Source organism: Pseudophryne corroboree, chromosome 10 (genome assembly GCF_028390025.1).
Source record: "Pseudophryne corroboree isolate aPseCor3 chromosome 10, aPseCor3.hap2, whole genome shotgun sequence".
In the NCBI taxonomy this organism is placed as follows: domain Eukaryota; kingdom Metazoa; phylum Chordata; class Amphibia; order Anura; family Myobatrachidae; genus Pseudophryne; species Pseudophryne corroboree.
In genome coordinates, this window is record NC_086453.1 from 144968854 (window position 1) to 145257211 (window position 288358).

General features: G+C 47.4%; 2 protein-coding genes, 1 non-coding gene and 1 pseudogene across 9 annotated transcripts; 3 read left to right on the top strand and 1 right to left on the bottom strand.

The window, feature by feature from the left end:
* Positions 1-64986: 64986 nt before the first annotated feature.
* On the bottom strand, positions 64987-91161 carry TFPT (TCF3 fusion partner). Of its 5 annotated transcripts, none has more exons than XM_063942852.1 (7): positions 91068-91148; positions 90939-90990; positions 90422-90668; positions 80290-80360; positions 67503-67572; positions 66269-66511; positions 64987-65725 (listed from the first exon to the last, which is right to left on the bottom strand). In XM_063942852.1, exons 3-7 carry the CDS (start codon positions 90656-90658, stop codon positions 65591-65593), a joined length of 756 nt encoding a protein of 251 aa, XP_063798922.1. In that variant the 5' UTR covers positions 90659-90668; positions 90939-90990; positions 91068-91148; the 3' UTR covers positions 64987-65590. The 5 variants fall into 5 exon arrangements, with proteins under 5 accessions (XP_063798922.1, XP_063798921.1, XP_063798923.1 ...); XM_063942851.1 differs by having other exon boundaries at positions 90935-90990; XM_063942853.1 differs by lacking the exon at positions 90939-90990 and having other exon boundaries at positions 91068-91161.
* PRPF31 (pre-mRNA processing factor 31) lies at positions 91110-202980 on the top strand. 3 transcript variants are annotated; one of them, XM_063942847.1, is made up of 14 exons: positions 91110-91189; positions 93386-93568; positions 112008-112068; positions 128657-128740; positions 136757-136854; positions 144419-144525; positions 144616-144785; positions 179231-179388; positions 179478-179567; positions 179653-179801; positions 179896-179968; positions 192689-192817; positions 193397-193495; positions 202392-202980. In XM_063942847.1, the coding sequence occupies exons 2-14, from the start codon at positions 93395-93397 to the stop codon at positions 202515-202517; spliced, it is 1518 nt and encodes a 505-aa protein (XP_063798917.1). In that variant the 5' UTR covers positions 91110-91189; positions 93386-93394; the 3' UTR covers positions 202518-202980. The 3 variants fall into 3 exon arrangements, with proteins under 3 accessions (XP_063798917.1, XP_063798916.1, XP_063798918.1); XM_063942846.1 differs by having other exon boundaries at positions 91135-91223; XM_063942848.1 differs by having other exon boundaries at positions 91135-91223; positions 179674-179801.
* On the top strand, positions 188395-188502 carry LOC134967967 (U5 spliceosomal RNA; annotated as a pseudogene).
* On the top strand, positions 190109-190225 carry LOC134967878 (U5 spliceosomal RNA). The gene has a single exon (XR_010189223.1). It is a non-coding gene; the product is annotated as a U5 spliceosomal RNA (small nuclear RNA).
* Positions 202981-288358: the final 85378 nt, after the last annotated feature.

Genomic DNA, 288358 nt, shown 5'->3' on the forward strand with positions numbered 1-288358 from the left:
GGATTTTGTGGTGGACCTCCCTCTGTCAGCCGGATGCCGAGTCATATGGGTGGTAGTGGACCGTTTTAGCAAAATGGCCCATTTCATTGCTCTTCCCCGATTGCCATCTGCCCAGGGATTGGCAGTCTTGTTCCTCCGCCATGTTTTCAGACTCCATGGGTTACCCACTGATATTGTTTCTGATCGGGGTCCACAATTCATTGCACAATTTTGGAAGTCTTTTTGTGCCTCATTAAAGATGAAATTATCTTTAACGTCTGGCTACCATCCCCAATCCAACGGGCAGACTGAGCGAGTTAATCAATCATTAAAACAATATTTGCGTTTGTACTCGGCCAAACTCCAAAATGACTGGTCTGAGTTTCTTCCGTTTGCCGAGTTTGCTTACAACAATGCCTGTCATTCCTCCACCAATGTATCTCCATTTTTTACAGTTTTTGGTTTTCACCCCAGAGCTAATTCCTTTTTTCAACATTCCTCTGTCTCCTCACTGACCTTGACCTCTCATCTCAAACTCATTTGGAGAAAAGTGCACCTGGCTCTCAGAAAAGCGGCATTTCGGGAGAAAAATTTTTCTGACAGGCTCCGGCGGCCGTGCACTTTTAAAGTTGGAGATAGGGTATGGTTGTCGACTCGCAACATTAAACTTCGACAAACCTCAGCCAGATTGGGTCCTAAATTTATTGGACCATTTCATATTATCAAAAAAGTCAATCCAGTGGCTTTCCGGTTACGTTTACCAAAAACTTTACGGATCGGAAATACCTTCCATTGCTCCTTGTTAAAACCATTTGTTTCGTCCAGTAGATTTCCTCGCAAGATCTCTCAGGGGAAATCACCAATAGATGTACAGGGTCAGCAGGAGTTCTTAGTGGAGAAGGTTCTCGATTCCAAGTTGTCCCGGGGTCGGCTTTATTTTTTGGTACATTGGAGAGGTTATGGTCCAGAAGAAAGGTCTTGGGTCCTGGATGAGGATCTCCATGCCCCGAGGCTCAAAAGGGCATTTTTTCGAGAATTTCCTCAGAAACCTGGCCTTAGGGGTTCCTTGACCCCTCCTCAAGGGGGGGGTACTGTTAGGCGCCGAGGGTCCGCCCGTCAGTGCGGCCCGGCGCCTAGCAACTAGGGACGCCGCAGGCAGACAGCCGCCGGCTCCCTAGCAACGCTAGACGCCGGGCGCACGGAGCCGCTCAGACCCTAGCAACGGGGACGCCACGGTCAGACCGCGTTCCCCGTTGCTGGGTCTTAATTAATCAGTGCTTGTGTATTCTGGCCGTGCAGCATGCAGCTGCACGGCATCATTATGTGATTACCCTGTCTGGATCATGATTGGAGGGCTCCCAAATTTAAGCACTCTCAGGACTTCTCACAGACGCCGGTGATAGCTTCCTGTTTGCTGTGTCAGTTACAGAGAGTTTCCAGTCCTGCTCAACCCGGTTGTTCCTGTCCTCAGTGATCCAGTACTCGGAATTTGTCATCTATTCCTGGAGTCCGACCGAGCACCTTTAACATCCTGTGGTGTTCGTGAGTCGCGGCGTAGCCGTGTGTTGCGGCTTGACCGCTTACTATTTATTATTTAGTTTATTGTGTTCTGGAGCTTTTGCGGAGGATTCCGCTCCCACAAATCCACTCTGGTATCCAGTGGTGCTGGATAGGAGTAACGGATCAGTGGATCTTTGGTTGTCCTTTTCCCTGGCGGTTTGTCCGCACATACTTTTGGTTTAAGTTAGATAGCTTGTAACCCCTGGCCTGGTTGCTTAGTCAGAGGGCCCCTTGTTATCACCCTGTCTCGGATTTCCCTTTGTCTCCCATTAAGACCTGAGGGGGCATCGGGGTTGGGCAGACATAATCCGCCCTTCGAACGCGGCTGCCATGGGCTCAAGCAACCATAGTCTCGCAGGGGATTTCTGATAACACGGGCAAGACAACGGAGTTAGGGCGCCAGGGGTTACTAGGCTTTCCTGCTCCCGTACCAGCATATCTTTCCAGTACTCAGACCTCTGCCATAAAGATCTCCTCTGGTCTGGAGTACGGGAATCATAACAACACTCGCTGCTGTGGGTAATGAGCTGACCAGTTGGGTGTCATGGTTGAACCCACGAAATTGGTTCTCTGGTTTAGGAGAATGGGCCCAAGGTATTATAATGGACGTAGGGAAATTTCTCTTGTGTATTCTGGGAGTCGTCATATTGGTTGGCCTGATATTTAGATGCGTTCGGGCTTTAACGAAGTGTAAAGGTAGTACCAGAGTGATGAGTCTGAGGAGCGAGGACACTGTAATAACAACAACTAATTTGATTTATGACCCAACGATAGAAACAATGTTGTGATGAAAATGTGATTCCATGGTCCGTTTCTTTCACCCGTTTCTCCTTTGTTTTCCTCCAAGGTACAAAGACATCCGCTTGGAAGAAGAATTTGACAACCTCTTTTATACAGACCATTGATGAACTATGCCACAAGCCCCCAATATCCCTAGTGACTTTAACTTTTACGATAGCCCAATATTTTAGAGACTGTAATTTTATGGACAATGGAAAAGCTTTTGCTCGCTATTTATAGCAAAAGCACCGAGAGACATCAGACAACATGTACATCAAGACAAGACATCAGACAAGACCTCAATCGGCGAATAGTCTATATAAACTCACATAGTTTACGACTGCATTTATAATGATTGTCTCTTATCTTCATCTCTACAACCTCCAGGTAGTATCTCACATAGTCGACACCCCTTCATGTATCATCAACTAAATGTGCTCCCCCATTTGTTGCAACCAAAAGCCGAAAAGAGCTCGGTAGAGTTTGACATCCCATCCACAGACCCTTGATACGGGATAAGAAGGATTCAAATGTATACTTCGCAATACCTCGAAGCTTAATTTAAAACACGTACGGCACGATGATACATGACCCCTCAAACATGGATTTCATACACACATGCTTTTACTATCTCACTAGGTCATACTTTTCCCACCTTCTCCTCTCCTCCCCTTACCCAATCATAAAAAGGTGTTTACATGATGACATATATTTTTCTGTTTTGTTTAGGAAGTGGCAGTTATTGGTGACTGCCAAAGGGTGGACTGTCAAAGTCGAAAAATATCGTTATTCTCATGCCTTGTACTAACCCCATGCGCTTGCCCGCTGCACGTGCACATTCTCTCCCGTGCGTGCGCATATTCGCAGTTGCGTGACGGCGCCTCCACGGACATGCGCTCAAGCGCGTGGTATGTGCATTTACGGTAGAGTTTGTGTGCGTCTGGCGGGCGACTCAATTGTCACATAGTTAATCCAAATAGTGCATTTTGTAGGTTATGGTCTCCTTAATAATATCAGTAAGTTTGTTTAGTGTAACTGGTTCATGGACAGAGAAATCCCTCTGTACATGATACGAAGGGTCAGACAGGTTTTGAGCAGTGGTGTTTGGTATGCAACGGTAGAGTATATTATTAGAAACATTCCGGTATTGGTTTGAGAGAAATTAATCGCTCCTGCGAATAGTTATGTTTATAAGAAGTTTATGGACATTTACTATATTTGCAGTTCATTATCCATGCGGCGGGAATCCTGAGATTCCCTCCCACCTGAGCAGTATGAAATAGTCACAGCCCACCTGTTTGAATCAACCTATGACCTTTTGTTATAATGTGAAGACAGATTCCTGTGTCCAATGAACAATGAGATTGTAGGCCCCTTTGTAGTGTACTGTATGCAGTGTATATAAGGCAGCCAGTTTGGGCCAGCTCAGTCTACTCTCCACAAAAGGTTTTCATCACTGACTAACTTGAGAGCTGGTGACCAGGACTGCGCAGCGATCATTCCCCAGTGTGTAAGTGTTTCTCTGTAACCAACTTGTTCTCTGTTTGTATTTGCCATACTCTCTCTCTCTCTGTTATTGTTACGCTGTTGTATATTGTATATGTGTAGTTATTATGTTTAGATATTGATGTTAGTCTGTAGTGTATAAGATGTTAACTGTATTTTCCCTTTTTACATAACTAAATCTCGTTAGTAAAGGTTTTGGAACCTTAGCAAGGTATTGTGTGTTTATTACATTGCTGAGAGTATTCAGAGCGTCTCAATCGCATAAGAGGCTTTTATATAATAGAGGTTAATTAGCATTGCATTGTGCTCACATTACAAAACCAAGGTTTACAGTATAGGCTCAGCCTTTCATTGTGTTGCATACAAGGTTTACTGTGTGTCATCCTGTGAGCATCTGCGCCGCTCGTGTTCCTCTTGTGGGCACAGCGTCCGCTACGCTAGTAGCGTAGCATTACGGTACTCGGACCGCCTATAGCGTGCTCGATACCCAGCGTAAGCCGTGAGCGAACGTGTCGCTCGTGCGTCTCGACCACGGCCTAGCGTCTGCTACGCTATGTGCGTACCCTTACGGTACCCCGTACGCCCATTGCGTACTGAGTCTCTTACCAATATATAGTGAATGTTCTAAGATAAATATTTAGCTTTATCAGAACTGTCTCCTTACAGCCCTATACATTGGAGATTTATCAGGGGATCCTTTAACTAGATATGGACAGTCGCTCTATATGTGACTAGTGTTTAAATTCATGTTATTTTACTAGGCCAGACATTTCCAACCTCAGTCCTTGTGCCTGTGCTAGTGTGATGCACTCATGTTGTCCACAAGTATTTCTCTTTTCATACTAATCACATTTATTTTAAAGGCATAACAATGAAAGTTATGAAATATCAAACATATTAGTTGTTGCACCTACTAAAGAATTTTTTATTGTCATTTCACAAATATATACCCTTTATCCAAATGACTAGTGGCAGGAATAGCTTGATGAGGCAAGAAGAAGCCAGAAAAGTATACTGCTACAATGGCCATCGTTGGTTACATGTGTATTCACCACTTCTAATTGTGCTATAGGGATCTTGGGGGTCATTCCAAGTTGATTGCTCGCTAGCTATTTTTTGCAGCACTGCAAACAGATCGTCGTCGGGGGAGTGTATTTTCACTTTTCAAGTGTGCGAACGCTTGTGCAGCCAAGCGGTACAAAAAAGTTTTGTGCAGTTTCTGAGTAGGTCTGAATTTACTCTGACGCTGCGATGACTTCAGCCTGTACAGTCCCGGAATTGACATCAGACACCCGCCCTGCAAACGCTTGGACACACCTGCGTTTTTCCAACCATTCCCTGAAATCGGTCAGTTGACACCCATAAACGCCTTCTTCCTGTCAATCTCCTTGTGATCGGCTGTGCGAATGGATTCTTCGTTAAATCCATCACCCAGCAACGATCCGCTTTGTACCCGTACGACGCACCTGCGCATTGTGGTGCATACGCATGCGCAGTTTTGCCGAGTTTTCACCTGATCGCAGCTCTGCAAAATAAAAGGATTTTAATACCTACCAGTAAATCCTTTTCTCTTAGTCCGTAGAGGATGCTGGGGACTCCAAAAGGACCATGGGGTATAGACGGGATCCGCAGGAGACATGGGCTCTTTAAGACTTTAAATGGGTGTGAACTGGCTCCTCCCTCTATGCCCCTCCTCCAGACCTCAGTTATAGGAACTGTGCCCAGGGAGAAGGACATTTCGAGGAAAAGGATTTTAGTTGAATCAAGGGTGAGATACACACCAGCTCACACCACAACACACCGTACAACATGGCTTTTAACTAAACACCAGTTAACGGCATGAACCGACATCAGCAACAGGCTGACCTCAACCGAAACACAACCTTCGTGTAACATAAGCAATAACTACTAACAAGTACTGCAGCTAGAGTCCGCACTGGGACGGGCGCCCACAGAGCCGGCCCTAACCAATATGATGCTTTAGGCAAGATTTTGGCTTGTGCCCCCTAGCACCACCGCTGGTTCTGCCTCTGACCTTGCACCTCTTTCCCAGCACCATCACCCCTCACCCATAGCAGTCCTTGTACCCCCTATATTTTAAATAGGAACAGTTCACACGTTTGATGCACAGCCCAAAAAGGGGCATCTTCTTGCTGGGAAGGGGCATGGCCAAACAATAGTACCCCCAATTCCAATTACGCCACACAGTACTGCAACTTTAGTCACATTTTATCTTGCAATATTGTCCTAATTCATATTACATCGCACAGTAGTATCACTTTACCTTATAAACGTTATTTCTCACAGTAGAGCCCCTTATTCACATTACATCACACTGAATTGCTCCTTATTCACATTACACCACACCTTATTGCTCTTTATTCACATTAGACGACACAGTAGTGCCCTTTCTATATGCAACGCCACATAGTAGAGCACCTTATACACATAATGCCACACATTAGTAATGCATTTATACACAATTCCACACAGTAATGCCCCTTACACATATGAGGCACATTAATGTCCTTATAAACATAATGCACCTTACACATTATGACAACCTTTATTAATGCCCTTTTACACATAATGTCCCTTACACATATGCTGCATATTATTAATGCCCTTATACACATAATGACACACATAGTGGCCCTTTACACATATGTTGCACATTATTAATGCATTTTTACATGACACACATAATGCTTCTTACACATATTCCGAACACTACTGCACAACCAACCCACTCACATGCACATAGCACTCACACTTCCACTAACACTGTGACCTCTGCCTCTGCTTGGATACAGATGTGTCCTTACAAATCTTGCATCAATGCTAACGTCGGGCACCTTTTTTTAATGAAAATGCATCTTATTTGCATTGCTATGTGGCTAGGATGCACAAGCAGCTTTTGCTGATTAAACTGATATGCAGCATGCCTATATACTGTGTGAGACTGTGGCTGTATCTGCATATGAAATGCCACATACAGAATATAGGCATGCCGCATATCATTTTAATCAGCAGAAGTTGATGATGCCCCTAGGCATATCAAATGCCCTAGACAATTGCCTAGTTTGCCTATGCCTATGGCCGGCTCTGGGCGCCCAGCATCCTTTACGGACTAAGAGAAAAGGATTTACCGGTAGGTATTAAAATCCTATTTTCTCCTATGTCCTAGAGGATGCTGGGGACTCCAAAAGGACCATGGGGTTTATACCAAAGCTCCAGACCGGGCGGAAGAGTGTGCGGACGACTCTGCAGCACCAATTGAGCAAACATGAGGTCCTCATCAGCCAGGGTATCAAACTTGTAGAACTTAGCAAAGGAGTGTGAACCCGACCAAGTAGCTGCTCGGCAAAGTTGAACCGCCGAGACTCCTCGGGCAGCCGCCCAGGATGAACCCACCTTTCTGGTAGAGTGGGCCTTCACCGAATCCGGTAACGGCAATCCTGCCGTAGAATGAGCATGCCGAATCGTATCACAGGTCCAGCGTGCAATAGTCTGCTTAGAAGCAGGAGCCCCAATTTTGTTGGGAGCATACAGGATAAACAGAGTCTCTGTTTTCCTAATAGGAGCCGTTCTGGCTACATAAATTTTCAAAGCTCTGACCACATCAAGAGACTTTGAAACAGCCAAGGCTTCAGTAGCCACAGGCACCACAATAGGTTGGTTTATGTGAAACGAAGAAACCACCTTTGGCAGAAATTGTTGACGAGTTCTCAATTCCGCTCTATCCTCATGGAAGATCAAATAGGGGCTCTTGTGAGACAATGCCTCTAATTCCGACACCCGCCTTGCGGACCCCAAGGCCAAAAGCATGACCACTTTCCAAGTGAGAAATTTTAACTCAACCTTTCGTAAAGGTTCAAACCAGTGTGACATAAGAAACTGCAACACCACGTTAAGGTCCCATGGTGCCACCGGGGGCACAAATGGAGGTTGGATGTTCAGCACTCCCTTCACGAAAGTCTGAACCTCTGGTAGGGCGGCCAATTCTTTTTGAAAGAAAATCGATAAGGCCGAAATCTGCACTTTAATGGAGCCTAACTTTAGGCCTGCATCCACACCTGCTTGCAAAAAACGGAGCAAACGACCCAGCTGAAATTCATCCGTAGGAGCCTTCTTGGATTCACACCAAGACACGTATTTTCTCCAAATACGGTGATAATGCTTCGCCGTTACTTCCTTTCTAGCTTTAAGTAGAGTGGGGATGCCTTCACTGGGAATACCCTTCCGAGCTAGGATTTGGCGTTCAACCGCCATGCCGTCAAACACAACCGCGGTAAGTCTTGGAACACGCACGGCCCTTGCTGTAATAGGTCCTCTCTTAGAGGAAGAGGCCAGGGATCTCCTATGAGTAATTCCTGAAGATCCGGATACCAGGCCCTCCGTGGCCAATCTCAAACAATGAGTATCGCCTGAACCATTGTTCTTCTTATGATCCTTATCACCTTTGGAATGAGTGGAAGTGGAGGGAACACATATACCGACTGAAACACCCACGGTGTCACCAGGGCATCCACTGCACTGGCTTGAGGGTCCCTCGACCTGGAACAATATCTCTGAAGCTTCTTGTTGAGGCGAGACGCCATCATGTCTATTTGAGGAATTCCCCAATGACTTGTCACTTCTGCAAAAACCTCTTGATGCAGACCCCACTCTCCTGGTTGAAGATCGTGTCTGCTGAGGAAGTCTGCTTCCCAGTTGTCCACGCCCGGAATGAAGACCGCTGACAGAGCGCTTGAATGTTTTTCCGCCCAGCGGAGAACTTTTGTGGCCTCCGCCATCGCCGCTCTGCTCTTTGTTCCACCCTGTCGGTTTATGTACGCCACTGCTGTAATGTTGTCCGACTGAATCAGGACGGGCAGACCGCGAAGAAGATGTTCCGCTTGTAGAAGGCCGTTGTAGATGGCTCTTAATTCCAGAATGTTTGTGCTGTCAAAGTCGAAAAATATTGCAGTACACACATCACGTACAAACTACACACAGATGGCCTCCGCGCATGTACTTGTTCTGCCGTGCGTGCACATATCCGCAATTTGCGTATGGTCGCTCCCGCGGTCCTGCGCATTAGCGCGTGGTATGGGTATTTACGGTAGAGTTTGTGAACGCATGGAAAGCTATCAAAACACATTACATATTTAATCCAAATAGTGCACAATGGCCCTCATTCCGAGTTGTTCGCTCGTTATTTTTCATCGCATCGCAGCGATTTTCCGCAAACTGCGCATGCGCAATGTTCGCACTGCGGCTGCGCCAAGTAAATTTGCTAAGAAGTTTGGTATTTTACTCACGGCATTAAGAGGTTTTTTCTTCGTTCTGGTGATCGTTGTGTAATTGACAGGAAGTGGGTGTTTCTGGGCGGAAACTGGCCGTTTTATGGGAGTGTGTGAAGAAACGCTGCCGTTTCTGGGGAAAAACGCGGGAGTGGCTGGAGAAACGGGGGAGTGTCTGGGCGAACGCTGGGTGTGTTTGTGACGTCAAACCAGGAACGACAAGCACTGAACTGATCGCACTGGAAGAGTAAGTCTCGAGCTACTCAGAAACTGCAAAGTAAAATCATTTTGCAATATTGCGAATATATCGTTTGCAATTCAGCGAAGCTAAAATTCACTCCCAGAGGGCGGCGGCTTAGCGTGTGCATTGCTGCAAAAAGCGGCTAGCGAGCGAACAACTCGGAATGAGGGCCAATGTACACAGTTCTCCCTGCACCACATCAGTAAGTTACAGCAGTTTAAATGGTAACAGAACAAAGGGATTCGCCTTTACAGGATAGGAGGGGACAGAACAAGGTTATAAGGTGGTGTTTGGTATCCAGTCGTAGGGTATTGTAGGGGTAATATTCCGGTGTTGGTTTGAAGAAGATCGCATGTTCCTGCGAATAGTTATGTGCAGGAGCAGAATATAGATATAAACTGTATTTACTGTACATTATGTATGCAGCGGGAATCCAGAGGAGACCACCCACAAGAGCAGTTGGAACAGACATCGCCCACCTATTCAAACCGACCTATGACCTCTCCTGTACTGTAAATGACTATCCCTGTGTCCAATGGACAAAGAGATTACAGTATCCATTGTGTCAGGTTTTGGAAGAATTGTATAAAGACACAAGACTCACAAAGTTATCTATCTAGATGACGGAGGACCAGACTGGGTAGCGCGGCGAAATCCAAACAAGTATGTAACATTGACTGTAGCCATTATTCTGTTGTATTGTATTGTATATATTATAACCCCCTTTCAGTAATAATATGCTGTGGTGTCGGAACCCAGCAGTTTAATTACAATTTGGTGTCGTGTCTTCCTTTCCCTGCTAAGGTTTAATGTGTATTATTATCACATTGCATAGCTGTTAAGGGTTTGCGGTGTATCTCTGGGAGTGTACGCGCTGTGTGTACTTTGTACCGTCAGCGCGGCATTTGTGCGCAAAGTCCGTACACAGTACAGGACTCTTTACGCTAACAGCGTAAAGAGTACGTAGAGTGTGTATTAAGTATAGCGGCCGCAGCGGCTCCATGGTAAAGTGTATTTAAAGTGTGTTTAAGGTATAGCTTTTCATTCCTGTATATAAATCAGCATTCTCAGTGCAGACAAGCTTCCTGGCTTGACCATTTTCCCTGGAAATTTTCCCCCTGTGTGACTGCTACCCAGCCTCGGAGACTTGCATCCGTAGTCACCAGGACCCAGTCCTGGATCCCGAACCTGCATCCCTCCAGGAGGTGAGAACTGTGGAGCCACCACAGGAGAGATACTCTGGTCCTGGAGGATAGGCTTATTTTCCGGTGCATGTGCAGGTGAGACCCGGACCACTTGTCCAACAGGTCCCACTGAAACACCCTGGCATGGAACCTGCCAAACGGAATGGCTTCGTATGCTGCCACCATCTTCCCCAGCACCCGCGTGCATTGATGAATCGACACTCTTGCCGGTTTCAGAATCTTCTTGACCATGTACTGGATTTCCAGAGCCTTTTCTACTGGGAGAAAGACTCTCTGCAGTTCCGTGTCTAGGATCATGCCCAAGAATAACAGTCGTGTTGTCGGAACCAACTGTGACTTTGGCAAATTTAGGAGCCAACCATGTTGTTGCAGGACTGTCAGGGAGAGCGCAAAGTTTTTTAGTAACTGCACCTTTGATCTCGCCTTTATCAGGAGATCGTCCAAGTATGGGATAATTGTGACACCCTGCTTGCGCAGGAGCACCATAATTTCCACCATTACTTTGGTGAAAATCCTCGGAGCCGTGGAAAGACCAAACGGCAACGTCTGAAATTGGTAATGACAATCCTGAACAGCAAACCTCAGGTAAGCTTGATATGGAGGAAATGTTGGGACATGTAAGTAGGCATCTTTTATGTCGACTGACGCCATAAAATCCCCCCCTTCCAGACTGGAGATCACTGTTCGGAGAGATTCCATCTTGAATTTGAATTGTTTTAGAAAGAAAGGGATTTTAGGTTCAGAATCGTTCTGACCAAGCCATCCGGCTTCGGGACCACGAACAGGCTTGAATAAAAACCTTCTCCCCGTTGTGACGGGTGGACCGTGACAATAACTTACTGTAGACACAGCTTTTGTATCGCAGCGCATACTACTTCCCTTTCCGGAAGAGAAGCTGGCAAGGCCAATTTGAAAAATCGGTGAGGGGGCACATCTTGAAACTCCAGTTTGTACCCTTGGACCACTATTTCTAGCACCCAAGGATCCAGGGCCGAACGAGCCCAGACCTGATTAAAGAGTTGAAGACGTGCCCCCACCGGTGCGGACTCCAGCGGCAGAGCCCCAGCGTCATGTGGATTTGGCAGCGGCCGGGGAGGACTTCTGCTCTTGGGAGCTTGTCCCAGCCGGCAACTTTTTACCCCTTCCCCTACCTCTAGCAGCAAGGAAGGAGGACCCTTGTCCTTTTTTGAATTTATTAGGCCAAAAGGAATGCATCTGATAAGGAGGCGTCTTCTTTTGTTGTGCAGGGACATACGGTAGAAAAGATGACTTACCCGCGGTAGCTGTAGATACCAGGTCCGCAAGGCCCTCACCAAACAAAACACCACCTTTATACGGCAGAGCCTCCATAGCCCTTTTAGAGTCAGCATCACCATTCCATTGATGAGTCCATAATGCTCTCCTAGCCGAGATTGCCATGGCATTGGCCCTTGATCCCAAGAGGCCAATATCTCTCGCAGCCTCCCTTAGATAGACTGCAGAGTCCCTGATATGACCCAGCGTCAAAAGAACGCTATCCCTATCCAGGGTGTCCAAGTCAGATGATAAGTTATCTGCCCACTTTTCAATTGCACTACTCACCCATGCTGATGCCACTGCAAGTCTGAGCAGTGTACCCGTAGTGACATAAATAGATTTCAAGGTAGTTTCCTGCTTACGATCCGCAGGATCCTTTAGGGCCGCAGTGTCAGGGGACGGGAGCGCCACCTTCTTGGACAGCCGTGCTAGAGCCTTGTCCACATTGGGGGTCGACTTCCACTTTCTCCTATCCTCAGAGGGAAACGGGTATGCCATAATAATTCTCTTGGGAATCAGCAACTTTTTGTCAGGAATTTCCCAAGCCTTTTCAAAAAGAGTGTTCAGTTCATGAGAGGGAGGAAACGTTACCGGAGGTTTCTTTCCTTTAAACATACAGACTCTTGTCTCAGGAACAGCAGGGTCTTCCGTGATATGTAACACTTCTTTTATTGCCACAATCATGTACTGAATGCTCTTAGCCAGTTTAGGATTAAACCTGGCATCACCATAGTCGACACTGGAATCCGAATCCGTGTCGGTATCAGTGTCTGCTATTTGGGTAAATGGCCGTTTCTGTGACCCTGAGGGAGCCTGCGTTTGGGATAAAGCATCTTCCATGGATTGTCTCCATGTTTGGTTCCTCAGATTTATCCAATCTCTTATTTAATAAAGCCACATTTGCATTCAAGGCACTCAACATATTTACCCAATCAGCAGTCGGCGGTGCCGACAGATTCACTCCCCCACACTGTTCTGTCTCCACTCCAGCCTCCTCCTGGGAAGAGCCTTCAGCCTCAGACATGTCGACACACTCGTACCGACACCACTATCACACTGGGCGATAGGGGACAGACCCACAATAAGGCCTATTAGAGAAACACAGAGGGAGTTTGCCATCTCACACCCAGAGCCTATCCCAGTCTGAAAGCATGTGTGTATATATATATATATATATATATATATATATATGTGTATATATAGTCCAAGAATAGGCACTCTCCAAAATTCAATATGCTTTAAGGTATATTTAATCCAATAATCACAGGAAAAATTTCAAAGCATACATAGATGCATGGCAGGCAGGTCAGCAACGTTTCGGTCCAACAGGACCTTTGTCAAGCTTTTCAACATTTCTATGCCCATAACAAACAAACAGTAAGCAGAGCTAATCGCAGCGGAAGTACATACCTGTCACCGGCTACTCCTTATATACCCTTGTGCATATTACCTCGATCCCGGCGTGCGTTCCAGTAATTTCGTGGAACGCAACCGGAAGTGCCCGATATTTCCGGTTCCGGTCATACGCTATGAACGTGTCAGCGCCGGCGTGGAACGCACGCCAGAGCATCCACAATACCCATTACGTCATCCAAGTATATATATATATATATATATATATATATATCTATCAATATTTTAATAATTATAGAGCACACTCACAATAGATAACACCTGTGTATCGGTTCACCTTATATTTGAGTGATCTAGATAATTTTGCAACAATATTCTCAGGCACCCTAGTTATATTTAAACAGCGCCACCTATGGCCCCAAGTGTATTAGACCCACATTCAGCATTCAGGTATTAGGGAGTAAGCCAGTGAGACTAAGCATATTCCAATTTTCAAAAGTCAACATATAGAGACAAACACACAAACAACACTTAATAAAAATTAGTGTGGTGGAGCATATATATATTACTAACACACCAGTATAGGACAAAAAATTTCTTCAAAGAACTATGGTACCGGTAGAGCTCTAAAGTCCATTGACATGATAAGCAAAAAAATTTTTATATCAAGAAGTTCTTTAAATTTAATTGCTCATTCAGGCCCCTCGGGGCAATCGTGTCCAGCCGAAATATCCATTCGGATTCACGCTTATGTATATATATATATATATATATATATATATATATATATATGTATGTATGTATGTATGTATGTATGTATATACAGGTTGAGTATCCCATATCCAAATATTCCGAAATACGGAATATTCCGAAATACGGACTTTATTGAGTGAGAGTGAGATAGTGAAACCTTTGTTTTTTGATGGCTCAATGTTCACAAACTTTGTTTAATACACAAAGTTATTAAAAATATTGTATTAAATGACCTTCAGGCTGTGTGTCTAAGGTGTATATGGAACATAAATGAATTGTGTGAATGTAGACACACTTTTTTTAATGCACAAAGTTATAAAAAATATTGGCGAAAATGACCTTCAGGCTGTGTGTATGAGGTGTATATGTAATATAAATGCATTCTGTGCTTAGATTTAGGTCCCATAACCATGATATCTTATTATAGTATGCAATTATTCCAAAATACGGAAAAATCCGATATCCAAAATACCTCTGGTCCCAAGCATTTTGGATAAGGGATACTCAACCTGTATATATATATATATATATATATATATATATATATATATAATTATATAATATGAATTTACTTACCGATAATTCTATTTCTCATAGTCCGTAGTGGATGCTGGGGACTCCGTAAGGACCACGGGGACAGCGGCTCCGCAGGAGACTGGGCACATCTAAAGAAAGCTTTAGGACTATCTGGTGTGCACTGGCTCCTCCCCCTATGACCCTCCTCCAAGCCTCAGTTAGGATACTGTGCCCGGACGAGCGTACACAATAAGGAAGGATTTTGAATCCCGGGTAAGACTCATACCAGCCACACCAATCACACCGTACAACTTGTGATCTGAACCCAGTTAACAGCATGATAACAGAGGAGCCTCTAGAAAAGATGGCTCACTACAGCAATAACCCGATTTTTTTGGTAACAATAACTATGTACCAGTATTGCAGACAATCCGCACTTGGGATGGGCGCCCAGCATCCACTACGGACTATGAGAAATAGAATTATCGGTAAGTAAATTCTTATTTTCTCTAACGTCCTAAGTGGATGCTGGGGACTCCGTAAGGACCATGGGGATTATACCAAAGCTCCCAAACGGGCGGGAGAGTGCGGATGACTCTGCAGCACCAAATGAGAGAACTCCAGGTCCTCCTCAGCCAGGATATCAATTTTGTAGAATTTTACAAACGTATTTGCTCCTGACCAAGTAGCTGCTCGGCAAAGTTGTAAAGCCGAGACCCCTCGGGCAGCCGCCCAAGATGAGCCCACCTTCCTTGTGGAGTGGGCATTTACAGATTTTTGGCTGTGGCAGGCCTGCCACAGAATGTGCAAGCTGAATTGTACTACAAATCCAACGAGCAATAGTCTGCTTAGAAGCAGGAGCACCCAGCTTGTTGGGTGCATACAGGATAAACAGCGAGTCAGATTTCCTGACTCAAGCCGTCCTGGAAACATATATTTTCAGGGCCCTGACAACGTCTAGCAACTTGGAGTCCTCCAAGTCCCTAGTAGCCGCAGGCACCACAAATAGGTTGGTTCAGGTGAAACGCTGAAACCACCTTAGGGAGAAACTTAGGACGAGTCCTCAATTCCGCCCTGTCCGAATGGAAAATCAGATAAGGGCTTTTTTAGGATAAAGCCGCCAATTCTGACACGCGCCTGGCCCAGGCCAGGGCCACCAGCATGACCACTTTCCATGTGAGATATTTTAACTCCACAGATTTAAGTGGTTCAAACCAATGTGACTTTTGGAACCCAAAACTACATTGAGATCCCAAAGTGCCACTGGAGGCACAAAAGGAGGCTGTATATGCAGTACCCCTTTTACAAACGTCTGAACTTCAGGGACTGAAGCTAGTTCTTTTTGGAAGAAAATTGACAGGGACGAAATTTGAACCTTAATGGTCCCTAATTTCAGGCCCATAGACACTCCTAACAGAAAAAAGGTTTTTAGGCGCTGAACAGGGTCGTGCAAATATAGCACTGGTAATGGCAGCCACTTGGTAAGGAGGTAGCCGGCCTCCTGAAAGTGAAACAACTAAAACAAAATCACCAAGTAGGCGCACGGTACCAGTGATGTTGATAAAAACACAATTTATTAACATAAAACCAATAACAAACTGATTAAAAGACACAACACTACACAGAGCATATAACTGAGGTATTATACCTTATAATTCACACATAAAGTGTATAAATAAGTGAAAGGGACACTAATATGCAGGAGAACCCGTCTCTGTAAGATAGGGTTAATCTCTCACATTAATTCCATATCAGACAGTTTAAATGAAAAGGAAGTCCTGTAAACTGATGTAATTAGCGTTTGTGACCATAAAGGTGTCCAGATTTAAATAGTGTTTCCTTGGAGCAAAATAAACCAGCCGATTAATGTTACTCACTGAGACGTAATGATCTCTTGCTGTACGGGATAAATGGTTAGGAAACCGCTTGTTATCACCCTGTGCATGGGTGAGACATCCGTCAGCGGTATATTCAGATGAAAGCCACTTCTTTCTGTGAAGCACCAGTTGCCTGTATTAGATCACCATACAGATCCTCCAGCTTGCTGAGCGACGCCCGGCCGGGCAGGAGGTAACAATGTTCCAAATGCAAGGAGAGTTAGAGTGGAGTGATTGAATCACAGGCTGGATCATTCACCGGTAACTTGTAACAAACGGCTGAAAGTGATGGATGTCGTGCTCCGTGGGACACTTAATGGTCAAGTGTGGCCCTTACTTCTGTACCCTCAACGCGTTTCTTGTGGTTGTTTTATACCTTGTCCCATTAAAATCATTAGAAACTCACCTGTTTCTAATGATTTTAATGGGACAAGGTATAAAACAACCACAATTGTGCTCAGAGAAGAACACTCTGCCTCTTGAAGAAGCCGCCTGAGGTGCGGAGAAACGCGTTGAGGGTACAGAAGTAAGGGCCACACTTGACCATTAAGTGTCCCACGGAGCACGACATCCATCACTTTCAGCCGTTTGTTACAAGTTACCGGTGAATGATCCAGCCTGTGATTCAATCACTCCACTCTAAAGGGCCCTACTCACTGGCCGACCCGCCGCCGAGCTGCCCGACGGCGGATACGGCCGACGAGCGACCCGGCGGCGGGGGGGGGCAGTGACGGGGGGAGTGAAGTTTCTTCACTCCCCCAGTCACGCGGCTGCATTGAAGTGCAGGCAAATATGGACGAGATCGTCCATATTGGCCTGCATGCACAGCCGACGGGAGACCAGCGATGAACGAGCGCGGGGACGCGCATCGTTCATCGCTTAAGTCTCCACACTGAAAGATATGAACGAGTTCTCGTTCATTTATGAACGAGATCGTTCATATCTTTCAAAAAATCGGCCGGTGTGTAGGGCCTATAACTCTCCTTGCATTTGGAACATTGTTACCTCCTGCCCGGCCGGGCGTCGCTCAGCAAGCTGGAGGATCTGTATGGTGATCTAATACAGGCAACTGGTGCTTCACAGAAAGAAGTGGCTTTCATCTGAATATACCGCTGACGGATGTCTCACCCATGCACAGGGTGATAACAAGCGGTTTCCTAACCATTTATCCCGTACAGCAAGAGATCATTACGTCTCAGTGAGTAACATTAATCGGCTGGTTTATTTTGCTCCAAGGAAACACTATTTAAATCTGGACACCTTTATGGTCACAAACGCTAATTACATCAGTTTACAGGACTTCCTTTTCATTTAAACTGTCTGATATGGAATTAATGTGAGAGATTAACCCTATCTTACAGAGACGGGTTCTCCTGCATATTAGTGTCCCTTTCACTTATTTATACACTTTATGTGTGAATTATAAGGTATAATACCTCAGTTATATGCTCTGTGTAGTGTTGTGTCTTTTAATCAGTTTGTTATTGGTTTTATGTTAATAAATTGTGTTTTTATCAACATCACTGGTACCGTGCGCCTACTTGGTGATTTTGTTTTAGCCATAGACACTCCTGTTTGCAGGAAATGTAGGAATCGACCCAGTTGAATTTCCTCCGTCGGGTCTTACTGGCCTCGCACCACGCAACATATTTTCGCCAATTGCGGTGATAATGTTTTTGCGGTTACATCCTTCCTGGCTTTGATCAGGATAGGGATGACTTCATCCGGAATGCCTTCAGGATCCGGCGTTCAACCGCCATGCCGTCAAACGCAGCCGCGGTAAGTCTTGGAACAGACAGGGTCCTTGCTGGAGCAGGTCCCTTCTTAGAGGTAGAGGCCACGGATCCTCCGTGAGCATCTCTTGAAGTTCCGGTTACCAAGTCCTTCTTGGCCAATCTGGAGCCACGAATATAGTGCTTACTCCTCTCCATCTTATCAATCTCAGTACCTTGGGTATGAGAGGCAGAGGAGGGAACACATACCCTGACTGGTACACCCACGGTGTTACCAGAGCATCTACGGCTATTGCCTGAGGGTCCCTGGACCTGGCGCAATACCTGTCGAGTTTTTCCCAACGGTTTATAATCATGTGGAAGACTTCTGGGTGAAGTCCCCACTCTCCCGGGTGGAGGTCGTGCTGAGGAAGTCTGCTTCCCAGTTGTCCACTCCCGGAATGAATACTGCCGACAGTGCTATCACATGATTTTCCGCCCAGCGAAGAATCCTTGCAGCTTCTGCCATTGCCCTCCTGCTTCTTGTGCCACCCTGTCTGTTTACGTGGGTGACTGCCGTGATGTTGTCCGACTGGATCAACACCGGCTGACCTTGAAGCAGAGGTCTTGCTAAGCTTAGAGCATTGTAAATATCCCTTAGCTTCAGGATATTTATGTGAAGTGATTTTTTCTCCAGGCTTGACCATAAGCCCTGGATATTCCTTCCCTGTGTGACTGCTCCCCAGCCTCGCAGGCTGGCATCCGTGGTCACCAGGACCCAGTCCTGAATGCCGAATCTGCGGCCCTCTAGAAGATGAGCACTCTGCAACCACCACAGGAGGGACACCCTTGTCCTTGGTGACAGGGTTATCCGCTGATGCATCTGAAGATGCGACCCGGACCATTTGTCCAGCAGGTCCCACTGGAAAGTTCTTGCGTGGAATCTGCCGAATGGGATTGCTTCGTAGGAAGCCACCATTTTACCCAGAACCCTTGTGCATTGATGCACTGAGACTTGGCTCGGTTTTAGGAGGTTCCTGACTAGCTCGGATAACTCCCTGGCTTTCTCCTCCGGGAGAAACACCTTTTTCTGGACTGTGTCCAGGATCATCCCTAGGAACAGAAGACAAGTCGTCGGAACCAGCTGCGATTTTGGAATATTGAGAATCCAATCGTGCTGCCGCAACACTACCTGAGATAGTGCTACACCGACCTCCAACTGTTCCCTGGATCTTACCCTTATCAGGGAATTGTCCAAGTAAGGGATAACTAAAATTCCCTTCCTTCGAAGGAATATCATCATTTCGGCCATTACCTTGGTAAAGACCCGGGGTGCCGTGGACCATCCATACGGCAGCGTCTGAACTGATAGTGACAGTTCTGTACCATAAACCTGAGGTACCCTTGGTGAGAAGGGTAAATTTTGACATGAAGGTAAGCATCCTTGATGTCCCGAGACATCATGTAGTCCCCTTCTTCCAGGTTCGCAATCACTGCTCTGAGTGACTCAATCTTGAATTTGAACCTCTGTATGTAAGTGTTCAAAGATTTTAGATTTAGAATCGGTCTCACCGAGCCGTCCGGCTTCGGTACCACCACAGTGTGGAATAATACCCCGTTCCCTGTTGCAGGAGGGGTATCTTGATTATCACCTGCTGGGAATACAGCTTGTGAATGGCTTCCAAAACTGTCTCCCTGTCAGAAGGAGACATCGGTAAAGCCGACTTTAGGAAACGGCGAGGGGGAGACGTCTCGAATTCTAATTTGTACCCCTGAGATATCACCTGAAGGATCCAGGGGTCTACTTGCGAGTGAGCCCACTGCGCGCTGAAATTCATTGAGACGGGCCCCCCACCGTGCCTGATTCTGCTTGTAAAGCCCCAGCGTATACTGAGGGCTTGGCAGAGGCGGGAGAGGGTTTCTGTTCCTGGGAACTGGCTGATTTCTGCAGCCTTTTTCCTCTCCCTCTGTCACGGGGCAGAAAAGAGGAACCTTTTGCCCGCTTGTCCACGAAAAGACTGCGCCTGATAATACGGCGTCTTCTCATGTTGAGAGGCGACCTGGGGTACAAACGTGGATTTCCCAGCTGTTGCCGTGGCCACCAGGTCTAAAAGACCGACCCCAAATAACTCCTCCCCTTAATAAAGCAATACTTCCAAATGCCATTTGGAATACGCATCACCTGACCACTGACGTGTCTATAACCCTCTACTGGTAGAAATGGACAACGCACTTACTCTTGATGCCAGTCGGCAAATATTCCGCTGTGCATCACGCATATATAGAAATGCATCTTTCAAATGCTCTATAGGCAAAAATATACTGTCCCTATCTAGGGTATCAATATTTTCAGTCAGGGAATCCGACCACGCCGACCCAGCACTGCACATCCAGGCTGAGGCGATTGCTGGTCGCAGTATAACACCAGTATGTGTGTAAATACATTTTAGGATACCCTCCTGCTTTCTATCAGCAGGATCCTTAAGGGCTGCCATCTCAGGAGAGGTTAGAGCCCTTACAAGCGTGTGAGCGTTTATCCACCCTAGGGGGTGTTTCCCAACGCACCCTAACCTCTGGCGGGAAAGGATATAATGCCAATAAAATTTTAGAAATTATCAGTTGTTATCGGGGGAAACCCACGCATCATCACACACCTCATTTAATTTCTCAGATTCAGGAAAACTACAGGTAGTTTTTCCTCACCGAACATAATACCTGTACCCCTTTTTGGTGGTACTCGTATTATCAGAAATGTGTAAAACATTTTTCATTGCCTCAATCATGTAACGTGTGGCCCTACTGGAAGTCACATTTGTCTCTTCACCGTCGACACTGGAGTCAGTATCCGTGTCGGCGTCTATATCTGCCATCTGAGGTAACGGGCGCTTTATAGCCCCTGACGGCCTATGAGACGTCTGGACAGGCACAAGCTGAGTAGCCGGCTGTCTCATGTCAACCACTGTCTTTTATACAGAGCTGACACTGTCACGTAATTCCTTCCAACAGTTCATCCACTCAGGTGTCGACCCCCTAGGGGGTGACATCACTATTACAGGCAATCTGCTCCGTCTCCACATCATTTTTCTCCTCATACATGTCGACACAAAAGTACCGACATACAGCACACACACAGGGAATGCTCTGATAGAGGACAGGACCCCACTAGCCCTTTGGGGAGACAGAGGGAGAGTTTGCCAGCACACACCAGAGCGCTATATATATATATATATATATACAGGGATAACCTTATATAAGTGTTTTTCCCCTTATAGCTGCTGTATAGTTAATACTGCGCCTAATTAGTGCCCCCCTCTCTTTTTTAACCCTTTCTGTAGTGTAGTGACTGCAGGGGAGAGCCAGGGAGCTTCCCTCCAACGGAGCTGTGAGGGAAAATGGCGCCAGTGTGCTGAGGAGATAAGGCCGCCGATAAGGGGGCGGAGCCTATCTTCCCGTTTTTCTGTATATTCTGGCAGGGGTTAAATGCATCCATATAGCCCAGGAGCTATATGTGATGCATTTTTTGCCATCCAAGGTGTTCTTTATTGCGTCTCAGGGCGCCCCCCCCCCCCCCGGCGCCTTGCACCCTCAGTGACCGGAGTGTGAAGTGTGCTGAGAGCAATGGCGCACAGCTGCAGTGCTGTGCGCTACCTTGTTGAAGACAGGACGTCTTCTGCCGCCGATTTTCCGGACCTCTTCTGCCTTCTGGCTCTGTAAGGGGGCCGGCGGCGCGGCTCTGGGACCCATCCAAGCTGGGCCTGTGATCGTCCCCCTGGAGCTAATGTCCAGTAGCCTAAGAAGCCCAATCCACTCTGCACGCAGGTGAGTTCGCTTCTTCTCCCCTTAGTCCCTCGATGCAGTGAGCCTGTTGCCAGCAGGTCTCACTGAAAATAAAAAACCTAAACTAAAACTTTCACTAAGAAGCTCAGGAGAGCCCCTAGTGTGCACCCTTCTCGTTCGGGCACAGAGATCTAACTGAGGCTTGGAGGAGGGTCATAGGGGGAGGAGCCAGTGCACACCAGATAGTCCTAAAGCTTTCTTTAGATGTGCCCAGTCTCCTGCGGAGCCGCTATCCCCGTGGTCCTTACGGAGTCCCCAGCATCCACTTAGGACGTTAGAGAAATATAAAAACAGCAAGCGTGGCACTCCAAGTGACTTGGTCAAAAAAAGCTCTTAGACAGGCAGGTAATGCAAATACGACGTTTCAATGCCTGTTTTATTTGGGCATTTTCCTCAGGAAAATGCCCAAATAAAACCGGCATTGAAACGTCGTATTTGCATTACCTGCCTGTCTAAGAGCTTTTTTTGACCAAGTCACTTGGAGTGCCACGCTTGCTGTTTATCTATTCCAAGAAATTACGGAGGCACCCGGTGCAGCTATGAGATTACAGGAGAGCCGGATCCATGGGACTATGTATATATATATATATATATATATATATATATATATATATATATAATGCCCCCGACCTGACAGCGCTTTTAATAATAATCAACACCAAATTTGCTGTGCCCTCCCCCCCCCCCCCCCAGTTTAGCACCCTGTTACTTGTCAGAGAAGTGTAGGAGGCCAGGACCAGCGTCTCTGCAGCTCACTGTGGAGATAAAATGGCGCTGATTAGAGTACCAAGCCCCGCCCCCGGAATGGCGCGCTTATGTCCCGCTATTTTTTTATACTGGCGGGGGTTTGTATACAGTGCCTATGCACTGTATTTACTGTTGCCAGGCTGATTTGAGGTATTATTCCTGCCCAGGGCGCCCCCCCTGCGCCCTGCACCCAAGTAGTGCCACTGGTGTGTGGGAGCAATGGTGCGCAGCGCGACCGCTGCGCGGTACCTCTGACTGAAGTCTTCTGCCGTCTTTAGTGAAGTCTTCTGTACTTTGGTTACTCACCCGGCTTCTTTCTTCTGACTCTGTGAGGGGGACGACGGTGCGGCTCCGGGAACGAGCAGCTAGGCTATACCAAATAATCAGACCCTCTGGAGCTAATGGTGTCCAGTAGCCTATGAAGCAGAGCCTTTAACTCACAGAAGTAGGTCTGCTTCTCTCCCCTCAGTCCCACGAAGCAGGGAGCCTGTTGCCAGCAGTGCTCCCTGAAAATAATAAACCTAAAAAAGTATTTTCCAGAGAAACTGAAGAGAGCTCCCCTAGTGTGTGTCCAGTCTCTCTGGGCACAAAATCTAACTGAGGTCTGGATGAGGGGCATAGAGGGAGGAGCCAGTTCACACCCATTTAAAGTCTTAAAGTGCCCATGTCTCCTGCGGATCCAGTCTATACCCCATGGTCCTTTTGAAGTCCCCAGCATCCTCTAGGACGTAGGAGAAATAGCTAGCATGCGATCAGGTCAGAATGATCCCCCTTGTTACATGAATAAAATATTTTAAAAAATCTAATATGTGACTTATGAAGTCAAACTAATACAGAATTGTGTTGAGTATTAGCAATGACAATGCAGTAAGCATGTTTGAAATGAACCAAAATAAAAGCTCTAGAGCGGTTTTGGTTTTATTGTATAACACAGAATATTGGGTAAAAAATCTCTATACAAAAAGTGATTAATTGTAAAGATGGTGACAACAGGGGGAAATTTATCAAAGCTTGAAGAGATAAAGTACCAACCAATCAGCTAATTTTACAGGCTGTGTTTGAAACATGACAGGAGATGATTGGTTGGAACTTTTTCTACTTTGGAGGGTGTATCCAATTACCCGCCGTGCAACAGCGGTAGCGAAAATCTGGTGTTTTCTCTAACGTCCTAGGGGATACTGGGTTGGTCTTAATACAGGGATGGGGAACCTTCAGCCCTCCAGCTGTTGTTGAACACATCCCAGCATGCCCTGCAACAGTTTTAGCATGGCCAAATAGCAAAACTGTAGCAAGGAATGCTGGTATGTGTAGTTCAACAGCAGCTGGAGGGCCGAAGGTTCCCCATCCCTGTCTTAGTACCATGGGGTATAGATGGGGTACATTGGAGCCTGGCACTTTAAAAATTCTTCAGAGTGTGCTGGCTCCTCCCCTCTATGCCCTTCCTGCAGACTCAAGCGCTGACACAGGAAAGGGGTTTTTTAACTCCATTTTCTGAACATTGGAGAGACTTTCCAGTATAATAAAGTACAGGGACCGCACGCCATTAAGGGGGCGGGGCTTCCATGAGAGCGGGACCAGCAGGTCAGAGGAGCCATTTCCTGCTGCATCACACTACAGGCTGCCTGCAGGGAAGCGCTGCTCCTCCAAGGACCCTCTAAAGCACCTCACACTGGTACCAGGGGGTTTTGTAGAAGGGGGGAGCAATATATTGTCTGTAAAAATAAGATTTTAAACCTACCGGTAAATCTTTCTCTAATAGTCCGTAGAGGATGCTGGGGACTCCGTAAGGACCATGGGGTATAGACGGGCTCCGCAGGAGACATGGGCACTATAAAGAACTTTAGAATGGGTGTGCACTGGCTCCTCCCTCTATGTCCCTCCTCCAGACCTCAGTTAGAGAAACTGTGCCCAGAGGAGACGGACATTACTAGGAAAGGATTTTTGTTAATCTAAGGGCAAGATTCTAACCAGCCCACACCATCCACACCATATAACATGGAATATACGAACCAGTTAACAGTATGAAACAAAACAGCATCAGCCCGAGACTGATCAAAACTGTAACATACCCCTTATGTAAGCAAAAACTATATACAAGCCCTGCAGAAATATGTCCGCACTGGGACGGGCGCCCAGCATCCTCTACGGGCTAGGAGAAAAAGATTTACCGGTAGGTTTAAAATCTTATTTTCTCTTACGTCCTAGAGGATGCTGGGGACTCCGTAAGGACCATGGGGATTATACCAGCTCCAGACCGGGCGGGAGAGTGCAGATGACTCTGCAGCACCGATTGAGCAAACATGAGGTCCTCATCAGCCAGGGTATCAAACTTGTAGAATTTGGCAAAAGTGTTTGAACCCGACCAAGTCGCCGCTCGGCAAAGTTGTAATGCCGAGACGCCTCGGGCAGCCGCCCAAGAAGAGCCCACCTTCCTAGTGGAATGGGCCTTTACCGAATTTGGTAACGGCAATCCCGCCGTAGAATGAGCCTGCTGAATCGTGTTACAGATCCAGCGAGCAATAGTCTGCTTAGAAGCAGGAGCGCCAACCTTGTTGGCTGCATACAGGACAAACAGAGCCTCTGTTTTCCTAACCCGAGCCGTCCTGGCTACATACATTTTTAAGGCCCTGACTACATCAAGGGACTTGGAATCCTCCAAGTCCCCCGTAGCCACAGGTACCACGATAGGTTGGTTCATATGAAACGATGAAACCACCTTAGGCAAAAATTGAGGACGAGTCCTCAACTCTGCTCTATCCATATGGAAAATCAGATAGGGGCTTTTGTGAGATAAAGCCGCCAATTCGGACACCCGCCGTGCAGATGCCAAGGCCAACAACATGACCACCTTCCAAGTGAGAAATTTTTATTCCACCGTTTGAAGAGGTTCAAACCAGTGAGATTTTAAGAACTGTAACACCACGTTAAGGTCCCATGGTGCCACTGGAGGCACAAAAGGAGGCTGTATGTGCAGCACTCCCTTTACAAAAGTCTGGACTTCCGGGAGAGAAGCCAATTCTTTCTGAAAGAAAATTGATAGGGCCGAAATCTGTACCTTAATGGAGCCTAATTTCAGTCCCATATCCACTCATGTCTGCAGAAAGTGGAGAAAACGGCCCAGATGGAAATCTTCCGTAGGAGCATTCTTGGCCTCACACCAAAATACATACTTTCTCCAGATACGGTGATAATGCTTCGCCGTCACCTCCTTCCTAGCCCTTATCAGAGTAGGGATGACTTCTTCCGGAATGCCTTTTCCAGCTAGAATTCGGTGTTCAACCGCCATGCCGTCAAACGTAACCGCGGTAAGTCCTGGAACACGCAGGGCCCCTGTTGCAACAGGTCCTCTCTGAGAGGAAGAGGCCACGGATCTTCTGTGAGCATTTCCTGAAGATCTGAATACCAGGCCCTTCGAGGCCAATCCGGAACAATGAGTATTGTCCGCACTCTTTTTCGTCTTATGATTCTCAATATCTTTGAGATGAGTGGAAGAGGAGGAAACATATAGACCGACCGAAACACCCACGGTGTCACCAGGGCGTCCACCGCTACTGCCTGAGGGTCCCTTGACCTGGCACAATACCTCCAAAGCTTCTTGTTGAGGCGTGACGCCATCATGTCTATTTGAGGAAGTCCCCAATGACTTGTTAACTCTGCAAAAACTTCTTGATGAAGTCCCCACTCTCCTGGATGGAGATCGTGTCTGCTGAGGAAGTCTGCTTCCCAGTTGTCCACTCCCGGAATGAAGACTGCTGTCAAAGCGCTTACATGATTTTCCACCCAGCGAAGAATCCTGGTGGCTTCCGCCATTGCCACTCTGCTCCTTGTTCCGCCTTGTCGGTTTACATGAGCCACGGCTGTGACGTTGTCTGACTGAATCAGAACCGGTAGGTCGCGAAGAAGATTCTCCGCTTGACGCAGGCCGTTGTATATGGCCCTCAATTCCAGTACGTTGATGTGTAGACAAGCCTCCTGGCTTGACCATAGTCCCTGAAAAATGTCTTCCTTGTGCGACTGCTCCCCATCCTCGGAGGCTCGCGTCCGTGGTCACCAGAACCCAGTCCTGAATGCCGAACCTGCGACCCTCTAGAAGGTGAGCACTCTGCAGCCACCACAGGAGAGACACCCTGGCCCTGGGGGACAGGCTGATTCACTGATAAATGTGAAGATGGGACCCGGACCACTTGTCCAGAAGATCCCACTGAAAAGTCCTCGCATGAAACCTGCCGAAGGGGATGGCCTCGTAGGATGCCACCATTTTCCCCAGTACTCGAGTGCATTGATGGACTGACACCCTTTTCGGTTTCAACAGGTCTCTGACCATGTTCTGGAGTTCCTGGGCTTTTTCCATCGGGAGAAAAACCCTCTTCCGTTCTGTGTCCAGAATCATGCCCAAGAAAGATAGCCGAGTCGTTGGAACCAACTGTGACTTTGGCAGATTGAGAATCCAGCCATGTTGCTGCAGCACTCTCAGGGAGAGCGACACGCTTTTCAGCAACTGTTCTCTCGATCTCGCTTTTATCAGATCGTCCAAGTACGGGATAATTGTGACTCCCTGCCTGCGCAGGAGCACCATCATTTCCGCCATTACTTTGGTGAAAATCCTCGGGCCGTGGAAAGCCCAAACGGCAACGTCTGAAACTGGTAATGACATTCCTGTACAGCGAATCTCAGGTACGCCTGATGAAGGGGATATATGGGGACATGAAGGTATGCATCCTTTATGTCTAGTGACACCATAAAATCCCCACCTTCCAGGCTGGAGATAACTGCCCGGAGCGATTCCATCTTGAATTTGAACTTTTTCAAGTACAGGTTTAGGGATTTTAAATTTAGAATGGGTCTGACCGAGCCATCCGGTTTCGGGACCACAAACAGGGTTGAATAGTATCCCTGCCCCTGTTGAAGTAGGGGAACCTTGACAACCACTTGTTGTTGACACAGTTTTTGAATTGCAGCTAAAACTATCTCCCTTTCTGGGGAAGAAGCTGGTAAGGCCGATTTGAAAAACCGGCGAGGAGGCACGTCTTCGAATTCCAGTTTGTAACCTTGGGACACAATTTCCATCGCCCAAGGATCCACATCTGACTGAACCTAGACATGGCTGAAGAGTCGAAGGTGTACCCCCACCGGAGCGGACTCCCTCAGTGGAGTCCCAGCGTCATGCAGTGGATTTAGTAGAAGCCGGGGAGGACTTCTGCTCCTGGGAACTAGCCGTAGCAGGCATTCTCTTCCCTTTACCCTTACCTCTGGCGAGGAAGGAAGATCCCTGACCTCTTTTGGATTTATGCGACCAAAAGGACTGCATCTGATATTGCGGCGTTTTCTTCTGCTGTGGGGAAACATAAGGTAAAAAAGTAGATTTACCGGCGGTAGCTGTGGAAACCAGGTCCGCAAGACCTTCCCCAAATAAGTCCTCACCTTTGTAAGGCAAAACTTCCATATGCCTTTTTGAGTCGGCATCACCTGTCCATTGGCGGGTCCACAGGGCTCGCCTAGCAGAAATCGCCATGGCGTTGGCTCTCGAACCTAGCAGGCCAACGTCTCTCTGAGCGTCTCTCATATATAAGACTGCGTCTTTAACGTGACCTAAGGTCAATAAAATGGTATCAATGTCAGCTGACAAGGTATCTGTCCAAGCAGCCACGGCGCTAAAAACCCAAGCCGACGCTATTGCCAGTCTGAGCAAGGCACCCGTATGTGTATAAATTGAATTCAAGGTAGTCTCCTGTCTGCAATCAGCAGGATCCCTGAGGGCTGCCGTATCTGGAGATGGCAGCGCCACCTTTTTGGATAAGCGCGTTAAAGCCTTGTCCACTCTGGGTGAGGATTCCCACCGTAACCTGTCTTGCGCAGGGAAAGGATACGCCATAAGAATTCTCTTGGGAATCTGCAGTTTCTTGTCTGGAGCATCCCAAGCTTTTTCAAATAACGCATTCAGTTCATGGGATGGGGGAAAGGTTACCTCAGGCTTCTTTTCCTTAAACATGCATACCCTCTGGTCAGGGACAGAGGGGTCATCTGTGATATGTAAAACATCCTTTATTGCAATAATCATATAATGAATACTTTTGGCCACCCTTGGGTGTAACCTTGCATCATCGGAGTCGACACTGGAGTCAGAATCTGTGTCGGTATCAGTGTCTGCTACTTGGGACAGGGGACGTTTCTGAGACCCTGAAGGGCCCTGTGACACAGCCAAAGCCATGGATTGACTCCCTGTTCTATCCCTGGACTCTGCTAAGTCCAATCTCTTATGTAACAAATACACATTTGCACTTAAAACATTAAACATATCCATCCAATCATGTGTCGGCGTTGCCGACTGAGACACCACAATCATCTGCTCCACCTCCTCCTTAGCTGAGCCTTCTGCTTCAGACATGTTGACACACACGTACCGACACCCCCACACACTCAGGGAAATAACTATATGGAGACAGTTCCCCAATAAGGCCCTTTGGAGAGACAGAGAGAGAGAGTATGCCAGCACACACCCAGCGCCACCAGACCCTGGAATAAAATCCCAGTTAGGACAGCGCTTTTATATAAATAAATATATATATATACATACACACTCACTGCGCCAATTAAAAGTGCCCCCCCCCCCTCTTTTCTGCCCTCTGTCACAGTGTTCAGCAGGGGAGAGTCCGGGGAGCCAGCTTCTCTGCAGTGTGCTGTGGAGAAAATGGCGCTGGTTAGTGCTGGAGGATCAAGCTCCGCCCCCTCAGCGGCGTGCTTCGGTCCCGCTCAATTTTACAATACTGGCGGGGGATTATTTAATATACTGCCACCGCAGTATATATATATATATATATATGTCAGCCAGTCCCTTGAGGTTTATTATTGCTGCCCAGGGCGCCCCCCCTGCGCTCTGCACCCTTCAGTGCCCGCTGTTAGTGTGCGTGGGGGCAATGGCGCGCAGCGTTACCTCAGATAAGATCTGAAGTCTACAGCCGCCTTTGAAGTCTTCTTTCTTCTAATACTCACCCGGCTTCTATCTTCCGGCTCTGTGCGGAGGACGGCTCCGGAACGAACGGCGAGGGTGAGACCTGCGTTCCGACCCTCTGGAGCTAATGGTGTCCAGTAGCCTAAGAAGCAGAGCCTATCATTTAAGTACGTCTGCTTCTCTCCCCTCAGTCCCACGATGCAGGGAGCCTGTTGCCAGCAGTGCTCCCTGAAAATAAAAAACCTAACAAAATTATTTTTCAGAGAAACTCAGGAGAGCTCCCCTGTAGTGCACCCAGTCTCCTCTGGGCACAGGATCTAATTGAGGTCTGGAGGAGGGGCATAGAGGGAGGAGCCAGTGCACACCCATTCTAAAGTTCTTTATAGTGCCCATGTCTCTTGTGGAGCCTGTCTATACCCCATGGTCCTTACGGAGTCCCCAGCATCCTCTAGGACGTAAGAGAAAACTAGTTACCTTAATTAAAAAGGTTCTAATTTCCGCCCGGCAAAGCACTGCTTTAGCTGATTGAGGCAGGAGTGTGCTGGTTTTTCTCCCTCTCGGTCTCACTCCATCCAGCCTGTAAACTGGGTTACTGTGTATATTTCACTACTCCTGTGTGTGTATGTTCTGATGTATAAACATGTCTGCCAAAGTTATAGGTCAGTTCTGTAGGACAAAGTTTTCCCCCACTCCCCCTGGAAAAGTGCAGTCTCCCTTCACAGGGAAGCAGCACACAGGAACCAGAATGGCTGGATTCAATAAAAGGGATGATGTCAAAGATAGCATCTGAACAGGCTACTGCCAGGCAGGAAAGACAAGTGTTTAAAAAATCTATGGATGATTTTCTGGTTCATACTTCTGATCTCAGACCTGCCTCTCAACCCCCTATGCTGGTTTCACAGAAACGCATGCTGCCCCATGTGCTCCAGTCTGACTCTGATAATGAGATGCCAGATTTGGAGGAAGGGGAAGTAGAGGTTGATAAAGGAGACAGTACCCTGTCTCGGGGTGTGGAAGCCCTAATCAATTCAGAACCTGATGAGGAGTCATTTTTTTAATATAAAATAAAAGTCTACTGCCACCTTTCCTGTCTCTAAGGAATTAAACACACTTGTTAAAGAGACGTGGGTTAATCCTGACAAGAAATTTCAAATCCCTAAGTGGTTGCTAACCTCCTTCCCTTTCCCCCCTGAGGATAGGAAGGTGTGCGAGAATCCTCCAGCTGTGGATACCTCAGTGTCCAGGCTGTCACGTAAGATTGTACTGCCTGTACCTTGTGCTATCTCCTTAAAAGACCCTGCTGATCATAAGATTGAGACTACAATCAAATCCATTTACACTGCAGTGGGAGTTGCACAAAGACCCACAATTGCTTGTGGTTGAACCTCAAGGGCCATTGGTGGTCATTCCGAGTTGTTTGCTCGCTGCCGTTTTTAGCAGAATAGTGATCAGGCTAAAAATGGGCGATTCTGCGCATGCGTATGGGCCGCAGGGCGCACGCGCTAAGTATTTTCACACAAAACTATGCAATTTTACACAGGTCTCAGCGACGCTTTTCAGTCGCTCTGCTGATCGGTGAGTGATCGACAGGAAGTGGGTGTTTCTGGGCGGAAACTGAGCATTTTCCGTGAGTGTGCTAAAAAACGCAGGCGTGTCAGGCTAAAACGCAGGAGTGGCTGGAGAAACAGGGGAAACAGGGCGTATTTGCGACATCAAACCAGGAACTTAACGGACTGAGGTGATCGCAATCTAGGAGTAGGTCTGGAGCTACTCAGTAACTGCATGGAAATATTTAATAGCAGAACTGCTATTCTTTCGTTCGCAATTCTGCTAAGCTAAGATACACTCCCGGAGGGAGGCGGCCTAGCGTGTGTACATTGCTGCTAAAAGCAGCTAGCGAGCGAACAACTCGGAATGAGGGCCATTGTTAAAATGGTCTGGCAATGTGATAGAGGGTTTTGACACTATAGTCATAGGAAAATCACCATTTGAGTCCATGAGCGCTCATGAAAGAAAAGGAAAAAAGAACATACATAGTGTATACCATTTTCTCATTTAGCATTTCACTATTAGGAAAATATCAAATCTCCCGTACCAGAATGATTGGTCTACCTTAAATTGGTAGACAGACACACTTTTTTATAAAGCTGAGGTTTGGCCCATCAGAATTCCTCCTTATCAAGTCTCCTCATCAGCATGGTGCACCCGAAAAGAGAAATCATTCTCCAATAGTGCAACACCGTTTTATTAAAACATTAAAACACATAAACTTTGAAGATATAGATGGTCTCTCACCAATTGAAATGGTCCACCATACGGCAGACAAAACAGCAAGGTTAAGGTGATAAACACAGGCGTCCCTGGTACCCGCAGTTCAAATCCAATGGTGAAGTCACAAATATTCTCCAAGGACAATCCTCCCGCCAACGCGTTTCGACACGTCCTGTGTCTTTCTCAAGGCATTGTGAGGATTACCATTTGAACCTATTTATACCCAATCCAATTCCACTTTACACAAACCTATTTCCAGACATGGATCCACTGCAAACTAATATTCCTATCTTATACATGTAACCCTCTCCATTCCCCAAGTACACTTACCCCGGCCCCGCTCTACAGTCCTTTTGTGTGGCCAGATTCAGAGGCAGGGCCAGGTGTGCCTCAAATTTAGCTAGAGGAAATCGAGGTACCCTCGCAGACCAGCGGCCACTGGATCACTGGAGCAGAATACAGGTTCTTACGCAACAAAGCCCTACGCGTGACGGTTGGCCCCAGCTACAAGGGGACTTTCAGGTGGGTGCTTGACTTCAATATTTCCAACAGGTGTGGGCGGAGTCTTCTCAGGATCCTTAGGTGAGAGACCTAATCTCACAAGGATACCGGTTAGAGTTTCAAACACTACCTCCTCACAGATTCTTCAAGTCGGGTTTACCAGTTTCATCAGTGGCAAGAGAGTTACCTTGCAAGACGCCATACAAAAACTGCTGTTAACGCATGTTATTGTCCCAGTCCCTCCTCTACTTCGAAACAAAAGATTTTATTCAAGCCTGTTCGTGGTACCGAAGCTGGACAGTTCGGTACGATCGATCATGAAACTATAATCTCTGAACCCATACCTACAGGTGTTCAAGTTCCAAATGGAATTTCTGAGAGCGGTGGTCTTTGGCCTAGAGGAAGGGGAGTGCCTGGTATCCCTGGATATCAAGGATGCGTACCTTCACATCCCTCATCAGGCTTACCTCAATTTGCGCTGCAGGACAGCCACTTCCAGTTTTGGGCCTTGCCTTTTGGACTCTCCACGGCACTGAGGGTGTTCACAAAGGTTATGGCGGAGATGATGTTGAAACTCTGCATGTTGGGGATGAACATCATCCCGTACTTGGACGATCTTATTAAAGCTGTCTCCAAGGCTCAGTTGTTGTATTCTCAATCTACAAAAATCACCATCTGGAACCTTCACGGAGACTTCAGTTTCTGGGGATGATACTGGACACTGTGTCTCAGAAAGTGTTCCTTCCTATGGACAAAGCCTTGACAATCCAGTCTATGGTCCGCTCCGTTCTGAAATCACACAAGATCTCGGTGCATCTTTGCATACGCCTACTAGGCAAAATGGTGGCCTCCTATGAGGCTATTCAGTATGGAAGATTCCATGCCCGTCCATTCCAGCTGGATCTGCTGGACAAATGGTCAGGGTCACATCTCTACATGCACCAGAGGATATCCCTTTCACGAAAGGCAAGGATCTCCCTTCAATGGTGGTTGCTCCCATCTAGTAGAGGGCCGACGGAATTCAGGCATGGATTCTGTTGATAACGGATGCAAGCCTCCGGAGCTGGGGGGCTGTGACCCAAGGGGCTCAGTTTCAGGAAAGGCGGTTGCCATAAGACTCTTCTGGTAAACAGTCTGGCACTCCGGGCGATTTACAATGCCCTTCTGCAAACCTCTTACCTCCTTCAAAATCAGGCCATACATGTCCAGTCGGACAACGCCACGGCGGTGGCGTTCATAAACTGACAGGGAGGAACAAAAAGCAGGGACACAATGCAAGAAGTGTCCAGGATACTCCTCAGGGCGGAACACAACGCCAGGGCCATGTTGGCCATATTCATTCTAGGAGTGGACAACTGGGAAGTGGACTTCCTCAACAATCTGCACCTGGGGAAATGGGGCCACAGGTGTATCAACTGTTGGTTCAATGGTGGGGCTGCCCGCTGATCGACATGTTGGCTTCTTGCATCAACAATAAGCTGCGTCGCTACTGCTCCAGGACGAGGGATCAACAGGCTGCAGCGGTGGACACTCTGACGGCGCCGTGGGTTTACCAGTTCATCTATCTGTTCCTTCCACTTCCTCTCATTCCCAGAGTTCTCAAAAGACTAAAACGGGAAGGCGTTCAGGCAATTCTCATTGCCCCCGATTGGCCTCGCAGGGCCTGGTATGCGGACCTACTGACCATGTCCCTCGAGGAGCCCTGGCCTCTGCCGCTTCAAGAAGATCTTCAGCAAGGGCCGTTCGTCTATCCAGACTTACCGCAGCTTCGTTTGACGGCATGGAAGTTGAAAGGGCTTCCCACCAAGGTTATCTCGACTATGGTCCAAGCCAGGAAGGTGGTAAAATCTAAACATTACCATCACATATGGAAGAAATATGTTTCTTGGTGTGAGGGTCGACAGTATTCTACTGTAGATTTTCATCTTGGTCGGTTTTTACTCTTCCTGCAGGCATGGATATGGGCCTACGGTTAGGCTCCTTGTCTATCTTCTTCTAAAGGCAGTTGGCTGTGATTCCAGAAGTCCAGACGTTTTTGAAGGGTGTCCTTTGTATTCAACCGCCCTTTGTGCCTCCCACGGCTCTGTGGGAACTCAATTTAGTCCCCACCTTTCTTCAATCGCATTGGTTTGAACCATTACACATGGTGGACCTGAAGTATTTGACTTGTTATTGGCATTGGCCTCTGCACGTCATGTCTCGGAATTGGGGGCATTATCCTGTAAGAGCCCCTATCTTTTTTCACGAGGATAGGGCGAAGCTGAGTACTCGCCTGCAGTTTTTGCCTAAGGCGGCATCGGCGTTTCACATCAATCAGCCGATAGTGGTTCCAGTGGTGTCAGACACGTCAGTTGCGCCAAAGTCCCTTGATGTGGTTCGGGCTTTGAAGATTTATGTTAAGAGGACAGCTCGTCACAGAAAATCTGACTCGCTTTTTGTCCTCTACAACGCTACCAAGGTTGGATGTCCTGCTTCAAAGCAGTCCATTGCTCGTTGGATCTGTCTAACAATCCAACAGGCTTACTCTTTGGCAGACTTGCCGTTACAGAGGTCTGTTCAGGCCCACTCCACTAGGTCGGTAGGTTCTTCCTGGGCGGCTGCCGTGGAGTCTCGGCTTTGCAGTTGTGCTAAGCAGCTACTTGGTTGGGTTCGAACACGTTTGTAAAGTTTTACAAGTTCGATACCTTGGCTACCTTCAGCTTGGTCACTCAGTCTTGCAGGGGTCTAAGCACTCTCCCATCCGGTCTGGGAGCTTTGGGACTCCCCCATGGTACTAAGACCATCCCAGTATCCCCTAGGACGTTAGAGAAAATAGGATTTTTTTTCCGTAGTCCGTAGGGGGTTACTGGGCGCCCCTCCTTTGTGCTTTGTTTATTTTCATGCAAGCTTTGTTCTTGTGTTTCCTGGTTGGGTCTGCTGTTGCTGTCCCTAGTTTCAAGTTGTGGTTAGCATGGCTATCCTCTTGTTGTGTTGTGTGCTGGTTCATTTCTCACCACTTTCTTGTCTCTTTTCCTTCTCTCAAAGTATGTCCGTCTCCTTGGGCACAGTTTTCCTAGACTGAGTCTGCAGGAGGGGCATAAAGGGGAGGAGCCAGCACACTCTGCAGAATTTTTAAAGTGACAGGCTCCAATGAACCCCATCTATACCACATGGTACTTACTAAGACCATCCCAGTATCTCCTACGGACTACAAGAAAAGGAATTACCGGTAGGCATTCCTATTTTTTTTTTAGATCTCCCATGAAAAAAATATTTTTTCGGGCCGCAAACGCACAGGTTTAGTGAAACCTGTGTGTTTTCACCAATGCATCCCTGAAAAGCCGGTACTTTTCGGGGATTTTGCTTCACCTGCCTGAGGCAGGTGAATCAAAAATAGGATTTTAATACCTACCGGTAAATCCTTTTCTATTAGTCCGTAGAGGATGCTGGGGATGCTTCAAGAACCATGGGGTATAGATGGGATCCGCAGAAGACATAGGCACACTTCAAGACTTTGATTGGGTGTGAACTGGCTCCTCCCTCTATGCCCCTCACCCAGTTTAAGTAACTGTGCCCAGGGAGACGGACATTTCGAGGAAAGAATTTATTGTTAAACCACGGTGAGCATCTCACCAGCTCACACCTCAGTATGCTGCAGAACGTGGCATTCAGTAGAAAACCAGCCGACGGCATGAAGAATATGCAGCAATACGCTGACATAAAGCGTAACACAACCTGTGTGTGTAAACACAACCAATAAAATCATAACGCATGCCATGGCATGAACATCATCAGCAACAGGATGACTTAAACACAACACACCATGTGTGTAAACATACCCAATAACTGCAGATACAGTACGCACTGGGACGGGCACCCAGCATCCTCTACGGACTAAGAGAAAAGGATTTACCGGTAGGTATTAAAATCCTATTTTCTCATACGTCCTACAGGATGCTGGGGATGCTTCAAGCACCATGGGGTTTATACCAAAGCTCTGGAACGGGCTGGAGAGTGCGGACGACTCTGCAGCACCGAATGACCAAACAAGAGGTCCTCATCAGCCAGGGTATCAAACTTGTAAAACTTCGTAAAGGTGTTTGATCCCGGCCAAGTAGTAGCTTGGCCAAGCTGTAATGCCGAGACCCCTCGGCCAGCCGCCCAGGATGATCCCACCTTTCTAGTAGAATGGGCCTTCACCGATTTCGGTAACGGCAATCCTGCCGTAGAATGAGCCTGCTGAATCGTAGTACAGATCCAGCGCGCAATAGACTGCTTGGAAGCAGGAGCCCCAATCTTGTTGGGAGCCCATAGGACAAACCCAGCCTCTGTTTTCCTAACATGAGCCGTTCTGGCGTCATAGATTTTTAAAGCTCTGACCACATCGAGAGACTTCGATTCCGCCAAGGTGTCAGTAGTCACTGGCACCACAATAGGCTGGTTTACGTGAAACCACTTTTGGCAGAAATTGCTGACGAGTTTTCAACTCCGCTCTATCAGCATGGAAAATTAAAATAAGATTTTACTTATCGGTAAATCTATTTCTCGTAGTCCGTAGTGGATGCTGGGGACTCCGTAAGGACCATGGGGAATAGACGGGCTCCGCAGGAGACATGGGCACTCTAAGAAAGAATTTATATTCTGATGTGCTCTGGCTCCTCCCTCTATGTCCCTCCTCCAGACCTCAGTTAGAGAAACTGTGCCCGGAAGAGCTGACAGTACAAGGAAAGGATTTTGATAATCCAGGGCAAGATACATACCAGCCACACCAATCACACCGTATAACTTGTGATAACCTTACCCAGTTAACAGTATGAACAACAACAGAGCATCAGTTCAACCCTGATGCAACTATAACATAACCCTTATTTAAGCAATAACTATATACAAGCATTGCAGAAGAAGTCCGCACTTGGGACGGGCGCCCAGCATCCACTACGGACTACGAGAAATAGATTTACCGGTAAGTAAAATCTTATTTTCTCTAACGTCCTAGTGGATGCTGGAGACTCCGTAAGGACCATGGGGATTATACCAAAGCTCCCAAACGGGCGGGAGAGTGCGGATGACTCTGCAGCACCGATTGAGCAAACACAAGGTCCTCCTCAGCCAGGGTATCAAACTTGTAGAACTTTGCAAAAGTGTTTGAACCTGACCAAGTAGCCGCTCGGCAAAGCTGTAATGCCGAGACCCCTCGGGCAGCCGCCCAAGAAGAGCCCACTTTCCTTGTGGAATGGGCCTTAACCGATTTAGGCAGCAGCAATCCAGCCGCAGAATGAGCCTGCTGAATCGTGTTACAGATCCAGCGAGCAATAGTTTGCTTTGAAGCAGGCGCCCCAAGCTTGTTGGAAGCATACAGGATAAACAAAGATTCTGTTTTCCTGACCCTAGCTGTTCTGGCTACAGAAACCTTCAAAGCCCTGACCACATCAAGTTACTCGGAATCCTCCAAGTCAGTAGTAGCCACAGGCACCACAATAGGTTGGTTTATGAGAAAGGATGAAAACACTTTCGGCAGAAATTGTGGGCAGGTCCGCAATTCTGCTCTATCCGCATGGAAAACCAGATAGGGGCTTTTATGTGAGAAAGCCGCCAATTCTGACACACGCCTAGCCGAAGCCAAGGCTAGTAGCATGACCACCTTCCACGTGAGATATTTCAATTCCACTGTTTTGAGTGGTTCAAACCAGTGTGATTTCAGGAAACCCAACACCACGTTAAGATCCCAAGGTGCCACTGGAGGCACAAAAGGGGGCTGAATATGCAGCACTCCCTTTACAAACGTCTGAACTTCAGGTAGAGAAGCCAGTTCTTTTTTAAAGAAAATGGATAGGGCCGAAATCTGGACCTTTATGGAACCCAATATTAGGCCCAAAGTCACTCCCGACTGTAGGAAGTGAAGGAAACGGCCCAGCTGGAATTCCTCCGTAGGGGCATTCCTGGCCTCACACCAAGCAACATATTTTTGCCATATACGGTGATAATGTTGAGCCGTCACGTCCTTCCTAGCCTTTATCAGCGTAGGAATAACCTCATCCGGAATGCCTTTTTCTGCTAGGATCCGGCGTTCAACCGCCATGCAGTCAAACGCAGCCGCGGGAAGTCTTGGAACAGACAGGGCCCCTGTTGCAACAAGTCCTGTTTTAGAGGCAGAGGCCACGGGTCCTCTTTGAGCATTTCTTGCAGATCTGGATACCAAGTCCTTCTTGGCCAATCCGGAAGAATGAGTATTGATCTCGCTCCTCTTTTTCTTAGGATTCTCAGCACCTTGGGTATGAGAGGAAGAGGAGGAAATACATAGACCGACTGGAACACCCTCGATGTCACCAGTGCGTCCACAGCTATCGCCTGAGGGTCTCTTGACCTGGCGCAATACCTCTGTAGCTTTTTGTTGAGGCGGGATGCCATCATGTCCACCTGTGGCAGTTCCCACCGACTTGCAATTTGCGTGAAGACTTCTTGATGAAGTCCCCACTCTCCCGGGTGGAGGTCGTGCCTGCTGAGGAAGTCTGCTTCCCAGTTGTCCACTCCCGGAATGAACACTGCTGACAGTGCGCTTACGTGATTCTCTGCCCAGCGAAGAATTCTGGTGGCTTCCACCATCGCCACCCTGCTCCTTGTGCCGCCTTGTCGGTTTACATGAGCCACAGCGGTGATGTTGTCTGACTGAATAACCTGAAGAACCGGTTGGTCGCGAAGCAGGGTCTCCGCTTGACGTAGGGCGTTGTATATGGCCCTTAGTTCCAGGATGTTGATGTGAAGGCAAGTCTCCTGACTTGACCACAGACCTTGGAAATTTCTTCCCTGTATAACTGCCCCCCACCCTCGGAGGCTTGCATCCGTGGTCACCAGGGCCCAGTCCTGAATGCCGAATCTGCGGCCCTCGAGAAGGTGAGCACTCTGCAGCCACCACAGGAGAGACACCCTGGCCCTGGGGGATAGGGTGATTAACCCATGCATCTGAAGATGTGATCTGGACCATTTGTCCAGTAAATCCCATTGAAAGGTCCTCGCATGGAACCTGCCGAAGGGAATGGCCTCGTATGATGCCACCATCTTTCCCAGGACTCGAGTGCAGTGATGCACCGACACCTGTTTTGGTTTTAATAGGTTTCTGACTAGTGTCATGAGTTCCTGAGCCTGCTCCATCGGGAGATAAACCCTTTTCTGGTCTGTGTCCAGAATCATGCCCAGGAAAGGCAGACGAGTCGTATGAATCAACTGCGACTTTGGAATATTTAGAATCCAGCCGTGTTGTCGTAACACTTCCAGAGAGCGTGCTACGCTGATCAGCAACTGCTCTCTTGACCTCACTTTTATGAGGAGATCATCCAAGTATGGGATAATTGTGACCCCTTGCTTCCGCAGGAGTACAATAATTTCCGCCATTACCTTGGTAAATATTCTCGGTGCCGTGGAGAGACCCAACGGCAACGTCTGAAATTGGTAATGACAATCCTGTACCACAAATCTGAGGTACGCCTGATGAGGTGGATAAATGGGGACATGAAGGTACGCATCCTTTATGTCCAGAGACACCATAAAATCCCCCCCTTCCAGGCTTGCGATGACCGCTCTGAGCGATTCCATCTTGAACTTGAACCTTTTCAGGTATATGTTCAGGGATTTTAAATTCAATATGGGTCTGACCGAACCATCCGGTTTCGGTACTACAAACATGGTCGAATAATAACCCCTTCCTTGTTGAAGGAGGGGAACCTTGACCACCACCACTATTTCCCTCTCGAGGGGGGAAGCTGGCAGGGCCGATTTGAGGTATCGGTGAGGGGGCATCTCTTCGAATTCCAGCTTGTATCCCTGAGACACAATATCTATTGCCCAGGGGTCCAACTGGGAGTGAACCCACTTGTGGCTGAAATTTCGGAGACGCGCCCCCACCGGGCCTAGCTCCGCCTGTGGAGCCCCAGCGTCATGCGGTGGATTTAGTGGAAGCAGGGGAGGACTTCTGTTCCTGGGAACTAGCTGCGTTGTGCAGCTTCCTTCCTCTGCCCCTGGCAAGAAAGGATGCACCTCGGACTTTCTTGCCTTTCTGTGATCGAAAGGACTGCATTTGGTAATACGGTGCTTTCTTAGGTTGTGAGGAAACATATGGCAAAAAATTTGACTTTCCAGCAGTAGCTGTGGAGACCAGGTCCGAGAGACCCTCCCCAAACAATTCCTCACCCTTGTAAGGTAAAACCTCCATGTTCCTTTTTGAGTCGACATCCCCTGTCCATTGCCGAGTCCACAGGACCCTTCTGGCAGAAATCGACATAGCATTTATTCTAGAACCCAGTAGACTAATGTCTCTTTGAGCATCTCTCACCACTTGTTTCTTGCCCTCCCCAGTACAGCGTCTTTTATATGCCCCAGGGTCATTAATATAGTATCCTTGTCTAAGGTATCAAGTTCCTCAGACAGGGTGTCCGTCCATGCTGCTACAGCACTACACACCCAGGCCGACGCGATCGCTGGCCTCAGTAAGGTACCTGAATGTATATAAATGGACTTCAGGGTACCCCCTTGCTTTCTATCCGCAGCATCTTTGAGGGTGGCCGTATCCTGTGACGGCAGGGCTACCCTCTTGGATAAGCGTGTTAAAGCTTTGTCCACACTAGGGGAGGATTCCCAGCGTAACCTGTCCGTTGGCGGGAAAGGATATGCCATAAGCATCCGTTTGGAAATCTGCAGTTTTTTATCTGGAGATTCCCAAGCCTTTTCACATAACTCATTTAGCTCGTGTGAAGGCGGAAAGGTCACCACCTGCCTTTTTTCCCCATACATATGAACCCTCTTGTCAGGGACCGGAGTTTCCTCTGTGATGTGCAACACATCCTTAATTGCTATAATCATATAACGGATGGATTTAGCCAATTTAGGCTGTAACTTTGCATCATCGTAATCGACACTGGAGTCAGAATCCATGTCGGTATCTGTGTCAACAATTTGGGATAGTGGGCGCTTCTGAGACCCTGACGGCCTCTGCGACATAGGATCAGGCACGGGCTGAGACCCTGACTGTCCTAAGGCTTCAGCTTTATCCAACCTTTTATGCAAGGAATTAACATTATCATTTAAAACCTTCCACATATCCATCCAATCAGGTGTCGGCGCCGTCGGCGGAGACACCACATTCATTTGCTCCCGCTCTGTTTCCACATAGCCTTCGTCAAACATGTCGACACAAGCGTACCGACACACCACACACACAGGGAATGCTCTTTTTGAAGACAGTTCCCCCACAAGGCCCTTTGGAGAGACAGAGAGAGAGTATGCCAGCACACACCCCAGCGCTATATAACCCAGGAATAACACAGTAACTTAATGTTAACCCAGTAGCCGCTGTTTATAGTGATTTTTGCGCCTAATTATGTGCCCCCCCTCTCTTTTTACCCTCTTCTACCGTGTCTCTGCAGGGGAGAGCCTGGGGAGCTTCCTCTCAGCGGAGCTGTGGAGAAAAAATGGCGCTGGTGAGTGCTGAGGAAGCCCCACCCCCTCAGCGGCGGGCTTCTGTCCCGCTTCAATGTACAATTTTTGGCGGGGGCTCATACATATATACAGTGCCCAACTGTATATATGCTAAACTTTTGCCAAAGAGGTCCCAATTGCTGCCCAGGGCGCCCCCCCCCCCCCTGCGCCCTGCACCCTTACAGTGACCGGAGTATGTGAGGTGCGTGTGGGAGCAATGGCGCACACCTGCAGTGCTGTGCGCTACCTCAGTGAAGACCGGAGTCTTCTGCCGCCGATTTCGAAGTCTTCTTTGCTTCTCATGCTCACCCGGCTTCTGTCTTCCGGCTCTGCGAGGGGGGCGGCGGCGCGGCTCTGGGATCGGACGACGAGGGTGAGATCCTGTGTACGATCCCTCTGGAGCTAATGGTGTCCAGTAGCCTAAGAAGCAGGACCTATCTTCAGAGAGTAGGGCTGCTTCTCTCCCCTCAGTCCCACGATGCAGGGAGTCTGTTGCCAGCAGAGCTCCCTGAAAATAAAAAACCTAACAAAATACTTTCTTACAGCAAGCTCAGGAGAGCTCACTGAACAGCACCCAGCTCGTCCGGGCACAGATTCAAACTGAGGTCTGGAGGAGGGACATAGAGGGGAGGAGCCAGAGCACACCAGAATATAAATTCTTTCTTAGAGTGCCCATGTCTCCTGCGGAGCCCGTCTATTCCCCATGGTCCTTACGGAGTCCCCAGCATCCACTAGGACGTTAGAGAAATAGGGGCTTTTGTGAGACAAAGCCGCCAATTCAGATACCCGCCTTGCGGATGCTAAGGTCAACATCATGACTACTTTCCAAGTAAGAAATTTTAATGCAACCTTACGTAAAGGTTCAAACCAATGAGATTGCAGGAACTGCAACACCACATTAAGATCCCATGGAGCCACAGGGGGCACAAAGGGAGGTTAGATGTGCAACACGCCTTTCAAGAAGGTCTGTATTTCTGGAAGGGAGGCCAATTCCTTCTGAAAGAAAATTGATAAGGATACCCTTCCGGGCTAGGATTTGGCGTTTAACCGTCATGCCGTCAAACGCAGCCGCGTTAAGTCTTGATACACGCACGGCCCCTGTTGTAACAGGACCTCTCGAAGAGGAAGAGGCCAGGGATCTTCTATGAGCAACTCCTGAAGATCTGGATACCAGGACCTCCTTGGCCAGTCTGCTACAATGAGTATCGCCTGAACCCTTGTTCCTCTTATGATCTTTATCACCTTGGAATGAGTAGAAGTGGAGGGAACACCTAGACTGACTGAAACACCCACGGTGTCACCAGGGCGTCCATCTCTATTACTTGAGGGTCCCTTGGCCTGGAACAATATCTTTGAAGTTTCTTGTTGAGGCGAAAACGTCAACATGTCTATTTGAGAAATTCCCCAACGACTTGACATTTCTGCAAAGACCTCTTGATGAAGACCCCACTCTCCTGAATGGAGATCGTGTCTGCTGAGGAAGCCTGTTTCCCAGTTGTCTACACCCGAAATGAAGATCGCTGACAGAGCGTTTACATGCCTTTCCGCCCAGCGGAAAATTTTTGTGGCTTCTGCCATCTCCGCTCTGCTCTCCGATCCGCCCTGGTGGTTTACGTACGCCACTGCTGTATGTTATCCGACTGAATTAAGACGGGCAGACCACGAAAAAGATGTTCCAGAATGTTTATGTGCAGACAAGCTTCCTGGCTTGACCATTTTCCCTGGAAATTCGTTTTCTGCTGAATGACTGCTCCCTAGCCCTGGAGACTTGCATCCATGGACACCAGGATCCCATCCTGGATCCCGAACCTTCGTCCCTCTAGGAGGCAAGAACTGAGCAGCCACCACAGGAGAGAAATTCTGGTCCTGGAAGATAATCTTATTTTCCGGTGCATGTGCAGGTGAGACCCGGACCACATGTCCAATTGGTCCCGCTAAAAAACACTCTGGCAATTAACCTGCTCACTGAATGGCCTCGTAGGCCGCAACCCTCTGTGACAGGACGGTACCGTACGGAAGCACTCACCGCTTGCCGCGTCCCGTGGCCTGCGCACAGATTGGAAGGTCAAGCCGCACGAGGCCTGACCACATAGGGGATTCCCGCTTACCGTCAGTAACCGCCTGTTACTGACTCCACCCACTGCGTTGTGGGCGGGTTCTTGCTGCCACCACCAAACTCCTAACCTGCCGTGGCGTTTGGAACCACGGTTCTGCTCTGTATGTGCCGACGCACTGCCTTACCACAGCTGTGTGGTGCTGACGAATCCCCACTAGCCACTTGCTAGGCCTCTACCGGTAGCTGGCGGAAGGCGGAGCTTGGAGACGCTAGGTGCTTCCCTGGACAGCCGGAGGACGGGGCTAGGTTTGGCCTAACCCTGTTGGTCACAAGATGAAGCAGTCTTGAGGCAAAGATGTTTATTGCTCAAATAACCTTTAAAAAGGCTCATCCCTATTGCTAGGGGCAACAGCATACAATCAAGATGTTTTCAGCAGAAGAAGATGTTACAATACCAATCTGGAGGCACGCAGGTCTCCTTTTTATGTCAATTTTCCACACAGTATCACAGGGGGGTTAGCCCTCCCTGTCTTCTCCAACCAATCAGGTTATCGCAGAAAATATAAAGAAATACAAGTTACATTACAATAGATAAGAATTAGATAAAGCGCATTCCTGCTCCTCTTCATATATAACCAAACCAGTGGCTTTCCCAAACACAATCTGATTATCATGTTCCTGTCTCTTTCACAAATGTAAATGTAACTTGCATTTCAATTGCATTCACCCTCTCACACATAGACAACGTTCTTATACTGTAAATGAAACATAATCTGCATCACACATAATGCAGCCTAAGAAATGTTACGTCAAACTGTTGTTGAATGAAACCCACTAGTTTGCATTTGTGAAACACAATCTGATTAACATGTTCCTGTCTTCTCTAACATCTCCATGCAAACCCAGTTCACACAATATTCAGAGAAGACAGCAACAAATCCTTTCACCTGCATGTGTCTATACAGTTACACACAGACACATCTCAATCTCAAAGAAATGGCTTGTCCATACACCCCTTTCAAGGTGCCAGGGTCATCAGCATCTCAATTCCTAGGTGAGAAGCTTCCAAGCCATTTGTCCTCAAACGTAAATGCATTTTAAAACCAACACAGCTTACACATTCCTTCTAAGTGCTGGCATTTGCTGCAATGTGAATGTGCAATCTTACAACTGTGCCTATTGCCTTAAATATAACATTGGTGAAAACACAGTATTAAATATATTTTTAAATACCCGGTGCCTAGCACCCACACTACATTTAAAGATGGCGCTTAGCACCAGTGCACAGTTTTAAAGTGGCGCCAAGCGCCCATTGTCCTGTTAAGGGCGCCGGGCACTAGGGGTTAACCCCTTCAGTGCCGCAGCCGCCAGTACACGTGTGGCTGGTTGGTCTCTCCGGCCACACTCCTCCCCCCCCATTCAAGCGGGTCAACCAGGGACCCATGTCCCAATGATTTGGGTCCTGGTCCCGCAGTCCGTTGGGGTGAAGGGGACGCTACCTAGGGTGTGTAGGCTCTGGCCTAGACAGTTCATCCATAGTGTAGTGGGCCTCTCTTCGTGGGTGCACAATGTTCAAATAGTCCACCTGAAGTCCAAGTTCAAGGCTCCACCACAAAAGTCTGTCCAATTTCCCCAAGGTAGGTTGCAGCCACCTAACAGGTAGGTGGTAAGTCACCACGGCGGGGGGCTGGTTACAAACAAATGCCACCCCAGGTGTCCCAATTGGGGCATACCCCACCTCCCGCCATAGCAGTTTCCTGCTCAAACAGGCCACAGGGTGCTCCTGCCCATATGGCTCTTTCTGGCTCGGTACTGCTCCCAGTCCGTGCAGTGGCGCGGTAGTTCGTAACACACAGTCCTGGTCAAGAATGTGCGCCATCAGCACTGGAGCGGGTACCCGAGCCTCCTTCAATGACTGGAATGCCAACTCGCAAGCGGGTGCAAAGTCCACTGACTTGGGAATGCCCTTCCTAGCCATCTCTGTCAGGGGGTTCACTACAGGACTAAAGTCAATGACAACATGTCCGTAGGGCCTTACAGGTTCTAAGGTCAGTACCGGTCTGGGTGATGTGGGACGGGGACAGCCTCTGTTTGCCTCCACCCCCTCTGGTTTGGGCCTACCCCTGTCTCCTCCCACATGGTGCCCCAGGCACTGCACCTCCGTCATACCTATCTGGCAACTGTCTGCCCTAACCGTCAGACCTGCCCTCCAATCCTCTTCTGTCGACCTATGACTCGGGAAACCTACCCTGTCACCTAGGCCTACTCCTTCCTCCTCATCCGCTACCTGTGCCACAGTGATGGCAGCCAGACCACCAGCCTCTGGATCCTGTGTGGCATCCACTACAGGGAGGCTGCGTGTCTTACCCGATCTACTGCGCACAGGCAGGGGACCTGCTATGTCCACAGTAACTTGCTGCAAGGGTTCTCCTATGGGCAGAGGCCCAGAGACAACACAACCGCTGGAGTGCCCCGGCTGCCAACGCATGGCACCAGCCTTACAGTTGGTCTGGGCGTCATCCGACATTCCAGACCAGGGAAAGCTCTGTGTCAGGCACTTCAGGGTACGGTCTGTCTCCGGGTTACTGTCCAAAGGGGTTTCGCTGGCAACCGACACCGGTTGCGCAGGAACGTTCCCTGAGGGGACCAGTTGGACACATTCCCTATCTGGTCTATCCCCTCCCACTTTCCTGGCTACCCTGTACCTTAACCCTTCCCGCAAGGTCAAACTCCCCGCCCCAACCCTGTCAAGGCCGCTGCCAGAGTGGCGCCTCATGCCTTTCGGGGATGGGTCAGAGAGTTGCGCCTCCCTAAACTCCTGCCTGTGGCCCTCAATCTCTCCTAAATTGGGACACTCTACAGGGGGATCTAGGTGGGGACTACTAGGGTCAGTCTGGTAGGGGTCAGTCATGGAAAAGTCAGTGTGGTTTCTCATACTCACCGCCGGAGTTGGCAAACCACTTGGGTCAGGAGCATCATTGGGCACCCCCACAGGATCACACGAGCTGGAACCGACATCCTCTGCGTTGCTAGCGGACGTAGGCATACCAGAGGCAAAAGGCATGCGGGGTCGATGTACTGATCTAGCCGCTGTGATCTTTTCCTCTGGGCTGGTTGATGCTGTGGTTGGCTGTGCTGGCAGTTGTCTAGCAGCTGTAGTCTTTTCCTCTGGGCTGGGCTGTGCTGGAGTAGCTGATGTCAACGGTGGGTTTGGAACTTGACTCCGGGGAATGGCGCCAACAAACGTAGTGACGATCCCACCACCCAGATCATTTCCTAGGACAACATCAGTTGGGAGACCATCCATGACGGCAACTTCTCGCAACTCTGGTCCAGCTCCCCAGTCCAGGTAGACTCTTGCCAGGGGAACCGCTTTTTCTGTTCCTTCTGCCAGGGTGACCGTGGCAGTGCGACCCTGCAATACTGCAGCAGGATCTATAAGGTGGGGGCTCACCACAGTGATTGAGGCCCCAGAGTCTCTTAGGCCTTCCCCCTGCAGGGGTCCCACGTGGACCGGCTGCAGGTGCCTCCACATGTTGTGTAGGGGCTGTTTGGCCATGCAGGTGACTCTCTCCGCAGAGTGCACCTGTCTCTCGCCACACTCCATCGGACTGACTGGAGGGGGAACAGTCTCTGTAGGCTCATCTCCTCTCGTCAAACAAGCGAGCCGGGCTCCAGCACTCGGATTTGGGGCACGAGTCTGGGGTGCTTGGGATGCAGGACAGTTCATCCTCAGATGTCCGATTTTCCCACAGCCGTAGCACTTCTTCTCCAGTCGTGGCACCGATGATCTCTGATCAGTTGCAGGGACGCTGCGGTGCGGTTGCTGGCCAAGAGCACCCGGGTTGGAAGATGCTTGTCTTTGGGGTTGATGAGCTGAAGAGGGGGGTCCCCTTGGTGGTACAGTCTGTTGGAGCTGGCTGCTGGCGGGGCGCTTCTGCCCCCGTGGCCGAATTGCCACATATTTGTCGGCTAATTGGGCAGCCATTTTTAAGCTGGGTGGCTCCCGATCCAGCACCCACTCCTTCACTTCTTGGGCGCACCTGCGGTAGAACTGCTCCCTGCAGATCAGGTCGATCAGTGCGTCCCATGTAGTGGCTTCCGAATCCTTCACCCACTTCACCACGTACTGCCGCAGCTGGGTGGCGAACTGCTCATGGGTGCTGCTAGGATTCTTAGGCAAGTCTCTGAATTTCTTCCTGTAAGACTCGGGAGTGATGAAGAATCGCTGGAGGAGGGCCTTCTCGACTTCGTCGTAGTTCCCACAGTCCTCCGTCGCCACTCCTCGATAGGCCTCCAAGGCCTCTCCATGCAGAGTGGGCACAAGGTGTCTCACCCACTCTGACTTGGGTAGATCATGTAGTTTACAAGTCCTCTCAAAGACTTGCAAATGTCCATCAATGTCCCCGTCACTGTCTGCAAACTTGGCAAACTGAACTCGCCCTGATCTGTGTACAACAGCTGACAACGGCTCCCGGGGTACCACAGCCTGTGGTGCCCGCTCCGCATGCCACATCCGAATGACAAGCATGCGTTCTTGCTCCGTTGCCCTTTCCCCCAATTCCGCTAGCCGATCTGCTAGGGTATCCGGGTCGCCCCCCCTGGGACGTTGGGATCCTGGCCCTGCTAGGGATTGCTGGGAAACATGGCTGCTGTGAGAGAGGGCGGGGCTTGTGGTTCTCACCGGTTCCTCACGAAGGTCCACTGGTGGGCCGTCCTCTGCGATGCTGATGCCGTCAGTGCTTTCCACCTCCGCCCGATGAGACTCCTCCCAGCTCCTGAGCGCCGCCTGCATGACGCTCCTGGACGCGTTGGAAGGGATATCCACACCCTTCCCCTGGCATACGATCTCCAGATCCTCCTTGGACATTCCGCTGAATTCCGCCATCTTGTGCGTTCTCCTGCGCTGCAGTTACTCCTCTCCTGAGTAACTCGGCTTCTCCAATCGGGTGATGAAAAGCCGCCTGGGATTATCCCACCACTATGCCACCAATTTCTGTGACAGGACGGTACCGTACGGAAGCACTCACCGCTTGCCGCGTCCCGTGGCCTGCGCACAGATTGGAAGGTCAAGCCGCACGAGGCCTGACCACATAGGGGATTCCCGCTTACCGTCAGTAACCGCCTGTTACTGACTCCACCCACTGCGTTGTGGGCGGGTTCTTGCTGCCACCACCAAACTCCTAACCTGCCGTGGCGTTTGGAACCACGGTTCTGCTCTGTATGTGCTGACGCACTGCCTTACCACAGCTGTGTGGTGCTGACGAATCCCCACTAGCCACTTGCTAGGCCTCTACCGGTAGCTGGCGGAAGGCGGAGCTTGGAGACGCTAGGTGCTTCCCTGGACAGCCGGAGGACGGGGCTAGGTTTGGCCTAACCCTGTTGGTCACAAGATGAAGCAGTCTTGAGGCAAAGATGTTTATTGCTCAAATAACCTTTAAAAAGGCTCATCCCTATTGCTAGGGGCAACAGCATACAATCAAGATGTTTTCAGCAGAAGAAGATGTTACAATACCAATCTGGAGGCACGCAGGTCTCCTTTTTATGTCAATTTTCCACACAGTATCACAGGGGGGTTAGCCCTCCCTGTCTTCTCCAACCAATCAGGTTATCGCAGAAAATATAAAGAAATACAAGTTACATTACAATAGATAAGAATTAGATAAAGCGCATTCCTGCTCCTCTTCATATATAACCAAACCAGTGGCTTTCCCAAACACAATCTGATTATCATGTTCCTGTCTCTTTCACAAATGTAAATGTAACTTGCATTTCAATTGCATTCACCCTCTCACACATAGACAACGTTCTTATACTGTAAATGAAACATAATCTGCATCACACATAATGCAGCCTAAGAAATGTTACGTCAAACTGTTGTTGAATGAAACCCACTAGTTTGCATTTGTGAAACACAATCTGATTAACATGTTCCTGTCTTCTCTAACATCTCCATGCAAACCCAGTTCACACAATATTCAGAGAAGACAGCAACAAATCCTTTCACCTGCATGTGTCTATACAGTTACACACAGACACATCTCAATCTCAAAGAAATGGCTTGTCCATACACCCCTTTCAAGGTGCCAGGGTCATCAGCATCTCAATTCCTAGGTGAGAAGCTTCCAAGCCATTTGTCCTCAAACGTAAATGCATTTTAAAACCAACACAGCTTACACATTCCTTCTAAGTGCTGGCTTTGCTGCAATGTGAATGTGCAATCTTACAACTGTGCCTATTGCCTTAAATATAACATTGGTGAAAACACAGTATTAAATATATTTTTAAATACCCGGTGCCTAGCACCCACACTACATTTAAAGATGGCGCTTAGCACCAGTGCACAGTTTTAAAGTGGCGCCAAGCGCCCATTGTCCTGTTAAGGGCGCCGGGCACTAGGGGTTAACCCCTTCAGTGCCGCAGCCGCCAGTACACGTGTGGCTGGTTGGTCTCTCCGGCCACACCCTCTTTTTCATCAATGGAACATATTGATGGATTGACACTGTTGTAGATCTGACCCGACTCTGGATCTTCAGAGCTCTTTCCATTGGAAGAAACAAAAACTCTCAACAGTTCTGTATCTAACATTTTTCCCAACGCCGACAACCACGTCGTTGGGATCAACCGCGATTCTGGCAAGTTCAGGAGCCAACCACTTTGTTGAAGATCCGTCAGGGATAAAACAACGTTTTGCACCACTTGTTTTTTGCCCTCCCCAGTACAGAGTAATAATGCTTTTCCTATTGAAGGAAATCATCATACCGCCATCACTCCGGTGAATTGGCACCGACAATCCTGAATAGCAAACCCAGGTAAGCCTAATGCGGAAGAACCGTATTTAGAACCTCTTTCTCCTATAACAGATTGGAGATCCCTGCCCCGAGAGATTCCATCTTGTAGTTCAACTTCTTAAGTAGAATTTTTTTGGAATTGTTCTGACCAGGCCTTCCGGCCTCAGAAGCACGAAAAAGCTTGCATAACAGCTTTTTCCTTTTTTTTTTGTGTGACTGGGACAGCAGGACAATGACCGGATCCTGACCTAGTATGGCGTCGCATACTACCTCCCCGTCCAGAGGAGATTTTGAAAAAATAAGATTTTACTTACCGATAAATCTATTTCTCATAGTCCGTAGTGGATGCTGGGACTCCGTAAGGACCATGGGGAATAGCGGCTCCGCAGGAGACAGGGCACAAAATAAAAGCTTAAGGATCAGGTGGTGTGCACTGGCTCCTCCCCCTATGACCCTCCTCCAAGCCTCAGTTAGGATACTGTGCCCGGACGAGCGTACATAATAAGGAAGGATATTGAATCCCGGGTAAGACTCATACCAGCCACACCAATCACACCGTACAACTTGTGATCTGAACCCAGTTAACAGTATGATAAACGCAAGGGAGCCTCTGAAAAGATGGCTCACAACAATAATAACCCGAATTTTTGTAACAATAACTATATACAAGTATTGCAGACAATCCGCACTAGGGATGGGCGCCCAGCATCCACTACGGACTATGAGAAATAGATTTATCGGTAAGTAAAATCTTATTTTCTCTGACGTCCTAGTGGATGCTGGGACTCCGTAAGGACCATGGGGATTATACCAAAGCTCCCAAACGGGCGGGAGAGTGCGGATGACTCTGCAGCACCGAATGAGAGAACTCCAGGTCCTCCTCAGCCAGGGTATCAAATTTGTAGAATTTAGCAAACGTGTTTGCCCCTGACCAAGTAGCTGCTCGGCAAAGTTGTAAAGCCGAGACCCCTCGGGCAGCCGCCCAAGATGAGCCCACTTTCCTTGTGGAATGGGCTTTTACTGATTTTGGCTGTGGCAATCCTGCCACAGAATGTGCAAGCTGAATTGTACTACAAATCCAACGAGCAATCGTCTGCTTAGAAGCAGGAGCACCCAGTTTGTTAGGTGCATACAGGATAAACAGCGAGTCAGATTTTCTGACTCCAGCCGTCCTGGAAACATATATTTTTAAGGCCCTGACAACGTCAAGCAACTTAGAGTCCTCTAAGTCCCTGGTAGCCGCAGGTACCACAATAGGTTGGTTCATGTGAAATGCAGAAACCACCTTAGGTAGAAATTGAGGACGAGTCCTCAATTCCGCCCTGTCAGAATGAAAAATTAAGTAAGGGCTTTTATATGATAAAGCCGCCAATTCTGACACACGCCTGGCTGAAGCCAAGGCTAACAGCATCGACACCTTCCATGTGAGATATTTTAAGTCCACAGTGGAAAGTGGTTCAAACCAATGTGACTTTAGAAAACTCAACACCACATTGAGATCCCAAGGTGCCACTGGAGGCACAAAAGGAGGCTGTATGTGCAGCACCCCTTTTACAAATGTCTGAACTTCAGGTACTGAAGCCAGTTCTTTTTGGAAGAAAATCGACAGGGCCGAAATTTGAACCTTAATGGACCCTAATTTTAGGCCCATAGACAGTCCTGTTTGCAGGAAATGAAGGAAACGACCCAGTTGAAATTCCTCTGTAGGGGCCCTCTTGGCCTCACACCACGCAACATATTTACGCCAAATGCGGTGATAATGTTTTGCGGTTACGTCCTTCCTGGCTTTGACCAGAGTAGGAATGACTTCTTCTGGAATGCCTTTTTCCCTCAGGATCCGGCGTTCAACCGCCATGCCGTCAAACGCAGCCGCGGTAAGTCTTGAAACAGACAAGGCCCCTGCAGTAGCAGGTCCTGTCTTAGAGGTAGAGGCCACGGTTCGTCCGTGAGCATCTCTTGAAGTTCCGGGTACCAAGTCCTTCTTGGCCAATCCGGGACCACGAGTATAGTTCTTACTCCTCTCCTTCTTATGATTCTCAGTACTTTTGGTATGAGAGGCAGAGGAGGGAACACCCGCCCTGTCTGTTTACGTGGGCGACTGACGTGATGTTGTCCGATTGGATCAACACCGCCTGACCCTGAAGCAGAGGTTTTGCTTGACTTAGGGCATTGTAAATGGCCCTTAGTTCCAGAATGTTTATATGAAGAGATGTTTCCATGCTTGACCACAAGCCCTGGAAATTCCTTCCCTGTGTGACTGCTCCCCAGCCTCTCAGGCTGGCATCCGTGGTTACCAGGATCCAATCCTGAATGCCAAATCTGCGGCCCTCTAGTAGATGAGCACTCTGCAGCCACCACAGGAGAGATACCCTTGTCCTTGGCGACAGGGTTATCCGCTGATGCATCTGCAGATGCGATCCGGACCATTTGTCCAGTAGATCCCACTGAAATGTTCTTGCATGGAATCTTCCGAATGGAATCGCTTCGTAAGAAGCCACCATTTTCCCCAGGACCCTCGTGCACTGATGCACTGAGACCTGGCCTGGTTTTAGGAGGTTCCTGACTAGCTCGGATAACTCCCTGGCCTTCTCCTCCGGGAGAAACACCTTCTTCTGGACTGTGTCCAGAATCATTCCTAGGAACAGTAGACGTGTCGTTGGAATCAGCTGCGATTTTGGAATATTTAGAATCCACCCGTGCTGACGTAACACTACCTGAGATAGTGCTACTCCGACTTCTAACTGTTCCCTGGATCTTGCCCTTATCAGGAGATCGTCCAAGTAAGGGATAATTAAAATGCCTTTTCTTCGTAGAAGAATCATCATTTCGGCCATTGCCTTGGTAAAGACCCGTGGTGCCGTGGACAATCCAAACGGCAGCGTCTGAAACTGATAATGACAGTTTTGTACTACAAACCTGAGGTACCCTTGGTGAGAAGGGTATATTGGGACGTGGAGATAAGCATCTTTGATGTCCAGAGACACCATATAGTCCCCTTCTTCCAGGTTCGCTATCACTGCTCTGAGTGACTCCATCTTGAATTTGAACCTTTTTATGTAAGTGTTCAAGGATTTCAGATTTAAAATTGGTCTCACCGAGCCGTCCGGCTTCGGTACCACAAACAGCGTGGAATAATACCCCTTCCCTTGTTGCAGGAGGGGTACCTTGATTATCACCTGCTGGGAATACAGCTTGTGAATGGCTTCCAAAACTGCCTCCCTGTCGGAGGGAGACTTTGGTAAAGCAGACTTCAGGAACCGACGAGGGGGAAACGCCTCGAATTCCAGTTTGTACCCTTGCGATACTACCTGTAGAATCCAGGGATCCACTTGCGAGTGAGCCCACTGCGCGTTGAAATTCTTGAGACGGGCCCCCACCATATCTGAGTCTGCTTGTAAATCCCCAGCGTCATGCTGAAGACTTGGCAGAAGCAGGGGAGGGCTTCTGCTCCTGTGAAGCGGCTGCCTGGTGCAGTCTTTTTCCTCTTCCTCTGCCCCGGGGCAGAAAAGAGTTGCCTTTTGCTCGCTTGTACTTATGGGAACGAAAGGACTGAGTTTGAAAAGACGGTGTCTTTTTCTGCTGATGTGGAGTGACCTGGGGTAAAAAGGTGGATTTTCCAGCCGTTGCCGTGGCCACCAGGTCCGATAGACCAGCCCCAAATAACTCCTCCCCTTTATACGGCAATACTTCCATGTGCCGTTTGGAATCCGCATCCCCTGACCACTGTCGCGTCCATAACGCTCTTCTGGCAGAGATGGACATAGCACTTACTCTTGATGCCAGGGTGCAAATATCCCTCTGTGCATCACGCATATATAGTAATGCATCCTTTAAATGTTCTATAGTTAACAAAATATTGTCCCTATCCAGGGTATCAATATTCTCAGTCAGGGAATCCGACCATGCGACTCCAGCACTGCACATCCAGGCTGAGGCGATTGCTGGTCGCAGTATAACACCAGTATGTGTGTATATACTTTTTAGGATATTTTCCAGCCTTCTATCAGCTGGTTCTTTGAGGGTGGCCGTATCAGGAGACGGTAACGCTACTTGTTTAGATAAACGTGTGAGCGCCTTATCTACCCTAGGGGGTGTTTCCCAACGCGCCCTAACCTCTGGCGGGAAGGGATATAATGCTAATAATTTTTTAGAAATTAGCTGTTTTTTATCGGGGGAAACCCACGCTTTTTCACACACCTCATTTATTTCCTCTGATTCAGGAAAAACTATTGGTAGTTTTTTCTCACCCCACATAATACCCTTCTTTGTGGTACTTGTAGTGTCAGAAAGGTTCAATGCCTCTTTCATTGCCGTGATCATGTAACGTGTGGCCCTACTGGACATTACGTTTGTCTCGTCACCGTCGACACTAGACTCAGTATCTGTGTCAGGGTCTGTGTCGACCCACTGAGGTAACGGGCGTTTTAGCGCCCCTGACGGTGTCTGAGACGCCTGGACAGGCACTAATTGATTTGCCGGCTGTCTCATGTCGTCAACAGTTTTTTGCAAATTGCTGACATTATCACTTAATTGTTTAAATACAATCATCCAGTCAGGTGTCGACTCCCTAGGGGGTGACATCACCAACACAGGCAACTGCTCCGCCTCCACATCATTTTCCTCCTCATACATGTCGACACACGCGTACCGACACACAGCACACACACCGGGAATGCTCTGATAGAGGACAGGACCCCACTTAGCCCTTTGGAGAGACAGAGGGAGAGTCTGCCAGCACACACCCAGCGCTATATATATATATATATATATATACAGGGATAACCTTATATAAGTGTTATTCCCTTATAGCTGCTGTTATTATCGTTATTTGCTGCCAAAAATGCCCCCCCTTCTCTTTTTTACCCTGATTCTGAAGCAGGACTGCAGGGGAGAGTCAGGGAGCCGTCCTTCCAGCGGAGCTGTGAGGGAAAATGGCGCTTGTGTGCTGAGGAGATAGGCTCCGCCCCTTCACAACGTCCTTATCTCCCGCTTTTTTTGTGTAAAAATGGCAGGGGATTAAAATACATCCATATAGCCCAGGAGCTATATGTGATGTATTCTTTTTGCCGCCTAAGGTATATTGTTATATTGCGTCTCAGGGCGCTCCCCCCCAGCGCCCTGCACCCTCAGTGACCGGAGTGTGAAGTGTGCTGAGAGCAATGGCGCACAGCTGCGGTGCTGTGCGCTACCTTAGACTGAAGACAGGATGTCTTCTGCCGCCGATTTCACCGGACCTCTTCGTCTCTTCTGGCTCTGTAAGGGGGACGGCGGCGCGGCTCCGGTGACCCATCCAGGCTGAACCTGTGATCGTCCCTCTGGAGCTAATGTCCAGTAGCCTAAGAAACCCGATCCACTCTGCACTCAGGTGAGTCCGTTTCTTCTCCCCTTAGTCCCACGATGCAGTGAGCCTGTTGCCAGCAGGACTCACTGAAAATAAAAAAAAAACCTAAAACTAAACTTTTATTCTAAGCAGCTCAGGAGAGCCACCTAGATTGCACACCACCTGATCCTTAAGCTTTTATTTTGTGCCCTGTCTCCTGCGGAGCCGCTATTCCCCATGGTCCTTACGGAGTCCCAGCATCCACTAGGACGTCAGAGAAATCAGTGATGGGAATCGTCTGGAAACTCCAGTATGTCCCCCTTGGGACTCTATTCTTAAACTCACTGGTCCATGTCCGTTCCAGGACTGACTGAAGAGTATTAGACGTGGTCCCACCGGTGTGGGCTCCCGCAAGATAGTCCCAGCGACATGCGGTGGATGTGGTAGAAACAGAGGATGATTTCTGCTTCTGCGAATTTGAAAAGGCTGCTGACCTCTTACCCTTTTCACCTTCCTCTACCTGCAAAGAAAGGGAAAACCGTATCCATTCGGTCGAAATGACTGCATCTTACAAAAATGCGTCACCAACCGTCGTGAGGGAACATAGGTCAAGAAGGTAGACTTACCAGTGGTATCTGCCGAGATCAACTTAACAAAGCCATCCCCAAACCAGGTTTCACCTTCATAGGGAAGATACTCCAGTTCTTCTCGGAGTCAGCCACAGCATTCCATTGGTGAATCCACAACGCCCTCCTATCGAGACCGCCATGGAAGTGGCCCGCGAAAACAAGAGTCCTAAATCCCTTGTAGTCGCACGGCAGTATGCTGCAATGATATAGACATGACTCTATTTAAGTTGCATACAACTACTCCCCCATGCGCATGTAATGCAAGTATAATCAACGTACATGCGGACACATAATTAGAGCATCACATATCTTCCTGCAAACGATCCTTTGTGACAGGGCCCCGTGCAGAACAGGTGGTGACTCTCACCTTCTATCCAATGAGAAGGACAAACTTTACCTCAGCATTCATTATAAATATCTTTATATACATACATATAAACCTTCCAATGCGCACACACGCACACACACACACACACAGTGTATATATATATATATATATATATATATATATATACACACATACACACACACATATACATACACATACATACACACACACATATACATATATATACCTACATATACATATTTTTTGTCAGGAACAGCAAGGTCCCTAGTTACGTTAATACGTTCTAATGTGTATGAACAGGTACTGAATGCCAATTTTTGAGGATCTGATCAGGAAACCATATGGTCGACCTAAGAAAGATTTTCAAGTCGATCTCAGGGAGTAGTAACTGGGCAAATTAACATTTTTGCGACCCTGAGGGGTCTAAGAGAAATCTATTCTATGAATATGACTACCTCCATAAATATTATCACGTCTGTGATCGTGCCACAGACCTATATAATCATGCTATACATACATATTACATATAGGTATAGTTCTATCTGATATCACATTATCATGTCCATATCCACCCAGTCAGATATTGTTGGTGCCGACAGGGACTGTGTCTGACTCCTATATAGTTTTCTCCTGGGAAAAATATACCTCTACTGACATATTTACATGTACCAAGTACCATTAGGAGTCGACAGCACCGACATAGTCATTCCCTTTGTGGCAGAGCCCTCAGCCTCAAATATGCCAACACACGTGTACCAAACACCCACCGACATTACACTGGCTATAAGGGATAGACCCCAGTACATTCTGTCATGGAAACAAAGGAGTTTACCAGCTCCTTTTCCCCCAGCGCCCACGATAATGTTTTTATTTCAATTTATATTACACCAAACCACTGTGCCCCCCCTCGTTTTCCACTCTGATCAATGCAGCAGTGTTTAGGAAGGACCAGCGTCTCTGTGAGGAGAAAATGGCGCTGGATAGAGCTGTGAGGGCTAAGCCACGCCCCCTCACCGACGCGCTTCAGTCCCGCTCAAATCTACATATTTATACTGGCAGGGGTCTATATTTAGTGCCTAGGCACTTTAAATATACTTATTTGCCAGTGTAAAAATAAGATTTTACTCACCGGTAAATCTATTTCTCGTAGTCCGTAGTGGATGCTGGGAACTCCGTAAGGACCATGGGGAATAGCGGCTCCGCAGGAGACTGGGCACAACTAAAGAAAGCTTTAGGACTACCTGGTGTGCACTGGCTCCTCCCTCTATGACCCTCCTCCAGACCTCAGTTAGGATACTGTGCCCGGAAGAGCTGACACAATAAGGAAAGGATTTGGAATCCCGGGTAAGACTCATACCAGCCACACCAATCACACCGTATAACTCGTGATACTATACCCAGTTAACAGTATGAAATATAACTGAGCCTCTCAACAGATGGCTCATCAATAACCCTTTAGTTAACCAATAACTATATACACAAGTATTGCAGACAAACCGCACTTGGGACGGGCGCCCAGCATCCACTACGGACTACGAGAAATAGATTTACCGGTGAGTAAAATCTTATTTTCTCTAACGTCCTAAGTGGATGCTGGGAACTCCGTAAGGACCATGGGGATTATACCAAAGCTCCCAAACGGGCGGGAGAGTGCGGATGACTCTGCAGCACCGAATGAGCGAACTCTAGGTCCTCCTCAGCCAGGGTATCAAACTTGTAGAATTTAGCAAATGTGTTTGACCCCGACCAAGTAGCTGCTCGGCAAAGTTGTAAAGCCGAGACTTCTCGGGCAGCCGCCCAAGAAGAGCCCACCTTCCTCATGGCATGGGCTTTTACAGATTTAGGATGCGGCAGTCCAGCCGCAGAATGTGCAAGTTGAATCGTGCTACAGATCCAGCGAGCAATAGTCTGCTTTGAAGCAGGCGCACCCAACTTGTTGGGTGCATGCAGGATAAAAAGCGAGTCAGTCTTTCTGACTCCAGCTGTCCTGGAAACATAGATTTTTAGGGCCCGGACTACGTCCAGCAACTTGGAATCCTCCATGTCACGAGTAGCCGCAGGTACCACAATAGGCTGGTTCAAATGAAAAGCTGAAACCACCTTTGGGAGAAATTGGGGACGAGTCCTCAATTCCGCCCTATCCATATGGAAAATCAGATAAGGGCTTTTACATGATAAAGCCGCCAATTCTGACACACGCCTGGCCGAAGCCAAGGCCAACAGCATGACCACTTTCCACGTGAGATATTTTAAATCCACGGTTTTAAGTGGTTCAAACCAATGTGACTTTAGGAAATTCAACACCACGTTGAGATCCCAAGGTGCCACAAAAGGGGGCTGAATATGCAGCACTCCCTTAACAAATGTCTGAACTCCAGGTAGTGAAGCCAGTTCTTTCTGGAAGAAAATCGATAGAGCCGAAATCTGGACCTTAATGGAACCCAATTTTAGGCCCATAGTCACCCCTGACTGTAGGAAGTGCAGAAAACGGCCCAGCTGAAATTCCTCCGTTGGGGCCTTCCTGGCCTCACACCACGCAACATATTTTCGCCATATGCGGTGATAATGGTTTGCGGTCACTTCTTTCCTAGCTTTAATCAGCGTAGGGATGACTTCCTCCGGAATGCCCTTTTCCTTCAGGATCCGGCGTTCAACCGCCATGCCGTCAAACGCAGCCACGGTAAGTCTTGGAACAGACAGGGCCCCTGCTGCAGCAGGTCCTGTCTGAGCGGCAGAGGCCATGGGTCCTCTGAGATCATTTCTTGAAGTTCTGGGTACCAAGCTCTTCTTGGCCAATCCGGAACAATGAGTATATAGTTCTTACTCCTCTTCGTCTTATTATCCTCAGTACCTTGGGTATGAGAGGAAGAGGAGGGAACACATAAACCGACTGGTACACCCACGGTGTCACTAGAGCGTCCACAGCTATCGCCTGAGGGTCTCTCGACCTGGCGCAATATCTTTCTAGCTTTTTGTTGAGGCGGGACGCCATCATGTCCACCTGTGGCCGTTCCCAGCGATTTACAATCGGCTGAAAGACTTCTGGATGAAGTCCCCACTCTCCCGGGTGGAGGTCGTGCCTGCTGAGGAAGTCTGCTTCCCAGTTGTCCACTCCCGGAATGAACACTACTGACAGTGCTAACACGTGATTTTCCGCCCATCGGAGAATCCTTGTGGCTTCTGCCATCGCCGTCCTGCTTCTCGTGCCGCCCTGTCTGTTTACATGGGCGACCGCCGTGATGTTGTCTGACTGGATCAGTACCGGCTGGTTTTGAAGCAGGGGTCTTGCCTGACTTAGGGCATTGTAGATGGCCCTTAGTTCCAGAATATTTATGTGTAGGGAAATCTCCTGGCTTGACCATAGCCCTTGGAAGTTTCTTCCCTGTGTGACTGCCCCCCAGCCTCGAAGGCTGGCATCCGTGGTCACCAGGACCCAGTCCTGTATGCCGAATCTGCGGCCCTCTAGAAGATGAGCACTCTGCAGCCACCACAGCAGAGACACCCTGGTCCTTGGGGACAGGGTTATCAGCCGATGCATCTGAAGATGGGATCCGGACCACTTGTCCAACAGATCCCACTGAAAGATTCTTGCATGGAACCTGCCGAATGGAATTGCTTCGTAGGAAGCTACCATTTTTCCCAGGACTCGCGTGCAGTGATGCACCGAGACCTGTTTTGGTTTCAGGAGATCTATGATTAGAGACGACAACTCCTTGGCTTTCTCCTCCGGGAGAAACACCCTTTTCTGGTCTGTGTCCAGAACCATCCCCAGAAACAGTAGACGTGTCGTAGGAACCAGCTGTGACTTTGGAATATTCAGAATCCAACCGTGCTGTTGTAGCACCTCCCGAGATAGTGCTACCCCGACCAACAACTGCTCCCTGGACCTCGCCTTTATAAGGAGATCGTCCAAGTATGGGATAATTAAAACTCCCTTTTTTCGAAGGAGTATCATCATTTCGGCCATTACCTTGGTAAATACCCTCGGTGCCGTGGACAGACCAAACGGCAACGTCTGGAATTGGTAATGACAGTCCTGTACCACAAATCTGAGGTACTCCTGGTGAGGAAGGTAAATGGGGACATGTAGGTAAGCATCCTTGATGTCCAGTGATACCATATAATCCCCTTCCTCCAGGCTTGAAATAACCGCCCTGAGCGATTCCATCTTGAACTTGAACCTTTTTATATAGGTGTTCAAGGATTTCAAATTTAAAATGGGTCTCACCGAACCGTCCGGTTTCGGTACCACAAACATTGTGGAATAGTAACCCCTTCCTTGCTGAAGGAGGGGTACCTTGACTATCACCTGCTGCGAATACAGCTTGTGAATTGCCTCCAGCACTGCCTCCCTGTCCGGGGGAGCTGTTGGCAAGGCAGATTTGAGGAAACGGCGAGGGGGAGACGTCTCGAATTCCAGCTTGTACCCCTGAGATACTACTTGTAGAATCCAGGGATCCACCCGAGAGCGAGCCCACTGGTCGCTGAAGTTCTTGAGACGGGCCCCCACCGTACCTGGCTCCGCCTGTGGAGCCCCAGCGTCATGCGGTGGACTTAGAGGAAACGGGGGAGGGCTTTTGTTCCTGGGAACTGGCTGTATGCTGCAGCTTTTTTCCTCTACCTCTGGGCAGAAAGGACGCGCCTTTAACCAGCTTGCCTTTCTGGGGCCGAAAGGACTGTACCTGATAATACGGTGCTTTCTTTGGCTGTGAGGGAACATGGGGTAAAAATGCTGACTTCCCAGCTGTCGCTGTGGAAACAAGGTCCGAGAGACCATCCCCAAACAACTCCTCACCCTTGTAAGGCAAAACTTCCATGTGCCTTTTAGAATCTGCATCCCCTGTCCACTGCAGTGTCCATAAACCCCTCCTGGCAGAAATGGACATTGCACTTATTTTAGATGCCAGCCGGCAAATATCCCTCTGTGCATCTCTCATGTATAAGACTGCGTCTTTAATATGCTCTATGGTTAGCAATATAGTGTCCCTGTCTAAGGTATCAATATTTTCTGACAGGGAATCTGACCATGCAGCTGCAGCACTACACATCCATGCTGAAGCAATAGCTGGTCTCAGTATAATACCTGAGTGTGTATAAACAGACTTCAGGATAGCCTCCTGCTTCCTATCAGCAGGCTCCTTTAGGGCGGCCGTGTCCGGAGACGGTAGTGCCACCTTCTTTGACAGGCGTGTGAGCGCTTTATCTACTCTAGGGGATGTCTCCCAACGTGACCTATCCTCTGGCGGGAAAGGGTACGCCATTAGTAACTTTTTAGAAATTACTAGTTTCTTATCGGGGGAAGCCCACGCTTCTTCACACACTTCATTTAATTCATCAGAAGGGGGAAAAACCACTGGTAGTTTTTTCTCCCCAAACATAATACCCTTTTTTGTGGTACCTGGGGTAATATCAGAAATGTGCAACACATTTTTCATTGCCGTAATCATGTAACGTGTGGCTCTATTGGAATGTACACTAGTCTCATCATCGTCGACACTGGAGTCAGTATCTGTGTCGACATCTGTGTCTGCCATCTGAGGTAGCGGGCGTTTTAGAGCCCCTGATGGCTTTTGAGACGTCTGGGCAGGCACGGGCTGAGAAGCCGGCTGTCCCACATCTGATATGTCGTCAAACCTTTTATGTAAGGAGTTGACACTGTCGCGTAATTCCTTCCACATATCCATCCACTCAGGTGTCGACCCCGCAGGGGGTGACATCACATTTATCGGCACCTGCTCCGCCTCCACATAAGCCTCCTCATCAAACATGTCGACACAGCCGTACCGACACACCGCACACACACAGGGAATGCTCTGACTGAGGACAGGACTCCACAAAGCCCTTTGGGGAGACAGAGAGAGAGTATGCCAGCACACACCAGAGCGCTATATAAAACAGGGATACACACTACACAGTGATTTTACCCCTTATAGCTGCTTATATATCACAGATTGCGCCTAAATTTAGTGCCCCCCCTCTCTTTTTTACCCTATGTAGTCTGGAACTGCAGGGGAGAGCCTGGGGAGCGATCCTTCCAGCGGAGCTGTGAGGGAAAATGGCGCCAGTGTGCTGAGGGAGATAGCCCCGCCCCTTTTACGACGGGCTTCTCACGCTTTTTTTATACAGTTATGGCAGGGGATTTTACACATATATAGTCTTAAAGGCTATATTATGTGTTAATTTGCCAAGTAAGGTACTTATATTGCAGCCCAGGGCGCCCCCCCCAGCGCCCTGCACCCATCAGTGACCGGAGTATGTGGTGTGCCTGGGGAGCAATGGCGCACAGCTGCAGTGCTGTGCGCTACCTTAATGAAGACCGAAGTCTTCTGCCGCCGATTTCCAGGAACGTCTTCTTGCTTCTGGCTCTGCTAGGGGGACGGCGGCGCGGCTCCGGGACCGGACGACCGGGGCTGGGCCTGTGTTCGATCCCTCTGGAGCTAATGGTGTCCAGTAGCCTAGAAGCCCAAGCTAGCTGCAAGCAGGTAGGTTCGCTTCTCTCCCCTAGGTCCCTCGTAGCAGTGAGTCTGTTGCCAGCAGATCTCACTGAAAATAAAAAACCTAAATATTACTTTCTTTCTAAGAGCTCAGGAGAGCCCCTAGTGTGCATCCAGCTCGGCCGGGCACAAAATTCTAACTGAGGTCTGGAGGAGGGTCATAGAGGGAGGAGCCAGTGCACACCAGGTAGTCCTAAAGCTTTCTTTAGTTGTGCCCAGTCTCCTGCGGAGCCGCTATTCCCCATGGTCCTTACGGAGTTCCCAGCATCCACTTAGGACGTTAGAGAAAACCACAGTGTTCATGCTGCAGAGGGCGCCCCTCCTGCACCCTGCCAGTGCCGCTGTGTGTGTGGGAGCATGGCGCGCTGCGCGGTACCTCAACACTGAAGTCTTCTGATCTTCCTATAGTCACCTGGCTTCTGTCTTCTGGCTCTGTGAGGGGGGTGACGGCGCGGCTCCGGGAACAAGCAGCTAGGCGCACCAAGTGATCGAACCCTCTGGAGCTAATGGTGTCCAGTAGCCTAAGAAGCAGAGCCCTTGAACTCAGAAGAAGTAAGTCTGCTTCTCTCCCCTCACTCCCACGATGCAGGGAGCCTGTAGCCAGCAGGTCTCCCTGAAAATAATAAACCTAACAAAGTATTTTCAGAGAAACTCAGTAGAGCTCACCTGTGTGTGACCAGTCTCACTGGGCACAGAATCTAAACTGGGGTTAGGGGGAGGGGCATAGAGGGAGGAGCCAGTTCACACCCAATCAAAGTCTTATAGTGTGCCCATATCTCCTGCGGATCCCGTCTATACCCCATGGTTCTTGAAGCATCCCCAGCATCATCTAGGACGCATGAGAAATCCCTGATAACACCTGGCAACCCATCCAGTCAGTGTCCAGCGGTCGCTGCAGCAGCAGGGGACTTCAGGGAGGGCACCCAGAGGCCAGCCCCGTGGATGCAGGTCTCCTACTCTTTCCCCGCTTCGGGTGCCCCAGGCCAGGTGGGGGTGGACAAGGAAATGCCAGCGCACGGGAGCAGCTGTGGGAGCCAATGCAAGTAACGGAAGACCTGATAAGCCGCGGCTTCTCATGGCTAATAGGATAACACAACAAAATATCATTAACCGTTGTAATTGGATAACCCTTTAGGTCTCTACAAGCTTTGAAAAATCTCCCCCTAATTCTGTATAAGCTCTTCCTCTTACTACACCCAATGATTTCTAAATAAGGCTTTTCATAAATACTAGTTTCGTGGGTGTACAATGTGTCTATTTTGCAGTGACCAAGTATAATCACAGTGATATTTGAGAATAGCAACGGGTGTCTGATGCCAGTGTTGGATTCGCTGGTACTGGGGAGAATGTCTCAGGAAACCTTCATAGGAGACATAAAATAAAAGTGGATTTGCAACTTTACTATTCAAGGCATAGCTAAGCACACAAGTGTCTCGTCTGGCAATGTGTCGGTCAATTTACATTAATCCTCAGTATGTGATATTTTCAAGCATTAGAGAGAAAAAAAAACAACTTAAATGGATTTGACCCAGTTTACAATGAAAAAGTATAAAACCTCTTTATTACATACAGATCTTTAGCAGGTATATCCATTTACAATCTGCTCTAGCATGATATCCTTCATTGTTAAAGGAAACCTTTTTTTTTTCTTTCCATAGTATATTCTACGTAAAAAGGACTTACATTTAACGGTAATTTTAATTAGCAGAATGAAAGCGAGCTACTCTGCAGTAAGTACTACTCTGCAGCTTATAGACTCCATGCTGTGTTATGAGCGTGCACATTGGGCCTGGCAGGAGAGCCACACTGCTTAGATAGTTGAGGAACGTAGGTGAAACTAAATCGTTTAATTTTTAACAGTTCTCTTGTGAAAAGATTCTGACATGATCACAGCAGTTTGTAAAATGTAGGAATGTGCAGTTGGTAACTGGGTTTTGGAAGATCATCTCAGTATGATAATAATTGGATTAAGTATCCAATTAACTATTTTATCCAGATCACATTTTCTACTAAACAAAGGAAACCTACCTTTGTAGCTTCCATAAATAAATACATTTTATTGTATCAACAGATTACCACTGTTCCCAACAGACTAAATGTCATTTTATCAGTGGAAGGAGGCAACTGCTAGGTTTATTAATCAAAGTCAGGGCAGGGTCCAGGGCTGGAGAATTTTGTGTACTGAAGGATTTTATCTCGTGGGCTGAGGGGACGCCAACTGAGAGGGAGTTCTTCGTCCCCATCACACAGATAATCCTCTTCTATCTTCACCTGTAGAAAGCAATGAATACATAGGTAATATTGGCCTATTGGGAGCAATGAGTACATAAATAACATACATTGGGCAGGATGTACTAAAGGGAAAATGCAGTAAATCCCCCATTTTCGGAGGTTTTACCGCATTTTCATATGTACTAAGAGCCCACCGCCAGGTTTACGCCGCCAGGGGTATCGCCATCTTTTGATGGCAATACCCTGTAGAAGCCTATGGGCTTCTTATCGCTGCCGCCAACCTGCGCTGGTCACGATGACCTCCCTCCCCGCCGGCCCCCCCTCATCCTTCTCCCCTGCAGCACAGCCTGGTCTCCTTCTGGCTGCAGGGGGGAGAAGGATCACGGGTACTCCCTGCACACGTCACCTCCCACGGCTGGGAGGTGACGGAAGCCACCACAAACCCTCTCCTGCGGACCATCACTGATCGCAGGACACCCCTGGCATCGATGGGTGTCCTGCGATGAGAGGCGATGACCCGCGATCATTGATAGTACATCCCGCCCATTGAGGGATGTTCATCTATTGATAGGATTGTCTTACCTGTGCTAGCAGTGGCTCTGTTGGAAGAAGAGATGGGCTTATATTTTTTCCAAGGTCTTTCTCCTCTTTGTACTTTTTTCTCCTCTTAGTTGGAGGTCCTTCTGCAAGAGAGGAACTTTCTGGACTAGTAGCCTCTAACCCAAGGGGTGGCCCAGACAGACACCTTGAGAGGTCCTCATTTTCTGGGTGTTCATTTTCAGAATTTGCAGGGGTTGGTGTATTACATGTGCGAGTGTCCTCATCCTGTAAAAAAGAAAAAAAACTTAATTATGAATTATATGGAACGGTTGTAAAAATGTGTAAGTAGTAGTATGATGTATTTTTCATGTATTTTCAGATATCTTGGTACAATTAGCCAGGCCAGAGAACCTTATAGATATACGGGGGAGAAGCATCATGTGTATCATCCACTGACTGCCAATGGAAGAGTGTCCCAATGGTATAAGTGGAGGCATATATGCACTTCTTTATGAACTTTTGGATGAAGACCCTTTCAGACATAGTAATGTTTATTAAAGTAACGCATTTGTTCCTGTGCACAAATTTTTATAAATTATTACTTCCGTGTTGATCTAAATCCTTTTTAAGTCTTATTTGAGTTTTTCTTTGCATTTGTCGCTCAACTATGCAGTTGCATCGGCAAACCCTCTACCTATCCTCATTAATTTAACTAAAATGTGAACACCCTATTTCCAGACAGTTATAAGAGGTAATATGAGGTAAAGGCTAGATTTGGAGAAACTAGACTGAATTCGAAAAGGTAAAAGGAGAGTCATCACAGTATAAGGGAAATGCACAGGAAGAATTCAAGGGATTCTAAGCAAACAATGTTTTGGGGGAGGCAGTGGTGTTGGCACTGGGAAAGTTACAATTACCTAGTAAATAAATAAAAGTGCAGGAAATATGCGAGCCATGCAATGAAGTTATCAAGGTATTAGGAGACTGGGCTTGGGGACAAGGGACAATAAGTGACAACAACAAGAAAGAGGAGCCAAGAGATGAATGGAGTGGACTTCAAAGTACGAGAAGGAGAGGGAGGAAGAATACCACTCATACTGAGACCCTATTTGTTTTCAGGATAGGACCATATAAAGCTTCAACAAGGACTTGCAAGGGCGAAACATGAGAGGTTACTAACAGCCGAGGGAGAACCCCATCAGATGCTAGAACAGGGAACATGAGAGGCATTGGAGGGAATACATGTGTATAGGTTATATAGAATAGTAAATGTTACCACAAGCAAGAAGGTAAGATGGCTCTTTCTATAATCATCTCCATAGGAATCCAAGACTTTCATCAGACATCTAAGAAAAAAAGATAGAATTATAATACCTACAGGTAAATCCTTTTCTCGTAATCCATAAGGGATATTGGGGACACATTAGTACGATGGGCATAGATGGGGTCCAAGGGAGCCAGTGCACTTTAAATTTCTTCAAATGGGTGTGCTGACTCCTCCCCCCATGCCACCCCCACAGGCAGTTATAGGTAAAACAGTGCCCAAAGGAGAAAGGACATACTCAAGAGAAGGATCATTAGCAACAAAAAACAGTGGTGAGATTTATACACAAGTACACCAACAACACGAACGAGACCAGCAATGGCTGGCAACAAAAACAGCAACAGCTGAACAGATAAGACCAGCAACAGCTGGCAACCAAATAGCAACAGCTGAACAGGAAACCACCAATAGATAACCTGCAGAAAAGTGACCGCACCGAGGCGGGTGCCCAATATCCCTTATGGACTACGAGAAAAGGATTTACCGGTAGGTATTAAAATCCTATTTTCTCTAGCATCCATAAGGGATATTGGGGACACATTAGTACGATGGGGATGTCCCAATGCTTCCAGAACGGGCGGGAATGCGTGGAGACTGCTGCAGTACTGAATGCCCAAACTGGGTATCCCATTTGGCCTGGGTATCAAAACCGTAGAAATTCACAAAAGTGTTCTTCCCTGACTAGGTAGCAGCTCGTCACAGTTGCAGGGCCGAGACTCCACTGTCAGCCGCCCAGGAAGAACCCACTGATATTATAGAGTGGGCCTACAGAGATTGTGGAACAGGCAAGGCTTCCAAAAGGAGCAGAAACACCAGAACTGGATGGAATTACAATAGGTTGATTCAATGTTATGCGGAGACAACCTTCGTCAGGAACTGCTGCCGAGTCTGGAGCTCGGCTCTGTCCTCGAAAAAGACCAAATACGAACTTTTACACGATAAAGCACCCAATTCTGAGACACGTCTAGCAGAAGCCAGGGCCAGTAACATCAGTCTTCCACCATCATCAGAGGTTCAAACCAGGAAGACTGTAGAGAATTCAACACCACATTCAAATCTCAAGGTGCCGTGGGCGGCACAAACGGAGGTTGTATGTGAAGCACCCCTTTCAAGAAGGTCTGAACATCTGGCAACACTGCCAATTTCTTCTGGAAGAAAATTGAGAGAGGGCTGAAATCTGGACCTTAATGGAACCCAGACGTAAGCCCTTATCCACACCAGCCTGCAGGAAACAGAGGAAACGTCCCAAGTGTAACTCCGCAGGCGGATACGAGCGTTCCTCGCACCAAGAGACATATCTTCTCCAGATCGGCGGCAATCAGGATCCTCTTCAGTACACATGGTGTGATTCGCTTTAGCACCTTGAGAGCAACGGAATTGGAGGAAACAGGTAGACCAGCCAATACGGCCAAGGCGACATTAGTGTATCCACTGCGCTCACCTGAGGGTCCCTGGTTCGCGAGCAATAGTAGCAAAGCTTCTTGTTGAGGTGAAACGCCATCATGTCGATTTGTGGGCAACCCCACCGGTTGATGAGCTGGTGGAACACCTGAAGGTGTAGTCCCCACTCCCCTGGGTGGAGATCATGATGACTCAGGAAGTCCGCTTCCCAGTTGTCCACTCCCGGAATGAAGATTGCGGACAGTGCTCTTGCATTTCTTTCTACCCAGAGGAGTATTTTTGACACCTCTCGCATGCAGGCCCTGCTTTTTGTCCCTCCTTGTCGATTGATATACGCCACTGCCGTGGAGTTGTCCGACTGAACCTGGATCGCCTGATGCTTGAGCAGAAGAGAGGACTGAAATCAGAGCATCGTAGATTGCCTAAAGTTGCAGAATGTTGATCGGAAGTAGAGCTTCTTGGGCAGACCACCTGCCCTGGAACTGAGCCCCTTGAGTGACAGCACCCCATCCTCTCAGACTTGCATCTGTTGTGAAAAGGATCCAATCCTGAATCCTGAAGGTTCGGCCTTCCAGTAGGTTGGATGACTGCAGCCACCACAGGAGTGAAATCCTGCCCCGAGGCGACAGTTGAATCATCCGGTGCATCTGAAGATGTGAACCGGACCACTTGCTCAGGACATCCAACTGAAATGTTCTGGTGTGGAATCTTCCATACTGGATTGCCTCGTACAAGTCCACGATCTTCCCCAACAATCGTATGCAAAGATGGATGGATATTCGAGCAAGTCGGAGAACCATGCAGACCATTTCCTGGAGTGTTTTAACTTTTTCCTCTGAGAGGAACACTCTTTGTGCCACAGTATCCAGTAGCATTCCCAGGAACAGGAGCCACTGAGGTGGCTCCAGGTGGGACTTCTGTAAATTGAGGATCCACCCATGGTATGACAGAAGCTGGATAGTGCGAACTATATGGAGCATTAGAAGCTCCCTGGATTCTGCCTTTATCAGGAGATCATCCAGGTAAGGGACAATTTTGACCGCCATCACCTTCGTGAACACCCGCAGGGCCGTAGACAGACCGAAGGGTAACGCCTGGAACTGGTAGGGATTGTTCAGCAGTGCAAACCTCAGACAAGCCTGAGGAGGCCAAATCGGGATATGAAGATATGCGTCCTTGATATCCAGGGAAACCAGGAATTCCCGTTCCTCCAGGCCTGCAATCACTGCTCGTAAAGATTCCATCTTGAACTTGAAAACCTTCAGGTAAGGGTTCAAGGACTTCAGATTCAAAATGGGTCTTACCGACCCGTCTGGTTTTGGCCTTGTTGTTGCAGTGGCACTGTAACAATGAATTGTGACTGAGCCAACTTTTCGATGGCCAGCAGCAGCGTAACACGCATATCCTCCAAAGCTGGTAAGCTTGATTTGAAAACTCCAGCTTGTATCCGTGAGAGATGAGATCTCTTACCCAGGCATCCCGGCAGGAACTGTCCCAGATGTGGCTGAAGTGATGCAACTGAGCGCCCACCTCGAGATTCCCTCAGGGTGGGCGTGCACAGTCATGCTGAGGCTTTAGTGAAAGCTGAACTGGTGTTCTGTTCCTGAGAGCCGGCAATGGCTGATTTCTTAGGCTTACCTCTGGTGCCTCTAGCTGCACTGGAGGCACTGCTGGCCCTAGAATGAAATCTGGAGGAACGAAAGGACTGAGTAGATGGCCGAGGGTAGGTCCTTCTAGCTGGCGGGGCCCCAGAGGGGAGAAATGTGGATTTCCCCGTAGTAACCTTAGAGATCCACGTATCCAGTTCACCCCCGAAGAGCCATTCCCCTGAAAAGGGAAGAGACTCCACATTGCGCTTGGATTCTTGCGTCCACAACCCACTGATGCAAATACAAGGTCCTGCGCGCACACACTGCCATGGCAGTGGTCCTAGCATTAATATTGCCAATCTCTTTGAGAAAGTCACACAGCACATGAGCAGTGTCCTGGATGTGTTTTACGAGAGTCACCGTAGTAACCAGGGAACTATTCCCTGAGAGGCCCATGTATGAATGGCATGTGTCATCCAGCAACCTGCTATGACCGGTCTTTGAGACATAGTAACATAGTATCTAAGGTTGAAAAAAGACCATTGTCCATAGAGTTCAACCTATTTGTGGTCTCCTATGAAGGATTATTTTGTATAAAATTTTGACTGATGTTGATGACTGTCGTTACATTTTACCCCTCTTTTTTATAATAACCATAGTGCGTGACTATGCCCCGTAACCCTGGATATCCTTATCCATTAGGCATTTATCTAACCCATTCTTAAAAAGGTGTTGACTGAGTCGGCCATTACAACTCCCTCAGGCAGGGAATTCCAAACACGTATCGTCCTTACCGTAAAAAAGCCTTTACGCCGTATTGTGCGGAATCTTCTCTCCTCTAACCTGAGCGAGTGTCCATGAGTTCTCTGTGTTGATCTAACCAAAAACAGGTCCTGCGCAAGATCTGTATTTTGTCCCCTTATATATTTGTAGATGTTGATCATGTCCCCTCTTAATCTCTTTTCCAGTGTAAACATGCCGAGTCTTGCAAGCATAAAAAACCTGCAGCTGTATAAATAGACTTCAATGTGGTCTCTATTTTTCTATCCCCAGGGTCCTTTATGGTAAAGGAACCCGGAGCAGGGAGTACCGCCTTCTTAGAAAGGCGAGAGACTGATATGTCCACAGCTGGGGATACTTCCCAGAATTTCCTGCCTTCAGGAGCAAATGGGAAAGTGTGCAAAAATCGTTTTTGACACTTGGGGGTAAATTTACTAAGGTGGGAGTTTTTTTTAGAACTGGTGATGTTGCCCATAGCAACCAGATTCTACTTAACATTTGTCTAGCTGTTTCTAGACGATAATAGATATAATCTGATTGGTTGCTATGGGCAACATCACCAGTTCTAAAAATCTCCCACCTTAGTAAATTTACCCCTTGGTATTTTTTATCTGGATTTTTCCAGGCTAACTTAAATTAGTGATGTGTACCGGGAATTTTTCGGGTTTTGCGTTTTGGTTTTGGATTCGGTTCCACGGCCGTGTTTTGTATTCGGACGCGTTTTGGTAAAACCTCCCTGAAAATTTTTTGTCGGATTCGGGTGTGTTTTGGATTAGTGTTTTTTTTACAAAAAAAAACACAAAAACAGCTTAAATCATAGAATTTGGGGGTCATTTTGATCCCATAGTATTATTAACCTCAATAACCATAATTTACACTCATTTTCAGTCTATTCTGAACACCTCACAATATTATTTTTAGTCCTAAAATTTGCACCAAGGTCGCTGGATGGCTAAGCTAAGCGACACAAGTGGCCGACACAAACACCTGGCCCATCTAGGAGTGGCACTGCAGTGTCAGGCAGGATGGCACTTCAAAAAAATTGTCCCCAAACAGCACAAGATGCAAAGAAAAATGAAAGAAAAAGGTGCAAGATGGAATTGTCCTTGGGCCCTCCCACCCACCCTTATGTTGTATAAACAGGACATGCATACTTTAACGAACCCATCATTTCAGCGACAGGGTCTGCCACACGACTGTGACTGAAATGACTGGTTGGTTTGGGCCCCCACCAAAAAAGAAGCAATCAATCTCTCCTTGCACAAACTGGCTCTACAGAGGCAAGATGTCCACCTCATCATCATCCTCCGATTCCTCACCCCTTTCACTGTGTACATCCCCCTCCTCACAGATTATTAATTCGTCCCCACTGGAATCCACCATCTCAGATCCCTGTGTACTTTCTGGAGGCAATTGCTGGTGAATGTCTCCATGGAGGAATTGATTATAATTCATTTTGATGAACATCATCTTCTCCACATTTTCTGGAAGTAACCTCGTACGCCGATTGCCGACAAGGTGAGCGGCTGCACTAAACACTCTTTCGGAGTACACACTGGAGGGAGGGCAGTTTGTGCAAGGGCCTCCAAATTGCCTCTTTTTCCTGCCAGTATACGTACGGACTGTCTGATGTGCCTACTTGGATGCGGTCACTCATATAATCCTCCACCATTCTTTCAATGGTGAGAGAATCATATGCAGTGACAGTAGACGACATGTCAGTAATCGTTGGCAGGTCCTTCAGTCCGGACCAGATGTCAGCACTCGCTCCAGACTGCCCTGCATCACCGCCAGCGGGTGGGCTCGGAATTCTTAGTCTTTTCCTCGCACCCCCAGTTGCGGGAGAATGTGAAGGAGGAGCTGTTGACGGTTCACGTTCCGCTTGACTTGACAATTTTCTCACCAGCAGGTCTTTGAACCTCTGCAGACTTGTGTCTGCCGGAAAGAGAGATACAACGTAGGTTTTAAATCTAGGATCGAGCACGGTGGCCAAAATGTAGTGCTCTGATTTCAACAGATTGACAACACGTGAATCCTGGTTAAGCGAATTAAGGGCTCCATCCACAAGTCCCACATGCTAGCGGAATCGCTGTTTTAGCTCCTCCTTCAATGTCTCCAGCTTCTTCTGCAAAAGCCTGATGAGGGGAATGACCTGACTCAGGCTGGCAGTGTCTGAACTGACTTCACGTGTGGCAAGTTCAAAGGGTTGCAGAACCTTGCACAACGTTGAAATCATTCTCCACTGCGCTTGAGTCAGGTGCATTCCCCCTCCTTTGCCTATATTGTGGGCAGATGTATAGGCTTGAATGGCCTTTTCCTGCTCCTCCATCCTCTGAAGCATACAGAGGGTTGAATTCCACCTCGTTACCACCTCTTGCTTCAGATGATGGCAGGGCAGGTTCAGGAGTGTTTGCTGGTGCTCCAGTCTTCGGCACGCGGTGGCTGAATGCCGAAAGTGGCCCGCAATTCTTCGGGCCACCGACAGCATCTCTTGCACGCCCCTGTCGTTTTTTTAAATAATTCTGCACCACCAAATGCAATGTATGTGCAAAACATGGGACGTGCTGGAATTTGCCCAGATGTAATGCACGCACAATATTGCTGGCGTTGTCCGATGTCACAAATCCCCAGGAGAGTCCAATTGGGGTAAGCCATTCTGCGATGATGTTCCTCAGTTTCCGTAAGAGGTTATCAGCTGTGTGCCTCTTATGGAAAGCGGTGATACAAAGCGTAGCCTGCCTAGGAACGAGTTGGCGTTTGCGAGATGCTGCTACTGGTGCCGGTGCTGCTGTTCTTGCTGTGGGAGGCAATACATCTACCCAGTGGGCTGTCACAGTCATATAGTCCTGAGTCTGCCTTGCTCCACTTGTCCACATGTCCGTGGTTAAGTGGACATTGGGTACAACTGCATTTTTTAGGACACTGGTGACTCTTTTTCTGACGTCTGTGTACATTTTCGGTATCGCCTGCCTAGAGAAATGGAACCTAGATGTTATTTGGTACCGGGGACACAGTACCTCAAACAAGTCTCTAGTTGCCTCTGAATTAACGGTGGATACCGGAACCACGTTTCTCACCACCCAGGCTGACAAGACCTGAGTTATCCGCTTTGCAGCAGGATGACTGCTGTGATATTTCATCTTCCTCGCAAAGGACTGTTGGACAGTCAATTGCTTACTGGAAGTAGTACAAGTGGTCTTCCGACTTACCCTCTGGGATGCCGATCGACTCCCAGCAGCAACAACAGCAGCGCCAGCAGCAGTAGGCGTTACACTCAAGGATGCATCGGAGGAATCCCAGGCAGGAGAGGACTCGTCAGACTTGCCAGTGACATGGCCTGCAGGACTATTGGCTTTCCTGTGTAAGGTGGAAATTGACACTGAGGGAGTTGGTGGTGTGGTTTGCAGGAGCTTGGTTACAAGAGGAAGGGATTTAGTGGTCAGTGGACTGCTTCCGCTGTCATCCAAAGTTTTTGAACTTGTCACTGACTTCTGATGAATGCGGACCAGGTGACGTATAAGAGAGGATGTTCCTAGGTGGTTAACGTCCTTACCCCTACTTATTACAGCTTGACAAAGGCAACACACGGCTTGACACCTGTTGTCCGCATTTGTGTTGAAATAATTCCACACCGAAGAGGCGATTTTTTTTGTATTTTGACCAGGCATGTCAATGGCCATATTCGTCCCACGGACAACAGGTGTCTCCCCGGGTGCCTGACTTAAACAAACCACCTCACCATCAGAATCCTCCTTGTCAATTTCCTCCCCAGCGCCAGCAACACCCATATCCTCATCCTGGTGTACTTCAACACTGACATCTTCAATTTGACTATCAGGAACTGGACTGCGGGTGCTCCTTCCAGCACTTGCAGGGGGCGTGCAAATGGTGGAAGGCGCAAGCTCTTCCCGTCCAGTGTTGGGAAGGTCAGGCATCGCAACCGACACAATTGGACTCTCCTTGGGGATTTGTGATTTAGAAGAACGCACAGTTCTTTGCTGTGCTTTTGCCAGCTTAAGTCTTTTCATTTTTCTAGCGAGAGGATGAGTGCTTCCATCCTCATGTGAAGCTGAACCACTAGCCATGAACATAGGCCAGGGCCTCAGCCGTTCCTTGCCACTCCGTGTCGTAAATGGCTGATTGGCAAGTTTACGCTTCTCCTCAGACGCTTTTAATTTTGATTTTTGGGTCATTTTACTGAACTTTTGTTTTTTGGATTTTACATGCTCTCTACTATGACATTGGGCATCGGCCTTGGCAGACGACGTTGATGGCATTTCATCGTCTCGGCCATGACTAGTGGCAGCAGCTTCAGCACGAGGTGGAAGTGGATCTTGATCTTTCCCTATTTTAACCTCCACATTTTTGTTCTCCATTTTTTAATGTGTGGAATTATATGCCAGTATCAATAGCAATGGCCTACTACTATATATACTGCGCACAACTGAAATGCACCACAGGTATGGATGGATAGTATATTTGACGACACAGAGGTAGGTAGAGCAGTGGCCTTCCGTACCGTACTGCTATATATACGGGTGGTCTTCTGTATACCGGCGGTCGGGCTCCCGGCGCTCAGTATACCGGCGCCGGGAGCCCGACCGCCGGCATACCGACACTTATTTTCCCTCGTGGGGGTCCACGACCCCCATAGAGGGAGAATAAAATAGTGTGGCGCGCGTAGCGCGCCACCGTGCCCGTAGCGTGGCGAGCGCAGCGAGCCCGCAAGGGGCTCATTTGCGCTCGCCACACTGTCGGTCAGCCGGCGGTCGGGCTTCCGGCGCCGGTATGCTGGGCGCCGGGAGCCCGACCGCCGGCCAGCCGTAGTGAACCCATATATACTGGTGGTCACTGTCAGCAAACTGCAAAACTAAAATGCACCACAGGTATAGAATCTAGATGGATAGTATACTTGAAGACACAGAGGTAGGTAGAGCAGTGGCCTTACGTACCGTACTGCTATATATACTGGTGGTCACTGGTCAGCAAAACTCTGCACTGTACTCCTCCTATATAATACTGCTGGTCCCCACAATAAAGCAGTGTGAGCACAGATATTTGCAGCACACTGAGCACAGATATGGAGCGTTTTTCAGGCAGACAACGTATAATACTGGTGGTCACTGGTCAGCAAAACTCTGCACTGTACTTCTCCTATATAATACTGCTGGTCCCCAGTCCCCACAATAAAGCAGTGTGAGCACAGATATATGCAGCACACTGAGCACAGATATGGAGCGTTTTTCAGACAGAGATCGGATAAAACTGGTGGTCACTGATCAGCAAAACTCTGCACTGTACTCCTCCTATATAATACAGCTGCTCCCCAGTCCCCACAATTAAGCAATAAGCACAAATATTTGCATCAACAATATAAACGGAGAGGATGCCAGCCACGTCCTCTCCCTAACATTTCCAATGCACGAGTGAAAATGGCGGCGACGCGCGGCTCCTTATATAGAATCCGAATCTCGCGAGAATCCGACAGCGGGATGATGACGTTCGGGCGCGCTCGGATTAACCGAGCCATACGGGAGAATCAGAGTATGCCTCGGACCCGTGTAAAATGGGTGAAGTTCGGGGGGGGGGGGGGGTTCGGTTTCCGAGGAACCGAACCCGCTCATCACTGACTCAAATAAGTCCTCTAATTCTGTAGAATCAGGGAAAGTAACACTCAGTTTGTTTTGTGTGAGAAAAAACGGCTGCGGAGTTGCAGCGTCCTCTAGAGGGAGTTTTAACACATCCCGTATAGCCAGAATGAGGGGTTCAATACCCTGTGTAGAAGAGGGATCCCCAACAATGGGGTCCACTTCCTCCCCATCCTCCTGTATTTCTTCCTCAGAATCTGAGAGCATGCAGATAATCCATATTTTTGGGGACCCGTAGATATGGGGTGATGAGGGGTATCCGCCCTAGCTGCCAGGTCTGCAACAGCCTGTTGTAATTGTTGCGTTTTATGTTTATGGGCATTTGCAGTGAGCGGAGATGACATATCAGACATCATATTTTTGATTGCACCAAGCCAGGAACTCCCCCACAGCCTTTTCAGTGATTTGTGAGAATGTACTACATTGCTCATATGAAATGGAGTCATAGGATAGAGGAGAGAATCTGGTGCTACACACACTGCACAACTTGTGTTTTACCATGATTGGAGTAACAACACAGACATATACATACACACAGACAAGTGTAAAACAAGCCTGCTCTTACTGTATGTGAGGGGGAGAGAGAAGGCTCCAGCACACCAAGCTACCCAGCCCCAGTGAGGCTGTTAGCTGATTTTTACTCAGTGAAACACTGTAAATAGTATGTTATACATAAATATATATTCCCCCTGAGACATAGCTTGTGCACAATAGAGGCTCTCCCCCTGAGATACACCCTGTACCAAGTTTCCAGCGTGTTCCTGCTTGTCTGGAGGAGCTGTGCGCGCCTGCTGCTGCAGCTGTGCAGAGGAAGACGCCAAAATGAAGCTAAGCCCGCTCTGAGGAAGCTCCGCCCCCCACAATGGCGCCGAAGCCTCATAATTGTTTATACTGGCAATGTCTCCCAAAAGTGTAAAAACAACACATAAATACAAGGTTTTTCACTAACCGCTGCCAGTGTACACAGGGGGCTATAGCGGGTCCCCCCAGGAGGGTCCCGTATGCCTCCCCTGCGTGTCAGCAGCACCTGGAACCGGGGGACCCCCCTAGCAGGCCCCCGGTCTGTACTCACCACTGATGTCACCTTCAGACAATGTTAGGGATGTGGGGCGTGCTGCAATTGCGACAGTTAAGGCGCAGTGCCCCACTGAACAAACAACCTCTCAGGACAGTGGTCCTGCAGCGGGGAAGCAGCACTGACACCTCGCAAGGCCGGTGACACCCCCCCCTTCCCAACTCCCACGGTGCAGGTATGCTGTTGCCCAAACAGCATACCAAAAATAACAAAGATTGAAAAGAAACTGAAGAAAACTCTCTGGAGCTGCAGAGATGTGCATCCTCTCCTGAGGGCACTTTTTTCTAAACTGCCTGTGGGGTGGGGGGGAAGTGGCATAGAGGGGAGGAGCCAGCACAACCGTCTATACCCATCGTACTAATGTGTCCCCAATATCCCTTAAGGATGCTAGAGAAAAGAAAGTGTTACATGATAAATGGTGCAGTTTTATAAGTTACTTATAAATTATATATCTGGTCATCAACATGATGGTCTCTAACTAAACCGGTCTAATATTGTAGCCTAGACTTCAAAACAACATTCATGTCTGACATTCTGTATATCAGAAGCCACGTTCAGTGGAGGACACGGAGCTAGCATCATTCCACTAGCCATCCTTAGAATCCTTGCTACCTGGACGTTTGGTCCAAATGCAATAACGATCTGGTTGTTTGGCAGTTCAGCTAAATGGATATATGAGTAGGCATGTGGCCGCAATAATAAAATAGCAAGATTAAGACATTGCTTTTAGATATATGATAATGCTGCAGTCTTACAATAGCCACACACATATTACCCCACAGCAGCTACAATCATCACGCCAGCTACCAAATGCAACAAGTGTTCCCCACACCTTCGATTAGGCAGGACCATCTTTACCATTGTTATTCTATGTAACTTGTCGGTGTCATGATCCCTTCATTGTAAAACTCTGCATTATATGGGCCTGATTTAGAGATGTATGCAAATGTATTCACAGCTGCAAATTTGTACTCAGTGGCTGTGCAAAGATATGCAAATGTCGCAGCCACCGGGAGCTGTAAAGATAACACCCATAATCATCATCTCTTATCCGCTGCTTGCGTACAGACACAATCAGCATTGCATATAAGGCTCTATATAAGTAGCCTTATGGCGATGCAACATGGCCACAGGATACAAGACACCAAAGATATTTCTAATGCGTATGGGATCACAGGCAGTAAGCAGTAACTGAAACTGGTTGTGACACACCTGCATTTTTGCTGCCACTCACCATTACCTCTCCCAAAGGGTGGTATTCATGTGACCGCCGGTCAGCTGACCGACAGTCACATGACCTCCTCCACCAGCCCGACGGGTCACTGTCCCGATGGTCGGCATGCCAACCAACAGGGACTATTTCCACTCGTGGGTGTCCACGACACCCATAGGTCGCCACCGAGCCCGCAAGGGGCTTGCTGCACCCCCCCCTCCCCGCCGGGATCCCGGCGTCGGTAAGCTGACCGGCGGTCAGGAGACCGCCGGTCAGCCGTACTACACCCCTCCCAAATGGTCTCTGTAAAATCCTCTCGGCGACCACCGTTGCAAGACCATGGCGACACGTACACAGTGCGACCTATGCACAGGCGTAGGCCACCGGTAATAACTTTCAAAAAAATTGGGTTTGAGTACATCTCTGAATCAGGCTCAATGTCAACACTTTATAGATAAAACAATAAAATGATAGTAATCTGTGTGGTGCGTGAAATCAGTGGGTAGACTTTTGGTATTCATGTCTAGACACAGGCCCAATTCATGTTTGTATGGAATTGCACAAGTGCAAGGAAGCGTCTGTGCAATTGCATTGGAGTAATATTGTAATGCAGCAGGAGGCGTCTGTAGGAGATAGATGCCTCCTGTTAGCATTAGAGAGTAGCTGAGTGCTGCATCTGGTTACAGGCACTAGTCAGCCTAAGCTTGTGCAGGCTGGCCATAGGATCCAAACACCGGGTCCCGGAAGGACCTGTCAATCCTTCAAAACAGGGCGACACTCCCAAATGATAACAGGGGGCTGCGAGTGACATCGCAAGATTCATTCTGCACAAGCACAGGTCTTGCATCTGCGCAGACCCCCAAACATTGTATTTGTACGCAATCCATTGGGATTGCGTACAAATATGAACCAGGCCCACAGAGTGGTCCAGTCTACTGTAATCCATCCATCTGTTCAAATAATCAGATATTTCCATACTGACTGGGGACTTTGTCAGAAAAAGTCAACTCCATTCTTGCCCATAACTACCAACCTTCTTTCCTGTTTCAACCTCCGTGTTATCTTTTGCACTTGGTGAAGTCTGTTAAGAATCTTCTCATTGACCTTAAAAGACAGCAAGAAAGGACTGTTAGCAAATTTTAATTCCAACCAGCTAGATCTGGCAGATTATCTGGCAGATAATTGTATAGTGTGTACCTAGTTTAACACATGGCTGATGGTAAGGCATGTCATGTCAGGGCATATATTTACTTTATATAAATGTCCTTACTGTACATACTGAACACATTACACTAGCCACTGTATAACTATCTCTCATATTTGGTCCTTTCTTTGGGGAAATATTGCACAAAAAGGTGGGAATAATATTCAAATCGATGTACACTGCTCAAACAAATAAAGGGAACACTAAAATAACACATCCTAGGTCTGAATGAATGAAATATTCTTATTAAATACTTTGTTCTTTACATAGTTGAATGTGCTGACAACAAAATCACACAAAAATTATCAATGGGAATCAAATTTATTAACCCATGGAGGTCTGGATTTGGAGTCACCCAAAAATTAAAGTGGAAAAACACACTACAGGCTGATCCAACTTTGATGTAATGTCCTTAAAACAAGTCAAAATGAGGCTCAGTAGTGTGTGTGGCCTCCACGTGCCTGTATGACCTCCCAACAACCCACACAAGTGGCTCAGGTAGTGCAGCTCATCCAGGATGGCACATCAATGCGAGCTGTGGCAAGAAGGTTTGCTGTGTCTGTCAGCGTAGTGTCCAGAGCATGGAGCCGCTACCAGGAGACAGGCCAGTACATCAGGAGACGTGGAGGAGGCCAACAACCCAGCCGCAGGACCACTACCTCCGCCTTTGTGCAAGGAGGAACAGGAGGAGCACTGCCAGAGCCCTGCAAAATGACCTCCAGCAAGCCACAAATGTGCATGGGTCTACTCAAACGATCAGAAACAGACTTCATGAGGGTGGTATGAGGGCCCGACGCCCACAGGTGGGGGTTGTGCTTACAGCCCAACACCGTGCAGGACGTTTGGCATTTGCCAGAGAATACCAAGAGTGGCAAATTCGCCACTGGTGCCCTGTGCTCTTCACAGATGAAAGCAGGTTCTCACTGAGCACATGTGACAGACATGACAGAGTCTGGAGATGCCAAGGAGAATGTTCTGCTGCCTGCAACATCCTCCAGCATGACCGGTTTGGCAGTGGGTCAGTAATGGTGTGGGGTGGCATTTCTTTGGGGGGCCGCACAGCCCTCCATGTGCTCGCCAGAGGTAGCCTGACTGCCATTAGGTACCGAGATGAGATCCTCAGACCCCTTGTGAGACCATATGCTGGTGCGGTTGGTCCTGGGTTCCTCCTAATGCAAGACAATGCTAGACCTCATGTGGCTGGTATGTGTCAGCAGTTCCTGCAAGACGAAGGCGTTGACGCTATGGACTGGCCCGCCCGTTCCCCAGACCTGAATCCAATTGAGCACATCTGGGACATCATGTCTCGCTCCATCCACCAATGCCGCGTTGCACCACAGACTGTCCAGGAGTTGGCGGATGCTTTAGTCCAGGTCTGGGAGGAGATCCCTCAGGAGACCATCCGCCACCTCATCAGGAGCATGCCCAGGCGTTGTAGGGAGGTCATACAGGCACGTGGAGGCCACACACACACACTACTGAACCTTATTTTGACTTGTTGTAAGGACATTACATCAAAGTTGGATCAGCCTGTAGTATGTTTTTCCACTTTAATTTTGAGGGTGACTCCAAATCCAGACCTCCATGGGTTAATAAATTTGATTTCCATTGATAATTTTTGTGTGATTTTGTTGTCAGCACATTCAACTATGTAAAGAACAAAGTATTTAATAAGAATATTTCATTCATTCAGATCTAGGATGGGTTATTTTAGTGTTCCCTTTATTTTTTTGAGCAGTGTACATCGCAGCTGCACCGTTATCAGTATGGTAGTGATGATATCACAAGTTTGCCCTTGCACGTCTGGGATGCAAAGGTAAAAGTGCAAAGCCAGCAGCTGTAATGTGCCTTTCTGGAATCGTATATTGCTAGGGTTGCCACCTCAAGCGTCATCGATTCCTGGAGATCCACTCCCCAATTCCAACCCCCCACGGCACCAAGCAATGTTCGTGTAAATACAATGATGTACCATATTTAGAAAATATTTTACGTACAAACAATCTAAATGAATCAATGTATCCAGAGACGTCTTGAGAGGAGGGGGCCCGTGTGCACACTCCGGGTGGGCCCCCTCCTCTCCACAGCGCCGCAGGCTCCAGCAATATGCCGGAATCTACTGCGCATGCGCAAGTGTGCGGTGTGGGCCCTCCCTGGACCCAGGGGCCTGTGTGCACCGCACACATTGCACCCATGATAGAAATGCCAGTGAGTGTATCTATATAAATAGGAATATAATAGTCGCCACTTCGATAAACTACAGGCATTTGGTGACTTAAAACTAGATTGTGTGAAAGAGGGAAGAACTATGGAAGTGTAAGTGTTGCACACAACCTAATCAATATCAAGCTTCAACAGGATAAACAAACAAATGTACTACTAAAAGGTGTCTATTAGTGATAAAAAAATAAAAAAAAGGAAGAAGGAGAAGGAGGAGATCTATGGTAGACTTACCATTGATAAATCTTTCTGCGAGGTACACTGGATTCCACAGGGAATAACATCGGGGTGTAGAGTTGGATCTTGATCCGAGGCACCAACAGGCTAAAGCTTTGACTGTTCCCAGGATGCACTGCACCGCCTCCTCTATAGCCCCGCCTTCAGGCACTGGAGCTCAGTTTTGTTTACCAGTCCAATGCAGTAGCAAGTAATAGAGACGGTAGATGTTAGTCACATAGACCCACATTCTCACGACAGGAGAAGGGACTAGCGGCTAATGCTACATAAAGCCAAAGAAACTAAGTGCGTCAGGGTGGGCGCCCTGTGGAAACCAGTGTACCTCGCAGAAAAAGATTTAACAATGGGAAGTCTTACCATAAATCTCCTTTTCTGCAGCGGGGTACACTGGTATTCTACAAGGAATAACATCGGGGATGTCCTAAAGCAGTTCCTCATGGGAGGGGACGCACTGTAGCGGGCACAAGAACAGGGCATCCAAAGGAAGCATCCTGGGAAGCGGAAGTATCATAGGCATAGAATCTGATGAACGTGTTCACTGAGGACCACGTAGCCGCCTTGCACAATTGTTCTGCGGACGCGTCACGGCGGGCCGCCCAAGAAGGTCCAACAGACAGTAGAATGGGCTTTTATAGCAGCAGGAGCTGGGAGACAAGCCTGCGCATAGACTTGTACAATCACCATTCTAATCCATCTGGCCAAGGTTTGCTTATTCACAGGCCAGCCACGTTTGTGAAAACCAAAAAGGACAAAAGGGGAATCTGACCTCCTGATAGAGGCAGCCCTTTTCACATAAATACGGAGAGCCCGTACCACATCCAAAGATCGCTCTTTGGAGGACAAACCAGAAGAGATGAAGGCCAGAACCAATTTCCTAGTTAAAGTGAAAAGATGATACCACCTTAGGCAAATAACCTGGGCGAGTTCGAAGAACTGCCCGGTCATGGTGAAAAATCAGAAAGGGTGGACGACAGGACAAAGCACCTAAGTCCGACACCCTCCTAACAGAGGTAATAGCCAACAGAAACACGCCCTTAAGGGTAAGGCATTTAAGGTCCACAGACTCAAGAAGTTCAACAACAGCCATCCCACGGAGCCACAGGAGGGACGTAAGGAGGCTGAATCCGTAGAACACCCCGAGTAAAAGTGTGAACGTTAGGAAGAGATGCAATTTTTCTCTGAAACCACACTGACAAGGCAGATATATGGACCTTGATGGAGGCTAGACGCAGGCCCAAGTCTAGGCCTTGTTGTAGAAAAGCCAAAAGCCTGGAAGTTTTGAAAGCATATGCATCATAATTCTTAGTAGCACACCAAGTAAAGTAAGAATTCCAGACCCTGTAATAAATCAGAGCTGAAGCAGGTTTACGGGCTTTCAACATAGTTTAAATGACCGCCTCAGAGAATCCTTTTGCTATCAGGAGTGATGCTTCAAGAGCCACACCGTCAAAACCAGTCTGGCCAGGTCCGGATAGACACAAGGGCCCTGAACGAGGAGGTCTGGGCGTTGAGGAAGTAGAAGAGGACGCTCCATCAAGAGACCCTGCAGATCTGAGAACCAATGCCGTCTGGGCCACGCTGGAGCGACTAGAAGTAGTATTCCTCCTTCTTGCTTGAACTTCCGTATTACCCTGGGCAGGAGTGACATTGGAGAGAACACGTATGGCAGCCGAAAGTTCCATGGAATTGCCAGTGCATCCACGAACGCTGCTCGAGGATCCCTTGTCCTTGCTCCAAAGACCGGAACCTTGTGATTGTGTCGAAAAGCCATCAGGTCTACATCTGGTAGGCCCCACATGTCCACTAGGACTTGAAAGACTTCTGGATGAAGACTCCACTCTCCGGCGTGCACGTCCTGACAACTGAGGAAGTCCGCTTCCAAGTTGAGGACTCCCGGAATGAATACTGCCGACATGGCTGGCAGATGGCGTTCAGCCCCTTGGAGGATTTTTGACACTTCCATCATTGCCATGCGGCTTCGAGTGCCGCCCTGATGATTTATGTACGCCACCCTGGTGGCGCCTGATTGTACTTGAACAGGCCTGTTCTGTAACAGAGGCAGGGCCAGTGTCAACGCATTGAACACTGCCCGTAGTTCCAGAATGTTTATCGGGAGGAGAGATTCCTCCCTGGTCCACCAACCCTGGAGAGAGTGTTGCTCCAACACCGCGCCCCAACCTCGCAGACTGGCATCCATTGTTAGAAGGACAGAGTTGGAGATCCAGAAGGGACGGACCCTGCTCAATTGTTGATCCTCTAGCCACCAGCTTAGTGAGAGACGGACCTCCGGAGTCAAGGAGATCATTTGAGATCTGATCCGATGAGGCAGGCCATCCTACTTGGAAAGGATTAACCTCTGCAGAAGTCGGGAATAAAATTGAGCGTACTCTACCATGTTGAAAGCAGACACCATGATGCCTAGTACTTGCATCGTCGAGTGTACTGACACTCACGGAAGAAAGAGGAAGTATCTGATCTTGTCCTAAAGTTTCAGGACCTTTTCTGGAGACAGAAACATTCTTGGACTGTGTGTGTCCAGTTGCGCCCCAAGGTGCACCATACTCCGAGCAGGGACCAGCGAGTACGTCTTCCAACTGATGAGCCACCCGTGGGCTTGTAGGAATTGGGCTGACATCTCCAGTTGACTGAGGAGGACCTCTTGGGAGTTCGCCAGAATCAGCAAGTCGTCAAGATACGCCAGGATCATGATTCCCCGACGACGGAGGAAAGACGTCATCACGGCTATGACCTTCATGAAAATCCGAGGTGCCGTGGCCAGTCCAAACGGTAGAGTTTGGAATTGAAAATTAAGGTTGCCAATAGCAAACCGCAGACATTGCGGATGTGAAATGGCAATAGGTATGTGCAGGTAAGCATCCTGTATGTCCAAGGATACCATATAGTCCTCGGGTTCCATGGCCAGCACAATAGAGCACAGGGTTTCCATACGGAATTTGGACACTCTCACAAACTTGTTCAATGATTTGAGGTTGAGGATAGACCCATTTGGTTTCGGAACAAGAAACAGGGTCAAATAGTAACCCCTGCCTCTCTAGGACAGAGGTACCGGCACCACCACTCCTGTGTCCAGGAGGGATTTTACAACCAGGTGTAGAGCTTGCGTTTTCAACGGATCCGAGGGGATAACTGTTGAACAGAACTGGCGAGGGGGACGTCTCTTGAAAGAGATTGCGTACCCGTGAGAGACAACTTCCCGCACCCAGGCGTCTAAAGGGGTGGTCTTCAGGTTGCCGACTGTCGGGACCCCGGCGCACAGTATACCGGCGCTGGAATCCCGACAGCCGGCATACCGACAGATATTCTCCCTCGTGGGGGTCCACGACCCCCCTGGAGGAAGAATAAATAGCGTATCGCGCCACCGTGCCCGCAAGGGGCTCATCTGCGCTTGCCACACTGTCTGTATGCCGGCGGTCGGGCTCCCGGCGCCGGTATGCTGGTTGCCGGGAGCTCGGCCGCCGGCATACCATTCTACACCTGTCTGAAGTGGTCTTTAACCAGGCCTGGGCGAACTGCAGAAGTCGGCCTCCCACCCTGGGGTCCCCAGGGGGAGGCCCGCCCCATCATGCAGCAGGCTTGTCTTGTTTGGAAGCAGGCTGACGGGCGGCCCAGGATTGTTTAGATTTGGGCTTAGTGGTATTGGAAGTACGAGCTTGTCTCGGGTACGCCTGACCTTTTGCTTTACGTGGAGGTCGAAAGGAATGAAAAGTTGTACTCTTAGCCTTCGGAGCAGAAGGAATACTACTAGGGAGAAACGCAGTCTTGGCCGTCGCCAAGTCAGTCACAATCTTGTGCAGATCCTCCCCAAATAGTATGTCTCTCTTAAAAGGAAGCACCTCCAAGGTCTTTTTAGAGTCTAGGTCCACTTTCCGGGACCTTAACCAAAGAATCCGGCAAGCCAGGATAGACGTAGTAGTGAGAGGCTGTGGTATACGACAGATATTGTCTGGCAGTGTCAGAAAAATCCTGAGGCAGCTCATCCTTAATTGCCTGAACCCATGCTTCGATTCCTTTTGCCACCCAAGAGGCAGCCATAGTGGGTCTATGTACAGCACCGGCAAGAGTGTAAATAGACTTCAGGCATCCCTCCACGCGCTTATCTGTCGGTCCTTCAGTGAGGTGACAGTGGTGACAGGCAGAGTAGATGACACCACAAGACGGGTGACATGAGAGTCCCCCGACGGTGGAGTTTCCCACTTGTTACTCAACTCCGCAGGGATAGGATAACGAGCTATCATCTTTTTAGACAGGGAAAACTTCTTTCCTGGAGATGACCAGGATTCCTGACATATGTCAATTAAAAGGTCAGAATGTGGTAAAACTACTTTAGTAACCTTCTGACATTTGAACTTATCAGGTTTCTTAGACGTAGCGGGGGGCTCAATGTTATCAATTTGGAGAATCAGCTTGATAGCCTCCACTAGGTCAGGAACATCAACTTGAGTTGTAGATTCCTCATCAGAAACAACTGTATCAGTGTCTGACGGATCAGTATAATCCCCATCCTTATCGGAAGAATCATCCAAAATATTAGTGGATTATGAGGAAGAAATGGCCCGCTTCGATGAACCCTTGGTCCCAGCAGGGCGAGGGGTAGGTTTTTGTCTAACCAAAGATTGATTTAATTGTTGTAACTGGGTAGGCAGAGTATCCACCCAGGGCTGGTTAACTACAGGGACAATATGCGGGTGTAATGGCACAGGAGGTCCCACAGGGGGGCGTAAACCGTGTTACAAGCGTAGTCAGCATATTTGAAAATGCAGCCCAAGGTGGGTCTTGATTTACCACAGGTGCTGCAGACTGACTGGAAGGTGTAGAGCACGCAGTACCTGAACCTTCAGCTGAAACCTTTTCCTCAGTCAAATCTGTGGCACCAGCACTGCATGATGCAGGAACGTCTGCGGATTTCCCGCCCTGTGTAGCAGACATTATTGGGAATGTAGCCTTAGGGCGTAGCAGTACAATATAGGCAGACAAACACAATACCTGCAACAAAAAACACAGTGGTACTGTACGTGACAGCTAATGCAGAGCACAAACAGAGGATTTAAGTGTGGTGAGGTGACTGAAACACACAATGAAAAATACAAAACAGTATATCCTGCGGAAAACTATATGTTATATGAGACCCTGACGCACTTAGTCCACCAGGGTACAGAATATTGTGATAGCAATACGTGTGATACACTGAATAGAAACAACAAAGCAGCTATAGGCACACTCAGTCACAGGTACAATGCAGAAATTATTACATATAATACACTAAAACTGCACTGGACTAGTAAATCTACAAATAGATTTGTATGTATACAGCTATAACAATGCACAGAAAACACTGGATGTATATCACAGAATACTTGTACTAAATATTCATATAGCAGTACACTTGTTCTTAACTAACACTGTCTAAAATGACATGTAGAATACTTAAGTGTCTGTAAATACACATCACTGAGAAGACAGGAGGTTTTACAGAGGAGACAGAGCCCAGCAGTCCTGGAGATCAGCCAAGCTAGTAGTGAAGATGGCGCCAAAATCTCAGCAGGGAGTGAGGGAGAGAGAAATGTAGCTCCATGGCGGGAACACTAGCAGTAGATGGCGCCCATAGCTGGGGGACAGGCTACAGGTCAGCGCCTTATCACCTCTGCTGGACTTCACAACCGGGTACTGTGGAGCCTATTACAAACGGATTTTGGTAAATTCGACCTGTGCTCCCTACCCTGGTGGATATAGTGGGGTTCCTGTACGGCCACAGTGTCCACACCAGCGGTGCGGTCTGCCTCCTGGGACCGTGGCCAGATCACGAATTATCGGCGGGTCCACCTGGGGGACCCACTTACCTCCTCCCTGTCATGCAGCCACGCGATCCAGGAGAGCAGCAGTGGTGGTGTGCCTAGAAACCGGTGCGTCCCCGCTTCAAGTACCCAGGAACCAGGACGCGGGAGTATGCAGCACCACTGAGGGAGGCAATGGAGCCGCAGCACAGCATGTCAGAATGACATAGAAAGTGCTGCGGCCCTTGAAGTCTTCTTTAAAAGCTCTTTTCAGGGTTGCCTAACGCAGCCCCACCTGTTAGCTGCCTGCACTGCAGGCACCAACTTACAAACTGAGCTCCAATGCCTGGAGGCGGGGCTATAAAGGAGGCGGTGCAGTGCATCCTGGGAACAGTCAAAGCTTTAGCCTGTTGGTGCCTCAGATCAAGATCCAACTCTACACCTCGATGTGCTTCCCTGTGGAATACCAGTGCACCCTGCTGCAGAACTATACATATATCTATATATAACTTGAGCCTTTATTTATTTGTTTCATGCATGCTCATTATATTAAAAATATGTGTGACATGCCTGTCAGCTCTCGTTGCTCTTCTCACATGAACCGGGCCGGCGTTACTTCACCACCGCAGCCCGGGGAAACACTGAGGAAAAGCTGCCGATGGCACCATCACGGCAGCTTCAGCTCAGTCTGCGGCCCGCAGGCGCAGCCCGGGGAAACGTTGAGGAAGAGCTGCCGATGGCAGCGTCATTGCAGCTTCGGCTCAGTCTGGGCTGAACACAGTCTCGCGAGATGTGATGTCGTCATCGTCTCGAGACACGTGATGTCGTCATCGTCTCGAGACACGTGATGTCGTCATCGTCTCGAGACACGTGATGTCGTCATCGTCTCGAGACACGTGATGTCGTCATCGTCTCGAGACACGTGATGTCGTCATCGTCTCGAGACACGTGATGTCGTCATCGTCTCGAGACACGTGATGTCGTCATCGTCTCGAGACACGTGATGTCGTCATCGTCTCGAGACACGTGATGTCGTCATCGTCTCGAGACACGTGATGTCGTCATCGTCTCGAGACACGTGATGTCGTCATCGTCTCGAGACACGTGATGTCGTCATCGTCTCGAGACACGTGATGTCGTCATCGTCTCGAGACACGTGATGTCGTCATCGTCTCGAGAGATGTGATGTCGTCATCGTCTCGCAAGACAGTCACTGCAGTTCAGGGAGTACCTCGGCTGCCAAGGAGCACTGCTGGTGCTCCCAGGGTCCCCTTATCCCTGGAGAATCCAGGAATCTGGGTGAAGGGAAAAGCCTCCTGGAGGGTTGCCACCAAATCCTGGAGAATCCAGGAAATCAGGGAGAGGTGGCAACCCTATATATCGCACCAATGACAGGAAATCGTATTCCTGCCAGGTGTGCAACTCTCCACTAAAACCTTATCAACTAATTAGACATTTCCTTTTATTACGCAACTTGTAATATACAGATGAAAGCCAACTGTTTGATGTTATGCGTTTACTGCAAATTTGTACCTTTGGAGTAACTAATTTTAGAAAATAATTCCAACCAAACGTGTCTCTTTGTGAATAGCTAAAACATAATATGGATTAGATGGTTTGAAGGACATTACTGGGGATAAAGATGCAGTGAGCATGCTACCATGGGATTTAGACATATGCCACACGAACAAGTCCCCATGTTGGCATGTACGCACCTGCTCAATTTCTTTACAGCGCCAGTTCAAGGCAAGGAACTTCCTTTTATTGAGTTCCCTCATACGCTGCTGAGCCTCCTCTTCCTCATCTTGTATGTTATCACCGCTGAGGCCTCCATCAACAAACTCAACTTCTGTTTCTAGTTCACTCTCCAAGATGTTCCCACCAAAAAGCGGTGGAAGAGCGAGCTCAGACCCAGGCGGGACAGAAAACTCCTCAAAGCTCACAGCAGCCATAATGAAACATCTTTGGGAAAGAGAAGGTGAGTGATGATTTAGTATTATGTTTTAAAACAGCTTTAAAATATGATTCACCAACAGAACAACAGTTAATTAGGTTTAGGTGGAAAGATAAACCACATGAGCGCCACTTGGTGACAACAGACATTGGGAAAGGTTGAGGGATCACCTGGTAGAGTCACCAGATGGAGTAGCAGTCTAAAATAGGCCTAAAGAGAAGAGTTTACTCCCGGCAGGGTGTATCAGTAGCAGAATAGAGTCCCGATCACCTACCTACCTGCTGCAGCTCCTCACACCCCACTCAGAAAGCTCATTCCTGAATCCGAGTCCTGTAACATAATTACAGTACTGAGACCGATTAAATAAAGTTATTTTAGTAGTTAATAAAAAAAACAAAAAAACAAACCCTAGTTCCTGGCGGAAACGGCAGTGTGTGTTCCGGTAGTGACATCATCATTACGCGCTCCGGCTTCCGGTAAAAGATAGCTGCAGCAGCACCCAACCAAGATATTTCTGTAGCCGCAGCAGGTGGGAGTGGAAAGCGCTGAGTCTGTGGATAACGGTAATACCTGGTACTCTGCAGCAGAGCGTGCTCGGTTCACCCTGAGCATGCCCTGAGAGCCGGGGTCTTGGATGTGTAGTGCTGGGGAGCCCACTGTATAGGTGCCACTGAGCCATGTTGGCGCTATATGCACCCTGTATATGTGATTCACAGCAGGAACGCTCTTCCAGGAAATGATTCAAAATATACTTAGCTATGGGGGTAAACTGTTTGTGCAGTGGTGCTGCGCACGTGTTGCACTGGTGTCCTGTTGTGGGGCTGTGCAGATGTAGCGCTGGGGTCCTGCAGTGGGTAGACTTTTTATATTTATGTTTTGACACAGGCCCAATTCATTATTGTATTGAATTGCACAAGCGCACGGAAGCGGCTGTGCAATTGCGTTGGATTAAAATTGTGTGTCCTGCAGTGGGGCCGCCCAGGTGTAGAGCCAGTGTCCTGCAGGTGGGGCCGCCCAGGCGTAGAGCCGGTGTCCTGCAGGTGGGGCCGCCCAGGCGTAGAGCCGGTGCCCTGCAGGTGGGGCCGCCCAGGCGTAGAGCCGGTGCCCTGCAGGTGGGGCCGCCCAGGCGTAGAGCCGGTGCCCTGCAGGTGGGGCCGCCCAGGCGTAGAGCCGGTGCCCTGCAGGTGGGGCCGCCCAGGCGTAGAGCCGGTGCCCTGCAGGTGGGGCCGCCCAGGCGTAGAGCCGGTGCCCTGCAGGTGGGGCCGCCCAGGCGTAGAGCCGGTGCCCTGCAGGTGGGGCCGCCCAGGCGTAGAGCCGGTGCCCTGCAGGTGGGGCCGCCCAGGCGTAGAGCCGGTGCCCTGCAGGTGGGGCCGCCCAGGCGTAGAGCCGGTGCCCTGCAGGTGGGGCCGCCCAGGCGTAGAGCCGGTGCCCTGCAGGTGGGGACGCCCAGGCGTAGAGTTTAACATCTTATATTACTAATTTATCCTTTATGTACTGGGTATGTGTGTGTCTATGTACTCATAGGTGTCACCACACACATGGGAGAAAGACCAAAAACATCCAATTGTGTAATACCGTTTCTAACACATTTATTAAACATAAAAGGTATGGTCCACAAGTAAATAGTTGCTTGTACAATAAAAAAAAGTTTTAAAACCGCTTATCTGTAGTATGCAGTCTCCAACCACAGTATCTGTCACTCAACACGTTTCGTCCGGTGCTATAATGCTGGGCTTCCTCAAGAGTGTGATAGTGCTAGTCAAATGGACATCTATTTATACCCCTACCAATTATTTCTAAATGGGGTTGTGAATTGATTCCCAGACCTCTGGAAGTGACGTCACTTCCGTCCGGAACTAAAATTTCATAAACAAAGACTGAATAATAACAAATACAGGTTGAGTATCCTATATCCAAATATTCCGAAATACGGAATATTCCGAAATACGGACTTTTTTGAGTGAGAGTGAGATAGTGAAACCTTTGTTTTTTGATGGCTCAATGTACACAAACTTTGTTTAATACACACAGTTATTAAAAACATTGTATTAAATGACCCTCAGGCTGTGTGTATAAGGTGTATATGAAACATAAATGAATTGTGTGAATGTAGATACACTTTGTTCAATGCACAAAGTTACAAAAAATATTGGCTAAAATTACCTTCAGGCTGGGTGTATAAGGTGAATATGTAACATAAATGCATTCTGTGCTTAGATTTAGGTCCCATCACCATGATATCTCATTATGGTATGCAATTATTCCAAAATACGGAAAAATCCGATATCCAAAATACCTCTGGTCCCAAGCATTTTGGATAAGGGATACTCAACCTGTAATTCTAAAACACAAAAATGCACCATATGTCATTGGTGTCAGTGTGGCGCCTTTAGTGCAACATGGACAAGCGCTCCCTCCAACTGGCGGGAGGCCGTGGTCCTGCTCGCCGCGACTGCCGGAAGCCGCGTACGAGCCGGGCACCACTTCCGCCCACACTAAAGATTACTTCAACGTGTCTAAAGCGCATGCGCAGACCAGGCCGATCACAGTGCCTCCCGTCATAAAACACATTAGCATACTTTAATGAAAATACATCTTCAATTAAGTTATACACTAAAAGATAATTATGCTTTAAACAATGATATAGAGAATCAAGGATTAAATTGCTTATGTGTGTATATATCAATATATAATCTCATTTTAGTCTTCTGTGGATTTTTCTCAGTGGTAAAATATGTCTTTGGCGGATGAATTGCTGGCTGACTTGGAGGAGGCAGCAGAGGAAGAGGAAGAAAACGTAATAAATGAGGATGATTTGGAGACCATTGAAGATGTGCAGGAGGAGATGCAGATTGACCTTAATGCAGAGTCGGTGAAAAGTATAGCCAAGCTATGGGACAGCAAACAGGTGAGGCTAGTATATGTAACCTATATTGAGCAGGATACATGGAATTTCTTCACAGATGTAATCTAAGGGTGGAATTCAATTTTTGATGCCCCCTATCTCGCCCGCCGGCAGCTATTCAAATGTTGCTGCCGACAGGCGAGACATCGGCATTTCCGCTCGCTGCCCCCTGAAATGTGCAAAAAGTGACCCGACAGGGCGCCTAAACAGGACTTTCTGCAATCGCGCCCATGACTGTAGTCAGGTTTAGCCGCTTTATACGGTAGTCGTGATAATGGGGGTCAATTGAATATCTCCCCACGATCTCCCGTCACTTAAGACGGAAGATCATGCACAATATAGCCATTGAATATCATCCTAAAACAGAGGTTCCCAAATGTGGTCCTCAAGGCACCCCAACAGTCCAGGATTTAGGTATATCCATGGCTCAGCACAGATGGTTAAATCAGATTGACTGAGGTGCTAATTAAGTCACCTGTGGCCAAGCATGGATACATTTAAAACCTAGACTGTTGGGTGCCTTGAGGACTGCATTTGGGAACCTCTGTCCTAAGAGCATAATAATTGATGCATTTTAATGTGCAAAAAAATAAATAAAAAAAAAATCGATTTCTTCTTCAGGGTCCATAGGCTCCACAGAAATACCATGGGGTTACTTTATAATGGTTTCATCCATAATTTGCCTTTCTATATTATGTGCCTCTCTGATTATCAATCTGATTGTAACAATTTTTCTATAAGGGGAAGAACAATCGGTTTCAATATTTTGGTATGTTACACCTTTCCGGATTTCCATTGTTGTCTTTAAGGTCTCAACTCTGTTTCCATTATCATATATGATATTCGGTTTATAAAGATATTGAATGTGATTGGTGTTACTTTTTTCAATTTTACTCAATAAAATCTTTTTTTTTTTTTTTAAAGATACCATGGGGTTTAGGTGGTTTGGAACGAACTGGGTACCGAACAGTTAAAGCTTTTCGATTCCAGAATGCACTGGGTCCTCCTCACCTATAACCCCTTCCCAGCCCCAGGCCATTCAATTTTGGTGCCGGCAGCGGACGTACCCTTTTTTTTTTTTTTTTTTTTTAACAGGAGACTGCTGTTGCAGCCTCAAGCTCTTTTATATAACAGAGCTGACAGTGCCGGGTGACCGATGGACAATGGTAATGCAGCTCCATCACTCCAGATGGCACCGCAACACTGGTGAGGAGGTCCAGTGTTTCGGTGGGCACTGGTAGAGCATATGCTTTTCCGGACCAAGGACCGCAGCCGGACCACAGGGGAAGGTAAGTGCCAGTTCAAGGCTTTCAGAGCCCTGATTGCAGAGATGGGGTCGCTCTTGTCTTCCGCTAGCCCACCAGGGCATATATATACTAGCATGGGGACGCGTGTATGCTGATAGCCCTGGGGGGGGGGGTTATATCAGCATAGGGAAGTTAGGTTCTCCCCGTTAGCCCCTCCCCCAGCCCAGGGTATGATTCTCTGAGAGTTTTCCGGCTTTTTTTCTGGGCTGTAAAACACTACCCTCCTCCTCCCCCCCCCCCCCCCCCCAGTGAGACACTCACATTGCTGTCTTCAGAGGTCTCAGGAGGTCGGGTCTTGTCTCCCTGTATACCTTTCCCTGGGGACAGGTTATACAGCACTTATCCTACCAACCTTTTGAGGTTTGCGTAGTTGTCAGTGCCCATTGTTATATGCGTTGTGTTGTATGTGCTAGCTACTGTTGTTTGTGTTCAAACGGTGCTGTATTTATAATACTTCCTATTCACATACCAGGTGTTAAGCATTATGTTGTACCTCGCATTTTACTTTTAGTTTGAGTGGTGTCATATTTGCATGTTATTATTATAGTTGCACTCTGCATGTGTGTTTAACTATGTCCAAAGGCAAGGCCTCTAAGGACAAGGTGGAGTCTGGGGCTCCTGTTTTGGTTTCTTGCAGGACCTGCTCAGTCAAGTTAGACGTGCAGGATTTTGTGCAAGATGGTCTCTGTTTGAGGTGTTATGCTGCACCATCACTCAATACGTGACTTCAGCACCTGTGCTAGAACCACCATGGTTTTTTTTCTTTCTCTTACGTCCCAGAGGATGCTGGGGACTCCGTAAGGACCATGAGGTATAGACGGGCTCCGCAGGAGATAGGGCACCTAAAAATAAGAATTTACTTACCGATAATTCTATTTCTCATAGTCTGTAGTGGATGCTGGGGACTCCGAAAGGACCATGGGGAATAGCGGCTCCGCAGGAGACTGGGCACAAAGTAAAAGCTTTAGGACTAGCTGGTGTGCACTGGCTCCTCCCCCTATGACCCTCCTCCAAGCCTCAGGATACTGTGCCCGGACGAGCGTACACAATAAGGAAGGATTTTGAATCCCGGGTAAGACTCATACCAGCCACACCAATCACACCGTACAACTTGTGATCTGAACCCAGTTAACAGCATGATAACAGAAGGAGCCTCTGAAAAGATGGCTCACAACAACAATAACCCGATTTTTGTAACAATAACTATGTACAAGTAATGCAGACAATCCGCACTTGGGATGGGCGCCCAGCATCTACTACGGACTATGAGAAATAGAATTATCGGTAAGTAAATTCTTATTTTCTCTAACGTCCTAGTGGATGCTGGGGACTCCGAAAGGACCATGGGGATTATACCAAAGCTCCCAAACGGGCGGGAGAGTGCGGATGACTCTGCAGCACCGAATGAGAGAACTCCAGGTCCTCCTCAGCCAGGGTATCAAATTTGTAGAATTTAGCAAACGTGTTTGCCCCTGACCAAGTAGCTGCTCGGCAAAGTTGTAAAGCCGAGACCCCTCGGGCAGCCGCCCAAGATGAGCCCACTTTCCGTGTGGAATGGGCTTTTACAGATTTTGGCTGTGGCAGACCTGCCACAGAATGTGCAAGCTGAATTGTACTACAAATCCAACGAGCAATCGTCTGCTTAGAAGCAGGAGCACCCAGCTTGTTGGGTGCATACAGGATAAACAGCGAGTCAGATTTTCTGACTCCAGCCGTCCTGGAAACATATATTTTCAGGGCCCTGACTACGTCCAGCAACTTGGAATCCTCCAAGTCCCTAGTAGCCGCAGGCACCACAATAGGTTGGTTTAAGTGAAATGCTGAAACCACCTTAGGGAGAAATTGAGGACGAGTCCTCAATTCTGCCCTGTCCGTATGAAAAATTAGGTAAGGGCTTTTATAGGATAAAGCCGCCAATTCTGATACACGCCTGGCTGAAGCCAGGGCTAACAGCATTACCACTTTCCATGTGAGATATTTCAAGTCCACAGTGGTGAGTGGTTCAAACCAATGTGATTTTAGTAATCCCAACACTACATTGAGATCCCAAGGTGCCACTGGAGGCACAAAAGGAGGCTGTATATGCAGTACTCCCTTGACAAACGTCTGAATTTCAGGAACAGAAGCTAGTTCTTTTTGGAAGAATATCGACAGGGCCGAAATTTGAACCTTAATGGACCCTAATTTGAGGCCCATAGACAGTCCTGTTTGCAGGAAATGCAGGAATCGACCCAGTTGAAATTCCTCCGTAGGGGCCTTCCTGGCCTCGCACCACGCAACATATTTACGCCAAATACGGTGATAATGTTGTACGGTTACATCCTTCCTGGCTTTGATCAGGGTAGGGATGACTTCATCCGGAATGCCTTTTTGCTTCAGGATCCGGCGTTCAACCGCCATGCCGTCAAACGCAGCCGCGGTAAGTCTTGGAACAGACATGGTCCCTGCTGGAGCAGGTCCTGTCTTAGAGGTAGAGGCCACGGGTCTTCCGTGAGCATCTCTTGAATTTCCGGGTACCAAGTCCTTCTTGGCCAATCCGGAGCCACGAGTATAGTCTTTACTCCTCTCCTTCTTATGATTCTCAGTACTTTTGGTATGAGAGGAAGAGGAGGGAACACATACACTGACCGGTACACCCACGGTGTTACCAGAGCGTCCACAGCTATTGCCTGAGGGTCCCTTGACCTGGAACAATATCGGTCCAGTTTTTTGTTGAGGCGAGACGCCATCATGTCCATCTTTGGTTTTTCCCAACGGTCTACAATCATGTGGAAGACTTCTGGGTGAAGTCCCCACTCCCCCGGGTGAAGATCGTGTCTGCTGAGGAAGTCTGCTTCCCAGTTGTCCACTCCCGGAATGAACACTGCTGACAGTGCTATCACATGATTTTCCGCCCAGCGAAGAATCCTTGCCACTTCCGTCATTGCCCTCCTGCTTCTTGTGCCGCCCTGTCTGTTTACGTGGGCGACTGCCGTGATGTTGTCCGACTGGATCAATACAGGCTGACCCTGAAGCAGAGGCCTTGCCTGACTTAGGGCATTGTAAATGGCCCTTAGTTCCAGGATATTTATGTGAAGTGACGTTTCCATGCTTGACCACAAGCCCTGGAAATTTTTTCCCTGTGTGACGGCTCCCCAGCCTCTCAGGCTGGCATCCGTGGTCACCAGGACCCAATCCTGAATGCCGAATCTGCGGCCCTCTAGGAGATGAGCACTCTGTAACCACCACAGGAGAGACACCCTTGTCCTTGGAGACAGGGTTATCCGCTGATGCATTTGAAGATGCGATCCGGACCATTTGTCTAGCAGATCCAACTGAAAAGTTCTTGCGTGGAATATGCCGAATGGAATCGCTTCGTAAGAAGCCACCATCTTTCCCAGGACCCTTGTGCACTGATGCACTGACACCTGGCCTGGTCTTAGGAGTTTCCTAACTAGGTCGGATAACTCCCTGGCTTTCTCTTCCGGGAGAAACACCTTTTTCTGTACTGTGTCCAGAATCATCCCTAGGAACAGCAGACGTGTCGTCGGAATCGGCTGCGATTTTGGAATATTTAGAATCCATCCGTGCTGTCGTAGTACTATTTGAGATAGTGCTACTCCGACCTCTAACTGTTCTCTGGACCGTGCCCTTATCAGGAGATCGTCCAAGTAAGGGATAATTAAGACGCCTTTTCTTCGAAGAAGAATCATCATTTCGGCCATTACCTTGGTAAAGACCCGGGGTGCCGTGGACAATCCAAACGGCAGCGTCTGAAACTGATAGTGACAGTTCTGTACCACAAACCTGAGGTACCCTTGGTGAGAAGGGCAAATTGGGACATGGAGGTAAGCATCCTTGATGTCCAGAGACACCATGTAGTCCCCTTCTTCCAGGTTCGCTATCACTGCTCTGAGTGACTCCATCTTGAACTTGAACCTTTTTATGTAAGTGTTCAAGGCTTTCAGATTTAAAATGGGTCTCACCGAGCCGTCCGGCTTCGGTACCACAAACAGCGTGGAGTAATACCCCTTTCCCTGTTGTAGGAGGGGTACCTTGATTATCACTTGCTGGGAATACAGCTTGTGAATGGCTTCCAATACCGCCTCCCTGTCGGGGGTAGACGTTGGTAAAGCAGACTTCAGGAACCGGCGAGGGGGAGACGTCTCGAATTCCAATTTGTACCCCTGAGATATTACCTGCAGGATCCAGGGGTCCACTTGCGAGTGAGCCCACTGCGCGCTGAAATTCTTGAGACGGGCCCCCACCGTGCCTGAGTCCGCTTGTAAGGCCCCAGCGTCATGCTGAGGACTTGGCATAAGCGGGGGAAGGCTTCTGTTCGTGGGAAGAAGCTGTCTGTTGCAGTCTTTTTCCCCTTCCTCTGCCCCGGGGCAGATATGAGTGGCCTTTTGCCCGCTTGCCCTTATGGGGACGAAAGGACTGAGCCTGAAAAGACGGTATCTTTTTCTGCTGCGAGGTGACTTGGGGTAAAAAGGTGGATTTCCCAGCCGTTGCCGTGGCCACCAGGTCCGATAGACCTCCCCCAAATAACTCCTCCCCTTTTATACGGCAATACTTCCATATGCCGTTTGGAATCCGCATCCCCTGACCACTGTCGCGTCCATAATCCTCTTCTGGCAGAAATGGACATCGCACTTACTCTTGATGCCAGAGTGCAAATGTCTCTCTGTGCATCTCGCATATATAGGAATGCATCCTTTAAATGCTCTATAGTCAATAATATATTGTCCCTGTCCAGGGTATCAATATTTTCAGTCAGGGAATCCGACCAAGCCACCCCAGCACTGCACATCCAGGCTGAGGCGATTGCTGGTCGCAGTATAACACCAGTATGTATGTGTATATACTTTTAAGGATATTTTCCAGCCTCCTATCTGCTGGCTCCTTAAGTGCGGCCGTTTCTGGAGACGGTAACGCCACTTGTTTTGATAAGCGTGTGAGCGCCTTATCCACCCTAGGGGGTGTTTCCCAACGAGCCCTAACCTCTGGTGGGAAGGGATATAGTGCCAATAATTTTTTAGAAATTAGCAGTTTTTTGTCGGGGGTAACCCACGCTTCATCACACACTTCATTCAATTCATCTGATTCAGGAAAAACTACGGGTAGTTTTTTCACACCCCACATAATACCCCTTTTCGTGGTACTTGCAGTATCAGAGATGTGCAAAACCTCCTTCATTGCCGTGATCATGTAACGTGTGGCCCTACTGGAAAATACGTTTGATTTTTCACAGTCGACACTGGAGTCAGTGTCTGGGTCCGTGTCGACCCACTGAGGTAACGGGCGTTTAATAGCCCCTGACGGTGTTTGAGACGCCTGGACAGGCACTAACTGAGCTGCCGGCTGTCTCATGTCGTCAACAGTTTTCTGTAACGTGCCGACAATGTCACGTAATTCCTTAATTACGGCCATCCATTCAGGTGTCGACTCCCTAGGGGGTGACATCACCATTATAGGCAATTGCTCCGCCTCCACATCATTTTCCTCCTCATACATGTCGACACACACGTACCGACACCCAGCACACACACAGGGAATGCTCTGATAGAGGACAGGACCCACTTAGCCCCTTGGGGAGACAGAGGGAGAGTTTTCCAGCACACACCAGAGCGCTATATATGTATAGGGACAACCTTACAATAAGTGTCTATCCCTTATAGCTGCTTATATCTGTTATTTTGCCAAATAAGTGCCCCCCTCTCTTTTTTACCCTGTTTCTGTAGTTGCAGGATGCAGGGGAGATTCTGGGAGCCTTCCTACCAGCGGAGCTGTGTGGGAAAAATGGCGCTGTGTGCTGAGGAGATAGGCCCCGCCCCCTTCATGGCGGGCTCTTCTCCCGCTTTTTTCTGGAAAACTGGCAGGGGTTAAATACATCCATATAGCCCAGGAGCTATATGTGATGTATTTTTTGCCAAATAAGGTAAATTCATTGCTTCCCAGGACGCCCCCCCCCAGCGTCCTGCACCCTCAGTGACCGGAGTGTGAAGTGTGCTGAGAGCAATGGCGCACAGCTGCAGTGCTGTGCGCTACCTTATGAAGACAGGAAAGTCTTCTGCCGCCGATTTATGGACCTCTTCTTGCTTCAGCATCTGTAAGGGGGCCGGCGGCGCGGCTCCGGGACCCATCCATGGCTGGGCCTGTGATCGTCCCTCTGGAGCTAATGTCCAGTAGCCTAAGAAGCCCAATCCACTCTGCACGCAGGTGAGTTCGCTTCTTCTCCCCTTAGTCCCTCGATGCAGTGAGCCTGTTGCCAGCAGGTCTCACTGAAAATAAAAAACCTATTTAAACTTTTACTCTAAGCAGCTCAGGAGAGCCACCTAGATTGCACCCTTCTCGTTAGGGCACAATTTTAACTGAGGCTTGGAGGAGGGTCATAGGGGGAGGAGCCAGTGCACACCAGCTAGTCCTAAAGCTTTTACTTTGTGCCCAGTCTCCTGCGGAGCCGCTATTCCCCATGGTCCTTTCGGAGTCCCCAGCATCCACTAGGACGTTAGAGAAAAGAACTTTGACTATGGGTGTGCACTGGCTCCTCCCTCTATGCCCCTCCTCCAGACCTCAGTTAGATCTTGTGCCCAGAGGAGAATGGGTGCACTGCAGAGAGCTCTCCAGAGTTTTCTGTGGAAAAATAATTTTGTTAGGTTTTTTATTTTCAGGGAGTCCTGTTGGCAACAGGCTCCCTGCATCGTGGGACCGAGGAGAGAGAAGCAGAGCTGGCTTGTCAAGTTGGGCACTGCTTCTAAGGCTACTGGACACCATTAGCTCCAGAGGGAGTCGGAACACAGGTCTCACCTGGGGTTAGTCCCGGAGCCGCGCCGCCATCCTCACAGATGCCGAAGATAGAGAAAACATCTTAGGCGGCAGAAGACATCAGATCTTCATGAGGTAAGGCGCTGCGCGCCATTGCTCCCAGTCACATGCACACAGACCAGCACTGAAGGGTGAAGGGCGCAGGGGGGGGGTGCCCTGGGCAGCAATAAACTTCACATTTTGGCACAAATACAGTTGGATTAGACTGCGGAGGCAGTAAATCTATGATCCCCCACCATTTTATTGAAAAATCACTGGGACCAAAGCCCGCCGTCGGGTGGGCGGGGCTTGATCCTCAGCACTAACCAGCGCCATTTTCTCCATAGAAGCTGCATGAGAAAACGCTGGCTCCCTGGTCTCTCCCCTGCTGAACTCACAGGCTGGAAAAAAGAGGAGGGGGGCACATTAGCGACGCAGTGAGTGGGAATTGGCATAATATATATAAAAAAGCGCTATCTGGACATATTTTTTCCAGTGTTTTTAAGCGTTGGTGTGTGCTGGCATACTCTTTCTCTGTCTCTCCTTAAGGACCTGGTTGGGGTTTTGTCCCCTTATAGGTTAATCCCTGTGTGTGTGTGTGTGTGTGTGGGGTGTCGGTACGTGTGTGTCGACATGTCTGAGGCGGAAGGCTACTCCAAGGAGGAGGTGGAGCAAATGAGTGGTTCCCAGTCGGTTGTGCCGACTCCAGATTGGATGGACATGTGGCATATGTTGAATGCAAGTGTGGCATCTTTACATAAAAGGCTTGATAAGGCTGATTTAGGGGGGACATCAGGGGGTCAATCCTCAGATTGGACCGACTCACAGGGCCCGTCGGGGTCTCAAAAGCGTCCCTTAGCACAAGACACTACTACCGACACGGATTCTGATTCCAGTGTCGACTATGACGAAGTAAAATTGCACCCTAGGGTGACTAAAACCATTCAGTGTATGATTGTGGCAATAAGGGATGTGTTGCAAAAAGCTTGGGAAACTCCGGATAAGAGACCGCAGATCCCCAAAAGAATTTATATGGCATATTGTGGATGAACCCTCGGTCCCCGACACAAGGGTACACATGTTTAAGGAAAAGAAACAGATTATTAACTTTCCCACATCTCATGAATTAAATGAATTCTTTGGGGACAGGGAGATTTGGGAATCACCCCCCACTGTGGACAAGGCCCTGACGCGCTTGTCCAAGAAAGTGGCGCTACCGTCTCCTGACACAGCGGCCCTTAATGACCCTGCAGATCGCAGGCACGAAACTACCTTAAAGGGTATTTATTCTCATACGGGTGCTGTGCTAAGACCGACAATTGCGTCGGCATGGGTGTGTAGCGCAATTGCAGCTTGGACAGATGAGCTGACAGATCAATTTGATAATATGGATAGGGATACTATATTCCTAACTCTAGCCCATATTAAAGACGCAGTCTTATTTATGAGGGATGCTTAAAGGGACATTGGATTGCTAGCTTCTAGGGCCAATGCCATGTCTGTCTCAGCGAGAAGATCCTTATTGGCTCGACAATGGACGGGTGATGCGGATTCCAAGAAACATATGGAAGTTCTACCCTATAAGGGTGATGTATTGTTTGGGGATGGGCTGACGGACCTGGTTTCCACAGCTACAGCAGGTAAATCAAATTTTTTACCATATATTCCCCAACAGCCAAAGAAAGTAAAACCTTATCAGATGCAGTCCTTTCGGTCGCACAAGTCCAAAAGAGGTCGGGGATCCTCTTTCCTCGCCAGAGGTAAGGGCAGAGGCAAGAGAGCACCAGCTTCGGCAGGTGCCCAGGAACAAAAGTCCTCCCCGGCTGCTCCAAAACCCACAGCATGACGCTGGGGCTCCCCTGAGGGAGTCGGCACCGGTGGGGGCACGTCTTCGACTTTTCAGTCAGGCCTGGGTCAGTTCGGACCTGAATCCCTGGGTGTTGGAAATAGTTTCCCAGGGTTACAAATTGGAATTCGAGGAGGTGCCCCCGCGCCGATTTTTCAAATCGGCCCTACCAGCTTCCACATCGGAAAGGGATGTAGTGTTAGCTGCAATTCAAACGCTGTGTATACAGCAAGTGATAATCAAGGTTCCCCTTCACCAGCAGGGAAGAGGTTACTACTCAACCCTATTTGTGGTCCCGAAACCGGACGGTTCGGTCAGACCTATTTTGAATCTGAAATCGCTAAACCTGTACATAAAAAGATTCAAATTCAAAATGGAATCTCTCAGAGCGATAATAGCCAACATGGAGAAGGGGGAGTTTATGGTGTCTCTGGACATAAAGGATGCGTACCTTCATGTCCCCATATATGCCCCCCATCAGGAATACCTGAGATTCGCTGTACAGGATTGTCATTACCAATTTCAGACGTTGCCGTTTGGACTCTCCACGGCCCCGAGGATTTTCACCAAGATAATGGCGGAAATGATGGTGGTCCTGCGCAAGCATGGAGTCACAATTATCCCATACTTGGACGATCTCCTGATAAAAGCGAGATCAAGGGAGAAATTGCTGAGCAGTGTGGCGCTCTCTCTGAGAGTGCTCCAGCAACACGGTTGGATTCTAAATCTACCGAAGTCGCAGTTGATTCCGACAACTCTGTTACCGTTCCTAGGTATGATACTGGATACGGAACAAATGAAGGTCTTCCTCCCAATAGAGAGAGCCCAAGACATCCAGAACATGGTCAGAGACCTGCTAAAACCGAAAAGGGTGTCAGTTCACCAATGCACTCGAGTTCTGGGGAAAATGGTGGCGGCCTACGAGGCCATTCCCTTCAGAAGGTTCCATGCAAGGACTTTTCAATGGGACCTTCTGGACAAGTGGTCCGGGTCCCATCTGCACTTACATCGGAAAATAACTCTGTCCCCAGGGACCAGAGTGTCCCTCCTGTGGTAGTTGCAAAGTGCTCACCTCCTGGAGGGTCGCAGGTTCGGAATTCAGGATCGGATCCTGGTTACCACGGACACGAGCCTCCGAGGATGGGGAGCGGTCACACAGGGAAAAAATTTTCAGGGCTTTTGGTCAGACCAGGAGTCCTGTCTACACATCAATGTGTTGGAACTCAGGGCCATTTACAATGGCCTTCGACAAGCGGAGAGTCTTCTTCTAAACCTACCGGTTCTGATTCAATCAGACAATGTCACAGCAGTGGCTCATGTGAACCGCCAAGGCGGAACAAGAAGCAGAGTCGCGATGGCGGAAGCCACCAGGATCCTTCGCTGAGGGTGGAAAATCATGTAAGCGCTCTGTCGGCTGTCTTCATTCCGGGAGTGGACAACTGGGAAGCAGACTTCCTCAGCAGACACGATCTCCATCCAGGAGAGTGGGGACTTCATCAAGAAGTCTTTGCAGACGTAACACGTCTTTGGGGAACTCCTCAAATTGACATGATGGCGTCACGCCTCAACAAAAAACTTCGGAGGTATTGCGCCAGGTCTCGGGACCCTCAGGCAGTAGCAGTAGACGCTCTGGTAACACCGTGGGTGTTCAAATCGGTCTACGTGTTTCCTCCTCTTCCTCTCATCACAAAAGTGTTGAGGATCATAAGACGAAGAAGAGTACAGACGATACTCGTTGTCCCAGACTGGCCTCGAAGGGCCTGGTACTCTGATCTACAAGAGATGCTCACAGGAGATCCCTGGCCTCTTCCTCTGAGGGAAGACCTGTTGCAACAGGGGCCCTGTGTATTTCAAGACTTACCGCGGTTACGTATGGCGGTTGAACGCCGAATCCTAGCGAAAGGGATTCCGGAAGAGGTCATCCCTACTTTAATAAAGGCTAGGAAGGAGGTGATGGTAAAACATTATCACCGTATCTGGCGAAAGTATGTGTCTTGGTGTGAGACCAAGAATGCACCTACGGAAGATTTTCATCTGGGTCGTCTTCTCCACTTCCTACAGACAGGAGTGGATATGGGCCTGAAATTAGGCTCTGTTTAAGGTACAGATTTCGGCCCTCTCGATTTTCTTTCAGAAGGAATTGGCTTCTCTTCCAGAAGTCCAGATGTTTGTAAAGGGAGTGCTGTACATCCAGCCCCCTTTTGTGCCTCCAGTGGCACCATGGGACCTGAACGTGGTGTTGCAGTTCCTAAAATCACACTGGTTTGAACCGCTTAACAAGGTTGAGTTGAAATTTCTTACCTGGAAGGTGGTCATGTTGTTGGCCTTAGCATCAGCAAGGCGAGTGTCAGAATTGGCGGCTTTGTCACACAAGAGCCCCTACTTGATTTTTCATGTGGATCGAGCTGAATTGAGGACACGTCCGCAATTTTTGCCTAAAGTGGTTTCTTCGTTCCATATGAATCAACCTATTGTGGTGCCTGTGGCTACAAGTGACCTGGAGGATTCCAGATCCCTGGACGTAGTCAGGGCCTTAAAAATTTATGTAGGCAGGACGGCTAGAATTAGGAAAACAGAGGCTCTGTTTGTCCTGTATGCGGCCAATAAGATTGGCGCTCCTTCTTCGAAGCAGACTATTGCTCGCTGGATCTGTAATACGATTCAGCAGGCTCACTCTACGGCTGGATTGCCGGTACCAAATTCGGTTAAGGCCCATTCCACTAGGAAGTTGGGCTCTTCTTGGGCGGCTGCCCGAGGCGTCTCGGCATTACAACTTTGCCGAGCGGCGACTTGGTCGGGGTCAAACACTTTTTTGCTAAATTCTACAAGTTTGATACCCTGGCTGATGAGGACCTAGCGTTTGCTCAGTCGGTGCTGCAGAGTCATACGCACTCTCCCGCCCGATTGGATGCTTTGGTATAAGCCCCATGGTCCTTACGGAGTCCCCAGCATCCTCTAGGACGTAAGAGAAAATAAGATTTTAAACCTACCGGTAAATCTATTTCTCCTAGTCCGTAGAGGATGCTGGGCGCCTGTCCCAGCGCGGAAACTCTGCAAGACTTGTATATATTTGTTGCTTACATAAGGGTTATGTTACAGTTGACATCGGTCTTGGACCGTTACTGTCGTTTGTTCATACTGTTAACTGGTTATGTATGTTCCAAGGTTCATGGTATGATTGGTGTGGGCTGGTATGAATCTTGCCCTTGGATTGCTAAATCCTGCCTTGTATTGTCCATCTCCTCTGGGCACAGTTCTCTAACTGAGGTCTGGAGGAGGGGCATAGAGGGAGGAGCCAGTGCACACCCATAGTCAAAGTTCTTTTTAGGTGCCCTATCTCCTGCGGAGCCCGTCTATAATACCCCATGGTCCTTACGGAGTCCCCAGCATCCTCTACAGACTAGGAGAAATAGATTTACCGGTAGGTTTAAAATCTTATTTTTTTTCTTTGTCTCCGGGTATGACTCAGTGGCAGCCCCTGTGCAACCTCCTAGGATAGACATGTTTTCACAGTCTGTAAAGAGTCTAGCTCAGACGTCAGCCGACTTTAAAGATATGTTACAGAGCGACAGAGCAGGGGCTGCCAAAGTGCCCAGAGCGCAGGCTTTGGATTCTGAAACTGATTCTGATCAGGAGAAAGACGATGCCTCGGACTTTGGTTCTTGTCCAGAACAGTGTACTAAGGTGGATATTCCTGCCTTAGTCAGGGCAGTCAAAACTATACTTGACATAGAGGAGGAGGAACTAGCTTCTAGGCCTAATGGTCCTATCTTTAAGCGACAGAGAGACATTAAAGCGGAGCTCCCTCTGTCAGATCAGCTCACTTAGCTCATGTGTGAGGCCTGGAGTACTCCTAACCGGAAGTTTCAGTTACCAAAAAAAGCTTGCTTCTATATATCCTTTCGCAGAGGGAGAATGTATGAAGTGGTACACATCCCCCGCTCTGGCTCTGGGCTAGACAAAATGGTAGCCCCCATAGCAGCTTCCAAAACAGTCTTCCTGCCTTCAGCTGCAGCTTTTAAGACCAAAAGCATCTTTTAGGCCCTTTTCGTCTGCAAAGAAAATCAAGGAGACTTCCTATTCAGTCCAGTTTCCATAAGGGTAAGCCAAAAACAAAGCAATCTTGGGCTGCCAGACATCCGGCTTCAAAACCGGACAACAAACCGCCTGCCTTACGGAACAGGTCTCCTTCTGGGAGACCCCAGAGCGGGAGGACGACTTCACTTTGCAAAGGCCTTGCGTCAGACTACCACAGACAGTTGGATGCAGGAAGTGGCCTCTCACGAATACGTTCTCACCTTTGAGACGTTGTCCGCAGCACTTTTGTTGTATGGCCCCTCCAGCAGGGGACCCTTATCATCGTGTCTGGAGAAGCACTATCGGTGCGGAGGTACTATTGGAGATCGGGACTTTTCACAAACTTTCAGAAAAGAGGTTCAACATTACAGGGCACTCTGGATTTTATTATACGTTCCATTTCAGCATCGGCTATACACATATTAACATAACACAAAGCGCTCCATATACACGTTTTATCCAATGGAGCTGCTGACCCTATAAGCGCAGTACTGTTTCTTATTCATTGTATGGCCCCTCCAGCAGATTCTCTCAGGGCATTGTCTCTGCAACAGGCTGTTCATGCCCTTCTACAGTCAGGCGTTATAATGCCAGTTCAGTCACTTCTTCAACAACAGACAGGGTTTTACTCCACACTATTCCTGGTTCGCAAACCAAATGGCTCTTTTCGACCCATACTCAACCTCAAGGCTCTCAAAAAATTTGTCAAAGTGCCCCCGTTTCGCATGGAAATCCTCCGTTCCATTGGCCTGGTATTAGTACCGGGGGATTTTATGGCTTCCATGACATTCAGGACGCATACCTGCATGTAACTATCAATGCCATCCATCAGCGTTATCTCAGGTTTGCCATTCTCCACCAGCATTATCCGTTTCGAGCACTGCCCTTCGGACTCTCTACAGCCGCTCGGGTCTTTACTAAGATGATGGCAGTCATGGCTGCACATCTCGGGCATCAGGGAATCCGGATTTTCCAGTACCTTTACGACCTACTGATCCTGGCTCGGTCTGCAACAGCATTTCCATTTGATTGTTGCTTGTCTGCAGAGACACAGTTGGATTATCAACTGGAAGAAATCCTCCATGTCTGTGTCTCAAAGAATATTAAATCTGGGAGCCATCCTAGATTCTCAGGCTCAGATATTTCTGTCAGCAGACAAGATAACGGTACTCCACTCATCTGTGCAGTTTTCTTTAACGCCGGTGAGTGTCCATACACTCAGCCATGCAGGCCCTGGGGTCCATGGTCTCTGCTTTCAACACAGTAGAATAAGCCCAATTTCGCTCCAGACCTCTGCAGCACATGATTTTTTTGCGATGGAACGGAGAACATAATCTTCTCAGAGCCCAGAGAATGGTGTCTCAAGAGGTTCGGCTGTCACTCTTGTGGTGGCTTTAGATATCCCACTTGGACAAGGGCCATCCATTTTGGATCTCTGATTGGGTACTGCTCACCATGGATACCAGTCTCCGGAGGTGTGGAGCAGGGACATTGGGCAGTCCTCGAGAGTCATCTGCCCATCAGCATACTGGAATTCAGAGCAGAGTTCCGGGCACTCGGTCAGTGCAGGAGTTTCTTTGAGGCTGGCCAGTGCAGGTCCAATCCAACTATGCGACTACAGTAGCGTACCTCAACCATCAGCGAGGTATGCAAAGTTTAACTGCCATGAGAAAGATGACTCACATCCTCATATGGGCAGAACGTCATCTTCCAGCAATGTCAGCAGTGTCCATCTCAATTGGGAAGTGGACTATCTAAGCTGTGGGCTCTACATACAGAGGTCTTTCAGGATCTAGTGGACAGGTGGGGTCATCCAGAGCGGGGTCTCATGACATCACGCCACAAGCTACCAGTATACGGGTCCAGGACCAGGGATCCCTCAGTACGGTGGGTCTTCAATCTGGTATAAGTCTTCCCTCTAGTTTCACTTCTTCCGAGGGTGCTTTGCAAGTTCAAGCAGGATGGAGGCACATTGCTTCTCATAGTTAGGCTGGCTGAGGCATCCTTGGTTTGCAGACCTGTAGGGTCTGTCAATCTACAATCCTCTCAGACTACCTTTAAGGCAGGATCTGTTAACAAAGGGTCTGTGTCTACAGCAGGACCTGGCGTGGCTCTTGAGACATCCCTTTTTAAAAGGACTTCTCTAGCTCTGTTGTCAAGAAAATGCTTAAATCACGCAAGCCTGCCTCTGCAAGGATTTATTTCAGTATTTGGCACACTTTTATTTACAGTGATGTTTGCTGAGAAACTACAATCCTTCAACTTTGAGTGTCAAGAGAACTTGCTTTCCTTTAAGCAGTATTAGACTTAGGTCTACGACTAACGTCCCTCAAGGTACAGGTATCTGCCTTGTCCGTATGGTTCTAGAGAATGATTGCTTCTCCTCCAGATATCGGAACATTCTTTCAAGGGAACCTCCGTATTCAGCCTCCATCTGTCCCTCCAGTGGCTCCATGGGACTTGTCTTTGATTCTACAGGCGTTACAAGCAGCTCCGTTTGAACCATTGGACTCTATGGATTTAAAGTGGCTGACTGAAAAGACTCTCTTGCTCCTGGCTATTGCCTCTGTTCAGAGTGTCTGATTCAGTGGCACTTTCAAGTCGCTCTCCATTTTTTATTTTTCATCCAGACAGCTGTCCTCAGGACCAGGTCTGGATACCTTCCTTAGGTGGTCTCCAAATTTCATATCAATGAAGAAATTGTGGTACCAGCCTTTCAATATCCAAACCCTTCCACAAGTAATGTATTGTTGGATGTGGTGCGAGCACTTCAGAATTATGTAGAGCGAACTAAGGGCCTAATTCGGATCTGATCGCTGGGCTGCGTTTTTTTGCTGCCCTGCAATCAGATAGTCGCTGCCTACAGGGGGAGGGGTAAAATCGCTGTGCAAGTGTGCGATCGCATGTGTTGCAGTGATCCACAAAAATCAGTTTGTGCAGTCTCTGGGCAGCCCAGGACTTATCCAGTTGAATCCTGCTGATTGGGCCGGATCTGCGTCAGACACCTTCCCTGAAATTGCTTGAGCCTGCTGCGTTTTTTCGGACACTCCCTGACCACGGTCAGTTGCCACCCACAAATGGCCTCTTCCTGTCAATGACCTTGCGAACGCCTGTGTGAATGGGCCTGTGTGAATGGATCCTTCGCACCATACTGTCGCTGACCGCCGGTGCCTGTTGTAGCTGTCCGATGCGCTGGCGCATTGCGGTGCATACGCATGCACAGTTCGGATCGACCGCTGTGCGAAATAGCACAGCAGCGATCAGATCTGAATTAGGCTCTAAAGGTGGGTACACACCAGTAGATATATCTGCAGATCAATTGATCTGCAGATATATCTATGGACAGATCGGGCAGTGTGTTGAGCATACACACTGCCCGATCCGTTGGGGACTGATGTCATGAACTGGGTGGGCGTGTACACACGCCCGCCCAGTTCAGCTGTCAATCACCGCCGGCCGCCACAGCATGTGTATGGGCGGTCGGCCGACCACCGTACACACACAGCGACGCGCCAATATATCAGTAGGTATATTGGCCGTCTGCTGTGCTGCGAGGCCGACACGATAAGTCTGTAAACGACGGAGTTCACAGACGTATCTGTCGTACACACTGGCCGACGGACCCGCGACATATCGGGCGTTCAAGAGAACGGCCGATATATCGGCCAGTGTGTACGGGCCTTTAGTCTATCCATAAATCTGATGAGCTTTTTTTTTTTTTTGTGTACGGTTTTCACAAGAGGATGGCCTGCTAGCAAGCAGATCTTGGCTTGATGACTTTGAACGACCATTGCTCAGGCATACATGGAAGTGAATCTAACCATTCCTACGGTGAGCGGCTAGTCACGGAGCATCTGCCGAACAGTTGGGCAGAGCAGCCATGTGTTCATCCGTCTGTACCTCCGTTTGAATTCATTCTTTCATTCATCCTTTGCATCTTAGGATGCTGCATTTGGGTGACTGATTCTCCGTTCTCCTAAAGAGCGCCCCTCCCTCAGGGGCTACTGCTTTAGTACATCTCCATGTTAATCCTGTGTAGCCTATGGACCCCGAAGAAGAAAACGAGTTATGGTAGACTTCACAGAGCTCCCACTGTGACGCACCTGTCTTATGGCTATTACTATTATATGGTCACTAGTTCTCCTCTTCTAATATGATTGTTCTTGGCTGTTCCATGCTTCCTTCTCATCTGCCCTGCTCCTGCCGTGGGCTTGTTTACTAAACTGAATGGGCTGGGGAGGGGTTATAGGTGAGGAGAAACTAGTGCATTCTGGGACCGGAAAGCTTTAACTGTTTGGTGCCTGGTTTGTTCCAAACCACCTAAATCCCCAAGGTAATCCTGTCGAGTTTATGGACCTCGAAGAAATAGTCAACCATGCAAGTCTATCATAACTCTTGTTGGTTTTTTTTTTTTTTTTGCTGATAGTTTTCAGAAATTCTGGTCAAGATTGAAGAATATGTGAAAAAGCAGCCCAAAGCATCTGAAGGTATTGTGCATTTATCCTTGGTGAGCTGATGCATTCCTGATGTAGAGAAACTTGCTTTGTGCCCATTTTCTGAGTGTAAGCGGGTATTCTCCTCGCATATTTATGATTTGTAGATGGATGTAATAAGAAACAGAATTTCTCTAGCATCCATAAGGGATATTGGGGAATTAGTACGATGGGTATAGACTGAGTCCGAAGGAGCCGGTGCACTTTAAATTTCTTTTACTGGTCGATCTGGCTCCTCCCCTCTATGCCTCCTCCCACAGGCAGTTTAGAAAAAAGTGCCCTTAGGATAGGATGCACACTCTGCACCTCCAGAGGGTTTTCTTCAGTTTCTTTTAAAACGTTATAATTTTCGGTATGCTGTTTGGGCAACAGCATACCTGCACCGTGGGAGTTAGGGGGGGGATGGTTACCGGTCTCTTCATGCATCCGAGACGCTTCCCTGTTGCAGCACCACCGTCCTGAGAGGCTGTTGTACAGCGGGGCACTGCGCCTTAACGGTCACAATCCAACACACCACACACCCCTAACAGTAGCCTGAAGGTGAGAAGAGGGGTGAGTACAAACCAGGGGCCCTGCTAGGGGGTGCGGCAAAAATGCAGGGGCGGCATATGGGACCCTCCCGGGGGGACCTGCTATAGCCCCCCTGTGTACACTGGCAGCGGTAGTGGAAACTAACACTTCTGTGATGTTTTTACACTTTATGGAGACTTTGCCAGTATGAATATCTATGAAGCTCTGGCATCATTACAGGGGGCAGAGCTTACTCAGAGTGGGACCAGCAGCGTTTTGGCGCCTTCCTCTGCTTACAGCTGCAGCAGCAGGCACACACAGCTCCTCCAGACACTCAGGATACGCAGGAAAACTGGTACAGGGGTGTAGCAAAGGGGGAGAGCCGCTATTGTACACAATCTGTGTCCTGAGAAGGACAAAAACTCTGGTGTTACACTGGGATGTAACTGGGATATAACAGCTTGCAGTCTCACAGAGGCTGTTTAGCTTGGGTGTGCTGTTCCCTTCTCGGTCTCCTCTCACATACAGTAAGGGCAGGCTTGCTATTTGTATTACTTGTTTGTGTATATAATTGTGTTTACTGTGTAAAGGTTGCTTTACTTTCAAGGAAAAGCAATACCTAAACACACTGTGGTTCGTGCCGCTAAATGCAATCAATAACCCCTACGATGTGTATTCATGCCAACACGCTATGCGCACAATACAGCGACACGTATGGCTGAATACACCTTATTCCCAAACAAGAATTGAATGCGACACCAGTAGTTAAATGTTATGTTGGGGTCCAATGCAGCAACAATATATTTACTGAAAAAGATACAAGTAGAAAATACAACAATATTACAGAGCAGAGCTACAACCAATAGTACATGCGTTTATTTGCCAGCACTCCCGGATCCAGGTCTCAGTTAGTCTTAGCAAGATGACCTCCAGAGAATAGACGGATGCCTGGTCAGGGAGCCTTTCTTTTATACAATAGGTCCAAATATAATACAATAGGAAATGTAAGCTCTTCTTCTATAGGTCAAGGGGCAGGTCATTTACAGTACATGAGGGGTCATAGGTTGGTTGAATGAGTGGGCGATGCTTGGTCCAGGTGTGCTTGCAGGTCTCCACCACCGGGTTCCCGACGAATATCATGAGTACAGTAATTACAGTATTGGTGAATATTGCAACTCTGCGCATATCTATGCGCAGAAACTTGCGATTAACTGCACATAACAACCGGTACATAGGTCTCAAAATACTGAACATATCGATACTAAACACTAAGTTTGGGGGGGGGGGGGGGTCAAGAGCCTTCCTGGCTAGGTGCCATAAAATCTATGATATCAAGATATTTAATCTCGGCTCACTGCTAATACTCAGAATACTCAACAACTGGAGCAGGCTATTGCAGACCTAGCTACAAGGGCTGATGTTTAACAGCCCCCCCCCCCCCCTCTCTAGATCAGGAACACACAAACGTGGGTTACCTGCTTTACTCTCAGACTCTGATGAGGAGGGGGAGGACTTGGATCTTGTTAGTGGGGATTCACCTTCTACACAGGGTATTGAGCCCCTCATTCTTGCTATACGGGACGTGTTAAAACTCCCTCTAGAGGACGCTGCAGCAAAGCAGTCGTTTTTCTTAACACAGAACAAATTCAATGTCACTTTCCCTGATTCTGCAGAGCTGGATGACCTGTTTAAGTTAGCCTTCAAATACAGATAAAAAATTTGCTCCTGAAGGCAGGAAACTCTGGGAAGAACCCCCGGCTGTAGACGTATCGGTTTCTGGCCTCTCTAAAAAGGTGGTACTACCTTCTCTGGGCTCCTTTACCATATTGGACCCTGGGGATAGAAAAATAGAGGCTACACTGAAGTTTATCTACACAGCGGCTGGTATATCACAAAGACCAGTCATTGCGGGTTGCTTTATGACTCATGCCATTCATATGTGGGCTACTCCAATTTCAAGAGAGCCTCTCGGTGGATATGTCCCTGGTCACTACAGTGACTCTCCTAAAACACATTCAAGAGACTGCACGCGTCCTGTGTGACTCTCTGAGGGAGATAGGCAATATTAATGCTAGGACCACCGCTATGGTTGTGTCAGTGGATAGCGGATGCAGAGTCCAGGCGCAGTGTAGTCTCTCTTCCTTTTTCAGGGAATTGGCTCTTCAGGGTGGAACTGGATACGTGGATTTCTAAAGTTACTGCAGGGAAATCCATTTTTCTTCCCTCTGGGGCCCCACCGGCTAGACGTTCCTACCCGGGGCCGTCTGCCCAGTCCTTTCTAACAGAGTTCGATCTAGGGCCAGAGGTGCCACCAATGTGGCTAGAGGCACCAGAGATAAGACCAGAAAACCAGCAACTGCAGGTTCTCAGGGCCAGAGTACCAGTTCAGCTTCCACTAAGGCCTTATGATGGTGCCCACCCACCCACCCCGAGGAGATCTCGAGGTGGGAGCTCGGCTGCGTCACTTCAGCCGCATCTGGGAAGGCTCCTGCCAGGATACCTGGGTAAAGGACCTCATTTCTCAGGGCTACAAACTGGAGTTCAACGGCGCTCCTCCCCAACGATTATTCAAAACAAGCGTACCAGCTTTGGGGGATATGCGTGTTACGCTACAACAGGCCATCCTAAACTTGGTCCACTCCCAAGTCTTTGTTCCAGTGCCGCTGCAACAACAGGGAAAGGGTTACTACTCTAACCTGTCCGTGCTACCGAAAGCGGACTGTTCGGTTAGGCCCTTTTTGAATCTGAAATCCTTGAACCCTTACCTAAAAGTTTTTCAAGTTCAAGATGGAATCCTTGCAAGCAGTGATTGCGGGCCTGGAAGAACGGGAGTTCATGGTCTCCCTGGATATAAAGCACACCTATCTCCATATCCCGATTTGGCCACCTCACCATGCTTACCTGAGGTTTGCCCTGTTAAACAATCACTACCAGTTCCAGGCGCTACCCTTCGGCCTGTCCACAGCTCCGAGGGTGATGGCGGAGATGATGGTCCAGGGGCTCAATATTGTCCCTTATTTGGATTATCTCTTGATAAAAGCGAGATCCACTGAGCTTTTATTGCTCCATATAAACCACACTATCCAACTTCTGTCACACCATGGGTGGATTCTCAATTTACATAAGTCCCACCTGGAGCCAACTCAGCGGCTCCTGTTCCTGGGAATGTTGCTGGATACTGTGGCCCAGAAGGTGTTCCTCCCAGAGGACAAAGCGAGAACACTGCAGAAGATGGTCCGAATGTTTCTACGGCCTACTCGAATATCCGTCCATCTTTGTACAAGATTGTTGGGGAAAATGGTAGTCTCATACGAGGCGATCCAGTATGGAAGGTTTCATGCCAGAACATTTCAATTGGATCTCCTGAGCAAGTGGTCCGGATCACATCTTCAGATGCACCGGATAATACAGCTGTCATCTCAGGCCAGGATTTCCCTCCTGTGGTGGCTGCAGTCCTCAAATCTACTAGCAGGTTGAAGTTTCGGGTTTCAGGATTGGATCCTCCTCACGACAGATGCGAGTCTGAGAGGATGGGGAGCTGTCACCCAGGGGGCTCAGTTCCAGGGCAGGTGGTCAACCCATGAGGCCCTACTTCCGATCAACATTCTGGAACTTTGGGCGATCTCCTATGCTCAGGGATCACGCGATCCAACTTCAGTCGGACAACGCCACGGTAGTGGCGTACATAAATCGACAAGGACGGACAAAAAGCAGGGCCTGCATGTGAGAGGTGTCAAAGATACTCCTCTGGGCAGAAAGAAATGCAAGAGCAATGTCCGCAATCTTCATTCTGGGAGTAGACTACTGGGAAGCGGACTTCCTGAGTCATCACGATCTCCACCCGGGAAAGTGGGGGATCCACCATCAGGTGTTTCAGCAGATTATTGACCGGTGGGGCTGCCCACAAATAGACATGATGGCTTCTCGACTCAACAAGAAGCTTCGCTGGTGTTGCTCACGAACCAGGGACCCTCAGGCGTGGACAGTAGACGCACTGACGTCAACAAGGACCGTTCGTCTACCAGGACTTACGGCGACTTTGTTTGACGGCATGGAGGTTGAGAGGAAGATCCTAGCTCACAAAGGCCTTCCAAAAAGGTTATTGCTACCATGGTTCAGGCCAGGAAACCTGTGACGGCAAAACACTATCATTTCTGGAGAAGATATGTCTCTTGGTGCGAGGAACGCATGTATCTGCCTGCGGAGTTCCACTTGGGTCGTTTCCTGCAGGCTGGTGTGGATAAGGGCTTACGTCTGGGTTCCATTAAGGTCCAGATTTCAGCTCTCTCAATTTTCTTCCAGAAGAAATTGGCAGTGTTGCCAGAAGTTCAGACCTTCTTGCAAGGAGTGCTTCACATACAACCTCCTTTTGTGCCGCCCATGGCACCCTGGGATTTGAATATTGTGTTGGAATTTCTACAGTCGTCCTGGTTTAAACCTCTGATGGTAGAAGACAAGTACCTCACGTGGAAGTCTGTGATGTTACTGGCCCTGGCTTCTGCTAGACTGGTTTCAGAATTGGGGGCCCTATCGTGTAGAAGTCCCTACTTGATCTTTTACGAGGACCGAGTGGAGCTCAGGACTAGGCAGCAGTTCCTGCCGAAGGTCGTCTCGGCGTTCCACTTGAATCAACCTATTGTGGTTCCGTCCAGTTCTGGCACTTCTGCTCCTCCGGAGGCCTTGAAGAGCCTGTGCGAGCTTTGGAGCTATATATCAAGAGAACGGCTCAGATCAAAAAGACGGATTCCTTGTTGTGCTATATGATGCGCAGAAAAAGGGTTGCCCTGCTTCTAAGCAGTCTAATGCTCGTTGGCTTAGGCTTACTATCCAACAGGCCTATGTGTCGGCAGCCTTACCTGTTCTGCAATCTCTGAATGCCCACTCTACAAGATCAGTGGGGTCTTCCTGGGCGGCTGCCCATGGAGTCTCGGCCTTGCAACTATGCCGAGCTGCTACCTGGTCGGGGAAGAACACCTGCGTGAGGTTCTACAAATTTGATACCCTGGCCAAAGAGGATACCCAGTTTGGGTAGGCGGTGCTGCAGACGTCCCCGCCCGTTCTGGAAGTTTTGGGATGTCCCAATCGTACTAATTCCCCAATATCCATTATGGATGCTAGAGAAAATAGGATTTTAATTACCTACCGGTAAATCCTTTTCTCGTAGTCCATAAGGGATATTGGGTGCCCGCCTCAGTGCATTGACTTTTCTGCAGGTTTTCTCTTTTATGGTTATCTGTTCAGCTGTTGCTGTTTTGTTGCCAGTCATTGCTGGTCGTTTTATGTTGCTGGTGTGTGAATCTCGCCACTCATTGTTATGTTCCTTCTCTCAAGTATGTCCATTCTCCTTCGGGCACTATTTTACTTATAACTGCCTGTGGGAGGGGGCATAGAGGGCAGGAGCCAGCACACCCAGTTGAAGAAATGTAAAATGCACCGCCTCCTTTGGACCCCATCTATACCAAACGTACTGATTTCCCAATATCACTTATGGACTACGAGAAAAGGATTTACCGGTAGGTAATTAAAATCCTATTATCTGCAATAAAGATATTTCCTTAATGCATAATGTGTGTACACAAGTTTTGTGTAATTGCACTACTTTTTTTTTTTTTTTTTTTTTTGTCCTCCCCTGCATTTGTGGTAGTACTGAGCTATGTGTTTTGTAGGCATGAGAAAAATAAAGTGAGAGCAGGTTAAGCATAATATTAGTGACTGAATTAAAATGGGTAATGTAATTGGGAATCCTTTCAGACTTTGTATCAAGGTACTTTACAAATGTAACCAACATTAGGACCTGATCTTGCTGAGCGTTTCTTAGAAACAGGACAGGGACTGAACAGAAGGGTGAGCTCCAAAACTCATTACCTGAAAAAGAGGATTTTGGTACTTACCGATAAATCAATTTCTCTGAATCCACTCGAACACTTCAGACAGCTGGGGTGTGAAGTGTACAGACTGGAGGTAGCACAATCTAAATTAAAAAAAAAAAATGTATGCACAGCCGACACCTCCCCCCACCCCCCCAATCCCTCAGTTTGAAAAATTTTACGGAGAGAAGAGGGAACATGGACACAAAGGCCCTATGGAGAGGAACCCACCGTAGCAACAAGTCAAACAGCAAGCAAGAACCATTAACACAATAATGAAAACCATTTGAACTAAATTTAACCAGAACACGCAGGCTGATGGCACCAGGGTGGGCGTCCAGTGTTCCAGAATGTATTCAGAGAAATGGATTAATCTGTAAGTACCAGAATCCTCTCTTCTTTCATCCACTAGGGGTCACTGGAACACTTCAGACAGCTGGGGGCGTCCCAAAGATACTCCCATGGGCAGGAGTGCTGTACGAAGCCTGAAGAAGCGAACTTCCAAACCTGGTATCCCTAGAGAAAAATTTATCGACCCTGTAGAATCGAGTGAACATGTGTGCTGATGACCATGTTGCAGCTCTGCAAAGTTGGGCAGTAGAGGCTCCTCTAGCTGCAGCCCATGAAGCCCCCACCAATCTGGTGGTATGAGCATCAACCCGTAAAAGGGACCCTCTTACCACTAGCGATATAAGCCTGCTTGATGGTACACCGTATCCATCTGGCAAGAGTCTGCTTTTGAAGCTGGCCAACCCTTCTTGGGTCCAGCATATAGAACAAAGTGTCAAGCTTTCTAATAGAGTTTGTACCCTGTATGTAGATTCTTAAGGCTCTGACCACATCCAAAGACAAGTCCTCCTCCGCAACTCCCTAGAAGGAGTGGACCACAATGGGCTGGTTAGAAAGGGACTCTTACACAGTGCCCCTAACTCTGAGACCCTTCTTGCTGACGCCAAAGCTAGGAGAAAGGTAACCTTCCAGGATATGTATTTTAGATCTGCCTCTCCAAAGGCTTGAAAACTGCTGATTTTAAAAAATTCAATTAGTAAATTTAGATCCCACGGGGCCGTTGTATTTTCAATACACCCTGCAAAAATGGTTGGACCTCCTGTAAGTATGCCAGACATTGTTAAAAAAGGATAGAAAGGGCAGAGACTTGCACCTTCAAAGATCCTAACCTCAAACCTCCATCTAAACCATTTTGAAGAAATCTCAAGTTTATTGAGGCGGAACTCTCTGGAATTCCAACCCTTAGACCGACACCAGTCTATGTACCGCTTCCAAATTCCGCAGTGACTGGATTCCTAGCGGCCAACATGGTGAGGATAGCTGATTTCAGAATTCCCCTGTCTCTTAGAATCTTGGCCTCAAGAACCACGCTGTCAAACGTAGCCGGTTCAGGTCTGGGTGAAGGAATGGGCCTTGTGACGAGGTGCTCCCTCTGCGGCAGCCTCCAAGGATCCTCCGCCAGGAGCCCCCTCAGGTCCGAGTACCAACTTCTGCGGAGCCAGTCTGGTGCTATTAGAATTACCCACGCTCTTTTTCCCTTTTCATCTTCTTTAACACTCTCGGTAACAGGGGAAATGGCGGAAAGATGTACACCAGATCATAAGGCCAGGGGATCGTCAGCGCGTCCACCGCCTCTGCTGATGTATCCTGTGTCCTGAATACATACCTCGGTAACTGATGGTTGTTTCGAGATGCCATTAGGTCTATTTGTGGTAGACCCCACCATCGTACTACTGTCTCAAATATGTGGGTGTAGACACCACTCCCCATAGCCTGACGACTTTGATAGTCTGCTTCCCAATTTTCTACTCTCGGTATGAAGACTGCTGACAGAATTATGTTGCGTCTTTCTGTCCAAGACAGGATCCCTGTAGCCTCTCTTAAAGCCATACGGCTCTTTGTTCCTCCCTGACGGTTTATGTAAGCCGCTGCCGTCACATTGTCTGACTGTGTTCTTACGTGTTGAGCCCTCACTCGGCCCTCCGCCAACAGAAGAGCATTGTAAATGGCTCTTAGGTCCAGAATATTTATTGGGAGATTGCTCTCTTGCAGTGAACATTGTCCCTGAAACTGATGGTCTTCCAGCACTGCTCCCCATTCTCTGAGACTGCCATTTGTAGTCAGGATCTTCCAATCCCAGATTTCAAATCTCTTTACTGCCACTAGGTTCCTGTGGAGTGACCACCAAATTAACGAGGTTCTGGCCTGGGGCGACATGCAAATTCTTCGGTGGAGAAACCAGTGCATGTCTGCCCCCTGAGCAATTCATCTGAAAAGATCTGTAATGAAGTCTGCCATATTGGATCGCTTCGAAGGATGCCACCATCTTTCCAAGAAGCTTTACACACAGATTCAGAGAGACCGTCTGGCTGTACAGAACCCGGCGTACCGTTTCCTTGATGTCTCGTATTTTGTCTTCTGGAAGAAACACTTTCAGATGTATCGTATCTAAAATTAGACCTAGGAATTAGATCCTCTGTGTCTGAAGATTGGATTTTTTAAAATTTATGATCCAACCATGTGGAATCAGAAACTGATGAGTGGTTTGGGTATCCCAGATCAACTGGTCCTGAGAAGGAATCCTTGATCAGAAGGTCGTCCAAGTATGGGATGATCGTTGCCCCTAACGGTTGCAGTTTCGCGACCATGACTGCCATGATCTTTGTAAAGATTCTCGGGGCTGATGATAGGCCGAATGGTAGGGCACTGAACTGGTAATGATTCTTTCCCACTGCAAATTGTAAGTAGGCTTGGTGTGGGGTCCAAATTGGAACATGAAGATACGCATCCTTTATATCCATGGACACCAAGAACTCTCCTTGTTCCGGTTCCGCAATAACCGACTGAATTGACTACATCTTGAACCTGTAAACCTTTACGAACCGATTCAAAACTTTTAAATGGAGGATTGGTCTGACCCATCCAGTTTTGCTACTACAAAAAGATTTGAATAAAATCCTGTTTCTCTTTGAGAAGTCGGGACAGACCTAATTACTTACGTCTGAAGTAATCTTTGAAGGACAGCGAGGAAGGCCTGTTGTAAAGAACGGAGTGTGAGGTCGGTTTAGAAAATCCATTTTGTGTCCTTGGGAGACAATATTGTTGATCCAGACTTCTGGTGAGGTTTTGGCCCAGGTGTCCCGAAACCTTTCCAACCGTGCGCCCACCATAGGAGACCCCAGGTGAGCTGGGAGTCCGTCATGCCTTGGTCTTGTCAGCAGGTTTAGGGTCTTGCTTTCTGGATGTGGACTGGGAACGGCCTCTACCACTTCTTCCACGAGTTTGATCACTAAAACCTCTTCCTCTAGCCAAGATAGCCTCTTCTGACCGGTGGCGTGGTTCTAGGATACGTGGTAGGTAGAAAAAGTAGATTTCCCCGCTGTAGCTTAAGAAATCCACTTATCTAATTCCGGACCGAATAAAGCCTCCCCTACAAAGGGGATCGCCTCCACTACCGCCTTAGAATCAGAATCTACTTGCCGTTCTCTGAGCCACAGAATCCTTCTGGCCGATATAGCTGAGATGCGTGATGCTGTTCTGCTAGCATCCTTTGTGGCTTGGCAAATGTATGTAGCCAATTCACGGATATGCTCAGCTAGTCTAACTATTTCCTCTTGGCTGTTATCTCTTTTTTACAGCCTGAACAATATGGCCAGCCCATGCTATAATAGCTTTGGACACCCAAGCACTAATAATTGTAGGTAGGTGTGATGCTCCAGCCGCCACAAAAGTAGATTTCAGTGCTGTGTCTAACTCATGATCTGACGCATCCTTTAGCATAGTCACATTTTATTTATTTATTTTTGACAGTCTAGCCAGGGAGGCGTCCACAATCGGTTTACCCTCCCACTTGGACATGACACCCTTGGGTAGTGGGTAATTAGCCGTGAATTTCCTTGGAATTTGGAAGCGTTTAATCGGGATGCTTCCATGCTTCTCCCATTTGATCTTGGAGAGTCTGAGGAATCAGAAAAACCACTGTCTGCAGTTTCTGAGACTCAAATCAAACACCTCAGGTTCCTTAACCTCTTCTATGAAGTTAAGGACCTGTTTTACCGCTTCAATAAGGGACTCTAACTCCTTGACCTCAGCATCCTCCTCCGGAGGACTGACATCCATGCTGCCTGGCACCTAACCGTGGAATCCCCTCGTGATATTTAGTACTCACTGTGCTCTTTTGCTGATTTGCTGATCGATCTCCTGAAAGAGATGCAGATCCATTCAAACAGGATCTTTGTCTCTTCTATATTTTGGAACTTTTGCCCCCCTTTCCCATAGGTTGGCTCAGTCCAAAATAAATTATTATAAGAAAAATAATATTTCAGTGGCGCAGGGGCGTCTTTCGTGTGATGCACCTCCAGCACAATTTTTCAAACTGAGGGATTGGGTGCGTGAAGGGAGAGGAGTCTGTTGTGCATACATATTTCTCTGACGTCCTAGTGGATGCTGGGAACTCCGTAAGGACCATGGGAATAGCGGCTCCGCAGGAGACTGGGCACAAAAGTAAAGCTTTAGGACTACCTGGTGTGCACTGGCTCCTCCCCCTATGACCCTCCTCCAAGCCTCAGTTAGATTTTTGTGCCCGGCCGAGAAGGGTGCATTCTAGGAGGCTCTCCTGAGTTTCTTAGAAAAAGTTTAGTTTTAGGTTTTTTATTTTCAGTGAGACCTGCTGGCAACAGGCTCACTGCATCGAGGGACTAAGGGGAGAAGAAGCGAACCTGCCTGCTTGCAGCCAGCTTGGGCTTCTTGGCTACTGGACACCATTAGCTCCAGAGGGACCGAACACAGGCCCAGCCTCGGAGTCCGGTCCCAGAGCCGCGCCGCCGGCCCCCTTACAGAGCCAGAAGCAAGAAGAGGTCCGGAAAATCGGCGGCAGAAGACATCCAGTCTTCACCAAGGTAGCGCACAGCACTGCAGCTGTGCGCCATTGCTCCTCAGGCACACTTCACACTCCGGTCACTGAGGGTGCAGGGCGCTGGGGGGGGGGCGCCCTGAGCAGCAATAAAAACACCTTGGCTGGCGAAAATACATCACATATAACCCCCAGGGCTATATGGATGTATTTTAACCCCTGCCAGAATATAGCAAAAAGCGGGAGAAAAGTCAGCCGAGAAGGGGGCGGAGCCTATCTCCTCAGCACACTGGCGCCATTTTCCCTCACAGCTCCGCTGGAAGGACGTCTCCCTGACTCTCCCCTGCAGTCCTGCACTACAGAAAAGGGTAAAACAAGAGAGGGGGGCACTAATTAGGCGCAGTATTAACATAACAGCAGCTATAAGGGGAAAAACACTTCTATAAGGTTAATCCCTGTTTATATATAGCGCTCTGGTGTGTGCTGGCATACTCTCCCTCTGTCTCCCCAAAGGGCTAGTGGGCTCCTGTCCTCTATCAGAGCATTCCCTGTGTGTGTGCTGTGTGTCGGTACGATTGTGTCGACATGTTTGAGGAGGAAAATGATGTGGAGGCGGAGCAATTGCCTGTAATAGAGATGTCACCCCCTAGGGAGTCGACACCTGAGTGGATGGGCTTATGGAAGGAATTACGTGACAGTGTCAGCTCTTTACAAAAGACGGTTGATGACATGAGGCAGCCGGCTACTCAGCTTGTGCCTGTCCAGGCGTCTCAAAGGCCATCAGGGGCTCTAAAACGCCCCGTTACCTCAGATGGCAGACACAGACGCCGACACGGATACTGACTCCAGTGTCGACGATGAAGAGACGAATGTGACTTCCAGTAGGGCCACACGTTACATGATTGAGGCAATGAAAAATGTTTTACATATTTCTGATAATACAAGTACCACTAAAAAGGGTATTATGTTTGGTGAGAAAAAACTGCCTGTAGTTTTTCCTGCTTCTGAGGAATTAAATGAAGTGTGTGATGAAGCGTGGGTTTCCCCCGATAAAAAACTGATAATTCCTAAAAGGTTATTGGCATCATACCCTTTCCCGCCAGAGGATAGGGCACGTTGGGAAACACCCCCTAGGGTGGATAAAGCGCTCACACGCTTGTCTAAACAGGTGGCACTACCCTCTCCTGAGACGGCCGCCCTTAAGGAACCTGCTGACAGAAAGCAGGAAAATATCCTAAAATGTATATACACTCACACGGGAGTTATACTGCGACCAGCAATCGCCTCAGCCTGGATGTGCAGTGCTGGGGTGGCTTGGTCGGATTCCCTGACGGACAATATTGATACCCTAGACAGGGACAGTATATTACTGACTATAGAGCATTTAACAGATGCATTTCTATATATGCGTGATGCACAGAGGGATATCTGCCGACTGGCACCAAGAGTAAGTGCGCTGTCCATTTCTGCCAGAAGAGGGTTATGGACACTACAGTGGTCAGGGGATGCGGATTCCAAAAGGCATATGGAAGTATTGCCTTATAAAGGGGAGGAGTTATTTGGGGTAGGTCTATCAGACCTGGTAGCCACGGCAACTGCTGGGAAATCCACATTTTTACCCCAGGTAGCCTCTCAACATAAGAAGACGCCGTATTATCAGGCGCAGTCCTTTCGGCCCCATAAGGGCAAGCGGGCAAAAGGTTCCTCTTTTCTGCCCCGTGGCAGAGGGAGAGGGAAAAGGCTGCAGCAAACAGCCAGTTCCCAGGAACAGAAGCCCTCTCCCGCATCTGCCAAGTCCTCAGCATGACGCTGGGGCTTTACAAGTGGACTCAGGCACGGTGGGGGCCCGTCTCAAGAATTTCAGCGCGCAGTGGGCTCACTCGCAAGTGGACCCCTGGATCCTTCAGGTGGTATCTCAGGGGTACAAATTGGAATTCGAGACGTCTCCCCCTCGCCGTTTCCTAAAGTCTGCTTTACCGACGTCTCCCTCCGACAGGGAGGCGGTATTGGAAGCCATTGGTGTCTCTGGACATCAAGGATGCTTACCTCCATGTCCCAATTACCCTTCTCACCAAGGGTACCTCAGGTTTGTGGTACAGAACTGTCACTATCAGTTTCAGACGCTGCCGTTTGGATTGTCTACGGCACCCCGGGTCTTTACCAAGGTAATGGCCGAAATGATGATACTCCTTCGAAGGAAGGGAGTTTTAGTTATCCCTTACTTGGACGATCTCCTGATAAGGGCAAGATCCAGGGAACAGTTGGAAGTCGGGGTAGCACTATCTCAGGTAGTGTTGCGGCAGCACGGTTGGATTCTCAATATTCCAAAATCGCAGCTGATCCCGACGACACGTCTTCTATTCCTAGGGATGATCCTGGACACAGTCCAGAAAAAGGTGTTTCTCCCGGAGGAGAAAGCCAGGGAGTTATCCAAGCTAGTCAGAAACCTCCTAAAACCAGGCCAAGTCTCAGTGCATCAATGCACAAGGGTCCTGGAAAAAATGGTGGCTTCCTACGAAGCAATCCCATTCGGCAGATTCCACGCAAGAACTTTCCAGTGGGACCTGCTGGACAAATGGTCCGGATCGCATCTTCAGATGCATCAGCGGATAACCCTGTCACCAAAGACAAGGGTGTCTCTCCTGTGGTGGTTACAGAGTGCTCATCTTCTAGAGGGCCGCAGATTCGGCATTCAGGACTGGGTCCTGGTGACCACGGATGCCAGCCTGCGAGGCTGGGGAGCAGTCACACAGGGAAGGAATTTCCAGGGCTTGTGGTCAAGCCTGGAGACATCACTTCACATAAATATCCTGGAGCTAAGGGCCATTTACAATGCTCTAAGCCTAGCAAGACCTCTGCTTCAAGGTCAGCCGGTGCTGATCCAGTCAGACAACATCACGGCAGTCGCCCACGTAAACAGACAGGGCGGCACAAGAAGCAGGAGGGCAATGGCAGAAGCTGCAAGGATTCTTCGCTGGGCGGAAAATCATGTGATAGCACTGTCAGCAGTGTTCATTCCGGGAGTGGACAACTGGGAAGCAGACTTCCTCAGCAGGCACGACCTCCACCCGGGAGAGTGGGGACTTCATCTAGAAGTCTTCCACATGATGGTGAACCGTTGGGAAAAACCAAAGGTGGACATGATGGCGTCCCGCCTCAACAAAAAACTAGACAGGTATTGCGCCAGGTCAAGGGACCCTCAGGCAATAGCTGTGGACGCTCTGGTAACACCGTGGGTGTACCAGTCAGTGTATGTGTTCCCTCCTCTGCCTCTCATACCCAAGGTACTGAGAATTATAAGACGGAGAGGAGTAAGAACTATACTCGTGGCTCCGGATTGGCCAAGAAGGACTTGGTACCCGGAACTTCAAGAGAGGCTCACAGAGGACCCGTGGCCTCTACCTCTAAGAAGGGACCTGCTCCAGCAAGGACCCTGTCTGTTCCAAGACTTACCGCGGCTGCGTTTGACGGCATGGCGGTTGAACGCCGGATCCTGAAGGAAAAAGGCATTCCGGATGAAGTCATCCCTACCCTGATCAAAGCCAGGAAGGATGTAACCGCAAGGCATTATCACCGTATTTGGCGTAAATATGTTGCGTGGTGCGAGGCCAGGAAGGCCCCTACAGAGGAATTTCAACTGGGTCGATTCCTGCATTTCCTGCAAACAGGAGTGTCTATGGGCCTAAAATTGGGGTCCATTAAGGTTCAAATTTCGGCCCTGTCGATTTTCTTCCAGAAAGAACTGGCTTCAGTTCCTGAAGTTCAGACGTTTGTCAAGGGGGTGCTGCATATACAGCCTCCTTTTGTGCCTCCAGTGGCACCTTGGGATCTCAATGTAGTTTTGGGGTTCCTAAAATCACATTGAACCACTCACCACTGTGGACTTAAAATATCTCACATGGAAAGTGGTAATGCTGTTGGCCCTGGCTTCGGCCAGGCGTGTGTCAGAATTGGCGGCTTTATCCTATAAAAGCCCTTACCTGATTTTTCATACGGACAGGGCAGAATTGAGGACTCGTCCTCAATTTCTCCCTAAGGTGGTTTCAGCGTTTCACCTGAACCAGCCTATTGTGGTACCTGCGGCTACTAGGGACTTGGAGGACTCCAAGTTGCTGGACGTAGTCAGGGCCCTGAAAACATATGTTTCCAGGACGGCTGGAGTCAGAAAATCTGACTCGCTGTTTATCCTGTATGCACCCAACAAGCTGGGTGCTCCTGCTTCTAAGCAGACGATTGCTCGTTGGATTTGTAGTACAATTCAGCTTGCACATTCTGTGGCAGGCCTGCCACAGCCAAAATCTGTAAAAGCCCATTCCACAAGGAAGGTGGGCTCATCTTGGGCGGCTGCCCGAGGGGTCTCGGCTTTACAACTTTGCCGAGCAGCTACTTGGTCAGGGGCAAACACGTTTGCTAAATTCTACAAATTTGATACCCTGGCTGAGGAGGACCTGGAGTTCTCTCATTCGGTGCTGCAGAGTCATCCGCGCACTCCCGCCCGTTTGGGAGCTTTGGTATAATCCCCATGGTCCTTACGGAGTTCCCAGCATCCACTAGGACGTCGGAGAAAATAAGAATTTACTTACCGATAATTCTATTTCTCGTAGTCCGTAGTGGATGCTGGGCGCCCATCCCAAGTGCGGATTGTCTGCAATACTTGTACATAGTTATTGTTAACTAAATCGGGTTATTGTTGTTGTGAGCCATCTTTCCAGAGGCTCCTCTGTTATCATGCTGTTAACTGGGTTCAGATCACAGGTTGTACGGTGTGGCTGGTATGAGTCTTACCCGGGATTCATGAATCCTTCCTTATTGTGTACGCTCGTCCGGGCACAGTATCCTAACTGAGGCTTGGAGGAGGGTCATAGGGGGAGGAGCCAGTGCACACCAGGTAGTCCTAAAGCTTTACTTTTGTGCCCAGTCTCCTGCGGAGCCGCTATTCCCATGGTCCTTACGGAGTTCCCCCAGCATCCACTACGGACTACGAGAAATAGAATTATCGGTAAGTAAATTCTTATTTTTTTATTTAGATTGTGCCACCTCCAGTCTGCCTATTTCACACCCCAGCTGTCTGAAGTGTTCCAGTGGATGAAAGAGAAATCTGTATCAAATACCACAAGATTTGTAGGGCTGACTTGGGGGATGGGTGTGTGTGTGTGTGTGTGTGTGTGTGTGTGTGTGTGTGTGTGTGTGTGTGTGTGTGTGTGTGTGTGTGTGTGTATAGATAAATGAACGCAATGTGTGTGACTGTGCTACACAAAGATTTATTTAGCTCTTTGCATAGCCCAGTCACTTTCTACTTTTTAAGAATATTAATTTAATGTTTTGTTTGCTTTCATACATCCAGTCATGGGACCTGTGGAAGCCGCTCCTGAGTACAAAGTGATCGTTGATGCAAACAATTTGACTGTGGAAATAGAGAATGAGTTGAGTAAGTTAGACGCATAATGTAGACCTGAAATTCTTACAGAACAATATATATTTTTCCAGTCTGCAAACCAAAACCATGTGATATTAAGCTTCTGCCCCTGCAACGCTAGTACCGACAGTTCATGTGACAGCAGCAATCATTAGTGCAAGAGGGTGATATGCAACATGTTGTATGTACCACAGATTTTTCCCCAACCACACTTTTCCTATTAATATATATCCAAATATACACTTGGAGGAGGATAATATATCTGCTTTACAATATTGCTGGCAGCAGTGACCCCATAATGTCTACACTGATGGCATTAAACACGTCTGTCTACTAAATTGATGACATCAGATCAGGCTAGTGTTCAAAACATCTGTGTACGTTATGGATTAGATAGTTTAAGGTATTCTAATTTCTCTCACGTCCTAGGGGATACTGGGATGGTAAGAGTTACCATAGGGTCCATTGGAGCCTGGCACTTTAAAAATTCATTAGTGCGCTGGCTCCTCCCCTCTATGCCCCTCATGCAGACTCCGTTTAGAAAAATGTGCCCAAGGAGCTGGGTGCATTCTCTGGCGCTCCAGAGAGGTTTTCTTCAAAAGTTTATTTATTTTAGTTTATTATTTTCAGGCAGCACTGGCTGGCACCGGTCTGCTTGCATCGTGGGACTTAGGAGAGATAGGGGGGGAAGGACCGGACCAACCTCTTGAAGGGTTAATGGTCTGTATCCCCGCTGACCGGACATAGCTCCTGAGGTGTTTCGCATTACCCCCAGGGTGTGCGCGCACTCCAACAGCATGCCGCCACCCCTAACAGAGCTGAAGATGCTGGAGTGGTGAGTACAGACACCGGGGTCCTGGTTAGCGGGACCCCAGTTGCAATGGCGGCATAAGGACGTGGCGTGCACTTGGTGCTGCGGTGCCCGCTGCATGTACCCATATAGTAACATAGTATTTGAGGTTGAATAGAGGCAAATTGCCCATCGTGTTCAACCTGTTTTAAGTTGTGATGATTCTACATACTTGCTGAATAATGTTTTATGACTAGTTAGCTACTATAACTCATGTTACCCCCGGATTAACCACGTTGATACTTTAAGTATTATAACCTTGGATAGCTTTTTCATTCAGAAATGTATCCAATCCTTTTTTAAATCCAATTACAGAGTCCGCCATTACCACTTTCCCTGGCAGGGAATTCCACATCCTAATGGCCCTAACAGTGAAGAACCCTTTCCTCCGTTGCGTTCGGAACTTTCTCTCCTCCAGCCGCAGCGAGTGCCCACGTGTCCTAAACTGTGTTCTTTTAATTAATTCCTCTGATAACTCTTTGTGATGTCCCTATACATATTTGAAGATATTAATAATATCTCCTCTTAGGTGCCTCTTTTCTAGTGTAAACATATTCAGCCTAGTAAGTCTTTCCTTATAGTCCAGTCCTTCTAGGACTTTAATCAATTTAGTAGCTCGCCTTTGAACACTTTTGAGTTCACTGATGTCTTTTTTTTATACAATGGTGCCCAAAACTGAGCACAATATTCCAGGTGCGGACGTACCAATGCCTTATACAGCGGCATGATTACATCCGAGTCCCTTGTCTCAATTCCCCTTTTTATGCACGCTAGCACCTTACTTGCCTTCTTTACTGCGTTTTGACATTGTGTACGGTTATTAGGCCTATTATCAATGAATACCCCCAAATCTTTTTCCAACTCTGTTTCCCCTAGGCGTTCCCCATTTAATATGTAGGATGCAAGTTTGTTTTTAGTCCCAAAATGCATAACCTTGCATTTGTCTGTATTGAACCTCATTTTCCATTTAGACGCCCAGAGTTCAAGTTTAGATGGATCATTCTGCAAGGACTCCACATCCAATTCTGAATTAATTACCTTACACAGTTTAGTATCATCTGCAAAGATTGACACTGTGCTTTCCAGGCCTATTTCCAGGTCATTGATAAATATGTTGAACAGTAGTGGTCCGAGTACGGACCCTTGTGGTATTCCACTGACTACTGGGGACCAGGTTGAAGACTTCCCGTTGACCACTACTCGCTGTACCCTACTATCCAACCAGCTGCTTATCCATGTGCAAATAGTTTTTCCTAGGCCAATCTCTTTTAATTTGATCATCAGTCTCGTGTGACGAACTGTATCGAAGGCTTTTGCAAAATCTAGGAAGACCACATCCACTGCTTTTTCTTGATCAAGATTATTGCTCACTTCCTCGTAGAAGCTAATTAAGTTAGTCTGACATGACCTGTCCCTCACAAACCCATGCTGGTTCTTGCTAATAATCCTAGCGGACTTTAGATACCTCCTGTATGATGCCCCTTAGAATTCCTTCCAATTTTTTCCCCACTATAGATGTTAAACTAACTGGTCTGTATTTTCTCTGAAGATTTTTGGATCCCTTTTTAAATAATGGCACTACCTCAGCTATACGCCAATCCTTCGGTACCATGCCTGATCTAATTGAACTAGTCTCTCCTGGACTACTTCTTCGCTTAAGCAAGTATCTAACCATGAATCATTACTGTCACAATTGTTATGCTCTACTCCCACCATCAGTTCTTCACTGGTGAATACTGATGAAAAGAATTTGTTCAGTATTTCCGCTTTTATTTCGTCATCATTTATCAATTCTCCTAATTCATCTTTTAATGGACCTATATTCTCCTTTTTTAACCTTTTACTGTTTTATGTATTTAAAAAACTTTTTAGGATTGGTTTTACTCTCTATAGCACTTTTGCTTTTCATTTTCCATTTTAGCTGCTCTTATTGCTTTTTTGCATTTCTTATTACACTCCTTGTAATACTTGAAAGACTCCTCCTTTCCATTAGATTTAAATGCTTTGAAAGCCCGCTTGTGTTTTTTATCCATTTCTGCCTTAACCTACTTGTTAAGCCACATCGGTTTGAGTTTAATACTCCTGCGTTTACTGCCCATGGGAATAAAGTTATGAATATTGCTATCCAGCAACCCTTTTAAAACATCCCACATTTCCGAAGTGTTCTTGTTATTAAACAGAACCTCCCAATCTGTCGTTGAGTGCACATCTAGGCATACTGAAATTAGCCTTCCTAAAGTTAAAAGTTTTGGTGGAACCCCTGTAGCTATGTTTCCTGAAACTGATGTCGAATGTGATCACTGTTACCCAAAGTCTCCCCAACTTTAGTGTTTGATATAATGTCCACATTATTAGTAATTACTAGATCCAGGGTAGTTTTACCCCTAGTTGGGTCCTCGACTAATTGAGGCAAGTCATGAAGTTAGGATTCGGCTAACTTCATGAGTGAGGCTATTAAGGAGATTGGCATTCTCAACTCATGCTCTGCTGCTATGGCTCTGTGACTGCGACAGTGGACACCAACTCCAAAAAGGGCGTTGAAAACCTTCCTTTCACGGGGGAGGCTTTGTTTGGTGAGGAACTGAACAAGTGGATTTCACAAGCTACTGCCGGTAAGTCCACCTATCTGCCGTCAGCGGCTCCTCCGGCCAGACATGCCTATCTCGGCCCCTCTCTCCAGTCCTTTGGTGTGGCCAGATTTAGGGGCAGAGCCAGAGGTGAATCCAACACTGCTCGGGGAAACTGAGGTGAAGAACGTAGACCAGCGGCCGCTAGTTCCCTGGAACAGAGTTCAGGCTCTCCCTCTACCAAGCCCTCTGTGTGACGGTTGACCACGGGCTCAAGGGGAAGTTCAGGTGGGTGCTCGCTTCAAATGTTTCAGCCATGTTTGGGTGGACTCCTGCCGGGATCCTTGGGTGAGAGACCTGGTCTCCCAAGGTTACCGAGTGGAGTTTCAACATCTCCCTCCTCACAGATTCTTCAGGTCTGGCTTACCAGCTTCACCTGTGTCCAAGGTTACCTTGCTAGAGGCCATTCAACGGCTGCAACAAATGAAGGTCATTGTTCCAATTTCCCCTCTGCTCAGAAAAAAGGGCTTTTTATTCCAGCCTGTTCATGGTACCGAAACCAAACGGTTCGGCCTGGCCAATTTTGAACCTCAAATCTCTGAACCCATACCTTCAGGTATTCAATTTCAAGATGGAATCCCTCCAAAGCGGTGATTTCAGGCCTGGAAGAGGGGGAATTCCTGGTATCCCTGGGTATCAAGGATGCGTACCTTCACATCCCAATATGGCCGCCTCATCAGGCTTACCTCAGGTTTGCACTGAATCAAGATCACTTCCAGTTCCGGGCCCTACCCTTTGGCCTATCCACGGCTCCACGGGTGTTCACAAAGATGATGGCGGCGATGATGTTGCAACTCTGCGTAAGTGGTGTGAACATCGTTCCATACTTGGATGATCTCCTCATAAAGGATGTGTCTGAAGCTCGGTTGTTAGAAAGCATCACCCTGGCTACATGTTTTCTGATGAATCACGGGTGGATTCTCAATCTGCAGAAATCACACCTGGTACCATCACAGAGACTGCAGTTCTTGGGGATAATCCTGGACACGGTGTCTCAGAAGGTGTTCCTTCCTATTGTTAAGTTCGTTTAACTTTCAGGAAGAAAAAGCAATACCTTAAATACACAAATGTTCAGGCCGCTGCAACCGCTAAGCGTGTGTGTAAACCCCTATGAAATGCGTACACGTTGCATAAGCACGCCATCACGCTGTAAGCACAAAGTAGCTACACGTACGGCGGAATACTCTTTATAACCCCTAACAGGAAAGGAATGCGCCACCAATTGTATATGTAATGTTGTGGTCCAACGCAGCAACAAATGTTTACTTAAAAGGTGGTACAACAGAAATACAATAACGCAAGAGAAGAAGCTACAACCAATGATGCATACGTTTGATCGCCTGCGCCACCCGGATCCGGTCCTCAGTCAATCTGGAAAGATGACCTTCAGAGCATGTGTCTGACCGGCCAGGTGGCTTATACAATAGTCCAAAGCATGAAACAAAGGAAACTGCAATCTCTTCACCCATAGGTCAAAGGGCTGGTCATTTACAGTACAGGAGGGGTCATAGGTCGGTTTGAGTAGGTGGGCGATGCCTGGTCCAGGTGCACTTGCAGATGTTCTCCACTGGGTTCCCGCCGAATATCAAGGGTACAGTAAATACAGTGTAATATTAATATTGTACTCCTGCACATAGATATGCGTAGGAGCGTGCTACTTTCTGCAAACTGCAATCGGAATATTGCCCTTGAAATACTGTACAGCTGGATATCAAACACCACCTCCTAACCTAATTCTGTCCCCTCATGTCCTGTAAAGTTGAATCCCTCTGTTATATCTCTGAAGCAAATGTAACTTGCTGGTGTGGTGCGTGTAGGCTATGTGTAAATTATGCACTATGTGGATTAAATATCAGATATGTCTTTGTGGCTTTTCCATGCGATTGCATATGCTACCGTATTTACTCATACCACGCGCTAATACGCAGGACTTCGTGAGCCAATATACGCAACGTGCGGGCATGTGCACGCACGGCAGAACAAACACGCGCACGAAGGCCACTCTGTGTGGTGTTTGCACGTGATGTGTGTGGGTATAATATTTTTGACTTCGACACTATGGACAAGGCCTTGACAATTCAAACGATGGTGTGCTCCGTTCTGAATCCTCGAAAGTCTCTGTGTATCTCTGCATCTGGCTGTTGGGCAAGATGGTAGCCTCATACAAGGCTATCCAGTATGGAAGATTCCATGCCTGTCCTATCCAGCTGGATCTACTGTACAAATGATCCGGCTCACACCTGCACATGCACCAGTGGATATCCCTGTCACCAAAAGCAAGGATTTCCCTGTTATGGCGGTTACAGATCCCCCACCTGGTAGAGGGTCGACACTTCGGAACTCAGGCTTGGATTCTATTGACAACAAATGCGAGCCCCCGTGGTTGGGGTGCTGTCACCTAAGGGTCTCAGTTTCAGGGAAGGTGGTCCTCTCAAGAGGCGTCTCTTCCGATAAACATTATTTACAGGCTGCTTCTCTCCTCCAACATCAGGCCATACAGGTCCAGTCAGACAATACCATGGTGGTGGCATACATAAATAAACAAGGAGGACCAAAAAGCAGGGCCGCAATGCAAGAGGTACCCAGGATACTCCTCTGGGTAGAACGCAACACCAGGGCCATGTCACCCATCTTCATTCCAGAAGTGGACAAGTGGGAAGCAGATTTCCACTGTTGGTACAGTGGTGGGGCTGCTGCTGATCGACATGATGGTTTTTTAAATCAACAAGAAGCTGCGTCGATACTGCTCCAGGGCAAGGGATTCACAGGCTACAGCGGTAGAAGCTTTGACGGCGCCATGGATTTACCAGTTCATCTATCTGTGCCCTCCGATTCCTCTCATTGCCAGGGTTCTCAAGAGACTAAAAAGGGAAAATGTCCAGGCAATCCTGATTTACCCCGGAATTGGCCTCGCCGGGCCTGGTATGCGGGTCTCCTGGCCATGTCCCTCGAAGAGGCCTGGCCTCTGCCGCTTCAAAAGGACCTTTTTCTGCAAGGTCCGTTCGTCTATCCAGTCTTACCGCGGCTACATTTGACGGCTTGGTGGTTGAAAGGGAGGTCTTAGCCCGAAAAAGCCTTCCCGCCAAGTTTATCTCGACTATGGTTTAGGCTAGGATGGTGGTCACATCTCTGCATTACCACCGCATCTGGAAGAAGTATGTCTCCTGGTGTGAGAGTCGACAGTACTCCACTGCAGATTTCCGTCTGGACAGGTTTTTGCTCTTCCTGCAAGCAAGTGTGGATATGGGCTATCGTTTGGAATCCATCAAGGTTCAGATCTCGACCTTGTCTATTTTATTCCAAAAACAGTTGGCTGTCATCTAGGAAATCCGGACATTCCTAAAAGGTGTACTTCATATTCAACCACCCTTTGTTCCTCCCACGGCACCGTGGGATCTCACCTTGGTCCTGACCTTTTTGCAATCAGTGGTTTGAATCTTTGCACCGGGTGGACTTGAAATATTTGACTTGGAAGACTGTCATGTTGTTGGCCTTGGCCTCAGGAATTAGGGGCCTTATCCTGTAAGAGCCCTTACCTGGTGTTTCAGGAGGATAGAGTGGAGCTCAGGACTTGTCCACAGTTTCTGCCTAAGGTTGTGTCTGCATTTCACATCAACCAGCCGATTGTGGTTCCTGTGTTGTCTGACACGTCGGTTGCCTCAAAATCCTTGGATGTTGTTCGGGCACTGAAGGTGTCGGTCAAGAGAACTGCTCGTCACCGGAAATCGGATTCCATGTTTGTTCTCTGACTCTACAAAGATTGGATGTCTTGCTTCAAAGCAGTCCATTGCTCGTTGGATCCGGATGACTATTCAACAGGCTTACTCTTCGGCAGCCTTGCCGCAGCCGAGCTCTGTCCAGGCCCACTCCACGAGGTTGGTGTGTTCTTCCTGGGCGGCTGCTCGTGGTGTCTCTGCTTTGCAGTTATGCCGAGCTGCTGCTTGGTCTGGTTCGAATACTTTTTTTGTAAAGTTTTACAGGTTCGATACCTTGGCTGCTGAGGACCTTCAGTTTGGTTGCTCGGTTTTGCAGGGGTCTCGGCACTCTCCCACCCGTTCTGGGAGCTTTGGGACATCTCCATGGTAACTTTACCATCCCAGTATCCCCTAGGACGTGAGAGGAAATAGAAATGTAATACCTACCGCTAATTCCTTTTCTCCTAGTCCATAAGGGATACTGGGCGCCTGCCTCTGTGCTTGAATTTTCCTGCAAGAGTTGTTCTTGTGTGTTTACTGTTTGGGTCTGCTGTTGCTGTCCCTAGTTTCAAGTTGTGGATTGCGGTGCTATCCGCTTATGATGTATCTCACCACTATTTTTCTTATCTGTTTTCCTCCTCTCAAAGTATGTCCGTCTCCTCGGGCACAGTTTTCCTAGACTGAGTCTGCAGGAGGGTCATAGTGGGATGAGCCAGCACACTGAAGAATTTTTAAAGTACCAGGCTCCAATGGACCCCATCTATACCCCGTGGTAACTCTTACGATCCCAGTATCCCCTACGGACAAGGAGAAAAGGAATTAGCGGTTGGTATTAAATTCCTATTTCTTCCTGCAGATATCATACATAAATTTATCAGAGATAAATATTCTAAAAGATTTCCTGAACTGGAGTCCTTGGTCCCAAATGCCCTGGACTACATAAGAACAGTGAAGGTAGGTGTCTGTGTTTGTGTAATGTATACAGTGAAGGGAACAGATGCACCAAGTCTGTGTAGGGGTCACAGTTTTAAGACACTGCATGGAAGGTTTTTAGATCTTTGTATCGTTAGAGTCCCTTGCACTGTGTACTCTAAAGGCCCCCATACACTAGAACGATATCAACACATTGGGCCAACGTATTGCAAGTGGACCACACTGAGGCACGCCCCGGGGGTCGAAAACAGGGTTTTCAGATCTTGCCTGCAGCAGTAAAGAGCTGTCCCTGTCTCTTGCGATGGTGTGTTTTAATGTTATATCGCATGTGAGTGAAGGTTCCCTGGACTCACGATATTGTGAGTCCAGGAGCAGCTGGCTGGGAGTTGAAGGGGTATTGCATGTGACGGAGCGCATGCGATACCTCGTCGTAGTATGTGGGGGCCTTTATACATCAAATCAACAAATGGTTTTATTAATGTAGTGAAAGCGAAGCATTGTGAGCTAGAATATGTGCTAGTTTGCTTCAGTGCTCCGTTGCTTTCAGTGTTGACCATTGATGTATAGTGGCATTTTTAGTCCTGTTTCACACTGCTGCAGTTAAACTGAGAAAACATGGCATGCAGCGTCTTTGGAGCTTGATTGCTCCTGTCTGAGAAGGAAGGAGTAATCTATTTCTTTATTTTCTCCCTGCACCACAAGCCTTTATCATGAACAATTGAACACTAGCACTTTTGTTACAGCTGAAGTGCTAATATTTAGAGTGCTCTTATGACCACGCTCTTAAGGCCCATACACACTGGGTGATTTTGAGCTGAAAGGTCACTTTTGGTGTTTTGAGCTGCTTTCAGCTCAAAGCCGCCCAGTGTGTATGAGCAAGCGATGAGCGCAGATGTGCGCTCCTGCTTCATCGCTGGCGGCCGCCGTTCATCTACTGGTATTACCAGTAGATGAACGGCGGGGTGAGCAGCTTTCCATAGCGTCCTGCTATGGAAAGCTGCTCACCCCAGCTGACATCCCTGGGCAGGGGGGAAAAGCGATCCGTGTGTATGCACTTGCGCTTTTCAGCCCAGCAATGTCAGCCATCATTGCTGTGCATACACGCTGGGCAAAAACGCCCAGTGTGTATGGACCTTTACTCAGCTTTTCAACCACCTATACAGATTAGTTGGTGGGGAATGGAATCTGGCCCATTAAATAACGTTTGTGGGGTATATTAAGTAAAGCATCTCAAACAGATAGGTGGTGGTGTTGCCCATAGCAACCAATTACATTCTATAATTTTATAGGATGCAATACAGAAATGATGGCTAGAATCTTACTGTGTGATCTGGGCAAGACCATGGTTTGTCTGTGTTAGAAGCTTTGTCTGTGATTCTGTAACATGCTTTGCTGTAAAATAGACCTTGTGAATATTCAGAAATTAGCTGTGCTAGAACTAGTGCATGTGTTGGGAGGCTGTAAGAATAAAGATTAAAGGTATAGATTAATTTCTCTGACGTCCTAGTGGATGCTGGGTACTCCGTAAGGACCATGGGGAATAGACGGGCTCCACAGGAGACTGGGCACTCTAAAGAAAGATTTAGGTCTACCTGGTGTGCACTGGCTCCTCCCCCTATGACCCTCCTCCAAGCCTCAGTTAGATTTCTGTGCCCGGCTGAGCTGGATGCACACTAGGGGCTCTCCTGAGCTCCTAGGAAGAAAGTATATGTTAGGTTTTTTATTTTCAGTGAAACCTGCTGGCAACAGGCTCACTGCACCGAGGGACTAAGGGGAGAAGAAGCGAACCTACCTAAGTGGTGGTAGCTTGGGCTTCTTAGGCTACTGGACACCATTAGCTCCAGAGGGATCGAACACAGGACCCGACCTCGTCGTCCGTTCCCGGAGCCGCGCCGCCGTCCCCCTTAAAGAGCCAGAAGCAAGAAGGTGGTCCGGAATATCGGCGGCTGAAGACTTCTGTCTTCTCCAAGGTAGCGCACAGCACTGCAGCTGTGCGCCATTACTCCTCATGCACACCACACACTGCGGTCACTGATGGGTGCAGGGCGCTGGGGGGGGGCGCCATGAGCAGCAATATTAACACCTTGGCTGGCGAACTGACACCATATATAGCCCCAGGGGCTATATAGGTGTTTATTAACCCCTGCCAGAACTCTTACAATAGCGGGAGAAAGCCCGCCGAAAAAGGGGCGGAGCCATCTCCCTCAGCACACTGGCGCCATTTTCCCTCACAGCTCTGCTGGAGGGATCGCTCCCTGGCTCTCCCCTGCAGTCCTGCACTACAGAAAAGGGTTAAAAAGAGAGGGGGGGCACAAATTAGGCGCAGTATATATATATATATATATTATGCAGCTATAAGGGAAAACACTCTCTCAGGTGATATCCCTGTGATATATAGCGCTCTGGTGTGTGCTGGCATACTCTCCCTCTGTCTCCCCAAAGGGCTTTGTGGGGTCCTGTCCTCTTTCAGAGCATTCCCTGTGTGTATGCTGTGTGTCGGTACTGCTGTGTCGACATGTATGATGAGGATAATGATGTGGAGGCGGAGCAAATGCCTGTGAATGGGATGTCACCCCCTGCGGGGTCGACACCGGTTTGGATGGACTTATGGAAGGAATTACGTGACAGTGTCAACTCCTTACATAAAAGGTTTGACGACATAGGACAGCCGGCTGCTCAGCTTGTGCCTGTCCAAGCGTCTCACATGTCATCAGGGGCTCTAAAACGCCCGCTACCTCAGATGGCAGACACAGATGTTGACACGGATACCGACTCCAGTGTCAACGACGATGAGACTAGTGTACCTTCCAATAGGGCCACCCGTTACATGATTGAGGCAATGAAAAATGTATTACACATTTCTGATAATACCCCAGATACCACAAAAAAGGGTATTATGTTGGTGACAGAAAACTACCAGTAGTTTTCCTGCATCTGAGGAATTGATATGAGGTGTGTGAGGAAGCGTGGACTTCCCCCGATAAGAAATTGATTATTTCTAAGCAGCGTACCCTTTTCCGCCAGAGGATAGGTCACGTTGGGAAATAACCCCTAGGGTAGATAAAGCGGTTACACGCTTATTAAAAAAAAAAAAAAAAGGTGGCACTACCGTCACGGATACGGCCGCCCTGAAGGACCTGCTGATAGAAAGCAGAAAACTACCCTTAAAGCTATATACACACACACGGGCATTATATTGAGACCTGCTATTGCCTCGGCATGGATGTGCAGTGCGGCAGCTGCGTGGTCAGATTCCCTGTCGGATAATATTTATACTATAGATAGGGACAATATTTTGCTGAAAATAGAGCATATAAAAGACGCGGTCTTATACATGCGTGATGCACAGAGGGATATTTGCCGACTGGCATCACTAATAAGCGCTATGTAAAACCATTGCCGCCAGACGGGGGTTATGGACTCTGCAATGGTCGGGCGATGCCGATTCAAAACGGCACATGGAAGTTTGCCCTAGAAGGGGGTGGAACTGGTTGGGGATGGTCTTTCAGACCTCGTTTCCACAGCTACGGCTGGGAAATCAAAACTTTTGCCACAAGCTACCCCTCAGCAAAAGTAAGCACTGTATTATCAGGTACAGTCCCTTCGGCCCCAGAAAAGTAGAGGGCTAGAGGCTCATCTTTTCTGCCAAGAGGAAAAGGTAGAGGGAAAAAGCTGCAGCACACAGCTAGTTCCCGGGAGCAGAAGTCCTCCCCTGCGTCCGGTAAGTCCACAGCATGACGCTGGGGCTGCTCAGGCGGACCCGGGTACGGTGGGGGCCCGTCTCAGAAATTTCAGCGCACAGTGGGCTCTCTCACAGGTGGATCCCTGGGTTCTTCAAACAGTATCTCAGAGGTACAGGCTGGAATTCGAGACGTCTCCCCCCCCCCCCGCCGTTTCAACTAAAATCTGCCTTACCGGCAACTCCCTCTGCCAGGGAGGCAGGGTTGGTGGCTATCCAAAAAACTGTATTCACAGCAAGTGATTATCAAGGTACCCCTCCTTCAACAGGAAAAGGGTTACTTTTCCACAATGTTAGTGGTACCGAAACCGGACGGTTCGGTGAGACCCATCTTAAATTTAAAATCCTTGAACACATATAACAAAAGATTCAAGTTCAAGATGGAATCGCTCAGGGCGATTATTGCGATCCTGGACGAGGGGGATTACAGGGTCTCTCTGGACATCAAGGATACTTACCTGCATGTCCCCATTTACCCTCCTCACCAGGAGTACCTCAAGATTGTGGTACCGGACTGTCACTATCAGTTCCAGACGCTGCCGTTTGTATTATCCACGGCACCGAGGGTCTTTACCATGGGTAATGACCGAAATGATGATACTCCTTCGCAAGAAGGGAGTTTTAATTATCCCGTACTTGGACGATCTCCTGATACAGGCGAGGTCCAAGGAACAGTAGGTAAGGGGGTAGCACTTTCTCCGGAAGTGCTGCAACAGCAGGACTGGATTCTCAATTCCAAAGTCACAGCTGGTCCCGACGACACGTCTTCTGTTCCTGGGAATGATTCTGGAAACAGACCAGAAAAAAGTGTTTCTTCCAATGGAAAAAGCCGAGGAGTTGTCATCTCTAGTCAGAGACATCCTAAAACCGGGACAGGTGTCGGTACATCAATGCACACGAGTCCTGGGAAAAATGGTAGCTTCGTACGAGGCGATTCCATTCGGAAGGTTCCACGCAAGGACTTTCCAGTGGGACCTGTTGGACAAATGGTCCGGGTCCCATCTCCAGATGCAACAGCGAATAACCCTGTCGGCAAGGACCAGGGTGTCGCTGCTGTGGTGGCTGCAGAGGGCTCATCTACTAGAGGGCCGCAGATTCGGAATACAGGACCGGGTCCTGGTGACCACGGATGCCAGCCTTCGGGGCTGGGGTGCAGTCACACAGGGAGGAAATTTCCAAGGACTGTGGTCAAATCTGGAGATTTCGCTTCACATAAATATTCTGGAGCTAAGGGCCATTTACAATGCCCTAAGCCAAGCAAGACCCCTGCTTCAGAACCGGCCGGTACTGATCCAATCAGACAACATCACGGCGGTCGCCCATGTAAACAGACAGGGCGGCACAAGAAGCAGGAGGGCAATGGCAGAAGTCACAAGGATTCTCAGATGGGCAGAGAATCATGTGTTAGCACTGACAGCAGTGTTCATTCCGGGAGTGGACAACTGGGAAGCAGACTTCCTCAGCAGGCACGACCTCCACCCGGGAGAATGGGGACTTCATCCAGAAGTCTTCCAGATGCTGGTAAACCGTTGGGAAAAACCACAGGTGGACATGATGGCGTCCCGCCTCAACAAAAAGCTAAAAAGATATTGCGCCAGGTCAAGGGACCCTCAGGCGATCGCTGTGGACGCTCTAGTGACACCGTGGGTGTACCAGTCGGTTTGTGTTTCCTCCTCTACCTCTCATACCCAAAGTACTGAGAATAATAAGAAAGCGAGGAGTGAGAACTATTCTCGTGGCTCCGGATTGGCCAAGAAGGGCTTGGTACCCGGAGCTTCAAGAGATGCTTGCAGAGGACCCTTGGCCTCTGCCGCTCAGACAAGACCTGCTGCAGCAGGGACCCTGTCTGTTCCAAGACTTACCGCGGCTGCGTTTGACGGCATGGCGGTTGAACGCCGGATCCTAAAGGAAAAAGGCATTCCGGAGGAAGTCATCCCTACCCTGATCAAGGCCAGGAAGGATGTCACTGCAAAACATTATCACCGCATTTGGCGAAAATATGTTGCTTGGTGTGAGGCCAAGAAGGCCCCAACGGAGGAATTTCAACTGGGTCGATTCCTGCATTTCCTGCAAGCAGGTGTGACGTTGGGCCTCAAATTGGGGTCCATTAAGGTCCAGATCTCGGCCCTGTCGATTTTCTTCCAGAAAGAACTGGCTTCACTGCCTGAAGTTCAGACTTTTGTCAAGGGAGTTCTGCATATTCAGCCTCCTTTTGTGCCCCCAGTGGCACCTTGGGATCTCAATGTGGTTTTGGGAGTTTCTGAAATCACATTGGTTTGAGCCACTTTAGACTGTGGATTTAAAATATCTCACGTGGAAAGTGGTTATGTTGTTGGCTCTGGCTTCGGCCAGACGTGTGTCAGAATTGGCGGCTTTGTCCTGTAAAAGCCCCTATCTGATTTTCCATATGGATAGGGCAGAGTTGAGGACTCGTCCTCAGTTTCTCCTGAAGGTGGTATCAGCTTTTCACTTGAACCAACCTATTGTGGTGCCTGCGGCTACTAGGGACTTGGAGGATTCCAAGTTTCTGGACGTAGTCAGGGCCCTGAAAATTTATATTTCCAGGACGGCTGGAGTCAGGAAAACTGACTCGCTGTTTATTTTATATGCACCCAACAAGCTGGGTGTACCTGCTTCTAAGCAGACTATCGCGCGCTGGATTTGTAGCACTATTCAGCTGGCGCATTCTGCGGTGGGACTACCGCAGCCTAAATCTGTAAAAGCCCATTCCACGAGGAAGGTGGGCTCATCTTGGGCGGCTGCCCGAGGGGTCTCGGCTTTACAACTTTGCCGAGCTGCTACTTGGTCAGGGGCAAACACGTTTGCAAAATTTTATAAATTTGATACCCTGGCTGAGGAGGACCTGGAGTTCTCTCATTCGGTGCTGCAGAGTCATCCGCACTCTCCCGCCCGTTTGGGAGCTTTGGTATAATCCCCATGGTCCTTACGGAGTACCCAGCATCCACTAGGACGTCAGAGAAAATAAGATTTTACTCACCGGTAAATCTATTTCTCGTAGTCCGTAGTGGATGCTGGGCGCCCATCCCAAGTGCGGATTGTCTGCAATACTTGTAAATAGTTATTGTTACAAAAATCGGGTTGTTATTGCGAGCCATCTGTTCAGAGGCTCCATTGTTATCATACTGTTAACCGGGGTTCCTATCACGAGTTATATGGTGTGATTGGTGTGGCTGGTATGAGTCTTACCCAGGATTCAAAATCCTTCCTTATTGTGTCAGCTCTTCAGGGCACAGTGTCCTAACTGAGGCTTGGAGGAGGGTCATAGGGGGAGGAGCCAGTGCACACCAGGTAGACCTAAATCTTTCTTTAGAGTGCCCAGTCTCCTGCGGAGCCCGTCTATTCCCCATGGTCCTTACGGAGTACCCAGCATCCACTACGGACTACGAGAAATAGATTTACCGGTGAGTAAAATCTTATTTTAACCTCTATGATTTTAGCGTTTTTTATTTATTTATTTTTGTACACTTTTTGTTAGTAAAATCATGTTATATATTCCACATACATGAAGTCACTGATTGTACACTGAAATGTTGGCAGTTATGTATATATTAGTGTTCACTCCACGTCTGGAGTGGAGCAGGGTGTCTGGCTGTCAATAGGGCACTATTGCACCCGGAAAGAGGGCGTAACCACTCAAAAATTTCTGCATAGAATCTGAGTGGGGTGCCACCATAAAGGCAGGGTGCATTTTTGCGTTTTAAAATCCCCGCTAAAACAGCCTTTCATGAACACTATATAATGCATGCAATCCATAATTGGGTTATCTGTTTCTAGCAGTTGGCATGCAGCTGAAATAACTCTTTACAAAATATATTTGCTTTGTAGGAGTTGGGGAACAGTTTAGATAAATGCAAGAACAACGAGAATCTTCAACAAATACTTACCAATGCGACTATAATGGTTGTCAGCGTAACTGCCTCCACTACCCAAGGGTAAGTCCATTAATAGTACAAGCCATGCTCTTATTTGCTATATTACAACGTACAGCTGGATCATAGCGCTGGTGTCTGGTTTACGTACAGGCAACAGCTGACTGATGATGAATTGCAGCATATTGAAGAAGCCTGTGATATGGCACTGGAACTGAACCAATCCAAGCACAGAATCTATGAGTACGTGGAATCTCGCATGTCTTTCATTGCTCCCAATCTCTCCATCATTGTTGGGGCTTCAACTGCAGCCAAAATAATGGGTAAGTCAAGGTCATCATTTTAGGAGCTTGTTCACTGAAATATCTACTGATTATCAATTTGTTTATGGGACCATATTTGTTGTGATTCTTAGTTAATGCAATCCAAGCAATTTAATGATTCCTGTAATTTAAGAACACACAAACGGTTGTGTAGCACATCTCACTCAGAATAATTGTACCCTAGCCCCACACAGCATGAGTAAATAGCCAACTCAGAAGCTTCTCGGGTCGTTTCAACTTTACAGCTCAGATTCCTCTAACGGCTCTTGCAAGGATTCTCACTGGGTATTGGAGGTTTGATCTCCTGAAACGCTCTATAAAAGCTTAACATTGAAAGCAGTCCCTGCATATAACCCAATAACCATTTTGATGGGGTTTTCGTTTTGTTTGTTTTTCTTTATAGAAGAGAAAACCATATGGCTGTGCTTACAAATCAATGGCACATGTAGATCAATGATTCCTTGGAGAATTTTCACACCAGTGTATTTGTGATGTAGCTTACACATTCTATTTATTGTTTGAAAAGTTAACTTGTGCTCTTATTCTTTTAATAACAGAAAGAATAAAGTTAATGCTTATTTCTCTAATGTCCTAGTGGATGCTGGGGACTCCGTAAGGACCGTGGGGAATAGACGGGCTCCGCAGGAGACAGGGCACTTTAAGAAAGAATTAGGAATACTGGTGTGCACTGGCTCCTCCCTCCTATGTCCCTCCTCCAGTTAGAATCTGTGCCCGGACGAGCTGGGTGCACTTTAGTGAGCTCTCCTGAGCTTGCTAATAAGAAAGTATTTTGTTAGGATTTTTTATTTTCAGAGAGATCTGCTGGCAACAGACTCTCTGCTACGTGGGACTGAGGGGAGAGAAGCAAACCTACTCACTGTGGATAGGTCATGCTTCTTAGGCTACTGGACACCATTAGCTCCAGAGGGATCGAACACAGGAACGCACCCTTGGTCGTCCGATCCCGGAGCCGCGCCGCCGTCCCCCTCGCAGAGCCAGAAGCCGGCGTGAGAAGCAAGAAGACTTCGAAAGCGGCGGCAGAAGACTCCAGTCTTCATATGAGGTAGCGCACAGCACTGCAGCTGTGCGCCATTGCTCCCACATTAAACCCTCACACTCCGGTCACTGTAGGGTGCAGGGCGCAGGGGGGAGCGCCCTGGGCAGCAATTAAGTACCTCTTGGCATAAAAGAGCATATATACAGTTGGGCACTGTATATATGCATGAGCCCCCGCCGTTATTTTACACAAAATCGCGGGACAGAAGCCCGCCGCTGAGGGAGCGGGGCTTCTTCCTCGGCACTCACCAGCGCCATTTTCTCTCCACAGCTCCGCTGAGAGGAAGCTCCCCAGGCTCTCCCCTGCAGAATCATGGTAGAAAGAGGGTAAAAAGAAAGGGGGGGGGGGCACATAAATTTAGCGCAAAATCAGTGTATACAGCAGCTACTGGGTAAACACTAAGTTACTGTGTAATTCCTGGGTCATATAGCGCTGTGGTGTGTGCTGGCATACTCTCTCTCTGTCTCTCCAAAGGGCCTTGTGGGGGTTCTGTCCTCAAATAGAGCATCACCTGTGTGTGTGGTGTGTCGGTACGCTTGTGTCGACATGTTTGACGAAGAAGGCTATGTGGAAGCAGAGCAGGTGCAGATGAATGTGGTGTCTCTGCCGACGGCGCCGACACCTGATTGGATGGATATTTAGAAGGTGTTAAATGATAATGTAAACTCCTTGCATAAAAGGTTGGATAAAGCTGAAGCCTTGGGACAGTCAGGGTCTCAACCCATGCCTGATCCTACAGCGCAGAGGCCGTCAGGGTCTCAGAAGCGGCCACTATCCCAAATTGTTGACACAGATATCGACACGGATTCTGACTCCAGTGTCGATGATGCAAAGTTGCAGCCTAAAATGGCAAAAGCCATACGCTACATGATTATAGCAATGAAGGATGTATTGCCCATCTCAGAGGAAAACCCTGTCCCTGACAAGAGGGTTTATATGTTTGGGGAAAAAAGGCAAGAGGTGACTTTTCCCCCTTCACATGAGTTAAATGAGTTATGTGAAAAAGCTTGGGATTCTCCTGATAGGAAAATGCAGATTCCCAAACGGTTACTTATGGCGTATCTTTTCCCGCCAACGGACAGGTTACGCTGGGAGTCATCCCCTAGGGTAGACAAAGCTTTGACACGCTTATCTAAGAAGGTAGCCCTGCCGTCACAGGATACGGCCACCCTAAAAGATCCTGCGGATAGAAAGCAGGAAGGTATCCTGAAGTCCGTTTATACACATTCAGGTACCCTACTAAGGCCGGCAATTGCGTCGGCCTGGATGTGTAGTGCTGTAGCAGCATGGACAGATACTCTATCTGAGGAACTTGATACCTTGGACAAGGATACTATATTACTGACCCTGGGGCATATAAAAGACGCTGTCCTATATATGAGGGATGCCCAGAGAGACATTTGCCTACTGGGCTCTAGAATAAATGCAATGTCAATTTCTGCCAGAAGGGTCCTGTGGACTCTGCAATGGACAGGTGATGCCGACTCAAAAAAGCACATGGAGGTGTTACCTTTATAGGGTGAGGAATTGTTTGGGGATGGTCTCTCGGACCTAGTTTCCACGGATACGGCGGGGAAGTCAAATTTTTTGCCATATATTCCCTCACAACCTAAGAAAGCACCGTATTACCAAATGCAGTCCTTTCGAGCACAAAGAGGCAAGAAGGTCCGAGGTGCGTCTTTTCTTGCCAGAGGCAGGGGTAGAGGAAAGAGGCTACACAATACAGCTAGTTCCCAGGAACAGAAGTCCTCCCCGGCTTCCACTAAATCCACCGCATGACGCTGGGGCTCCACAGGTGGAGCCAGGAGCGGTGGGGGCGCGTCTCTGAAATTTCAGCCACCAGTGGGTTCGCTCACGGGTGGATCCCTGGGCTATACAGATTGTGTCTCAGGGATACAAGCTGGAATTCGAAGTAATGCCCCCTCACCGTTGCCTCAAATCGGCCCTGCCAGCATCCCCCATAGAAAGGGAAGTAGTGTTAGCGGCAATTCAAAAATTATATCTCCAGCAGGTGGTGGTAAAGGTTCCCCTCCCTCAACAGGGAAGGGGTTACTATTCCACAATGTTTGTGGTACCGAAACCGGACTGTTCGGTCAGACCCATATTGAATTTAAAATCCCTGAACATTTACCTGAAAAGGTTCAAGTTCAAGATGGAATCGCTCAGGGCGGTCATTGCAAGCCTGGAAGAGGGGGATTTTATGGTGTCTCTGGACATAAAGGATGCTTACCTGCATGTCCCCATTTATCCACCTCATCAGGAGTACCTCAGATTTGTGGTACAGGACTGTCATTACCAATTCCAGACGTTGCCGTTTGGTCTGTCCACGGCACCGAGAATATTTACCAAGGTAATGGCAGAAATGATGGTGCTTCTGCGAAAGCAAGGAGTTACAATTATCCCATACTTGGACGATCTCCTCATAAAGGCGAGGTCCAGAGAGCAGTTGCTGATCAGTGTAGCACACTCTTGGGAGGTGTTGCAACAGCACGGCTGGATTCTGAATATTCCAAAGTCGCAGCTGATTCCTACGACGCGTCTGCCCTTCCTGGGCATGATTCTGGACACAGACCAGAAGAAGGTGTTTCTCCCAGCGGAGAAGGCCCAGGAGCTCGTGACTCTGGTCAGAGACCTCTTAAAACCAAAACAGGTGTCGGTGCATCAATGCACGCGAGTCCTGGGAAAGATGGTGGCGTCATACGAAGCCATTCCCTTCGGCAGGTTCCATGCGAGGACTTTTCAGTGGGATCTGTTGGACAAGTGGTCCGGATCTCATCTACAGATGCATCGGCTGATCACCCTATCCCCCAGGGCCAGGGTGTCTCTTCTGTGGTGGCTGCAGAGTGCTCACCTTCTCGAGGGCCGCAGGTTCGGCATACAGGACTGGGTCCTGGTGACCACGGATGCAAGCCTCCGAGGGTGGGGGGCAGTCACTCAGGGAAGAAATTTCCAGGGGCTGTGGTCAAGTCAGGAGACTTGTCTGCACATCAATATCCTGGAACTAAGGGCCATATACAACGCCCTGAGTCAAGCGGAGCCTCTGCTTCGCAACCAACCGGTGCTGATTCAGTCAGACAACATCACCGCAGTGGCTCATGTAAACCGCCAGGGCGGCACAAGAAGCAGGGTGGCGATGGCAGAAGCCACCAGAATTCTAAGCTGGGCGGAGAATCACGTGCAAGCACTGTCAGCAGTGTTCATTCCGGGAGTGGACAACTGGGAAGCAGACTTCCTCAGCAGGCACGACCTCCACCCGGGAGAGTGGGGACTTCATCAAGAAGTCTTCACACAGATTACAAATTGATGGGAACTGCCACAGGTGGACATGATGGCATCCCGCCTCAACAAAAAGCTACAAAGGTATTGCGCCGGGTCAAGAGACCCTCAGGCGATAGCTGTGGACGCACTAGTGACACCGAGGGTGTTCCAGTCGGTTTGTGTTTCCTCCTCTTCCTCTCATTCCCAAGGTGCTGAGAATCGTAAGAAAAAGAGGAGTGAGAACAATACTCATTGTTCCGGATTGGCCAAGAAGGACTTGGTATCCGGAACTGCAAGAAATGCTTACAGAGTACCCATGGCCTCTGCCTCTCAGACAGGATCTGTTGCAACAGGGGCCCTGTCTGTTCCAAGACTTACCGCGGCTGCGTTTGACGGCATGGCGGTTGAACGCCGGATCCTAGCAGAGAAAGGCATTCCGGATGAGGTTATTACTACGCTGATAAAGGCTAGGAAGGACGTGACCGCAAAACATTATCACCGTATATGGCGAAAATATGTTGCTTGGTGTGAGGCCAGGAAGGCCCCTACAGAGGAATTCCAGCTGGGCCGTTTCCTTCACTTCCTACAGTCGGGAGTGACTTTGGGCTTAAAATTAGGGTCCATTAAGGTCCAGATTTCGGCCCTATCCATTTTCTTTCAAAAGGAACTAGCTTCTCTTCCTGAAGTTCAGACGTTTGTAAAGGGAGTGCTGCATATTCAGCCCCCTTTTGTGCCACCAGTGGCACCTTGGGATCTTAACGTGGTGTTGAGTTTCCTGAAATCTCACTGGTTTGAGCCACTTACGACCGTGGAGTTAAAATATCTCACGTGGAAGGTGGTCATACTATTGGCCTTAGTTTCGGCTAGGCGTGTGTCAGAATTGGCGGCTTTGTCATGTAAAAGCCCCTATCTGGTTTTCCATATGGACAGGGCAGAATTACAGACTCGTCCGCAATTTCTGCCGAAGGTGGTGTCATCTTTTCATTTGAACCAACCTATTGTGGTGCCTGCGGCTACTCGTGACTTGGAGGATTCCATGTTACTAGATGTAGTCAGGGCTTTGAAGATTTATGTAGCCAGAACGGCTGGAGTCAGGAAAACTGACTCGCTGTTTATCCTGTATGCATCCAACAAGCTGGGTGCTCCTGCTTCAAAGCAGATTATTGCTCGCTGGATCTGTAACACGATTCAGCAGGCTCATTCTGCGGCTGGATTGCCGCCTCCAAAATCAGTAAAAGCCCATTCCACACGGAAGGTGGGCTCTTCTTGGGCGGCTGCCCGAGGGGTCTTGGCATTACAGCTTTGCCGAGCAGCAACTTGGTCGGGTTCAAACACTTTTTTGCAAAGTTCTACAAGTTTGATACCCTGGCTCAGGAGGACCTTGTGTTTGCTCATTCGGTGCTGCAGAGTCATCCGCACTCTCCCGCCCGTTTGGGAGCTTTGGTATATCCCCCATGGTCCTTACAGAGTCCCCAGCATCCACTAGGACGTTAGAGAAAATAAGATTTTACTTACCGGTAAATCTATTTCTCGTAGTCCGTAGTGGATGCTGGGCGCCCGTCCCAAGTGCGGACGTCTTCTGCAATGCTTGTATATAGTTATTGCTTACATAAGGGTTATGTTATGGTTGCATCAGGTTGGTCTGATGCTCTGTTGTTGTTCATACTGTTAACTGGGTAAGTTTATCACGAGTTATACGGTGTGATTGGTGTGGCTGGTATGAGTCTTACCCTGGATTCCAAAATCCTTTCCTTGTACGGTCAGCTCTTCCGGGCACAGTTTCTCTAACTGAGGTCTGGAGGAGGGACATAGAGGGAAGAGCCAGTGCACACCAGTATTCCTAATTCTTTCTTAAAGTGCCCATGTCTCCTGCGGAGCCCGTCTATTCCCCATGGTCCTTACGGAGTCCCCAGCATCCACTATGGACTACGAGAAATAGATTTACCGGTAAGTAAAATCTTATTTTCTCTTACGTCCTAGAGGATGCTGGGGACTCCGTAAGGACCATGGGGTATAGATGGGCTCCGCAGGAGGTATGGGCACTCTAAAGACTTTAGAATGGGTTTGCACTGGCTCCTCCCTCTATGCCCCTCCTCCAGACCTCAGTTAGATCCTGTGCCCAGAGGATACTGGGTGCACTGCAGGGGAGCTCTACTGAGTTTCTCTGAAAAATACTTTTTGTTAGGTTTTTTATTTTCAGGGAGCACTGCTGGCAACAGGCTCCCTGCATCGTGGGACTGAGGGGAGAGAAGCAGACCTACTTAAATGATAGACTCTGCTTCTTAGGCTACTGGACACCATTAGCTCCAGAGGGTCTGAACGCAGGTCTCACCGTCGCCGTTCGTCCCGGAGCCGCGCCGCCTTCCTCCTCACAGAGCCGGAAGATAGAAGCCGGGTGAGTATTAAGAAGAAAGAAGACTTCAAAGGCGGCAGAAGACTTCAGATCTTCACTGAGGTAACACGCAGCGGTAACGCTGCGCGCCATTGCTCCCACACATACACACACAGGGGGCACTGTAAGGGCGCCCTGGGCTGCAATATTAACCTCAAGGGACACTGGCAGATGAATTATATACTGCGGAGGCGGTATATTAAAAAAATAACGCCAGTATAAATAATTTGAGTGGGACTGAAGCCCGCCGCTGAGGGGGCGGGGCTTGATCCTCCAGCACTAACCAGCGCCATTTTCTCCACAGCACACTGCAGAGAAGCTGGCTCCCCGGACTCTCCCCTGCTGAACACTGTTACAGAGGGCAAAACAGAGGGGGGGGGGGGCACATAAATTGGCGCAGTGAGTGTAATTGTATATATATTTCTATAAAAGCGCTGTACTAGCTGGGATTTTATTCCGGTGGCGCTGGGTGTGTGCTGGCATACTCTCTCTCTGTCTCTCCAAAGGGCCTTATTGGGGGACTGTCTCCATATAGCTATATCCGTGTGTGTGTGTGTGTGTGTCGGCATGTCTGAAGCGGAAGGCTCATCTAGGGAGGAGGTGGAGCAGATGCTTGTGGTGTCGCCGTCGGCAACGCCGACACCTGATTGTTTGGATATGTGGAATGTTTTAAATGCAAATGTGTCTTTATTACATAAGAGATTGGACAAAGCAGAGTCCATGGATAGAACAGGGAGTCAATCCATGGCTATGACTGTGTCACAGGGCCCTTCTGGGTCTCAGAAACGTCCACTGTCCCAAGTAGCAGACACTGATACCGACATGGATTCTGACTCCAGTGTCGACTACGATGATGCGAGGTTACACCCAAGGGTGGCCAAAAGTATTCATTATATGATTATTGTGATATGCAAAACATCTTTTATTGCAGATGGCCCCTCTGTCCCTGACACGAGGGTATGCATGTTTAAGGAAAAGAAACCTGAGAACTTTTCCCCCATCTCATGAGCTAAATGAGTTATTTGAAACATTTGGGAAACTCCAGACAAGAAACTGCAGATTCCCAAGAGAATTCTTATGGCGTATTCTTTCCCGGCACAGGACAGGTTACGGTGGGAATCCTCACCCAAGGTGGACAAGGCTTTAATGCGCTTGTCCAAAAAGGTGGAGCTACCATCCCCAGACACGGCAGCCCTCAAGGATCCTGCTGATCGCAGACAGGAGACTACCTTAAAATAAATTTATACACATACGGGTGCCTTGCTCAGACCGGCAATAGCGTCGGCTTGGGTTTGTAGCGCTGTAGCAGCTTGGGTAGATACCTTGTCGGCTGACATTGATACCCTAGATAGGGATACCATTTTATTGACCTTAGCTCACATTAGAGACGCAGTCTTATATATGAGAGACGCTCAGAGACGTTGGGCTGCTAGGTTCGAGAGCCAACGCCATGGCGATTTCTGCTAGGCGAGCCCTGTGGACCCGCCAATGGACGGGCGATGCCGACTCAAAGAGGCATATGGAAGTTTTGCCTTACAAGGGTGAGGTTTTATTTGGGGAAGGTCTCGCGGATCTGGTTTCCACAGCTACCGCGGGTAAATCTACTTTTTTGCCTTATGTTTCCCACAGCAAAAGAAAACACCACAATATCAGATGCAGTCCTTTCAGTCGCATAAGTCTAGAAGAGGTCGGGGTCCTTCCTTCCTCGCCAGAGGTAAGGGTAGCGGGAAAAGAATGCCTGCTTCGGCTAGTTCCGAGGAGCAGACGTCCTCCCCGGCTTCTACTAAATCCACCGCATGACGCTGGGGCTCCTCTGAGGGAGTCCGCATCGATGGGGGCACGTCTTCGACTTTTCAGCCACGTCTGGGTTCAGTCCGATGTGGATCCTTGAGCAATGGAAATTGTATCCCAAGGCTAGAAGCTGGAATTCGAAGACGTGCCTCCTCGCCGGTTTTTCAAATCTGCTTTACCAGCTTCTTCCCCAGAAAGGGAGATAGTTTTAGCAGCAATCCAAAAACTGTGTCAACAACAAGTGGTGGTCGAGGTTCCCCTAGTTCAACAGGGGAAGGGATACTATTCAACCATATTTGTGGTCCCGAAACCGGATGGCTCGGTCAGACCCATTCTAAATTTAGAATCCCTAAACCTGTACTTGAAAAAGTTCAAATTCAAGATGGAATCGCTCCGGGCAGTTATCTCCAGCCTGGAAGGGGGGGATTTTATGGTGTCACTAGACATAAAGGATGCATACCTTCATGTCCCCATATATCCCCCTCATCAGGCTTACCTGAGATTCGCTGTACAGGACTGTCATTACCAGTTTCAGACGTTGCCGTTTGGGCTTTCCATGGCCCCGAGGATTTTCACCAAGGTGATGGCGGAAATGATGGTGCTCCTGCACAGGCAGGGAGTCACAATTATCCCATACTTGGACGATCTCCTGATAAAAGCGAGATCGAGAGATCAGTTGCTGAAAAGCGTGTCGCTCTCCCTGAGAGTGCTGCAGCAACATGGCTGGATTCTAAATCTACCAAAGTCACAGTTGGTTCCAACGACTCTGCTATCTTTCTTGGGCATGATTCTGGACACGGAACAAAAGAGGGTTTTTCTCCCGATGGGAAAAGCACAGGAACTCCAGAACATGGTCAGAGACCTGTTAAAACCGAAAAGAGTGTCAGTCCATCAATGCACTCGAGTACTGGGAAAAATGGTGGCAACCTACGAGGCCATTCCCTTCGGCAGGTTTCATGCGAGGACATTTCAGTGGGACCTTCTGGACAAGTGGTCCTGGTCCCATCTTCAAATTTATCAGAAAATAAGCCTGTCCCCCAGGGCCAGGGTGTGTCTCCTTTGGTGGCTGCAGAGTGCTAATCTTCTAGATGGTCGCAGGTTCGGCATTCAAGACTGGGTTCTGGTGACCACGGACGCGAGCCTCCGAGGATGGGGAGCAGTCACACAAGGAAGAAATTTTCAGGGAACATGATCAAGCCAGGAGGCTGGTCTACACATCAACATACTGGAATTAAGGGCCATATACAACGGCCTATGACAAGCAGAGAATCTTCTTCGCGAACTACCGGTTCTGATTCAATCAAACAACGTCACAGCCGTGGCTCATGTAAACCGCCAAGGCGGGACAAAGAGCAGAGTGGCAATGGCGGAAGCCACACGGATTCTGCGCTGGGCGGAAAATCACGTAAGCGCTCTGTCAGCAGTCTTCATTCCGGGAGTGGACAACTGGGAAGCGGACTTCCTCAGCAGACACGATCTCCATCCAGGAGAGTGGGGACTTCATCAAGAAGTTTTTGCAGAGATAACAAGTCTTTGGGGACTTCCTCAAATAGACATGATGGCGTCTCGCCTCAACAAGAAGCTTCGGCGGTATTGTGCCAGGTCAAGGGACCCTCAGGCAGTAGCGGTGGACGCCCTGGTGACACCATGGGTGTTTCAGTCGGTCTATGTATTCCCTCCTCTTCCTCTCATCTCCAAAATATTGAGAATCATAAGGACAAAAAGAGTGCAGACAATACTCATTGTTCCAGATTGGCCTCGAAGGGCCTGGTATTCAGATCTTCAGGAGATGCTCACAGAAGATCCATGGCCTCTTCCTCTCAGGGAGGACCTGTTACAGCAGGGGCCCTGCGTGTTCAAAGACTTACCGCGGTTACGTTTGATGGCATGGCGGTTGAACACCGAATCCTAGCTGGAAAAGGTATTCCGGAGGAAGTCATCCCTACTCTGATAAGGGCTAGGAAGTAGGTGACGACGAAGCATTATCACCGTATCTGGAGGAAGTATGTTTCTTGGTGTGAAGCCAAGAATGCTCCTACAGAAGATTTCCACCTGGGCCGTTTTTTTCCACTTTTTACAGACAGGAGTGGATATGGGCCTGAAGTTAGGGCCGAAATCTGTACCTTAATGGAGCCCATCTATATTCTTTCAGAAGGAATTGGCTTCTATCCCAGAAGTCCAGACTTTTGTAAAGGGAGTGCTGCACATCCAGCCTCCTTTTGTGGCACCATGGGACCTTAACGTGGTGTTACAGTTCCTTAAGTCACACTGGTTTGAACCTTTTCAAACAGTTGAGTTGAAATTTCTCACTTGGAAAGTCGTCATGTTGTTGGCCTTGGCATCTGCACGGCGGGTGTCCGAATTGGCGGCTTTATCTCACAAAAGCCCCTATCTGATTTTCCATATGGATAGAGCAGAGTTGAGGACTCGTCCTCAATTTTTGCCTAAGGTGGTTTCATTGTTTCATATTAAAGCAACCTATTGTGGTACCTGTGGCTACGGGTGACTTGGAGGATTCCAAGTCCCTTGATGTAGTCAGGGCCTTAAAAATTTATGTAGCCAGGACGGCTCGGGTTAGGAAAACAGAGGCTCTGTTTGTCTTGTATGCAGCCAACAAGGTTGGCGCTCCTGCTTCTAAGCAGACTATTGCTCGCTGGATCTGTAACACGATTCAGCAGGCTCATTCTACGGCTGGATTGCCGTTACCAAATTCGGTAATGGCCCATTCCACTAGGAAGGTGGGCTCTTCTTGGGCGGCTGCCCGAGGCGTCTCGGCATTACAGCTTTGCCGAGCGGCGACTTGGTCGGGTTCAAACACTTTTGCAAAATTCTACAAGTTTGATACCCTGGCTGATGAGGAACTCATGTTTGCTCAATCGGTGCTGCAGAGTCATCCGCACTGTCCCGCCCGGTCTGGAGCTTTGGTATAATCCCCATGGTCCTTACGGAGTCCCCAGCATCCTCTAGGACGTAAGAGAAAATAAGATTTTGAACCTACCGGTAAATCTTTTTCTCCTAGTCCGTAGAGGATGCTGGGCGCCCGTCCCAGTGCGGACATATTTCTGCAAGGCTTCTATATAGTTATTGCTTACATAAGGGTTATGTTACAGTTAAGATCAGTCTTTGGCTGATGCTGTTTTGTTCATACTGTTAACTGGTTGCGTATATGCCATGTTATACGGTGTGGATGGTGTGGGCTGGTATGAATCTTGCCCTTAGATTAACAAAAATCCTTTCCTCGTATGGTCCGTCTCCTCTGGGCACAGTTTCTCTAACTAAGGTCTGGAGGAGGGGCATAGAGGGAGGAGCCAGTGCACACCCATTCTAAAGTCTTTATAGTGCCCATGTCTCCTGCGGAGCCAGTCTATACCCCATGGTCCTTATGGAGTCCCCAAAATCCTCTGCGGACTAGGAGATAAAGATTTACCGGTAGATTTAAAATCTTATTTTCTCTTACGTCCTAGAGGATGCTGGGGTCCACATTAGTACCATGGAGTATGCCCCTCCTACCAGACTCGGAGGAGCCGGTCACAGCTAGGCGAGCTCTCCTGAGTTTTCCTAGTAAAATGTTGTTTTAAAGTTTATTGTTTTACAGGGAGGTTGCTGGCAACAGCCTCCCTGCATCGAGGGACTGTGGGGGGGAGCAGTGTCTGCCCTGAGGGGTCTGAGCCACTGTCTCCGCTGATTGGACACTGAGCTCCAGAGGGGTCTGATCGTTCTCCGCCACAGGGGACCACTCGCCCCAGCAGCATGCCGCCGCCACCCCCTTGCAGAGCTGAAGAATCGGTGGCGAGGGAGACACCGACCCCCCCCCCTAGCAAGCCAGGGGGTCGGTGTGAAGATGGCGGCAACAGGGTAAGCTCCGGGGATGGCTCAGCGGTACATGGTGCGGCGCTGTGAGGGGCGCCCTGAGCCAGCGCTACACCCTACACTGGTCCAGAAGCCTGTCGGGGTCCCAGGATCTCAGCCAGCATTAAATCCTCAGGCCAGTATAAAGCAGAAGAAGAGTGGGAAGACAGTGCCATTTTGGGGGCGGAGCTTCTCCTCAGAGGGGACCCAGCAGCGTTTCAGCTCCATTTTCCTGCCTGCACAGTGCTGACCAGGAAAGACTGTTCCTCCGCAGCAACTCCAGCTATCTGTAAACGGTACCAGGGGGTTGTAGAAGGGGGGGGGGGGGGGCCTGCAATACGACTGTGTATCCTATTAAGGTGCACAGTCAGCGCTGACGAGGGGTCTCCCTTCGGTAAAAGCGCTGTGTGTGGGTTGGCTCCAATCTGTGTGTCTCTTGCCATTCTTGGGGGGGAACTCTGACTGCCCTCACCTGTGTGTGTGTGTGTGTGTGTGTGTGTGTGTGTGTGTGTGTGTGTGTGTGTGTGTAGTGTTTGGTGGTCTCCTTTAGCTATGTCCAGGGACACTGTGTCATATTGTGTGGAGGATATGTCCTCACAGGATGATCCCATTCTATGTAATCAGGATAGCACTGGTTTAGCACAGATTCCAGCATGGGAGCCGGAATGGTTTTCCTCTATCAAATCTTGGATTACTCCGATTTCTGACAGGGTTGCGAGTAATGAGTCTGCAACCCAGGTATTACAGAACTCCATGGAGGTATGGCCCGATTCTGGTACCTCAGGACGCCCCACTATATACCTCCAAAAACGTGCGCTTGTTAACATCACGCAAGATGACACTGATACCGATTCTGATACCACAGATGGTAATGGGGATGTGTTGCGGGGGTCTGCCTTTCTTGCAAAGGGGGTGCAATTAATGATAGAGGCTATCAGGGATGTGTTAAATAAAAATGATACCACACCTAAGCAGGTTGAGGAGGCTTTTTTTTTTTCACTGAAAATAAGAAAGCCCCGCTAACCTTCCCTGCGTCAAAGGAATTGAATGCTATATTTGAGAAAGCATGGGAAAACCTGGAGAAAAAATTCCAGATCCCTAAAAGGGTCCAGGTGGCGTTTCCTTTCCCTGAGGAGGATAGAAAAAATAGGAAAACCTGCCTATTGTTGACGCATCTGTTTCCAGACTCTCAAAGGTGGTTTTACCTGTTCCAGGATCTACCGCCTTAAAGGAGCCGGCTGATAGAAAAATTTAAAATACACTTAAATCAATGTACACTGCTTCAGGGGCCATATTACGTCCCACTATTGCTAGTGCATGGATTGCAAGGGCTATAGTAAAGTGGTCGGCTACCTTACTAGAAGATTTAGATACGATGGATAGAGGAGATGTTGAATTGTTTTTGCGTAACAACATACACGATTCAGCAGGTTTTATGGTAGGATCCATGAAAGACCTGGCTGCGGGGATCTCTTCCATGTCTGTTTCAGCTCGTCGGGGACTGTGGCTGCGCCAGTGGTCTGCCGACACGGAATCGAGGAAAAGTGTGGAGTCCCTACCCTACACAAGTCAGGCTCTCTTTGGGGAAGCTTTGGATGCATGGATATCCACGGCTACAGCGGGTAAGTCTTGTTAATTCCCTCAGCTGCTCCTGCTCCGAAGAAATACTTATCTTCATCAGCATCTCAGTCCTTTCGGCCTAACAAGCCTAGAAAGGCCAAACCGTCCAATACCTTCTTTAGGGGAGGTCGAGTTAAATCCAAGAAACCTGCTGCCGCAGGTTTCCAGGAACAAAAGCCTGCTTCGGGTATGCCAAAGTCCTCCGCATGACGGTGGGCCGCGTGGCCTGGAGGTGGGGGCGAGACTCAGACAGTTCAGTAAGGTCTGGGTATCGTCCGGCCTGGATCCCTGGGTGATAGATATTGTGTCCCAGGGATACAGGCTGGAATTTCAAAATCTCCCTCCTCGCCGATTTTTCAAATCATGCTTGCCAGTTCCACTGGCAGACAGCACTGTACTACAGGAAGCATTCCAGACGTTGGTGGAGGCACATGTCATTGTACCAGTTCCTCCTCATTTACAAACCACAGGTTACTATTCGAACCTTTTCGTGGTACCGAAACCAGATGGTTCGGTCAGGCCCATTCTGAAACTAAAATCACTGAAACCCTTTCTAAAGGAGTTCAAGATGGAGTCTCTCAGGGCGGTGATGTCAGGTCTGGAAGAGGGGGAATTCCTGGTATCCCTGGATATCAAGGATGCGTACCTCCACATTCCGATTTGGCTGCCGCATCAGACTTATCTCCGTTTATTGGACTGTCATTTCCATTTCCAGGCCCTGACATTCGGCCTCTCAACAGCACCGAGGGTGTTCGCCAAGGTGATGACAGAGATGATGGTTCTCCGCAAACAAGGGGTGAACATCATTCCATATCTGGACGATCTGCTGATAAAGGCTTCGTCCAAGGAGAAGCTGTTGCAGTCCATTGTTCTCACAACGCACCTACTCAGAGTCCACGGTTGGATTCTGAATCTCCCAAAGTCACATTTGGAACCGACCCCGAGGTTGTCTTTTCTGGGGATGATCCTCGACACAGAAGTGCAGAGGGTGTTTCTTCCGCAGGAAACGGCGTTGGTGATACAAACAATGGTCCGGGATGTCCTGAAGCCAGCCCGGGTCTCAGTTCATCACTGCATTTGCCTTTTGGGAAAGATGGTGGCCTCTTACGGTGCTCTCCAATACGGGACGTTCCATGCTCGAGCCTTCCAACTGGATCTCCTGGACAAGTGGTCAAGATCTCATCTCTACATGCACCAGAGGATTCGTCTGTCGCCAAAGGCCAGGATTTCACTCCTCTGGTGGTTCCAATTGCTTCACCTTCTGAAGGGCGGAATCAGGACTGGGTCCTTCTAACCACGGATGCGAGCCTTTGGGGCTGGGGCGCAGTCACTCAGGGGGAAACATTCCAAGGAAGGTGGTCAAGTCTGGAAGTCGGGCTGCCCATCAACATCCTGGAACTAAGAGCCGTCTACAACGGTCTTCTTCAGGCGGCCCATCTTCTAAGAAATCGGGCCATTCAAGTGCAGTCAGACAATGTAACGACAGTGGCCTACATAAACCGACAGGGCGGAACGAAAAGCAGAGCTGCAATGTCAGAGGTGACAAGAATCATCCTCTGGGCAGAAAGACACGCATTGGTGCTCTCAGCAATCTTCATTCCGGGAGGAGACAACTGGGAAGCGGACTTCCTCAGCAGACATGATCTCCATCCAGGGGAATGGGGTCTCCAACCAGAGGTGTTCAAGGAAATTACAGACCTTTGGGGGTTACCCCAAATAGACATGATGGCCTCTTGTCTCAACAAGAAGCTTCGACGCTATTGTTCCAGGTCGAGGGAACCACAAGCAGTGGCGGTGGACGCCCTGGTGTCTCCGTGGGTGTTCCGGTCGGTGTATGTGTTTCCACCTCTTCCACTCATTCCAAGAGTTCTAAAGCTCATAAGGGTGATCAAGGGTTTAGGCGATCCTCATTGCTCCGGACTGGCCAAGGCGGGCTTGGTACGCGGACCTTCTGAATCTCTTGAAGGAAGAGCTGAGGCCTCTTTGGGAGTATCTGCTGCTGCAGGGACCGTTCACCTATCAAGACTTACCGCGCTTAACGTTTGACGGCATGGAGGTTGAACGCCTGATACTAGTTCGGAAGGGCATTCCGAAGGTCATTCCTACCCTGATACAGGTTAAGAAAGAGGGTAACTTCTAAACATTACCATCGTATTTGGAAGAAATATGTTTCTTGGTGTGAATCCAAGAAGTTTGCTATGGTGGAGTTTCATCTCTGATGTTTTCTCCTATTCTTGCAAGCAGGTGTGGATATGGGCCTGAGGTTGGGATCTGTGAAGGTCCAGATTTCGGCCCTCTCCATCTTCTTCCAGAAACAATTGGCTGCCCTCCCTGAGGTTCAGACTTTTTTGAAGGGAGTTCCGCATATCCAACCTCCCTTTGTACCGCCTTGGGACCTTAACGTGGTATTGCAGTTTCTCCAGTCGGATTGGTTTGAACCTCTACAGGAAGTGGAGGTCAAATTTCTTACATGGAAGGCGGTCATCTTGTTGGCCTTAGCTTCTGCTAGACGTGTGTCGGAATTAGGGGCTTTGTCCTGTAAGAGTCCTTACTTGATCTTCCACGAAGATAGAGCTGAACTCTGGACACGTCAGCAGTTTCTTCCGAAAGTTGTGTCGGCATTTCATATCAACGAACCTATTGTGCCAGTAGCTACTGACTCCTCAATGACATCAAAGTTCTTGGATGTTGTAAGGGCTCTGAAGATATATGTGAAGAGAACTTCTCGTCACAGAAAGTCGGACTCTCTGTTTGTCCTATATGATCCCAAGAAGATTGGGTGTCCTGCTTCTAAGCAGACTATTTCTTGCTGGATTCGGTCCACTATCCAGCACGCTTATTCTACGGCAGAACTGCCATGTCCAAAATCTGTTAAGGCCCACTCTACTCGTAAGGTGGGGTCTTCCTGGGCGGCTGCCTGGGGTGTCTCTGCATTGCAACTTTGCCGAGCTGCATCTTGGTCTGGGTCGAACACGTTTGCAAAGTTTTTACAAGTTCGATACTTTGGCCTCTGATGATCTGAATTTCAGTCGATCAGTTCTGTAGAAGCCTCCGCGCTCTCCCTCCCGTTCTGGGAGCTTTGGTACACCCCCATGGTATTAATGTGGACCCCAGCATCCTCTAGAACATGGGTCTTCAACCTGTGTCCCTCCAGCTGTTGTGAAACTACACATCCCAGCATGCCCTGACACAGTTTTGCTATTAAGGTATGCTAAAACTGAGGCAGGGCATGCTGGGATGTGTAGTTCCACAGCAGCTGGAGGGCCACAGGTTGAAGACCCATGCTCTAGAATGTATGAGAAAATAGGACTTTGGTTACCTACCAGGCGCTAACCTGTAGCCCCACCCCCAGGCGCCATTTACTGCAAATGTTCCCGTCCTGGAGCTGCATATCTCTCTTCTCCCTCACTCTCTGTAAGCGTTTGGGAGCCATTACACACAGCTGCGCTGATTCTGGGACTGCTGGGCAATGTCTCCTCTGTAAAGCCGCCTGCCTCATAAGTGTCCTGTAAAAGCACAGTGCTGAAGTATTCTACATGTCGTTTAGACAGTGTTAGTTAAGAACAAGTGCATACCTACAGGGATATTTAGTACAAGTATCCTGTGATATACATCCAGTATTTACTGTGCATTGTTATATCTGTGTGTATGTGTATGTGTATATATATATATATATATATATATATATATATATATATATATATATATATATATATATATATATATATATATATATATATATATAATGTTTTACTTTGCAGTGCTAGTCCAGTGCAGTTTAATTGTTTGTAATAATTTCTGCATTGTACATGTGACTGTGTGTGTGTGCGCGCCATATAGCTGCTGTGTGGTTTCTATTCCGTGTATCACACACACACATTGCTATCCCTATATTCTGTACCCTGAAGGAGCCCAAGTGCATCAGGGTTTTCATAATCTAGAATTTCACAGGATATACTAGTGTTGTATTTTCACTATGTATTTCAGTCACCTCTTAAATCCTCTGTTTGTGCTCTGCATTTGCAGTCACACTCCACAGGGGGATTTTGTTAGGTACTTTGTCTGGCTATATTGTACTATTATGCCCTACGGCTACGTTTTTAAATAATGTCTGCTACACAGGGCGGTAGATCTGTGGCTGATCATGCGTCAGGCAGTGCTGACGCCACGGATTTCTCTGAGGAAAATATCGCAGCTGAGGGTCCAGGTACCAGGGGTTCTATACCCCTCGATCAGTCTGTAGCACCGGTGGCACATCAAGACCCACCTTGGGCTGCTTTTTCTAATCTACTGACTATGCTTGTGACAAGACTTGCGCCCCCTGTGGGACCTCTTGTGCCATTGCAGCCACATATTGTCCCTGTAGTTAATCCGCCATGGGCAGATATTCTGTCCACTCAGTTGCAGCAATTAAATCAGTCTTTGGTTAAACAAAAACCTAACCCTCTCCCTCCTAGGACCAAGGGGTCATCTAAGCGGGCCATTACTTCCTCACAATCCACGCATATTTCGGATACTTTGTCTGATGAAGATGGCGTATACACTGACCCCTCAGACACTGATGCAGATGCTTCTGATGGGGGTATCATTACACAGGTGGATGTTCCTGACCTCTTGGAGGCTATCAGGCTGATTCTTCAAATTGATGATGACTCTGAACCTCCAGATACATCTAAGTTTAAGCGTCAGAAGGTTACTAAATTAGTTTTGCCCCATTCTGACCATTTAGTTGATATACGTCAGGGATCCTGGGAGTCTCCAGGAAAGACCTTCTCCCTGTTTAAGAAGTTGCTAGCTCATTATCCCCTCACAGCAGAGTTAAGAAAAAATTGGGAAACACCTCCGCCGGTGGACTCGCATGTCGCGCGTCTGGTGGTGTCATCTTCTCTGCCTGTCACTACCGTCACCTCTCTGAAGGAACAGACGGATAAGCGTGTGGAGGGTTGCTTGAAGTCTATTTACACTCTTGCAGGTGCTGTGCATAGACCCACTATTGCGGCTTCCTGGGCTGCAAAAGCGGTTGAAGCCTGGGTTCAAGAAGTTGAAGCAGAGCTACCTTCTAATTTTTTTGATAATGCCATACAGTGACTTTCATATATTATTACAGCCTCTCATTATACACTGCCTTTGATGTCTGTGTCCTGCAGTTTTAGCAGATGCTAAGTCAGCAGCAATCTCGTTCAAATCCTCCCCAAAAAGGATGTCTCCCTTAAAGGGGATCACCTCCAAGGTCTTTTTAGAGTACAGATCCACAGACCAGGACCACAACCACAGAATCCGCCGTGCCAGAATAGACGTAATAGACACTTTGGCTGCCAGGACACCGGCATCAGAGACCGTGTATAATGAGAGGCTGTAATCATATATGAAAGACGCTGTATGGCATTATCAGAAAAATTAGAAGGTGGGCGACTTATTGATCCTAGCGAACTCTCACTAGAGGTTTTCCTCAGTCATCTGGAACTGACGGTCCAATACCTGCAAGCCCACGGGTGGCTTATCAACGGGAAGAAATCCTCCCTGGTCCCTGCTCAGAGCATGATGCACCACACACCCAACCAACCAACCAACTGTTGTTCTGGTCTCCGGAGAAGATCCTAAAACTTCAAGACAAGATGCTTCCTATCTCGCCCACGTGTGTCGATACACTCGGTGATGCAGGTATTAGGCCTCATGGTGTCTGCTTTCGACATGGTAGAGTACAGATGCCAGTCTGCGGGGTTGGGGCGTGGTGTTTGAGCAACACTCTCTTCAGGGCCAGTGGACCAGGGAGGAATCTCTCCTCCCGATTAAACATTCTGGAGTTGCGGGCAGTGTTCAATGCTTTTGAAGCTGGCCCTGCTTCTGGTACAGAACAGGCCTGTTCAAGTACAGTTGGACAATGCCACCAGGGTGGCGTACATAAATCATCAATGCGGCTCTCAAAGCCGCATGGCAATGATGGAAATGTCAAAGATTCTTCTTTGGGCGGAACGGCATCTGCCAGCCATATTGGCAGTGTTCATTCCGGGGGTCCTCAACTGGGAAGCAGACTTCCTCAGTCGTCAGGACGTACACGCCAGAGAGTGGAGTCTTCATCCAGAGGTCTTTAAACTCCTAGTGGACAAGTGGGGCCTACCAGATGTAGACCTGTTGGCGTCTCGACACAATCACAAGGTTCTGGTCTTCGGAGCAAGAACAAAGGATCCTCAAGCAGCGTTCGTGGACTTGCTGGCAATTCCATGGAACTTTCGGCTGCCGTATGTGTTCCCTTCGGTGTCCCTTCTGCCCAGGGTACTACGGAAGTTCAAGCAAGAAGGAGGAATACTACTTCTAATCGCTCCAGCGTGGCCCAGACGGCATGGGTTCTCAGACCTACAGGTCCTCTCGATAGAGCGTCCTCTTCTACTTCCACAACGCCCAGACCTCCTCGTTCAGGGCCCTTGTGTCTACCAGGATCAGGCCCGACTGGCTTTGACGGCGTGGGTCTTGAAGCTTCAGTTCTGAGTGCCAAAGGATTTTCTGAGGCGGTCATTCAAACTATGTTGAAGGCCCGTAAACCGGCTTCTGCTCTGTTTTATCATAGGGTCTGGAATTCTTACTTCACCTGGTGTGCGGCTAAGAATTATGATGCATACAAGTTCAGTACTGCCAAACTTTTGGCTTTACCGCAACAGGGCCTGGACTTAGGCCTTCGTCTGGCCTCCCTCAAGGTTCATATTTCAGCCTTGTCGATATGGTTTCAGAGAAAAATTGCGAGACTGCCTGATGTTCATACATTCACTCAGGTTGTTTTACGGATTCAGCCTCCCCATGTTCCTCGTGGTTCCTTGGGATTTGTTGGTTGTTCTGGATGCCTTAAAAGAGTCTCCATTTGATCCTCTTGAGTCTGTGGACCTTAAGTGGCTTACTCTTAAGGTCTTGTTTTCTCTTTCATCCACTAGGGGACACTGGAGTCCTATACAGTAGGGGTGTGAAGCCTGTAACCGGAGGTGTGGCACAATCTAAAATTAGCATTGTCTGCACAGCTGGCTCCTCCCCCTTCACATCCCTCCTCCCTCAGTTTGAAAAATTGTGAGTACTGGTCAAAGAAAATGTAGCTTAGGCTAGAGCTTTTCATGTAGTTTATATATATATATATATATATATATATATATATATATATATATATATATATATATATATATATATATATATATATATATATATATATATACATACATACATACATACACACACACACACACACACACACACACACACACACACACACACACACACACACACACTATATAATGTGTGTATATACACACACACAGCAGGGAAGCTTTAATTTCACTGTTGCCTCCTGGAGTTTAGATCCCCTTAAAGACTTACAATGTCTGCAGCGGCGGGCGCGCGGGCAGCAGAGTGCGGCGCGGGCTCAGTCTGTCTTCCCTGTGAGCAGGGAGGGAGAGCGGCGCGCTGCACAGCGACAAGGCTGATAGAAGAAGCGGAGCTGCCTACGCCGCTACGGGGGAATGTCCCGGCGTGCGCCGGCCAGCGGGTCCGGAGCGCGCCAAATAGAGAGCGCGCCAACCAGCGGCCAGCACGGTGGATCCTATAATCACTGCAGCGTGCGGCGATTATAAGGGGCATGAGGTATAGAGAGGAATCCCACAGTAAAGAAAATAACTGCTGCAAGGCTCTTTAATGAGGTCTTAAAAGACACTTAGTGGGGGCCATGCTTAATAAAAATGGCGCCGGGCGGTGGTAAAGGATAGGTCCTCCCCAATAAAGTGCATTAGGGAAGTTTGTTTAATAAAGAACTGGCTCCCCCTGCTGCACTGCCCGGATAGTGCATGGGTTAATATAGTAAAGAGTTCTTAGGTAACAGCTCCCTCTGCTGGTGTACAATATATGTACTGTATATAAGAGGATCTCCTGAAAACTAACCAAAATTTACAATTTGTATTTTCAAGGGACTTCTATTTCAAAGATCCTGCAGAAAATACACGGAAGCAAGCGGATACCAACTCTGACATCGTAGCTGATTTACAGTTGGGGTGTGAGGGTTGCGAGTCGGCTGGTGTTAAAAAAAAAAAAAAAAAAAAAAAAAAAATTAAAAAATTCTCTCTTTTTAAGATTAAGTAACGATTGGCCTGCTCCTTTTATATACGAAAAGGACAGGTAACCAGCCGTATCCAATACCTTCGCTTCCATCATCTCCCAGTCTTTCTCTTCCTAGTTTAAAGGGTGAAAGCGCTGCGTAATACCCTGGTAAGGGGTTTAAGAACAACATGTCTAAGGCAACCAAGACCTCCAAGACCTGTTATGTCTGTACGAAATGTAACAAGAAGAGCACGCTGGTTGGCAGCTCTGGGGTGTGCGACTCCTGCTTAGACAAGGACGCTTCACCTGGGAGCAGTGCTCTGGCTAGGTCATGGGAAGACAACCTTGCTAATAGAATCTCCAAGGAGATGGCAGAATTGCACAAGCAGCAATCAGAATGGGCTGCGGGATTCTCAAAGACGATGGAGGAATTTCTCATCAAGTTAACGCCACACGCAGAAACGAGTGTGCGCAAGGCTGTTAAAAGAACTCTCCCTATTATACCGGAATCAGAGGGGGAAGAAGGTTTTCTTCTTGATACGGAGGAAGGTGAGTTAATTGAACCTAACCTGGATGCCGATTTTCCAGAGGAGGGCACGGCAATCTCAGGTCTGGACTCCTTAATTGACGCGGTAAAGGAGATCCTAAGCTTTAAAGACGAGGAAATACGGGAGCCGGAAGATTTCGATTTGTTCGAATCCCAAAAGCTGCGTTCAGCAGTGTTTGCCATTCCTAAATCCCTCCAATCTCAGATGGAGGAGGCTTGGAAACAACCTGACAAACTCTTTCAATTTCCGAAGCGTTTTCAGGTAACTTCTCCCCTACCTAAGGGTGTAATGGACAAGTGGGAGACTCCGCCGGTAGTGGATGCTTTCCTAGGAAGGTTGTCAAAGAAGACAATCTTACCGTTTCCTAACGTAACTACTTTAAAGGATGCGTCAGACCGTAAAGTTGACACTGCGTTAAAGTCAATTTTTGTAGCAGCGGGTGCAGCGCAAAGACCTTCGATCGTCTGTGCTTGGGTCAACAAGGCCATGGGTGCATGGTCCGGGCGTATTGTACAAGCTATTGAGGAGGAGAATAGCTTAGAAGAGATTACCCAACTGGCGGAACACATTCAAGAATCTGCCTCATACTTGTGTCAAGCTTCTAAGGATATTAGCAGAATAGCATCGCGAATATCTGCATCGACCATATCGGCCAGAAGAATTTTATGGCTCAGAGAATGGCAAGGAGACTCTTGACACCAAGAAGGCGGTAGAATCCATCCCCTTTGGGGGTGAAATGCTGTTCGGATCAGAATTGGACAAGTGGATTTCGCAAGCTGCAGCGGGGAAGTCCACTTTTCTGCCTACTCCTTATACGAGAACCGCTCCACAAACCAGGAGAGGTTATTCGGGACCAGCGTTTACTTCATTTAGATCACAGTCCTTTCGAGCCCGAGGTAGGGGTTTCGGTACACAAGCACGTGGGGGCAGAGGTAGAGGCCGCTCACAGGCAGCAACCAGAAAACAGGATAAACCTGCTGACAAGACCGTGGCATGACAGCCTCCCAGCTCACATGGGGTCCCCCTTGGTGGGTGGCCGACTGGAAGGTTTTCAGGACATCTGGGCCAAAACCTCACCAGAACTTTGGGTGAACAACTTAATCTCTCAGGGATACAAACTGGAATTTCAACAGAGGCCTCACAGTCAGTTTTTTACAACAGGATTGCCTCAGTGCCCTCAAAAAGCAAGGGCATTACGGGCAGCAATTCTCAAATTGCTACAAGCAGAGGTCATTATTCCGGTTCCCGCTTCTCAGAAAGGAACGGGGTTCTATTCCAATCTTTTTGTCGTGCCGAAGCCAGACGAGACGGTCAGACCAATACTCAATTTAAAAGTTTTCAACCAGTTTTTAAGGGTTTACAAATTCAAGATGGAATCAATCCAATCAGTCATTGCAGGCTTAGAACAGGGCGAGTTCATGGTATCCATGGACATAAAGGATGCATATCTGCATATTCCAATCTGGACTCCTCACCAGGCTTACTTAAGGTTCGCACTGGTGGCGGATCACAACCAATTCCGAGCCTTGCCGTTCGGTCTATCATCAGCCCCAAGAATTTTCACAAAGATCATGGGGATCATGGTTGCAGGACTGAGACTGTTGGGGGTCACGATTATACCTTATCTGGACGATTTACTGATCAAGGCACCATCTCAGAATCGACTGCTCAAGGATGTTCAGACATCCCATCAATTTCTAATTCAACATGGATGGATTGTAAATTTCCAGAAGTCCAACCTCATACCGACTCAACGGATTCAATTCCTTGGTCTCATCTTGGACACGATCCTATTACGTGTGTTCCTACCAGAGAACAAGATCCAGGACCTACAGAGATTAGTGGCTCAGGTACTGAGGACGCAAACTGTTTCTCTGCACCTGTGTGTGCAACTTCTCGGGAAGATGGTGGCGTCGTTCGAAGCTTTCCAGTACGGCAGACTTCATTCCCGACCATTCCAAATAAACCTCATTGCTCAGGGAGCAGGCTCGCACTGGCTTCTCCATCGGAGAATCCGACTTCAACCACAAGTACGGGTCTCCTTGATATGGTGGTCGTTACACAAGAACCTTGCAGCCGGCAAGAAATGCGGCATTTGGGATTGGAGGATCCTGACGACGGACGCCAGTCTCAGAGGTTGGGGAGCCGTCCTAGAGGACCATCAGTTTCAAGGACGGTGGACGCTACAGGAGAGCAAACTACCCATAAATATACTCGAACTAAGAGCAGTTTACAATGCACTTCTCTTAGCAGAAGACCTAGTCATGAATCAACACATCAGGATTCAGTCAGACAATGTCACGACGACGGCTTACATAAACCGTCAAGGAGGAACAAAGAGCAGGATGGCGTTAAAGGAAGCCACAAAGATCTTGTTGTGGGCAGAAAGACGAGACATCATTCTCTCCGCAGTGTTCATTCCAGGTGTGGAAAACTGGGAAGCAATTACCTCAGTCGCCAAGACATGCATCCGGGAGAGTGGTGCCTACATCCACGGATTTTCGACATGGTGGTGAGACGATGGGGTCTGCCTCAGGTGGACCTAATGGCGTCTCGGCAAAACCATCAGCTGCCCAGATATGTGTCAAGGACTCGAGATCCAGCAGCAGAAGGAGTGGACGCATTAACGCTTCGTTGGCGTTACAGGAGGGTTTACATATTTCCACCATTCCCACTCATACCCAGGGTTCTGAAAAGGGTGAAGCGGGAACAAGTGTGGGCGATTCTAATCGCACCAGATTGGCCCCGCATGAGTTGGTACACCGACCTGCGGGGTTTACTTGCGGAAGATCCTTGGAGGTTACCTCAGAGAGAGGACCTGCTATCTCAGGGACCGTTTCTACACCCCGACCTGAACAGGCTGCGTTTGACGGCGTGGCTATTGAAACCCGGATCTTAAGAAACAGAGGGATTCCAAGAAGGGCCATTCCTACAATGATTGCCGCTAAGAAGCCGGTCACAGCCAGGCACTACTACAGGATTTGGAGACTGTACATGGCTTGGTGTCAGGAACGGGGATGGAATTCAACGAACTTCCACTTATCTCGACTGTTACTTTTCCTTCAGGCCGGTCTAGAGGGAGGACTCAGACTGGGCTCTCTGAAGGTTCAAATTTCGTCTCTCTCTATCTTTTTTCAACAGCGGCTAGCATCCTTGCCAGAGATTCAAACCTTTTTACAGGGGGTTCTGAGGATTCAACCCCATTTTTGTTCTCCCACGGCACCATGGGACTTAAATTTGGTGTTAGAATATTTGATGTCACCGACTTTTGAGCCGTTGACAGGAACAGACCTGAAATATCTCTCTTGGAAGGTCACGTTATTACTTGCCTTGGCGTGGGCTAGGCGGGTTTCTGAGTTGGGAGCCTTATCCTGTAAGAGTCCCTTCTTAGTTTTTCATGAGGATAGGGCGGAACTCCGTACAAGAGCGGACTTCCTTCCGAAGGTGGTTTCAGGGTTTCATGTAAACCAGCCAATAGTGGTTCCATCTTTCCAGGGTCTCACAGATGAGGACGTGTCCTTGGATGTTGTCCGAGCTTTAAGGGTATACGTACAGGTTACGTCGTCCTTCAGAAAGTCGGACCATTTGTTTGTTCTTTATGATGGGCCAAAGAAGGGTTGGCCAGCTTCTAAGCAGTCTTTGGCTCGATGGATCAGACTTGCCATTCGGCAAGCTTATATTTCCTGTGGCAAACAGGTTCCGGTTCAGACGGGTGCTCATACTACCCGTTCAGAGGGTGCCTCGTGGGCGGCTGCCAGGGGTGCTTCCACTACTCAACTTTGCAGAGCGGCGACGTGGTCTTCAGCCCACACGTTCGCGAAATTTTGCAAGTTTGATACTTTTGCGTCCGGAGAATCTAAGTTCGGACGTTTAGTTTTGCAGGCCACCGACAGCACTCCCTCCCTGGGGGTAAACTCTGGGACGTCCCCTACTGTATAGGACTCCAGTGTCCCCTAGTGGATGAAAGAGAAAAGAGGATTTTGGTACTTACCGATAAATCCATTTCTCTGAATCCTCTAGGGGACACTGGACGCCCGCCTCGGTGCTGTCAACCTGCTGTGTTCAAAGTTCTTGTTTTAAACAGTTCGTACAAACAGCGTTAGTTATTCGGTTAAGAGTTCTTGGCCGCTGTTTGATATGTTGTACGGTTCGGTTCCTCGCCATGTGCTATAGTGTCATGTCCTATTCTCTCAGTCAAATTTTTCAAACTGAGGGAGGAGGGATGTGAAGGGGGAGGAGCCGGCTGTGCAGACAATGCTAATTTTAGATTGTGCCACACCTCCGGTTACAGGCTTCACACCCCTACTGTATAGGACTCCAGTGTCCCCTAGAGGATTCAGAGAAATGGATTTATCGGTAAGTACCAAAATCCTCTTTTTGCTGGCTATTGCCTCTGCTAGACGGGTTTCAGACTTGGGTGCCTTGTCCTGTCGGTCACCCTTTCTGATTTTTCACCGTGACCGGGCGGTTCTTAGAACTCGTCCTAGTTATCTGCCTAAGGGAGTGTCGTCTTTCCCTCTTAGCCAAGAGATTGTGGTTCCTGCCGTTTACCTCTCCTGGTTTATCCTCCAAAGAGTGGTCTTTGGATGTGGTACGGCTCTCCGTATTTATGTGAAAAGAACAGCCTCGCTTAGGAGATCTGATTCTCTTTGTTCTTTTTGGTTTTCACAAACTTGGCTGGCCTGCTAATAAGCAGACATTGGGGGTCATTCCGAGTTGTTCGCTCGCAAGCTGCTTTTAGCAGCTTTGCACACGCTAAGCCGCCGCCTACTGGGAGTGAATCTTAGCATATTAAAATTGCGAACGAAAGATTAGCAGAATTGCGAATAGACACTTCTTAGCAGTTTCTGAGTAGCTCCACACTTACTCGGCATCTGCGATCAGTTCAGTCAGTTTCGTTCCTGGTTTGACGTCACAAACACACCCAGCGTTCGCCCAGACACTCCTCCGTTTCTCCAGCCACTCCCGCGTTTTTCCCAGAAACGGTAGCGTTTTTTCGCACACACCCATAAAATGGCCAGTTTCCGCCCAGAAACACCCACTTCCTGTCAATCACATTACGATCACCAGAACGAAGAAAAAACCTCGTAATGCCGTGAGTAAAATACCTAACTGCATAGCAAATTTACTTGGCGCAGTCACACTGCGGACATTGCGCATGCGCATTAGCGACTAATCGCTCCGTTGCAACAAAAAAATAATGAGCGAACAACTCGGAATGACCCCCACTGGCCAGATGGATTAGAATGGTGATTGCACCTGCTTATGTACAGGCTGGCCTTCCAGCTCCTGCTACCATCAAAGTCCATTCTACTCAGTCTGTTGGACCTTCTTGGACGGCCCGCCGTGGTGCGACCCTTGAAAAATTGTGCAAGGCGGCTACGTGGTCCTCGGTGAACATGTTCATAAGGTTCTATGCCTTCGATACTTACGCCTCCCAGGATGCCTCATTTGGACGCCGGGTTTTTGTGCCCGCTACAGTGCGTCACCTTCCATGAGGAACTGCATTAGGACATCCCCGATGTTATTCCCTGTGGAATACCAGTGTACCCCGCTGCAGAAAAGGAGATTTATGGTAAGAACTTACCTTTGTTAAATCTTTCTGCGAGGTACACTGGATTCCACAGGGCGCCCACCCTGTCGCACTAAGCTTCTTTGGGTTAGTATGGCATTAGCCGCTGGTACCTTCTCCTGTCGTGCGAATGTGGTTTGTATGTGGCTACTAACGGTTGTCATCTCTTTTACCTGCTACTGCATTGTACTGGTTAACAAAACTGAGCTTCAGTGCCTGGAGGCAGGGATATAGAGGAGGCAGCGCTATGCATCCTGGGAACAGTCAAAGCTTTTAGCCTGTTGGTGCTTCGGATCAAGATCCAACTCTACACCCCGATGTTATTCCCTGTGGAATCCAGTGTACCTCGCAGAAAGAGTAAACAAAGGTAAGTTCTTACCATAAATCTCCTTTCTCCTTCATCCACTAGGGGCCACTGGAGCGTAGTTACAATGGGGAAATAGTAGGCCGTAATTGGGAGCTGGCACTTTAAAATTCTAACACTGTGGCTAGCTCCTCCCCTACTATCTCCCCTCCAAGCCAGTCTTAGTTAGTGCCCGAGGGAGCTGGTTCACTTGGGTTTTAGCTGAAGAATTTTTTCTTTTTTCTTTATTATTTTTATTTTTCTTTCTTACATACACAGACTGACAGCTCTGCCACTGCCAGTCTGCACCGCGGGAGCTGCCGGCGGGGTCCCATCGCAGCTGCGTGTGGCTCGGGATGGGCCCCGGCTGAGGGAGACGCTGAGCTCTCCTGAGTTGGCCGGACACTGCTGCGTGCGGCGCGTGTCGGGGCCGCTCCACCAGCAGAAGATTCCGGCAGCAGTAAGTCTCAAAAGTGACCGGACACCGCTGCGTGCGGCGCGTGTCAGGGTCGCTCTGTCGAGCAGAGTATAAGTGAACACCGCTGAGTGCGGCGCGTGTCGGGACTACATCTGGACAGCGGTGAGTACAATCTCCCCCCCCCCCCCCCCCTCCACACTGATGTATGATTTTACACTTTCACTTTTAGTGATTTCATATGTGGTGGTTGGACGGCTCCCCTATACTCCCCAGTCAGAGACAGTCTGGAGTGTATCAGAGGCGCACTTATTATTTTGAAATTGGCGCCATTATGTGGGGGGCGGAGCTACAACCCACTCTGTAAGCGGGCTCAGCGCTCTCCGCTCCCGGCCGCAGCATACAGGCAGCCGGGTGATACACTTCCCGCTTATTTTTACACTTCTGCGGGTTTAATTTGAAATTGAAAGCGGGGAGGGGGCGGAGCTAACTCCCGCTCCGTACGGCGGGCTCAGCGCTCTCCGCTCCCCGGCCGCTGCAGCAGCATGCCAAGACAGCGTTTCCAAGTCCTCCGCTCCCCGGGCCGCTGCAAGCTCCTTTCCTCTGCCTGGCTGTTCAAGGAGCATAATTTACATTTAAAAGGTCTTATTCCCGCTTTACTCAGCGGGCTCCCCGGCGGCGGCTCGCAGCACTCATTGTCTCTATGCTGTCTCAGTGGGGTATTAGTTTTTTCTGTGCATGCAGATGCTGGCTGCCATTCCTCCCTGCAGGGGAGTCCTCTGCCCGGGATTTCATAGAGGCTGTAGATCAGGAAACCTGCTCTATTACAGGAGCTGGGGCTCAGCTCATTAATGATTAAAAATCTAGTGTGCACAGTATTTATTTACCCTATTAGGTTCACATAGACAGTATTTATCTACTCTGTTGGGTTCACTGTGTGTGTGTGTGTGTGTGTGTGTGTGTGTGTGTATATATATATATATATATATATATATATATATATATATATATATATATATATATATATATATGTGTGTGTATATATATATAATATATATATATATATGTGTGTGTGTGTGTATATATATATATATATATATATATATATATATGTATATATATAATATATATGTGTGTGTGTGTGTGTGTGTGTGTGTGTGTGTGTGTGTGTGTATATATAGATATATATATATATAGATATGTATATATATTTGTGTGTGTGTTACAATACCATATATAGGGGATAAAACAAACCACTTCCGCAATGTTTTATAAGAACAAAATACCCCACCTTGCCACATAACATTTTCCCCCAGGCTGGCCACCAGTTTGAAAAGCCAGCGGAACCTCCGAGAAACATCTGGTGCACCTAAATTAGCGGTACACTACATACAGGGCGGGGGATGCCTTCCCTTTATTATTCCTTGCTGTCACTAGGTACTAATGCTATTTATAATTTGGGGAATGTGTGTGGCATCAGACAAATAGCGCTGTGGCTCAGTACGCTAGTAGCAGGTATCTGAACAGGGGGACTAGGGTTTGAATCCCAACAACAAAAAAACAAAACAAAAATAAAACAACAACTTTAAGGGGAGTTCCTATAGCCTAGTGGCTAAGACTCCTGTCCCACAGCGCAGCGCTACTGGTCAAGTCTCCGCTGCTCTAGAAAGTTTATTTGAATCGTGACGGTCACTACACGTTATAGTGCAGACCTTACATAGGGCTGTGTTTATTTAACCCACCTTTTCTCCTTTCGTTTGTCTCACCGGGGACAGTCAAAGATTCCCTCTTAGGTGTGAAGTATGCGGTGAAGCCATCTGCTTAGCCCTCCACGCACCTACAGGACGCTCCTGCTTGAACAGCTCAGATTATGCAGGTAATGTCACTGTTAACCAGAGACCTTGTACGTCATTTCACCTCTCCAGGTTTCTAAAAGAACCTTGCTAACCTTCCATGTTACACGACTTGGCGGTGGAAAGGCCTCTCTGGGAGGAGGCGAGAGATGTCCAGGATACTGATGATGTCGGTTTTCGGTGGAGTCTGAACCAGTGTCTCATAATATCCAGGTATATTATACAGCAGTTCGTCTGATACTGCAGGTAAAGGAGGCGGACACGTCAGGTCCATCAGGGTTCGATGACGAAATGACAGCGACTGGTCCAGTTTCGGATGAGCTGGGCAGGCTCCGGTAGGCGGCCTGCAGACACCCGAATACACAATTTCAGGTATCAAACAATGTTTGTTTTCCTATCCTTTCCCCACAGACGGCAGGAAATGGTATCAGAACCTCTCCAAGGTATCGCCGGTCCAACAAGCTGCCGTTTTCCTGAGGCAACCTTGCTCAGGGATCCATCGAAGACACATATACGGCAGCGGGGTTCTACCTTGTCCGGAGCAGGTAGGTTGTGGAACAATTGTCCTCTAGGTTACAGGATAATTCGCATCAGGATCAACTGATACTTTGGGACAGATCAGAATCACGATTCTGCTTTGTTCTTTTGAGGTCTCCACGTCTGCAGACTCGGAACCTGCATTTTTGCTTGGGCTGTCTTAACCCGACGACCTCTGGGGCTGCGACAGTGACAGGTGAACATGAAATCCAACGGGGCAGATGTTTCAGGGGAATTAACTTTCTGCATGATTTCTTGAACCATTGGAGGTAAGTCCACTTTTCTTTCTCCTACTGCTGCCCCAGCTCCATGACGGACCTTTACCGGTCTTTCCTTTAGATCTTTCCGTGCCCTTTCAGGCTTTCGACTCCACACGGGCTGTATCTCCGTCGCCAAGGGATCTCATGGTAACAGGCTGAAGCAGAGGTTCAGCATCCTCGGTCCAGTCTGATTTTAAATCATCCTACACACCTACTACAGGTCACACCTTCCTACCACCTGGAGGGTCCCAGGATAGGCGTATGTCGGTGGTCCTACTGGGAGGACTGAGGAGGTTTGGGCAGTTACAGACTAGATTTTGGAGTACAACCGTCTCCGGGGTCCCTCGGCATGGGTCGGCCGGTTTATGATGACAAGAGAAGTCATACTGCAGGCGGCGCTCCATATGCTTCTAACCGAAAAGGGTGTTTATCCCTGTTTTCACATATCATTTGAATCGGGACAGTTCTCAGGCCTTTGTTTTCTTTTCACGTACCGAAGCCAGAGGGCTCGGCCAGGCCTATTCTGGCCTTAGAAACCTTTCAGTCTGTGATTGCTAGTTTTGAACAAGAAAGGGGGTTTTATGTGTCCCTTGTCTTCAGGGATGCCTGTTTACTGATTTCCGTTGGGTTTCCTCATCGGGCTTTTCTCAGATTCGCATTACAGGATACTCATTTTTACTGTCAGTCCTTTCCATTCGGTCTCTCTTCCGCTCCCACAGGGTTCAGGAAGATCACAGAATAACTCTTTTTCAAGGGCAGGAAGTGACGTTTGTTCCCTAATTGGACAATCTACTACTAGTATCCCACTCTGCAGATTAGGTGGCTTCTGAATATCCTGAGGATCCAGGAGCTTCTGGTTCGACACGGATCCAATTATGCTCCTCGTAGACGTTTCTCAACACGGTCCGTCAGAGGATTTTTCCTTCCTCGGCACCAGGTACTCTCTTTCTTCAGTCAAGTTGCGACGCAATGAGTGGTCGCCTGCATTCCCCTCTGAGCGGAGGACAACAATCTTCTTTCCAGGTTAAGCCGCCAGGTCAGACTCCCGGGTGGGGGGACATTCCCCGGAGTTTTGTCAGCTGGTCCGCTGTTGGCGGAGTTTTCGGATCGACCTCAGGGCGTTCTGACTGACTCTTTAACCCTTTACTACTCTCGGACGTGAGCTCTGGCGGCAGTAGCCGAGGATGCCCTCAGGGCTCCTTGGAGTTTCTGGTTAGTCTATCCTGCCTCCTTTTCTATTTCTACCTCACTTTCGGTAACACAGGAGGGGAGAATGCGCGCTAGTCCTCTCGGTGGCTCCGCTTGGGCCACGCATGACTTGCAGATCCAGCCTGCACCTGTTGTCAGTAGAGGAGCCTTGGCTCCTACCTCGACTTGACTGTCTACTTCAACAGGGTCCTTTTCTTTGTTCAATCTTACACTGGTTTCGTTTAACCGCGTGACTATTCACGAGACCTCAGAAGGGAGGAGTTCCCTAGTTCGGTTATGCCTACTGGGCCCCGATTTCAGAAGTCTGCTTTTGCCACTTTTGGAAAACTTTATGGGGCATAGTGAGGATAACAGGGGTTTTCCCCCTTCTTTCCGTTACCATTCAGCCGTCATCTTTGGTTTCTCTGGGAGGTTTTGCTCGGCTGCGCTTCAAAATACAGTGACCTGAAATTTAGGTCTCTGCTCTTTCGGTTTTCTTCCAAAAGAGATTAGCCTCTCGGGCTCTCTTTCAGGGAGTACTCATTTGGCAACTCCCCAGGCTGAGCTTCAGACTCAGCGGTCGTTTCTTCCAGAGGGGATGTCCGTTTTTCCTATAAATCTGACACTAGTGTTTTCGGCCCTCTTTGATGGTTGTCAGGGCTCGCCGACTCTCTCTACAGAGATCTTAGGCTATTCGACGAAGTGTTTTCTTCTTTGTTCTGTACGATGCTCCCGTACTAAATAGCCGGGGTACCAGCATACGCTGGGCCGTTAGATACATCTGACCATCAGACAGTCTTCTTGGCGGTTGCTCGGGAGCCTCCGTTATCCATTTCAGCGCACTCTACGCGCGTTGTGGGACCTTCGTGGGCGGCTGCCCGTGGGGTCTCCATGAATACTTTGTCGGGCGGCTACTTGGTCGGACCGACATTCGTTTTGTCAAATTCTACAAGTTTGACACTTTTGCGGCCTCTGCATCACAGTTTGGCCAAGCGGTTTTACAGGACTCTCAGCGCTCTCCCACCCGTTTTGGGAGCTCTGGGACGTCCCCATTGTAACTACGCTCCAGTGGCCCCTAGTGGATGAAGGAGAAATCAGGATTTTGGTACTTACCGATAAATCCCTTTCTCCGATTCCACAGGGGCCACTGGACGCCCGCCCAGCGCTGTTCCTCCTTGTTTTTTTCTTAACGGTTTGCAGATCACCATATGACTGCTTGTTGAGTTCGGGCTAGCCTGTTTTTTGTTAGGTTCTGTTCCAGGTTTGGTTTGTGTTATCCTGGTTTACAGGGCGTCATTAACCTCCTCTACCTTAAGGTTTTGTTTATTCCAGCTCTCCTCGGGCACAGTTTTACGTAGACTGGCTTGGAGGGGAGATAGTAGGGGAGGAGCTAGCCACAGTGTTAGAATTTTAAAGTGCCAGCTCCCAATTACTGCCTACTATTTCCCCATTGTAACTACGCTCCAGTGGCCCCTGTGGAATCGGAGAAAGGGATTTATCGGTAAGTACCAAAATCCTGATTTTTCTACTCCTACGAGTGAAGTCCTGTCAAGTGCATCACAAAAATGTATGTTTTATGTGCGTTTTTGAACTGAAGTGTTACAATGGTGCTTGCAGTTGGACTGCAGTAACCCACGTACAGAGTGGCTAATTTGGTTTAAAATGTATATATCTCTGCTTTGTTCCTCCCAGGTGTAGCTGGTGGCCTTACAAACCTCTCAAAGATGCCTGCCTGTAATGTCATGCTCTTGGGTGCTCAGAGGAAAACGTTGTCTGGGTTCTCTAGTAACTCCGTGCTGCCGCACACAGGTTACATCTATCATAGTGATATTGTCCAGGCCTTGCCATCGGTAAGTAATGGCACAATCTGCGTGTTCAGGTGTAGTTGTTTCTTCTCGAAATACGTCTTATGTGACTGTTCTGAATTATACCATTCTAGGACTTGCATCGAAAGGCAGCGAGATTAGTTTCTGCAAAATGCACATTGGCAGCACGTGTAGATAGTTTCCACGAGAGCTCTGAAGGAAAGGTCAGTCATAAAACACAATCTATTAACCCTAAACATTTATTTCAGGTTTATACATTTCGAATATTGATGGTCTTTGGGGCCTTAGTCCATGTCTCCTCCCTTACAGGTTGGCTATGACCTAAAAGAAGAGATTGAAAGAAAGTTTGATAAATGGCAAGAACCTCCCCCAGTCAAGCAGGTGAAACCTCTACCAGCTCCACTTGATGGGCAGAGAAAGAAACGTGGTGGTCGCAGGTGAGCCTGGTTCCCTTAGGCAGCAAACGAATCTGTGTAATTGCTCTTGTACACCAATATTTCATGTTTGTTTTTTATTTGTGTGTTTTATTAGATACCGGAAAATGAAAGAACGATTGGGGTTAACAGAAATCCGTAAACAGGCTAATAGGATGAGTTTTGGAGAGGTTTGTTCCTAAACTCACCCCTTTTTCTTTTGCTATTTACATAGGTGTATGTCAAAAGAAGTAGAAATTTTGGGGGATATCTTATTGGCATTGGTACTTTTCTGTTGCTAATAGGATCGCCGGGGCGATCCTGTTAGGGCAGATGTTTACATACTTTTCCCCCCGATACTGGCACTTATTATTGGTTATGCGCACGTGAAGCATAATCCCCTATAAGCAGCCACCGGAGCTCCGATAACACATGGGATCAGGGACTTATCCCCAATCTCATGTGTTTTCATGCACTCAATTTCGTTTGTTAAAAACTGCCTCTAATTGGATACCTTGATAATGACCATCAGTCATTAATCGTGATATCCGCCTGTTTTTAATGGCTGAAATTGCATCGGGCTTTTTGGATACTACAGTTTGTTTAGATATTGCTTCAGTTGAAGACTTGCATACTTTAGGCTGTTTAATATATTAGCACTGTTTTTCTTTCTTGATAAAACTAATATATAGATGAATTGAAGTTCTGTGTTCTATTACATTGGTGAGATAATCATATGTTGAACACTAGGTTTCGCTTGTAACAGATGGCAAAGCAACATGGGACACTACGGTAGTAATGGTATTGCAGAGATTTAATGAAAAGTGAAATTAATGACTTTTTATTTATTTATTTATTACCAGTTATTTATATAGCGCACACATATTCCGCAGTTCTTTTACACAGAATATTTGGCCATTCACATCTGTCCCTGCCCCAGTAGAGCTTACAATCTCTATGGCCTATCACATGTACACACAGACACATTCATACTATGGTTAATTTTTGTTGGAAGCCAATTAACCTACCAGTATTTCTCTTTCATCCACTAGGGGACACTGGAGTCCTATACAGTAGGGGTGTGAAGCTTGCAACCGGAGGTGTGGCACAATCTAAAATTAGCATTGTCTGCACAGCCGGTTCCTCCCCCTTCACATCCCTCCTCCCTCAGTTTAGAAAATTGTGCCTAGGAGGTAACAGGCACTGAAGGGAGCTCCTGCTCCTTGAAGTTTTATTTATTTCATTATTTTTTTTAGTCATTCATGACTGGCCCAATCCCTCCTAACTAAAGGGAGGGTGCAGGTTTTAAAATACAAAATGGTAAATGCCCAATCCCACCTAAATGAAAGGGGGTGCAGGCTTTACCAGAAGAGAAAGCTGCATCCCCCTAATAAAAGGAGGACAAGGTTCAGGATTGAGAGACAAGGATTCCTACTAAAGGGGTCTGCATCTCTCAAGGCAGCGCCAGAGGTCCCGGCGCACGGAGACAGAGCAATAGTGCCGCGCGGCTGAGGAGATCCTTCAGCCACGTGTGGGGGCGGCCAGCGGGGATCAGGAGCGCACAGTACAGAGCGCGCTGGTGTCTTCCCTGTCAGCAGAGAGAGGCGCCGCTACGGGACCTGTGAGAGCCGTCCCGGCGCGCGCCGGCCAGCGGCAGATAGTATTACCGCGCGGCTGAGCAGATACCCTCAGCCGCCGGAGGCGGGGAGAGGGAGGAGAGACGCTGCAGTGAGCAAGCGGCTGAGAATAATTCCTCAGCCGCGGGAAAGTTCTACAGCGCAATATACAGGGCGGCCAGTAACAGCAAATTAGGCTCCCTTCAGCAGAACACACGGCCATACAGCCAATATTTTTAATTGGCAGCCATCTTAAAATTCATGCAGGCGCCAGAAAAACTGAGGAGCATGGAGTGCACTATTATAGATTAGTAGTAAGACGGCACCCTCTGCTGGTGAAATGTTATAATGCCTAAAGAATATAATATGATTATGATTTATTTTCAAAGGAACTCTATTACAAAGAGCCTACAGAAAATATGAGGAAGCAAGTAAAGCTGACTCTAACACCGTAGCTGACTAACAGTTGGGTGAGAGACGTTTGCAAGTCGGCTGGCTGTAAAGACAAACTTTTGCTTCCATCATCTATCGCAGTCTTTCTCTTCCTAGTTTAAAAGGTGAAAGCGCTGCGACAGTCTGGTAAGGGGTTTAGTCAACATGTCTAAAACACCAACCAAGACCTCCAAGACCTATTATGTTGCATGTAACGGGAAGAGCACGCGGATGGCAGCTCCGAGGTGTGCGATTCCTGCTTAGACAAGGACGTTCCACCTGGGAGCAGTGCTCCGTCTAGGTCATGGAAGAATAAGATAGAATCTCCAATGTGATGGCGGAATCCCGCACGCACCAATCAGGGCTGCGGGATTCTCAGAGACGATGGAAGACGTTCTCATCAGGTTAACGCCGCCCACACAAGCAGTAACGAATGTGTGCAAGGCAGTTAAAAGGCCTCATCCTCTTGTACCGGAAGCAGAGGAGGAAAGGGGTCTTCTCATTTGATACATCATTGAATCTAACCTAGACGCCGATTTTCCAGAAGAGGACACGGCAATCTCGGGTCTTGATTCTTTAAGCGAAGTGGTGAAGGAGATCCTAACCTTTAAGGTAGCAGAAGTAAAGGAGCCAGAAGAATTCGAATTGCTCGAATCCCAAAAGCCGCGTTCAGCAGCGTTTCCCATTCCTAAATCCCTCCAATCTCAAATGGAGGAGGCTTGGAAACAGCCTGACAAATGTTTTAACTTTTTGAACAGGGTTTCAAGTAACTTATCCCCTACCTATGGGTGTAATGGATAAGTGGGAGACTCCACCAGCAGTGGATGGTTCCCTAGGAAGGTTGTCAAAGACGACAATCTTACCATTACCTAATGTAACGACTTTACGAGGTTTACACAGCCTTAAAGTCAATTTTTCTAGCAGAAATAGGCCTACGGTTGTCTACGCTTGAGTTAACAAGGCCAGGGGAACATGCTCTGGACATATTGTACAGGCTATTGAGGGGGAAAATGGATTGGAAGAAATTACCCAACTGGCGGAACACATTTGAGAATCCGCTTCATACTTGCGTCAAGCCTCTAAGGATATTCGCAGGCTAACATCGCGCATATCTGCATCAGCCGGATCGGCTAGACGGACAGAGAATGGCGAGGAGACTCTGACACCAAGAGGGCGTTAGAAGCCATCCCCTTTGGGGGTGAGAGGCTTTTTGGTCCACAGTTGGACAAGTGGATTTCGCAAGCTACAGCAGGGAAGTCCTCTTTGCTATCTACTCCTTATACAAGAGCCACTACACAGGTTAGGAGAGGTTATTCAGAACCAGCGTTTCATTCATTTAGTTCGCCGTCCCTGCTAGCCCGAGGAAGCGGTTTCGGTACACAAGTACGTGGGGACAGAGGTAGAGGCTGCTCACAGGTAGCAGCCAGAAAGCGGGATAAACCTGCTGACAAGACCGTGGCAGGACGGTCTCCCGGCACACCTGGGATCCCCCTTGGTGGAGCACGTCTGGATGGTTTTCGGGTCATCTGGGCCAACACCGCACCAGAACCTTGGATAAACGACCTAATCTCCCAGGGGTACAACAGAGGCCTCACAGTCAGTGTTTTTACAATGGGATTTCCTCGGTGCCCTCAGAGAGCAAAAGCACTACTGCCAGCAATTCAAAAATTGCTACGGTCAGAGGTCATTATTCCGGTTCCCGCCTCTCAGAGAGGAACGGGTCTCTATTCCAATCTTTTTGTCGTGCCAAAGCCAGACTGGACGGTCAGGCCGATACTCTATTTCACAGGTTCTCAAACTCGGTCCTCAGGACCCCACACGGTGCATGTTTTGCAGGTCTCCTCACAGAATCACAAGTGACATAATTAACTCCACCTGTGGACCTTTTAAAATGTGTCAGTGATTAATTAATGCACCTATGCACCTGCCGGGTTTCCTGCAAAACATGCACTGTGTGGGGTCCTGAGGACCGAGTTTGAGAACCACTGCTCTATTTAAAAGTTTTAAACCGGTTTCTAAGGGTATCCAGATTCAAGATGGAACCAATTCAGTCGGTCATTGCATAGAACAAGGCGAGTTCAGGGTATCCATGGATGCATATCTGCATATCCCAATCTGGGCCCCTCACCAGGCTTACATAAGGTTCGCACTGGTGACGGATCACTACCAATTCAGGGCATTGCCGTGCAGTCTATCTTCGGCCCCAAGAATCTTTACGATGATCATGGCACTCATGGTTGCAGACTCTAGACTATTGAGGGTCACGATTAGACCTTATCTAGACTATATACTAATAAAGGCATCCTCTCGGGAACAGTTGATCAAGGATGTTCAGACATCTCATCAATTTCTCATTCAACATGGGTGGATTGTGAATTTCCAGAAATCCAATCTCATGCCTACTCAACGGATTCAATTCCTCGGTCTCATCTTGGACAAGGTACAATTGAGCGTATTCCTACCAAAGAACAAGGTCCAGGACCTACAGAGGTTAGTGGCTCAGGTACTAAGGTCACAAGCGGTTTCTCTACACCTCTGTGTGCAACTTCTCGGCATCATGGTGACGTCTGTCGAAGCTCTCCAGTACGGCAGACTTCATTCCCGACCATTACATATGAACCTCATTGCTCAGGGAGCAGGGTCACACTGGCTTCTACATCGAAGAATACAACTTCCACCGCACATACGAACCTCCTTACCTTGGTATTCCTTGCACAGGAATCTCGCAGCAAGCAAGAGATTCGGCATTTGGGATTGGAGGAACGCTACTGGAGAGCGGCCTACCCATAAACATTCTCGAACTAAGAGCAGTTTACAATGCACTTTTCTTAGCCGAAGACCTAGTCATGGATTAACACACAAAGATGCAGTCGGACAATGTCACGATGACAGCGTACATAAACCGTCAAGGAGGAACAAGGTGCAGGGTGGCGTTAAAGGAAGCCACACAGATCTTGTTGAGGGCTGAAGGGCGAAACATCATCCTCTCGCCAGTGTTCATTCCAAGTGTGGAGAACTAGGAAGCAGATTATCTCAGTCACCAGGACATGCATCCGGGAGAGTGGTGCCTAAATTCACGGATTTTTTACATGGTGGTGAGGAGATGGGGTCTACCTCAAGTCGACCTAATGGCGTCTCGGCATTACAATCAGCTGCCCAGATATGTGTCCAGGACAAGAGATCCAGCAGCAGATGGCGTGGATGCATTAACGCTTCCTTGGTGTTACAGGAAGGTTTTAAATTTTTCCACCTTTCCAACTCATACCCAGGTTTCTAAAAAAGGTTTTTAAAACAAGCGAGTGTAGGCGGTTCTAACCGCACCAGATTGGCCCCGCAGGAGTTGGTACTCAGGCCTGCGAGGGTTACTAGCGGGAGATCCTTGATGGTTACGTCAGAGAGAGGTCCTGCGATCTCGGGGACCGTTCCAACAGCCCTGAACAGGCTGCGTTTAACGGCGTGGCTATGGAAACCATGGACTGGTGTCAGGAACGTTGGTGGAATTCGACGGACTTCCACTTATCTAGACTTCTACTTTTCCTTTCGGCCGGTCTGGAGGTAGGACTGAGGCTGGGCTCTCTGAAGGCTCAAATTTCGGTTCTCTCCATCCAATTTCAAAGGCGGTTAGCATCCTTGCCAGAGGTTCAATCCTTTTTACAGGGGGTTCGGAGGACCAAACCCCTTTTTCGTCCTTCCACTGCGCCTTGGGACGTAAATTTGTGGTTGGAATTTTTGTGATCCCAACTTTTGGGCCGTTAGTAAGAACATACCTGAAATATCTCTCTTGGACGGTCACATTAATGCTTGCCTTGGCTTCGGCCAGGCGGGTTACTGGGTTGGGAGCCTTATCGTGTAAGAGTCCCTTTTTAATTTTTCATGAGAATAGGGCGGAACTCCGTACAAGAGCAGATTTCCTTCCTAAGGTTGTTTCGGGGTTTCACGTAAACCAGACAATTGTGGTACCATCTTTTCAGGATCTCGCAGATGGGGACGTGTACTTGGATGTTGTCCGAGCTTTACGGGTATACGTACAGGTTACGTCGTCTTTCAGAAGGTCTGACTTTTTGTTTGTCTTAAGGATGGGCCAATGAAGGGTTGGCTAGCATCTAAGCAGTCTTTGTCTAGATGGATTAGACTTGCCATTCGGCAAGCTTATATTTCCTGTGGAAAACAGGTTTCGGTTCAGACAGGTGCTCATACCACCCGATCAGTGGGTGCCTCAGGGGCGGCTGCCAGAGGTGCTTTCATTACTCAACTTTGCAGAGCGGCGACGTGGTCCTCAGCCCACATGTTCGCAAAATTTTACAAGTTTGATACCTTTGCGTCCGGAGACTCTTACGTTTGGACGTTTAGTTTTGCAGGTCACCGACAGCACTCCCTCCCTGGGGGATAACTTTGGGACGTCCCCTACTGTATAGGACTCCAGTGTCCCCTAGTGGAGAAAAGAGGATTTTGGTACTTACCGATAAATCCATTTCTCTGAATCCTCTAGGGGACACTGGACGCCCGCCTCGGTGCTGTCAACCTGCTGCGTTCAATATTCCTGTTAAGAAAAAAAGAAGAAAGAAAAAAAGTTTGTACAAACAGCGTTAGTTTTTCAGTTAAGAGTTTCTTGGATGCTGTTTGGTAGGTTGTACGGTTCGGTTCCTCGCCATGTGCTATAGTGTCAGGTCCTATTCTCTCAGTCCTATTTTCCAAACTGAAGGGGGAGGAACCGGCTGTGCAGACAATGCTAATTTTAGATTGTGCCACACCTCCGGTTGCAAGCTTCACACCCCTACTGTATAGGACTCCAGTGTCCCCTAGAGGATTCAGAGAAATGGATTTTTCTTTTTCATCCACTAGGGGTCACTGGAGTACTCTTGGGATATGGACGGGCGGAGCCGAACAAAGGCACTGAATATTCAAATTTAGGACCCTCCCACCCCTCCATATCCCCGAGTACCTCAGTGTACTGTCTCAGTGTTTTTTCGGTGCTCACAGCACGAACATCGGCTTGTGGTATAGCCACACTTGGATTTTTATTTTTAAATTTTATTTTTAATTTTTATTTTTACAACTTAGCACATCCCTTCCCAGTTTCTGAAAAAACATGGGTCCGGGATAGTGCCGCTGCACGGGCAGCGCATGGCGTGTCGGTCCTCACAAAGAGCACCCTCACAGCCACAGACAGCATGGCGTGTCGGTCCTCACAAAGAGCACCCTCACGGCCACAGACAGCACTGCTTCTACAAACAGCAGCCAGGACTAGAGAGCTGGACGGGCTTGCAAAAAGCCGTCGCAGCCAATAGATCACTGGAAGCTGACTGCGTCACAAGGACTACAGAGCTGACGGAGCTTACACAACGAAGCCCCGTTGCAGCCATGAGTCACACCACTGAAGCTGGACGGAGCTTATACAGAAAGTCCCGCCACAGCCAGAAGTTACAGAAAGGTAGGCTGGGGAGCGGGGCGGTCAGCGCAGGCTGCCGCCCCGCTATGTGTGGGTTAATGTGAATACAATACAGCTCCGTCCCGCCGCACAGCAGGGGGAGCTCATACCCGCCAAGACAGCCACTACCTTCTGAGGAGACAAGCCGTCCCAGTGCTCCGGCAGCCGCCAACTCCGTCCTGCCGCATAGCAGGGGGAGATCAGACGACGCTAAACAGCCGCTATGTATCACACAGACGGGGACATCAAGCCGCCCGTCCCAGCGCTCCGGTCGCCGCCAAGCTCCCTCCTGCCGCAGCAGGGGGAGTTCATACGAAGCAGCTGCTCCGTCTGACATCAGGCCGCCCGTCCCAGCGCTCCGGTAGCCGCCAGTCCGTCCTGCCGCACACTGGGCTCCGTACGGCTGCACAGCAGGTAAGCCATACTTAGTACCAGTATGACCGCCGCTCCGTCACGGCCTGCAAATGCCAGGGCAGGCTTCCAACACGGCCGCCCAGCTACGTCCGGCCGCCCATCAGTCTCACTACAGAGACGATCACAAGTGCAGGCTTCCCGCAGATGATCATAAGGGGGGGAAGAGGCACGGTGGAAGCTGGCGGATATATGACCAGCTGGGTATATATATATTTATATATATATATCTATCACAGATATAAGCTTGTTACCGATACTGACAGTAATAATTGAACTATATTACTGGCTGTGATTTTCAGAGTTTAACCTATATTAATGGCTGCTATTAACAAAGCTAGGGAGCCTATATTAATATATTAATATTAATGTCTGATGTGATCATGGCCTATCAGCTTATATATATATTTATTCATAGAACAGTTGTAACCGTCCTGTGGTTATACTGTATAATAACCTATACGGAAAGGTCAGCATGGCAAACGGGCCATTTTAACCATGCTGCCTGTTGTTTTCCAGTTTGTGATTCTGGAACATTCCTGCCCTACATCTCTAAGCCACTGGAGGCGCAGGGGTGTTAGTGGGAAATTTTAATCGGCATGTAAACTGTTTTTCTACATGATTCTAGAACATTCCTGCCCTACATCTCTAAGCCACCAGAGGCGTAGGGGGGTTAGTAGGAATTTGGTTCGGGTTTCATAGGCCATGTGAACTGCTTTTCACATAAAGATTACTCTGTTTTTTCTTCACAGCGAATAAATCTTTAGTTTTACTAAAGATTTCCGTAGAGAGAATCAACCTTGAGTTTAATATTATTATGCTGTTCACCAATACAATATATATATATGACATGATAACGTCATAAGGCGTGCAATGGCTGTCCGTGGCCTATTGGGGTGTCTGTCTGCATAGCGAGTAAGGCTCTAGTACAGACCAAAAAAATAACATTGGCATCGGAGTCTCGGAAGTTATTCCGCCAGCTCTAACAAAAGACAGTTTTCCAGAGGAATTCCCTTTGGGTACCACAGTGCTTATTTAACTGGTCTTATAATGTAATGCACGATTCTATGTCAAATCTCACACCGATAACCACGAGTGAGAAGGGTTCATTAGACCAGCACTCAGATAGTGCAGGGTTGTTGCGAACATACATTGCTAAATTACAGGGAGTCAATGTCTCCATTGTTCCACTTAGTAGACTTTGACCACTATTTAATCGTTTACAATATGACGCCATCCGACATTGGTAAATGCGTCTGTGTCAAACATAAAGACCCATGAAACATTTGGGTCACTAGACATTACGGTTAAAAGAAGCTACAGAGTATATCTGTAAAGCTTCTAACGACGTTTCATCGTCGCCAGTTCAGCACGACAAGGCCACAGCTTGTTGGTCCTACATTTGATATTCAGCCGTTAATCGAAACGGAATTCTTGTGCCGGCATTTAATCCCTTTAGACTTCAGTTTCAAGGCGGTGATACAAACACTCACGCCTTGTAACGACAGGTCGCTACGGTCTGCAAGCCAGTAGTTGATGACCTCTTTTCCAATTGTGGGAGCGCGTCTTTACATGTTACCTTTGCGGGGTTTCCAGACTTCAACAGGGTCATGACTGCCTCTGTCGAACGGATTGGCAGGTAGCCATTTGGTCTCTACTGGGTTTCAGCTGTCTTTATAATACAGGCAGAGTCAGGGTGGCTTATTCCCCTCTGGTTGGGGTAACCAATCCATACAGCTCCGTCGCAGTTGCAATCAACAAATCACTTACTGCAGTTTGAAAATGGATTTGCTGCGGGTAGTATTGGCATATTGGAGCCACAAAATACTGGCATTTGCAATGCGTATATACCCATTCCGGTTTGTTCATCACAGGTTTTAGCGTTTGCAATTCGCCACAACCATTAACCATTTCATGTCTACCGTTGCTTATCGCTTTGGGTATTTACCAAAAGTGATGTTGGGATGATAGCTCATCTCACATACGAACTCTGTCTCAACAAAGTTCCTCTAAACTTGCGCTACTAAGGTATACTGCGGTAGCAGATCAAGTTCGAAAACAATCGCATCTAATTCCGTCTAAACGATGTCAATGCCTAGGTAAGATGATAAATACGGTAAATCAAAGACTTTTACCTACTACACCAGCAATAACAAATGTACGTCTAGTAATTAGTGCAAAACACGCACACTAGCGGTACATTGGTGTATTCACCTATTACGAATAACGATGTGTTTTCAATTTAGTTCGCCACCCTTCACTCGCGTTTCCCACAGAGGGAAAAGGGTGCATATACTCTGGACGACAGTCGCAGAGGGTCAGGATTTGTAGTTAAAATTAGCAACAAAGGTTCTAAAACACGACAGATTGCTGTCGATAAATGTCCTAGAACTCTGGGCATTTTACAATGCAATACATAATTCGCTTTCAGTCTGACCAGGTATATACTCTGGTTTCTCTTCAGAACGAATAAATCTTTCGCCTTTTACTAAAGATTTCGGTGGAGAGGAACAACCATGAGTTTCATGTAAATTTTTGATGCATGTCCCACGCTGGCCTTAAGCAGTCAAACAAGGCAACGGCAGTTGCATACACAACAACCAGTGAGAACCAAGTAGCCGCATGGCAATGCGGCAGGTAACTCAGATCCTCAATGGCTCAGAACACCATTATGTGAAAATGTCAAGAGATCATTATGTGAGTGGACATCTGTTAGACAGAGGATCTCACCCGTCAGGATTTGGATCCTGAAAACTGGACATTAAATCTAGAGGTGTTTCATATGTGAGTCCACAGAAGGGGGTTACCCTCAAGTATACATGATGGCATCTCGCCACAATTACGAAAGTTCAGTATGTGTACAAAACAGATCACAAGGGCAGTGGCGGTGGAGTCTCTCACATTCATGTGGTCATTCAGCATCGTGTATCTGGCTCCACCATTTTCCGCTGCTCTCTCCGTTGTCAAAACGGATCATAAGACAGTTTGTCACAGTCATACTGGTGGTATCTCATGGGTTTCGGAGAAGTTTGCTTCTCGAATTTTCAAGGAATACTTGCACACGATCTTGGCCCGCTCATAATACGTCCAACCTGTTACATCAGGGAACGTTAGTTTACCCATAGTTCCCTAGGTACCTATTATCTAGGTACCGCAGCTGCGGTTGACGGGGTGAGGGTTCAGACCGCCCTCTTAAGAAATTGAGCATTACAGTATCGGTTATACTAACCATGTTACGAAATAGTAAGCCGTTTAAGGCAGCTCATTTTTACAAAATTTCGTGTGCTTACATAGGTTGTAAACCTCGGAAGTTCCAACATCATCCTTCAAGTAACCCGTATTCTGTTAAACGGGGTGGGATGGAAAACTGCGTTGATCTGCACGAAGAGTGCAGGTATCTGTGTGGTAAACTTATTTTCAAAGACGTTTGCTTCTATTTGCGTCTGTACACATCTTTCTACAAGGTGTCATCAAAGTTCACACTCTATTTATCCCACCTACAGCGCCAGGCGACTTGAAGTTGGGTTCAGATTTCTTACAGTTTCATATTGTGAACCCTTTCAACAAATGGGAATTAAGTTTCTCACTTTGGAAAACAATTTTTTCTTCTAGCCTTGGCTTCGGCAAGGGTTTGTTTTCATATTTGGGTGCCTTGTATTCCAAGCCACCGTATTTCAGTTTTCTCATGACAAAGCAGATCTTCGGACGAATCACGCTTTCGTATTCTTCACATCAATGTACCAATAGGGGTTCCTGTGTGGACAGCACATTCTAGAACTGAATGTGGTACACGCATTACGCGTTTATATATGTGCCGAACGTCAACAGTACGTGATATGAATACGTTGTTTGTTCTCTATGATACTGCCAACTGGGGTTAGCCAGTTTCTCAGCAGACATTATCGAGTTGGGTAATAATAATGACTACAAGTCAGGCTTACCTTAAGGCTAGGTTACAATCGCCTACGTCAGTAATAACTCATCCCACAGGTTCTGTGGGAATGTCAGACCCAGTGGGTCGTGGAGTGTCTAAAACGCGGCTATATAGCCTTCATGTGCACCATGTTTGTGCACGTTTACACGTTATAAATGGTGGCGCCATCAGCATCTAGCCTTGGGCTGCCTACTGTTACAAGTATCAAACAGCTCTCCCGCCCACGAGGGAAGCTTTGGTACGTCCCAAGAGTACTCCAGTGACCCCTAGTGGATGAAAAAGAAAATAGGATTTTGGTACTTACCAGGTAAATCCTTTTCTTTGAATCCATAGGGGGCACTGGACGCCCACCCAGAGCAGTTTACCTGGGTTGTTTTAAGCTCAAGAGAGCTTAGGGTAACAAGTTTTACTTGATTGATATTAAGCTCAGAGGAGCTTATGGTAACACATTTTCACCGATTGGTTCAAATTATAAAGTTCTATCGGTTATGGTGTCAACTGTTTAGTTGACAGTAAGGTTATGGGTCAACATTGTTGTTGTCCGTTATGTTATAGGTATTCTCCATTGTCAACCTCTCTATATCGTTCCTGTTCGCTCAGTAAAAAACACTGAGACAGTACACTGAGGTACTCGGGGATATGGAGGGGTGGGAGGGTCCTAAATTTGAATATTCAGTGCCTTTGTTCGGCTCCGCCCGTCCATATCCCAAGAGTACTCCAGTGCCCCCTATGGATTCAAAGAAAAGGATTTACCTGGTAAGTACCAAAATCCTATTATCGGTAAGTACCAAAATCCTCTTATTTTTGGATTGTGGGAGGAAACCGGAGTACCCGGAGGAAACCCACGCAAGTATGGGGAGAATATACAAACTCCACACAGTTCGGGCCATGGTGGGATTCGAACCCATGACGTCAGTGTTGTGAGGCGGTAATGCTAACCATTACACCGTCCGTACTGCCAATGATATACAGTAGTCTTCGTATAGTTTATAAAAGGTTACCCTGGAGTATAAATATTATTATATGGTTTGTCCTGAGAGTGTATTTGAAGACCAGCACACCATAAAATGCATTTCTGTGTTCTCATTAGATTGAAGAAGATGCATACCAGGAAGATCTGGGTTTCAGCTTAGGGCATCTTGGGAAATCTGGAAGCGGAAGAATACGTCAAGCCCAGGTCAATGAAGCAACAAAGGCCAAAATCTCCAAAACATTACAGGTAAAGTAAAACATCTAATATATTGTTTCCTTTAATAACTGATTATATACATGTGTATAAGTGGTATTTTTACCCATTACATTGAGTAAGCCTTTTACACGATCAGTGAAATCCTAATTGAGCAAAATGTAATCTGGTCTCCTGTGTACAAAGATAGCAGTCAAGTACTTTACCATAGGGAGCCAGAATTAGGGTTATGTTATGTTTAGCTATATGATAGCTGTGAATGTTTCATAGCACAAGCATATTTGGTTTAATCTGGATACAGTGGAAACTAATAGAGCTGCTACTATTCAATTAATGTTAAATATATCTAGTAGTCCTGACCTGCAGAGGGGTCTAATGCTGGTATTCCCATCACTGCTATTTGCTTGGCGGTGGTATGAGTTCAAATGCTGGTGGGCTTAGCTCAGGTCAGTATGAAAGCTGTGTGACTCCAGACCTTTTCTGGCTCTAGAAACCAGAGTTTTTGGGGAAATGCTGGCATCATAGGACACACATGGTTGAAGTGATAACTGTATGTGATGTAGTTATGTCACTCAGTACCTGTATTTCACCTTCTCTTCCTGTTATCAACAGCGTACACTGCAGAAGCAAAGTGTGGTTTATGGTGGAAAGTCCACAATAAGAGACCGGTCTTCAGGTACTGCATCCAGCGTTGCCTTTACCCCCCTTCAGGTAAGCCTTATTGCATAGATCTCCAGCAACAATACGATCACTTGCTGTAACAGCGTAGTCTCTTGCTTTCTAAATAGGACTTACCAGAAGCATGATTCCAAGTAGTAATGATTAAACTGCCCAATAGAACCATATGATGGCTTAAAGCCATATATCTGAATGTCGGCACCATGTTTGGTCCAGCTCTGTTACACTGTGTGCTGTGCATGCTTACAGAACTCTTTAAAATTAGAACATTTGTACAAGTAAAATTCTCTAGCATTACTCCCATTTCGTGATCCCTGCGCTGGCATTGTAATGTCAACATACTCACTGGTGACCACTTTTGTATCCTGCTACTGCACAATGGGGAACATTTTATATACACTACATTTCTGGGTTAAAAGGAACATACATGATGCAAAAAGGCAAAAGTACGAACCATGGGCCTAATTCAGACCTGATTGCAGCAGTAAAATTGTACTCTAATGGGCAAACCATGTGCAGGGAGGGCAGATATAACATGTGCAGAGTGAGTTAGATTTGGGTGGTTATGTTTCTGTGCAGGGTAAATACTAGCTGCTTTATTTTTACACTGAAATCTAACTCACTGGCATTGCGGTAATTATCCAAACACAATAAATGTAGGAACTGGCCCGGGGTGTCTGTATTAGCACTGTAAGTCCAATGAAATGCACAGCAAGGAGTCGCAATGGCTTTGAAATTCTGTATGAAAACATATACTGCCAACAAAGAAGGTGCCTATAGACTGAACAATTGTATTGTCCAATGTCTGTCTTTCCTTTCTAATTGGACACAAATTGCAGCATGTATGGGCCTTCAGAAAACACCAGACCTAGTAAAATCTGCCCAGGATCTGTATTATATATAATATAAGCAGCGCTCCTAATATCAAATTACTGGTCCGGTGCCTCTCTTTAAGAATCCGCAGCGGGACTCACATACATGAATAGCATCTAGGCGGCACCCGGGATACATACAGTACAGCAGGTTTGCAGTAATCAACGTTTCGAAGTTTAATACTTCTTCCCTCAGGATACAAAGAAATTAAATTAAACACATACCTTTTAAAAGACATCCCAGCACCACGTGAAACAGCCGCGGCGCGCGTCCCCGGTATGAGACGCCTACGGATGACATCATCATCCGGCGGCCGGCGCCATGAGATATGGATGATTAGATGACCCACACATAATTAACTACCACAGTGAATCTCAACACAAAACAGTCAATAAACGTCTATGTGGCACTTCAGATAAAGCAACATAGTTATATATTACAAAAAACAGTGTAATCCCAATGTCTCATTGAGACCATTAGGAGCGAGAGTCCCCAACCTAAATATCCAGTTTGACTCACAGCGTAATAACCGTAATGCTCTATCACCTCCTTGAATATTCCACGGTACATGGTCTATAATGATATACCTTAAACAGGCTAAACTATGCCCAGCTTGTGCGAAATGCCTCGCTCCTGGCTGGTCACTGTTGCCTGAAATGATGGCTGCTTTGATTGATAAACGATGTGAGGCAATGCGTTGGCGTAATGTTCGCTCAGTCTTGCCGACATAGCCCACATGAGCAGGTGATTAAATACACAATGTATTTGGTTGTGCACGCAACTCTATGTCTAATGTAATATATTCTCCCGCTATGTGGGTGGCAAAAAAAAGAACTAACTCAAAGCTCTGCATTTGATGCAAAACATCGGTAGCAGCATGCCTTCCTTGCAAGAAAACCCGTCTGTTCGCTCTGATTGTGTTGCAATCCTGTTATATCCGTTCTCATAACCCAGTCTCTAATGTTCTTACCCCTAGTATAACAGGGCATTAAAAATTTATCCATTAGTGCAAGATCCAGAAGCTACTAAAGACCACCATTTCTTATCCACTCTCCTGATGCCATCACTGGCTACACTAAAATGATTCACCCATGGCATACGGGTGTCATTATTGATCTTAACCTTTTTTGAGAGTAGCTGGCCTCTAGTCTGCTTAAGAGCCTTCGCTTTAGCCTGTAATAAAGCCCCCGACCGTAACCTCTTGCTCCAAATTTAGCAATTATTAGATCAATCTGTTCAGTGCCCTTATTGATGTCTGTACTAAAATGTACTGCTCTTATGAATTGAGAATATGGAAGTACATACTTCATTGTCTTCGGGTGACCGCTTCCAATATGTAACAAGGTATTATGATCGGTCGGCTTATTATATAATTCGGTAGAAATCCACCCATCATTTATGGACACCTTAACGTCCCAAAAATTCACTGTACATGGATCAACATTAAAGGTGAATTTCACCGGATGTTCTGTTGAATTATGATGTTGCATTAGTGATTCAAATAAGCTCCTACTGTTGGACCAAATGACAAACAGGTCATCAATATAATGTACGTAGAACCTGATGTCCGAAAATGGATTGTTGAAAAAGATTTCTTGCTCAATTATGAACATGTAAGCATTGGTGTACGATGGGGCCACATTGGACCTCATAGCACAGCATGACTGCTGTAGGAAAAATTTACCATCGAATAGAAAAAAATTACACGTTAATACCATCTCCAACAAATCCAGCTCAACATCAGGCCCAACGTACAAAGGATTATTACAAATCAATGCCCGTACTGCTGCCAGTCCCTGTGCATTAGGTATTACTGTATACAGACTCAAAATAGCGATACTACACAAAAGACTGTCAGCAGTTATCACACCAATGTCATTTAATTTATTCAAAAATGCAGTTGTATTAAATAAGAACATAGGGTGATTTACAATACAGGGTTGTAGAATAGCATCAATATATGTTGCTACCGGTTGAAACAAGCTGTTGCGTGCCGCGATGATCGGGCGTCCAGGTGGTTTACAAGAGATATATGAATCTTTGGTAATGAATATAGCAGTGGTACCACTGGATGCTCCTGTGTCAATGCTACCATAAGTGTTAATTAATTAATAAATATATTTATTTCTCTGACGTCCTAGTGGATGCTGGGACTTCCGTAAGGACCATGGGGAATAGCGGCTCCGCAGGAGACTGGGCACAAAAGTAAAAGCTTTAGACTAGCTGGTGTGCACTGGCTCCTCCCCCTATGACCCTCCTCCAAGCCTCAGTTAGATTTTTGTGCCCGAACGAGAAGGGTGCATGCTAGGTGGCTCTCCTGAGCTGCTTAGAAGTAAAAGTTTAAATAGGTTTTTTATTTTCAGTGAGTCCTGCTGGCAACAGGCTCACTGCATCGTGGGACTAAGGGGAGAAGAAGCGAACTCACCTGCGTGCAGAGTGGATTGGGCTTCTTGGCTACTGGACATTAGCTCCAGAGGGACGATCACAGGTTCAGCCTGGATGGGTCCTGGAGCCGCGCCGCCGGCCCCCTTACAGAGCCAGAAGAGCGAAGAGGTCCGGAGAAATCGGCGGCAGAAGACGTTCCTGTCTTCAAATAAGGTAGCGCACAGCACTGCAGCTGTGCGCCATTGCTCTCAGCACACTTCACACTCCGGTCACTGAGGGTGCAGGGCGCTGGGGGGGAGCGCCCTGAGACGCAATAAAACACTGTAAAAACCTTATATGGATAAAGAAATGCATCACATATAGCTCCTGGGCTATATGGATGCATTTAACCCCTGCCAGTTTTCCTGAAAAAAGCGGGAGAAAAGGCCGCCGTGAAGGGGGCGGAGCCTTTCTCCTCAGCACACAAGCGCCATTTTCTTTCACAGCTCCGCTGGAAGGACGGTTCCCTGACTCTCCCCTGCAGTCCTGCACTACAGAAACAGGGTAAAACAGAGAGGGGGGGCACTATTGGCAGCTAATATATAAATACAGCAGCTATAACAGGGAGTAACACTTATATAAGGTTATCCCTGTATATATATAGCGCTCTGGTGTGTGCTGGCAAACTCTCCCTCTGTCTCCCCAAAGGGCTAGTGGGGTCCTGTCCTCTATCAGAGCATTCCCTGTGTGTGTGCTGGGTGTCGGTACGATTGTGTCGACATGTATGAGGAGGAAAATGATGTGGAAGCAGAGCAATTGCCTGTGTTAGTGATGTCACCCCCTAGGGAGTCGACACCTGACTGGATGGTCGTATTTAAAGAATTACGTGACAATGTCAGCACTTTGCAAAAAACTGTTGACGACATGAGACAGCCGGCAAATCAGTTAGTGCCTGTTCAGGCGTCTCAGACACCGTCAGGGGCGCTAAAACGCCCGTTACCTCAGATGGTCGACACAGACCCAGACACGGATACTGAATCCAGTGTCGACGGTGAGGAGACAAACGTAATGTCCAGTAGGGCCACACGTTACATGATCACGGCAATGAAGGAGGCATTGAACATTTCTGACACTACAAGTACCACAAAAAAGGGTATTATGTGGGGTGTGAAAAAACTACCAGTAGTTTTTCCTGAATCAGAGGAATTAAATGAGGTGTGTGATAAAGCGTGGGTTTCCCCCGATAAAAAACTGCTGATTTCTAACAAATTATTGGCACTATACCCTTTCCCGCCAGAGGTTAGGGCACGTTGGGAAACACCCCCTAGGGTAGATAAGGCGCTCACACGCTTATCAAAACAAGTGGCGTTACCGTCTCCTGATACGGCTGCCCTCAAGGAACCAGCTGATAGAAGGCTGGAAAATATCCTGAAAGGTATATACACACATACTGGTGTTATACTGCGACCAGCAATCGCCTCAGCCTGGATGTGCAGTGCTGGAGTGGCTTGGTCGGATTCCCTGACTGAAAATATTGATACCCTGGATAGGGACAGTATTTTATTAACTATAGAACATTTAAAGGATGCATTACTATATATGCGAGATGCACAGAGGGATATTTGCACCCTGGCATCAAGAGTGAGTGCGATGTCCATTTCTGCCAGAAGGGCGTTATGGACGCGACAGTGGTCAGGTGATGCAGATTCCAAACGACATATGGAAGTATTGCCGTATAAAGGGGAGGAGTTATTTGGGGTCGGTCTATCAGACCTAGTGGCCACGGCAACGGCTGGAAAGTCCACCTTTTTACCCCAGGTCACCTCTCAGCAGAAAAAGACACCGTCTTTTCAAACTCAGTCCTTTCGTTCCTATAAGAACAAGCGGGCAAAAGGCCACTCATTTCTGCCCCGGGGCAGAGGAAGGGGAAAAAGACTGCACCAGGCAGCCTCTTCCCAGGAGCAGAAGCCCTCCCCCGCTTCTGCCAAGTCTTCAGCATGACGCTGGGGCTTTACAAGCGGACTCAGGCACGGTGGGGGCCCGTCTCAAAAATTTCAACGCGCAGTGGGCTCACTCGCAAGTGGACCCCTGGATCCTGCAGGTAGTATCACAGGGGTACAAATTGGAATTCGAGACGTCTCCCCCTCGCCGATTCCTGAAGTCTGCTCTTCCAACGTCTCCCTCCGACAGGGAGGCAGTATTGGAAGCTATTCACAAGCTATATTCCCAGCAGGTGATAATCAAGGTACCCCTCCTACAACAGGGAAAGGGGTATTATTCCACGCTGTTTGTGGTACCGAAGCCGGACGGCTCGGTGAGACCAATTTTAAATCTAAAATCCTTGAACACTTACATAAAAAGGTTCAAATTCAAGATGGAGTCACTCAGAGCAGTGATAGCGAACCTGGAAGAAGGGGACTATATGGTATCTCTGGACATCAAAGATGCTTATCTCCATGTCCCAATCTTCCCTTCTCACCAGGGGTACCTCAGGTTTGTGGTTCAAAACTGTCATTATCAGTTTCAGACGCTGCCGTTTGGATTGTCCACGGCACCCCGGGTCTTTACCAAGGTAATGGCCGAAATGATGATTCTTCTTCGAAGAAAAGGCGTCTTAATTATCCCTTACTTGGACGATCTCCTGATAAGGGCAAGATCCAGGAAACAGAGTTCGGAGTAGCACTGTCTCAGGTAGTGCTACGTCAGCACGGGTGGATTCTAAATATCCCAAAATCACAGCTGATTCCAACAACACGTCTACTGTTCCTGGGGATGATTCTGGACACAGTCCAAAAAAAAAAAAAAAAGGTGTTTCTCCCGGAGGAGAAGGCCAGGGAGTTATCCGAGCTAGTCAGGAACCTCCTAAAACCAGGCCAAGTGTCAGTGCATCAATGCACGAGAGTCCTGGGAAAAATGGTGGCTTCTTACGAAGCAATTCCATTCGGAAGATTCCATGCAATTCTGGAACTAAGGGCCATTTACAATGCCCTAAGTCCAGCAAGGCCTCTGCTTCAGGGTCAGTCGGTATTGATCCAATCGGACAACATCACGGCAGTCGCCCACGTCAACAGACAGGGCGGCACAAGAAGCAGGAGGGCAATGGCAGAAGCTGCAAGGATTCTCCGCTGGGCGGAAAATCATGTGGTGGCACTGTCAGCAGTGTTCATTCCGGGAGTGGACAACTGGGAAGCAGACTTCCTCAGCAGATACGACCTCCACCCGGGGGAGTGGGGACTTCACCCAGAAGTCTTCCAAGTGATTGTAAACCGTTGGGAAAAACCAAAGGTGGACATGATGGCGTCCCGTCTCAACAAAAAACTGGACAGATATTGCGCCAGGTCAAGGGACCCTCAGGCAATAGCGGTGGACGCTCTGGTAACACCGTAGGTGTACCAGTCGGTGTATGTGTTCCCTCCTCTTCCTCTCATACCCAAAGTACTGAGAATCATAAGAAGGAGAGGAGTAAGAACTATACTCGTGGCTCCGGATTGGCCAAGAAGAACTTGGTACCCGGAACTGCAAGAGATGCTCACGGAGGACCCGTGGCCTCTACCTCTAAGAAAGGACCTGCTCCAGCAGGGACCTTGTCTGTTCCAAGACTTACCGCGGCTGCGTTTGACGGCATGGCGGTTGAACGCCGGATCCTGATGTAAAAAGGCATTCCAGATGAAGTCATCCCTACCCTGATCAAAGCCAGGAAGGATGTAACCGCGAAACATTATCACCGCATTTGGCAGAAATATGTTGCGTGGTGTGAGGCCAAGAAGGCCCCCACAGAGGAATTTCAACTGGGTCGTTTCCTGCATTTCCTGCAAGCAGGACGGTCTATGGGCCTAAAATTAGGATCCATTAAGGTTCAGATTTCGGCCCTGTCGATCTTCTTCCAGAAAGAACTGGCTTCAGTGCCTGAAGTTCAGACGTTTGTCAAGGGGGTACTGCATATACAGCCTCCTTTTGTGCCACCAGTGGCACCTTGGGATCTCAATGTAGTTTTAGGGTTCCTAAAATCACATTGGTTTGAGCCACTCACCACTGTGGAATTAAGATATCTCACATGGAAGGTGGTCATGCTGTTAGCTCTGGCGTCAGCCAGGCGTGTCTCGGAATTGGCGGCTTTGTCATATAAAAGCCCTTACCTAATTTTTCATTCAGACAGGGCAGAATTGAGGACTCGTCCTCAATTTCTTCCTAAGGTGGTTTCAGCGTTTCACATGAACCAACCTATTGTGGTGCCTGCGGATACTAGGGACTTGGAGGACTCCAAGTTGTTGGACGTAGTCAGGGCCCTGAAAATATGTTTCCAGGACGGCTGGAGTCAGAAAATCTGACTCGCTGTTTATCCTGTATGCACCCAACAAGCTGGGTGCTCCTGCTTCTAAGCAGACGATTGCTCGTTGGATTTGTAGTACAATTCAGCTTGCACATTCTGTGGCAGGACTGCCACAGCCAAAATCTGTTAAAGCCCATTCCACAAGGAAAGTGGGCTCATCTTGGGCGGCTGCCCGAGGGGTCTCGGCTTTACAACTTTGCCGAGCAGCTACTTGGTCAGGGGCAAACACGTTTGCAAAATTTTACAAATTCGATACCCTGGCTGAGGAGGACCTGGAGTTCTCTCATTCGGTGCTGCAGAGTCATCCGCACTCTCCCGCCCGTTTGGGAGCTTTGGTATAATCCCCATGGTCCTTACGGAAGTCCCAGCATCCACTAGGACGTCAGAGAAAATAAGAATTTACTTACCGATAATTCTATTTCTCGTAGTCCGTAGTGGATGCTGGGCGCCCATCCCAAGTGCGGATTGTCTGCAATACTTGTATATAGTTATTGTTACAAAAAAATCGGGTTGTTTATTGTTGTGAGCCATCTTTTCAGAGGCTCCTACGTTTATCATACTGTTAACTGGGTTCAGATCACAGGTTGTACGGTGTGATTGGTGTGGCTGGTATGAGTCTTACCCGGGATTCAAAATCCTTCCTTATTATGTACGCTCATCCGGGCACAGTATCCTAACTGAGGCTTGGAGGAGGGTCATAGGGGGAGGAGCCAGTGCACACCAGCTAGTCTAAAGCTTTTACTTTTGTGCCCAGTCTCCTGCGGAGCCGCTATTCCCCATGGTCCTTACGGAAGTCCCAGCATCCACTACGGACTACGAGAAATAGAATTATCGGTAAGTAAATTCTTATTTTATATTGCATCTGTTACAGTAGTTCTCTCAAACCTTTTCCATTTTAGTCCTACTCTTCAGTAATTATACCATTCTTTAAAACCCTTTCTGCTATGCAGATAGTTATTAAAACCCATACAGAGCTACCTATAGAGGCAGCACTTCTGGTGCAGTTACTGTCCTAACAATGGACACCTTTTTATAAGCGTTTATAGCTATACTAGTAACCAGCCCATCAAAATGACGGAACATCAGAACAGTAATGTCAGCGCCGGCGGCTGTGCGTGTCTGAACGGAGCAACACTTGAATTGCTCTGTCAGGCTCCATCTTGATGGCCGCTGGCACTCAAAACACTTTAATCCCCCCCCCCCCTAGGGTTAAGGAGCAGCATTAGCCTTTTAATATATAGGATGATATTCTATACTATTACGCTGTGATTTTACTAGTTTAAACTATTTTAGTGGCTGTGGTGTGATGTGATTCTTTGATGGAAATCGTGTATTATATATTATAATGGTCTTTCACTGTAGGGTCTGGAGATCGTTAATCCTCAAGCTGCAGAGAAGAAGGTGGCAGAGGCAAATCAGAAATATTTTTCCAGCATGGCAGAGTTCCTGAAAGTGAAGCACGAAAAGAGCGGGACAATGACAGAATGACAGTTGGGTCGTCTGTCCATTCAGTATGGTGGGATATGGTTACTATATACTTTGGTAAAACCAGAAACTGTCAGGCTATCCAGATCTCCTGCGCAAGTTGGAACAGATTTCATCAATTTTAGAATTTACCTTCATAAAACTGCATGGAAGTATGAGATGAATTACAGCAATGTCAGTAACGTTTGACCTGGAAGTGATCTGATAATAGATCCCTTGAATGAAGAAGTAGTTCCACATGAAGACTTGCCACCTCCTCTTCTTGATTGACCTGTGTCTTGTAATGTAGACATGACTGTACGAAGGGGGTTATAAAGGAGAATTTGAGATGTGACGTAAGTGATGGCAGCACGGGAGAAATGCTTTATGTTCAATAGGCTCAACATGTATTTTATTTTTCCTTACTTTGTATTTTTTGTCAGTGCTTTTATGATTTTTGTATAGAATAAATGATTCTGTATTCAAACCCTTAGATTTCTAAATCTATGGCATCAATTAAATTATCACTAGTAGCAGACCGTTCTAATTTCAGATGCTGTTCATTAATTATACCTCACCCAGTAGCTCTCAATATTGGATAACTGAAGTGTTTAAGTTATACAGTAGATCTTTGCAGTGAACTTTTTCTGCCCAGGAACACAGCAATATTTGTTCAATCTCAACTTTTGCATTTTACACATTTTCACAGACCTTTATATTTTGTACTTTCTCTTTAAATAAAGGGCAAAAGAGATACAGGAGTGGGGCAAAAAATACAGCAGGTGCTACTGATCCCACTTTTGATTTGGTGAGAGCACTGCTGCCGGGGTTTTCTCTTAGGGTTTAAAGATGGGATTTTTCTATTTGTGTTAAATCCATTTCCTCAAAGTCTATTTGGGAATACTGGAGATAGAGGTGCATACAGGGGCTCAGGCACAATATTGGGCCCTACACACGCGGCGAGCTGCCGACAGCTGATATGGGGGGAGTGAAGATTCTTCACTGTCACCCGGCTCCATAGCAGTACATGCTAATATGGACGAGATTGTCCATATTGACCTGCATGTATAAGCGACCCGGCACAAACGAACGGGTGCGGGGCCGCACATCGTTCATTGGTGGTGCCTACACACTGAACGAGAACGTTCATATCGTTTATTGAAATCTTTAAGTGTGTAGGGCCCTTAAGAAATTGACACAACCATATCCTCTAGCTTGAGTACTTAATTAATTTTTCTAACACAGTCCCAGTAGAGCAGATAGGTTAATGAAGAGATAAGAATATTGCTCTCTGAAAACAGGATTTTGGTACTTCCCTATGGATTCGGAGAAATGGATTTATAGGTGACACTGGAGCTTCTACGCTGGGGTGTAGATGGTGTGTGAGCGGAGCCTGACCGTTTAAATCTTTAAAGAAGAGTAGTTGGCCCTCCCCCTACACCCCTCCCAAGCCGAGTTTTGATAACAGAGCCTGAGAGGAGACTGAGAGCAGAGAGGAAGGAACCAACAGGAAGGCAGCTGAACAGCCAAACCAGGAACAGGAGTACTTGTACACTGGAACAACAGGAATACCTCCAAACCAACTGCCTGAACAGAATAAGATAGATGCTAACTCATGGTAGAACCCAAGACTGTAGCCATCACCATCTCACTGCAAGTAAAGAACTATGACCCCACAAAAAAAAGAAGAGACCATGAATAAGGTCATCATTTAGAGAAAACTGTTGAATAGGTAAATGAAAACAGAAAAACTAGTTTTCACGAGCCAAAACTGTTTTTGCTGAAGCGGAGACTAGATAATGTAAGAAGAAAAACACGTGGCTATGTGGAAAATGGACTCGTAACCGCATGGTGTGTGCCAGGAGGGATAGGTTTACAGACCTCCAGTAAAAAGTGTCCATAGCTGGATTAGGGAAAACATTTCGTAAGTGCAATAAGGATCGCAGTCTCAAGGTTCGAGCTGTCATACAATACTAGGATTCTGTATACATATATATAAGTTCAAGGCTATCATGTAAAGGTGAAGTCAACAGAGCACAACAACTTATCCCGCAAGTGTTCAGTCTGATAGGTTCTCTCTGAAGACGAACCCCAAATTACAGAGGTAACAGAGGAGAAGCCTACCTGAGGAAAAATACAGATGCTCCAAACATACAGGGAAGAGAGAACGTCACCTTAATACACTAACCCACAGAACATAGCTTTCCCCAGTAAGAGAGTGTGCACCTAGAAAACCGGGTTGGTGTAATTACACTTATAGGATGAGATCTGACCAGACACCGTTATGGTGGTATAGTCGATGGCCCCAAACTTTAGGTGTATATGAAGATTAGGTTAGATATAACCAATCAGTCATATAGAGAGATGCACTTATGTATGAATGCATGCATACACTTGTACCTATACATACACACATTTTTATATATACATACACACACACATATACATACACTACTCTCTTTTGCGCTATTAGAATATATATTCAAAGCTATACAAGTAGTAGTGGGCAGCCATATTACACTGAGTTCCCTGGTAGGAAAAACTAAAAAAAAAAAAAGATTTATGGTAGACTTACCATTGTTAAATCTCTTTCTGTGAGGTACACTGGGTTCCACAGGGAATACATTGGGGTGTAGAGATGGATCTTGATCCAGGCACCAACAGGTTAAAGTTTTAGCTGTCCCGGGATGCATTGGGGCCTACTCTATAATCCTGCCTCCAGGCACTGTGAGCTCAGTTTCGTTAACCAGTCCAATGCAGGAGTAGGTAAAAGAGAAGGCAGATGTTAGTCACATGTAACCACATTCTCACGACAGGAGAAGGGACCAGCGGTTATGCCATACAAACCCATAGAAACTAGGTGCATCAGGGCGGGCGCCTTGGGGAACCCAGTGTACCTCGCAGAAACAGATTTAACAATGGTAAGTCTACCATAAATCTCCTTTTCTGCAGCGGGGTACACTGTGTTCCACCGGGAATACATCAGGGATGTCCTAAAGTAATTCCTCAAGGGAGGGGACGCGCCTTAGCGGGTATGAGAATCCGGCGTCCAAAGGAAGCATCCTGGGAGGTGGAAGTATCAAAGGCATAGAACATATACGTTATGGTAAGAATTTCTCCTATGTCCACAGGTTCCACAGGATAACAATGGTATTTGATGGAGCGATAGCGGATTGGCACCAAACGATCACAAGCTTTCAGTCCTCCCAGGATGCAACGGGCCCGTCCATATATCCCCGCCCACTGGCTAAGGCAAATCAGTTGGATTCCAAAGGATTTAGGCAGAAGCATCATGTTAGAGCCCTTTTCAGTGAGAAGAACACACATGCACACCCTTCCTTACAAGAAGGAAGAGGTTTAGTGAGTAGAAAGATTCTCAAATCAGGTGCGTCAGGGTGGGATCCCTGTGGAACCTGTGGACATATGATAAGAACTTACTGTTGATAACGGTATTTCTCCTAACTTATATATCTCTGGCTAGGTCCACAGGATAACAATGGGATTTCCCAAAGCAATTTTTAGTGGTGGGGACGCTCCTGGTTGGACAGGAGAACCTTACTCCCGAATTCAGCGTCATGAGAGGCAAAAGTATCCAAGGCATAATGTCTAATGAAAGTGTTAATGGAAGACCATGTAGCTGCCTTACATAACTGTTCTGCTGAAGAACCATGTTGTGCTAACCATGAAGGACCTACCTTACGTGTAGAGTGAGCAGAGACATTAGCTGGAACAGGGAGATCAGCTCAAGAATATGCTTCTGCAATTGTCATTCGAAGCCATCTTGCTAGCGTCTGTTTAGTAGCAGGCTATCCTCACTTGTGAAATCCGTTGAGAATGAAGAGAGAATCGGTCTTTCTGATGGCACTGGTATGATCCACGTAGATCCTTAATGCCCGGACTACGTCCAGCGATGCTTCTCCCGCAGAAAGTCCCAATATCTGAAAAGCCGGGACTACAATTTCTTCATTAAGGTGGAGATACCACCTTAGGAAGATACCCAGACCTTGTTCTGAGAACTGCTTTATTTGGATAAAAAAAAATCTGAAAAGGAGATTTACATGACAGCGCTCCTAAATCTGACACTCTTCTAGCTGATGCCATAGTTGGTAGAAAGAGAACTTTAGCTATCAACCATTTAAGATCCACTTTATTAAGTGGTTCAAATGGAGCAACTTGAAGGGCTTTGAGAACTAGACTTAAGTCCCAAGGCACTGTAGGAGGAACAAAAGGCGGTTGAATGCGCAGCATTCCCTGGAAAAAAGTATGCACATCCTTTAAATTGGCCATTTTCTTTTGGAACCATACAGTTAATGCTGATACTTGAACTCTCAAGGAAGCCACCTTCAAACCCTTATCCATTCCTGCTTGAAGGAAATCTAAGACCTTGGAAACTTGGAAAGATTTTGGGTCTAAATTTCTTTCACTGCACCATATTCGGTGATAAATGTGAGCTGAGGAGGGTTTCCTTCCTCTGAGCATTGTTTGAATTACCTGTTGTGAGAATCCTCTTGACTTAAGGATAGAGGTTTCATGAACCACGCCGTCAATGACCGTCGATCCAGATGCCTGTGATAACAAGGACCCTGCATCAGTAGATCTGGACGTTGAGGGAGCAGAATTGGAGCATCCATCGACATCCTCTGCAGATCTATGTACCAATGCCTTCTGGGCCAAGCTGGAGCTATTAGAATCACGGCACCCTTTGCTTGTTTTATTTTCCTCACCACCCTGGGTAGCAGGATGATCGGAGGAAACAGATATGCCAGATGAAAGTCCCATTTCACCGACCAGGCGTCCACAAAGATCGCTCCGGTATCCTTTGTTCTTGACCCGTATACTGGCACTTTGTTGTTCAGATGGGACGCTATGAGATCTATCTCTGGAAAACCCCACTTGTCTACCAGAGTCTGAAATACTTCCGGGTGTAGAGCCCATTCGTTTGCTTGAATGGTGTCGATTGAGAAAGTCCGCTTCCCAGTTTAGGACTCCTGGAACGAACACTGCGGCAAGGCTGGAAGATGGAATTCTGCCCACTTTAGTATGTGACTTACCTCCTTCATTGCTTTCTGGCTGCGAGTTCCTCCCTGATGGTTGAGGTACGCTACTGCCGTTGCATTGTCCGCGCGGATCTGGACTGGTTTTCCTTGCACAGTGTCCTTTGCCTGAATCAGTTCCATGTATATGGCCCGAAGTTCCAACAGGTTTATTGGCAGGCAACTTTCTTTGGTCCATTGTCCCTGGAACCATAATTTTAGGGACACTGCTCCCCAGCCCTGAAGACTGGCATCTGTTTTCAGGATCTCCCAATCTGATATCCAAAAGGGTCTCCCTTTGTCTAGATGGGATGTCTGCAGCCACCAGACTAATGACTTTTGTTACCTTTTCTAAAAGTACTATGGTCTGTTTCTTTATTGTCTGATGGACTCCATTTCATCTGGCCAGAATCAGATGCTGCAGAGGTCTTGAGTTGTATTGTGCATACTCCACCATGTCGAATGTTGACACCATCAAACCCATCATTCGCATTGCTGCATTAATTTATATTGTTTCACTGTGTAACAACTCCTGAATCCTTAACTGCACCTTGGATATCTTGTTCCGAGGTAAAAATATTTTCTGCCGACTAGAATCCAATACAGGCCCCAAGTGAATCATCTGTTGTGACAGAATCAGAGATGACTTTGCCCAATTTATGAGCCATCCATGCTCCTGTAGACAAGTTATTGTCTGTTGGAGATGGCCCAAGAGCAATTCCTGGGATTGTCCCAGGATTAAAAGGTCATCGAGGTATGGAAAAATTCTTATCCCCTGCTTGCGGAGATAAACTGCCATAGCCACCATAATCTTGGTAAATACTCTGGGGGCCATGGCTAAACGAAAAGGGTAAAGCCTGGAACTGAAAATGTTGCTGGAGGATGGCGAACCTGAGATAACACTGATGAGACAGTGCTATAGGAACATGTAGGTAGGCATCCTGTATATCCAGGAATACCATATAATCCCCTGGTTCCACGGGCAAAACTATGGAGCGTAACGTCTCCATGTGGAACCGTGGTACCCAAATGTATTTGTTTAGCATTTTGAGATTGAGAATGGGCCGAAACGACCCATTTGGCTTCTGAACCAAAAACAGGTTGGGAGTAAAAACCCTGTCCCCGATGTGCAGGGGTTACTGGAATAATTACTCCTGACTGAAGCAATTTCTGAACGGCTTCTTGCAGGGCTCTGGCCTTCACCTCTACCCAAGATGGGCTGGTGCAGAAGAACCTTTGAGGAGGCTGCTTCTTGAAAGGGAAACCATAACCCAGAGATACAGCTTCTTGCACCCAGGCATCTGTTGTAGACTGCTACCATATCCGTGCAAAATGAAGAAGTCAGCCCCCTACCCTGGGGTCTCCCAGGCGGAGGCCCGCACCATCAGGCTGATGGCTTATCTTCTGGTTTGGAAGCTGGCTCTGGTGGCTCAGTGCTTCTTTGCCTTACCAAACTTATTGTATTGGGGCTGCTTATTATCACTTTTTCCTTTTGCTTTTCCTTGTGACCGAAATGGCCGAAAAACCGGACCCTTAGGCCTGGGGTTATATGTGGCAAGAAACCTGACCTTCTTAGATTCTGCTTCTGATTCCAGAATATCTGTCAATTCCTTACCAAACAGACTATTCCCAGCAAAAGGCAAAGATTCCAGAACCTTTTTTGATTCTGAATCAGCTTTCCATGTACGTAACCAAACTGCTCTGCGAGCAGCTACTGTTAAGGCTGATGCTTTAGAAGCAATATGTATCTATTGCCGCTTCTTCCAAGAATATTGCAGCCTGTTTCATGTGAGCTATATGGGATTCTTGCTCCCTAGAAGGTGCTGAAAGCCCATCTTCCAGTACCTCAGCCCATTCTGCTACTGCTTTTGCCATCCAAGCTGAAGCCATAGCTGGCCTTATGACTGCCCCTAACAGAGAAAATATGGTTTTCACAAACCCATCCACTCTCCTGTCTGTGACATCATCTAATAACGTTGACGGCAGAGGCAATATAGATTTTCGCACTAATCAAATGACTACTTTAGGAGGCACTTCCCTTTTTTTTTTTTTTTTTTTAAATAAGTTTTTTATTGAAGAGTTTATACATAAAAATGGGGAACAGAATAAAGAAATAGGAAAACACAGGGGAAGTCCGGAATGGTTACTATAAGCAAACTTAAACAACGCACAGTCTAAGGGGTATACAATTGGTTACATTGAACGTACAGACACAAGAAAAGGAGAAAGCACCAAAAGGAGAGATGAAGAGGACATATCTAGTAGCACGGCATTCACGTAGAGATAATTCTAGGAGAGGTCGAGAACGGACGTGTCAATTGGAGAGCTATATACTGTTAGCCTACCTTCTCTACTTCTATAATTAGACCAACCCAACCATTTCATGTGGATAGAGTTAGCCGAAGAGGAGTATTTAGCCTCCGCGGTTTCAAATATGAAATGTTTGTGGATCTTATTTTGGATGAGCTCCAAGGTGGGAACACTCAGATTTCCATAACTGTGCTATAGCCGCTTTAGCGGCTATCAAAATGTGCCCCAAGACATAACGGTCACCTGCGGAGAGGTGATCTACATACAAGTGAAATAGTGCCAGAGCTGGGTCCATGGGGATGCTGAGCCCTAACACCATGCCGGCCATATTTAAAACTGCTCTCCAAAGAAGTTGTATACGAGGACATGCCCAGAAGACATGAAAGATATCCCCCGTGGAGCCACATTTCCTCCAACATAATTTAGATTGGGAAGGCCAGATTCTGTGCTGCTTGGCAGGGGTGAAGTAGGCCCTCTGTATAAGCTTGTAAAACATTTCTGAGTGGTTAACGCATTTAGATACTTTAAAACAAGACTCAAATATACCATCCCACTCTGCCTCCGTAAAGGACCTATTCAAATCTCTTTCCCATAAAGTCTGAGTTTTCAATTTTATCTGGGGGCCCTTTGTCAGTTGAAATTGATACCACCACGTAATCCCATATTTATGCGAGGGTGTCTCCAGTCGGCTCACAATGTAAGTCGGAAGAGACAGTTTGTGGAGATGTGAGGGAGTACACGAGTGCAGCCAACTTCTCACCTGCAGGTATTTAAAGAAATCCTGAGCCCGAATCCCAAATCTCTCTTGTAATTGAGAGAAGGACATCAAGATGTCCCCTTCATATAAATCGCCCACGGTAGTGAGCCCCTTCCGAGTCCACTCCACTAGGGAAACATTGGGGATCAATGACATAAGAGCAGTTAACGACAGGCAGGGGGCGGGTAAATTAAGCTCTTCTGAAGAGAGTACTAATTTATGCCAGGAATCTATGGTCGTTTTAATAGACTTGCAGGATTCGGCCCTACTCCTAGCAGCGGGCGGTGGCAACCAAAACATATCAGGGAGAGAAACAGCGTCCAAGCAGGAGGCTTCCAGAATAACCCAAGGCTTCAGACTCGTGGTGTCAAACCAGTTCCTAGACTGACTTATCAGACATGCGGCATGCATGGTACTTTTCTATATCTGGGAAAGCAATTTTCGGTCTAGATCCTCCCCACACATATCTGGTCAAGACCTGGTTAAATTTATTATAGAGGAGTCTGGGAAGGGGCCTTGGTATGGTGCGAAACAGGTACATTCATTTCGGCAATAAAACCATCTTAGCAGCAGCAATCCTACCTAACCAAGACACCTCCTGCAGCATACACTCCCCAGTCAGCTCAACAAACGCTTTTAATAACGGGGCATAGTTACACTCAATCAAGTTGTCTTCTCTGGTTAAGTTTATCCCCAGGTATCTCAGGGAGCAGGACTTCCAGGCATATTTATACCTATCCTTCAACCTAGAGACCACAGTCGGAGGTATATGGAGTGGGAGGGCTTCAGTTTTATTTGTGTTTAACTTATAAAAAGAAACATCTGAATAGCTTTGAAGGACCTCGTGCAAAACTGGCAAGGAAGCTTCGGGGTCAATTAGACATAGCAGAATATCGTCCGCAAACAAACTAATTTTGTGAGAAATGCCCCCTATAACAGGACCACTAATCGCATCCCGAGATCTAATGCAAGCAGCCAAGGGTTCTATTGCCAGCGCAAAAATAAGAGGGGATAGCGGGCATCCTTGACGCGTGCCATTAGAGATATTAAAGGGTGAGGAAAAGCATCCGTTTACAAAGACCCGTGCACTCGGGGAGGAATTAAGAGCCAAGATAGAGTCCAAGATCCTTCCAGAGAAGCCAAATTTGTCCAGAGTTAATCTCATAAAATCCCAATTCAATCTATCAAAAGCCTTTTCGGCGTCGAGAGACAAGACTAGGAGGGGTTCTCTTCTACCTGCTACGTGCTCAATCACATTAATCACCCTGTGGGTATTATCCGGGGCCTGTCTGTTCAGTACGAAACACACTTGATCGGGGTTGATAAGAGAGGGGAGCAGAGGGCTGATACGGTTGGCTATTAATTTGGCATACATTTTTAAATCCGTATTTAGTAACACGATCGGTCTAAAATTTTGGACGGAGGTGGGGGTTTTTCCCGGTTTGGGGATGGTAATGATTTGAGCTTCCAGCATCTCTTTAGGGAAGTGGCCTGCCTCTGAGGCTTCATTGAACACCGACAAGAGCACTGGGGCCAAACTCTCACTAAAGGATTTATAGAAACCGGCAGGATAACCGTCGGGACCCGGGGCCTTATCTGCTGGGAGGGAGTCAATACCCTTTTCGACTTCAGCTAAAGTCCAAGGCGCACTTAGAGAGCTACAAGACTCCGGCGACAGCGAGGGGAGAGGAAAGTTGCTCAGGAAATTCTGAACATCTACGCCTGTAGGTTGAAAGGTAGAAGAGTCCCCCTTCAGGTTGTATAGTTTGGAGTAATAGGATGCAAAGACATCTGCAATTCCGTCTGGATCATAGACTCTGTTACCCCTATCCGAATGGACAATGTGAATTTTTCCTTTAGCCTTCCTACCCCTCAGCTTCCTCGCCAGCAGTCTTCCAGCCCTATTACCATAAACATAAAATTTTTGATTCAGTCTATGTAGGTTGCGTTGCACCTCCGCTAGATAGAAGACATTCACCGCCTACCTTGCTTCTTTCAAAGACTTAAGAAGGGCTTTATCGTGCGGATGTGCCTTGTGAGAACTCTCCAGGGAGGCGACTGTAAGCTCAGCTTGTTCAAATTTTTTACGATATGCCCGTTTAAGTTTAGCCGCTGTTTGAATTGCCGTCCCTCGTGTCACTGCTTTGAGGGCACACCAGAATGTGAAGATAGACGTCTCCTGGGGAGAGTTCTCAGAAAGATAATAATCTAAGGTGGATTGGATCGCCTGCGTGGTCTCCGGCCGAAGAAGACTGAGTTTACCCAAATGCCAGGGGGCCGGGGTAACCTTTCTATTATTTATATCCCATTCGATGAATAGTGGGGAGTGATCCGACCAGGACATTGGAAAGATGATTTTACGGATGGACTGTAGGGTCCACTTATCCGCCAATGCTAAATCTATTCTAGAGTAGGATGCGTGCACCGAGGAATAAAATGTGTAATCTCTATCCATTGGATGCTTAACGCGCCAGAGGTCTAAAAGATCATATTCCGCCAGTAGCTGGCTAAAGCCCTTTGCATTCCTATGGAGCTGACTGGAGAGTGAGGGTCGCTTGCCCCAATTATCGAGGAGAGGGTCTATAGTCATATTAAAATCCCCCATTAAAAGTAAAGCACCCTTAGCCAATTGTTGCACCTTAGCGCAGAGTTTCCTTCAAAATGCTAGTTGCTTGGTGTTAGGGGCATAGCAGGAAACTAATGTCACCTCTTTGTTTTCAAGAGTACCTACTAGAATAAGGATTCTCCCCTCAGGGTCGCAATATTGCGAAGCGAGGGAGAATGCGCAGTGCTGAGACATCAAGATTGCCACTCCCGCCTTCTTAACCGGCCCATTAGCCAAATAGCAATGGGGGTATCTCCCATTAATAAACTGTGGAGGGGCAGATTTAATAAAATGAGTCTCTTGGACTGCTATAATTTGAGCTTTAAGTTTATGAAAATAATTTAGCACTAATCTCCTCTTGTGTGGGGAATTAAGCCCTTTTGCATTTATAGAGACAATGTTAACCATAACGTAAAACTGTTGGGGAATGCGTTTCTAACCACAACCAACTGGCAAGTAAAAAATTTGTGTAACATACCCGGACAAAAAAGAGAGGAAAGAGGAAAGAAAAGGCAAAAGAGAAGAGGAATACAGAAAGAAAAAAACAGAAAAAAAAACAACATTAACCCCACTCGGGGGTACATTTGGACGCCTAACCATGGCGACTCCAAGTTAAACAGTGGGGGGTAGTGGCAATCCGCCCGCACCCGAACCTAAGTTAAACTAAATGTAGGCTCTCGACACCCCATCTCTGGGCCCCCGACTGCCACCGGGGGTAAATGAAACTTGAGTAGAATTCCCTGCCAACAAGGAAGTGTGTTTGGCAGTCGGGGCAGCAGAGACAGACAGTAACCAATGAAAAACCGGTGAGGAGGCCACACTGAAAAACATTTTAGAAACATAAGCAACCTCCTCAGATAAACGCCAAGGAGTTGATGCAACGTAGGAATATACGACATGACAAACTAATTAAGAAACATGAAAACAAGGCAAGTGTAACATATCAAACAATACTCAAAATTCTGCAGCCGATGAGGCCCAGTCCCGCTGAAGTCCCCGTTCGGGAGAGGTGTGTGTAGGAGAACTTGCAGAGTTCCATGATGCTAGGATCTTTTTACCCTCCTCAACGTTCGTTATAACAACTGTGGACCCTTCTCGAGAGATGAGCAACTTCGTAGGAAATCCCCATCTGTATAGAATGTTCTCTTTCCGTAGCACTGATGTGATGGGGTAAAGAGAGTGCCGTTTCGCCAAAGTAGCTGGGGACAAGTCTCCGAAAATTTGAAGTGAGCCAAAGCCTCTGACGCAGCATCCGAGGGTCTGGCAGCTTTCAAGATTGCCTCCTTCACAAGGTAATAGTGTAACCTCATAAGGACATCCCGGGGGACACCATCGGGGGCATTCCTGGCCTTTGGAAGCCTCTGGATGAGAACAATTAAGAAGTCCGCGGGCCGGTTAGAAGGAAGGAGTTTGCTGAAGAGGTCAACTGCAAAATCGTTTAAAGCGCTATTAGCGACATTTTCCGGAACACCTCATAGCTTTAAGTTGTTACGCCTCGATCTGTCTTCCAAATCTGAGAGTTTGTCTCTAAGCGCCGTGACCTCAGTTTGGAGCAGTTCGTGTGAGGAGATTAGGTCGTTGTGAGACGACACCACTTCACCCATTTTCGTTTCGAGGTGGTCGGTGTGGCCTCCGATCTCGTCAATTGATCGCTGGCATTCCTTCACAGTTGCTCTAAATTCTGCCGCGACTTCATCCTTAAATTGCGTTAAGAGCTGCTTCATAGCACCCACCGTAAGCGATTCGCTATCTGCAATGACGCTGGTGTGTGCAGTGACCGGGGCGGGCGCATCTCGAAGCGGTGAGGACACAAGAGCAGCAGGTTTAGAGGTGCCACCCCGTGCGTCCTTTGCTTTAGCGGCCTGGGAAGAAGGTTTAAAGAACGCCACCTGGGAAACAGTTTTAGCAGCCTTATATTTCTTGGGAGGCATAGCAACGCTGAGTGACAAAGGTAGAGGAACCGGAGGCAAGAGGCGTCTAGAGCGTCAATCTTGGAAGGATCCACAGAATTGTCGAGCTGTCATATCATGTCATAAGAGCATTCGGGCACAGGCGGAGCCTTCTCAGAGCGATCAGAACATAATATTATTCATCCATGTGGACATCGCGGCCGATCGTCTCGGCGGGAGCCGGGAAATCTGCGGTCTGATGAAGTCTGCAGAGCAATATGTATTATATATCCCGCACACTGAGAGGGAAATGTGGGCTATTACATCCAGAGGCCACTAGATGGGGCAGGTGCAGTAGAAAAGAATAGTGCCAAGTGTAAGGCCGTCTCCCAACTCAAGAAAACAAATGCACAGATCCTGCCACAGGCGCTCCAGGTCAAGAGCAGGGAGGGAACAATGCCAGAGGGCCACCAACCTGAAGAAGCCCCAGTCCAGAGACCCCCACAGCCGCAAAATCACCCTGCTACCTCAGTTCCAGCACTACCTGATGGATTAAAGATGGCCATCGCGTCTCACTGGCCGTCTGTTCCGCCTCCGTCCACCGCTGCCCGGCGTCCCTCCGATCCTCTGCCCCGGGGGGTGTCCGCTCCGGAGGGCCGGGGGAAGCTCCCAAGTGCTCCGGTGCTAGAATGCGGGGTCTGCGCCGCTCCCCAGTGCCGCGCTTCCGCCGTGGAGCTCAAGACGCGGGCGCCGGGAGTGCGCGAGTCCCCGGCTTCCACCTGCATGTGAAGGCCGCAACCTGCAGGAGTTAAAACCGCTCCCCGGCTCCGCAGCCGACACCACAGGGCCGAGGGGACCCACAGGGAGGGACAGGGAGCCCCCGGAAAGGTAATCCAGGGGGTGAGCACCCCGGATTATTCCAATAAAGAACGCTGGAGAGAGGAGAGCAGCAAAGGAACGTCTGCCCTCTTCTCCAGCCAAGCCACGCCCCCCGGCACTTCCCTTTTTAAACAGTCCCCAGTTGGAAAAGGATAATTGCAATCCCATTTTCTGGGAATTATGTATTTTTTTATTGGGTGTAGCCCAAGCTTCTTCCATGATTTCTGTCAGCTGATCTGATCCTGAAAACGCGATCCTAACTGTTTTGGGACGTTTAAAACACAGGTGCCTTAGTTTTTAACACCGGCTCTGCTGAATCTTCTAAGGACAGAATAGCCTTCATTGCTGTAATTAATTCAGCTACATCCACTGAGCTGATACCTTCTACCTGTTCTTCGTATGCTGAAGCAGAGTATATAGAGCTATCATCATCTGATGTATCATCCTGTGTAGCCTGTGAATATGATGATTTATTTACACTCGGTTTATCAGCTTTTTTCATTGGAGAAGCTGTTGAGGATATACCGTAGGAAGGGAGCTGCATGTGTGGGTTAATAGTGTACCCTACTCCTGGTATTGAAGCTGTAGGAATTACCCGTTCAGCTATATTCGACAAGGTCTGGGCAATCCTTGCCCAAGGTGGATCTACTTGACATTGAACAGGGATCTGCCTTGTAATCTGCTGAAAAGCAAAATAATTTGCACATAAACCATCCTGTACCAGATCCTGAGAAGATAATACCGTTTTGCAGGACAAACATGATGATATGAGTGTTGGTGCTTCTGTCAGTGTAACCTCGTCACTTTTGCCGCTCTTAGACATGAAAAATAATCAGCACTTCCAGTGTACTACACAATTTGTGACTAATCACTTTTTCAAAGTGATATCAATCTGACCCTACCCATGCACCAGCATTGAGGCTCAGAAGAAACCACTGATAAACATATATAAAGTCAACAATCACACTAGCAGTCAGTCACGTTATATATTAGTCATATGAGCATATTATCAACTACAAACACATTTCAAAGTATGTAGAAGTACATATTACTGAATTCTGTTCTATACAGATCTTAACGTATTCAGACGCAAATGCGAAGAAAACCACAGTAATGTACACAGACTCATATGCAATGGGCACTAAACTATTCATACTAACAAAAAGTAGATAGAAATTTAGTGCTGTATAACCTGCACTCAGTAGAGTTGGATACAGGGAGACACACCTCACTTCCAAGAGCGATCAATACGTTAGCGAACGCTGAGTGGATCCAGACGCTACTAGTGTACACTGTCGCTCCGGGAACTATTAGTGAACACAGACGCAATGTGCACACAGACGCTCCGGTCACATAGACGCCTGTACTGCGACCAGGTCTCCTCCCGGTAGCTTTTTTAGTGAACACAGACGCAGTGGCTGTGTCCGTATTCCTCTTCTAAGTGGAACCGATGCCTAACCTTCTCCCCGTGCTCCAGCCACAGCATGGTAACGTCTGCTGGACCTGCTAGTATATACGACACAGACGCCCGCCGAGACAGCACTGTACCGTGGGTAAGCGTTGTTGCGATCCGGCGGAGAGTTGTTGGAGCGACTCTTTCCAATATGCATATAAGACGCTGTTAGGAAAGATCACTCAAAAACATAGTAAGACTATAAAAATAAAATAAGAAAGCCTAGGGCTACAAAAACAGCAGCCATATGACCATGGTCCGGCTCCTACCTCACCAAATAAAAAAACTGATTTACCTGAGCCAGTGGGCGGGGATATATGGACGGGCCCGTGGCATACTGGGAGGACTGAAAGTTTGTGATAGTTTGGTACCAATCCACTATCGCTCCATCATATCCCATTGTTATCCTGTGGATAACCTGTGGACCCAGCCAGAGCACTAATGAACGTGTTCACTGAGGACCACTTAACCGCCTTGCACAAATGTTCTGCGGACGCGCCACGGCAGGCCGCCCAGCAGGGTCCAACAGACTGAGTAGAATGGGTTTTAATAGCAGCAGCAGCTGGAGTTCCAGCCTGTGCATACACTTGTGCAATCACTATTCTAATCCATCTGGCCAAGATTTGCTTAGTCGCAGGCCGGGTACATTTGTGAAAATCAAAAAGTACAGAAAGGGAATCTGACCTCCTGATAGAGGCAGTCCTCTCCACGTATATACGGAGACCGCTCTTTGGAGGACAAACCAAAAGAGATGAAGGCCGGAACCACTCTCTTGGTTAAGGTGAAAAGATAACACCACCTTAGGCAAATAACCAGGGCTAGTTCTAAGAACTTACAAAAAGAAAGATTTAACTACCTAAACGCGCTGTCCATTCAATTCAACCAACATAAACCTATATGGGAGTATTCTCACAGTGGTGAGTGAAAGTTCAGTGTCGTTAATGGGGTAGGTCAAATGTTGGTGTGTTTCTTTTCAAATCCTCTGGCGGGATGTCTCTATCGGGGGAGTTCTTCAGGCAAAGTATGTCCAATCTCCTTGGTTTCTATATATTGAGGTGATGTCAAATTCTCTAGTTGGTCGTCATATAGAGCCCTCTTGGTAATAGGGGTGTGGTATTACACTGATCAGTTGTGGGGCAATATTGTAAATGGAGGGTGCTCTATGATTCATCAAAACGTATTACACTATATGGTCTCTCTATCCATTTATTTTTTTATAAACTCGTGACATTCTGAGGATTTACCCTTCATGGAGGGCTCTATATGACGACCAACTAGAGCATTTGACATCACCTCAATATATAGAAACCAAGGAGATTGGACATACTTTGACAGCGTGTTTAGGTGGTTAAATCTTTCTTTTTGTATATTTGTGATTCCGGAGATTGTGTGACATCTCTTGTTATCCACCTTGTGCAGCAGTCTAGGGGGCGCGGCGGGATTTATTCCAACTTTCTATCCCATAGTTCTAAGAACTGCCCGGTCATGGTGAAATATCGGAAAGGGTGGACGACAGGTCAAAGCACCTAGGTCTGACACCCTCCTAGCAGAGGCAATAGCCACTAAGAACAGAACCTTGACCGTGATCCATTTAAGGTCTACTGACTCAAGAGGTTCAAATGGAGACTCTTGCAGGGCATTCAGAACAACAGACATCCCATGGAGCCACAGGAGGGACATAGGGAGGCTGAATCCGTAAAACACCCTGAGTGAAAGTATGAACGTCAGGAATAAACGCAATCTTTCTCTGAAACCATACCAACAAGGCAGGGATATAAACCTTAAGGGAAGCCAGACGAAGGCCTAAGTCCAGGCCTTTTTGCAGAAAAGCCAGAAGTCTGGAAGTACTGAATTCGTAAGCCTCGTAATTCTTAGCAGCACACCAGGTGAAGTAAGAATTCCAGACTCTATATTAAATCTGCGCAGATGCCGGTTTGCGGGCCTTCAGCATAGTTTGGATGACAGCCTTGGAGAATCCTTTGGCCCTCAGGAGTAAAGCTTCAAGAGCCACGCTGTCAAAGCCAGTCTGGCCAGGTCTGGCTAGAGACAAGGGCCCTGAACGAGGAGGTCTGGGCGTTGAGGAAGTGGAAGAGGACGCTCTATCGATAGACCCTGCAGGTCTGAAAACCAATGCTGTCTGGGCCATGCGACTGGAAGTAGTATTCCTCCTTTTTGTTTGAACTTCCGTAGTACCCTGGGCAGGAGTGACACTGGAGGGAACACGTAGGGCAGCCGAAAGTTCCATGGAATTGCCAGTGCGTCCACGAATGCTGCTTGGGGATCCCTGGTTCTTGATCCGAAGACCGGAACTTTGTGATAGTGTCAAGACGCCATCAGGTCTACATCTGGTAGGCCCCACTTGTTCACTAGGAGTTGAAAGACTTCCTGATGAAGACTCCACTCTCCGGCGTGCACGTCCTGACGACTGAGGAAATCACCTTCCCTGTTGAGGACTCCCGGAATGAACACTGCCGATATTGCCAGCAGAAGGCGTTCTGCCCAACAAAGGTTTTTGACACTTCCATCATTGCCATGTGGCTTCGAGTGCCGCCTTTATGATTTACGTACATCACTGTGGTGGTGGTGGTGTCTGACCGTACTTGAACAGGCCTGTTCTGTATCAGAGGCAGGGCGATAGACAAAGCATTGAACACTGCCCGCAATTCCAGAATATTTAACGGGAGGAGTGATTCCTCCATGGTCCGCCAACTCTGGAAAGAGTGTTGCTCCAACACCGCGCCCCATCCCATCAGACTGGCGTCTGTAGTCAGTAGGACCCAGTTGGGGATCCAGAAGGGACGGCCCCTGCTCAACTGCTGGTCCTGTAGCCATCAGGCCAGTGGCAGACGAACCTCCGGAGTCAAGGAGATCATGTGAAACCTGATCCGATGAGGCAGGCTGTCCCACCTGGAAAGGATTAACCTCTGTAGAGGGCGGGAATGGAATTGAGCGTACTCTACCATGTCGAAAGCCGACACCATGAGGCCTAATACTTGCATCGCCGAGTGTATCGACACTCTTGGGCGAGAGAGGAAGTATCTGATTCTGTCATGAAATTTCAGGACCTACTCTGGAGACAGAAACAGCCGTTGACTGTGTGTGTCCAGTAGTGCCCCCAGGTGCACCATGCTCCGAGCAGGAACCAGCGAGGACTTCTTCCAGTTGATGAGTCACCCGTGGGCTTGTAGGAAGTTTACCGTCAGTTGTAGATGACTGAGGAGGACATTGTGGGAGTTTGCCAGAATCCGCAAATCGTCCAGATACGGCAGGTTCCTGACTCCCTGGCGACGGAGATGAGACTTCATCACAGTCGTAACCTTGGTGAAGATCCGAGGGGCTGTGGCCAGTTCAAACGGCAAAGCCTGGAATTGATAGTGAATGTTGCCAATAGCAAACCGCAGATATTGCTGATGCGATATGGCAATAGGCATATGCAGGTAACCATCTTGTATATCCAGGGATACCATATAATCTCCGGGTTCCATGGCCAGTACAATTGAGCGCAGTGTTTCCATATGGAACTTAGACACTCTCACAAACATGTTCAGTGATTTGTGGTTGAGAATAGGCCGGAAAGACCCATCAGGTTTCGGGACTACAAACAGGGTTGAGTAGTTTCCTCTGTCACTCTGGGACAGAGGTACCGGCACTACCACTTTTGTATCCAGGAGGGCACGCACAACCATCTGTAGAGCTTGCGCCTTTAATGTATCCGAAGGGGTAACAGTTGTGCAGAACTGGCGAGGGGGATGTCTCTTGAAAGAAACTGCATACCCGTGAGAGACAACTTCTCGCATGCATGCATCTGAAGTGGTCATTAACCAGACCTGGGTGAATCGTAGAAGTCTGCTCCCCACCCTGCGATCCCCCATAGGAAGGCCTGTCCCGTCATCCAGTAGGCTTGTCATGAAAAGCAGGCTGACGAGCAGCCCAGGACTGTTAGGTCTTGGGCATAGTGGTTGTTGGGAGCATGAGACAATTTCTGGTATGCCTGACCTTCGCTTTTCCTTAAGGCCGAAAGTAGGGAAAAGTGGTACCTTTTGCCTTCTGTGCAGAAGGAGTAGCATTTGGGAGAAAGGCAGTCATAGTAGCCACCAATTCAGACCCAATTTTTAATTAGGTCTTCCCCAAATAAGATGTACCCAGTAAAGGGGAATACCTCCAAGGACTTTTGGAGTCCAGGTCCACCTTTCATAACCTCAACCACAGAATACGGCAAGCCAGGACAAACATATTTGACGCCTTAGCAGCCAACACACCCGCCTCAGGGGACGCCTCCTGGTATAGAAAAAGGTGGCGGTGGTATTGTGAGATAGGGACTGTCTGGTATTGTCAGATATATCCTTGGGCAGCTCTTTCTCTAATGCCTGATCCAGAACCCACAGACCTAGCAGAGTGGGCCTGTACTTTTGGAACCGGCAATCCTGCCGAAGAATAAGCCTGCTGGATAGTAAGTCTGATCCAGCGAGTGATAGACTGCTTTGAAGCAGGACACCCAATTTTCTTGGGATCATAGAGAACAAACAGCGAGTCAGATTTTCTGTGACGAGCGGTCCTCTTCACGTAGATCCTCAAAGCCCTCACCACATCCAGGGATTTAGAGGTGTCAGTAAACACCGGAACCACAATAGGTTGGTTGATATGAAATGCAGACACCACCTTAGGAAGAAATTGCTGTTGAGTTCAGCTCTATCCTCATGAAAAATCTTCCTCGTCGATGTTGTTCCTGGTGTCCTCCCTTTGCTTCCGGGTCATTCCGATCACGTGACCACGATGTTCTCTCGGTACAGGGGCTGTTCTTTTGCACTCGTCCTCGTTTTTCTTACTTCTACCTTAAAGGCTCTGTTAAAGTTAATAAAGGATGAATGTATTAGTCTGTGGTGGTATGCTTCCAACGCGTATTGGCCGAAAAACGAGGACGAGTGCAAAAGAGTGGAGCAGGCTGCCGGCAAGAGGAGAACAGACGGAGCTACAAGGATAAGGTAAGGGACTCTGTAGGAGAGGAGAAGGCACAGCAGACAGCCCATTAGGGCTAGAAGCAGCTGTCTTCCTCCCTCTCCAAGATGGTGACCGCTTCCCAGCTGCCCGGAGAACCACTGTGCGCTCACAAGAGCGGCGCCGCGGTTTGTCAGAGCACAGGGGAGGACGGTATGTCCGGAGCCCTAATTACCTGACTAGTAGCCACGATCAGATCCCGTGCTGCCAGTGGTCCTCCAGGGGTACCCCGTAGTTAATTTGGGACTTTATCTGACGTACTACTGGACATCATAACGGACATCCCCCAGAGGCTCTGGTTATTACAGCAGGACATTAGACACTACAGAGGTGGGACGCCACCTATCTGAGTGTGTTCACCACAGTGTGTTTTTACCGTAATTCTCACAGTAACAGACCTGTTACTGTATCCCTAGGTACACAGACGTTATTTCCTTCCCCCCCCCCACCCCCCTTCTTTTCTATTTAAAATCATTTTTTCTTGAGCTGCATAACCTTCTATATGCATGCAGCAGATGCGTATATAACATCATTTTGAATAAAAAACATAAATTGACAATTATATGAGTATTAGTCCGAGTATTATTATATTAAGCATCTTATGTGAATAGTTGTTTTTTTGGCGCACTTGTATACCTGCATTCACCTATGGGTGAAGGATCTACTCGCCTGGGTGGAGGTCGTGTCTGCTGAGGAAGTCCGCTTCCCAGTTGTCTACTCCCGGAATGAAGATTGCCGACAGCGCCACCGCGTGTCATTCTGCCCAGGGGAGAATTCTTGTTACCTCTGACATCGCAGCTCTGCTCTTCATTCCTCCCTGTCGGTTTATGTACGTTACAGCAGGAACGTTGTCCAACTGAACCTGAATGGCTTGATCTTGAAGAAGATGCGATGCCTGAAGAAGTTGTATATGGCCCTTAGTACCAGAATGTTGATCAGAAGCATGGCTTCCTGACTTGACCATCTTCCCTGGAACTGCACCCCTTGGGTGACTGCTCCCCAACCTCTGAGGCTTGCATCTGTGGTTAGCAGAATCCAACTTTGAATCCCGAACTAGCGGCCTTCGGTCAGGTGAGATGTCTGAAGCCACCACAGAAGGGAGATCCTGGCTTTTGGGGACAGACGTATCCTCTGGTGCCTGTGAAGATGCGATCTGGACCACTTGTCCAAGAGATCCAGCTGAAAGAGTCTTGCATGGAACCTTCCGTACTGTAGTGCCTCGTAGGCTGCTACCATCTTCCCCATAAGGCGGATGCACAGATATCCGGGATGGCTTCAGGACATCCCGCACTATTGACTGGATTACCAACGCCTTTTTCAAATGGAAGGAACACCCTCTGTGCCTCCGTATCCAGTATCATCCCCAGAAACTGAAGCCTCTGTGTTGGTTCCAGGTGAGATTTCGCAGGGTCAGAATCCACCCATGATGCTGGAGTAATCGAGTTGAGAGGGCAATGTTTTCCAACAACCTTTCCCTGGAAAGTGCCTTTATCAGCAGGTCGTCCAGGTACGGAATTATGTTCACTCCCTTTTCGCGGAGGAGAAACATAGGGGGTAATTCCAAGTTGATCGCAGCAGGATTTTTGATAGCAATTGGGCAAAACCATGTGCACTGCAGGGGGGGCAGATATAACATGTGCAGAAAGAGTTAGATTTGGGTGGGTTATTTTATTTCTGTGCAGGGTAAATACTGGCTGCTTTATTTTTACACTGCAAATTAGATTGCAGATTGAACACACCCCACCCATATCTAACTCTCTCTGCACGTTATATCTGCCTCCCCTGCAGTGCACATGGTTTTGCCCAATTGCTAACAAAAATCCTGCTGCGATCAACTTGGAATTACCCCCATAATCTCTTCCATCACCTTGGTGAACACCCACAGAGCCGTGGAAAGGCCAAATGGCAGTGCCTGGAACTGGTAGTGACAGTCCTGTAGTGTGAAGGTATGCATCCTTGATGTCCAGAGACACCAGGAACTCTCCCTCCTCCAGACCTGAGATCACCGCTCTCAGAGACTCCATCTTGAACTTGCACACCCTTAAAAATGGGTTTAGGGATTTGAGGTTGAGAATAGGCCTCACCGAACTGTCCGGTTTCAGGACCACAAACAGGTTGGAGTAATAACCCTTGTTTTGTAGGTGTAGTGGAACTGGAACAATGACCTGAGTCTGTACCAGTTTTTGAATTGCTGCCTGTAAGGTCAAACTTGCTTCTGGAGAAGCTGGTAAGCCGGATTTGAAGAATCTGGGAGGTGGGAGTTCCTGAAACTCCAGTCTGTATTCCTGTGCGATAAGATCTTTGACCCAGGGATCCTGGCAAAAAGTTGCCCAAACGTGACTGAAATAACGTAACCTGGCTCCCACCTGCCTGTCTTCCAGGCAGTGTGGTTCACCGTCATGCTGAAGGCTTTGAGGAAGCAGCCCCTGAGGACTCTTCCTGAGAACCTGCAGCTACCGGTTTTCTGTGTTTACCTCTATTACCCCTGAAGGTTGTAGAGGAACCCCTGGATTTGCCTTTAAGTTTTGCTGTCCGAAAGGACTGCAGAGTAGGAGCAGAGTTGGTTTTCCTACCTGGTGTTGTTGTGGAAGGAAGATAAGTAGACTTACCCGCCATAGCCTTGGATATCCACTTATCCAGTTCATCACCAAAAAGAGCCTCGCCCGTGAACGGTAGGCTTTCCACGCCCATCCTGGACTCCGCATCCGCAGTCCATTGTCGCAGCCACAACCCCCTGCGTGCCGACACTGCCATGGCAGAGATGCGTGCGTTGAGTAAACCAACTTCTTTTAAGGCTTCGACCATAAAGTTTGCGTAATCTTGAATATGTTGAATATGCTGCAAGAGTAAAATAATATCGTCCCTGGTTAAGGAATCTAAACAATCAATCAGATTACCTGACCATTTTGCAATGGCCCGAGTGATCCATGCACAAGCAATAGTGGGTCTCTGGGCCACCCCGGCCGACGTATATAAAGATTTGAGAGTGGTCTCAATCTTGTGGTCAGCTGTGTCCTTTAAGGATGCTGCCCGGGAACTGGTAAGACTATCTTACACGATAACCTGGATATAGATGCATCCACAATTGGTGGGTTTTCCCATTTCTTCCTATCCTCTGAAGGAAAAGGAAAGGAAGAAAATCAACCGTTTAGGGATCTGAAATTTTTTGTCAGGGTTTACCCACGCCCCCTCAAAAAGGGCGTTTTAATTCCTTTGAAGTGGGGAAAGTTGCAGAGGGTTTCTTTTTAGTATTAAAATAAGATTCCTCTTCCACCTCCTCTGACTTGTCAGGAATGTGCAGGACCATTCTGATAGCCTCAATGAGGGCCTGTATTCCCTGTGACAGGACAGCATCCCCCTCACCCGCGTCCACTTCACCCTCCTCTGAATCCGACATATCAGGGTCAGTATCACCCTGCATGATTTGGGCCAGAGTACGCTTTTCTGGGCAAATGGCTATGGCTGGGGGTGGAGGTATGGAAGCTGAGTCCCTATGCATCAGGTCATTCATAGATTGCCGTAACAACTGTGTCTCCTTCTCATTATGAGACAGTTTTGTAGAAATAGATATCATACCTTTAATGGAAGCTAACCAAGGGGTTTCAGCCCCACTGGACTGGGAGTGAGCACTTTCCTGAGTACAGGGTAGTGAGTCCCCAGGGGATGATAGACATTCTGCTGTACAAGACACACAGTCCCTGGACATGATTGGATAGGGACACGCACACACACAGACACAGGGTTAAAGCACAGTATATGTAGTCAGGGTCCCCAGAGACACACAGAAGCCAGAACCAGCCACACAGCACCCCTATAGCAACAGTAAAACTAAGCTGGGTCGTAAGAATAAAGCACCTGAGTAGTGCTTACAGTCCCAACACTGCTCACCCCCGGCACGAAGACCCCCTGGTACCGCTGAGGAGATTGGAGTCCTTGTGGAGGAGCTACGCTTCCCTGTAAGTGCCGTCTGATCAAGTTGCAGAGGAAAATGGCGCTGGAGAGCTGTGTGATCCGCTCTGAGTGAAGCCACGCCCCTGGTAATGTCGCGCAGCTTCCCAAATTTTTTATACTGGCCCTGAGGTAGAAAATATGCCTAACTAGGAGACTGAACCCCTGTTAGCATGTGCACCAGTGTGATTATAATAGGCTCAGTGCGCCCCTCACAGCGTGTTCCGCCACAGCATGTCCTGTGAGCCTCCCCGGAGCGCAGCCAGTATCAGAGCTGCGCTCCTACCCTAATGCCGACATGTCCGCCGGCGACCTGCTAACCGGGACGCCGGTGCCTTATTCACCACTTTTCTGTCTTCAGGCTCTGTTACGGGGTGGCGGCGTGCTGCGGGAGGGTACGCTGCACCATGCTGTGTCTTGCGAGTAACTCCCTCAGGAGCTCAGTGTCCTGTCATCAGAGAAACGGGACCATTAACTATAAGGAAGTTGGACCTTGTTTCCCCTAAGTCCCATGATGCAGTCAGGGTGTTGCCTAAACAGCCCTGACTGAAAATAACAAACTTTGAAAATAAATGTAGAAAACTCTTCAGGAGCTCTCCAAAGCATGACTGGCTCCTCCGGGCACATTTTCTAAACTTGAGTTTGGTAGGAAGGGCATAAAGGGAGGAGCCAGCCCACACTATTGATTTCTTAAAGTGCCCATGGCTCCTAGTGGACCCGTCTATACCCCATGGTACTAATGTGGACCCCATTATCCTCTAGGATGTAAGAGAAATATCAGAGAGACTGTTGGATAGGGAGGAGGAAGCAGACCACTTAGATGACCCAGAGACACGAGAGTGACCTGGAATGGGGTTTTTCCTGACCAAGGAATGAGTCATACACTACAACCCGTGAGACAAAATTTTCCCGCCCAAAGCGGAGTAACCATGGGGACATCAGTGGACTGTAACGTTACAGGTGGTCCCATAAGGGGCATAAAGCGTTCAACTAGAGTACCCAGTAGGTTTGAGAACGCAGCCCAGGTTGGCTCCTGATTGATTACAGGAGCTGCGGACTGAATGGGAGATGTATGAGACATAGTACACAGACAATCACACAAAACTTCTCCCTCAGGTAAATCCATTGTGCATGCTCTGCAGGATGCAGGAGCGTCCCCAGATTTACTGCCCTATATGTTAAACATTATACACAAAAGCAACAGAGCGGTTTAGTACGATGAAGCCAGACAGAGTACAATACCTGCGAATAAATCCGTTAGCATGTGACTGAGTACCCAGTACACAACACCTGTGAATAAATCCAGTATTATCTGACTGAGTACACAGTAGAATACACGTAATAGGTAAATACTGTGATGCACTATATATTGACCCAGACACACCTAGTCCCCTAGGGTACAGTATACAGTGATAGATATATCTGGAATACAACGCAGTGAAATCACATAGCAGATACAGGCACACATAGTCACGTTTGCAATGCAGATAATTATTTTCTTGACAATAAAATTGGATTATTATATGAACACATATAAATATATATAACAATGCGCGGTCTGAGACCGGATGTATATATCAGAATGCTCGTACAATATATTCTGGCACAGGTACACTTGTTCTTAACTAACGCTGTCTTAATATCAACATGTAGAATACTTAAGTGTTTGTAAAACCACGGCGCTGATGCACAGGCGGGTTTAAAAGGAGACCTTGCCCTGCAGTCCCGGAGACCAGTCGCATCTATTTTAGAAAATGGCGCCAAGCGTCTCAGTCAGGGAGTGAGGTAGAGTGTGAGGCAGCTCCAGGGCGGGAACACCAGCAATAGATGGCACCCTGGGCCGGGGGAGAGGCTACAGGGCAAGCACAGGCTCCCCTATGCTGAACTTCACCTGGTACTAAGGAGTCTTACTAAAATGGATATTAGTATATCCAACCTGTACTCCAATGCCCTGGGGGATATAGTGGGGTCCCTGCTCGGTTACAGTGTCCACGCCAGCGTCACAGTCTGTCTCCCTAGACTGCGATCGGAATGCGATTTAATGGCGGGTCCTGCCTGGGGGACCCTCTTACCTCCTCCCTTCTGTAGCAGCCACGTGAACCAGGAGAGTATCTGCGACCGTGTGCCTAGAGCCGGAGTGTCTCCACAGCAAGTACACAGGAACAGAGCCAGCGGGAGTATGCGACGCCGCTGGGGAGTTGACGGAGCCTCAGCACAGAATGTCACCCTGACATGTAAGTGCTGCGGCCCTGAAGTCTTCTAAAAGCTTTTTCAGGGCTGCCCAGTGCAGCCCCCCCTGTTAAGTGACTTGCTTCTCGAAACTGAGCTCACAGTGTCTGAAAGCAGGGGTTATAGAGGAGCCCCCAATGCATCCTGGGACAGCTAAAGCTTTAACCTGTTGGTGCCACAGATTTCCTGATCAACCCTAAGATTATACAAAATTCACACAATCAAGCTATGCAGGTAGGGAATTCCTGAGTTGTGGATAGATTGTATAGAAATCCAGAATACGGTTTGAAGGAGTTGTAGCCACCCAGGACTCTTACTCCTATAGCATGTCGGTCTCTGTATGAGAAGCAGGGAAAATACCACACTAATCACTTAAACTGTTATCCCATCAAAGGGATACCATGATATGGTTAGAAAAAAAATTACTACATTTGCCCTATAAAGACCTATGTATCATAACCAGTAAAGATTGGATAGTGGGCTTACTTTGATGGGGTATGTCATGTATTTTATTTTTTGTAATCCAAAAATATAAGACCTCTTAACTAATCTAAGTCTTTGTGTTGCAGCATACATGTTATGCTTCTAGTGTTTAACCACTTGCCTGGCATGGTCGCATCAGCTATAGGGGAGCTCGCGCTATTACAGAAAGGAGAACCCCTTGCAGCTACCTGAGTGTACTCGTGCCGCCACTAAGCCCCGCCCCTAGCCCTGTGCACTGCTTGTGTTTTAAATAAAAATCTGCGGGTAAACACGGTCAGCTCTGAACACCGCGCCACTGTCCACACAGCCTGTGTCTCTGCTCGGTACCAGGCGCAGTGATGCAACCCAACGCTGGGGAAACCCGCTCCTAACCAGCCCACCACCCTTGCTAATTGCAGGTGGTGAGTGCTACTTACGGGCTGCCTCAGCTGTTGGTGTGCGGGAGGACCGCGGGACCCCGACACTAGCTGCAAGCAGCTGTGGCCAGTCCCCAGCATCCGATGATCCTGTGGTCAGGGAACCGGCTACGAGCCTCATGGGCTGTGATAGTTCCCTTCCAACAGCGTTTCCACACAGCATGCAGTCTGCCTGTGACTTTGGATGTAAGTCTTGAAGAAAACAAATACAATTATAAAGTAAAATTTTTAAAAGAGCTGGAGACAGCCCTCAGTGCACCCGGCTCCCTAGGGCACTATTAAAAAACTGGGCTAAAAAGAGGGGGAGGAGCCAACTACTCTTCTTTAAAGATTTCAAGTGTCAGGCTCTGCTCACACACCATCTACACCCCAGCGTATAAGCTCCAGTGTCACCTAGTGGATGAAAGAGAAAATAGTCCACTAAATCAAAGAACAAATGGGTGTGTCCAGTGTGCCGAAATGGATTTCAAGAAAACGATTTAACATAAAAACAAAAATTCTTCAACTTCATGCCTTGTTTTGGAGATGAGTGCTACCATGGAAGTCCTCATGGTCCCCCAATGGATTCAAGAGAAAAGGTTACTTTGTGGCAGCGCTTTCATGTTACACATTATAGTGGGACGTAAATTACATTACTCAAGGGATGTCTTTATGAGAAGGGACCTAGTCTCATTTATGCTGGTGGCATTGTGACTAGATCAGACATTTCTCTCTCATCCACTAGGGGACACTGGCATTAGACAGCTGGGGTATGAAGTATGCAGACCGGAGGTAGCACAATCCATTAAAAAAAAACAACCTGTACAGCTGGCTCCTCCCCCTTCATGCTCCTCATCCCTCCAGTTTGAAAAATTGTGCTGGAGGTAGAGGCACAAAAAAACGGGAGCTCATGCTCCATCTGTGTTTTTAGTTTGATTCTATGGCTCAATCTCACCTAAGATGAAAGTGGAGAGCTGTTGTCACAAAGGTCCTCTTTCAGGAGGCACGCGAGACAAAGATCCCGCTGGAAGGGATCAGCATCTCACTTCAGGAGATCTACATACTGTGTGTAATGCTGACAAGGCGTTCCCCCACCCTGCACAGTAGTTTTGTTAGCAGGTGCTCAGAAGGGCAGTGCAGCCTATTTCAGCATACGCCGCTCACAGGGATCTGGACAGTGGGTCTCAGCATGCATGGATCAGGGAGGGAGAGTGTAGCTCCAGAGTGACTGACGTGGCTGACAGGCAACGCAGATGGGGACCGGCGTGCGGAAAGGCAGGGGGGAACAGAGTGGGAGATGGAGCTCCCGAGCGGGAGTTAGCCAGCATTGTTAGAGCGGGAAAAACCTCCCTTGCAGTTTCTCACAGCACTGCTAGGTCGGAATGGCAGCTATGAGGTGATGTAAATTTCTTTAGCGCCCATTTTAAACTTCTTCTGGCACTCTGTCAGAGTGGGAAAGGAGAGGAGGAGGCGTGTGTGTATACATACACACACACTCACACACACACACACACACACACACACACATGCATACCAGTGGGGCAAAAAATATTTGGACAGCCACTGACTGTGCAAGTTGACCCACTTAAAAAGATGAGAGAGGTCTGTAATTTCCATCATAGCTACACTTCAACTGTGAGAGACAGAATCTGAAGGAAAAAAAAACCAGGAAATCACATTGTATGATTTTTAAACAATTTATTTGTATATTCTTGTGGAAAATAAATATTTGGACAATCAAAAAGTTTAACTCAATACTTTGTAATATAACCTCGGTTGGCAATTACAGAGGTCTAACGTTTCCTGTAGTTCTTGACCAGGTTTGCACACACTGTAGCAGGTATTTTGGCCCACTCTTCCATGCAGATCTTCTCTAGATCTGTCATGTTTTGGGGCTGTCGCCGGGCAACACAGACTTTCAACTCCCTCCACAGATTTTCTATTGGGTTGAGGTCTGGAAACTGGCTAGGCCACTCCAGGACCTTGAAATGCTTCTTATGGAGCCACTCCTTAGTTGCCCGGGCAGTGTGTTTGGGGTCATTGTCATGCTGGAAGACCCAGCCACGTTCTATCTTCAATGCTCTTACTGAGGGAAGGAGGTTTTTGTCCAAGATCTCACGATACGTGGCCCCATTCATCCTCTCCTTAAAACGGATCAGTCGTCCTGTCCCCTTTGCAGAAAAGCAGCCCCAAAGCATGATGTTTCCACCCCCATGCTTCACAGTGGGTATGGTGTTATTGGGATGCCCTTCATCATTCTTCTCCCTCCAAACACAGCGAGTGGAGTTTATACCAAAAACTTCGATTTTGCTCTCATCTGACCACATTACATTCTCCCAATCCTCCTCCGGATCATCGAAATGGTCACTGGCAAACTTTAGACGGGCCTAGAAATGTGCTGGCTTAAGTAGGGGGACCTTTCAGGCGCTGCAGGATTTCAATCCATGACGACGTAGTGTGTTACTAATGGTAACCATTGTGACTGTGGTCCCAGCTCTCTTGAGGTCATTGACCAGGTCCCCCCGTGTAGTTCTGGGCTGATTCCTCACCATTCTCAAGATCATTGATACCCCATGAGGTGAGAGCTTGCATGGAGCCCCAGGTCGAGGAAGATTGTCAGTGATCTTGTATTTCTTCCATTTTTTTTAATAATTGCACCAACAGTTGATCTCTTCTCACCAAGCTGCTTGGTTATTGTCAAGTATACATACACACACACACACACACACACACACACACACACACACACACTACATCAGTATTAGCTGCTGCAGCCACGCTCTGCTATCTGGTGTTCAGTACATTGTTAATCAGCACTACAGTGCATCCGGAAAGTATTCACAGCGCTTCACTTTTTCCATATTTTGTTATGTTACAGCCTTACTCCAAAATGGAATAAATTCATTTTTTCACTCAAAATTCTACACACAGTACCCCATAATGACGTGGAAAAAGTTGTTTTTGAGATTTTTGCTAATTTATTAGAACCTCGTTAATTTGGTGGTTGATTCACAAGAACCTATCAGCAGGAAAATGATTCTGAATCTGGGATTGGATAATTTTGACAACAGATGCAAGTCTCAGAGGTTGGGGCACAGCACTGGGCAACCATCAACTTCAGGGAAGATGGTCACCGTACGAGTGTCGTCTACCAATATATGTGCTGGAGCTTCAAGCCATCTACAATGCGCTTCTTCAAGCGGTGAGCCTAGTGCGAGATCGGCACGTGAGAGTGCAATCGGACAATGTGACGGCAGCAGCAAACATAAACCGTCAGGGAGGAACAAGAAATCTGTCTTGGACAGAAAAGCACAACATAATCCTGTCAGCGGTCTTCATTCCGGGTGAAGAGAATTGGGAGGCAGATTACCTCAGCCATCAGGACATGCATCAATGAGAGTGGAGTCTACATCCCCAAGTCTTCGATGCAGTGGTAAGATGGTGGGGGTTACCACAGGTAGATCTAATGGCATCGCAAAACAACCATCAACTTCCGAGATATGTGGCCAGGACACGGGATCCAGCGACAGTGGCAGTGGACGCACTGGCGATTCACTGGCCATACGACCTGGTATACATATTCCCACCATTTCCCTTACTGCCAAAGGTGTTAAAAAGTTGAAACAGGAAGGAGCATGGGTGATTTTAATAGTGCTGGATTGGCCTCGCAGAAGTTGGTACTCGGATCTGAGGGGTCTCTTGACGGAACCTTGGAGGTTGCCGCAGAGGAAGGATCTGTTGTCCCAGGGCCCTTTTCTACACCCAGATCTGAACTGCCTGCGTTTGTCGGCATGGTTCTTGAAACCAGGATATTAAAAGAATAGGGTATTCTGAAAGCGGCTATTCCTACCATGATGGCGGCAAGAAAAACGGTTACTGCAGCACACTATTATAGAATCTTGAAGAGATTAATGGACTGGTGTAAGACTAAGGGTTGGAACCCCATTGAATTCTGCCTTACGAGATTGGAGGTTTGAGGTTGGGATCCCTGAAGGTACAGGTATTGGCTCTTTCAATCTTTTCCAGCAACATCTGGCATCTTTACAGGATGTACAAACATTTCTACAGGGAGTTTTGTGGCTGCAACCACCTTTTCGTCCTTCCACAGCTACGTGGGACCTTAACTTGGTGTTAAACTTCTTGAGATCTGACCTTTTCAAGCCTTTGGAAGGGGCAGATCTAAAATATGTGTCCTGGAAGATGGTCTTGCTCCTTGCATTGGTATCAGAATTGGGAGCTCTATCATGTAAGTGCCCTTTTCTTGTTTTCCATGAGGATAGGGCGGAACTCCATATTAGGACTGAGTTCTTACCTAAGGTGGTGTCAGATTTTCACATAAACCAACAGATCGTGGTCCCATCTTTTCAGGTTTCAGAGGGGGACTGTTCCCTGGATGTGGTCAGGGCATTAAGAGTTTATGTACAGGCTACGAGTTCTCTTAGTAAGTCAGATGTTTTGTTTGTGCTGCATAATGGGCCCAAGAGGGGTTGGCCAGCTACAAAACAAACTTTGTCCAGATGGATGAGGCTTGCCATCAGACAGGCGTATGTCTCCAGTGGTAAGAGAGAGTTCCGTTTAGGGTGGGGCTCATACCACCAGGTCAGTATGAGCCTCTTGGGCGGCTGCCAGAGGAGCTACTACTGACTTTGTAGAGCAGCAACGTGGTCCTCCGTACACACGTTCACTCGCTTCTACAAATGTGATACATTTGCGGCTAAAGAATCCAAGTTTGGCTGTTTGGTTCTGCAGGCTTCGGACAGCACTACTTCCCATGGGGGTATCTTTGGGACGTCCCCAGCTGTGTAACTCCAGTGTCCCCTAGTGGATGAGAGAGAAAAGAGGATTTTGGTACTTACCGATCGGGGACATTGGAGTTAGACAGCTGGTGTGTGAAGTATGCAGTCCGGAGGTAGCACAATCCAATAAAAAAAGACCCATTGTACAGCTACCCCCCCCCCCCCCCCCCCCAACTTCCCTACATGCCCCCCATCCCACCAGTTTGAAAAATTAATGGAGAGAAGAGGGAACATGAAATAACTAAACCATTCAGGAAGGACCCAACCATACCACAACGTCAAACATCAACCAAGAACTAACAAACTGTAATCAAACATGTTTCAGTCAATACTAATCAGAACACGCAGGTTGGCAGCACCGAGATGGGCATCCAGTGTCGCTGAGTGGATTCAGAGAAATGGATTTATCGGTAAGTACCAAAATCAACTTTTTTCACATATGATAAGCATACACAAAAATTGGCCCCTTCTCGACTATGTTTATGCTATTCATATGAGATGGTAATGGCTTGTCTACTATTTTGTTCCCTATTAATTTTCTTGGAATGTGCCTCAGTTTACAAGAATAATCAGTAAATTGATTCTGCCTATTTGTAACAAAAAAAAAAAAAAAACCACAGAGCATCCCATATACCAGTGGTCTGTCCTCAAGGTACCCAAACAGTTCAGGTTTTAAAGATAACCATATGTGCTGAGACATTAATAAGCCAAATTGAACGAGGTACTAATTAAGTCAGCTGTGGCCAAGCATGAATATACTTAAAAACTAGGCAGTCCAAGCATGAATATACTTAAAAACTAGGCGGTCCTTCAGGCACCCACTAGGGTGCCTGAAGGACCGAGTTTGGGACCTTCTGGCTTATACCAAGAAGTTGTAAACTGTAAATGGTTTATTTCACACATTTTACAGTCTTCAAAACATTTGATTACCGGAGTGTAATCTTATGACAACAGTAACGTTTATTAATTAAAATAATTTGCATTTAGTTTACTTTCTTGATATTTCAATAAAAATACCATTTTTGACCATATTGGTTAAGCTTTGAGAGAAAAAAAAATCAATGTCTTCTGAAAGAAAATAACACTGTTTTAAATATTTGTGGGTACTGTATGAGGAGTTGCCTTGACAGGAGTAATATGAGAAAAGTTTTTTTTTTTTGTTTTTTTACACTTCCCCATTCTTTGATTATGAAAGTAATCTCAGACATGCCCAGTGGGGAAGTATTCAGCACACAATGTGAAATATGTACTCTGGCAATGGCCCTCATTCCGAGTTGTTCGCTCGCTAGCTGCTTTTAGCAGCAGTGCAAATGCTAAGCCGCCGCCCTCTGGGAGTGTATCTTAGCTTAGCAGAAGTGCGAAGGAAAGGATCGCAGCGCTTCTAGAAAAAAATTGTGCAGTTTCAGAGTAGCTGCAGACCTACTCCTAGCTTGCGATCACTTCAGACTATTTAGTTCCTGTTTTGACGTCACAAACACGCTCTGCGTTCGCCCAGCCACGCCTACGTTTCCCCAGCCACTCCTGCGTTTTTAACTGGCATGCCTGCGTTTTTTCACACACTCCCTGAAAACGGTCAATTACCACCCAGAAACACCCACTTCCTGTCAATCACTCTGCGGCCAGCAGTGCGACTGAAAAGCGTCACTAGAGCTTGTGTAAAACTGCATCGGCTTTTGTGAAAGTACGTAGCGCGTGTGCAGTTCGCACCATACGCATGTGCAGAAGTGCCGATTTTTAGACTGATCGCTGCGCAGCGAACGAAAGCAGCTAGCGATCAACTCGGAATGAGGGCCAATGTCAGAGCCGAGTGTTTTTGTGAATCCGTTAACCCTGGACCAATCAAAGGTGTAGGTGCTGGTGTATGATGAAAGCAGGGAGGACGAAGAAAGTTCAATTTCATATATTTATTAAAGGCAACAATTCCAGTAAGGAGTTAAATGACAATTATTAGTATATATATATATATATATATATATACATATATTTATACACTGACGTATTGCAATGAATGGTATAATGACATACCTCCCAACATGCCCCTCTCCAGGAGGGACAGAATGCTCTGCTCCTGGACTTCCCTCTTAATTTATGATTGCCATCACCTGTGCTGAACACCTTTATTATCCATTAGCATATTCAACACAGGTGCAGACAACCATAAATTAAGAAAAAAGTCCAGAAGCAGAGCATTGTGTCCCTCCTGGAGAGGGTCATGTTGGGAGGTATGTAATGATAAGCAGGAACAGTCTTAAAGATGCACTGAAGAAATGTTCATACAACTGAGTTTAAACAGGCTTTTGAAAAATTGTCTAAATGAAGCAATGACTGGTGCCAAACTGTAAGGAGTGTTAACTGGATATTGCAGACATAAATGAGTAACTGTAGAGACTTGTACTGAAGCTTAAAGGTTAAACTGGAAGGCTGTGAAGAATTGTCCTGGATTGCAGCAACAATGAAAATACAATACTGAATAGAATACTTGTAAATTGTGAAGAAGCACTGTGAAACTGCAGCAGACGATAATGGTGAAGAATGAGTTAAACTGAGAGCTGATTAAACGAGCACCTGAGTTTAGTAGAATCTTCCAAAGGCTGTGTGATTGAAGCAGACAGACAGGGTAACCTCTCACAAGACTCTGGAAATCCATTTGTTTGCCACTGGGAGAGCGACTGACTGACAGCACAGCAGGGAGCTGAAGGATCTTTTGCAGTGAAAGCTGCAGGCCTCTGGGAGCGGAGGCGATATCTGGGCCACTGGAATTACACAGAAAACCACAGAGAGAGCACAGAGCTAGGGTACAGAGTAGCTACAACAAAGCACTGGCTCAGAATAACATAATCCCACCTTACTTAAAGGCAGCACAAGCACAGGATTGGCTAACACTTACCCACAGGTGTTTCACAAGTGATCTCAGGTGCTCATTTGGTCTCCAACATGGCCGCCCCCTATACTGCAGACACTCAGCGGTGCCTTTGGCCATCTGGTCCCCGCACTCCCGGCTCCCAGAACCTGCATCACCTCTGCTGCTGACCATGCCACGTCCCCAAACGGCCGCACAGCACCGCAAGCAACCACGCCGGCAACGGACGGACCCCAGAACCCACAGAGGTGAGTGATCGGTTCGTGACAGGCAAATCCCATATGATGATGAGTGTTCCGAGATCCCCGCACTGTCCCCAGCAGGCAATACATTCCTGTGCATGTCATATGACATTTCAATGGGCAGTGGAAGTATTCCAGAGCAGATTGAAGTAACTGTTTTCTGGACAATCATGTGAAGAACTGTTGACAGTAGGCTGGTCTTGGGTTGCATCTTGCAAGAAGAGCACAATGAATGCTGTCAATTCCATTAAAATATATTAGTGATTACTGTCAAATTAAATCCTGCCAAATGTTGACTTTGGGTCTCTGAGGTTCCAAATATGGATCAGTTGTTAATGGACAAGGAAGTTGAAACAGTCTATTAAAAAAATTATTTGGAATGACCAAAGGAGGGTTTCCACTGAAATGACAATGCCTGCTTAGGCAACATCATTGACCCAGGCTACTGCAAAGCTTAGAAAGCATGACAAACATTAATCAAAGGTTGGATATCCAATCCTCATTCTGAGGACTATTGGGCCAGGGGCCTTTGAGTTAAACTTGTACCTCATCAGATGAGCTAGCTTATTTACAGTGCCTAACAAAGTTGTTGCATGGCCTTGATAAGGTTTCCACTCCTTGTAAAGGTACAGAGCGTGGAATCAGCCTCTACAACTATACAACAGAAGCACCAGCATCTTGCTACCCTTAAGCCTCAGGAAGGATCATTCTCAGAATGTGAGGTGACAGAACATTCAGTCTTAGAGCATTTCTCACTCATTGGTGAGGATTCTAATAGAAATAGAATCCGTTGTGACTGACAATTCACTGTTCAAGAGAAAGGAGGTACTTACCGATAAATCCCTTTGTCGGAAGCCATAGGGGACACTCAGGGCCGTAACTACGTGTGTGCCAAGGGGGCTTGGCACACAGCGCAGTTGCCCTGAGGGCGCAACGGCCAGCGGCATGTAATGAGTCAAATTGACTCATTACATGCCGCCGAAGTCTGCGCCGTGCGCCCCGCTGTGTAGGGAGAAGAGGACCAGCGCCGGGCAGCGGAGAGAAGGAGGAGGAGGGAGGGGGAGCAGGGAGCCGCAGCAGCGCTATTTGATTGGTAGTAAGCGCCGCAGCAGCATCCCCCTCTCCTCCTGTATTGGCTGCCCGGCGCTGCTAAGGATGCTGGGATGCGGTTCCCCAGCATCCACAGCAGCGCCAGGCAACCAATACAGGAGGAGAGGGGGATGCTGCAGCGGCGCTTACTACCAATCAAATAGCGCTGCTGCTGCTCCCCCTCCCTCCTCCTCCTCCTCACCTCACACAGCCTGCACCGAGAGGAAGCTGCACGAGGAGCCTGTCAGCGGGGAGAAGGTAAGCATACCCCCCCCCTCTCTCTCTCTCTCTCTCTCTCTCTCTCTCTCGGACACCGTCTGCCGCAATGTGTAAAATGGGGTCTCGTCTGCCGCAATGTGTAAAATGGGGTCTCGTCTGCCGCAATGTGTAAAATGGGGTCCCGGCTGCCGCAATGTGTAAAATGGGGTCTCGTCTGCCGCAATGTGTAAAATGGGGTCCCGGCTGCCGCAATGTGTAAAAAGGGGTCCCGGCTGCCGCAATGTGTAAAATGGGGTCCCGGCTGCCGCAATGTGTAAAATGGGGTCCCGTCTGCCGCAATGTGTAAAAAGGGGTCCTGGATGCCGCAATGTGTAAAAAATGGGGACTGGCTGCCGCAATGTGTAAAAAGGGGGACTGGATGCCGCAATGTGTAAAGAGGGGGACTGGCTGCCGCAATGTGTAAAAATGGGGACTGGCTGCCGTAATGTGTAAAAAGGGGGCCTGGATGCCGCAATGTGTAAAATGGGGTCCCGTCTGCCGCAATGTGTAAAAAGGGGGACTGGCTGCCGCAATGTGTAAAAAGGGGGACTGGCTGCCGTAATGTGTAAAAAGGGGGCCTGGATGCCGCAATGTGTAAAAAGGTGGACTGGCTGCCGTAATGTGTAAAAAGGGGGCCTGGATGCCGCAATGTGTAAAAAGGGGGCCTGGCTGCCGCAATGTGTAAAAAGGGGGACTAGCTGCCGCAATGTGTAAAAAGGGGGACTGGCTGCCGTAATGTGTAAAAAGGGGGCCTGGATGCCGCAATGTGTAAAAAGGGGGACTGGCTGCCGCAATGTGTAAAAAGGGGGACTGGCTGGCGTAATGTGTAAAAAGGGGGCCTGGATGCCGCAATGTGTAAAAAGGTGGACTGGCTGCCGTAATGTGTAAAAAGGGGGCCTGGATGCCGCAATGTGTAAAAAGGGGGCCTGGCTGCCGCAATGTGTAAAAAGGGGGACTAGCTGCCGCAATGTGTAAAAAGGGGGACTGGCTGCTGTAATGTGTAAAAAGGGGGACGCTGTCTATTGTAATGTATAAAAGGGGCGCTACTGTGCAGCGTAATTTGAATAATGTAGACTACTGTGCACCGTAGTATGAATTGCTATTATTTTGTGGCCACGCCCCTTCCCCATTAAGCCACGCCCCTATATATTTTTTCGCGCCTACGGCGCGCACTGCCCCTATCTTACATTGGGGGGGGCGCCACTATCGTTTCTTGCACACAGCGCTAAAATGCCTAGTTACGGCACTGGGGACACTGGGATGTAGAGTAGAAGAAAAAGAGAGAGAAGGTTCGAAATGCCCTATAGTGGTGCACATACTTGCATTAATTAAAATATAACTTTTATTATAATATTCAATAAGAAACCAGCGAATTTTAAAAGGAAAAGTACAATAATGTGAATAAGAAAGAAATTATGATTAAAAATGAAAATTACTGCGCCCTAGATGCCACGGGATTGGCTCATATATAACTATTAAAGTTTCTGAATAGTGAAGAGTGTATGAGGAGTCTGTAATTCCTATATATCTGTAGTTAGAGCTTACACTACATTTTTATTAATTATAACAGAACCCCTAGGGATTCAAAATTTTATTATTTAATCCCTTCCGGGATCTGGAGTGTGGGACCGTTAAAGAAGCAGGACTCCAGGTATCTTTGTATGTGATATATGTTGTTAATACCCTAATAATAGGCTGTATGTGGTGATACCAGTGATTATTCTCAATAAAAATAATCAACAAATACTGTGTACTTTTTGCTTTCAGTATCTCACAGAATTAATTTCAGAACTCTGGCTTAGTTATTAATTCCCAAAAGCATTTGGATGTCCTCCTAAGCTCTATGCATGATGTTATAACCGCAAAAAGAGAAACATAAGGTGTGAGTGATACAAATGAAAAATCATTATGAGTGTGAACCATGTGACATATATCTTCACATGTGTTTAATCCTTTATTAATACTCTTCAGTGTGATTCAATAATCACAGTTCTGTTTGTAGCACATGTTATACGAACATTGAGCTTATGAAATTCTCATAAAAGATACCATAATGAAAAACTGTGTACGATTGGGTGCCTGATACACTAAGATATCAGACTATATTGATAAAGATCTGATCATTATAGACATATTTATGGTTCATTTAAATATGAGACTTGATAGTGTATATGTCACGAATCAATGCATATCTAAATAAGATTAAAGTGAGCCCTCATTATCTCCTGCTATAACAAAGAGGGATTATAACTGGTGATCTCATATGGATCATTAAACTACACACACTGGCCCTCATTCCGAGTTGTTCGCTCGCAAGGCGATTTTAGCAGTATTGCACACGCTAAGCCGCCGCCTACTGGGAGTGAATCTTAGCATCTTGAAATTGCGAACGAAGTAATCGCAATATTGCGATTACACACCTCGTAGCAGTTTCTGAGTAGCTTCAGACTTACTCGGCATCTGCGATCAGTTCAGTGCTTGTCGTTCCTGGTTTGACGTCACAAACACACCCAGCGTTCGCCCAGACACTCCTCCGTTTCTCCGGCCACTCCTGCGTTTTTTCCGGAAACGATAGCGTTTTTTTCCCACACGCCCATAAAACGGCCTGTTTCCGCCCAGTAACACCCATTTCCTGTCAATCACACTACGATCGCCTGAGCGAAGAAAAAGCCGTGAGTAAAAATCCAAACTTCATAGCAAATTTACTTGGCGCAGTCGCAGTGCGGACATTGCGCATGCGCACTAAGCGGAAAAACGCTGCGATGCGAAGAAATTTTCCGAGCGAACGACTCGGAATGACCTCCACTATACAGATCTATGCTGATTTTGAGAAAATGAGATAAAAGAATATTATTATGACAAGGGATAACTGATTATTCACTGTCTAGCTGTTATTAAGTTTTACCACTATGTCATAAGAAGATCGAGACAATTGTATCTATTATTTAGAAACAGTTTGAAGAGTCTGCTAGAATCCAATCCTCACAGTGACAGTTACCTACTTTCCCTTAGTGGATACATTTGTATCACTCACACCTTATGTTTCTCTTTTTGCGGTTATAACATCATGCATAGAGCTTAGGAGGACATCCAAATGCTTTTGGGAATTAATAACTAAGCCAGAGTTCTGAAATTAATTCTGTGAGTTACTGAAAGCAAAAAGTACACAGTATATGTTGATTATTTTTATTGAGAATAATCACTGGTATCACCACATACAGCCTATTATTAGGGTATTAACAACATATATCACATACAAAGATACCTGGAGTCCTGCTTCTTTAACGGTCCCACACTCCAGATCCCGGAAGGGATTAAATAATAAAATTTTGAATCCCTAGGGGTTCTGTTATAATTAATAAAAATGTAGTGTAAGCTCTAACTACAGATATATAGGAATTACAGACTCCTCATACACTCTTCACTATTCAGAAACTTTAATAGTTATATATGAGCCAATCCCGTGGCATTTAGGGCGCAGTAATTTTCATTTTTGATCACGATTTCTTTCTTATTCACATTATTGTACTTTTCCTTTTAAAATTCGCTGGTTTCTTATTGAATATTATAATAAAAGGTATATTTTAATTAATGCAAGTATGTGCACCACTATAGGGCATTTCGAACCTTCTCTCTCTTTTTCTTGTGCAGATTTATTTTGCCTGTGGTAGCACCCCCCTAATGGTTAAAAATAATACCAATGTGTTTAAGATAAGTTAAGTGGGGGCTATTTACTCAATATTAAGCAACCTGTGCGACCAGTATCATAGCTATCGATGTAGAGTAGATGCTGGGGTATAGAATGTGGCTACAGGGAGCTGGGCACTTTCAATTATTTAACAAGTGAATCTGCCAACCTCAGCTGACTCCCCCGGTTCGCAGTGCCTTGTGCACCGCTTCTTCCCGCTGCCTGCTGACTGTGACATACATATACCTTGCTTCGCTTGTTATAAAAGCATTACAATAAATCCATAACTTTACCTTGAACCTGATTACACACAAAAAATCACACAGGAAAACCTTGATTACCACCACCCCTCACACAATCCCCGTGACAACACAGCAAATTGAAACAAATGTATCTTTCTTTTTATAATATATATGTATTCCGTATATGCACAACGTGAACAAAGAGAGGGGGTACAGAAAGAAAAAAGGGGGGCACGCTAAATGGTAAGCTTAACGGGTGGGTGGTAACGTTCGCAGTGCTGCTTTCCCTGCATGGACTCCTGCCTCCCCCGCTGCTCCTTCCTATTTAACCCCCTAGCATCTGGCTGCCCCCCCAGCCCCTGACTGGCTGCCTAGGTGCCCCAGGTGTGAAAGAGAGGAAGGGCATACCTGCCTGCCCCTCTCCTTCCTGCCACTGGCACGCGGGCCACCTGCCGCCCCTCCCCCTTAACCCGCTCCGGCACCATCTTGGCCTCGGCACCTCTGATCTCCTAAGGGGGCGAGGTCAACCTACGGCGCCCCCCCACTTACCAGCTCAATAACCTACCCCCCTAAATAGGACTAAGAGACATGACTTTGGATAGAATTACTGGTCACAGTTTATTTCATTAACTTATTCCATTTTAGCTTATAAGGTTGCAGGGCACAGACAGAAATGGTGGGCAAGACGCAAATGGGTCTATGACCCCTCCTGATTACCTGATGCCATATGACCCGTCCGCCTAACGCTGATATGCACTTGCCCATGACTGCGTTGACCCTTTTCCGGACCTTCTCTATTCCTGCCCCTCTCCATGCTCCGGGCCATGATAGCCTGGGGATGATGTTAGAACATATTATTTTTACTGCCTGCCAGCGCTCTTTTACCCATTCTAGGTCGGCCCGAATTAACCTGATCAGGTCGAGGGATTTCATGTTGGCCAAGTCATTATCCCCCCAAGTGTAACACTATGGTGTCCGGGCTGCCAGCCGCTTCTTCCCCGAGCAACAAGGCACCCCTCATGCACTTTCCCGTCATTCTTTGCTAGACCCAACTGCCTTCAGTAAGGCGTCCCGGTGGCCCTTGCTGCCGCCCAGTTAATGTATGAATGGCCGACGGTCCATATCTGCCTTGCCTCCTTTTTCCCTGCAGATGGGGGGGGATATGATAGTTAGACATTTTCTGCTTCATCGGTGAGAGGCCTGATGTAACGCTTATAGCTATTAGACCCCCACCTGCCCAATGCTTTAATCTCGTCGATCGCACATCCCTCACTAGCTGCTGTTATGGCTGCCCCTATTCTAAGTGAGTGGGCCCCAAACTTATCTGCCTGCCAGCCAAGGTGCTGCTACACATCTTTTTAATATTGCTGAGAACTGGTACCTGGTTAGCACTGATTCGTCTTTGTGCACAAGAAAATTATCCACGCCTGCCGGCCTTGAAACCAAAAAGGCTTCGACCACCGGGCAGACCGTAGTGTCCGGGTGCCTATGTAGCTGCACCCACTTTCCTTTTCCGTCCTGGTTGGTCTTAGATCTGCATATTTTGCACATTACTGTGTCTTTCGTTATGGCAACGCTACTGCGCTGCAGGCCGGTTTCCTTCGCCATTTTGGATTGCCCCACCAACTCAGTAACCGTGAATGCCCCGCTAAAAGCCATGATAAATGCTGTCTTAAACAACCTTGCCTTGCTCTGGTCACAACAAACGCTTGGTACCAATTAGCTTCCTCAGACTCTCGATAGTGACTGGCTCCCTAGTGTCTGGTTTCTTAACCTCTACCCGTGCCTAACCCCTCATTATAGTGCGTACCACAAAACTTTTTGTTTATTCCCTTTCGCCCGCCAGCTTTTGAAAAAATCTATCCGGGTGCAATCTGAAAGCTGACTCAATGTCTAGCTTTGCCATGAGTGCTCCTTTTCCTTGCGCTGTCACCATATTTACTGCCCAGTCAAATAACTGGTACTGCACTGAGCATTACTCTTATCCAGGGTGTCATTGACTGATGCTCACTCGGGATAGGACAGGTGCTGAATGAGCCTGAATGAGCCTGAACCTCCCCGGTGCCTTTTTTGGACGAGTCCCAGTGGAGAAATTATCAAATCTGGTATTGGGGGGGGGGGGGGGGGCTGCGAATGGCCCCGCCATCCTGCCTAACGCTAGTTCCCTTGTGTTTTTCCTGCGCACTATCCCTAGTTGTTCCTTGCTGGATTTCAAGTGTCACACGCCAGGGGCAGTGGCTGCCGCGCTTACCCCTGCATGTCCGCTGTTCCTCCTGGCGGTCTCTGCCTCCGGTGGTCGCCGGGTCCTGGCATCTGGTTGGCGCTGCTCCCGGCGGTTCCCCGGAGTGTGGGCGCCGCCATTACACCCAGTGTTCACGTGGGTGTAGTGGGCGGGTGACGTCACCGGCTCCCCTCAGCCAATTAGAGGAAGGTGGGGAATTCAAAAGTAGACGCCGGACAGAGCCCGGCACCTGAGTATCGTCTATTTTCAGAAGTGAGCTCCAGTGCTCCTGTTGCAGTGTGCCTTTCTGCTGTACAGTCCCCTGTGCTTCCAGCATTCAGCGTACTTTCTTGCTGTACAGTCTCCAGTGTTCCCAGCATCCGGTGTATCTCTCTGCATACAGACTCCAGTGCTCCCAGCGTTCAGCGTGACTCACAGCTGAACAACCCCCAGTGCTTTCGGTGTTCAGTGTGACTCCCAGCTGAACAGACTCCAGTGTCTTTCACCACTCAGTGTGTTTCAGCATCGCTCACAAACCTCTCACCACTCAGTGTGTTTCAGCATCGCTCACAAGGCCTTGTCACTCAGTGCTCTTCAGCATCGCTCACAAGTCCTTTGTCACTCAGTGCTCTTCAGCATCGCTCACAAGTCCTTTGTCACGCAGTGCTCTTCAGCATCGCTCACAAGTCCTTTGTCACTCAGTGCTCTTCAGCATCGCTCACAAGTCTTTTGTCTCACAGTGCTCTTCAGCATCGTTCACAGTGTTCTTCAGCATCGCTCTCAAGTCCTTGTCACTCTGTGAATCTTCAGCATCAATCACGAACTTTGGTTGCTGCTTAGTTATGCATGAGGAAGGCCTATATTCATCCATCTCTACTCTGGCCCAGCTGTGGTTCCTCTTCCCGATCACCGGAAAAGAACCCCCGAGTTCTCAACACTCCCAACCCAGGTCAGGTGACAGTATACTAAGGCCTAATGGACCCGTGGGGATCGGAACACAGAGTCAAGCGCCATCCAAAATTTGGCTTCCCGAGTTCAGAGTCAGGAGACGGCACAGGGCCAGGTGATGCAGTATCTCCAGGAATTGTCCGGCCGTCTGGATCAAATTCAAGCATCTCTGGCTTCAGTAGTTCCGGCTCCTGCTCCGGTATCTGCTCCAGTAGCCGTTTCCAGTAACGTCCTACCCTCTGCTTTTTTAAACCAGTGCGAGGTTCACTTTGAACTTCTCTCACACAATTTCCCCATGGATCGGTCCAAAGTGGCATACATTATTTCCTTGCTCGAAGGTTCAGCATTGGATTGGGTGTCTCCGTTATGGGAACGATCTGACCCATTGGTTTCCAATTACACCAATTTCATTGCGTCCTTCTGAAGAATCTTCTATGAGCCCGGCAGGGCGACCGCCGCTTCTTCAGACTTGCTCCGTGTCTGTCAAGGCTCCCGTCCCGTGGGACAGTACGTTGTTCTTTTACAGACCATTGCCTCAGAACTACGCTGGAATAATGACGCCCTCAGAGCCGCCTTCTGGAACGGGCTCTCTGACCGTCTGAAGGATGAGCTGGTCACTAGGGATCTGCCGGATCCACTAGAAGAGTTGATCTCACTCTGCGTCAAGGTGGACCTTCGTATGCAGGAGCGTAGTGGCGAACGTAGTCGGTCGGATCGATCTAGGTTCCGGCTCCCTCCTCCTAAGCAAGCGGCTGTACTGAGTCCGGACGAACCTATGCAAATTAACCGATCCCGACTGTCTCCGGAGGAACGACAGCGCCGTCGTGAGGGTAAACTCTGCCTCTACTGTGGAGCCGCAGATCACTTTATCAAGTTCTGTAAATCCCGTCCGGGAAACGGGCAGGCCTAGCTTGTTCCGGAGGAGTCAAGTTGGGGGTCAAGTCCAAATCTTCTCCGACTGTGGATTTTCTACTCTCCGTATCTCTGTTTTCCGAGTCAATTGCCAAACCTTTTAATGCCCTACTGGACTCTGGGGCTGCAGGGAATTTTGTTTCTCTTTCTTGTGTTCAGAGTCTGGGTTTAAAGCTGCAGCCTATCAAACGACCTATTACGTTGACTGCTATCAATGGTACCAAAATATCCAATGGTCTTATTACAAGTCACACAGAGCCAATCAAGCTGCAGGTCAGAGCTCTACATCAAGAACATTTGGAGTTCCTAGTGATTCCGGATATGCCTCACGATCTTGTTCTCTGGTTGCCTTGGCTCAAAACTCATAACCCCCATGTCGACTGGAAGTAGTCACAAATATTGTCCTGGAGTTCGTTTTGTCACTCTAGTTGCCTCACACCCGTTTACCCACTCCGTGCATCTTCCAGGTCGGATGAAGAGCTCATTCCGGAGGCCTATCGGGAGTTCACAGATGTGTTCTCTGAGCAGGCGGCTGATCAGTTACCAACCCATAGACCCTGGGACTGTCCCATTGAGCTTATCCCAGGGAAGATGCCAACCCGGGGTCGCACGTATCCCTTGTCATTACCTGAGACCCAAGCTATGTCGGATCATATTAAATCTAATCTTCTTAAAGGGTTCATCCGCCCCTCTACCTCCCTGGCTGGAGTAGGTTTCTTTTTCGTGAAGAAGAAGGTCGGGGAGTTAAGACCATGTATCGATTATCATGGCTTAAACGATATCACCATCAAGAATAAATACCCCTTGCCGCTAATCACGGAGCTATTTGATAGGGTTCGTGGAGCCCACGTTTTTACGAAGCTCGACTTGAGAGGAGCCTATAATCTTATACGCATCCGACAGGGGGACAAATGGAAGACTGCCTTCAATACCAGAGACAGGCATTACGAATATCTGGTAATGCCGTTCAGCCTCAGCAATGCTCCTGCCGTTTTCAAGGGATTCGTAAACAAAAACTTCTGAGATATGTTATACCAAAGCGTAGTGGTGTATTTGGATGACATTCTGATATTTTCCAAGAATTTTGCGGAGCACAGAGTACAGGTCAAAGAGGCACTTTTCCGTCTACGAAGGAATCGTCTCTACGGCAATATTTCCAAATGTACCTTTGAGGTACCTTCAATTCCGTTCCTCGATTATGTCATCTCAGGTACGGAGCTTCACATGGATCCAGAGAAACTCACTGCCATTCGGGATTGGACTCAGCCTCTCTCTTTGAAAGCAGTACAAAGATTCCTGGGCTTTGCGAATTACTACAGGAAATTCATTAAGGGATTCTCCACCATTGTTGCACCCATTACTGCATTGACCAAAAATGGGTCCGATCCAAGTCTGTGGTATTCCGAAGCCACAGTAGCGTTTGCCCGGTTGAATCAGCTTTTATGTCAGCTCCGGTACTCCAACAGCCAAATTTCAAAGAACCATTCTTCTTGGAAGTCGATGCCTCCTTAGTTGGCGTCGGAGCCATTCTTTCACAGTACGCTTCTGATGGGAAATTGCATCCATGTGGTTTCCATTCTCGTAAGTTCTCCCCTTCTGACCAGAACTACACTATTGGAGATCAGGAACTTTTGGCAATAAAATCCGCCTTGGAAGAATGGAGATATTTATTGGAAGGTGCTAAACATCTAATTACTATTTACACTGATCACAAGAACTTGCTGTACATCAAAACTGCCCAATGCTTGAACCCCCGTCAAGCTAGATGGGTGCTCTTCTTCACTCGGTTCTCGTTTGTTATTAAGTACCGGGCCGGGATTCTCAATGCTAAAGCAGACGCTCTGTCCCATTCCTTAACTGCCTCGGATGAAGAGAATTCCTTTGAGAAGAGTTTAATTCTCAGTCCAGTCTCCATTTCCGCAACTCCCACTTCTCTAGGTCCTCCTCCTGGGAGAATGTCTGTACCAGTTGAATTTCGACCAAAACTACTGCAGTGGGCCCATATCTCCAAGTTCTCCGGTCACCTGGGAGCCCAAAAAATGTTCGAATTCCTGCGAAGGTCTTATTGGTGGAACACCACGAGGAGGGATACACAAGATTATGTTAACTCTTGTCCTCAATGTACCCAGCACAAAACTCCTCGTCTGCCTCCTGCCGGAATGCTTCGTCCACTGTCCATTCCTAGGAAACCCTGGACCCATATTTCTATGGACTTTATTACCGAGTTACCCCTCTCCAAGGGTTGCAATACCATCTGGGTTATTGTTGATCGCTTTTCAAAAATGGCACATTTCGTTCTGTTGACAGGTCTACCAACGGCTCCCAAATTGGCTCTACTATTTATCCGAGAACACTTTCGCTTGCACGGGTTACCTCAGGAAGTGGTCTCTGATTGAGGGGTACAGTTCACTGCGAGGTTTTGGAGGGCTCTCTGTTCGGCCTTACAAATAAAACTCAAGTTCTCGTCTGCTTACCATCCACAAACCAATGGACAGACCGAACGTGTCAACCAGGATTTTGAGACTTTTCTCCGTGTTTATCTCTCTCCTTCACAGGACGACTGGGTGGAGCTGTTACCCTGGGCCGAGTTTGCCCATAATCATCTGTATCACTCTTCCATGGGCGAGTCCCCATTCTTCATCAACTATGGATTCCACCCACGAGTTCCGGAGTTACCACTCCTTCCTTCTGAGGAGGTTCCTGCTGTAACTTCTACTCTACGGCACTTCAGTCAAGTCTGGAGTAAGGTTCATGCTAATCTCAAGAAAATCTCCGTCCGTTACAAATTCTTTGCGGACAAAAGACGACGGGCAGCTCCTCAATACAAGGTTGGCGACAGGGTGTGGCTCTCCACCCGCAATCTTCGTCTAAAAGTACCCGCTATGAAATTTGCTCCAAGGTTCATCGGTCCTTACCCTGTTTTGCAAGTCCTGAATCCTGTCATCTGCAAATTGGGTCTGCCCTCTCACTTTCGAGTACCAAATGCTTTCCATTTTTTACTCCTTTGGCCCCTCATTCTAAATCGTTTTCATTCAGAGTCCCCTGGCCCAGTCTCGGTGGAGACCGAAGTTGGAACAGAATTTGAGATTAAAACGATTCTCGACTCTCGTTACTACCACAAGAATCTTCAATATCTGGTAGAGTGGAAAGGTTATGGTCCGGAAGAGAGAAGTTGGGTAAAGGCTTCCGAAGTCACTGCTCCTCGACTAGTTTGGATTTTCCATTCCAGGCATCCAACGAAGCCAGGGAAGGGTCCGGGGGCCACTCCTGGAGGAGGGGATACTGTCAAACACCAGGGGCAGCGGCCGCCGCGCTTAACCCTGCGTGTCCGCTGGTCCTCCTGGTGGTCCCTGCCTCCGGTGGTCGCCGGGTCCCGGCGTCTGGCTGGCGCTGCTCCCGGCGGTTCCCCGGAGTGTGGGCGCCGCCATTACACCCAGCGTTCACGTGGGTGTAGTGGGCGGGTGACGTCACCGGCTCCCCTCCGCCAGAGGAAGGCGGGGAATTCAAAAGTAGACGCTGGACAGAGCCCGGCACCTGAGTATCATCTCTTTTCAGAAGTGAGCTCCAGTGCTTCTGTTGCAGTGTGCCCTTCTGCTGTAAAGTCTCCTGTGCTTCCAGCATTCAGCGTACTTTCCTGCTGTACATTCTCCAGTTTTCCCAGCATCCGGTGTATCTCTCTGCATACAGACTCCAGTGCTCCCAGCGTTCAGCGTGACTCACAGCTAAACAACCCCCAGTGCTTTCGGTGTTCAGCGTGACTCCCAGCTGAACAGACTCCAGTGTCTTTCACCACTCAGTGTGTTTCAGCATTGCTCACAAGCCTCTCACCACTCAGTGTGTTTCAGCATCGCTCACGAGTCCTTGTCACTCAGTGCTCTTCAGCATCGCTCACAAGTCCTTGTCACTCAGTGCTCTTCAGCATCGCTCACAAGTACTTTGTCTCACAGTGCTCTTCAGCATCGCTCACAAGTCTTTTGTCTCACAGTGCTCTTCAGCATCGTTCACAGTGTTCTTCAGCATTGCTCTCAAGTCCTTGTCACTCTGTGAATCTTCAGCATCAATCACAAACTTTGGTTGCTGCTTAGTTCTGCATGAGGAAGACCTATATTCATCCATCTCTACTCCGGCCCAGCTGTGGTTCCTCTTCCCGATCACCGGAAGAACCCCCGAGTTCTCAACACTCCCAACCCAGGTCAGTGACATCAAGTTTCTTATGTTATTGGTGGGCGGGACCTCCCTTATTATCGGTATTCTGAAACCCTCCCTAAACCTGCCCCACAGCAAATTGGCTTCCTGATGCTTGGGATACCTGGCTAGCCACCCCCAGGATCCTGCTTAACTTCACTGGACTAACCGCTTTTGTCAGCCCCTGCTGCTGCAGGTAGCTTTTTAGGGTGATTAGCCCTTTTCCTTTGCAGAATGGTTTACATTGCAAAAGGAACACGCGTGCTTGAACTTGCATTGCGTGTGGGTCCAACACAACTCGTTAAATGCCCAGCATTTAAGGTCATGTTTCTGCATGCTAGGCCTCCCTGTCTCGGCTGTGTGAGCCAGTGCGACCTTCTCCACCAAACCGCTAGCTTGTGCCTTGAGCCAATCATCCAAATCCCTAACTCCGAAGTCAGTGGGCTTACCGCCCTCCGCCTTCGTTCTGAACCGCTCGTCATATTTCAACCAAACTGATCCCCCGTGTTCCTTGTACACGGAGCATATAAAATTTGTATACTTTGGCATGCTCATAGCTACCTTGTCCCTCGGCCCTTTCTCTGTCAATGAGCACGTATCTACGAAAGCCCCTTTCTCGATCTCTTTTCTGGTTTGCTTTGGCAAGTTGCCTGCCACTGAGCTGAATATCACAACCCACTGAGATCCCTCCCTGCAGGAATTTTCCTGTCGTGTCCTGCTGTACCTGCCCCATTTGCCCCCTAACCGTGTCTGTCCCAGGGGTACAACCTTTCTTTTTCTTAAAATTAGCTCTAGCCATCTTTAGCTGCTCCTTCAACACTCTAGACCAGGCTTTTTCAACCAGTGTGCCGTGGCACACTAGTGTGCTGCGACCAGTTGGTAGGTGTGCCACAGAGCTAGAGCAGCTTCCTGCACCTTCAGAGTGAACTGTTGGCCCAGGGCTCTTCTTAGAGGATCAGTCGTGCTCTGGCCATGACCTATGCCTTGAAAACTATGTGATATCATAGGTCACAGCCGCCGCGTCTCACCACCCAGCCAGCCCACCCGCCTGCATACACATCTACCAGTTCCCGCCTGCATACACAGCTTTCCTTGCCCACCCACATCCACACCTGCCCGACCGCCCGCTGCTCAGTATTCGCAGAACTCCACTATGAACAGCCCCTGCCACTGAGGGACAGGGAGGAGGACAGCTGATAATATTTGTTATTTTATTTATCCTGTGGGGGACAATAGGATTTCAATAGGATTTATGTAGGTAGAATAAGAATTTATGGCTTTATGGGGGGAACAATGTGAATAATTCATGTAGGGAGTAATAGGATTTTTGTGGGGAGAGATGTGATTTATGTGTGGAGCAATAGGATTTATGTGGGGAGCAATGTGATTGTTTTTTCTGTGTAGGCCAATGTATGTGTGGTTTTTTTTTTTACTGTGAGGGCCAATGTGTGTGTTTAGTTTTTTTCTTTGGGGAACTGATGGTGTGCCTTGGCAATTTTAAAATATTGTTCGGTGCGCCGCAAGTGAAAAAAGATTGAAAATCACTGCTCTACACGATTCGTCTTCATCTGAGTCTGCTGATCTATCTCCCTGCTCCATACCCTGCCTTGTGGCCTTGCTATTGCCAACCACCCCCGTAAACTTAACCATAACGGTGGATCTTCTGCGCTGGGCATTGTGCAGGACGCCGGATTGGGTGTGTCCCTGGTAGCCACTTGGACCATGTTGACCGCTGGGGCATCGCTGTCCGGAGCGTAGCCCGTGACGCTCTGACCTCGCTGAGGATCTGCGCCTCCTGGCCGCTGCGTGTACTCGTGCCGACGCCCACATGGTTTGATGTTACGTGTGTCGTGGTTCGCTGTGCTGCTCCCGTGCAGCCCTCTGGCTGGCGTGATGAACTCTGCCGCATCATGACGAAACTCCCTGTGTGTTGCACTCACTGGCACACTGCCTCACCGGGCTGCCGGGCTGGCTGCTGCAGTGCGAGGATCGATGATCTCCTCCTGGCAACTGATAAAGCTGTTCTTGCCTTTCCTCCTGTCTGCTGCAGCTGCACTCTCGGCAGCCCTGGCATTGTGTGATGTAGACAGATGACTGATGGAGAATGATGGATGTGCTGATGTCGTGTGCTGGGGGGGTGGTGAGTGGTAACGCGGGGATCGCCGACTATAGGTTGACTCCCTGCTCGCATGCCTCCTGTAATGTCTCTCCATGCCTGCTGCCCCCTGCTCAGCTGCATGAATCCCGGAAGCTGCGACAATCGACAGCCTAGTAGCGCACAGCTAATCAGGAGAGTGCCATGACGTGGCGCTCCCTGATTGGCTGCTGGGATCTCCACTGACAGCAGTCACGGGGGGTCCTGGCATTCGGGGGAAAGGGGTTCCATGTGTAAACATGGAACCCCTTTAGTGGCGTGGATAGGGCTTTCATTTTTTTATTTTTGACAAGGCCATGGATTACTTCAGGAACAAAGAGGACAGATCATCATTGGATAATAGGCGATATATTGGCATTTTGGTTTTACAGGTAAACGATTGGATTCTACATGAAGAAGGGGACGTGATTGGGCGGCGTGGGATGTAAATAAGTATGTATGAGTGTGTAAGTGTGTTTTAATAAATTTATACTATCCCGGTGTGTGTGTATTTTTATTTGTGTATTTCTTTTGTTGTAGAACTACAGGGGCCCGTGATTTCCCCGCATGCTGGTACTTGTGGTTCTCCGAGGACCAGCAAGCGGGGGAGGCTTACTGGGACTTGTAGTTCTAAAGCAAAAGACAATATTCTTTTTTAAACACACAAAAAGGCCATCAGCCCCCCATCCACTGCCCAGGGATGGGGGGGGGGGGGACACAGCCTCAGGCTTCACCCCTGGCCTTTTGGTGCCTGGAGGGGGGACCCCTTGATTTAAGGGGTCCCCACTCCTCCATGGTACCCCGGCCAGGGGTGACTAATTGGGGTGGTAATGCCACGGCCGCAGGGACCAGTATAAAAGTGTCCCCCGGCTGTGGCATTATCTTCTCGGCTAGTGGAGCCTGGTGCTGGTTTTAAAAATACGGGTGACCCCTACGTCTTTTGTCCCCCATATTTTTGGAACCAGGGCTGGCCCAAGAGCCCGGTGCTGGTTGTCTAAATATGGGGGGATCCCAGTCAATTTTTCCCCGGTATTTAAACAACCAGGACCAGTTCAAAGAGCCCGAGGCTGGTTATGCATAGGAGGGGGACCCCACGCTATTTTTTTATTACAATTTTTAACTATTTCAGACCTTTTTACACAGATAAGCATGCACGGATCAGACTGATCCGTGCGTGACTATCTGAATATGCCAGCAAAAAGCAGGTCTATTTGAAAGCTCCTTTTTTTCCCCGAATTCTATGCTTTCCCGGCAGTGTTTGGCTGTTGTCGGCAGTGATTGAGAATACGAATTCTTAGTAAATTACCGAATTCTATAAAATAACAGCCGTGTTTCACCGATGGTCTATTAATTCGTATTTGTGAACTCTGCTGGGAAAAACAATACGAATAGCCCCAACACTGCCGAGATTTGTGTTTAGTAAATTCCTGTGATCACACTTAGAAGAAAAATACAAACTCGAATTAAACCAGGACCTTAGTAAATATACACCCTGGTCGTCTGGTGATGGGCCCCCCTTGTACCCTTTCTACCGTGTGTGGGCTGGGGTTTGAAGTTGAGTGGTGGGTGAGATGGGGGTGCCGGGGATCTGACTTTTCTCACGTGCCTTCCGCTCCTCCCCCCGGAGTCTGGGCAGTCCGATTCTGTTGCCGGGGGGATAGCCTCACAGATGGCAGGCAGGTCACTCACCCCATGTAGCTGTTGCCTGCCCCGCTGCAAAATTGGAGTTGCCCTTCTTCCTCGTTTGCTCCTGCAGCCGTCCTGCTGTTTTCCGGCTGCCAGTGGGAGCTCCCGCTTCATAGCTAGTCCCAATGCTGATGCTGCTGTCCCCTGTCCTTCCTTGCAGAGCTGATCTGGCTGCCTGCGATGTCCTCAGCCTCCTCACGGAACCTGTGAGGTATGCTTCTCCTCCTAACTGCCCTCTCTGCTGCGTCCTCCATGCTGCCTTAAAGCTGGCTTCCTTTGTTAATAGCAGCGCTGCTGTGCGAATGTTTGCAGTGCTGCTCTCCCTGCACAGACTCCTGCCTCCACCCCTGCTCCTTCCTATTTAACCCCCTAGCGTTAAAAAGGGGTTGATGCTTAGTCATGGTTCCAGTGCTTCAAGTTACTTGCTGCTGTAAGGTGCTCAAGCTCTGTGCTCCCAGGTTAACCCCTGGTATCCTGGTTCTGTTGTGGCCGCCCGGTGGTAAGTTCTGTTATTGCAGTCCTTTGCTACCAGTCCACTTGCTCTTGCAATTTAACCGCTGGATCCTCTATCTGATAGAGGGTCTCCGTTTGCCGACGGTGCTCACAGTGATCCTCTCTTCAGCATCGTTTACAAATCACAAGTCATCTCTTCATTCAGTATTCTTCAGCATCGTTTACAAATCACAAGTTATCTTTCATTCAGTGTTCTTCAGCATTGTTTACAAATCATACGTTTTCTTCATTCAGTACCCTTCAGCATCGTTTACAATTCACAAACATTTAGTCTTTCAGAATTCACTCAGACTAATCTCGTAGTCGTTGTATATGATTGAGGTCTCAGTAAAGCTGAATTAATCTTTCTCAGTGTATCGTTCTCGTTCATTGTCCTCATTGCCTACCCCCCTGCATCTTTGGGCCTAAATCCATGAGTAGGAACTACATTCAGCCATCCCGTTTCCTTCCTTTGCCAACAGCTGCTCCCTCAGTCCATTATCAGTCGTCAGATCCCCAACTCAAGCAAGTGTGACAGATAGCACTAGCCCGATGGATCCGACGAGCGATCAGGCTTTTGGGGGTGACGCACCCTCAGACAGCCTGTCACATTTAAATAAGCAGGAAGCCACGCAAATTCAAATTTTGAAGTTTATGCAAAATATGTTTACTCATCTTGACTCTCTCCATGCAGTCTTATCCGTAACTCAACCAGCTTCCGTTCCTGCCACTCCAGTTCTAACAGCCAGTTCCACTCCCACAGTTGTAATTACCTTCACCTAGTAAGTTTGACGGTACTACCAAGCATTGCCGCAGATTCCTCAACCAATGCGAGATTCAGTTGAGGTACAGTCGGTGAATTTCCCAACCACTCGGACCAGGATCACTTATATTATTTCTCTGGGTCAGGCATTGGAATGGGCATCCCCTCTATGGGAAAGAGCTGATCCCATTCTTTCAAATTACTCAGAATTTGTCACCTTTCCGAAATATTGTCAACGACCGTGCAGGACTTCTTCAGCCTCTTTGGAAATTCTGCGTTTGCGACAGAGAACTCGAACCGTCAGTCAATACGTTATCCAGTTTTATACCCTCTCTTCCAAACTCGGTAGCATCTTTTTGGAATAGTCTTTCAGACAAAATTAAGGACAATCTAGCGACCCTAGACATTATAGACAAGTTGGACAAACTAATCTCTCTCTGCAACAAGTTGGATCTGAGGTATAGAGAGCGTTGGTTGAAGAGATCAAAGTCGGACCGTCCGAGACCTCAGATTGCTCCTCTTCCTAGACCATCTTCTCCATCTCCAGAGGAACCCATGCAGGTTAACCGGTCCTGTCTCACTGATGAAGAACAACATAGGAGGAGACGAGGGAATCTCTGTATGTTTGGGGAGCAGCTGATCACTTTGTTAAGTCCTGCAGTAATCCAGCCCACTCCTAATTTACGCAGGAGAGGTTAAGTTAGGAGTCCCCTCGGAATTATCTTTCAGGAAAGAATCTGTGCTTACCACTTGTCTAGAGCTCTCCTACTCTTCTCTTTTTATTTCTGCACTACTCGACTCTGGAGCAGCTGAGAGTTTTATCACCTGGGCACTAGTCAAACGAGACGGTGAAGTTAGGTCGTCCTATTTCAATCACTGCAGTTGACGGAAGTTACATACCCGAAGGGATCATTACTCACCACACTGTTACTCTCAAAGAATGGAGCTCTTCACTCTGAAAACATATCTTTCCTAGTAATTCCTAAAGCCTCTCAAGAATTAATTCTCAGATTCACTTGGCTACAAAGACATAATCCCCGCATCGATAGGCAGACTATGGATGTGCTCGCTTGGGGTGTCTTGCTTCCATGAGTGCTTGGCGTCTGTAAAACTTCTTCGCAATACAAATCCTTCTGAACTCCCGGTGGTCTATCAGGACTTTCAAGATGTCTTTAGCAAACAGGGAGCTGACACTTTGCCTCCCCATTATAGTTGGGACTGTCCCATTGATTTGATACCAGGCAAGACTCCTCCAAGAGGTCGAATATACCCTCTATCCCTTCCAGAGACCCAGGTTTTTCATGAAAAACAAGGATGGGGGTTTGTGGCCGTGCATAGATTACCGGGGTTTGAATGAGATCACAGTAAAGAACAGACATCCACTGCCCCTGATTCTGAGTTATTCGATCGAGTGAAAGGGGCCACCGTTTTCACTAATTTGGACCTTCGAGGGGCTTATAACCTGATATGTATACGTTCTGGAGATGAATAGAAAACCGTTTTTAACACTACAAGTACAACTACAAGTATCTAGTGATGCCCTACGGTCTCTGCAACGCCCCAGCGGTCTTCCAGAACTTTGTGATCGAGATATTCAGAGATTGTCTTTACAGTTGTCTAGAGGTATACTTGGACGATATTCTTATTTTTTCTAATTATTTGAGGGTCCATTGGGAGCAAGTCAAAGAGGTTTTAAACTGTCTTAGGAAGAATCATCTTTTTTGCGAGTTTGAAAAGTGCACCTTTGAGGTACCCTCAGGTTATGTCATCTCCAGACAGGACCTACAGATGGATTGAACCAAGGTCCAAGTGATTCATGATTGGACACTTCCTACATTTGCATTAAAGGAGATCGCATAGAAGGAGCAGCGATAAGTGAGCACAACCATTGCATAACAGGAGAACCATTACAGCACCAGCGGTGGGCACCCATCTGCACTAACCGAAGGCAACAAATGCAGCTCTGTGATGTCTCTATAGAGCAGAAGATTACTTCAAACGTAGACTTTATCAGCCACAATTTGAATTAAAAGGAAGATTGTGGAGTAGTTGCTTAAATGCATTGTGCTTATTAGCTGCTTCTCATTAGATATAATATATTACTCTGGGGAACAGTCAATCTGTTGCCAGGGATTTAAGACTCAATTTTGATAAATTTTGTGCTCCTGATCTATTCAACTGTGATCGCATCGACGAATAAGGGATGCCCCTGCCTCCGCAGCCATGTTCCCCGTCACAGTGGCTGCGCGTGATGTCACATGGCTGACCCGAACCTGCCCCTGTTTCTGATGCAATGCTCCTGGCCTCCCCGCGAACGTCTCTTACTGTCAGTCAGGCAGGGTCGTTCGCATCAATGCAATGCAAATGCAATGCCAGGTCCACGCATGTGCAGAACAAGTGCTGTGCATGTGCGCTAGCACAAACAATTGTCAATATGTGATCACATCTTTAATTAAAATATATTTAAGATGATAAAAACTATCTGAATAAAGTCTTTACAATATATATATATATATATATATATATATATATATTTCCAAAAGAATAGATCAGTGCGCTCCTCCTAGTCCAATATTTCTGTATCCCAATATGGGGTCCACAGGATAAAGTGAAAACCAAGATGGGCTTTGTAGTCCCACTTTCACACACTCCACTTCTTTGGGCGGCTGCACAGTTCCTCAAAGCGCTACAAGGTATATAGCCAAAAAATCTGAAAACAAGAGAGAGGAACAAGCGCCTATGGCGTACTATTTCTTTCCAGGGTGTATATTCAACATACCAACAATAAAAGCACGTACCAGATAGTGGCTTGTCTTATAGTGTATCAATCCACTGCTTCAAAGTCAATATCAGAATCTAGAAGTCAGGGAAATAGGAATAATTGCCATATACTGTAATAATTTGGTCAACAGGTTTAGGACTATTTTCACATAAATGGCATGCGTACCGAATAAATGATAAAGATGTGCATATAAATTAATACTTCTCGTCCTCCTGTGTCAGGGTGTTTAGGGGATAAAACCAAAAATATTTGTAGTCTTGAGTGGGTATGTAGATACTACTCATAATTCCAAGATAATGAAAAATGTATTAACATATAAATAAATACAAAAAAGAAACAAAACAAAACAAAAAAAAAGTTAGGTTATCTTAGTTGATGTCACGGATCAAAGCTGACTACTAGGGAAGGTTCAATAATCTCTACGCACTTCACCCTCTTGGGGCTTCCTCAGGAGAATAAAACTAGTTGTACTGGGTCCTCTCTTTATACCCCTACTAAATGAGAATTATATATGCAAATCACTTTCGGTCCGTGTCACCGGTGGAACCGGATGTGCACAGTAACAGAAAAAAACAATAGTAAGACATCATTCTAGCCGCCGGGAGCATCCGGTGGAAAAGCATCACCGGAAGTGACGCTGTGTACCTGCATTACCCATACCGCCGGACACATACGGCAGTCCCGCGTCATCACTGGAAGTGACGTCCGGGAAGCATCTGGCGTTACTGCGTCATCACTGCAAGTGATGTCCGGAAAACGTCACTGCCGGATATGCGTCATCGCCATAGGGCATGCGGCCTCCTAGGAGGCATCGAGTGCACAACTAACCACAGAGGCGGGGCTTCAATAAACCACATATGCAGGATTAAACTTACTAAAACATTTTGCTTACATATAAACCAAAAATTAGTAACTATATATTAAGAATTTACACTCATAATATTAAAATACGTATGTAAATATTGATGTTCTTTACAGATCCAGAACAAGATATTTCATAATCCACAAATTTTAAAAAAGAACATAAAATTTCATATGAAAATTGTACCAACACAAAAAAATTATAAAAAATATATAAAATATAAATTTCAAAATTTCAAAGGGACGTTTTATCAGGGTTTGCCCAAATGTTTAATGCAAATCTCCCTATATAAACTATTTTAAACTGAGATGCGCTAACAGAACAGGTAATGTGGTAGAGCAAGTACTAGTACTATACTAGTTAAATTGGCCACCGTATATTACAGAGAGTATCAGTAACCATCAGAGCCGTAACTAGACATTTTTGTGCCCTGAACCAGAAAGATCATTGGTGCTCTCCTCTATATTTCATATAGGGATGTGACCTTGTGGGGAAGAAGAGTGGGTAGAGAATAGTAACAATTCACGTTACAAAGTAGTGTCCGTAATTACACCGCACAATAGAGCCTCTTATTCATACTATTCCACATGGTATAGCCTGTCTTCATATAAATAAGATGCTCAGTGCTGTTGTTATAATGTGAGGGCATAAGGAAAAATCTGTAACCAATAGCTAAAACATAGGGGGTGATTCAGACCTGATCAGGTAGTAACTGCGCATGCATATGCACCGCAATGCGCATGCACGTCGGACAGCAACAACAGCCATAGCTGGTCAGCGATGGGATGGTGCAAAAAATCTAGTCGCACAGGCGTCCGCAAGGTGATTGACAGGAGGAAGCCGTTTGTGGGTGGCAACTGACCATTTATTGGGAATGTCCGGTAAAATGCAGGCGTGTCCAAGCATTTTCAGGGAGAGTGTCTGACGTAAGCTCTGGCCCCGATCTGTTATGTACTCTGTACTTGGAACCCAGGAGATAGGGTGGCAGCAGAAGAGTTCCAAGTGCAGATGCGTGAAGTTGCGACAGAACTGGGGTACGCAGCAATACCTAATGGAAAACCTGACTCCGTTGTCTCTCCCAAGTGGTCGGTCAACGCCTACGAGACTATGGTTTCTTGGGCCCATGGCAGCCGCGTTTGACGGGCGGATTATGTCTGCCCGACTCCGATGCCCCCCAGTCTTAGTAGGCGACAAGGCGTTAACCGAGACAGAGAGAGAACAAGGGGAAAACTAACTAAGACAGATACAAAAGAGAAAGGGGAAACTACTGAAAACTATAACTAATTTATGTGCGGCGTGGCCACGAAGAAAACCGTAACCAAAGTAACACAGCCTAACCGCCAAATACGAACCCATCGTAATAAGGCGAGGGCAGCGATGCGGAACCCTCTGCAAAAATGACACAACCAAACACAAATAAAGAAAATACGGCTTCAGCCAAACAGTGCGGCAAAGCCGCTACTCATGACACCATGAAGGTGTATGCAGAAGGAACAGGACCCCAAGGCATAAGATTCAGGATCACTAGACCGGAAGGCTGGAACAGATTCCCAGGACCAGGCTCCAGAAACCATGACACAGGACACAGAAACGGACTAGCTGCAAGCAGGAACACTCCAGACGCAGGATACAAACTCCACAGGATGTTGACAGGTTCTCACAGGAACATACAGGTATCATAACAAACTTCTATCACCAGCCCTGGACTGCAGGGCTAGCTGGGTATTAAGGGAAACACGCCCCAATCAGGATGGCTGGAAGCCAGGCACAAGGTAATGGCCAAAATACTGGCAGGTGAGGTTACACAGACAAGAGCCAGACTGCAGTACACAGACTGCAGTACACATAATGACCAAATATCTGACAGGCGAGGCTTAACACATAGAAAACAGGCTGCAGTTACACAGACTCACCACCGGCGGCCAACAAGAGTCTTCTAAACAAGTACAATAGAAATCCTGGCATGCAAACAGAACTATAACATAAAATTCATGAACATAAAGCAAACAGGAATGAACCACTGCTTGTGGTTCATAACACGATCAGCCTGATATGATCGCACTGTAGAAGTAAGTCCCGGGCTGCGCAGACTGCACACAGTGGATTTTTGCAGCTCGGCGTACACATGGGATCGCACACTTGCACAACGGATTTACACTCCCCCTGGAGGTAGCGACTATCCGAACGCAGGACTACAAAGTTTGCAGCCCAGTGATTAGGTCTGAATCACCCCCATAGCGTATAAGCACTATGGACATTTGTTTACATTGTATTGAATAAATATATATAAATAACACCCAGCAAAACTGTAAAACAATAATGTCACAGAATAAGCAGACATAATGTACCTTTCAATATTGTGATTTCTGGTGAAAACACAGAGGTGGCAGTGTAAGGAAGTCAGGACTGCTTAGTGTGTTGTGCTGTCCTGGGCATAGTGAGTAATACACTCGTAGCTGCGCTGCCATCTCTTACCCCTCATTATACAGCGCAGTGCTCCTTTGTACCTGGCTGGAAACAGCAGCTGCAGAACACCTTAACTCACTATTTGGCAGCATATTCAATGTCTGCAAGAACACGAGTTGCGGCTAAATCTGCATGACTTCAGCTGACCCAGGGAGGGGGGACACATGAATCGATGGCATAATGTCCAGTGGGCAGAGCTTAGCACGATCCAGGGCGGAGCTTCGGGCAACAGGGGACTAAGCAGTGGCAGCTGGAAGGACCAGGAAGTGAACCTTATGGTCCAGTCCAGAAACACAGATTCGGATGGCAAATGAGAGGATCTTTTTGCAATCGGGGACACAGCTGCAGATGGACCAGGGGGCAGTGCTTATCGAGGTCTGGGAGTGGAGCTTATTTTGAACCTGGGTATGATGAGCTTCGTCCCGACAGCATGGAAGGGATGGAGGCAGCTATTGTGCATAGCTGCTGGCAGCTTGGGCGGGGTTAGGCAGAGCTTTGGATGGCCCTGACAGGGCTTGAATGGGAGAGTGTTATTGGTGATGACAGGAGAAATGGGTTTTTTTCCTGTCATCTCTATGTGAGCTGCAGGGGACTCTGTGGGCCTATTTTCAATGGGGGGCTTGGAGCTGCAGCTCCATCCACCCCATTGTTAATCCGGCCCTGAGATTGGCGATATTTATTAGAGGGAGCTCAAAACCCTATCCGTGTTATCACGGACCACAAGAATCTTCTGTACCTGCAGACAGCTGGATGTTTAAACCCATGGCAAGCCAGGTGGGCTCTCTTCTTCTCTCGATTCTCCTTCAAACTTTTACCGTCCAGGAACCTTAAATCAAAGAGCAGATGCACTTTCTCGTTCTTTTCAAATGGATGATTCACTCGACTCCTCTGAGAAACAATTTATTATGAATCCGGCTTCATTTGCTTTCACTCATACTGTTCCTCTTCCTCCTCTGGGGAGAACTTTTGTGGCACCAAAACTTCACAGGAAATTGCTTACGTGGGCTCATTCTTTATCTTTCACGGGTCATGCCGGTGGTCTTAAGACTCTCAAGTTCATTCAACGATTCTACTGGTGGCCTCATCTTAAAACGGATGTCTGAATTTGTAGCAGCCTGTTCCAAGTGTGCTCAACATTTAAGTCCATGAACATCTCCCTCAGGTCTTCATCATCCACTTCCAACAACTCAAAAGCCTTGGACTCACATCTCTATGTATTTCATAACCGATTTGCCAGTCTCCAGAGGGCACAACACCATTTGGTCTTTGTGGACTGATTTTCGAAGATGGCTCACTTCATACCCCTCACCGGTCTTCCCTCTGCTCCTCAGCTATCCAAATTGTTTTTCTCAGTGATTTTCTGTTTGCATGGTCTCCCACAGGAAATAGGTTCTCAATTCGTGGCCAAGTTCTGGAAAGCTCTCAGCTCTGTCCTAGGAATCAAGTTGAACTTCTCTTCAGCCTATCATCCCCAGACTGACGGACAAACTGAAAGAGTCAACCATGATCTGGAAACTTTCTTACGGATGTTCATGTCCCCTGCTCAGGATGAATGGATGGATTACCTCCCACGATAACCTACATCATTCACCTACCAATTCCACTCCTTTCTTCATTAACTACGGTTTTCATCCACGAGTTCCTTCCTTTGAATCTCTCCAAGCTCTCGAGGTTCCTGCTGTTCGTCAGTAAACTAAGATTTGGAGACAAATTCATAAGGCGCTATTTAAGACTTCCCAGAGATAGAAGACCTATGCCGATCGGAAACAGAGGGCTGTTCCTATTCTCAAAACATGTTTGGATATCCACCAGAAACCTCAGACTCAAAGTTCCTACCAAAAAGTTTGCTCCAAGATTCATCGGTCCGTACCCCATTGAAAGAGTGTTGAATCCTGTTTCTTACAAGGTGAAACTGACTCCCTATTTGAAAATTCCCAATGCCTTTCACATTTCTCTGCTAAAGCCTCTTGTACTAAATTGTTTTCGGGCAGCTTTCCCAAAACTTCCCAAGGTTCAAGCCGCTCAAAATTAGGAATTTGGGGGTTCATAAGATTCTAGATTCCCGCAAGAGATATGGTCGTCTCCAGTATCTCATAGATTGGAGAGGATATGGTCTGGAGGAAAGATCTGGGGTGACTGCAGAGGATGTTCATGCTCCAAGACCAATTCGTGCCTTTCATGCCAAGAATCCCACTAAGCAGCGTGTGTGTTCAGAGACCACCCTAAAAAGGGGGGGTACTGTCAGCATCCAGAGTCTTACCTCCAGATATGGTCCCTGCGGCTTTCCTGTTAGGTGGCTATTGTAGCTGCAGTGGATAGGAGCTGCGGCAGTGAGGATCTCCGGTGAGGCTGCCGGGCAGTGTCGGACAGGGGCATGAAGGGCCCACCGGGGAAATGCAGTTATAGGGGCCCATACTTAAGGGTGTGGCCAGCCTACAAAGGGGGTGTGGCCAGCCTCCATAGAGGCTTGAAATACACAATAGTCTAGTGCAGTGTAATGCAACATATCTACCATGTATAATACAAGTGCACAGACTGGAACCTGATCCCTAGAGGAAGGAGTGGGCACTCAGGCAGTGGGGCCTACCGGTGGTTTCCCTGGTACTCCTGTGGGCCAGTCCGACCCTGCTGCCGGGCATCTGGAGGCCAGGGTCCGGGTCCTGGGGAGCGGAGCATGGCAGCCGGAGGTGTCTTTTTCCAAGTGTCCTGTTGCTGGAGTGCGACATCTGGGAGGCTGAGGCCAGAGGTAGTGACTGTGTGCTGGTTCAATATGTGTACTCTGTGTAGGGAGCCGCCATGTTGGAGACCAAGCCAAGCCAATAGGTATAGTGGTATTTTAGTATCCTGCACCAGACTTGAAATATAATTTATACTTTCAATTCGTAAAAAAACAGCCACTAAAAATTAATCCTCTATAATAGGTTTATAGTTTATGGTGCTGGAGGTGCTCCCAACAATCAAAACCTTAATATCTACTTATTGGCAGATGCCACAAAAAAAAAAAAAAAAAGATTGCTTTTTTGGAGCACTCTGTTATATTTGTATATGTGATGATTAAATTGATAGGATTGTTAATTTTAAAATGTAACTTTTAATATTCTTACTTAAGATAATAGGGGTAAGTAATTGTGATTTGTGTGACTTTATAAATTATTAAATGTATGTCACCCCCTCCTTATTCTAAATATTTATTAAAGGACAATATTTGTCTCCGTGGTGATTTTTTTTGTATGAATTAAATTTTTACTTAAATCTAATGTATGGATAATCAACGACTAAGTCATACAGCTTAGATCAAAGTATCATAAATAGTTCATTTAGGGCATAGTTATTCACCTATTATTTTAGCAGTGATATGTTGTTATGGCCGCTACAGCACACAAAACATTTCCATATAAAATTATAGGTTAGGAATCGGGTTTTCAACCTTATTGATAATTGTTTCATAAAACCTTCACCAGTTTACACTTGTAAATATATCCTGAATGTAAGAAGAATATTACATAGCTGTCATAGACACACTCCTATATACAATTTCACAATATGGAATCATCAGACAGTCATCAATAGAAACCCTGGGGTAAATTTATTAAAATTCGTAATTTTCAGAATGAGGTTAAAGTTCAAACACGAATGACATCGAATGTTTAAAATTGCAACTTTTTCAATTTATTACGCCTCATTTACTAAGCTGCCGTATTTAAATTTTCGTGTTTACCAATGTCGATGTCATTCGTATTTTTTGGCAGTGTTTTACGGGAGTGAATAGTAAAACACTGCCGACATTACAACAATGAAACTCAGCCGGATCCGTGCAGGGTTTCATTGTGCATCTTTAAATAAATGAAAAATAGTGTAAAAGTAGGGGGGGGAAATGCGTGGGGTCCCCCCTCCTAAGCAAAACCAGCCTCGGGCTCTTTGAGCCAGTCCTGGTTGTAAAAATATGTGTTAAAAAATTACTGGGGTTCCCCCATATTTCATCAACCAGCACCGGGCTCTGCGCCTGGTCCTGGTTCAAAAAATACGGGGACAAAAAGCGTAGGGGTCCCCCGTATTTTTTAAACCAGCACCGGGCTCCACTAGCCAGGTACATAATGCCACAGCCGGGGGACACTTTTATTGTGGTCCTGGCGGCCCTGGCATTACATACCCAACTAGTCACCCCTGGCCGGGGTACCCTGGAGGAGTGGGAACCCCTTAAATCAAGGGGTCCCCCCCCAGCCACCCAAGGGCCAGGGGTGAAGCCCGAGGCTGTCCCCCCCATCCAAGCGGTTGACCGAAAGTAACCTCACCGCTGACTGCAAAGTTCCCACCATTGGATACAATGGAGCGCATAGGCACTACATTGTATCTCTGCCGTGTGCTGCCTCACAGACACTACAGGAGCACACAGCCAATCAGGAGGGTGCCACGACGTGGCGCTCCCTGATTGGCAGAAGGGACCCTCTTCGACAGGAGTCAGGGGGGGTCCTGGCAGTCGGGGAAAGGGGTCCCATGTGTAAACATGGGGCCCCTTTCAGTGCGTGGTCGGGTTTCCATTTTTTTATTTTGCCAAGTACGTGGATTATACAAAGAACAAAAGGTACAATGGATTATGTGAGTATAATTTTTTTCACAGGTACCCCTAGGATTCTACATGGAGAAGAGGACTGAGTCTCGTGTGAACATAGGTAAGTATGTATGTTTGGAGGTGTGCATGTATGTAATAAACTTATACTGTCACGGTGTGTGTGTCCTGTTTTTTTTAGGGCATTTTTTTAGTACTAGTACTACAGGTACCAGCGGGCCCGGTTTTCTGACGCATGCTGGTACTTGTGGTTCTCTAAGTACCAGCTTGCGGGGGAGGTTTGCTGGGACTTGTAGTACTGCTACTAAAAACAATATTCTCATTTTTTTCAAAAGGCTATCAGCCCCCCATCCGCCGCCCTTGGATGGGGGGGACAGCCTCGGGCTTCACCCCTGGCCCTTGGGTGGCTGGACGGGGGGACCCCTTGATTTAAGGGGTTCCCACTCCTCCAGGGAACCCCGGCCAGGGGTGACTAGTTGGGTATGTAATGCCAGGGCCGCCAGGACCACAATAAAAGTGTCCCCCGGCTGTGGCATTATGTACCTGGCCAGTGGAGCCCGGTGCTGGTTTTAAAAATACGGGGGATCCCTACGCTTTTTGTCCCCCATATTTTTTGAACCAGGACCAGGCGCAGAGCCCGGTGCTGGTTGATGAAATATGGGGGAACCCCTGTCATTTTTTCCCCCATATTTTGTCAACCAGGACCGGCTCAAAGAGCCCGAGGCTGGTTTTGCTTAGGAGGGGGGACCCCACGCATTTTTTTTTTTTTTTTAAATAACACTTTCACACTCCTTACACTGATAAACATGCACGGATCTCACAGATCCGTGCATGCCTATCAGAACACAGTAAAAAAAAAGCAGGTCTATCTTTTTTACGATTTGTATTTATTCACGGCAGTGTTTGGCTATTGGCGGCAGTGTTTGTGAAATACAAATTTTAGTAAATGACCGAGTTCTATCAAATAACAGGCGTATTTGACCGATGGTGTATTCATTCGAATTTTTTTTCTTTGACTTCCAAAAAAATACGAATGCCCTCATCACTGCCGAGATTTGTGCTTAGTACATTCCCGAGATGACACTTTGAAGAAAAAACACCAAGTCGGTCAAAATCAGGAGCTTAGTAAATATACCCCCCTGAGTCAATAACCCAGGCAGTGGTTCCTTGCTATGCACAACAAGGAGTGTATCACTTTCTTATAGCAGATGGTCTTTAGAATTCTAAATCAGTATTGACATGATACATTATTGCTTTCGCTGGATACCTTATAATAACAGATCCAGTTTGTGCATTCCAGTTACACAGATAGAGAAAAAGTATAACCTCCTAATTATGCTGCACCTTTTAATTCAATCAGTAAATGCAGCTATGCATTCCAGCTGCATACGAGGAGAAAAAGCATGCCCTCCATATTCAGCACATCACACTGCAACTTGATGTCAAATGCAATCAACAAATGCAGACACAGAGCAGATTTTACCAGATATACATTGTGGTGTTGGCAATTAAATAAAATTTGCCTGATATATAGAATCTTATTGGTATCGACTGTACCCAGGTTTCATTACATGATATTATGTTAAACAGGGTACCCCTTATCCAGGAGTGACAACAGAAAGAGTGCAGTGAAAAATGACAACTTATCTTCACTGCAACTGTTTCCGTTGCTCACCTCCCATTGCCATAAGAAAAAAGTGTCTGGTACACATGAGTAAGGATTTTTGCCACGCTGATAGAAACACAAATACAGCGCCACTACATTTCCCTGTATATCGTGTTAGGTAGACCTTGATACAAATGGCATTGCAAAGTCCAAATGCACCAACAGGGAACGTGTGAGCACCGGGAAGGAAGAAAGGTGAAGGCGGTCGTATGGGTTACCGTGCTGAAAGTAGTGGTTAGATACTGCTGGACGCGGCTTCCTCCTGCAGTGAGGAGCCGGTAAGTATACTGACACTGAACGTATGTTTCACCACGCAGGCTTGGTCACCAGTTAGCCTCCACTGCAGGAAGAAGCTGCGTCCAGCGGTGTCTAACTGCTACTTTCAGCACGGTAACCCATACGACCACCTTCACCTTTCTTCCTCCCAGTGGTCACACGTTCTCGGTTGGTAAATTTGGACCTTGCAATGCCATTGGTATCAAGGTCCACCTAACACCATATACAGGGAAATGTAGTAGCGCTGTATCTGTGTTTCTATCAGCATGGCAAAAATCCTTACTCTCACCCGTTATTCGCTCCAATGATGATGACGGGAAGCAGATGAGGATGACTGCTATACATGCTGTACTACCTTCTAAATCAGAATAATAATTCTTAAACATATCTCTCACAGTATGGAAATTATGCACAATTCTTTTAAATGCATGTGTACCAGACATTTTTTTCTTATGGCAATGGGAGGTGAGCAACGGAAACAGCTGCAGTGAAGATTAGTTGCAATTTTTCACTGCACTCTCTGTTTTCACTCCTGGATAAGGGGTACCTCATTTAACACAATATCAAGTAATGAAACCTGGGTACAGTCGATACCAATAAGATTCTATATATCAGGCAAATGTTATTTAATTGCCAACACCACAATGTGTATCTGGTAAAATCTGCTCTGTGTTTGCATTTGTTGATTAGATTTAACATGAAGGTGCAGTGTGATATGCTGAATATGGAGGGCATGATTTTTCTCTTCTTATGCAGCCAGAATGCATAAATGTATTCGTGAGTATATTGTATCCAGTTGCATTTACCGATTGAATTAAAAGGTGCAACATAATGAGGAGGTTATACTTTTTCTCTATCTGTGTAACTGGAATGCACAAACTGTATCCGTTATTATAAGGTATCCAGCGAAAGCAATAATGTATCATGTCAATACTGATTTAGAATCCTAAAGACCATCTGCTATAAGAAAGTGATACATTCTTTGATGTGCATAGCAAAGAATCACTGCCTGGGTTATTGACTCAGGGTTCTCATTGATGATTGCTTGATGATTCTTTTTTTTTGTATAATCTGTTTTTATTGAAAATAACACAGACATAAATCGATATATAAGCACAAGAAAACACAGTATCGAACACATAGAAAACAGCTGCACACAGCAGTGTACAATAGTATGAGCGGGATCAAAGCAACGTGTCCAATATGGCAAAAGTCTGCATTAACATATTTTAAAACAGGAAAGTTAGAAAGAAACAGAAAAAGGGGGAAGGAAGAGAGAGAAAGAAAGAAAGAAAATGTGACCGAGCCGAGAATGCAGAAATCCCATTCTGAACCCTCTGGCACTCTCTCTTCATTTGATCCCACAAGTGAAGATGAAGTATCAATACTCTTTTCATCCTCCTACTCCACTACCTCTCCTCTTGATCCTATACCCTCACAGGTCAGCAAAAGTTTGTCTCCTGTGCTTATCCCAACCTTAACTAAAATCTGTAATCTCTCTCTCTCTACTGGCATCTTTCCATCTCTGTTTAAACATGCAGTGATTACTCCCATTCTGAAAAAACACAACTCTGACCCAAACACACTCTCTAACTACCGTCCCATTTCTCAGCTACCCAGTCCCTCCAAGCTACTTGAGAGACTTGCCTACACTCGCCTTACACACTTTCTTAACTCCCACAACTTACTTCAGTCAGGCTTTCGTGCCCAACACTCCACGGAGATGGCACTGACCAAAGTAGTGAATGATCTAGTCACTGCTAGATCAAAAGGCCATTACACACTACTTATTCTTCTAGATCTCTCTGCTGCTTTTGACACTGTTGACCACTCTCTTCTCATACAAACACTAGAGTCCCTAGGTCTTCAGGACACAGCCCTTACTTGGTTCTCATCCTACCTAACTAATCGATCTTTCAGTGTTCGCTTCTCTGATTCTACCTCCTCTTCTCTACCTCTATCAGTTGGAGTACCGCAAGGCTCAGTCTTAGGTCCTCTGCTTTTCTCAATCTATACCTCCTCTCTTGGTAAACTAATCAGCTCCTTCGGATTTCAGTATCATTTGTACGCTGATGATACTCAAATCTACCTATCCTCCCCAGATTTATCACCATCTGTATTGGCTCGTGTCACTGGATGCCTGTCTGCCATTTCATCTTGGATGTCATCTCGCCATCTCAAACTCAACATTTCCAAAACAGAATTAATTATTTTCCCACCAGCTAAGGGTAGTTACCAACCTGATATTGCCATAACTGTTGACAATGCAACTATCCACCCTACCCCACAAGCTCGCTGCCTAGGTGTCATCCTTGACTCTGAACTGTCGTTTGTTCCACACATTCAATCTGTCTCTAAATCATGTTACATGCACCTTAAAAACATATCCAAAATACACCCTTATCTTACACAAGACACTGCAAAAACTCTGATCCATGCACTCATCATCTCCCGCATTGATTATTGTAATAGTCTCCTTACTGGTCTTCCCAAACATAGGCTCTCACCACTTCAATCCATTTTAAATGCAGCTGCGAGGCTAATCTTCTTCGCCAGACGTTCTTCGTCTGCTGATCCGCTCTGTCAGTCCCTCCATTGGTTACCGGTATTCTACCGTGTCAAATATAAAATACTTTTACTTACATACAAGGCTATTACCCAAACTGCACCATCATACATCTCCTTACTCATCTCAAAATATCTCCCTACCAGACCCCTCCGCTCTGCACAAGATCTGCGTCTCTCATCCAGATGTATTACCTGTTCCCCCTCAAAATTACAGGACTTTACCCGGGCTTCACCCACTCTGTGGAATGCCCTCCCATGCACAATAAGACTCTCCACTAGTCTCCAAACCTTTAAACGTTCCCTGAAAACTCATCTCTTCAGACAAGCCTACCAAATTCCTGACCTACACACATAACCTTCAATGCTTCCCTATCCAGTTACATTCCCTCTGCACAGTCCCCATAACCTCACATTTTGTCTTCCAACATTGCTGGGTGATCATATCATACAACCCACTAAGAAGCTAGCAATCTGGGGAAACATTATGTAACAGGTTGCATCTATCCTTGTGTATCAATGCCTATTTCCCTATAGATTGTAAGCTTGCGAGCAGGGCCTTCCTACCTCTATGTCTGTGTTTGCCCAGTTTTGTTCTATAACTGTTGTTCTAATTGTAAAGCGCAACGGAATATGCTGCGCTATATAAGAAACTGCTAATAAATAATAAATAATAAATAAATAATAATAATAAAAGAAGAAAACAGACACATCCAAATATGTATACTAGTAACAGATTAACCACCAGTGCCGGCGCTACCCGCTCAGCAGATCCTGCAAAGCAGGGAGGCGCTGAGCCTGAGAGGCGCTCTCCCCGCTCTGCTACTCAGATCTCCGCAGCTGGTGCCCAATGCTGCCGCTGCGCCTTTTAAACAGGCAGCGGCGCCGGCAACGTGAAGCAGTGCTTCACGGAAGCAGCCCCAGCAGTGTCCCAAGCAGGCCAGCGATCTACACACGCAAGCCCCGGAGGGAGAGACAGCAGTTACTGTGTATCCTCGCCTGGAGCTGCGGCGGCCACAGCAGTGACCAGCCATGCCTTTTATGTGTAGACGCCGCCGGGCACCCCTCAACCCCAAAACGGTTCAAGGAGTGGGGCAAAGGGCAGTGAGTACCTGCTGAGCATTATTACCCTAGACCACCAGGGAAAACATAGTTAAAAGCAATTTAATAGGCATAAATAAAACCACGCAAATTATATGTATGGATATATATATATATATATATATATATAAAACTATATATATAAATATAACTATATATATATATATATATATATATATAAAATTATCTTTATTTCACCTTTCATGGAGGCACCAGACGAATAACTGCCATACTTATTGGGGGCGCCGGACACACGTTGGAGATATAGAGAGAGAGAGAGAGAGAGGGCCATAACTAGTGGTGTGCTAGCGGTGCCCAGCACACATTGCATCTGCACTGTGGGTGCAGGACCACCAACAGCGGGTGTAGTATGGCTGACCGGCGGTCTCCTGACCGCCAGTCAGCTTACCGACGCCGGGATCCCGGCGGGGCGAGTGCAGCAAGCCCCTTGCGGGCTCGCTGCGCTCGCCATGCTGCGGTCGCCATGGGTTCTGTTCCCACTCTATGGGTGTCGTGGACACCCACGAGTGGAAATAGTCCCTGTTGGTCGGCATGCCGACCATCGGGAAAGTGAGCCGTCGGGCTCGTGGAGGAGGTCATGTGACTTTCGGTCAGCTGACCGGCGGTCACATAAATACAACCCCCAACAGCACCCGCATGGCCACTGCTGCAGTAGTATTGTGCGGGCACCAGCGGCCTGGCAGCTGCAGCGCCCGGCTACTTGTCCCATAGGTAGCCGGGTAGCACTGCAGCTTTCCGTCCCTCATTACAATTTGCCTCTGATGGAAGACAGCTGCTTTAGGAGCAAATGTAAGTATAAAAAAAAACACAGTCTCTCTCTCTTTCTGCCTTACTCTCCCCCCCCCCCCCCCCTCCCCAGTGTAATGTATAAAACTTCCTGGCATAATGTGAATAAGGGGTTTGACTACTGGGAGCATTATATGTATAAGCGGCATTACAACTGTGGGCTTTATATGTATAGGAGGCACAACTACTGTGGGCATTATGTGTAAGGGGCACTACTACTGTGGGAATTATGTGTATTAAGGGCACTATAACTGTGGGCATTATGTCTATGAGGCTCTACTGTGGGCATTATGTGTATAAGCAGTGGGCAGTGTGTATAAGGGGTACTATTTTGGGCATTGTGAATAAGGGGCACTACTGTATAAGGGGTACTACTGTGTAGCATAAGGGACTACTGTATATGGTGTAATGTGAATCAGGGGCATTGTGTGCGGTGTAATGTGAATAAGATTGTGCTATTGTGTGGTTTACTTTGTATTGGGGGTACCGTTGTGTGACCACACCATTTTGGTGTGCACTATTCCTTTATTAAATATGGGAGGGCGCAAATTTCTAGTTTGCAGGGGGGCGCCGAACACCCTAGCACCGGCCCTGTTAACCACCATATCATTTCAGGGAAGAGATATAGGTTTTGTAGGACTCAGAGGATTTATATTCTATCCAAGGCAGCCATACGGTTATAAACTCGGTCCGTCTGTCTCTAGAGCTCAGTAAAATATCTTCCATATTCATATGGTAATCTAGTCTGGAAAACCAGATGTTCCGAGTAGGGGGATTAGAGGACCCCCACAGAGTGGGAATTACTGCATGGGCGGCATTGCCAAGGTGTCTCAACAGTGATGTCTTATAAGCCGGCTTGGACTGGCCCACAGGGTACAGGGGAAACCACCTGTAGGCCCCACTGCCTGGGGGCCCCTCCTCCTCTAGGGAACAGGTTCTAGACTGTGCACTTGAATTATATATTATACATATGTTACTTTATACTGTACAGGATTATGATGTATTCTCTGCAGTACATTGCTGTCATTAATCTGGCACATTATCATGCATGCACTAGCATTAATTACTATATAAATTATCAAGGAGTCCAGACCAGGTACTCTATAGTGGTCAGCCAAACCTCTGTGGTGGCTGGCCACACCCCCTTTGGAGGTTGGGCACACCTCTAATCATGGGTCCCCCTACCACTGCATACCCCACCGGTGGGCCCTTCATGCTCCAGTCCGATACTGCTTATAAGTGAATAGAGGAGTAGAGGAATGGTTTAATAACCAAAAGGCTGGGTCGGATGGGACAGGAGTGTGTAGGATAGTACTGGAGATGAAGACTACATCATCCCAAAAAGTTTTAATAAGAGAACAAGTCCACCAAATGTGTAACAAAGAACCTAAGTCTTTATGGCACCTCCAACAGGCGGGGGAGACAGACGGAGAAATAGCATGTAGAAGAGATGGGTGTCTGTACCATCTCATCAGTATGTTATATTGCGTTTCTCTTATTTGTATACAAATGGAACTCCCATGAGCCTTAAGAAATATAGATCCCCATTCCCTATCTGAAAGTGAAAGGTTCTGATCCCTTTCCCATTTCTAAGTGAAAGGAGGAGGGGTCAAGGAGTCAGACAATTGTAGGAGTTTATACAGGGTATATCGTGTGCATAGGGTGCAGAGGTGCAACACACATCCTTTCAAATGGAGTCATTTCCCGAGATGCTTGGCGGTAGATATTGCCCGTATACAGGAAGTGTTGCACCTGCAAAAACTTCCAGAAATCAGTCTGTGGAATATCCCATTTTGCCCGAATATCTGAAAATTGCTTAATCCCAGATGGTTGTACTAGCTGACCCACTCTAAAAAGTCCTTCCAGAGCCCAGTTTTGATACTAAACAAGGGAGCGGCCAGGTGGGAAAGCAGGGTTACTCAAAAAAGAAGTAAGGGGGCCAAAATCCGAAGAGAAATACGATCACCGTCTCATCACTTTTCAAAAGGAGAGCGAGGACAGATAGTCGGGTGGGGTTGTGGAAGTTTGGGTAAGGTCGGGAGCCATGGGAAAATTTCAGGGTATAGTTGAACATATAAGCCTTCTAAGACCACCCATTGTTTAACCTCCCTACTCCTGGTCCAGTCCAACATCCTGTTCAACAGGATTGCATGGTAGTAATTTTTGATATCTGGGAGTTGAAATCCGCCTTTTTTTAGGTAGGCATGACAGGATTTATCTACTAATCCTGGGCCTCTTATGACGCCAAATAAACTGTTGGATCAAGGATCGTATATGGACCGAAATCAGGAGTCCGGGATTCGGATTGGCAATGTTTGGAGGAGATAGAGCAGTTTGGGCAAGGTGTTCATCTTCACAACATTAATTCTACCTAGCCAGGATAGATTATTGTGTTGCCATCTACAGTAGTCATTTTTAATGAATTGGTGTAGAGGGTAAAAGTTCAGGGACATCAGGCGCGATAAATCACTGGGAAGTTGGACCCCTAAGTACGTTATATGGGAATCTCTTCATATGAATGGGAAAGTAGATTTAAAAAAAGCTAATGTCGTATGGGGGGTTGAAATATTGAGGGAATATGATTTGGATGTATTGACTTTAAAGCCGGAAAGTGAACTGAAGATGTCCAATTCACACATGAGGTGAGGAAGTGAGTGAGTGGGTTGTGGGACGACTGTCAGCAACTCATCGGCGAATAAAGAGAGTTTATAGTCAGTATCACCTACTCAAAGCCCTTTACTGTGATTATTTGCTCTAATAGCCCTGGCCAAGGCTTCAATACAAAGGACGAATATCAGGGGGTAAAATGGGCAACCCTGTCTCGTCCCATTGCTTATAGAAAAATTGTCGGAGAGGACCCCATTAACCTGAACTCGAGCTGATGGCCGTGTATAAAGGGATAACAGTCTGTGAAGTGCTTGTGGACCCAGTCCAATGTGCTCCAACACAGCCTTCATGAAGTCCCAGTTGACCCTGTTAAAGGCCTTTTTCAGCATCTGTAGATAGTAATACAGTAGGGGTCTGACTTTTAGAGGCCAAATGGATAAGGCTGAGGATCTTTGTAGTATTACATTTAGCCTCGCGGCCTGGGACAAAGCCCACTTGATCACTGTGGATAAGGGATGGGAGGAACTTGTTCAATCTCAGAGCCATCAATTTTGTAAAAAGTTTAAGATCCACATTGAGCAAGGATATGGGTCTATAACTGGAGCACACTGAGGGGTCCTTCCCTGGTTTAGGAATCACAGTGATTTGCGCTTCCAGGGATTGATCGGAGAAATGGGTATCAGCCGAGATGGAGTTAAAGGCCTGTAATAATCTGGGGGCAAGAGTATCTTTAAATATCTTATAGTAAATGGCGGTAAAACCGTCCGGGCCTGGACTTTTACCCGAGGGCGTAGAGGATATAAATTGTTCAACCTCTTGTAAGGTAAAGGGTTCTTCTAAGGAGTCTCGATCAGAGAGAGACAATTTGGGGTACGCCACTTTAACCAAATATTTCCTGGATCTCAGCATATTAGAAAGGGGATCGTGGGCTGGAGAGGGATCAACTAGATTATATAAGGTGGTATAATAATGTTTAAAGCACGCTGCTATCTCAGGTGTTTTAAAGCAGACAGAGCCTGCACTATTTTTCCTAGAGGGAACAAAGGAGGCTGTTCTCTGGGATCTAAGTGCCTGTGCCAGCAAATAGCCTGGCTTATTGCCCCATCGATAATATTTATTACTACATTTACGCAGAGAGGATTGGGTTTTGTTGTTGAGGATTTTCTTTAGGTGTGCCCATGCCTCAGACAGATCCACCAACTCGGAGGGGGACAGGGAGGATTTATGAAGGGCCTCTAAATAATTAATTTTATGCAATAGTGCGGTGGTTAGGGCCAGTCTATCTTTCTTCACATAAGAGCCTAATTGGATCAATTTGCCCCATATAACACATTTGCGAGCCTCCCAAATAGTTATTTTGGACACCTCCCCCGTGTCGTTAATGGAAAAATAATCAGATAACGCCCTATCCAGCTCATCTTTGCAAAATTTGTCATGTAGGAGGGATTCATTAAGGCGCCAAGTCCAATGGCCAGGGGATCAGGATGGGGCTGAGAGCGATAGGAACACTAGGGCATGGTCCGACCGAGTAATGGAGACAATGGAGGTGTCCACTAATAGAGGGAGGTGCCTATGACTCAGGAACAGGTAATCTAAGCGTGAGTAAACCTGGTGTGGGTGAGAGAAGAATGAGAAATCCCAATCAGAGGGGTGTGTGACCCTCCAAGAATCAGCAAGTTGAAGTTCGTGAAAAACCTTCCTAACCTGTCTGTGTTTTGTTCGAAAAATTTAGGGGTAGGAGGGGAAATGTCAATAGATGGATCCATAGACCAATTTAAGTCATCCCCCTGTCAAAGTCGAAAAATATTGCAGTTCACACATTACGTACTAACAACACACACATGCCCGCTGCGCGTGCTCTTGTTCCGCCGTGCGTGCACATATCCGCAATTTGCGTATGGTCGCTCCCGCGGTCCTGCGCGTGGTATGGGTATTTACGGCGGAGTTTGTGAACGCATGGAGGGCTATCAAAACATACATATTTAATCCAAATAGTGCACATTGTACACATAGTCCCACTGCACCACATCAGCAAGTATCAACAGTTTAAATGATTCCAGGACTAAGGGATTCGCCTTTGCATGATAGGAAGGGACAGACTAAGGTTATAAGGTGATGTCTGGTATCCAGCTGTAGGGTATTTTAAGGATAACATTCCGGTGTTGGTTTGAGGAAGATCGCATGTTCCTGAGTATAGTTATGTGCAGAAGTAGAATATAGATATAAACTGTATTTACTGTATATTATGTATGCGGCGGGAATCCAGAGGAGACCACCCACAAGAGCAGTTGAGAAAGACATCGCCCACCTTTTCAAATCAACCTATCACCTCTCCTGTAATGTAAAGATGCATCCCTGTGTCCAATGGACAAAGGGATTACAGTATCCATTGTATTGCTTTTGGAAGTAGTGTATAAAAAGCCTGTTGCTGCATGGCCGGTCAGAAGATTCTTAACGCTATCTACCTGATTAGCGGAGGACTGGACCAGGAAGCGCATGCGAATATTCTCACGTATGTACATTGACTTTAGCCATTTACTCTGTTGTATTGTAGTGTATAAATTGTATTGTTAACCCCCTTTCAGATATATTACTCTGTGGTGTCAGAACCCAGTGTTTAACTACAAATCGGTGTTGTGTCCTCTTTTCCCTGCTAGGGTTTAAAGTGTATTACATTACCTAACTGTATAAGGTTCAAAAGTGTATTAATAAGGTCTGTACGCGCTGCGGGTACTTTGTACCGTCAGCGCTGCATAAGGTTTAAGGTGTAACATCATTGGAGTGCTTTGCTGCATAAGGTTTAAAGTGTAATAGCATTATTGCCTTGCATTGCTGCATAAGGTTTAAGGTGTAATATCATTGCATTGCATTACTACTAAGGTTTAAAGTATATCTCTGGGTGTGTGCGCGCTGTGTGTACTTTGTACCCCCAGCACGGCGTTTGTACGCTAAGTCCGTACAAGGTACGGGACTCTGTACGCAAATAGTGTACAAAGTACGTAGAGTGCATATTAAGTCTAGCGGCCGCAGCGGCTCCATGGTAAAAGTGTGTTTAAAGGTATAGCTTTAATGGTTTAAGATAATATCAACATTATCAATTGGGGGCATCGTCCGGTTTTTCCACATACCCGCAGCCTAGCAGGTTAAAGCAAACTTTATCTATCAGCAAAGGGCGGACAGGTATCCTACGTGAACCTTTTCCTGGCTGTAGAATACACTGGAAATCCCTATCTTATTGCTGATTAGATGGTGTTTGCTCTGCATGGTTTGTAGGGATGCTGGTGGGACCCGTAAAGTAAATACGCAAAGCTATTTTAAAAGTCTGTGAATTTCTGTTTGGCGCCAAATGCGCACACAACACAAGCATACACCTGTACTTTGTATACCTGCTCACATTGTTGCCATAAGTACTGATTACTAGATTCATTTAGACCTGTGCAGAGAAATTTGTTGCTATTTAGTTAAAACATAGACTAAATATTAAGGAAGTAAACGTAAAACACAAATACAGTCTGGCCTAGTTAAACAGGTTTATACATAAAGAAACTGTGTTGTGTTAAGTAAGCGATTATAGGTAATATCGCTTACATTTATAGAAGTGTGGGATTTGCACTATTGCGGACGTACGGTTTTTGTACACGTGTCTCGGACAGAGTACGGGACTGCGTACGCAAAGTAAAGACATACGCACGGTCGCGTGTTAACGCAACGTGCGTAAGGGTACGACCGCTATGTACAAATTACACAATAGCATTGTTTAGTTTAGGGGCGGAACAGTAGCCACGCTACAATAGCACAAATTGCTCGGTTTCCAAGATTTAGTTTAAATAAAACCTTTTTTACTGTATTACCTCTGGTACTAAGGCTGTTTATCTGAATGAAAGTTAATTTTCTGTACAGAAAAACCAAAGTGTATGTGAGTGAACGAACGTGAGCGAGTAAACATAATAAAGGTTTTGTGGACCCAGGGAATTCGGGATCCCGTCGAGTGGTACACCAAGTGTGTGGAGACTTGGTGGCGTGAGATAGCTGGCTCACGTTAATATAGAGTGAAGTACAAAGGAGCAAGGTAGCAGAGTACCGCAGACCAGAAGGTCAGCGAGGTTTAGAGTACCGCGGCCCAAGAGGTCAGCGAGGTTTAGAGTACCGCAGTCCAGGGGGTTAGCGAGGTTTACCCATATAGGCTTATTTTGATACGCTCCGGCTGAGGTTTCGCAGCCTGAAAAATCGATTCCATTGGTCGTATGGCGGATAAGTAACAAGTACCTATACGCTGTGCGATTGGACCGCGCGTTAGTGGGTGCAATATTAGCGCAACGTGATACTCTTTTTACGAGCTTTGCGTAAAATCGCGGTATCATTAGCGCTAACTATAGCATACGCAAGCGTGATTTGTGTATAATAAAGGTTTAGGGAGTTTTCGCTGGTCTCTCTCAGGAAATCTCCAACAACTTATATTTACTGGAAAGGGTAAGTTATTCCCAAGACAAAAAATAGAACGGATGGTGGCGCGGCTAGGATTTTTAGAACTGTGGATTAGATATCAATTGTCACGATCCAGGTAATTCCTTATTAGTATTTACCTTCCAAATGCCTCCTGAGACTGTCCCAGTGTCCCAAGCCTGGATTCCATCTGCACTGTCTGTGTGCAGCATGCTGCATCTCATTGTCTCAAATCTCTTTACTGTGATTCTGGCAGCTTCATGGTTAAAACTCACATGCAAGTTACAAACAGTCTTTCCCTCCAAGTTCAAACATGGGCGCAGCCATGTTTGTTTTCATCACATGTTACTTTTCAGCCAATCAGCTGCACTCTGCTCCCAGCCTGATTACACAGCAGCTGCACTCTGGTCTCTGGTTAATTGCCCACCAATCCCTGCTAACCTGTGGGTTTAAATAGCCTGTCCCAGCATTGAAGGATGTCAGTGCTTCAATGGTCTTCAGTGTTTCCAGTGAGCAGTTCTTCCATGGACTTTCTCTGCAGTGCTTCATTTGTCTCCAGTGGTTCCTGTGTGCAGTCCTCTACAGATTCTCCAGTGAACTCTCCTGCATTCAAGCCTGACTCCTCTGTGTTACACTCTGTGGTGTAACACGACACCACTGTGATTAACCCTCTACAACATCACCTTACTCACCTGTGTCTGTATTCCGGCTTTCCAGCAGCCACTCTTCAACAACTACAGTTTTCCAGCGCACTCCAGCTTCTATTTCAATTTTCCAGCGAACCCTAGCTTCATTTACAGTTTACAGAACTTTTCTCTACATTCCAGGTTACTGGTATTAACCAGTTGCACACCTAAATTTCCACTTGTGACTTTCTATTGTTTTTGCACATTTTATGACTTTCATTTAATAAAATCACTTAAAGATATTTCCAGTTGTCGTGGTCACGCCTTCGGGCATCCTTGCTACTGTCTTTACGCATGTCCAGGAGTCCCATCGCTCCTCCAACATTCAGGTACCCGTCAACCCCTACAACTGAGGCTCCCAGTCACGGTCTCCAGCCCTCAGTTGTGACAGTAAGCACTGACCTAATGGATCTGGCCGGAGACCAGGCCCAAGCGTTTAACCCGATGCAACGACTTGCAGCACGCTTAGAACTTCTGGAGGCTGCACAGGGTCAAGTTGTTCGCTGTCTCCAGGGCCTTTCCACCCGGCTGGATGGAATCCAAGTAACCCTTAATGGTTCAGGGGCATCCAGTGTCCTGACTCTCAGTCAACTGTTGGTTCAGTTACAAGACCTTCTTTCTAGCATCGTTCCAGTTATTTCAAAGTGTCTCTGTGATACTCCTATTATCTCTGCTCCCGTCTCCATGAAAGCCTTCCCACAGTCTGCTGAGAACACAGATGCAACAGCTGCCAATCTCTCTATGTCCAAGTCGTTTCCCCTTGCTCCAAGTAAAGATAAGTTCCGGAGTAAGCCACGGTCTAGACTTTCTGAAGAGGAACGCAAGCATCGCATGCAGTTTCAACTCTGCTTCTACTGTGGGGGTTCTGATCACTTTATTAAAGACTGTTCTCTCCATAAGCCGAGGAAGTGGGATAGATCTACACATCACAGCATTCATAGTTACAAACCTTCCTATGTGGAATCTTCAGCTCCTTCTGAGCCGGTCAAGAAAAATATAAAAGTTGATCAAAGAAAAACCCAATTCTACAATTGGGGTCCTGTGTCCAGGAGCCCCATTTCCAATTCCGGGAAACAAAAGAGATTTAATGAGACTTTCTTCACCAAAGGGAAATCCAATTCCGCAGCCCAAGACGGGGCGTCTGTTTCTACAGCTCCAGGAAAGGTATCCAATGTTCAAGCTCTACTAGGGGCATATGAGTCTTCTCAAAAAGGAGTTTCTGATCTGTTAACCCCAGTAGGGGTGCTGGAGAAAACAACCCTGAGAGAGGTGTCTGATTCGTCAACCCCAGGAGGGGTCACCGAAATTTCAGCCCCAAGGGAAGTATCCAGAGCCAAGTTCCCAGATGGAAATTTTTGTGCTACAGATGCAGTTATGAACTCCTGTTTGCCGTTTTCAGAGAGCACCACCCTGTTGGCATCCAGCATGGACCAGGTCCAGGATGGTCTAACTGAACACTTGGATACCACTCATTCCGGTTCCAACCGGATTCTGACTCCTTCGGTTCCAGCCGATTCCAGTAAGCCTCCTTCAGTTCCAGCCTATTCCAGCACCTTCGAATCTAATCAAGTCCTATCCGTTAGTCCAAAGACTCCTCTGGTTCCAGCCAGTTCAAGTTCATCAGGATTCAATTCAGGTTCCGAAGGTGAATTTGTTGATGACTCAAGCTACATTATGGGAGGTCCTGCTCTTTCCTGTTATGCTTTCACGCATGAAGAGGTTCCAGAATTACCAAAAAGTTCTACAGGTCTCTGTATGAAAAGTCCTCGTTCTAGAAGAAGATTTAATTTAAGACTTAGTGGAGTGCTAGCTTCAAAAGCACGATTTTCTCGTACTTCTAATCCAGGAAAGGGACCTTCTACAGGTTATTCCTCAGTCCTTTCAGATGAAGAAGATTGGGAGGACTTCTAGCAATCCAGTTGCTTCAGGCTTTCCACGCCAGATTTCCTCCTCAAGCCTAAGAAGTGTCTTGGGGCCACTCCTAAAGGGGAGGGTACTGTCACGATCCAGGTAATTCCTTATTAGTATTTACCTTCCAAATGCCTCCTGAGACTGTCCCAGTGTCCCAAGCCTGGATTCCATCTGCGCTGTCTGTGTGCAGCATGCTGCATCTCATTGTCTCAAATCTCTTTACTGTGATTCTGGCAGCTTCATGGTTAAAACTCACATGCAAGTTACAAACAGTCTTTCCCTCCAAGTTCAAACATGGGCGCAGCCATGTTTGTTTTCATCACATGTTACTTTTCAGCCAATCAGCTGCACTCTGCTCCCAGCCTGATTACACAGCAGCTGCACTCTGGTCTCTGGTTAATTGCCCACCAATCCCTGCTAACCTGTGGGTTTAAATAGCCTGTCCCAGCATTGAAGGATGTCAGTGCTTCAATGGTCTTCAGTGTTTCCAGTGAGCAGTTCTTCCATGGACTTTCTCTGCAGTGCTTCATTTGTCTCCAGTGGTTCCTGTGTGCAGTCCTCTACAGATTCTCCAGTGAACTCTCCTGCATTCAAGCCTGACTCCTCTGTGTTACACTCTGTGGTGTAACACGACACCACTGTGATTAACCCTCTACAACATCACCTTACTCACCTGTGTCTGTATTCCGGCTTTCCAGCAGCCACTCTTCAACAACTACAGTTTTCCAGCGCACTCCAGCTTCTATTTCAATTTTCCAGCGAACCCTAGCTTCATTTACAGTTTACAGAACTTTTCTCTACATTCCAGGTTACTGGTATTAACCAGTTGCACACCTAAATTTCCACTTGTGACTTTCTATTGTTTTTGCACATTTTATGACTTTCATTTAATAAAATCACTTAAAGATATTTCCAGTTGTCGTGGTCACGCCTTCGGGCATCCTTGCTACTGTCTTTACGCATGTCCAGGAGTCCCATCGCTCCTCCAACATTCAGGTACCCGTCAACCCCTACAACTGAGGCTCCCAGTCACGGTCTCCAGCCCTCAGTTGTGACATCAATATTTACAATAAGCAGCATAGATTGTAGATTCATAAAAGATTTTTATTCCACTAATAAAATCAAATATAAAATATAGAAAAACATGATGTACACTATATATACCTAAATCATACTTATAACTGATCCCATAATCTTAATAGGCCATCCGAAATAATCTTGGATAGTATTATAAAGGGAATATTCCTCTCAACAATATAAATGATAAAAAAATTCCAATAGTCTCTAAATGAGGTGCCGGCACCCTTTATGATTTCCCAATTATTGATTTGATGTCCCGGATTTGGGAATTTATAGCAGGTAAATAGCAATATACACCTTGGGGATTTCCACTTTTAGATCCTTTATATCATGCAATATAAGGGACTGTTTCCTTTAGCCAATTCTTTATTTAAACAACTGTGTGGTCTGAATTTCATACACCGTGTACCTATATCTCCACGTATTTAGCCTCCTCGTCCACTCTGCTGGCTCTGCCAGTGTTTTACAGCATTGGTGGTGAATGGAGGTGCGGGTGTACCTGTATCTCCACGTATTTAGCCTCCTCGTCCACTCTGCTGGCTCTGCCAGTGTTTTACAGCATTGGTGGTGAATGGAGGTGCGGGTGTATTTTCTCCCCCGTGGTTCAGGTTCTCCTGCTGCAAGGAAACAGTCTGCCGTGAATAGTGAAAATCACTCTCGTATGGCCCCCTCGTATGACGCGTTTCTCCGCCTCGTCACTCGGCGGCTTCCTCAGATATGGTTTGGGCTCTCTGATGTGTCCTTATGTAGCGGGCTGCTCCCGCCATCGCCGCACTGCCATTTCCGCATTTTGCGTCTCAAGCCTCGTTTTGATCTTACTCTTATATAGACTCTGTCGGCCATCTTTATTCTTGCTTTCCAAGCCTTATTTTCATTAGCCTATGATTCTTTATCTACCCTCTCATTCCGGTGGCCTTTTTTAGTTGCAGTGATCAGTTAACCATTACACATCCAAACAACTTATAACAATTCATGCTGCTTTTCGAATAGTACCCAATAAACATATTTAAAAAATCATTAAACATATATATAAAAAAACACATATCTATTCATTTTAAATACGTATAATGTCTTTTATTTTATAATTTAATTTAATTCATTAGCATTTATCCTCTATCTACTAATAATCAACCAATTATGCATATTCCTAATCATCTCCATATATATATACTCTTTACATCTAAGTCCTAAAAAATGACAGCGAATGACAATCATAATAGAATATATTATTATTCCTACTTCATAATATCCAATACTATACATTATATTCCCATTATTTTTATAGTATGATAACTAATATATCAATCAATTCACCAATTAATTATCCATTCAATTATTTAATTAATCCTAACCGATTAGTTATTCATATTTCTTACATCCTAATCCCATTGGTATTATTGCCATTAGTAAAACTTTCCATGTTTTGAATATTATAATCATATCGGGACCAAAACAACAATAATAATAATAATGATAATAATAATAAATATATAACCTTTATATTTATAATAATTCAACTAACCTTTCTATATCCCCCCCCTTATTTTTCCCTCCCCTCCCACATTAAACCACTCCTCCTAACACAAGATCCTTTTTAACCTACCTCATATCATTTCTATTCCCCACCCTTTATATGTGATTCAATTCTATAGTATCATTCAATCCCAAGGGAGTCATGGTTCTCAAACAAAAAATCCAATAAGCTTCACGTTTGCACAGTTTCAAAAAACGATCCCCTCCTCTTTGTGTACGTTCTATCTGTTCTATACCTTTTATTGTGACATTCGTGATATTACCCCCCTGACAATCTGTGATATGCCTATATAGTGTATTGTTTCTCATTTTCTTTTCAATATTTCTTTTGTGCTCCATATATCTACAATTAAGGGTCCTAATTGTCCTATCTACGTACTGCATACCGCAGCCGCAGTGCATTAAATAAACCACATAGGTAGATCTACAGTTTATAAACTGTTGTATAGGATATTCTATTTTTGTCGAAAATGACCCAAAATAAGTAATTTTCTTTTTCTCTATATATTTACATGTGTTACAATTAGTTCTTCCACATTTGTGATAACCCTGTGGTTTTTGTGGCAACCACATTTTATCCCCCTTACTACCCAAACTTTTTTTGTTTTTATATAAACTAGTGGTTAGTTTTAATTTAAAATTTTCAGATTTTCTAAAGATTACAGTGTCTGACAAATTACCTGTGCTTTTTAATATCTCATCTAATTGAAGTAGAGGAAAGTTCTTTTTAATAATTTTCTTAATATCCTTATACCCCATGTTATACCTCGTTACAAAGGACATATTTCTATCTATGTTCCCTAGCTGTTCAACTTCTGCGTTTTTTTGTTTCTTTCCTAGGCCCTTCAAAATCGTATCCCTTTGTAGTTCTTTTACTTCCAATAGTGCTTTATCAAGAACATAATCCGGATATCCCTGTTCCTTGAAAGCTTTATATAAATTAGCTGATTGCTTAGAGAATAAATCTTCCGAGGAACAATTCCTTTTCACTCTAAGAAACTGGCCCTTCGGCACATTGTCTCTCCATACTTTGTAATGACTACTCTTATAATTCAGGTAGCGATTTTGATCCACCTTTTTCACATAGGTCTCCGTTCTGATGGTCTCATTGACCTTGGCGGTGAGTGCAATATCTAGAAACGTGATTTCTGAATCACTGATAGTACTGGTAAATTTTATTCCAAACTCATTCCGATTGAGACCATTAACAAATGACTGTGCCGAACATAAATCCCCCTCCCAAATAAAAAATAGGTCATCAATAAACCATCCATATAGGACCAGGCCCGCGCCGAGGCCGCCACCCCATATGTATTGTTCCTCAAATCGTACCATAAAAAGGTTGGCGAAACTCGGCGCGAACCTGGTCCCCATGGCCATCCCTTTTGTTTGTAAATAAAATTGTGTATTAAAGAAAATATAATTATGACATAAAATAAATCGAATTGACTGAATAATAAACTATTTACAAACAAAAGGGACGGCCATGGGGACCAGGTTCGCACCGAGTTTCGCCAACCTTTTTATGGGACGATTTGAGGAACAATACATATGGGGTGGCTGCCTCGGCGCAGGCCTGGTCCTATATGGACGGTTTATTGATGACCTATTTTTTATTTGGGAGGGGGATTTATGTTCGGCACAGTCATTTGTTAATGGTCTCAATCGGAATGAGTTTGGAATAAAATTTACCAGTACTATCAGTGATTCAGAAATCACGTTTCTAGATATTGCACTCACCGCCAAGGTCAATGAGACCATCAGAACGGAGACCTATGTGAAAAAGGTGGATCAAAATCGCTACCTGAATTCTAAGAGTAGTCATTACAAAGTATGGAGAGACAATGTGCCGAAGGGCCAGTTTCTTAGAGTGAAAAGGAATTGTTCCTCGGAAGATTTATTCTCTAAGCAATCAGCTAATTTATATAAAGTTTTCAAGGAACAGGGGTATCCGGATTATGTTCTTGATAAAGCACTATTGGAAGTAAAAGAACTACAAAGGGATACGATTTTGAAGGGCCTAGGAAAGAAACAAAAAAACGCAGAAGTTGAACAGCTAGGGAACATAGATAGAAATATGTCCTTTGTAACGAGGTATAACATGGGGTATAAGGATATTAAGAAAATTATTAAAAAGAACTTTCCTCTACTTCAATTAGATGAGATATTAAAAAGCACAGGTAATTTGTCAGACACTGTAATCTTTAGAAAATCTGAAAATGTAAAATTAAAACTAACCACTAGTTTATATAAAAACAAAAAAGTTTGGGTAGTAAGGGGGATAAAATGTGGTTGCCACAAAAACCACAGGGTTATCACAAATGTGGAAGAACTAATTGTAACACATGTAAATATATAGAGAAAAAGAAAATTACTTATTTTGGGTCATTTTCGACAAAAATAGAATATCCTATACAACAGTTTATAAACTGTAGATCTACCTATGTGGTTTATTTAATGCACTGCGGCTGCGGTATGCAGTACGTAGGAAGGACAATTAGGACCCTTAATTGTAGATATATGGAGCACAAAAGAAATATTGAAAAGAAAATGAGAAACAATACACTATATAGGCATATCACAGATTGTCAGGGGGGTAATATCACGAATGTCACAATAAAAGGTATAGAACAGATAGAATGTACACAAAGAGGAGGGGATCGTTTTTTGAAACTGTGCAAACGTGAAGCTTATTGGATTTTTTGTTTGAGAACCATGACTCCCTTGGGATTGAATGATACTATAGAATTGAATCACATATAAAGGGTGGGGAATAGAAATGATATGAGGTAGGTTAAAAAGGATCTTGTGTTAGGAGGAGTGGTTTAATGTGGGAGGGGAGGGAAAAATAAGGGGGGATATAGAAAGGTTAGTTGAATTATTATAAAAATAAAGGTTATATATTTATTATTATTATTATTATCATTATTATTATTGTTTTGGTCCCGATATGATTATAATATTCAAAACATGGAAAGTTTTACTAATGGCAATAATACCAATGGGATTAGGATGTAAGAA

Bases quoted from the DNA above. Each gene is read 5' to 3' on its own strand.
- PRPF31 (XM_063942847.1), top strand. From the start codon at position 93,395: ATGTCTTTGGCGGATGAATTGCTGGCTGACTTGGAGGAGGCAGCAGAG. The intron at 179,389-179,477 runs GTAAGTAATGGC...ATACCATTCTAG, and splicing joins TTGTCCAGGCCTTGCCATCG to GACTTGCATCGAAAGGCAGC. The intron at 192,818-193,396 runs GTAAAGTAAAAC...TGTTATCAACAG, and splicing joins AAATCTCCAAAACATTACAG to CGTACACTGCAGAAGCAAAG.
- TFPT (XM_063942853.1), bottom strand. From the start codon at position 90,658: ATGGCTGCTGTGAGCTTTGAGGAGTTTTCTGTCCCGCCTGGGTCTGAG. The intron at 67,573-80,289 runs GTTGGTAGTTAT...TTTTTTTCTTAG, and splicing joins AGGTTGAAACAGGAAAGAAG to ATGTCTGATGAAAGTCTTGG. The intron at 65,726-66,268 runs GTAAGACAATCC...TGCTTTCTACAG, and splicing joins CAGAGCCACTGCTAGCACAG to GTGAAGATAGAAGAGGATTA.